General features: G+C 37.4%; 14 protein-coding genes and 2 long non-coding RNA genes across 58 annotated transcripts in view; 11 read left to right on the top strand and 5 right to left on the bottom strand.

Annotated features, from left to right (window-relative positions):
• Positions 1–6,897, bottom strand: part of LOC121862208 — an 8,744-nt gene extending 1,847 nt beyond the window's left edge. The window contains exons 1-6 of the mRNA XM_042360304.1: positions 6,482–6,897; positions 4,193–4,408; positions 3,436–3,565; positions 2,484–2,637; positions 628–1,927; positions 258–418 (exon numbers count right to left, since the gene is read on the bottom strand). Coding sequence (XP_042216238.1) covers positions 258–418; positions 628–1,927; positions 2,484–2,637; positions 3,436–3,565; positions 4,193–4,408; positions 6,482–6,551 — 2,031 coding nt within the window. The 5' untranslated portion in view covers positions 6,552–6,897. The remainder of the gene's footprint in view (positions 1–257; positions 419–627; positions 1,928–2,483; positions 2,638–3,435; positions 3,566–4,192; positions 4,409–6,481) is intronic.
• Positions 6,898–12,216: 5,319 nt separating this feature from the next.
• Positions 12,217–17,845, top strand: LOC121862021 (ribosome biogenesis regulatory protein homolog). Its single transcript, XM_042359952.1, has 7 exons — positions 12,217–12,416; positions 12,841–12,978; positions 13,715–13,835; positions 14,999–15,235; positions 15,578–15,813; positions 16,072–16,286; positions 17,805–17,845. The coding sequence occupies exons 1-7, from the start codon at positions 12,262–12,264 to the stop codon at positions 17,843–17,845; spliced, it is 1,143 nt and encodes a 380-aa protein (XP_042215886.1). The 5' UTR covers positions 12,217–12,261.
• Positions 17,846–18,848: 1,003 nt separating this feature from the next.
• LOC121862153 (sorting nexin-14-like) lies at positions 18,849–36,256 on the top strand. Of its 3 annotated transcripts, XM_042360222.1 has the most exons (19): positions 18,849–18,979; positions 19,763–19,831; positions 20,558–20,759; positions 21,188–21,319; positions 21,604–21,851; positions 22,372–22,576; positions 23,303–23,417; positions 24,184–24,339; positions 24,651–24,775; positions 25,185–25,243; positions 27,107–27,124; positions 28,947–29,016; positions 32,001–32,178; positions 32,347–32,516; positions 32,767–33,002; positions 33,294–33,478; positions 33,740–33,904; positions 34,205–34,395; positions 35,102–36,256. In XM_042360222.1, the coding sequence occupies exons 1-19, from the start codon at positions 18,873–18,875 to the stop codon at positions 35,189–35,191; spliced, it is 2,721 nt and encodes a 906-aa protein (XP_042216156.1). In that variant the 5' UTR covers positions 18,849–18,872; the 3' UTR covers positions 35,192–36,256. The 3 variants fall into 3 exon arrangements, with proteins under 3 accessions (XP_042216156.1, XP_042216155.1, XP_042216157.1); XM_042360221.1 differs by lacking the exons at positions 27,107–27,124; positions 28,947–29,016 and adding an exon at positions 31,264–31,435; XM_042360223.1 differs by lacking the exon at positions 27,107–27,124.
• A 1,608-nt stretch (positions 36,257–37,864) lies between these two features.
• On the top strand, positions 37,865–41,040 carry LOC121862152. Its single transcript, XR_006088175.1, has 2 exons — positions 37,865–38,292; positions 38,335–41,040. It is a non-coding gene; the product is annotated as an uncharacterized LOC121862152 (long non-coding RNA).
• A 4,807-nt stretch (positions 41,041–45,847) lies between these two features.
• On the top strand, positions 45,848–52,028 carry LOC121862020 (high affinity cGMP-specific 3',5'-cyclic phosphodiesterase 9A-like). The gene is made up of 12 exons (XM_042359950.1): positions 45,848–45,854; positions 46,278–46,415; positions 46,633–46,741; positions 47,042–47,135; positions 47,305–47,379; positions 47,596–47,682; positions 47,950–48,137; positions 48,583–48,739; positions 49,020–49,154; positions 50,092–50,175; positions 50,453–50,593; positions 50,780–52,028. The coding sequence occupies exons 1-12, from the start codon at positions 45,848–45,850 to the stop codon at positions 50,888–50,890; spliced, it is 1,326 nt and encodes a 441-aa protein (XP_042215884.1). The 3' UTR covers positions 50,891–52,028.
• A 172-nt stretch (positions 52,029–52,200) lies between these two features.
• Positions 52,201–84,327, top strand: LOC121862148 (protein tramtrack, beta isoform-like). 3 transcript variants are annotated; one of them, XM_042360215.1, is made up of 5 exons: positions 72,129–72,276; positions 74,113–74,208; positions 75,622–75,718; positions 75,923–76,747; positions 77,456–84,327. In XM_042360215.1, the coding sequence occupies exons 3-5, from the start codon at positions 75,638–75,640 to the stop codon at positions 77,660–77,662; spliced, it is 1,113 nt and encodes a 370-aa protein (XP_042216149.1). In that variant the 5' UTR covers positions 72,129–72,276; positions 74,113–74,208; positions 75,622–75,637; the 3' UTR covers positions 77,663–84,327. The 3 variants fall into 3 exon arrangements, with proteins under 3 accessions (XP_042216150.1, XP_042216148.1, XP_042216149.1); XM_042360216.1 differs by lacking the exons at positions 72,129–72,276; positions 74,113–74,208 and adding an exon at positions 52,201–52,330; XM_042360214.1 differs by lacking the exon at positions 74,113–74,208 and having other exon boundaries at positions 72,128–72,276.
• Positions 53,716–59,353, bottom strand: LOC121862149 (U-scoloptoxin(01)-Cw1a-like). Its single transcript, XM_042360217.1, has 4 exons — positions 59,336–59,353; positions 57,834–57,862; positions 56,288–56,496; positions 53,716–55,941 (listed from the first exon to the last, which is right to left on the bottom strand). The coding sequence occupies exons 2-4, from the start codon at positions 57,847–57,849 to the stop codon at positions 55,819–55,821; spliced, it is 348 nt and encodes a 115-aa protein (XP_042216151.1). The 5' UTR covers positions 57,850–57,862; positions 59,336–59,353; the 3' UTR covers positions 53,716–55,818.
• On the bottom strand, positions 80,135–99,400 carry LOC121862151. Its single transcript, XR_006088174.1, has 5 exons — positions 99,313–99,400; positions 95,124–95,207; positions 94,835–94,888; positions 84,826–84,931; positions 80,135–80,257 (listed from the first exon to the last, which is right to left on the bottom strand). It is a non-coding gene; the product is annotated as an uncharacterized LOC121862151 (long non-coding RNA).
• A 669-nt stretch (positions 99,401–100,069) lies between these two features.
• On the top strand, positions 100,070–102,975 carry LOC121862150 (cytochrome c oxidase assembly factor 6 homolog). Of its 2 annotated transcripts, none has more exons than XM_042360219.1 (3): positions 100,070–100,199; positions 101,597–101,709; positions 102,481–102,975. In XM_042360219.1, the coding sequence occupies exons 1-3, from the start codon at positions 100,156–100,158 to the stop codon at positions 102,642–102,644; spliced, it is 321 nt and encodes a 106-aa protein (XP_042216153.1). In that variant the 5' UTR covers positions 100,070–100,155; the 3' UTR covers positions 102,645–102,975. The 2 variants fall into 2 exon arrangements, with proteins under 2 accessions (XP_042216153.1, XP_042216154.1); XM_042360220.1 differs by lacking the exon at positions 100,070–100,199 and adding an exon at positions 100,952–101,243.
• Positions 102,976–111,799: 8,824 nt separating this feature from the next.
• On the bottom strand, positions 111,800–125,260 carry LOC121862146. The gene is made up of 11 exons (XM_042360212.1): positions 125,198–125,260; positions 123,183–123,265; positions 122,745–122,912; positions 121,941–122,074; positions 121,172–121,457; positions 119,909–120,026; positions 119,146–119,263; positions 118,401–118,573; positions 117,432–117,658; positions 116,331–116,504; positions 111,800–114,674 (listed from the first exon to the last, which is right to left on the bottom strand). The coding sequence occupies exons 2-11, from the start codon at positions 123,227–123,229 to the stop codon at positions 113,540–113,542; spliced, it is 2,580 nt and encodes an 859-aa protein (XP_042216146.1). The 5' UTR covers positions 123,230–123,265; positions 125,198–125,260; the 3' UTR covers positions 111,800–113,539.
• Positions 125,261–125,489: 229 nt separating this feature from the next.
• LOC121862147 (cyclin-dependent kinase 1-like) lies at positions 125,490–130,642 on the top strand. The gene is made up of 7 exons (XM_042360213.1): positions 125,490–125,574; positions 126,461–126,660; positions 126,982–127,120; positions 127,594–127,749; positions 127,937–128,100; positions 128,430–128,571; positions 128,767–130,642. Exons 2-7 carry the CDS (start codon positions 126,467–126,469, stop codon positions 128,869–128,871), a joined length of 900 nt encoding a protein of 299 aa, XP_042216147.1. The 5' UTR covers positions 125,490–125,574; positions 126,461–126,466; the 3' UTR covers positions 128,872–130,642.
• A 1,122-nt stretch (positions 130,643–131,764) lies between these two features.
• Positions 131,765–143,750, bottom strand: LOC121862145 (male-specific lethal 1 homolog). 3 transcript variants are annotated; one of them, XM_042360208.1, is made up of 7 exons: positions 143,235–143,750; positions 139,468–141,250; positions 137,117–137,155; positions 134,822–134,952; positions 134,223–134,347; positions 133,351–133,551; positions 131,765–133,135 (listed from the first exon to the last, which is right to left on the bottom strand). In XM_042360208.1, the coding sequence occupies exons 1-7, from the start codon at positions 143,595–143,597 to the stop codon at positions 133,063–133,065; spliced, it is 2,715 nt and encodes a 904-aa protein (XP_042216142.1). In that variant the 5' UTR covers positions 143,598–143,750; the 3' UTR covers positions 131,765–133,062. The 3 variants fall into 3 exon arrangements, with proteins under 3 accessions (XP_042216142.1, XP_042216144.1, XP_042216145.1); XM_042360210.1 differs by lacking the exon at positions 137,117–137,155; XM_042360211.1 differs by lacking the exons at positions 131,765–133,135; positions 133,351–133,551; positions 134,223–134,347; positions 134,822–134,952; positions 137,117–137,155 and adding an exon at positions 137,308–138,341.
• Positions 143,751–146,088: 2,338 nt separating this feature from the next.
• Positions 146,089–166,716, top strand: LOC121862144 (multiple PDZ domain protein-like). 2 transcript variants are annotated; one of them, XM_042360207.1, is made up of 10 exons: positions 146,089–146,503; positions 150,461–150,799; positions 157,046–157,155; positions 158,482–158,586; positions 163,774–163,879; positions 164,385–164,463; positions 164,580–164,610; positions 164,804–164,920; positions 165,767–165,927; positions 166,272–166,716. In XM_042360207.1, the coding sequence occupies exons 2-10, from the start codon at positions 150,730–150,732 to the stop codon at positions 166,633–166,635; spliced, it is 1,143 nt and encodes a 380-aa protein (XP_042216141.1). In that variant the 5' UTR covers positions 146,089–146,503; positions 150,461–150,729; the 3' UTR covers positions 166,636–166,716. The 2 variants fall into 2 exon arrangements, with proteins under 2 accessions (XP_042216141.1, XP_042216140.1); XM_042360206.1 differs by having other exon boundaries at positions 166,269–166,716.
• A 1,719-nt stretch (positions 166,717–168,435) lies between these two features.
• Positions 168,436–275,401, top strand: LOC121862141 (hypermethylated in cancer 2 protein-like). Of its 35 annotated transcripts, none has more exons than XM_042360193.1 (6): positions 168,436–168,498; positions 170,379–170,481; positions 170,791–171,372; positions 171,689–171,919; positions 172,392–172,514; positions 272,396–275,401. In XM_042360193.1, the coding sequence occupies exons 2-6, from the start codon at positions 170,398–170,400 to the stop codon at positions 272,717–272,719; spliced, it is 1,344 nt and encodes a 447-aa protein (XP_042216127.1). In that variant the 5' UTR covers positions 168,436–168,498; positions 170,379–170,397; the 3' UTR covers positions 272,720–275,401. The 35 variants fall into 35 exon arrangements, with proteins under 35 accessions (XP_042216127.1, XP_042216123.1, XP_042216126.1 ...); XM_042360189.1 differs by lacking the exon at positions 272,396–275,401 and adding an exon at positions 271,320–272,375; XM_042360192.1 differs by lacking the exon at positions 272,396–275,401 and adding an exon at positions 268,068–269,118.
• Positions 273,672–284,643, top strand: LOC121862019 (zinc finger protein 84-like). Its single transcript, XM_042359949.1, has 6 exons — positions 273,672–273,779; positions 274,755–274,988; positions 275,122–275,211; positions 275,863–276,064; positions 279,607–279,974; positions 281,926–284,643. Exons 1-6 carry the CDS (start codon positions 273,672–273,674, stop codon positions 282,349–282,351), a joined length of 1,428 nt encoding a protein of 475 aa, XP_042215883.1. The 3' UTR covers positions 282,352–284,643.
• On the top strand, positions 282,540–285,375 carry LOC121862018 (protein krueppel-like). The gene is made up of 2 exons (XM_042359948.1): positions 282,540–282,560; positions 284,989–285,375. The coding sequence occupies exons 1-2, from the start codon at positions 282,540–282,542 to the stop codon at positions 285,373–285,375; spliced, it is 408 nt and encodes a 135-aa protein (XP_042215882.1).
• Positions 285,376–288,358: the final 2,983 nt, after the last annotated feature.

Genomic DNA, 288,358 nt, shown 5'->3' with positions numbered 1-288,358 from the left:
ACTCAATCGTCACTCTCACATACGTTACTCACTTATTTGTCACTCACACACACACACACACACACACACACACACACACACACACACACACACACACACGTCACGTCTCACAAATGTCAGACATACAGACAGAGATACAGACAAACAGAGAAAGAGAGAGAGAGAGACAAAGACAGACAGACAGACAGAGAGAGAGAGAGAGAAGACAGACAGACAGAGATACAGACAAACAGAGAGAGAGAGAGAGAGAGACTGACCTTGAACGTGACCACCTGGGAGGTAGCAGAGGTCAGCTTGAGGTACACACTACAGGTCTGGGTGTCAAAGGGGTACCTGAACAGCTGGAAGTTACAGGAGAAGCTGGCCGAGTACAACGTCCTCTGTACCAACCTGCCGCTGCTGGCTGGGTACACTGTATCTGTTGGGTTAGGTTAGGTTAGATGGGTTTGGTTAAGTTAATTTGTTTTATATTTAATGGGCCAGAACCACAGTTTACAGAAGTCTAAAGGTGTTTGATTCATCTTTTTATTCCCCTTTAATCCGCTCCTTAATTCACCCCTTAATCCACCCTTTAATCCACCCCTTAATCCACCCTTTAATCCACCCGTCAAGACCCAGGTAACTCACCCATCTTGACGTCGTTAAAGTGTGGTGGGTTGGGGTTGCCGATCCTCAGGACAAACACCGTCTTCTTCAGCTCCTGGAGGCGGCCGTCCTTCACGTTCATGAACTCGGCCTCGGGGATCCACACCTTCTTGACCTCGTCCTTGGACGGCTTGTTCTCGGCGTCAGGTTTAAGGTTCTTGTACTTGAGGTTTCTGTCGGTCCAGTACAAGATGATCTCCAGCTCCACGTAGAGGGCGAGGTTAATGTCGTCCACGTTGGAGAACCTGATGATGTTGACGACGGGGGTGATGGTCAGGGGGTCCTGGAAGGTCACGCCTGGAGGAGGACGGTGGCCATGATAACCCTGGCTGAACTCCAGCAGGCCACAGTTCTCCTCGTCGCTGCCGTCAACACAGTCATTCAGGAGGTTACAGCGGACGTGCCTGGCGACACAGGAGCCGTCAGAACACATGAAGTGTTGTGTGGAGCAGGAGGACAAGCTCAGCTGCACCCTCTCCTCCTCCAGGTACTGGCAGAAGGGGCTCAACACCTCCCAATCGTGGCGCCCCAGAGGGTAGTCAGTCGTCAGTGTCCGCCTCTTGGCCATCATGGCCAGGGTCACGTTGGCCAACACGTCTCTCAGCAGCCATCTGTTAGACTCAGACATGAAGATGGCGTGGCCGTAGTAGCCCCTGAAGAAGAGGTTAGAGTTGACGTAGCCGTCCAGCAAGAACCTGGTATGGTGCTCCTTGTGTTGACACAGCCCCCGCACCTGCAGGTATTTACTCTTGTTCTTGAGACAAGAGAAGCAATACTCATCCTTACAGGCCACGTCTCCCCACTTACTGAGGGACTTCTTCATCACCACACAGTTGGACTTGTGGCCGTCGTTGGGCTCACCGGGAGCCCAGGCGGTGTACGTCAGCGGTGTGTTGGTGATAAACTTGAGCCACGACCCGTCTGACGCGGCGTCTGTGGCTCCTACACGGAGCAATCGGTAACTCTTGCCACTACACTGCTCCAGGAACTGTCTGGTCTCGTTAAACAGACGCTCATTGACCTCGTCGCCCTCAGGGATAAACAACTCGGAGTTAGCGATCCTGCAGAACTCGACGGAGGGTTGAAGGTGCCACTTCTCCGGCACGATGACGAACTCCACCTCCTGCTGGCAGAGGGCGGTAATGGGCCTCACCTCCACCTGGGCGTTGACCACCTCCCAGTCTTGTACGTCAGTCGAGAGAACATTACCCAGGAGGTTGGCGCTGCAGGAGGCCATGGCGGCGATGTTGGCCTCACTCACTATGCTGTCCCACACGTTGATCTGCACGACACTTATTATTATCACTACACTACACTACACTACAGAGGAACACCCACTCTACTGTTACAGCCCTTACTGAATTCATTTTAATAGGACAGGGGCCCACTAACACAGGGACCCCCTAACACAGGGACCACTAACACAGGGACCCACTAACACAGGGACCCACTAACACAGGGACCCACTAACACAAGAACCCACCAACACAGGGGCCCACTAACACAGGGGCCCACTAACACAGGGACGCACTATCACAAGGACCCACAGGGATCCACTAACACAGGGCCCCACTAACACAGGGGCCCACTAACACAGGGGCCCACTAACACAGGGGCCCACTAACACAGGGGCCCACTAACACAGGGACCCACTAACACAAGAACCCACCAACACAGGGGCCCACTAACACAGGGGCCCACTAACACAGGGACGCACTATCACAGGGACCCACAGGGATCCACTAACACAGGGCCCCACTAACACAGGGGCCCACTAACACAGGGGCCCACTAACACAGGGACCCACTATCACAGGGCCCATCTGACCACTCACTGACCTGGGTGATATAGGCGCTAGTAGACTGCATAGCGTCGAGTCCCCCAGCTAAGGCGTCTTGTTCCTGGCCGATATAGACGGTACCGTTCATGGGCAGCGGTCCACCCTCTCCCACCATCTGTCCGTGACCACTGAGGCGACCGTCCACGTACAGTCTGCCACGGACGCATGGTTATAGGTACGTGGAGGACAGTGTAGCTAGGAGTGTCCGTCAGTCAGGCCTAGTATATATATTAATCTAACTTAACCTAACCTAACCTAGGGGTGTGTGTGTGTGTGTGTGTGTGTGTGTGTGTGTGTGTGTGTGTGTGTGTGTGTGTGTGTGTGTGTATGTATGTATTAGCACTTTACTGTCACTATCTATATCTGTCTGCCATTTAAACCCTGATATATACCTCTTAACACCGTCATATGACCCTGACCTTTGACCTAACCATTATATGACCTCTTGCTAACATATACAACAAGAAGGGAATACACACACACACACACACATACACACGATACACACACAGACACAATACACACACACACACACACACACACACACACATACACACGATACACACACAGACACAATATATAGTGTTGACAAAAACAAATGAACATCGACTTGAAAACACCCATTGTTGACCTTATTAATATAGATAATAGAATGATTCGTCAGATGAGAGTGGTAGATGGTGGTGGTAGATGGTGGTGGTAGATGGTGGTGGTAGATGGTGGTGGTAGTGGTGGTGGTAGTGGTGGTGGTAGATGGTGGTGGTAGATGGTGGTGGTAGATGGTGGTGGTAGTGGTGGTGGTAGGAACGTGTTTAATGGTGGTAGTTGTAGTGTTGTTGTTGTTGATGGTGGTGGTGAGAATGTTGATTGAAGGTCCTATAGAAACGTATGAAGGGACAGACAGACAGACAGACAGACAGACAGAAACAGACAGACAGACAGACACTCACCTATACTGCGGGAAGTCGACGTGGTGACAGTGATGGTGCCAGGCTCCCAGGGTGTCGTCGACAGTCAGTGTCATCTTAACTGAAGCTTCCACATCGTTGTAGTATAAGTTCATCGTCTCTTCCCGCTGGTCTGTATACATGGAGATACATACATGGAGATACATACATGGAGATACATACATGGAGATATACATGGGAGATATACACGGAGATACATACATGGAGATACATACATGGAGATATACATGGAAGATATACATGGGAGATATACATGGGAGATATACATGAAGATACATACATGGAGATACATACATGGGAGATATACATGAAGATACATACATGGAGATACATATGAAGATATATACATGGAGATACATACATGGGTGATATACAGGGAGATACACACACGTGGTATACATGCATAGAGATATATATACACACACTATATACATAAACAAACAGAAAGACAGACAAACAGACACAAAAGAGACAGACAGACAGACAGATAGACAGACTAAAACACAGACAGACAAACAGACAGACAAACAGACAGACAGATAGACAGACTAAAACAGACAAACAAATAGACAGATAGACAGACTAAAACAGACAGACAGACAGACAGACAGATAAACAGACTAAAACAGACAGACAGACAGACAAACTAAAACAGACAGACAGAGAGACAGATAAACAGACTAAAACAGACAGACAGACAGACAAACTAAAACAGACAGACAGAGAGACAGAGACTCACAAATCAGTACAGCATTATCAACATCATCAGCTGTAGCGTAGGAGAAGAAGTAAACACCGTCTCGAAACTGCTGTATGTTGAAGCGATAACAGATAGTGAAGGTGGTGAGAGGGGCAGGGTGTTCCTCCTCCGTCAGGTTATAACGCAGGTACACGTCACTCCTTGGTACAGTCCATACGTCTGTTTGTAAGCTGAATACCTTCGTCTCTCTTGTGTCTGGAGGTAGGGTTAGGTTAGGTTAGGTTAGGTTAGGTGAGGATGGGATATAGGAAGGTGTTATTAAAGATGGGGAGGGAATTAGGGTGGTGGAGAGAAGGGGAATGAAAGAGAGAGGAATGGTAGTAGGGATGATGAGAGAGAGAGAGAGAGAGAGAGGCGTTTATATATATGTTTTTTCCCGTGTGTGCGTGTGTAATGGTCTATCCAGCATCAATTTAGAACCTGGATATTAATAGACTTGTCAATTCTGTTTCTGCAGTAATGGTTATATAACAAAAACTATATCACAAAGTTCCACCAGAGTGTACCTATTCCTTCTATATTTCTTTACATATTATAGCACTAAGAGTTATGTTCCGTCTGTCCACCCGTCTATCAGTCTGTCCGTCAAGGGGTTATACACATCATAACTTAACCAGCTAAGTTTTTACCTAATTACATATTACAATTACATAAATAACAACAGGATCTCACTAATTGCTCAACCAACAACACGTGATATTAATGGTAGGAGTTAATGTCGTATTGCACTTTTGTTATACCACAGCGGAGGGGCATTTAATCACCTGTACCTGCCAATACCTGTCCTGATGAATGTTGGTTCTTGTAGGTGTGTGTGTGTGTGTGTGTGTGTGTGTGTGTGTGTGTGTGTGTGTGTGTGTGTGTGTGTGTGTGCGTGTGTGTGCGTGTGTGTGTGTGTGTGTGTGTGTGTGTTAAGGCCTAGTGGAGTGTTACTTAACCAGGTACTTATAAAGGTAATATTTATTGATCTATACTTATATGGATATTTCAATAAGTATACGATGGTACTGTTATGTAAAGTACTTATACTGAATTACTTATACACTTATAATAGTACTAGTACTTTCTGACTTATACGACTGCTGTGATGGTCTTATGTAAAGCACTTAACTCACTTACAATGGTTTGTCTGGAGTGAGGTACTTATAGTAAGCCACTTATAATGAATTACTTATGAGTTAATCTGTCCAGTAGTATTGTTCAGGTGATGTGGTGTTATTCTTGTTATTGTTCTTCATTGTTATTGTTTTTGTTGTTGTTATTGTTATATTTTGTTGTTGTTAATGTTCTTCAGTAGTTCTGTTGTTCTTTGTTATATACCACACACACACACACACACACACACACACACGCACACACACACACACACACACACACACACACACACACACACACACACACACATACTGGTCAACAACAGGTGAGTTAAATTGATATACAATGATTAATTAAGGGTCACATAACCCAATTAATACACTAAGTACAGGTGTGTCTAGATTACCTGTTGTTTACATCTTTGGATATTGATTTTCTTGGTGGCCAGGTAATGTGTGTGTACCAGAGAGAGAGAGAGAGAGAGAGAGAGAGAGAGAGAGAGGAAGGAGGAGTGAGAGAGAGATTAACAGGGAGATAGAGTGAGAAAGAAAGAGAGAGATAGAGAGGCAGAATAACAGAGAGAGAGAGAAATAGAGACAGAATAACACAGAGAGAAGACAGAGAGACAGAGACAAACAGAATAACAGAGAGATAGAGAGAGATAATCTTTCAATAATCTAATCAATAGCACCTTTGACCCCAAGTAAACAAACAATTAAAAATCTCTTAATATCAGGTACAACTATGAACAGTCTCTCTGTTTAACTCCCAGAGGTCTCTTTCTCCAGTTATAGGTCGTACTTGAGGAGTTAGAGTCGTCCTTAAGGGGTTAGGGTCGTATTCGAGGGGTTAGGGTGGTACTTAAGAAGTTAGGGTCGTATTGAAGGGATTAGGGTCGTACTTGAGGGATTGGGGTCGTATTGAAGGGGTTAGGGTCGTATTGAAGGGGTTAGGGTCGTATTGAAGGGGTTAGGGTCGTACTTCAGAGGTTAGAGGTCGTATTCGAGGGGTTTGATGCTGTACTCAAGGGGTTAAGGTCATACTGAAGGGGTTAGGATCGTACTCAAGGGATTAGGATCGTACTCAGGGTATTAGGGTCGTACTCAAGGGGTTAAGGTCGTACTCATGGTGACATTAGTTCACACAAGTAGTCACAAAGGAACATTTACTTACCGTCAGCCAAACACGTGTCTAGTAACACCTGCATCAGCATCAACACCTGCAACAACACACCTGTTGTCATCTTCCACACCTGCTGAGGTTGAATTACTGCTGTCTCCTCTTCAGACACACACCTGTTCTGATCATACACCTGTTTCTACACACCTGTTGATGAGTCACTGGGAAGTCTTTCTCTACACACCTGCTGGGTCACAACACCTCCTCCACGCACCTGTTAGAGTTACAAGGGTATAGTTTTCACGCCACACACCTGCTCTCCACACCTGTTAATCAGTCCACACCTGCTAGGAGAGGTCCCCCCGACTTTTCCAATCCCACACCTGCCTCTCCACACCTGTTTAAGACGTCAAGAACCTCTCCTACTACACATGTGTCCTTCCATAATTAAAGGGTGTGTGTGTGTGTGTGTGTGTGTGTGAATTAGGATGGTGGTTATTGTGGTATGGTAGTTGTGGTATAGTGGTGGTAGTAGTAGTAGTGTAGTAATGATGATGGTAACTGGTTGTATGGTAGAGTGGTGCGAAGGAGAGTCGTGTGTGGTAATAGTGTGGTTGGGAGGGAGGTGTGCTATGGTGTGGTAGGGAGGGAGGTGTGGTATGGTGTGGTAGGGAGGTGTGGTATGGTGTGGTAGGTAGGGAGGTGTGGTGAGGTAGTAGTACGGTAGAGTTGTAAGGGAGGGAGGGAGTTGTGGTAGTATTGTGGTAGGGAGGTGTGATAGAGGTGTGGTTTGGTGTGGTAGAGGTGTGGTAGAGGTGTGGCACCTGTCGAAGCCACACAGCTAATGATTCACCTTTACCTCCGTGACTACCACTTACCTGTCCTTCCCCCTCACCCCTCCCTCTCACCACCCTTCACCCTTTCCCCTCACCCCCTTCATCTCCTCCTCCTCTTCCCCATCCTCTTCTTTCTGACCTCTTCTCCCTTCCTCCTCCTCTCTTTGCTTCTCTCTCCCCTCCTCCTCAAATTTGCTAAGTTAGACTGTGTTAGGTTAGGCTAGATTAGGTTAGGTTTGTGTGAGGTAAGGTTAGATTAGGTTAGGATAGATTAGTGTTAGATTAGGTTAGGTTAAATTAGGTTAATCAGGTATATAAGAAATTTGAATGTCTAATCTTCAGGCGATTAAAATTAATTAATTATAAATAAACTAATGACACATACGGACCAACACACATACAAACTTTCTAACTTTACTTATCACACTTGTCAGCACTAAAGACAAAGCAAACTAAAGGTAACACACTAGACACTCAGCTGGGCGGCTCTCTAGTGTCTTCCTGGAATATTGGTCCATTATATAAACATAACAGTCCTAAGCCAATGAGAAGCGAGATTTTTTTCACATTTATATTTAATGGTATGCAGCTGTGGTGTTGTATTGAATTTGTGTATTTACGATTACTTTGTGCATTATGTGTAAGGTGTGTGTATTTGTGTGCGTGTAATGGACTGGCCATGTTCCTCGCACCTAATGAATAGTAAACGTAACGGTGGCGGGCAACTCAAAAGGTATAAGGATAGTCTTAAGACAAACCTGAAGAAGTGCCAAATGACCCCCTCACCTGGGAAACGATTACTCCACACCGTAGCGCTTGGAGGAGCACCACACGAGAAGGTGTCAATACTTTCGAGTTAGCCCGACTGCAAACCGAGACAGACAAGTGCCAACGCCGGAAAGACGCTGCCACCGCCCCTCCCGCACTGGTAGCAGCCCATCACATGTGCAACATCTGTGAACAACTCTGCTGGTTCCGTATCAGCCTCTTTATTCATCTCAACACTCACCAATGAAGGTGATATCCCTAATAACTAGTATCATTGTATCATAGCTGGATGATCGTCATACTCGATTCCGGGTGACAGCAAAGTAGTAGTAATATTGTGTATGTGTCTGTGATTGGTCTCAGCTATGCCACTATTGTTGTTGTTATTGTTGTTCACCTTCTACAGACAGAGAGAGAGAACTTGTTTTGGGGATTACTGGCCGTTTCGCCTTTAGGCTATTTCGGCCGGTGAGAGAGAGAGAGAGAGAGAGAGGATTGTTTATATCGTCGAAAAAAACATAAATTCCCTGAAATCATATGACACATTCAGGTGTAGTAGTTCTTCACCTTATACACGGTAGCTCCTTTGTAAACAGTACGGCTACTATAAAAATCTATAAGTACCGGGAAAGTCAGGTCTTGAGAAAACAAATGGTCAATAGGTGTACAGATCGTGTAAAAAAAACCCACTCCATAAGGCCCTATTTCTTGTAGATTCTTGGAAAATATATAAACACCTAAATAATTATATTTCCTTAGTAAACACGTCGACCACAATAAAAAACTATAAGTACCAAAAAGGTCAGGGTTGAGAAAACAAATGAGCATCAGAATAACACTGGCTGAAGAAGGAATCGTTATCATAAACACATCAAAGAACTCATATATTTCCCACAAAATCCAGCTAATATTTATACCAATAATCAAGGCAATAACCATAATATTTCAACAGGTAATATATAAACGACAGAAGATTTGAAAACACAAGCAAATGAACATTAAAATAACTGAAATTAAAAACACATTAACTGGTACGAAATGCCACGAAGCCAAGCCAGTGTTTATATCAGTCAGAGAGTTAATGACCCTAACATCTGTGCCCATTACTCGTGCTTAATGGAGAGTGGAGGATAAATGGTAGGCGTTAGGGCACTGGCAGGTGATCGATGGCTGTAGGTAAATAGCTTATATACAATAGGTCGTTGGGGGGGGGGGGAAGTAGTTTTTTCTGAAGATCAACACGAGACGCCATGTTTGTTTGAGTGTGTGTGTGTGTCTTTCTATCTTTCTTTCTCTCTCCTGAAACGAAGGTAGAAACACAAAATGAGAATAAAAGGCTTAATTACATTGAACTTGTACTAATAGAGGTAGTGATCATGTGCAGTACACGTAATGATCATGTATAGTACAAGTAGTAGGCATGTATATTATGTTAAATTTATCTGAAGGAACAAGTACTCGTGCAGGTATTGATCACGTACAGTACATGTAATGGGCATGTACAGTACAGGTAATAATCAAGTATTCGTGGGGTACGTGCAACGTGAAGTAACAAGCGTGACACTCAACACGGTCATTAACTATCTATGTTACTTCAAACAAACCAAGGGGGGGGGGGTCCTGGCGGGGCGGACAACCCCCTTTTCATCAGGAAATTCCAATACTTTTTCTTTAATGCAGTATTGTACCCAGGCGTTTTTGTATAGTAAAAAGTAATTACTATTGACCTCAGAATATATCCGGCTTCAAAATGGCCTCAAAATGCCCATGATATTGGTGAGTTTAAAAAAGAATTCTGTTGCTTGGGCGAGGGTACAGCGCCCCCTCCCAAAAAATATTGATAATAATTGGGTGGAGGCTCGTTGTATACCATGTTATCTCACCCACACCTTCTTGGAGCCACCCCCCTCTTCCTGGATCCGCCCTACCCAGAGTTTATGAACCTGGTAGGTTCACATTTGTGCATGTTAGTGTTTACTGTGGCAAGATTATTTTGCTGGCAACTGTTTGTTTACTCAGTTTGTGACCACTAACCTAGCCAAAACCCCAACTGTAAAACCCAACTGTAACCTAATCTAACCCTAAACTAACCTAACTGATTTAATAATGTCTTGCCCACGTGAGGGAGTTTTTTACATGTTGCATTAGACCTGGTACATAATTTAAACACCAACATTAGATTCTTGTTATACTGTACAGGGTAAAGCACTTGTTGGTGTAGGCACGAGGTAGGTGATATAGCTTTGTATGAGGCAATAAAGAGGAGAGAGAGAGAGAGAGAGAGAGAGAGAGAGAGAGAGAGAGAGAGAGAGAGAGAGAAACGCGAGAAGAGAGAGTCAAAAAGAGAGACAGGCAGAGACAGACAGACAGACAAACAGACAGAAAAGACAGACAGATAGAGAAAACAGACAGAAAAGACAGACAGATAGAGAAAACAGACAGACAGACAGACAGAGAAGACAGACAAACAGACAGACATAAGAATATAACACCAAGACCTTCACTAATAATACTCAAGATGGACAACTCAGGTACACAAACACCTCGACCCACCAGTTCATATCCCTCGATGTTCACCTGTTCAATATTCACCTTTAGGAGGGTGTTCACTCTCGACCCACCAGTTCATATCCCTCAATGTTCACCTGTTCAGTATTCACCTTTAGGAGGGTGTTCACTTGTGGACGTGTGATGGCTTACTGTATGTTCTTCGTTAACGTTATACTGTATTACTGTGCTTCAACAACTAACGTCCTTAAACGGCAGGTATGATTAGACAGCAGGTATGATTAGACAGCAGGTATGATTAAGCAGCAGGTATGATTAGATAGCAGGTATGATTAGACAGCAGGTATGATTAGACAGCAGGTATGATTAGACAGCAGGTATGATTAGACAGCAGGTATGATTAGACAGTAGGTATGATTAGACAGCAGGCATGATTAGACAGTAGGTATGATTAGACAGTAGGTATGATTAGACAGCAGGTATGATTAGACAGCAGGTATGATTAGACAGCAGGTATGATTAGACAGCAGGTATGATTAGACAGCAGGTATGATTAGACAACAGGTATGATTAGACAGCAGGTATGATTCCTTCAATATTATTGATGATCATGCACATACCTGTCGTAGCGTGATGCCTTTTATCATACACACGCACACGCAAACACGCACTCACAAGAATGTTTTAAATGGGCACTGTTCATACGGCCCTCACCTATTATTTATTGCTAATTGATATTTGTTCAGGTGTGGTATGTTATGGTGGACAGGTGTCACTGGGTGTGTGTGTTAACCCCTTCACTACGATTTTATTCAGCAGAGAAGGGACCCGGATTAGTCAACAACAACAATAACAACAAGGATATCGCTTCCTTTCCGATGAAATCTTTCGAAAACCTAACTTAACCTAACCTAACCTAACCTAACTTAACCTAACCTAACCTAACCTAACTTAACCTAACCTAACCCATATCGTGAGTGGCTGAGGTATTTACTCATTCCCAGTTACAACGGACCCACAAGACGTTATCTTTTTTGGTTCACTATACGCAAGGCGCTTAAATATTTATTTCCATTTTCTGCGAGAAGTTTTTCCTTTGGTTAAGGAACAGTAAGGAATAGTCATGCTAACTTCCAGATACTAAAACATACTTACAGATACTTATAGATACTTATAGACACATATATACTGGGTCTACAAGTAAATATAGTTAAAATTTGATCGAAATTTTAATATTCTTAATTTTGAATCAACTCACAATTGATTTAATGTTGAAGTTAATAAAATTTGTCGGCTGAGAGATAGAAATAGTAAAATAATGTTCCTAATATATAATAAACTCGACCTTAAGATATATTAATTGTAATAAATTATCCAGTTAACCATTCGTTTTCGTGACGTCATGAAGCATAAATCTACAATCCAGATTCATCTCACGAACTGCTAGACCAGCAAGATGGCCAACATCAACATATTTACCGCGAACATTAACTGTAATTATTATATATTTTTTTACTTGATGACTCTAACTTAATATAACAAAATCAAAACTAATATAAAATAATTAGTATTTTATATAACAATTATCAAAGTTTTTATTAGTTAAATTTATTATCATTGTTTGTTTAATTAATGATGTTTAGGAAGGTGATCGTGGTAGTATGTCAACATAGGCTGGTTCACGTGTTGTACTGTTGTTTACTAGAAGACCTAAAAGCCATCATGGGGGACGATACAGCCACGGAGGTTCAGGAAATTATCACCAAAGCCAACGAAGAACTCAAGTCTATCGAGGTTCATAAGGAAATACAACTTGAATGTGACTTGGGCAACTTATTGGTGACAGATAAGAACACAGTAAATGAAAACTTATTGAGGTGAGTTGATCCCCATGTCTGAGGTAACACACTGCATTAGTGTGAACGACGAAAATTTTTACAAACAGTTTAAATCCTCCATCTGTTTTGATATACCTGGTCAATCATTTAGTTTCAATTGAATCATGAGGTGAAATAAGTTGTAGTTAGTGAGATCTGAAAATTGTTTTATTGGGAGGTCATTTTCAGCAATTTTTCTGTCAGGAAGCAGTTGTAATTAATTTTATAGCTTACAGGACATTTTTATTTATTTTATACTGTACCAGTTATTTTAATATTATACCAGGATATTTTTATTTGATGCCAGGATATTTTTATTTAATGGCCAGGATATTTTTATTTAATGCCAGGATATTTTTTATTTATTTTACACCAGAATTGATTTATTTACCTATTTTTCTTATTTTTTACTTGTTTCCTACAGAGACGAAAATGAGTGTGATGCGTACCTGCGTGGTGTGGCCCGTGATAGTATACAGGCTCTACTAACAAAAGTGTGGGACTTAACAACTCAGCAGATTGACAACGCCCTCTATGTCACGCTACCCAAACCTACCACCAGGTCACCAGCCAATAGTCTTGTTGTATTTCATGTTTATATTTGGCACACATTGTTCGCACTTTGTAATACAACTGAGAGACTGAAAATACTAGGGATATAATGTTTTATATATATATAATACCGCACAGCTAGACCTCTATTTAACGGATTATATGCAGAGAGAAATAATCCCTTATATGGAGGTTTCACTGTATTTCATTTTTTGGCCACCTAACCCCTTTAATACAAGGACGTCACTTTTAATATTTTAATTAGTTAATGCCAAACAATTTTACTCCGCTGAGATGGGAGCCCATGCAAAAGGGGTTAAAAGAATAGCATTGGATTGATGGATTTGTTCAGATATGTACACATACTGGATTTTGGTTACCATATTCTTTCTGGATTTTAATATGGTAATTTTAGAATTTTTTAGCTAAGAATGTTGCCAGATCATGTGTATTGTTCAGGTCACTACACATTTTAACCTTTACTTATCAAAGGTTTAATTTATCACTCAGCCAAACTAAGGGCTGAGAGTACAGGGGTGTGATTCTTCATTGTGTTAGAGTTTTGTGCCCTGACAATATTTAAAAAAAAAAAGATTAAAATTTACATATACTAGATTGTTTGTGGTAGAGAGATGCCTTCTGATATAAATAAAGCTTGGTGTTATTCATGTAGAGGTGTATGTACTGTACTGTTATATGTGTATTGTACTGTTCTGTATATAACTGACTTTATTTTATTCCGGCAGATTACCCAGAGAAAAACCCGCACCAAAGGGTAGACAAATAACAAAATGGGAACAGTACGCCCGAGATAAAGGTATACAGCGCAGGAAGAAGGACAAGAAAATGTGGGATGATGTTCTTAAGGTACTGTACTCTCTCTCTCTCACACACATCTCTTGGAGGGGGCTGCTGGATGAACTGTCCCTATATACATCCTGTCTTATCCACCTCTCCTTCTACATTATTTCTCTCCATAATGTGTAGTTCTACTTTATAATCCTACATTATATTCTGTGAGTGGTTGTACAGTAGGTAGTAGGCAGCTACCAAACAGGGAGGTACTACCGCCTGGGAAGATATTGGAAGTATAATGTGTTGCCTAATGGTAGACCCTGCTGCTATATGGCATTGCAAAAATTGTGACCAAGTCCCAGGTTGCTGATCTGACTCTCTGCCTCATTTACACACAATTATGGGGGTCTCAATTGTTTCTCTTGCTATTGACAACACAACATACATATATCGTTTCTCACTAATGATCTTTTTTTTAAATTTCTTTATGGTTCCCTATTATTATTATTATTGCAGTGTTTTCATTATTATTATTGTTATCATTATTATTTTATTTTTATTTTTGTATTTTTTTATTAAAATTTTACTTATCTGAATTATTATTATTATTATTATTATTATTATTATTATTATTATTATTATTATTATTATTATTGTTATTACGTTTTCGCCCCCCGGGCCCTGATGTGGGTCGATGACCTGTGTCCGGGTGGGCTAATACCCGTAAAAAAAATAATAAAAGTCTCGTTCAAGATTCTTCGAACACTGCGGGAGACAGCTGGCAACTCAAAGCCGTTTGTTTACTATAGTACGTAGTAAAAATTATGAAGAAATGTAAAAGTGATCGGTGATTGGTTACTTCGTTCCCCGTTGCTTAATTTAATGGTTGGGTTTTGTTGTTTCGTATTATATTATACTGCGTACTATAGTAAACAAACTGCCTTGAGTTGCCAGCTGTCTACAGCAGTGTTCGAAGAATCTTGAACGAGACTGTACCTTAGAGATGGAATATTTCTTGCCATATCTACCTAACATCTTCACAATGGGGACACCAGCTTTAATGTTTCTTAACACTAACTCCTGATGATTTTATTCAACACAGATGGGACCTCCATACACGTGGGGTTAATATTCAGGTGAAATAATCTAGGGAGGGAAATCTAGGTGATCTAAGTGGTAATGTTCTCCACAGAGTCATTGGAAGTTTGTTAATGTTTTATGTTTTACCCCGACAGCGATGGGTACCCAGGTATGGCTATCGTAAAATACAAGCGGAGAAGGAGAAGAACTGGGTGAAGGAAGTGCCCGATCACGGAGACCCATTCGAGGACCAGTTTGCCAAGGTCGCGGAGATGAAGAAGGAAAATATCGCCAAGAACGAATTCCAGCGATTGAGAAACATTGCCAAGAGTCAGAAGGTGAAGGTTCCCAACGTGGGCGTCACCGGTAACGAATACGCCTCAACCAAAGACGTAAGTTGGGTTGTCATTAGGTTGTTTTGTGAGTAGGGTTGTTATTAGGTTTTGCAAGTGTGGTTGTTATAATGTGAGAGCTGGGGAGAGGGAGTGAGTGGGTTTTGATGAATGGGAAGATAGGTAACTGTTATAAATAGGTAAAGCATTTTAATTAAGGAAGAGAAAATGTTATGAGATGGTGAAATTAAAGAAAGAGAAAGTTGATGACTGTTGTAGATCTCAGTTATTGTGTGTGTGTGTGTGTTACTAAGAATTGATGGTGTTCACTTCACCCTAACTCCTGTACATGCATTAGGTTTGAAAAGTCACATTTATTCACATTTCCACAAAATATTTCAGCTTGGGTTAGCCATGCACTATGCACGACACGCAACAGCTTCCATGGGCAAGTTCCAACCAAATCTTCCCGACGAGAAGAAGACTAAAGGTTTGGGTAAGAAGCGTAAACAGGAACAGACGACGGGTGACGGACAGGCCGAGAAGAAACGCTACATGGAGGTCCTCGACAAAATGGAGAAGCCGGACCTGAATCTTGAAGGTGCCATCCACAAACAGATCAGCGCTGAAAACGTCGAGTAAGTATTTATATTTATCTTTATCTATTACTGTATTATTTTTATGCCCCTCCCTTAGTATATAGATGGAGGGGGGGGGGGTATTATGTCTCTCCTCTACATCTGTTTGTCCATCCATGTAATGTTTCTCACCACCCACCAACTTGAGAAAAGGTCGATGGATTGAAATTAGATACGTTATACGGCTTCCTGTTCTGAATATAGAGGTTGCAAGTAGTATATATGGCCAGACATTAACCGTGACTTTAATCCTCTCAGAATGGACCTCATGCGTAAGGGCGGCAAGAAGTTCCGCAGAAGGTCGAAGATGGGCGGCCGACACAGAACCAAGTCAGACCACAGAGGTGTTAAGTTAGGCAAAGGCATGATGAACCCTAAGCTAAAGAAGAAGGGAGGTGGTGGTGGTGGTGCTGCTGCTGCTAAGGCTGGTGGTGGTGGTAAGGGTAAGGCTGGTGGGCTGGGAGGAGGGAGAGGTAAAGCTGGTGGTGGTGGTGGTCAAGGAAGAGGTAAAGCTGGTGGTGGTGGTCAAGGAAGAGGTAAAGCTGGTGGTGGTGGTGGTCAAGGGAGAAGTAAAGCTGGGGGTAAAGGGAGGAAGAAGTGAGGAACACAAGATAAAGCTAAAATGATGTAAAGCTCAAGATCTGAGAAGACACGAAAAGATTACATCAACCCACCTACCCAAAAAAAAATTACATCAATCACCAATTTTATAACATTACAGTAGATGCTTCTTGTGGTTGACCCTATACACACTAAGTACAATAGTATGTGAGAGATAGTTATTGATATATTAGTTCTTATATGTATACAACCAGTGATGCATCTTTATGTCCTGTCACCAGATGATGTTATGAAAATAAATGAATAATGAGTGAATTGCTTTTTTTATTTTACCTATTGAGTGTATGAGTGAATAATAGGTGTAGTTGTGTCTGTATTAGTATTTCTTTGATGTATATAACATTGTATCACTGCCATATCTTTTTCTTTATTTATTTTGTGTTTCTTTGACCCATAAAATTGAGAAGTGTAAAAATAATAGAAGTCTTAGGAAGTATACTGTAATATGGTCTTAGGAACAGAATTGGTATATGTTTCATGGTTGCTAAGTGGTTCATGAGAGTTAATGAAGGATAGAAAATAAAAAGAAATTGTATGTTCTTCCTCATGGCCACTAGAGGTATCGTAGGAGAAAATTGCACATGATTATAAGAAATAATGAGAGAACTGTACTGTATTTTCATGTTGAGACGGTCACTAGTACTAGATTCTATTTATATCTGGACTAAGTTCATGAGTCAAATATCATCATTTATTTAGTAATGGGAAGAAAATATTAATAAACGTATTTAGCCTGGAGACGTAACTAAACTGATCTGAGTCTTTGTACTGTATGTTTGTTGTGTTAATGATTCACAGTACAGAAACCATGAACACCAGATCATCTTAACACATTTTACCTAAATTTTACCTTGTGGCCGTCTGTAGTGTAGTAGAAGTTCCTAAAATCATCATCAATAATGTTTAATGATCATTTTCCACACTTGCATAGGTTAGCCACGATTACCTGATGGTAGCTGTTGGGTTAAACCAGAATGGGACATCGCTACCACAAACTTAGGTACTGTTGTGCTGGCCAGATATTGTAGCAAGGATTAGGGATCAGGCACAACACTAGTGACCCAACTGCTAGCAGGCACGTTGAAGGAAAGTTATATGACTGGATGACCTTCCTAACACCAACTCACAGGATGGTAAGTCAAAGTTACTTGTATCTATTATTCAGTTGTAGTTAATGATTATGTAAAAGAGTAACATCAAAATAACATTGGAACTATCTAAGCACCAGATCAATTTAACTTAGATAATCTTTTAGGGGATAGATTCTTCACTTTAATTTTGTCAACTAACAGGGCCAAATGAATATACTCTAGTTAAGTAGGAGTTTTATTGTTATATGGCTGCTATTATATGAAATATATTTGTTTTAGGTGAAGTCAAACATTTAGATGCACTCCACATCATCAGTTAAGAGGGATCACCTGAAGATTAGCCCCCGCAGCTTATTTCACCTTAGGATTGAACACCTTAACGATATCTGGGATTCTGGGAGGATTAGATTCTGTTAAAATTAAGGTTATTAGTCTTAAGGTAAAATGGGCTGGGTGGCTAATCTTCATGTGATCCCTCTTAACTGATGATGTGGAGTGCATGCCATTGCAAGAACGCTCATGAATAAACGCCCAGTAGGTTATAGATAAATTTTTAATCATACCTAGATAATATTCTGTAATGACATGATTAATACTTGACTTATTTTGTACAGGAAAGCTGAACATATGTATGCATATCTGAACAAAGTGTGCCATTATCTGTATCCGGTATAATCCGCATGATGTGTATCGTTCACAAACGGCCAATGTAGAAAATTTACAACGACAATAAGCTCTTAAACTTATTTATGTATTTGAATTTCTTTTAAATTTATTTTCTGAGAGCAAATAAGACAAATCAAACCTAAAATAACGACTCTAGTGTGATTATTATTTAGTTTATTGTCATTTGTGTTGTATGAATAAATAAATGAGTTCGCAATCCTGTTCGTTACCTTTTATATAACATTAATTTCACGAGACCCGAGGCTTCGATTAGGACAGTAAGCGACCAAAAAGGGACAAACTTTCTGAAATGCAAAAACCAGCAGGAAGAGCCTAAATTAATATATATAAATATGTTTTGAAGACAGTTGTTGTTTGTGTATATTACATAAGATTTTGTATGAAGTCCTTTTTTTATTTATATTTCCGAAATATAAAAATATATGAGCAATATTTATTGCAGATAAAAGTAGTTGTTATAATTTGTCTTGAATATTGTATTTTCTCCCTATTCCTTCAGTAATAATATAAAACCTTAATTTTCACTATAATAATATAAACAGAAGTAAAAATTGTACTTCCAAAACTCGCAAAACAATGTTGAATTAGGTAGTTGGTATTGTTACGTCATTTATGGAGGTTTCGGTGTTCAGTAAGACTCAGTGTAAATAATGACAGACGATGGAGGTGGAAAATGTCAGGTTCTCGTATCTTTTACGAGACAGAAACGTTATAATACTGTTCCTGGTAGTGCTCTTAATTAGTATCATCATATCTGCTTCCATTAGGTGAGAATTACTGCCGCTTGTTGTGTGATAGAAATGAAAGGAGGTGGGAGGGGGAGTGTTGTCCTGTGTACGTCTATTATGTACACCTAGACGTACCGACGTACATGTACACCACACTAATACTTACACTGTCACGCACACTCTTATTTTACATATATACTTGCATACTGTATTTACACTTCTACACACACATACCAGTACATAGTTAAACATCTAAAAGCGTCAGTACTACACACATACATATACTGTACATACATAAATTACATATATATACACACATACTGTACACATAATGGTTCCTCTTCATGTTCAAGGATAGCTGGTCCAAGAGCCACAGGCATAAATTTGTTTAATGTGTAGAAGCTGTCACCACAACACTCACACCCTAAGGGAACGAGCTGTATGGCCCGGTGTCGAGGAATAATCCCAGGAGACCGAACACATCACCAACCCCACTGACTAACCATTACCCGGGAACACAATCAGTAAATTAATTAATATCCGGAGTCAAATGGTGTACCGGGTAAAGAAACTTGCCCATAGTGTCACTCTACCCAATGCCCGGGGAAACAAACCTGAGACTATGAGTTTGTGAGGCGAATATACCGACCACACATACACACATACACACACACACACACACACACACACATTTAGATACCAGTAGATAAATATATTTCGTTAGATATTCAGTGACATTATCTTAAAAGTGTACAAATGATTCAACTTATATTACTGTTGTTGGTAAAAGGATAATTGACTGACATATTGTTTGCTTTACAGTGTGTTAGTGGGAGTTTTGCTGGTCTTCTCGCTTCTTACCGGGCTCCTTCTGCCTTTTATAATTTTTCGGTGAGTTTATTGAGTGTTTATAATGACCGTTGTTTGACGAGGTACTGGGATCATGTGAAGATTAGACACCCTAGATTATTTCATCTTAAATCACGTAAAAGTTAAGCTAATATAAACTAATATAACATAATCTTGCCTTACCTAACTTAACTTAACTTACCTAATACAGTATAACCAAATCTAATCTAACTTAAAATAATAAATTCTAAACTAAAGTGACCTAACTTAATCTAAACCTAACCTATGCCATCCAGATAGCATTAGGTTGTATACTGTATCAAATCTCAGAAACTCCAATCATCTACTTGTGTGACGGACTTGGGAGGGTGAGTGACTCTACCTAGCCTACCGTCCACTTGGTTAAAGTTAGATTCACCTGTGTTGGAGAAAAAATATAGGAAATAAATAAAGATGGTGTTATGGTACAGTAGCTAGTTGATCTTCACAGTGTCATATTGCAATAGGATACAAAATAGACCTCATCTTCCTATTTAGCTATTTTATACTACAGTAAGTTATCAGGTTAGTACTGTATAGAGCTCGTCAGGATGAGTAAGATTTATACAATAATTGAGTAAAATAAATGCCAATTGAAGTAAAAATTAGTAAAATACATGCCAGTTCATATAAAAATGAGTAAATTTAATGACTGCAATATCAGGGACTACCCTCTCCTATATACATACAGTCTACTGTATGGAGGTTTAATTGTACATTATCTTTCAGTGACGGCAGACAAGTCCCCAACCTCCTAGCAGTATTCACCGGGACAGAAAACCCCGACACGAAAGGGGAGATACCGCGGTCGTGCTCGGTGTGCGGCGGAGAGCGATGTCAGCGTCAACACCCGACCACGTCGTTACAGATATCTGCCCACACGCACGTCAACTTCACCGTACCGCAGAGCATTGACGAAGCTTTAGAGGAGGCGAGTGATGAGTTGCTGACGCATAGTTTACGACCTGTTTATTTCTCCCTGTTAAAATGATGTGATAATTTGATGCCACGTGCTGTACATTTAGAGATGGGCTGCATTAATCATCTAGTTGACAGCATAGTGTATAATTTAAAAATAGAATGCCTTAAAGAAAATCACCCATTACAGTATCAAGAATTTTTAAAGTCAAATTTTCTGGAATAATAAAATTGCTAAAATTGTCCTCTGATTTAAATGAGAGAGAAGGTTATGTGTAGTGTACTGTAGCAGCCCTGAGACTACAGTACTGTATATATTGTACTGTGTTTCCTCTGGTAATGGTCAAGGAGGTTATATGGAAGAGGTATTAATGGTAGTTATTTCACCAGGTACTGTACACGAAGGGTGATATTTAGTCATTATTTTCTTCCTTCCCACAGCTGTTAAACTTAGCCCTGGACCACCATGTGTACAGCTGGTACAGAGAAATCTCCATCCACGAACAGCTGGCAGATGAAATCCGTTACATCATCAGATATGCTGTGGCGGTCGTGGCTAGTAAACTGGCAAAGGTACTGTGTTCTCTGCTTCATGTATAAAATGCCTTCCTATACACTATGTAGTTCTAGTGAGTGTTTTAGCCCTCAAACTCCCAGCCATTTTTGACACTACAATTATTACTTGAGAGGAAACATTTTAAAAACTCTATTATGTTTTAATTGCTTTGAACATTAGAGAGACTTGTAATCTGACATGTGCCATTAAACAGTTACTCCTCACATGCATTTAACATTTATTCCTGAGATGAAGTTAACAGTTACTCCTGACATGCATTTAACAGTTCACTCTCTTCCAGGTCGACTTAACAACAGTGATCATCGACCGCTTACTACCGGCGCTAATAAACCACCTGGATGCATACGTCGAGGGCAGCCGGAGAGTTCGCGGTAATATTTCTTCAGAAGCGGCAGTTATTCAGTACCTGAGAGCGGGAGGCGGGCTGCACCGGGCGGTCAGGTCACGTGAGGATGAAACGGCTTACCTGAGAGGTCTTATTGGCACTGTTGTTCCGTCACTTCTGCCCACCAAGTACCAGTCTAGCAGGTTAGTTTGTACAGCGTATGGATTATAGGGAGTTGACTGTCCCCGTGAGTTATTGAGAGAAACATTAAGCGAATATAATATTAAAAGTAGCGTCCCTGTAGTGAAGGGGTTCAGTACAGAATGTTGGCTACCAGATGTTAGATCATATACTGTACTGTATAAATGGTCCTTCCTTCCTTCCCTCCTTCCTTCCCTCTCTCCCTCCCTCCCTCCTTCTTTCCCTCTCTCCTTCCTTCCTTCCTTCCCGCTCTCTCTCCTTCCTTCCCTCTCTCCCTCCATCCTTCCTTCCCTCCCTCCACCCTTCCTTCCTTTTAAGAGAACTCATGCAAGTGTTGACTGTGCCACATACTGAAATATTATTTTGTGTATATCAAGAAATTATTATTATGGTGTTATTATTATTATTAAGGATATTGAGACAACTTTTGTTTGTAGATAGTGATTTTTTTTCTTTTCTTTATGGTTACTTATTGAAAACTTTTGTTATGGCTATATTAAGAGAACACTTGTGTCCCTGCAGGTTGGGACGTGCTTTTTTAGAGGAGCTGTTAGGTAGAGTCTTATTACTTCAGGCTTTGGATCTCTTAGCCAACCCCGACACACTCAACCTTCTCTTCCTCCTCCTTCTGAGTCGAGATTCATCGCCTTGGTTACCTCACAAGCCCGAGCCAGAGGTCCTGCTGCTTAAGAATTTCGCCTCCGTCAACACACATCCACGTAACTCAGTAAGGGGTTTAGCGATATCTCTCTCTCTCTCCCTTTCTCTCTCTCTCTCTCCCTTTCTCTCTCTCTCCCTTTCTCTCTCTCTCTCTCTCTCTCTCTCAGGTTATCATCAGTGTTTGTCAGAATTTTGATGTTTTTTATGGAATCTTATCTTGAAAATCAGGAACTTCATTTTATTTTTGCCAGATGATTTTACACCTTAATGCAAACCTAACCTAACAAAAATGAACATAATATAATCTAATCAAACTAAACCTAACCTAACCTAAAATACCCTAACTTGACCTAATTCAACTTAACCTAACCTAATATACCCTAACCCCCTCATTTAGTATTAAGGTGTTTATTTAATCATAACTTGGGGTTCCTAATTTTCATGAGATCCCATTTCTGTTATAGAGTTCTAATAGGGATAAATTGTATGATTTTTAGATTAACTTTCTTATACTACTTAGTTACTTTAATGTTTTTCTTGATGATAAACATAATAATAGTTAGCTGTGGCATGGTAGGGTTAGCCATGTAAAAGGTCAAATTCTTCCTCTTTATGTATTTTGAGGATTAAATACTCTATATATATTTGTTGGTCTAAATGGTTCATGGGATCAGATTCTTTTAATGTAACTATTTACTTCACAGGCCCATAGGCTCAGATTCTATTTATATCACTGTATTCATTAAATTATATGGGATTAGATTCTTCTAATGGGATTGTATTGTTTTGAAAGGTCCTGAGAAGCAACTTGTCGTCAGTGTTGAAGGATCAGAGTTTACTGTACTTGTTCCACACTTTCCTGAAGGAGGAAGGAGCCATCAACAACCTCCAATTCTGTCTTGCTGTTGGTAGGTGGTACAGTAGAGAGAAAGTAGTAAGGGAGTGAGAGAAAGTGTGTAGTGAGAGTGTGAGAGAAAGCATGTAGTGAGAGAACGTGTATAGTGAGAGTGAGAGAAAGTGTGTAGTGAGAGTGTGAGAGAAAGCATGTAGTGAGAGAACGTGTATAGTGAGAGTGAGAGAAAGTGTGTAGTGAGAGTGTGAGAGAAAGCATGTAGTGAGAGAACGTGTATAGTGAGAGAGAGAGAAAGTATGTAGTGAGAGTGTGAGAGAAGCATGTAGTGAGAGAACGTGTATAGTGAGAGCCTTACAATAATTATCAAGCTATTTGCTCATACTACCGCTCTACATCCAAGTCTCTTATAGTTTGACCTTTTCTTTTACGAATTTCCTTTGTTTATCATTATATACTGGTTTAAAGATAAGTTGTAAGGACTGTGCACCGTATTACAAGTTGTGGATAAAACTAAATGTCATCAGATGTTTCTACTTGTTGTCTTCGCCATATCTTAGGATTTTCTACACTTATCTTGCACCTTTCTCCCTTATATTTCTCTCCTGTTTTGGGGTTTTTAATTCCCCTTGTTCTATACATCTTATTTATCTTGTTTTTGGTAAATTATGGTTATATCCAGTGATGTATGGCCACTTACTGTATACACATCTTTGGCCACTTACTGTATACACATCTTTGGCCACTTACTGTATACACATCATTGTTTGGGTAGGTTAGTGTTTGTGGTAGGTGGTGTTACCTGGGTATTGTCTCCCCAACAGAGGACTTCAACCGTCACATCCTGGACCCTGACCTGACTTCTGAACAACTGGAACAGCTCCACCACGAAGCTCTGGAACTCTATCATACCTACATGGTGTCCTCGGCCGTGGATCGCATCAACTTCCCCTCACACATCGTTTCTCACATTAGAGAGAGTGAGTTGTGTTGTTTCTGATCTTACAGACTGATTTTCAATTCATTATAAGTTCATTTTATAATATTTCACATTACATAAATAAATTATTCAAGTTTTATGCTTATGAAAAATTTTATTCAGGCATCGTACTTAATTGTTATTCTTTTTGTTTGAAATTTTTTTTAATGGTGTAATACTCCACAGGGACGCCATTTTTTTTATTTATTTTTCCCCTAACGCCAGACGATTTTATTCAGCGGAGTGGGAGACCCCATACACAGGTAGTTAATCGGAGGAACTTCAGTTTACTAAATTTTGGTTTTATTTCAGTCGTGCACGGTGAGGTGAAGGACATTGTCAAGTTGCGTACCACTCGTCCTCTGTTCCAAGCCTATGAACACGCGTACAACTTGTTGGAGCGGGAGTACTTGCCACTCTTCATGCATAGTCATTCAGTGAGTCTCTCTTCTTCCTCTTCTTTTCCTTCTTTTCTTCTTCATCTTCCTCTTCCTCACTCTTCTTTATCATCTCCATCTTTTTCTTTTCTTCTTACTTCTTCATCTCCTCAATCTTCTTCCTCCTCCTCTCCTTCTTCTCATTTTTCCCCTTAAACATTAACAGTACACCAGATATTCATTACCTAACCCATTTTAAAACTTAGTAACCTGATATAAAAATAAAATAACTTATGAGTTCTTCTTCAAGCGTAGGATTTGATTTTAAGCTGAGAGAATGAGAGAAACAGATAGGATTTAATTTTAAGCTCAGGGAATGAGATTTAAGCTGAATGCAAAAAATAGAAACAGGATAAAAAAAAATTGAATTTTTTTTTTATCCAGAAACTAATTCATGTTGTTGTTGCAGTATTTTGCTCACCTGTGTGGAACAAGAAGCTCTCAAGGATACCAGAAAAATGCATCTAGGTATGTATGTCACTATTCATCTTCCTGGGAGTTCATTTATACTATTATTATTCTCCATGTTGCTTATATTAATTGTCCTCATTTATCCATTTATCGGAGAGTTTGTTGTGTTGGGGATAAGTGTCATAAGTAGTGTTGATGAGTTGTGTATATTGTTTAGAATTTGTTGGGTACAGTTGGCAGTGCTGTGGATGTTTGGTCATAGTGTGGTGTGATTTAGCCACCAGCCATGTTAATGACCTGCACTAAGATCACAGTAAGGGAAATAGCGCGAGTTTGTGGTATGTTACGAGAAAGAAGCAATGTGAGGAATTCTTCATTTAACGATTATTACAGTCTCAAATATTCCCTCTGGCATTTGTCTTAAGAGGTTATACTACTATTTTTAACATTTTTGTAGTTAGTATTTAGTGGCCATTTCCCTTTTGTGATTGTCAACCTAAAATGCTCTCGGAATTAAACCTATAATGTTTCAAGAATTTAGTTAATTTGCCACTTTTGCTAGATGTAGAAATTTTACTTTAGATATAGATAAGCTAGTCAGTGTTTGTGTAAGATAGCCAGTGTTTGTATAAGATAGTCAATGCTTTTGTAAGATGTAGGTAAGATAGCCAGTGTCTGTAAGTGCCGTAGACAGAACAAGGTGAGAGGCAGCAAGAGAATAGTCCTGTCATACGTTAACTCTTAGAGGTTCATACTGTCCACCACATGATGTTTGATATATCTCTTACACTTGGGAAATTTTGACAGGACCAACACCATCTTATCATTTATTGTCTGGTTACATTTCACTACATGAATCTTTTTCTCTGATCTTTTTAAAAGTTTTTTCTTCATTTTGTGTACATGAGTCATCCTCTGTCTTGTCACATGTGTCATTAAAAACTTGTGTCATCTGCTGCTCTCACATAACCAAAACACATATTCCTCAACCAAATAATAAGGGAATGGAAGGGTGTCATGTACAGTCGTGGAAAAGACTCCTGCCTGTCCTTCGTCTCGTCCGTAAATCCTGAAACTCTTGAACCTGTGAATCCGAGACATCACACAGTGCACCATCTATGGGCCCATTAATGTGTGAGGTCTCGGGTTCACTGGTTCACGAATCTCGGGGTTTATATACGTCACTTTTTTTCCCCCTGACTGTACTTTGTGGGCATGAAGTTTTACATGCTTTATATACGATCTTTATCATTTAATTTATGTTAATGATTATTATTAAGTCTTTAGTTGAGTGTAGTTGTATGCGTTATCGTGTCTGTTGTTCAGTGTACTATAATACGAGTTTGCTGTGACCTTTATTAATTTTATTATTTATTTTATTACTTGACCAAGAAAATAAAAAGGATCATTGATTTGTTACGCAGTACTAGTATTAAAAATATATATTATTACCCCAAAACACAGGAAGCTGCTACAGACCCCACCCAGCTCTCAGGATATTCTCACTAGGGTACTGATGAGTATGTCTTGGTATATGTACAAAATAAAATAGCCATCTCATGCTTAAGGTTGACTTGGCCAGCATACAGTCTACACAGTATCATGAATTGTAGCTTGTGATCTTGAATACAAACCTAAGATAACCGCGACTTATTTAATAACTTAGGTGTGGTACGTTGGTGTCTGTGGTCATGGATGATCACTTAGTACCGTACAGACTTTCTCATACCCGCATTGGTGTCTTTTGTCGGGAGTGATCACACCGTACAGACTCATGTCATACCGGAACTCTAGTAAAAGTATATCGAGAGCCACACTTGGGTCCTTAGCAACCGTTTAAATTTAAGAACTACAAAAATTTTGATTTATATTCAACTGTTATTATAAAATTGTGTTACAAATTTTCTCTCTAATTGGCAGCTCACCAGGAATAAGCAGGTATATTACACTCTTGTACAGTAACAGTCGTCAGTTTTAGTCCTAATGAGTTGTGTTTTTCTTAGTTGGTTTACTAATTGGTCATAAACATTACTAATTGGTCGTATACATTACTAAATGGTCGTATACATTACTAATTGGTCGTATACATTACTAATTGGTCATAAACATTAGTTATTATATTTTCTTTAGTGTTTGTTATTTGATCTCTGTTGCCTCTCAGTTTTGCCCATCATTTAGAGATATTTAGTTGCCTATTGGCTCTCACAAGCTTCCCAGTGTTATTGGAGACTTGATTATAACAGGAGAGTCGCCATAAGGACAATTGTTTTTTCTTATTTGACTTTATTGGTTGACCTAGCATATATAGTACGGTAGTTATGTGGTCGGTGGTTGTTGAGTGAGTGGCAGCGTGATTCCCCCTAACGACCACCAGTCAATCACTAGCTAGTAAGGATGTCAGAAGTGGGTGGAGGGCGGTTGACAAGTCAGCTGGTTGGAGACATCAGATATGTCTTGATTTGTGTTATGTGATGTCATCTACCTCAGTAAACTGTTGCTTCTGGAGTGTTAAAAGAGTCATATCAGGAGGTCTGAGTTGGCTTGGTCCTGCGTTTTAGATCCTGAATTAATGAAATTAATAGTTATGGCCCCCAGAGAGATGCAAAATCAGGGAGGATGGGTGAAGACCGCTCCAAAAATTCTTGAAGTGGAGGCCCATGGTCGCCAACCCTCAGACAAATGGATGGCACCTTGAATGATGTGAAGATTGTGCACGAGCTTGAAAAAATCAATATCGTGTCCACTTTGATCCTCTCAAGTGGGCAATTGATCGGTGGTCAGCCAAGGTGTAAAGTCGCTGCTTACACCTGAACACATTAGTATGGATAGGTTTTAGAAAGAAAGAAAAAATACAGTTTTAAAGTTATTTATCCATATTAGCTGTGTTTGGGGTAAGCATTAACTATACACCTTGGCTGACCAGCAATTAATTACCTGGTTTGTATGTTTAGGGAGGTGAGAGAGGGATGGACCCAGTGAAGTTTTCTGGTTAGGAATCTCGAGGCCGCCAGTCTGTGTGGTTTTTAAGTGGCCTGGACTGTACATGTTTAAGTTGGCATGACACTGATATTTAGGTCCACAGGTGTGTGTGTGTGTCTGTGTGTTATTTATATTTGTTGTTTCAGAGCTTTCCACTTATTTTATACACTTGTCTTGCAACACTTTATCTCACCATTTCCTCAATTTCTTCAAAGTTTGTCTGCCCTTGATCCAGCCCACACACAAGTGGTAAATGAATAATGATAGTACAGTCAGTCATAATAGACAGATATACATCATCTTATTAACCACCTTTCAGATTATAATACACTCATACATATACTGTACAGTAATTAGGATTAAGTTATGCAGAGGACTTATAACTAGTGCCAGAATGAAGCCAATATGTATGTATGTATGTATATATATATATATATATATATATATATATATATATATATATATATATATATATATATATATATATATATATATATATATATATATATATATATATATATATATATATATATATTATATCTAGTGTTTGTTGCTATAAAACTCACAGTGATGGGGGTCCCAGGTGTTGAGTGGTATTTACTGTATTCTCCCGTTACAAGCACCTGTAGGTCTTAGTAAAATGACCTCTTTTAATTGGTCACCTTTAAATAATTCCTTAAAAGATAGGGAGGGGGGGGTATATTTCATGAAAGATTATTTTATTGTAGTATATTTTAATCCATTGTCACTCCCTCCTCACCAACATCAACTTCCTCTTCAGACATCGCAGAACAGATTCCAGTTCCTCGGCGACTTTTTCTCCGTTCAAGAGCCGCATTAGCAAAGCACAGGTGCTGGGCTTCTCCACACACCCATTGCAATGTGGAGGCTCTTTCTGTCTGTCTGTCTCTCTCTCACTTTATCTCTATGATTGTTTTATTAGTTTAAACTTTCACTGATATGCTGCTTGTATGATTCTTAAACTATAGGTGTGTGATGCATAGGTATACTGTTGTGTGATTCATACAGTAATGCTTCTTCTGTATACCTGTAGTTGTATTATTTATAAACTCTAAGCATATACTGTAATGGTAATGCTGTATTTGTATGATTTAAGTAATTAAGCTTCTGTGGTTGTATGAATCATGTGTTATAGTCATATAATTGTTATACTACAGTTAAATGATTTTTAAACAGTATTATTATCATTAGTATTATGATTCATTCACTCTACTGGAAGGTTGTGGTTCAAACATATCAAAACATCGCATTGTGTTCAGTAGTATGTCAAATATTCAGTAAGGTCACTCCTTGAAGGCTTCTGTGTAATGGAGATCTTTAAGTTTACCACATATATATATCTACACGCATCCAGCAGTGTTCAGCTTTGTTATGAAGGCACCGTAGTGTTCAGTCACAAGCATAAGTCCCTTTACATGCCTCACACTTTAACTATTGGGATGAGGGTCTTAAGTGGTCATGTATACTTTGATAATATTGTGATAATTTTACTTGGATTTGGTACAATGTTCTTAATTAGTTCTGCACTGTTGGAAGCTCATACACACTGGTTGTTCTTACATACTGTCTCTTAATACACACTGGCTGTTCATACACACTGGTTGTTAATACACACTGGTTGTTCATACACACTGTCTTTTCATATGCACTGGCTGTTCATACACATTGGCTGTTAGTTGTATTACTGCATGTACTTTATCTAATGTTTTTCATAATTGCAAATTTTGTTTTATAAAAGTCAGTCGTCAGTCATGGAACGTATAACAGTTTTCGTGGAAATTTGTCTTGTTTCCTAAAGAATTTGAGAACTGGTGTGGTATTAACATTATAGAGTTATGTTCTGCATCATCTTTGGTGAGGGAGGAACAAATTCTTGCCTCCTGTATGTTCATGCACCTGTCTGCTGATCCAGCCACAGGTGGTAAACACAAGAACTGAAACTAATATCAATGTATTCAGGCTAGAATTGGTAGTGTCTAGGTGGGGCCTGGTCAACGCATATTTATGGATCATTTATATATATTTTGATAAGAGTTAATCTTCAACACAGCAGAGCCATGGCTCTTGAGGTGAACTGATCACTGATGTAATGTTATTGAAGCACCGTACAGTATATGACTTGTGTTAGGATGTGAAGGTACATACAGTAAGCTGAGTGTTGCATGAATTACTCATATATTGTACAGGTTACATTTTGTATTTACTGTAAGTTGATCCAAGATCTATTATTAATAAGGAAGTTAGGATTATTAAATGCATCCTCATCACCTCCATGTAAACACTAGGTGAGTCAGGGAGGTGTTGTGTCTGTATGAATGAAGACATCAACATTGCCATTAGTTGTTAAGTTTACACCATGTTCCATCACAGTTGATAATATGCTTGTTATAATTACACCAGGGTGTTAAGATCACATGGCTTGCACTCTGTTAAGCTTGGCATGTAAGGTACATTAAATACACCATGGTTGACAAGTCACATAGCTTGCACCATATTAAGCTTGGCATGTAAAGTCCATGACAGTCTTCTGCTGGTAATGTGGGTAAGATTCTTTGTTTCCATTCATTCTCTTTTTATTTCTTTCATTTTTCTTTTATTTAGTAATTATTTATATATATTTAAAGGACTACAACTTAATTTTACATCCTGCCACGAGTATGGAAGAGACACACAGCATTGCTTTTATTTTTTCTGTAGTCCTTATACTGTGTTATGTTTTGCTGTTTTTTTTCTATTGTTTTTTAAGTTAATCCCCAAGTATAAGTAAATTTAGGCAGTACAGTATTAGAGGCACACATCTCCCTCTGTCATTAACCGTTTTTGTAAGATTTTGTTTAGTTTTATACAGCATCAGACTTTCTTCCTATACTCAAGCTTTGGGTGTTGTGTAACTGGTAAAACGTATATACAGTACACTGAACCTCTGACTAAGAACCAGTAACAAGACACAAAACATAACACCATTTTTATCATCCAAAGAGACTTGAAAGAAAATCTGATTTATGTTTTTGTTGATTTAGATATTTATTTTAATTTTTTTTTATTAAGTAGTAAATTATCTTTGCACCTGTTTTTAGGGAGGTTGATCCTCATCCCAGGAAGAACGTAGGTAAGGTAGTAGCCAAGAAGGTGGGTAGTGGTCTAAAACACATCGGCAAACAGATGGTGCTGAGGCCTTCGGTTGTGATGGGTGAGGACAACCACGACCTCTGTAGTATTGACGAAGCCGATGACATATCTATATTATTGGTTAGTACGACTTCATTCTTTATGCGAGGTATTTTGGTTAGGACTTCGTTATTAAGTGAGATGTTTTGGTTAGTACGTCTTTATTATGTAACGTTATCAAGTGAGATATCTGTTACAGCTTCATGTAAACAAAGGTATGGTATATACAGTACAGTATGTTAAGGTTAGAGCACAACTGTGTGGCTTTATCAGCTCCTTTACACTGCTTCTGTAGTAGGTAGTTAGTAAAGTGTGTCGTTTGGCTGCCTTTAATATTATTTAGCTTTTGCTTAATTAATTCAGGTAATGTATTTGCACTTAAAGTTTTATATTTCTTGAAGTAAAGATTGTCAGTAATTTGTTAATAAATTTTTACTGTATTTCTGTTAATTACCATAATGTTTGATCTTATAATTGTAGCAAACTGTACTGTACATTATTTTGAAGTGCATATAACATGTTTGATCGAATAATTGTAATAAAATGTACATTATTATAAAGTTTATATAGTACTTGGGGTGGTAATGTTATTTGTATTGTAATTTAATACTGTATTGGAATGTAATGTGTATGGTTATTGTGACAGGCTGATGAGGTGGGTGGCATGTCCCAGTCAGTCAGTAGTCTGGAAGGCCTCACCTCGAGTTTCCGTGACTTGAGTGCGTGGAGGGTGAGTATTCCCCGCATAGAGCAGCGCGTCGACCACACCAACAAGCCTTATTATGCTTTTATTGTCGACGTCACTAGGATTGATGTAACAGGAGGTATTATTATTATTGTTGTAGTTATTATTATTATAAAACATTCATCTAATACACAATTTGGTAGTGTTATGAATTATTCCATCAATGCTGTACAGTGAAACCGATTTGTCAGTAACAGATATTTGACCGTTGAGTGCTGAAATATCTCTTATGTTTATCATCTTGAAGCTGAACTGCCGGAGGAGGTGCACTGGGAGGTGGAGAGAAGGTACCACGAATTTTATATCTTGGAGAATAAACTGACAGAATTTCACGGAGATTTTCAAGATAATCAGTTGCCTCCGCGACGTTCACTCTTCACATCAAAAGACATTGGCTTTATGCAGACACGTAGACAGGTAAACTATACACCAACTTCTTCGACTTGCAGGAGGAATGATGATATTTGAGAGATACTGTATGGAGGAGCTTAACCCTTTGAGGATGATGATTTAAGCCAACAGGACTCAAAAGGGTAAGACCTGTCTACAGATGGTGTTTGTTAATTAGAGAAAAATCTGTTCCGGATGAGGGTAGGAGAGAAATGATATTCGCTCAATATTTTGTTGGAAGTTTTATTGTAATTACAGAATAATTTCATGGTTTCAGCTATTTGAGGAATTCCTGCAGAAGCTACTACAGAAGCCAGCACTGAAAGGCTCCCAACTATTATTCTTGTTTCTGAAAACCAAGGATGAGTTCACCAACACTTACTTACCTGACGTGTCTATCGGCCGCCTAATACGTGACGTACCGCGCAAACTGATGAAGGAGCGTGGGCAGCACCTGGATGCCTTCATCAATGTGTTTCTCTCCTCAACCATCACACTCAACAAAAAAAACAAGTTAGTCTTAAAGCCAGGCTGGGTCTTCTCATGTTATTATAGTCACATTAAAGTAACACCAGAAAAACCTTAGTGGTGAGGTCATTGCCTTGGTTAGACAGCATCCTATATTGTGGTGTTCTGTACAGCTGTTGAACTGAATTATTTTACAATAATCACACAGTAATGAATATTAATTAGAAACACAAATCACCTTTGTAGAATTATATAGAAAGTTTTGGCCCCATTACACGTCTAACCAGAAATAACAGAGTGAGAACTTTAAAGTCACTTCAGTTGGTTTGGTCTCAGGTTGGAGTTGGATGATATGTCATATGGTGGGGACCAGTCAGAAGGCTCCCTCTCAGCCAGTTCTCTCCTGAACACTTTGTTTGGGGATAATGCCCAGAGTCTGCCAACACCCCTTCATGAACCTGCCCCTCCACCACCTGCCACCATGAGTGTTGTCGGGGTGTTTGATACAGTCCTCTACCTGGGTAAGTGAAGATGTTTAGTTTGTACTGTACTCTTTAAGGTGTGTCATGTTGCCTGGAAAAGTGAAAAGTCTGGATTAGAGCAACATTCCTCTAAAAACATTTAAATCGTGTTACTTTATCCTACAAACATGTGAATTATTGAACGATCAAAACTTTAACTAGTAATCATGATGAAGAGTTGTGGGAGCTTTGTGTGTTGTTGCTTGTATGATTATTCATACCCTCCCTTTTATGCAGACTTTGACTTGAGTTGTATTACAGTGGTGCGTGTGTATGGTCTGTCAATCAGTGCCCTGCGTTGGCTCATGTGCGTGAGACTGTTGACCAGAAGCACGCTGGATGCGGCTGTTGCATGGTTCTTGAGGCGCAAGTTGGCCTTGGCCCTCGCCCCACCACGTATTGTTAAACTCATCCATCTTATTCGAGGTCAGTCATTATCATTATGTGTTAATTCTGCTCCAAAGATCTTCAAGTAGGTCACAGGTAATACAGCTCTCAGTCTTAACCCCTTCATTTCAAGGATGCCATTTTCAATATTTTGTTTGGGTATTGCCAGACAATTTAATGGGATTCCCTCTGTGTTGAGTATCAGGCATTAGTTATACATGAGATCATTGGTGCCTTTTTGTTTTCCATTCATCATTTTCATACGTACAGGGTATTTATATAGTTCTTCCATCACAACACACAGAAACAGGTTGTACACTTGTGATTTTACATTTCCAGATGCACTGTTTGTAGACCCTCCATCAGAACGCACAGAAGCAGATCACAGGAACAGGGAGAAGGAACTACGGAAGGAAGTGGTGATGTTGTTACCCACGTGGCTACAACGCCTTCTCTTCACTCAAGATCTTTACACTGAGGGAGCAAACACTTTGGTCACCCTCTTCCAACAGCCGGTTCTTAATAAGCAGGCAAGACTTGATGTATTTCTCTTGTTGTGTACACACAGCATGAATAAGATGCAGAGAACAGCTGTGTAAGGAGATGTGAGTGTTAGACAGGTAGCTGACCAGGGTTTGTAAAGATGATACAGTATGGGTATATTAAGGAATTGGATTGTGTGTGTGTTGTGGGTGGATCTGGCCGCAGTACTGTTCACTGTGGAGGGAAAAGTTTTGTAAGAAAAAAAATCTTGAACTTCACGTTTTCATCCTGAGAATAATATGTCCATTGTCCAGTTATTTTACCTTAATTTCAGTATTCCTCATTTTTGTCCTGCTGTCCTGTAAAATAATGGAGTTATATGATAATTACTTCACTGAAAGATTATTACATATTTTAAATAATGCTGACAGGTGAATGGCAGTTGAAGGTGTGATGTCAACATCAAATGTTTAGTCTAATGCATTATAATAATTTCTGTAAGATGTTTTTTTTTCACATATTTGGTGTTTTAATACTGACTTGAGAACAGCATTGAACGACTGTCTGGTCATTAGTGCTGGTAAGGTATCTTGTTAACCCCTTCACTATGAGGATACCACTTTTAATATATTATTTGGCTAATACTAGACAATTTTATTCATCTCAGAGGAGTCTATGATAATATTGTAAAAACATAAGAAATAGAAATAGCAAGTTGGATGTTATAATGGACCAAATATTACATGATTTCAGCTGTCGTACGTCTTACTGGATGCTGTGCTGGATGAGCTGTTCCCAGAGTTAACTTGTGATTCAGAACTGTCGCCGTTCCTCACGAGCTGAGTGAGTTTTACTGGCAACGTCCTCCTCCTCTCATTCTCTCACTCATTGACAAGTATGGCAACATTTTCGGGTTCTCGTTTACTTCGCCTCTGGTATGTGAAAGAGTAAGTTTGAAGTGAACATTCGTGTGTGATGTGTGTTTAATAAGTGAAGTTATTGTTAAGGCGTAGATTTTTCACGTTTTTCTCCACTGTGTTACATTCCTGAATAATAATAATAGTTTTAAGTACACTACAGCACACTGTCTGTAACTCTAAAGTATTATATCGACTGGTCAATAGTGTAAAACAAATTGCTCCATTACATTGATAGGCAAACAGTGTAACACAAATCACTAGTGACCTTCCGTAATGAAACACTAGTGACCAAAACAAATCACTAGTGACCTTCCGTAATGAAACACTAGTGACCAAAATACTCATGCAACTGTATTTTCAAGAACAAAGGAAGTGTTATTGACTGTAGCATGAAATTTATATAGATAGTGATAATACTGTAAAATTTTAATAAAAATAAAGGGAAGATAGTGAAGACAAAATTTGAGTTATAATAGAGAAAGATAATGATGACAAAGTTTTAATAGTGAACTTGAGTTGTGTTGATAATGGAGGAAGAAGTGAGTTTCAGGAACATCAGCTTGGGTGTTAATATTAAGCTGTATATGTAAAGCTAAACCAAAAAAGCTTAATTATTTTCTCCCAAAAGTCTTTCTAATCAAGTTTGGTTTAGTTGGCATTAGTATAAGTACTGTACAGTAATCTCCCCATTAGCTGAAACAATTGGTTTGAGAAATTTCCGAGTATTGAGACGAATTATCTTATTCCGGGAAAAATCGCACATCCCTGGAATTTTTCCTGGCATTGGTGAATGTTTTTACATCTAAACTTCACAACTCACACGGAACACCATTGCTACAGAGGCTTAACTGCAGTGTCACAGACACAGAGCTGTATTTATTCATGCAAACACTACTGTACACATTGTACAGTATATTGTAAATAAACAAAATACTGTATACAATTGTATACTGTACTCACCAGCAGATGCTGTTGTTTTGAGCTTGTGATGCAGACATGCCAAATGGTGATATGATGATACAAGATGGCCTGCCTTTGTCCTGTACCATCTACTGTAGCAGGTGTTGCTAACTATCACTCTCCTCTCCCTCCATGAAGGAGGGATTGTACACACACTGTATACTGTACATACACCCTCTACACACTAGCTTACAGTAGGCATACACTGTTCACTGCTATGTACAGTATTGTATGTATGGTACTTTCAGATTACTGAATGTACAGTACAGGTATATGTAACTGTAATTTTTTTTACATCAACACTGCTTTAACAGTATTCTTGGCTGATTGCATTCCGGTACAGTAATGTACATTACTGCATAACACTGATCTTATGCAAAAACAGCAGTGAGCAAGCTTGTACAATGGCAGCAGCTAATGAACTAAGAGGGTAATGATGCAAGAGTTTGAGGATGTAGGCTACAAGATACATCAGTCAATCATAGGCTTCCCCCTGCAGTCACATGGCAGTAGTAGTCAATCATAGTGCTCAAGCACTCTTAGCTTACCCACTCATGTGCTTAGCATGTGTCAGTGGCATGATGCAATCTCAGAAATTTGTTCGAATGCCCAGAACGGCAAGATTTTTCTCAGAATTCCTCAGAATGCTCGTTTTTTTTTTTAATAATGGAAAGTTCTGGGGATTGAAGATTCTGACTCATAGGGGTATTATTGTATATTATTCACCATTCCCATGTTTGAAGCAATTTACCTAAGGTTCAAGAGTTAACATAGTTTTGTGTATGCAGCATGTAGAAAATTGGATAAATTAAGGACTCAGAAAATTAGATAAATTTTTAAAATTTAGTAAAATCATTTAGGCATTTACTGATGACTAATTAATTATTAATTTATTTATAAAGTTTATATAAAACTTATTAAGATAGGAGAACATTATTTTTTTGTAATCTATGGAAGGTTTTAAAAATACAGTTCAGAACAGTTATAATACAGTGTGTGTGTGATGTGTCTGTGTTACCAGGCTGGTGTTCTGACAGGATCACTGCCTTACTGAAACAACTTTTACCAAGGTCTGGTATATTGGGACTCAACTAATGTTTCTTGAAGGAAGGAATAAACTCATGAATTATATAGAATAGTAAATTTAAGAGTTATTGAGCAAGTAAAAATCATCCATCTTATCAAGATAGTAATGCCTTTGGGTCATATGAAAATTAGCCCCCCTAACACTAACCTAATCATCAGGTGAAATAAGCTGGGGTGGAGGGGTGTTAATCTTCAGGTGATCATCAAGCAGAATAAAGAAAGTAGGACCATCCACAGAAATTGTGTATTGAACAAAAGAATATAAAAATAATTAGTTATATATTAGACAAGATCCCTGTGAGAAGGTGCCTTATATAGTGGGATATAAAGGATATGTATAATATACAGTATATATGGCTAAGTGATCTCATATACATTTTATCAGACAGGGAACTACTGTGGTTGTTAAAGTGTAACTGTGTGTGTTTATATATATATATATATATATATATATATATATATATATATATATATATATATATATATATATATATATATATATATATATATATATATATATATATATATATATATATATATACATATATATATATATATACTGTATATATATATATATATATATATATATATATACTCTGTATATATAGTATAAATTAAGAAGGGAATTATAGTAGACATATATTACAACTGTATTGATAAAGAATTGAAGTTACTAATGAATTACTGTCAAATAATACTCTGAGATACTGTACAGTAATCCGATGAAGGTTGTGTTATAAGTATAGTCTATCTCAAACACCTGTAGTAAAATATATATAATTTTGACTAGTTGTAAAACAAAAATAACTGTGATTGTAAAATGATTTAGAGAGATTCAATTTAGTTAAAGATTATAAGAGGTGATTTAGATTATGTGAGAGCTGTAGACAGAAAGTAAGCGTTGGCCATTTTGTAACGTTGCAAACCTGATGTAGAGTTATTGTTGACCATTGTATTTGTATAATGTACTCTACAAAGGTACAGAAAGACCATTGTGTTTGTATAATGTACTCTACAAAGGTACAGAAAGGAACAGAAAGAAAGATCTACAGAAGTGTAATACACATAAGAAAAATACAGTAGCTTAAGATGCCATAATCAAAGTACTGTATACTGTAATAGTCATCACCTACTCCTCTTCGCTTGTGATGGAGTTTTATAAGAAATAGTTGACTCGGCACCAATTACACCATCTTATCATGTGTGCTTCTGGTCATAGGTGTTTACTACTCGTGTGTGAGTACAACTAGGAGAAACATTTATAGCTAATCTATAAATATCTATGTATATTTTTTCAAATACCAGTATTCATATTATTTCATCAGTCACATATATATAACATTTCACTAAAAGGAGTTTCACTATATTTTTTCTAGATATTGATAAAGAGTCATCCATGTTGAGTGGGTGGAAGTACATGCCAATTTGTCATATTCAGTTGTATCATAAAAACAGATGTAATTTTATACATCTGGTATCAGTGGCATTTATCAAGTGTGCTATTTACCTCTGAGCTATGCATAGACCAAAATACCTATTAATGGTATGTAGGGATTTTGTTGTCAGCACAAGTCACAAATGTCAGCTTGCTTTACTAGGCAACAGTAATATGTCTACCATGGCTTGATGTTCTTCATTCTCCCATTCTGAGTGAACTGCCTCAAGCCTTCCACAGCAACACAGCCTCAGTAACAGTCAGTCTGAGAAAGTCTGTATAGTTTAGCTTGGTTAAGAGACTCCAGCTCTGGGTAACATCTTAGCAAGAGTAATGGCTGTGATGCTGCAGGTCAAGGTACTGTATAGTCTTAACACTAATGTCCACCTCCACAAATTATAGTCAAAAAGCCTGTTGTAAGTAGATTCAACTCATTCATCATTAAACTGTCAAATTGTCATGTGAAATAGAGCACTGTACATTAACATCAAACTTCTTCTTTTTTTTAGTAAGTTCCTCTTGCGTGTGACGAGAGCAGAAGTTTAAACAGAGTGATTGTTGACCTTTTATATAGTATGACAAACCATACATTATGCTAAACAGATCGTGTACATAATAAGTCCAGAAAAAAGACAAACTGATTCTTCTTGACTTGAGCAGCAAACCAAAAATTTTGTAGTTTGTGGTTAGGTAGGCCAGCCACTTACTGATATACATTTTTTGAGGAGTGACAGAGGTATCTTTAGAAGAAATGATGCAGCTTAAACAAATGTATGGAAGATTATGTAGATGGAGGATATTTTAGTGAAAATATTTGAATTGTACATTCATTTTTTCGAAGCTGATTTAGTATGATAGATTAATATGACCTTAGTTATGCGTGGACATTAAGCATTGGTGTAAAAAAAATGTCACTGAATTTCACTGTGTGTTTATTCATTTTGTTTTGGGGACCTCACACCCACATTATAGTATATTGCTCTCGTGAAGTAAGTCATCATATACTTGAAAGTTATCACATTGTTATATTTTGTGTGTGTCTACTCTACTGTTCTCACTTCCTCTTATACTTCTCCCAGTCATCTCTCTGGTGAGCTTAAGGTATCATTCTTAATTCCCAAATTTTAAAACCTTATTTCCCTGAATGTAAACTGAAATTAAATAGTGTAATTTTAAGTCATATTCATCTGAGTCTGTCAGCATATGGTATTGTTGTTGGGTTGCCAACACTGAATTTTTTTAAAAAGTCAAAAGTGGTTTCGAGTTTAATTGGAGGAAGCAGTAATTGACAGGGGACCTTGGGTTAACTGTGATTATTGGATGACATGGTGTTCTTGTTACCATTAGGTAAATTTGAAGGCTTGATGTTTCTTATTGTTCTAACCCAATTAGCTGGCAAGGTAGGGTCACTACTCCCTGAGGTAATCAATATGTTTACTATTAGTGCTATTACTGTAAGAAATAATACTGCCGGCAATCTGTCAGCACTTGCATATGGTGGTATAACAAATTGAGTTAGTGTTTACTTCTCCACAAACACATCCTGAGCACTGAGTGAGGTATGAGTGCATTTCAGGTATGATGGTATATTAATTATTTTTTATTTTTTATTAATACATCCTACGAGCCTCTTACCAGCTCACACCTGACTATTCAACGCTGGAACTTTAATTACCAAGTCACTGAAAATCTCCAGATCCTCTTCTACATAAGCTATTGTGTCCATATTTCTTATTGTTGTTCCTCCTTGATATTGTTTTCTTTCCATGTACTGTACACAATTATTATTTAGCTCAAGCAGATGGTGTACCTGTATCTTTCTTATATAAATGGATCCATTATACATGAACACACAGCAATAATCATTCCCAACATAATAACTATCTTTAAATGTCTTTAGTTTCATCACATTAACAAATCTTCTCCACAAGTGATTCATTAATAAAGTCATTACCTGTGTTTACCTTGGAGCTGCACCAGAACCTCTGCCACACCTGTCAGCCTTGTTCCTCTCCCCACAACAAGGTTTTATTTTCTATGGGTTATTAAGCTTTTGTTTCATAAGTCAGTTTCTCCTGTAAACTATAGTCCAGATGTATCTGTATATGTATGTTGTATTTAACTGTATTATTATTTTTTTCTTGGTAGATTTGAGATGTTATATTCAGGTGCCATGTTTTGTAAAATTATTATACCAAAGACTATATAATTATTCCATTATAATTTTTTATCTGTGATAAATACTCTCATGTATTTAATGGACATATCGATAATTAAAATGTTGATATTGATCTAACTTTGATGTGAACCTTTTGCTGTGTTAATCTATGAACCTGTTGCTGTATTAGTCTATGAACCTGTTGCTGTGTTATGACATTAACTTGTTGCTGTTTTGTGACATTAACCTGTTGCTGTGTTATAACATTAACCTGTTGCTGTGTTACAAAATACAAGAAATGGTCACAGAACATTACCTGTGGGTGAATCAGATCTTTTTCATCATAGTACAGTGTAGGCATCCCCTGATGTATGTAACACTTCCCTGCCTGAAAAGCCCTTTCTAATTCAAGGGATGGCTTGACTGTGTCTGTTATCTGGTAATGTTACAAGGAATTACTCTACAGTACTCACAATAGGTGTACCTCAGTTTTGTCACCCAAAGCTTACAGTGATGAAAAGATTCCTTGAAGGGCCAACAGTAGTACATCCATCTCGCCTTCCCTACCCCCAATGCTCTCCCCTTCCCATCCTATCTCACTTCCTTCCTTCATTCCTCCCTTTATCCTTGTCTTCTCCCCCCAGGTAGGTAAGGTCCGGGAGCAGGTAGCTAGAATGATGAGGTGAGGTATGTCTCATAAGCTAGGTCAAGTAAGGATCACCTGGGAGATATGACCCTCATTATGTCTTTCTTCTGCTTCTTCTTCTCTTTCCACTTCCATCTCCTCTTCCTCCTCTTTCATGTTATCTTCATCCTGCTCCTCCTCTCTCTTCTTCTTTTCTGCCCTTTAATTTAGTGTCATTTCATCTCTTTACTCATATAACCCTTGTGTGTGTGTCACGTTAATCCTAAGGAGAAGATGATGAGACAAATAATGACAATTATAATGATGATAATGATGGATACAAATAATTACAAAAATGATGATGGTGACAACTTACATAACTATCAAACAAGACGGTAAGGTTCGATGCAGGGCTTCATAAATGTCCATTAGATAGTAATTAAAATCAATAAGTGATGCAAGTCTTATACACCTGGTCACATACCACTATCAGAAGACGGTAAGTCTTAGACCCAAACACCTGCTAATTGGACGCATTTTCAAGTACAGGTGTTTACTCAATTATAGATACAAGAACATACAGTATTCATACAAAAAAAATCGGCTAATATTGTGTGATACTCTCGAAAAACGCGTCACTCATTACTGTAACTTATGGTGCTGTCACTCGCTACTGTAACTCCTGGAACAACCTGTCACTACTGTAACTCATTGTGCAAACTGTAATTCATAGCACTAACTGTAACTCATGGCACAACCTGTCACTCAATACTAACTCAGGGCATCAACTGTCACTCACTATAACTCACTCACTACTGTAACTCATGGTACCAACTGTAGATACATCAATTGGCTGAGCTACACGACACAGCCTAGTAATACCGTACACTCTTCAAACAACTTTCTGTGGAATTCAGTACACCTAACAAGACACTGTAAAGATGTTCCAATACTCCAAGATAAATGGGCGTTTCCTGGTAGATTGTGGAGATCGATCAGCTCACTCACAACCAGTACTACCAGCTGTATCACCGTTCGATCTACCAGTATTGAATCTATATACAGTAATTGACACTCTCTCTCTCTCTCTCTCGTCTACATGTATGGGCACTGAGACGGGTATAACTCTATTTTTGGCTTATTTATTGACTGGCCGTAAATTACTGAATATATTCGACATGGTATGGGTCTATAAATGTATTAATTGTAATTGTTTAGTACAGTACTATGCATATTTATCGATAATTGCCTCATTGAGATATTGACAATTTTATATTTTGAGGGTTCAGAGGGCATGGAGCTTCATGGGACTTCGAATATGTGTCTGTGAATTAATCTAAAGTCTACACCTGAGACAATGGGCCGAGGCAGATTCGTTTTGTTGTTTGTGCTAACTGGTGTGGTGCCTGAGTCCTCCGCCCTGAGCCTTGTCTATAGGACATAGTTATGTAAGGTATCTTGGGGGTTCATTAACGAACAAAAAAAATAATTGTCACTACACTCATGCTAATGCATTACCTATCTTAGAGGGCGACAGTTCACTACACCATTTTTGGTCGTTTGTATCAGCTGGGGAGTCATAATAGGTGTGAACTGGTTCAGGTGACACCGTCATCCCTGGCTGGTCATTTCATTACTGACCTACTGGATATCGATCGTATTTACCTTTACCAAGGCCTGGCGGTTGTGATTGGTCGACAGTCATCGGCAGACAACCAATAAGCGTTCAGATGAAGGACTGTCGTCAGAGGCACGGGCCGCGGATGGTCTCTTGGCCACACGACCCGGCATCCTTCTCATAATATCGGAGCTTAACTTTTATCACTTCAACTAAATTCCTCGCCGCGTCGTCTTTAAATACACAAGTGTAAAACTACGACAGAATTGATTAGTTTTAAATGTAAAATACCACGAACTGAATCATTGTGAGAGAAACATTAAGAACTAGGAAATAATTGTACTAAAAAAACAAGAGCTGAACAATTACCTAAAAGAACCATGAAGAACTAAGTAACTAAAGTGTTGACTGACCAAGAACCAAATCCTTGAAAAACAGAACCAGAAAAAGTCCAGTGAGAAAGACCAAGAACCGAAGAACCGAGCTTGACAAACAGAACCCTCAAGAACCAGTTATATTAAGGCCTTGACAGTGAAAAAACCCGAACATGAACCGAATTAATGTGTACACAGAACCATTATAAGAATCGGAACAATTCTTGATACAAATGGAGGCACAATGTTGAATCAGGCCCGCCAAAACACGAGTTACTGGGGCGGTTCTTAACATGAACAAAGATTTGACTTGATACCTTAGAACTATGAGCCAGAACTAGTCATTTAATCTGCTTGAATATGTTCTCTGTCAGTTAGTTTGTCAGTCAGTCAGCTTGTCTACCAGTTATTAGTTAGTCATCAAGTCATTTAGTAAGTCTGTTAGTCATCCAATCCTTTAGTCTGTCAGTTAATCACTCACTCATTCATTCATATGTTCAGTCAGTCACTCAGTCAGTCGAACAGTCAGTCAGTCAATCAGGAATTGGTATTCAGAGCTTGAGAGACGCAGTGAACAGTAAAGGTTGGTTGACGAGAGTGGAGGGTTGCTGAATAGTTGGTGGTGGTAGCTGGTGAGTGGTAGTGGTTGGTGGTGGTAATTGTGATTGATGACTGAGTGAATAGTAGTAGTTGGTGGTGATAATTGTGGTTTGGTAATTCTGGTAGTTGTGGTTTATATGACTACTGGTACTACTAGTTGGTGGTGAGGGTGGTAGTAGTTGGCTGGCTGGCTGGTTGGTAACAGTAGGGGTTGGTGGTGGTGGTAGGCAGTGGTGGTTGTGTCACACGTCAACAAGGATGGGCAGCGCAGCCACTAAACCCAACAACTCGCAGGTGAACAAGACCATCTACATCAAGGTCCTCAACAACGTGCAGAAGGTAAGTCTCACTGTATACACACACACACACAGACACGGTACACACACAAAGTCTACGGTATTATCCTGTCGTTTTTAATTGTACGACTCTGTATCCTAAAATAATAGATGTTGGGTTACACTGAGAGCTAGAAACGTATGCAGTAATTGTGTGAAAACTTAGTGATCTCCTTCACCTTCCTCCCTAAGGTAACGTTCAGCGCCGGGTGCAGCTCCAGAGATCTACAAGACCAGCTGGCGGCGTTGTGTGGACTACCCAGAGGTACCGCCGTCCTACTGAAGGACAAACACGGCGCCCATATCACTGTCTCTCCCGCCATGAGGACTAATACCGCTCAGTGAGTGTGTGTGTGCGTGTGTCTATCTATCTATCTCTTAAGGTCATCTACGCGCTGATATTCCCGTTTCCACGGCCCTTGTGTTAAGTTTTTCATCAATATATTTTTAATAATCATTACTATTCATACTTAAATTGTCAATACTATTACAACTAATATTACTACTAACACTAAGCTCATTATTATTATTATTGTTATTATTACTTGTTACAGGGATACGTTTATTGTTGACGCACACACCTACCGTCAGAGTGAGTATTGTTCACGTCCCTCGCCTCACCTCATACAGCTTCACTCTTCTAGAAAAAATGGAAGATATTAGACTTCCATTAAGTTGTAATTCATTTATTAATCTTGCATCTTTGTTTATCTGTTGTCAAGTATCGTAGTGTGTTGTGTATGTTGTTGTTTGTTGTTTACTGTTTGCCTGCAACACATAAAATACGATAATTAATGACAAATAATTAAATGTTTATAAGGACTATGAAAACAGATTATTAGATATTTTTTGAATGTCTTTTCGACTCGCACACACACACGTTAAAAAAACAGCACAAGTGTGTTTATTGTTCGGTGTTGCAGGTGTGGCGGCCCTCAGGAAACGAGCTAAACAAGGATTGCTTCCAGGCATGTACCCACCTGACCTGACTTGACTTATCCTAACCTACCTGTCATTCATTTAACATTATAATTTGCTTACCTCCCACCATCACATCTACTGAACAACAACCTATAACTAATAAAATTCACGATAATTTTTGGATATATTGATGCCCTTTACATTAATATATACATATATAATAGGCTTATGCGAATTGCCAGTGTTGTGCATTTCTGTATGGCTAATTATTTTGTGTAATCGCGCTTTTATATGACAGTACTAGGGCTAATAATAGTCTTTCTGATACACACGGGCTACCCCACACTAGTATTATTTACTCCACAATTAGTAGTTTAGCCGAATCTATTGTAGAATTCATAATAGTTGCCACATACACTTATAAAAACTTCACTCTGACTTCACTAGTTCACTTAGTTGATCATGGAATGCCTGGTAAGTAACTCAGGCAATACCTATATTGGTTTATTAAGATGGAATTGCAGAATATCAAACTCAAGTGAATTAAATTTATCATATACATTACTTTCTATTTCAGTCGACCATCAACAATATTTCTAATTCATTTTCTCTCATGGGAAGATTGAAAACATATCCTATCAATGGTTTGTAAAGTCTTAATAAGTTACGTTGTTTATAATGGTAAGAAATGAGATGTTGGCGCATTTATTCCATGAAGTACTTGTAGTGTAGACTATTGTGGCAATTTGTGAGTAGTGTAGACCGTATTGTGAGTAGTGTAGAGTGTATTGTGTAATGTAGACTGTATTGTATAGTGTATTATGTGTAGTATAGACTGTATCATGAGCTTGGTATATGTGTGTGTGTGTGTGGTCAGATAACTCCTGGTGTTGACAGAGGTGGGCGGGGGTAAGGATGAGGTCGTCAACAACGCAGTGGCCGCCGTAGCAGCTCAACTTCAGAAGGTGTTCCGGATCGAGGAGCTGAGAGCGGACTTCGAGGCTCGCATCACTTCCCTCGAAAAGAGACTTGAAAGTAAGTATAATAATATTCTACAAAATTCATACTTGCGGTACCAAATGTGAAAAAAATAACAATAAAACTTGTTGTCAAAGGGTGGTACTGATCTCCACTCTTAAATGTTATCAATAAAAACCATCCTTATTGACTTAAAAACATATAAATCCTAAACAATCATGCAAACAAAAGGTGTACTAAAGGCCATTCTCTTGGGTTTGTATCCGTATGGGAGACAGCAAGCGAGTGATCGAGATAGAAAAGTTCAAATATGAGATCGCTGACATACGAGACGCTTTCCTCACTCACCAGAAGACAAGACACGTCGATTTTACCAGACTAAGGTGAGTAAGGAGTGGGGCAGGTGGGTTAGGAAGTGGGTAAAAGGGGGCAGGAGGGATAAGAGGTGGGTTGGAGGCAGGAGGGATAAGAGGTGGGTTGGGGGCAGGAGTAATAGGAAGTGAGGTCGAAGGGATAGGAGCTAGGCAGTAGGGATAAAAGGTTAGAACTAAGGCAGAAAGATTAGGAGGATGACAAGAAAGTTAGAAATGTGTGTGTGTGTGCGTGTGCGTGCGTGCGTGCGTGCGTGCGAACTGTGAACTCCTTGTAATAACACTTCTAATGCTGTCACCCACCCTCTGTAGGCCGGCCGTGACGCTGCCAGCCACCTTCTTCTCTCCAGGCACAGTGAGGGAACACGTCATCACCTTACAACGAGAGCCTCCTCCCTTCACCAAGGTACTGCCACACCAACCTTACTTACACCCTAACTTGACCCAATTTATATAAAATAATCTATGTATATTGGCCATAATAACCCTTACTGATGCTATATTTTAGAGTCAAATTGTCAATGAGTTTAATTCAGATTCTAATTAAGTTGTGACTATGTTTGTATCCCCTTCAGTACAACCTGACGAAGGAGACAGTGGAGAACCTTAAGCTTCCCTCCTTCGACGTATGGCAGTGGGAACCTAATGAGGTGAGGTGAACCATAGGTGTATTGATGTCCTAACCTAACCTAATCTAACCTAACTAGGGCCCATTAGGACAGGACCCATTTAATCAAGAAAAGTCTACTACATTTCCATTGGTTGAAATAAGCTATAGGTGTAATAAATTAATGTACGTTTGTCAGTAGAGAGAGAGAGAGAGAGAGAGAGCCTAGTAAGTATCCCGTGTTTACTTGTTATTACAGATGTTGACGTTGCTCGAACACATGTACCGGGATTTAGGTCTGATGGAAGAGTTCTGCATTAACCCTCCCACACTACGGAACTTTCTAGTAAGTATACGTGCATTCTCTCTCACCTTCCTAGCTCTTCTGATATACTTCTCTCACTCCTAGTTCTAACTCTCACCATCCTAGGTCATTCTTCCACGTTCGATTTGTGTTATTAATTTCTCCTCAACACCACTCCCACTCTCTGTCTTTTTTTTTTATTGTGAAAAATGCTTCAAGTAGTTTGTAGTATTTTTTATATAACACACACACCCACATCCTCTCCCTCCACCCACCAACAATAAATAACAACTTCTATATCTCCTTCAGGTGAGTGTACAGGAGAATTATCGCAACAATCCCTTCCACAACTTTCGTCACTGCTTCTGCGTTACCCAGATGATGTACGGCATCATTCATCTGTGTCGCCTACAGGAGAAACTATCAAGGAAGGCCATAGGGGTTCTCATCACCGCCTGTGTTTGTCACGACCTTGATCACCCGGGGTATAATAACTGGTGGGTATTGTAGGTTATTGTGATTGGTGTTATGAGGTGTTGTAGGTTATTGTGATTGGTGTTATGAGGTGTTGTGGAGACTGGTGTTGTGAAGATTTGTGTTGTAGGTTATTGTTCCTTGTGTTGTGTTGGGGTGTTGTGAGTATTGGTGTTGTTGATGATAAAATAAAGATAAGATCACCTGGAAATTAACCACCTCAACACTAACTTAACCTTACCTTAATCTAATCTAACCTAACACTAACCTAATTTAAACTACCCTAACCTAACCCCCAGGTAACGATAGGGTGGTTAATCTTCAGGTGAAAATCAATAAACTGGGGTGTCAAATCTTCAAATGACCCCCCCCCCCAAAATAGCATCTTTAAGAATATCATTCCAGATTTCGTGTAAGTGTCCATTAGAGGTAAATAAACAGACTATTTCCCTTCTGCGACTCCTTCAGGTATCAGATCAACGCGAGGACAGAGCTGGCGGTGAGGTACAATGACGCCTCACCCCTGGAGAATCACCACTGCGCTGTAGGCTTCAGGGTCTTGGCCAACCCAGAGTGTAACATCTTCAGCAGCGTCCCCGAGCAAGTGTATAAGGAGATCAGGGCGGTGAGAGATAAAGATAGAGCGAGAGAGAGTGATAGAGAGTGAGAGAATGCCGAGTTCTCTTTAAAATGAATACAATACAGTACATTAATACTTTGCTAGGATTAAGTAATAAGAATGCGTGTGCGTGTGTGTGTGTTTATCATTACATATACGATTATAATCAGTACAATAGGACATCAAATAAAGACACAACCCTCCCTTATAGGACATGAAATAAGGACACACGCAGCTTTCCCCCAAAGGACATCAAAAAGTACACAAATCCTATATCCCCTTGCAGGACATCATCATTTTGATATTAGCTACGGATATGGCCCGTCACTCAGATATCGTCGACGACTTTAAGAAGAAACTCGAGGTGTTTGACTACAAGAACAACGACCACCTTAATGTACTCAAGATGATCCTCATTAAGGTAAGAGACAACAAAGATCCCTACTAAGCTTAAATTAAAACGAAGTGAATATTAGGTGTTGTAATTTAAAGACTAAATGGCTGACTATCAACCTACAAGCCTGGCGTAAAGTCATGTGATTCGATTTTCACGTATGAAATCTTCGCTAAAACTATTCTTACTTTTATTAATTCTATTATTTTTATTTTTAGAACTTTACCTAAGTGCAGTGAATTAAGGATGTGAGTGAGTGTTTGCTTATTTTTTATTAATTTTGCACGTAGATACACACACAATATACAAATAAACATTGCATAGAAAACAGACGAATTACAGCAACGTTTACACAGATAACTTTTATGAAACGTTAATCTCATCACTTTCACTTCTACTTTTCTCGCTACAAAGTTTTTACAACATAATAATCGATCATTATTTTCTGAAATTAAGAATGAATGAAATCTATTCAATAATATGTAGTCACGAGTACTAAACGTTCTTTAACTGAACAATGATTGGTTTCCGATGATATAAATAAACAAACACTTCAGCCAATAAAACATGAGTATTACCGCTGACGCTCCACCCTCTGATATGACGTCACCAGTTCAGACTCGACACAGCAACCTATTCTTATGTTCCGCTGTTGGTGATGTAGGCGTTCCGCGAAGATCAAGCGCGTATACGGAATTTCTTCCGTACCAAACCAAAACAATAATACTGTACAAGAAATGACCTTGATGATGAAACTGTTAGGTCTTACAACTTTTGCTTTGTAAATTGTATTAAGTAAATAATAAACACGAAAAAAAACTGCAGACAATAAAACTAACAGGAAATTCTCCCCCAATTAAGACTGTACATACACTACGCTACAATATCATTAACAGTTTCCTATTTTTATATATTTCGATGCAGGTTTGTGAATGATGTTATAGGTGTGTAATTTCTGTTGCAGGCTTGTGATATCTCCAACGAGGTGAGGCCATCAAAAGTTGCAGAGCCTTGGGTTGACTGCCTTCTGGAGGAGTATTTCAACCAGGTGTGTGTGATTGTCTTTCTCACTTCTCTCCCTTCCACACCTATGTCACCAGTCTATACACATCTCCCAGTTTAAAAAATGTATCCCTTGTGTCTGTCTTATCTTTCAGTAACGATTATCTTTCTAAGTTTACCTGTCTAAATACCGTCTTGAACTTATTCCTTCTGTTTGTGTCTTTTGAAGTCCCTGTCTATAACTGTTTATGTGTCCTGGGTTCCCTGTCTAATTTGTTGTCTAACGGTCTCTCCCTGTCTAACTGGTGGTCCTCCTGTCGCAGGCGGAGACGGAGAAGCAGGAGGGGTTACCAGTAGCGCCCTTCATGGACAGAGACAAGGTGACCAAGGCCTCAGCTCAGATAGGCTTCATCAAGTTCGTCCTCATCCCACTGTTTGAGAGCATCAGCCAGCTCTTCCCCCAGGTGAGTTACCAGGAATCTGACTCTCAAGGGAATTATCAATGTTAATACTACAATGTGTCTTGCTGAGTATACTATAATGATATTTTTGTGTTGTTGTTGAGTACTATAATGATATTGTGTTGTTGAGTACTATAATGATATTGTTGTGTTGTTGAGTACTATAATATTGTTTTTGTTGTTGTACAGGCGGAGGAGGTGTTGGTAGTGCCGCTCCGACATGCCCGAGAACACTACGAACAGCTGAAGGAGGCGGAGGAAGATATGCGCAGGTTGGCACAAAGCAAGTCCCTCGCCTAGCCCCAGAATGTTTCGAGGGCTGATCTGCTCCGCTCCAGGTCGCCCGGTGATAGACATTCTGACGAGTTTTATCGTCACCGGAGCAGCATCCAACAGTGGGCATCACGCCCTATGATCCTGTGACCCCCCTACCTTGATTGCCTTTCACGCCCGTCTCTCTTGTCTGCCTGTCTCTCTTCTCTCATAGGGGATGTTGACCCTCACCCTCGGCTTGTTAGGTATGCCAAGTTGTGACCTCCAATTTAGGTTCATCTTGACTGTGACCTCCAATGGTGTCTCTCTACTAGGTCAGAGAGGCAGTGACCTTTATTTTACGGTCAATTTAGTGTCATTACAACTCCTGTATCTCCTAAACCCAACCGAAGTTCGGCACAAAGTTTCAAACATTGATAATGATGGTCATAACTAATATTAGTATCATACGATTATATATTGTATTAAATATATACAAATGTAACTTTGTTAACTCCACGAGGTATTCCGTAGTGTCTTTAACTAAGTTTTATTGTGGAAGGAAGCTCTCCTGATTTTTAGGCGGGAACTGAGTGGATACATGAGGCTACTTTACGTAATGCTATGAAACATTTTATGTATATCGATTTAGATTATATATGTATTTACTATTAGATCTATTAATAGGGGTTAATTCGTAGAATTGAATACATGCTAAGTAGGAATATTGAGCTAAAGAATCTTCTTTAGCAAAGCCAAGAATGTAGAAGAGCTGAAAAAGTCTTTGAGGCGGAGTGCTTGCCCCACTAGGGGTCGCAGTTTAAGACTGGGGAAGCTAAGCGTTCAGAAACCTGCCAGGGCAAACTTTTTCGGAGTGAGAGTTATGAACTCTTAGAACAATCTGCCAGAAAGTGTTGTGACGGCACGGAGTGTGAGCTCATTCAAGACCAGACTTGACAAACACTGGCGCAGGTACAGATACATTCTGGAGCCAGCACTTGCCAACTACAGGTAGGTGTAACAGTGAAGTGATCGACCGCCCAAGCTGTTAACGAGCTGATCAGTGGCGAAGATGATAAAGTTTAGGATAAGAACGATATATAATTTTTAATATATCACGAACTATTTATTTTTCATGCAACACGAACTAACCAAAGCTTTTCTAACCCAACCAAAGCTATCCTAAAGTTAGATTAGTTTAGTTTTGAGTCGCTTAATTTAATAAAAGTAATTTTAATGATAATATTAATAAATAATAGTAACTAGTAATAAAAAGTTAATAATAATAGGTAAGTAGTCGTCGAGGTCGTTGTACTTTTTTAAGATGGGTAGTTCACTTTAACTGGTGTGTTGACAGACGAGTGACATGGTGTAATGGCGGCGGTCTTGTGTTATTATAAACTATTGTGGCGGTTGTATTATAGTGACTGTGATGTTGGCGGTGTACAGTGTGAGGCGATGATACAGTGAATACTCTAGATATAACAGGTGAGTCATATTGTTGTTGTCAGCTGCAGGAGAGTTTAACCTATAGAGACGAGACGAGAGAATTTGTTAACCTAAACTTAATCGAATTGAAAATATATAATCTAACTTAAATTAGCGAAAATACAAACCAAAGCCAATCTTCACCTAACATATTCCACCCTAACCTAACCTAACCCAATCCGCAGTGTTTATCTGAATGTTTGGGTCGGTTTCCTGGGTCGGGTATTCCTTTATATTAATTATGTTGCTGGTAATTTTTAATATATAAGTTAAATCCAACCATAAAGGACATTTTAATTAATTGAGTTGATTGATCCTGTACAGTAGTAATGTTAGGTGATGCGTGAAGGTATGTGTGTTTTATTTACAGTGTACATGTTAGCGTCAAACCAATACCAGGCTGGCTGACGGTCTCTCTCTAGCCTCTGTAGGTCATTGTAACTTACCTGTCACCTTTGTTGAAACAAAACTCGACCAAGTAGATAAACATATACAAATATATATATATATATATTTAGAGTTATAATAGATGTCTGTATGTGTGTGTTTATCGGAATTTTATTGTAATACTAAAATAAATTCCCTGTATTAAACTTTAGGCATAAGTCATTTAATAAGTGTTGTAGTGGTAGTAAAATAAAGTTACTTATGTGGATATACAGTATAATATAAACACAAGCCTTAAGTATATAAGTAAATTAAGTGTCGTAGTGGGAGTAAAATAAATAATATCTTGGTATTTATAACTCAGCGAGAATAGGATAAACGTGTGTGTTCGTTTGTCCTAAGGAGTCGTTTCAAGGATTCGGAGTTTGTATGGTGTGATTTATGGAGTATTTGTGTGTATATGAAATGTTTATAGTGTATGTGCGTTTAGGAGATGTACCTTTCATTCATAGATATACTATTAACGTATGTATATATATAAACACACTATTAACGTCTCCTGTACACACATAGACACATTATTAACGTCTCCTGTACACACATAGACACATTATTAACGTCTCCTGTACACACATAGACACATTATTAACGTCTCCTGTACACACATAGACACATTATTAACGTCTCCTGTACACACATAGACACATTATTAACGTATCCTGTACACACATAGACACATTATTAACTTGACCTGTACACACATAGACACATTATTAACTTGACCTGTACACACACACACACCAAATCAAAACAGTATAACTCAAACTCTGATTACTTGTACTGTCTTCACAAAATATGATGAAGATAATGTGTACTGGAAATAAATACACTCGATAATATTGTTTTATTGGTCACATAAGTAAGAGTATGTGATGGATGTGTCAGTAATTATGGTACGTTAGTTAGTACGTGTGTAATTAACTAAAAAAAGGTTAAAGTTGTTTTGTTATGATTTTATTAGAATTATAAAATTACAATTTAAATAGATAATAATTGTTTCATGTTTACGTACAATACTTGATGACTTGTACAGGATCTACGACTAGAAATATAAAGGTGTGTGTTAAGGGTCACCTGAAGATTAACCCCCTCCCCAGCTTATTTCACCTGGGGAGCTAGATTAGGTGAAAGAAGCTAGGGGGGGGGTAATTTTCATGTGATCCGTTGAACGCTATGTGTGTGTGTGTGAACGTTAGCTGTTAGTGGTTAGCCAATACTAATCATCCACTACCTAACCTAATCACATCTAGCCTAACTTAACCTTACTTCGGGTTAAGTTAGTACACTATATCACACGCTAAGGTTCACTACACATGTGTATACTGTGTGTGTCATGGTATTTTTTTATGTACACGGGCTATGGTGTACACGGCACTTTGGCACAACACAACAAATCAGGCTTCGTGTTTGTATAGTGACCTAACATTAAAGCTCTAGTATTTTATGGATAATTAACAAGATTCCCGCCACCATATCTATCTATCTATATTGAACTATAATTTATAACATTAACAGGGGGAGTGTAGGGGCAGTTTTGTTGCCACTTCTCATACATAATTGGTGAAAAAAAAAGTTGATACCATATGATAACACTGAAATTCGGCGTGACGTCACCAAGAGCGTTAGTAATATAACCAATAATATATCTAGTTAACAAATTATTACTTCCTTGCTTCCTTCGCTATATTTACTGATTATTATATTATTTATACAATTTAATATGAGGGAAATACACCTGAAATACATTAATACAATACCTTTCATTTATTTCATCACTTGGAAATTTTTGATGTCAACAAACGTGAGGGGAATTGATGGAAAATGGCCTATATTAACCTGACTATCCAATCACCTGAACCATTTGTCTCTCTATTTGAGACCAGATGACACACGCCAACCAAGTCTAACCTAATTTTAGCTTTGGTTATGTTAGGTTTTTTGTCTACCTAACGTAACCAAATCTACCATAGGTGTGGTTAAGTTAGGTTCGGTTTATGTAGTTAGGGTAGGTTTATGTGGTTAAGATTAGGTTTTAGTGTGGCTAGTGTAAGTCTGATTGGTTTAAGTTTGTTAGGTGTGGGTTAAGTTAGGTTATGGGCGGTTGAAATTAGGTTAGACTATAGGTTTAAGTTGGCTTGTGTCGCCTGGAAAAAAAAACAACTCGAAACAAAACAGCAACTCGTGTTCGTGGTAATTTTCCAACCTCGTCCATCATGGTTTTCTATCCTTGCTACCTCCATTAACGAATAACAAAGTATTATTATTTTGGTTTATTTTATCTTTATTTATTGTTTTTTTTTAATTATTTTGTTTGTTGTTTCAGAGCCTTATGCCCGCATAGGCTAAAAAGTTTTTAACATAATGGACTCTACACAGTGTATCTGATTGGTAATTATAAACTGGTACCCTGTTGTCAGTAACCTTGCTAAGCACAACAGGTATTTATAAACTGGTACCCTGTTATCAGTACCTTCCCAAAGACAACAGGTATTATAAAACTGGCATTGTACTGTCATTACCACACCATATATAGAGCTGACGGTGCAACTAATTAAGGAAAAAATTGGTAATGTGATAATACCTGTTGTCTGTGGCTCCGTGCATCAATCAAAAGGTTACCAGTATAACATATTACAGGAAATATTGACCCATATGTAATTAACTCCATCCCCACAATGTTACAATATGTCAGGGGAATTAAGTCATCGCTTGACATAGTGTTTAACAAAATGGCTTAACTGTATAACATCCCATCATCCGGGTTAGGTTTGGTTAGATTTTAGGTTAAGTTAAAGTTAGAATTGGGTTAGGTTAGATGAGGCTACATTAGGTTAGGCTAAATTATGACAGATTAAGTTAAATAATGTAGGCCAGCTCACATTAAGTTAGGTTAGATTAGGTCAGATCAAGTAAGGTTAGGTCAGATCAGGTAAGGTAATCTAGATGGGATACTCTACAATCATGCTAACAGGGTGCTTTGTTTATCTCTGCTGTGTATGGGAGCATTGGTTCGATCATATGAGTAGAGTAGATCACCACCCTCACTCTACCGGGGCTTCTGTTCCTTCTTCTTCCTGCACCTGGCCGAAGTTATCATTTAGGGTGTAGAAGGTGTCAGCCACGGTACAGTCCACGTTGATGGGGTGGTCACACACGAAGTACTCCTGCAGAAGGGGAAGAAGGAGGAGGAGGATGATGTGTTATTTATGTCAACACAAATTATGATCTGAGGGTTGGTAACTATAACCCTCCAGTGTAAAGGTTATTTATCAAGTATTATTTAATAACAGTAGTAACGCCTAGTTCAAGGGGGTCTGGTAATGTAATATTTATCAAGGAACAATAGTAATACGTAACTATAGAGCATCTAGTAACGTAACATTATCAAAGTAACAATAATAACGTAACTAAAGAACATCTAATAACGTAACATTATAAAGGAACAACAGTAACACGTAACTAAATAACATCTAGTAGCGTAACATTATCACAGTAACCTAAGTAACTCACCTGGTTAAAAAGTGTTTGGTTGGGACAGAGGAACGACCATTTGAGATCATTCAGACATACATGAAATGCTTGACAGTTGGCCTCCAGATCGGCGTAGTAGCCATAGGGACGGTCCACGCAGGAGAAGGAGGTTACAGGTACGGCCTCCAGGAACGGTAGGACCTCCTGGCTCACCACCACTATGCCCGCTGCCACCACCACCGTACATACTGTAAGGGGGAAAAATATGCCCACCATGCCCAGGGTTATGCCTTAGTGTAATGGGTGATTGGTTATGTAGGTTCTTTTAATAGGCCCCAGTGCTAATAGGCCCCAGTTCTAATAGGCCCCAGTGCTACCAGGCCCCAATTTAAGTTAACCATATGGGCCCCAGTCTTAATCAGGTCCAATAAGGCTAACAAACTACTATCCTAACTACTATTACTATTACTAGTATTACTAAAATTAATTCTACTCCTACTAGCACTATTACTACTACTAGTATAGTTAATACTAATAATACAGCTAATTTTACTACTACTGCTATTAGAATTACTGTTGCTGCTACTACTATTACTATTATTACAGTTGCTACTATTACTACAACTGCTATTACTACTACTACACTTACCACTCCTACTACTACTATCACGTGTACTATTACTAAGACTATTTCTTCTACTACTGAAATTACTTCTACTACTACCATTACCATTACTACTACTATTACTATTTCTTCTACTATTACGATAACTATTACAAAAATTGTCTCTCCTCCAACTAGCATTACTACTACCCCTACTGCTATTACTATTAGAATTATTTTTCCTACCACTAACACGACTACTATCATTACTACTACCACTACTACTATTACTTCCACTATTACTAGCACAAATACCATCACTACTACCACTACTACCAGCACTACTAATACTATCGGTAGACTTTTGTGAAATTCATTGGTGATAATAACCATCACTTATATAGTATAGGGGTTCAAGTATTAGGAGTTCAAGGATTAGGGGTTCAAGTATCGGGTTCAGGTATTGGGGTTCAAGTTTTAGAGATTCAAGTATCAGGGGTTCAAGGATCAAGAGTTCAAGTATCAGGGGTTCAAGGATCAGGAGTTCAAGTATCAGGGGTTCAAGGATCAGGAGTTCAAGTATCAGGGGTTCAAGTATCAGGGGTTCAAGTATCACTGGGTCACCACCTACCTCCTCCTCGTATCATAACCTCAGCGCCTGCACGAGCATTCACCTTCGTCTGGCTTTACCCTTTACCCTCTCCTCCTTATCATACGTATTGAGATAGATTCGCCAGACGTAGGTTCGCCAGTCTTCTGCTCGCACTGGCGCTGGTTTATGGTACGAGATATTTGACCCTTCTCTTCGTCTGTCGCTCCTCGTCGTCTGGGAAGGTCATCCGTTCGTTTGTTTGTCCGTCTGTTTGCTTGCTTGCTTGTCCGTCCTCCGTCCGTTTGGTCTCCCGTCCGTCCTCCGTCCGTTTGGTCTCCCGTCCGTCCTCCGTCCGTTTGGTCTTCCGTCCGTCCGTCCGTGTTACTTACCGAGTAAAGACCGCATCTCCGTCACTGGTCTGAAAGATGAATGTTACTGTTACTTGTGAGACTACACCCTGTTACACCCTCTACACCCTGTTCCACACCCTGCACCTTGTTCCACACCCTGCACCCTATTCCACACCCTGCACCCTATTCCACACCCTGCATCCTGTTCCACACCTTGCCACACTCTGTCACACCCCATTTACACCCTACCCTACACCCCTTTCCTTTTACCACATCTCCTTACATCCCTACCACACCCTGCCACACCCACCTTATTACACCTACTATACCAGTTGGTCAGAGCTACACCATACACCCTGCAATAAGGTGTGTGTGTGTGTGTGTGTGTGTGTGTTTAGGTGACTCACACACATACAGTAGTTCAGTAACAGTTAAATATGGTCGTTGACTTCCTGTTGAACACACACATACACACACACACACACACAGCTGGTCCCCCTAAACCAGCTGACGCCACCACCACAAGCGTTAAACCACCAGGTAATCACATAGTCTATAAATTTACTGTTTTACTTAAACCAATAACTGTGTTTTATGATTCGTCAGCGGAGTTATGTAGTGATGGTTTATAGGAGGGTCTAAATTGGTTGTCAGGTGAGGTTTAATTGGCTGCCAGGTAGCTAACTAAATAACTCACTCAGTAACAAACTCACTCAGTAACAAACTCACTAAGTAACTAACTCACTCACAAATTAACTCGCTAGATCACTCACTAACTACATAACTCACTCAATCACTCACTAATTACATAACTCACTCACTAACTATATAACTCGCTCAATCACTCACTAATTACATAACTCACTCACTAACTATATAACTCACTCAATCACTCACTAACAGACAAATTAACACACTCAATCACTCACCAACTATATAACTCACTCAATGACTCACTTACAGACAAATTAACTCACTAAAACAGCACTTCCAACTCTCTCTCTCTCTCTCTCTGTCTCTCTCTGTGTGTGTGTGTGTGTGTGTGTGTGTAAATGGATAGACGGAATGACGAACAGACAGACGGAATGACGAACAGACAGACGGAATGACGAACGAGACAGACACACAAACAGTCAGTTGGTGTTATAAATCAATACATTTTTCGTAGGACTATTTTAATATGTCCGCATTAACGAAATTATCCATAAATATTACAGGAACTCGTCAAAATGGGTTAGGTTAGGTTAGGTTGTCAAGATGGGGTAGAAATTGGCCTGAGACTCGAGTGATAAACATACACATTTATTTAAAGGCAAATTACGTGAACTATTAAACCTACACTGGAAGTTTTCACAAAAAATAGCTCGTTAAAACGCTCCTCCTTGACGTAAACACACACACACGCACACAAACTAGTTGGCTTCTCACACACTCAGACAGACACACACACAAACACAGACAGACACAGATGCACACACACACACACACACACTTGCTGTCTCTCTCACACACACACAAGCTTTCACTTTCCTGTCTCTTACCTTGAAGAAAGGAAGAGGATTTACCACGACAGTAAGGAACCAGAGTAGAACGAGGAGTAGTTGACAGCTAGGCCCTCCCGCGGCTCTTATACTCTGTACGCCGTGACGTCATATTCTTCAACCAATCACGTTATCGGTCCTCTTTCTTGGAAACCGTGACGTCACTCACTTGAGCCAATGTTGTTTCCATTCTACTTCCTTGGCGTTGCAATGCCACTCCGTTATCCAATCGGGATCCTGTTTCTCATCTCCAGGCTGACATCATATCCAACAACCAATCAAATCCCCACCTCTCTTCTTTAGACACCCTGACGTCACTAACCCTTAACCAATCCGATGTAAGAGTCAGGATTCTTTGCGGTGATGGGCCTAATGACGCCTCAAGTCTCAGCGCTGTAATGCAGCCTACCCCTCATAACTTACCTCATACTGGACTATGGGGCGCCATTTTTTACACCGCCTTGTTTCATATTTATCTCTGCCACACTGTGAGGTTCTGAGGTGCTGTGGTTAATGTGGCTGTTTCCGTGTGTGTGTGTGTGTGTGTGTGTGTGTGCGCGCTAGTGGTGGTAGTCGTAGTCTCTCTCTCTCTCTCTCTCTCTCTCTCTCTCTCTCTCTCTCTCTCTCTCTCTTGTCCTAAGACCTTCTCCTACAGGTTCCCAGCCGTCACCAAGACCTCGTCCCTCTCCACACACACTCCTCACACACTCCACACACACACACTCCAGACACTCCACACACACACACTCCAGACACTCCACACACACCCCACACACACTCCACTGACATACTTCATGGACCTTCAGGCACTTGCGACCTTAATGCATGAGTAAAGAAAGCAAGCATGAACTCCGCTGCTTCGCCATGCACAGGATGCAAAGGGGTGCTCAATAAACTAGCAGTGGTTGTTTAGGGTGACGGTGGTGTGAGGTGACCACACAACACACACTGTTGACAGGTTAAAACCCATCACTTTCAATATTAATAAGTAATGGTGTGTTGGTAGTTCACACGCGCACACACACACACACACACACGCGCGCATGTTCCCACGCTTTTTGACGTTACGTACACACACACACACACACATGGAAAGTATTAATGATTTTATTAAGAAATATAGTTCAAGGATTCATCTTTGTGTGTGTGTGTGTGTGTGTTACCCCTTTCCCTTCCTTCCCTCCCTCCCTCCCTCCCCCCCTCTCCCCTACTCAATCACTCACTCACCCCTTCCCTCCCTTCCACCCTTTCTATTGACGTCTGTCCCTATCTCCTCCTCCTCTTCTTATTCCTCTTTCGCCTCTTCCTCCTCTTCTTTCTCTTCCTCCTTGTACATCAATACAAATCCCGAATTAACTGGTTTCCCTCCCTCTGGGCCATCCTCCCTCCCTCCCTCCTCCTCCTCCCTCCCTCCTTCCCTCCATCCATCCCACCTTCCCCTCCCTCCTCTTTCCCTCCCTCCTCCCTCCTTCCTCCTCCCTCCTCCTCCCTCCCTCCATCCATCCCTCCCCACCTCCCCTCCATCCCTACCTCCCTCCCTCCCTCCTCCTCCTCCCTCCTCCCTCCCATCCATCCCTCCCCTACCTCCCTCTCTCCCTCCCTCCTTCCCTCCATCCATCCCTCCCTACTTCCTTTATTGACGTAGTGCCCAACACCTCTTCTCCACCACCTCCCCCTTCCCCTCCCCCTCCCTCCCTCCAGGTGAGAGAACGTGCCACACTGTAGGTGACCGTGAGGAGATACTCAGGTGTAACGTTGGAGGTTAACCGCCTTACTCCTGTGTCCCAGCCTCCCTCCCTCCTTCTCTCATCTCTAGTCCAGTCCTACACGGCGTTATTCTCAATGTGCCCTTTCCTTTCATTATTATATAGGTAGAGGCGCCCCTAGTCCACCCAGCTGTAAATGGGTACCTAACTTTACACATGAGGAAGCAAAGATGGTCGGGTACAGTGTCTGCCACCTGTCCGCTTCAATACCTATGGGACTCTACCTTCACTTTCATATCCTCAGTAAGGGGTTCGGAGTTCAGGTCGTGAGGGGTTCAGTATTAGGGTTCGAAAGATGGGGTTTAGATTTTAGGGTTTCGGTTTTAGGATTCGGGGTTTGAAGGAGGGGTGTATAGGATCGAGGTTCAGGATTCGAAAGGTAATGTTCTGGGTTCGGAGTACAAAGTTCGGGATTTGATAAGTGTGGTTCGAAATATGGGGTTCAGATTTCGTAAATGGGGTTAGGGTTTCGAAACATGAGATTCTGAGTTCGAAGTAGGAGGTTCAAAGTTCGAGCTACAGATTCAGAGGTCGAAATACGGATTCAGGATTTCAAGGGGTATGTAAAAGTTCAAAATATGGATTCAGCGTTCGAAATAAGGATCCACGGTTCAAAATAGGGATCCAGAGTTCTACACAGGAGATCCACAGTTAGAAATAGGGCCTCAAAATAGGGGATCCACAGTTCAAAAAATAGGCATCAGACATTCATTGATACGTGTGGGAGATGAATGAAGCCACAAAACACAGGTGTGAATGGTAACCAAACAGGTGGATGGAGGGAAGGAGAGAGGAAGGGAAGGGGAGAGGGAGGGAGGGAGGGAAGGAGGGAGGGAGGGAAGGAGGTAAACCGCACAGTCCTTGAGGATATACCCGCATTATCCTGAGGGTTCCTAGTGTTACATCTATCCTATGAGGACTCTGTTATGCCGCCAGGGTAACGGTGGTGTCCTTAGTGTGTTGTGTGTGTGTATATATATATGTGTGTGTGTGTGTGTGTGTTTCTTATTAGTGTTGCTGGTTGGTTTACTTAAGTATTAACCAGTGTAATTTTAATCTGTTTTAACCAAAGATGACTTGACTTAATCTAACCTAACCTAACCTAACCTAACCTAACCTAATCCAACCTAATCTAACCTAACTTAGTGCTAGTGGTGGTGGTAGTAGTTGCTGTAGGAGTGAGACAGGTGAGTACAGGTTAATGAAGCAGGTCACAGCCACACTCCAGGGTCACCTCTCAACCTTTACCATTCTATAGTATACTTTCAATGCAAGATGATCTCTCTCTCTCTCTCTCTCTCTCTCTCTCTCTCTTATTATTCTACTTATTTTTATGTTTTTCTCTGCTTTCCTCTTTTCCTTCTTTCTTGTTCTTTCCTTCCTTGCTTCCTTCTTCTTCTTCTTCTTCTTCCATTTCTCTTGCTTTTCACGCCCCATCTCTCTTCTTCTCCCTCTTCTCTTTCCCACCTTCTCCCTTCTCATCTTACTTTCTATCTTCCCCTCTCCCTTTTCTTCCTTCCTCCTCTTCCTCCCCCTTCTTCTTCCGCCAGGTTAACCCGACAGGTAAACCCGACAGGTATACAGTTTATTCTCAATAGACAAAGTGATTTTTCTCAACACATCTTTAGGGTTTTTCAGGATTTATGTGTGTGTGTTTTTTTTTACTGTATTTTTTCTCGTTTTTATGTTTTTTTGTATATAATCTTTCTTTTCCTGTTTTTTTTTCTGTTTCAGCTTTAATTTTTTTTTCTGCTGTGTAAATCTTCGGAGTTTTATAACCTAAGGTGGGTGTGTGGGGGGGAGGGGGTGTGTTGTGTGGGGGAGTGTTTGAGTGTGTGTGTGGGATGTTTGTGGGGATGTTTGTGTGGGGGGTATTTGGGTGTGTGTGGGGGGTGTGGGAGGGTGTTTGTGTGTGTGGGTATGTTTTGTTGCATTGTTTTATGTGTATGTGTAATTATTATTATTGTTACTATTATTATTATCAGTAGTAGTAGTAGTAGTTGTAGTAGTATAGTAGTTGTAGTAGTAATAGTAGTGCCAAAGGTGTGGCTATTGGAGTAGGCTGCAGTAGTAGTAGTAGTAGTAGTAGATCTCTAACATACAAACAAACACAGTCACTTAGGCATTCACAAGCACTGCGTTTGAAGAGGGTCATGTTACCGGTGCCAGGTCATTTTACCGTGTGTGTGTGTGTGTGTGTGTGTGTGTGTGTGTGTGTGTGTGTGTGTGTGTGTGTGTGTGTGTGTGTGTGTGTGTGTGTGTGTGTGTGTGTAGCATACCTGAACGGGACCTGTCATCAAATTGATCTCTTACCTGAAAATACAACGGTGTTTTTTTTTATTAATTTCCCATGATTCTTATGTCAAATTAACCCTTAACAGTACATATATTTAACCAATTTAACAGGTACATGAATACAGGTTTTTTAATTAATCGTAAGGTAATTTTTCTCGTTACCTTTAATTAATCGTAAGGTAATTTTTCTCGTTACCTTTAATTAATCGCAAGGTAATTTTTTATCGTTACCTTGAGATGTGTGAACGTATCTAGGTAACTCACTTAAGCTACCCCCTAGCTTATTTCACCTTACGTTTAATCACCTCAATGCTCACCTAACCTAATCTAACGCTAACCTAACCAAACACTAACCTAACCTAACCATACCTAACCTAGCCTAGCCTTACGTGGTGGTGTGCAGTCTGGTGGGTGTCGTGACAATTGTTGACATTTACAAAAACGGTTCCTGCATGAATCCAGATTTACAAAGGTTTTTTTTTTTTTTTTACGAAGTTCAGGAGGGAGGAGGAGGAGGGAGAGGGAGAGAAGGAAAAAGATGGGAAGATGGAAGATGATGGAGAGGGGTAGAAGAAGGAAGAAGGAGAGATGGGAGAAGAAGGAGAGAAGGAAGAGGAAGAGAGGAATGGGGAACTGGTAAGGTGTTCTTTGGGTTAGGTTAGGTTAAATTAGGTTAGGTTAGGTTAGAGCACAGGCTGGAGGTGGACTGTTAAGGTGGCTCTCCCATAATACGGTAGTTAGGTTGCAGTGCTTCCTCCTGATTGGTCAGTTGCGGCCACTAAAATTGGACGACAACTGACGCAATTCCGGAAATGACTTCTCTCTCTCTCTCTCTACTGACATGTCTAAGATGGCTTATTACGCATGTGTTAATTATTATTATTATTATTATTATTATTATTATTATTATTATTATTATTATTATTATTATTATTATTATTATTGTTGTTGTTGTTGTTGTTGTTTTGTTATTCTTTTATTTGTTATTAATATATTTATTATTATTTCTTCTGAGGTAATATACTAAAAGGCTGCAGTCTACACACACACACACACACACACACACACACACACACACACACACACACACACACACACAGCAAGTGCCTCAGCTGGCCCACATATATAGCTCTTCCCCTCTCTGATCAATACCCTTCCCTCGTACACCACTTGTGTCGGGAGGCTTCTCCCCTCTCCCCTCACACGTCCCCTCTCTCTTCCCTCCCCTCACGCGTCCCCTCTCCCCTCCCCTCACTCGTCCCTCTCCCCTCATATTACGACACACTAAGGGGAAGAACCGGACCCCCTACTTCTACACCCACCTTTCTCTCTCCTACATCTCCGCATGCCTCCTCTCCTCCCTCCCTCCCTCCACCCCACCTACCTACTCACCCTATCTTCACTCCTCCCCTCCTCCCTCCTTAGCTATCTCCTCCTCCCTCTCCCCTCTCTCCCTCCTACCCACCAGTCTAAATCTCCTCCTCCTCCTCCCTCCTTGCCATCAACCCTCCCCTCCCTCCATCCTCTTTTCTTCTCTCTCCCTCCACTACACCCCCTTCCTCCCTCCCTCCCATCACCCCCATCACTCTCCCTCCTCCCTCCCTTCTCCCTGCCTTCAACCTCCCTCCACCATACCTCCCCTCCCCTCCCCTCCCCCATCCCCTCCCTGCCTCCCTCCTTCCGACCTCCTTTTTTTCCTCTCCCTCCACTCCATCTCCCCTTCCCCCCTCTCTCCCTCACTGCTTCCTCCTTCACCTCCTCCCCACCCCTTCCCTTCCTCCTCCCACCTCTCCTTGCTACCTCACCTCCCCTTCCTCCCCTCCCTCTCTCCCTTACCCCTCCTCCCTTCCTTCCCTCACCACCATTAGTTTAATTAATGCCAGTAAGGGGAGAGAGAGTAACCCTCCCCCAACCCTTAGTTTCTCCCTTAAGTCTGTTCTATGCCTTCCCCTTTCTCCGTCTGCATCTATCTATTCATTCCTCCTCTTATCTATCTCCTTTTCTCTTTGTCTTTCTATCCGTCTAGTTCATCTTTTATTTATTTACTTGTCTCTCTATATCTCTTTTCTGTCTTTTTGTTACTGTCTGTTTGTCTGTCTGTCTGTCTGTCTCATTTTATCTATTGATTTAGCCGTCTATTTATCTGCTTGCTTTGTGGGTGTGTTTACTAGTCTCTCTCTCTCTCTCTCTCTCTCTCTCTTTCATCCATCTATCTATCTTTGTCTCTCTCTCTCTCTCTCTCTCTCTCTCATCATTTGTCTCTCTCTCTCTCCTTTATCTCTCCATCTATCTATCTTTGTCTCTCCATCTCCCAGCAGTTCGTCTTGAGAGAGGGGAGAAGGCGCCGCCCTACCTGTGCCATTGATCACTCTCCCCTCACTCTCTCCCCTCCCTCTCTCTCCCTTACCTCTCTCTCCCCTCACCCCTCTCTCTCTCTCACCTTTCTCCCTGCTTCCTCCTACGTTCTTACCCTCTCCCCATCTCTCTCCCTCTCTTTTCCCCTCATTTCATCCTGCTTCTACTTACGTCCTCTCATCTCCTCTCACCACTACCCACCACCACCATCATCTCATCTCCCCTCCTCCACCATCACCAACACCACCATCTCATCTCCTTCATCACCACCACTTCCCTCATCACCGCCATCCTCATCACCACCACCACCCTCACCACCACTTCCCCTCATCACCACCCACCCCTCCCATCACCACCACTACCCCTCATCACCACCACTACCTCATCACCACCACTTCCCTCATCACCCACCTCACCACCACTCCCCCTCATCACCACCACTTCCCTCATCACCACCACTTCCCCTCATCCGCCACTTCCCTCATCACCCCACCCCTCACCACTTCCCCTCATCACCACCATTCCCTCATCTCCCCCATCTCCACCACCCCTCACCACCACTTCCCTCATCACCGCCACTTCCCTCATCACCTACCCCTCCACCACCACTTCCCTCATCACCACCACTTCCCCTCATCACCACCACCCCTCACCACCACTTCCCCTCATCACCACCCTTCCCCTCATCACCATCCTCATCACCACTTCCCTCATCACCCTTCCCCTCATCACCTTCCTCATCACCACTTCCCCTCATCACCACCACTTCCCTCATCACCACCACTTCCCTCATCACCACTTCCCTCATCACCACCACTTCCCTCATCACCACCACTTCCCTCATCACCTCCCATCCTCTCATCACCACCACTTTCCCTCATCACCACTTCCTCATCCCACCACTTCCCATCATCACATTCCCTCATCACCACCACTTCTCATCACCACCACCCCTCACCACCACTTCCCTCATCACCACCACCCCTCACCACCACTTCCCCTCATCACCGCCACTTCCCCTCATCACCACCCCTCACCACCACTTCCCCTCATCATCACCACCTCCCCTCACCGACCTTCGTTTCCCCTCACGATCCATAATAACAATCTCAGGAAAATTTGTTGGAGTGAGGGGTGTGTCAGATACCACACGACCATAGTGACCCGGGGTTAGGTCAGGTCAGGTCAGGTCAGGTCAGGTTAGGTTAGGTTAGGTTAGAGGTAATGGTCAGAGGTAGTGGCTAGGGTTATAGTTTCCCTCACACCTTCCCTCACACCTTCCCTCACATCTCCTCTCACACGTTCCCTCACTCCTCCCCTCACACGTTCCCTCACTCCTCCCCTCACAGCACCATTGCCACCATACACCACCACCACCATTACCATACAGACACCATTACTGTCTCTACCATCACACACCATGATCACTATTAACACCAGTATCACCACCAACGCACTCTACGGACTCTACACACCACACTCCCTACACACCAGCACACCAACACACCCACACACATTCTACAGTCACCATCACTACCACCACCACCACATACTCTACGATCACCACTACCACCACCACCACATACTCTACGATCACCACTACCACCACATACTCTACGATCACCACTACCACCACCACCACATACTCTACGATCACCACTACCACCACCACCACATACTCTACGATCACCACTACCACCACATACTCTACGATCACCACCACCACCACCACCACATACTCTACGATCACCACCACCACCACCACCATCATTATACGCTACGCTGACCACCAAGCGTCTCAGTTATAATGTAAATAATGACGGTATAGCCACTACTTTCACACCGTCTTGGGAAAATAATGACAGAATTCCTCAATCTTGTGTTATTGGAGTTTTTTCCCTATGGGGTGATTTTGCCCTCATTCCCATATATGGTAATTGTAAACATATTGTGACGTCATCAAAAAGTGTCGTTATTGAGTTGTGTCGTCATCGAGTTGTGACGTTATTGAGTTGTGATGTCATTATTGAAGTGTGAATGGATATATTTGTATTGATTTTACACACACACACACACACACATCGTATTCAAGGGGTTAAATCATCGTACTCAAGGGGTTAATTCGTACTCAAGGTGTTAAATCACGTACTCAAAGGTGTTAAATCACGTACTCAAAGGTGTTAAATCACGTACTCAAAGGTGTTAAAAGAAAATCAAAGGCATATACACAAAAAATAACACCGAGTACTTCCATCACAATATCGCTGTACTCACTACAAAACACCAGCAGAAAGTACAACAAAAAATATATACATATCTATCTCCTGTAGATGTAACAACACATGTGGTGCAGTAGATTACAGGTAGACTAATCACTTTTACCTGTTACAGTTGAGTAAAAGTGGAGAAGGAGGGAGGTAGGGGAGAGAGAAATGGGAGGGAAAGGAGAGAAGGAGGAGGAAAGGAGAAGGTGGGGAGGAGAGGAAAGGAAGGAAAAGGAAGGAAGTAGGAAAGACTTACATCACATATAAGACGCTACTTATCATTGCTGCTTACTGTGCTACCGCTACTTACTGAGTCACTTACCACTACTGTCCCACCTTCCCACGCTATTACCAAACCGCTCACGGAAGCTAGTACGCTAACCTACTTATAACGGTGCTAGTACTGAGGTCTAGTTACACCTATCTGGCTAGCTACGGGAGTCTAGTTGTGTGGCAGGTTAATTAGACTGGACTCCATACCTGTGAACACCTTTATAGTAGAAGGTAATTAAGTGAGTTTAATTAATTGTGGTGTTAAATTTTGTAGTAGTAGTAGTAATAGTTGTAGTAGTAGTAGTAGTAGTAGTTGTTGTAGTAGCTATGGTAATACAGTAGTGGAACTGTGGTAATAGTGGTAGTTGTGGTAATAGTGGTAGTTGTGGTAATAGTGGTAGTTGTAGTAATAGTGGTAGTTGTGGTAATAGTTGTAGTTTTGGTAATAGTGGTAGTTGTGGCATTAGTTATAGTTGTGGTAATAGTGGTAGTTGTGGTAATAGTTGTAGTTGTGGTAATAGTGGTAGTAATAGTTATAGTTGTGTGTAGTTGTGGTAATAGTGGTAGTTGTGGTAATAGTTGTAGTTGGGGTAATAGTTGTAGTTACTTAATGAGACCAAAGGTAAAATGGGTTAAATAAGGATAATTAAGGTGGACAGCAGTCAGGTGTAATTATAGGTGGGCCAATTACTGAAACAATACCTGGTAATTAACCTTGGCTCACCTGAGGTGTTTTGGCGTGAGGAGGGTGGTGTTGGAGTGGGGAAGAACAGAAGGTGGGGGTGAGGATGTGAGGGAGAGGAAGTGGGGGAGGTGGGGGTAAGGGGAGAAGGAGGTATGGAGGGAAGGGAAGCGAGGAGAAGGAGGAGGATGTGGGAGTGAGGGAAGGGAGAGGAGGGTGTGTAGGAGGAGGAGGTTGAAGGAGGAAGGAGGAAGAATTAATATTCTTTCTTTCTTTCTTTCTCTTTCTTTCTTTCTTTCTTTCTTTCTTTCTTTCTTTCTTTCTTTTCCGTCTCCAGGTGTTACTCGAAGCGCGTACCCCAAGGATCTAGGTTCCAAGGGGAGGTGGGGGGGGGGGTTACTCAGTGCTTTCTCCGTTTGTTTGCTTGTCCAGGCGAGATCTCAGGCAACTCTCTGAGCCAGGAAGCTGAAATTTGGACATTGTGATACTTGAGTGTCTGTTACTACTACTACTACTACTATTACTACTACTATTACTACTACTACTATTACTACTACCACCACTACTATATTTGTTAAGTTGGTTTGGGTCAGGTTTAGTTAGGTTAGGTTAGTGTTAGGTTAGTGTTAAGTTAGTATTAGGTTAGTGTTAGGTTAGTGTTAGGTTAGTATTAGGTTAGTGTTAGGTTAGTGTTAGGTTAGTATTAGGTTAGTGTTAGGTTAGTGTTAGGTTAGTATTAGGTTAGTGTTAGGTTAGTGTTAGGTTAGTATTAGGTTGGTGTTAGGTTGAGTGTTGCGGTTAGTATTAGGTTAGTGTTAGGTTAGTGTTAGGTTGGTATTAGGTTAGCAGGTTGGTGTTGGAGTTGAGTGTTAGTGTTGGGTTAGTATTGGAGTTGGTGTTGAGTATTAGGTTGGTATTAGGTTGGTGTTGGAGTTGGTGTTGGGTTGGTGTTGGTGTTGGGTTGGTGTTGGGTTGGTATTGGGTTAGTGTTAGGTTGGTATTGGGTTGGTGTTAAGTTGGTGTTAGGTTGGTATTGGTTGGGTTGGTGTTGGGTTGGTGTTGGTGTTGGGTTGGTATTAGGTTGGTGTTGAGTATTAGGTTGAAGTATTAGGTTAGTGGTTGTTAGGTTAGTGTTAGGTTAGTGTTAGTGTTAGGTTAGTGTTAGGTTAGTATTAGGTTAGTGTTAGGTTAGTGTTAGGTTAGTATTAGGTTAGGTTAGTGTTAGGTTAGTGTTAGTGTTAGGTTAGTATTAGGTTAGTGTTAGTATTAGGTTAGTATTAGGTTAGTGTTAGGTTAGTGTTAGGTTAGGAGCGTAGAATCTCCCCAACGCAGCTGACTTGTGTACGTGTTAGCAGGAGAATGGTTTAAAGGTCGACAGACATACACACAGAAAGAGAAACAGACAGACAGACAGAGAGACAGACAGATAGGACAGATAGATTGACAAACAAACAGACAAATAGGTAGACAGACTGATAGACAGATAGACAAACAGAGACAAAGAGACCGACAGACAGACAGATATATAGACAGACAGACAGATAGACAGACAAACAGACAGGAAGATAGACAGACAGAATTAATGCGTAGACAGAGTAGATAGATAGATAGAAGCAGTGATGGTGTTGGAAGGATGAAGGAAGAGAAAGAGGAGGAAAGGAGAGGAAGGGAGAAACTAAAGGAGAAAGATGAGGGAGAAAGAGAGAGAGGGAGTGAGGCTTGACGAGAGGGTGTGGAGAAGAGGGTGCGGTGGAAGGGGTGGAGAGAGAGGGAGGGTAGGGAGGAAAAGGAGGGAGGGAGGGTGGAATGTTAGGAGAGTCAGAGGGGGGGGGAGGAAGGGTAGATGGAGGGAGGGTAGGGGGGAGGGAGGAAGAGAGAGGAGAGGGCGCGAGGGTGGGAAGGGTGGGAGGAAGGGGGGAGGGGAAGACAGGAAGGGAGGAGAGGAGTGGGGAGGGAGGGGAGACAGGAAGGGAGGGGAGGAGGGGATAAAGGGGAGACAGGAAAGGGAGGAGAGGAGGGAGGGTCGGAGGGAGGGAGGAGGAGGAGAGAGAGAGAGGGGGAGCGCTGGAGGGGAGGAACGGACGGTAGGGGAGGAGGAGGGGGGAAGACAGGAAGGGGAGGAGAGAGGAAGGGAGATAGAAGCAGGGAATAGAGAATTATGGAGGAGGGGAATGGCAGAGAGAGAGAGAGAGAGAGAGAGAAAATAATAATAATAATCCATTTCGAAAAGTTTAACACACATAGACAGACAGACAGACAGACAGATAGACAGACAGACAGACAGACAGACAGACAGACAGATATCCACACACGTGCATAGACAACTACATGCATATATTTATACGTATACACCTAGGTATACATACATACATACACACACACACACACACACATATATACTTACATTTACACCTACATACACATACATACATTTACACTTGCATACATACACACACACGTACTCTGGCCTAATGGGGGCGGACCCTACACTAAATTGGTCAAGTTAATTAATCAATATCTAAGGTTCTCAGGTAAATTAATGTTCACCTAATCGACCCATCATTTACCTGTAGATGTAAACAGGTGTAAACAGGTGGAGAGAAGAAGAGAATTTACAGAGTTTCTTGTGAATATTTCTCAGGTGGTGTTGCGCAATACTCCCGCTCCTCCTCCCCTATCACCCCTTTCAAGCTGGGTTTTGATTGGTCGAGGGGCTCGTTATCTTAAGCGGGGTTCTGTTTGGTTGAGAGGTCTGTCGTCTCAAGTTGGCGCTGTTGGTGATTGGTGGAGGTTATCCCCTTCTACCCCTAACTTCCCTATCCTCTCAAACTGGGTTACCATTGGCTTACTGGTATGTTTATCCTAATTAGCGTTACCATTGGCTTAAATCAAACGTGTAGATTATCTTAAAACTAAATTATGATTGGTGGAGGAGATATGTTATCACAAAACGGGAATATAACTGGCTAAAGGGGGGGGGTGTGTTATCTCAAGAAGAGTTTTCATTGGTGGAGGTATCTGTCAGGAGTTATATGAGAGGTTTTCATTGGTTAAGGGATATGTTGTGGGAAGGTGTGTTGTGAGTGGCCGAGAGGTGCATTGTGATTGGTTGAAAGGCGAGGAGGGCTGTGATTGGTGGAACGTATCCCTGCCGGACAGTCTCTCAGGCACTCGGGATCAACAGCCGCCCAGAGGCAGAGTGGTCGCGATTCATCTCCGACACCGTAATAACATTTTCCTGTGAAACTTTTGAGTGATCTTATTGAGGTGTCACTCCATGGGCGTCCCGACAATCCAAACAACAACGTAAGGAGGTGTTGGTGGTGGTGAGGGCAGCGGGTAGAGATTTTAACTAGGAGAGAAATAAGATAGAGAACTTGTGAGATGGTGGTGGTGGTGGGGGGAAGGAAGGCTTGGTAGAGGGTGCCATAACAAAGGCTATGGGAGGGGACGGACCCGTCTATGGCAGCTTCATTCCTCCCTTAGAATAACTTCCCTCCATCTTGTATTTCTCTATTATTAACTCCTATTGTTTTTGTAATGGTGTTTTAGGTCCAGGTATGGCAAAGAAAGTTTCAGGAACTCTTACAGTTTTATGGCAGCAGCGCGTCCGGGAATTCCATAGTTATTACTTTATTTCTCTCCCTTTTTGTTATAATTAATTAATATATTTAATTCTATATTAATGTTTCATTCATGTTATAGTAGTGACTTACAGAAACAAGTGTGGTTATTCTGGTTTATGATAATTCAAAGGGAATTCCTCTCATTAGTGAAAGTTACGTCAACATAAAACTTTAACTTTTTTTCCGAATTTTGATAAATAATAATAATTAACTTAAATCAGTGGTGTCTTAACAGTAACTTAAAATAAAACAACAGTTTATCTTAACTTATTATAACTAACTAGATAAATAAATTATATATTATAAATATACTGTACTGTACTGTACTTCACGCGTCTTCCAGTGAAAGTTACAATTGACTTTCTTCAGATTTTTCTAAGAATTAAGTGAAAATAATGCAATCATATCTAACTTAAATATTGTAATAATTGTTAAATAATGGTGGAAGTCTTAGTATTTAGGTTTATATGTGAAGAGAAATAAGTTTTCAATGACTTGTGGCTGACGTAAGTTGACTCTTTATACGAGATGAATATTAGTGTATATGTGTGGTGATTTATAGTGAATGGTTGTTTTTCTTTCATTTAGAGTGAAAGGTATGACCTGTTTTCGTGTGAATGTCTTGGTGAATAATTAAATTGTTATCCATTGGTGTTAAAAGTTATGGAATATTGAAGGGAGCTTTTTTATGATGGGGGGGGGGGGATTAGGATAGGACAGATTTTTTTTTTTTTTAGAATAGGGTATTATTGCCTTTAATTGCCCCACAGCTTTTGGCGTTCTTTAATATACCTATCATGTAGTTTACACAATTTTAAAGCACTTTTTCTGTGACGTTTCCGTTGAAAATATATATTTTTCGAGTATTTTAACCGATAAAATTACCAACAATATTACTTGTTTAAAGTGGGCAGGACTTTGAAGTAATGTGGGGTAAAATACTAAGAATAACACCAAATAACCTTTCTTGCCTAACATTTTCTAACGTGTAAAAATGTTAAGAATCATTTGAGTTTATGGATCCCTCCTCATCTGAACACCGAAAACAATACCATCACCTACAAAACACTGAAAACATAAATAAGGTAAACTTTTTATAGTTTTAAGATTTTAAAGGTTAGGAAACGTTAAGTAACGTTTTCAAAAGTTTTTTTAGTGATTTTTATTTGTTTATTTTTTTATTATATTTTTTTTAAATATCTTACCCAACATTTTCCCTCAACTTCAAAGCCCTGCCCACTTTAAACAGGTAATATTGTTGGTAATTTTATCGGTTAAAATACTCGAAAAATATATATTACCGACAAAAATGTCATAGAAAAAAGGTGTTTTAAAATTGTCTAAACTACATGATAGGTATATTAAAAAACGTCAAAATTTGTGGGACAATTAAAAGCAATATTACCCAGAATATGAGAGGTTGTTTGGACAAGTTAGGTTAGAATAGGATTTGATGTTAGGGCAGGTTGAGTAAATTATCACAGTATTTCTCGATAATCAGAATTCTTATTTACAGAAACATGTGTTGTGTCCGAATTGTATGATAAGAATAGTATGCTGTTGCGTTGTTCATCTGGGTAATACTATACAAGAATCATCACTGTTATTTTATGTACGTAGTAGAATAGTTGTTTCTTGATTGTATTGTTGTAGTTGTTATAGGATTGGTACTGGAACTGGGGAAAAGAATATAGCTTTTCGAATATATTTAGGAAATGGCAAATAGTCTATGGGGTTTGATATTGAGGATGACACATGCAAGAAAAATAAATTGAATTACGTTAGATCTTAGTGATAAAAAATAACTCACTAAGGTTGAGAAATTATATCTCACTCAATAGTTTATTTCACCTAAAAGCTAATGTATTTAAGCGATAATTTCCCTTAGATCAACGCAAAGTAAAACAAACAACATATCACAAGTAAATTTTTTTTTTTTTTTTTTTTGCATATTGAACACTGTATCTGTTAACTATAATTCAGTAATAATACAGTACTTCTTATCCTGACCTGACCTAACCTGACTTGACCTGACCTAACACCCACATCCACAAAACAACTTCGTGGTGGATTGGTGAAGACAGTTGTAAAATTTTAGCTTATTAACAGGTAGAGGCGATGACATCCATGAAATATGAGGTCAGAGTGAAGGTGGTACAGTACTGTACTTATATTTTATGAGGATTACTTATCTCACGCTGTTGTTAGCTGGCGGCTGCATCGTGGGAAGTTGTGTTGGCCATTTTGGTTTAATAAATGTGTACGATCGACAACAAGTTATGTAGGAATATTTGTTTTGGCTCTCTGTGTGATGTTAGGAACTCTGGCTGCACGTGACATGATAGCTAAAGGGCTCTTAGAAATACTAGTGTTAAGGTTAAGTTAAATTTGTAGGGGTATGTTAGATTTTGTTTTATGGGTGGGGTTAGGTTAGGTAGGTTGAGTGGAGGTTATAACCAGACATCTCAAAATATCCTCGATGGACTGTTAACTTTCATTGGTGTTCAGTAGGGTGAAAACTGTGAGTGAGATGAGGAAGGTGATTGCTGTATTTCTCAAACGAGTTTCCTGTTGTGAAGTAAGGATGGAAGACTCGACCTGACCTTTCTCAGTTGATTAGGGAGGGACTGCTGTTAATTAAGTTAAAAGATGGCAGAGTTGAGATAAGGGAAGTGGGGAGAATTGTTTTATATCACTATCTTAATCTGACCTAATCTAAGCTCATATTGATAAGAACACTATATAACAATAACATGTTCGGAGTATAAATAATTTTTAACATTACTAGACATGACCTGGCCTAATGCTATTGTCAAGATAGTTTTTTAGTTGAGTTAGCTAATTTAGGTTAGATTGGTCGATTTGTGTTATAAATGACTTACACTGGTCAGAGAAATGAGTACATTACATCCTTACTGATAATTATTTTAGGGAATTGCATCCAGTTGACAGACCTATTGGGCAAAAAGATATATAAAATGATAAAATAAGGTTGGGATGTTTATTTTTTCATGTTTTTTGGCAGATAAGAAAAGTTCATTATGGCAGAGGGGATGCTCTCTCTGTCCTGGAACAACCACAGTGCGACCTTCACCCACACTCTCTCTACTCTGAGGGAGAAGGTATGTCTTGTCTTTTGTGCTGGCTGTTCATGTATTTGTCATTCTGATGTGATGTTCTGTGTTATTGTTAATTTGTAATGATGTTCTTTGTTATTCGGTAGTGATATTTTATCTACTTATGATTATTATTAGTATTTTTTTAGGGCTATTAAGTTCAGTCATCCTAACCTTGTATTATTTGTTTGATTTTATCTTCATTCACAGGAGAGGTACACAGATGTGACCTTGGCGTGTGATGGCAAGTTCTACCCGGTACACAAACTTGTCCTGTCAACATGTAGCGAATACTTCATGAACATGTTTGAGACAACACCTTGTAAACATCCCATTGTTGTACTGAAGGATGTCCACTGTAAGGAGATGGAGGCCCTCTTGAGCTACATGTACGCAGGTGTGGTGAGTGTTGCCCAGAGCGACCTCCCACAGCTGATTAAAGTAGCCGAGGCATTGCAGATAAAGGGGTTGGCTGTTCCTGACGAATCCCTCTGTAGCAACATGAAGTTTGGCCACACTTGGAGTCCAACCGACGACCGCAGTAGTCCCTATCCTAAGAGAATCAGACGAGAAGAAAACGGCTCCCAGACGATGCGAATTTTGGAACCCCGAACAGGCATTAGCCCCCAGTCCCTGACTCGCTTTTCTAGCATGGGGTCTTCGACTCAGGGGGGCCCACAAGGCTTCACGACCATCGGTTCATCCTTCGGCAACATGATGACCCCCCACAGATTCACTCCCTATCACAGAGACGGCGATTTAAACGTTCCCCATAGACAAATCCACAGACTAGACCACCGGAAAGACCAAATCGGCACGTCGAAAATGTCCCAGGGTTATAAATCGGAGACGAGAATGATCCAACAGACCAGCATAAGAACAAACCAAAAAGGCGAGATGAGGACAACAGACCAGAACAGTGACCAAAAACCTGATAAAGGTACCTGGCAGAGAGAGGACAAGAAGGACTTCCCATCAGACGAATTTAGAGCGAAAGATTTTGACATGGATGATGATGCGTCGTCCGATATGCAGGTACGTACAGTATTATGTATCCCGTAAGATTTGTGGTACAGTGTTCCCCATTAGGTGCGGCTAATTAATATAAGATCATGCAGTAGTAGTAGTAGAGTTTGTGATACATTCAGTTACTCCTCAATGGGTTTAATATGCTTTCAAACTGTTTTTATTCCTTTTTGGTAAATTTCAATTATTTTACGTTACAGCTTTTCCTGAGTCTTAACTTTTGACCTTTAACTTTCTATTGAAGGTCATTGTATAGAGAGGCTGTGGGAGTCTTGTGTATTGATCACCAGCAGTTAGTTCAGTTTAGTTTTATTCCGTACAGTCGTCATACAAATATGCAATGATTCAGCAGGTACACAGTTCAGCATGTATACAGACAATGCAGGGATACAGTTCAGCATGTATATAGACATTGTAGATACACATTTCAGGTATACCATATAAAAAAATAGCAATAGGTCTCGTCAATTCATTTACCTGAATTTTATTTCCAAAACATAACATAGAAGATAAGTTCACTTACATTAATATAAATTAATTTATTTGTTACATGGTTCTTGTGTTCATAATGGAGTGTTTTTTTTATTAATATTTTTCTAGTGAGGATACAGATGCTTATGTCTTGTTTTTTTTTTGTTTTTTTTATAATGAAGTTATAGTGTGTGTGTCAGCTGTTTGTTTACTCTTAAGTTGCTCAATAATACATCATTATTTCAGGAGGTTGTGCCAGTAAGTCTAGTCAAGGTGGAGGTGCAGGACGTGGAGGACGAACACATCGACGTGGACGACACAGGAGTGGACTACGGGTCACTACCGGCTGACTCGGAGGCCCACCAGCCGGCCCCGTCCGAACAACCCAAAACAGAACCCAGAGATCCTGTGCAACAAGTCGGATCATCGGGGACAGAAGGGGTAGGAACGTGAAACTCCGTCTTTATGCGGAAATTTCATAGCCGTGGATGTTGTTTTTCATTCTATTAGTGACACACACCCTCCATCTCCCCATCCCCTCGTTCACAAATGTTCCGTGAGAATTTTTTGAACATTGTTAGTTTCATATTGATTGTGGAGTAAAGAAGTAGGTCACATGTTGCTAGCAGACTAATAATTAATAAGATGCTTTGTTGGAGTTGTGTAGTAGTACTGTAATAATATTTTGCTTTAAGAGAAAAAAAAATACAATGTAGTTTAAAAAAAAAAGCTTAAAGAGTTTCTGAACTGTTTATATAAGTGTGATTCTAAAGAGGAAGGTTTTGCTTAGTAGTATCCTGTGTCTGGAGGAGATCCTGACCAGTGATGTAACCCACCTACACCCTGACCACTAACACCCACACCCAGACATGTAACACCCACACCCAGACATGTAACACTCACACCCTGACCACTAACACCCATTCCCTGACCACTAACACCCACACCCAGACATGTAACACCCACACCCAGACCACTAACACCCATTCCCTGACCACTAACACCCATTCCCTGACCACTAACACCCACACATGTAACACCTACACCCTGACCACTAACACCCATTCCCTGACCACTAACACCCACACTCAGATATCCAACTCCCATACCCTGACCACTAATGCCTACACCCAGATCACTAACACCCACACCCAGACCATTAACACCCACATCACTGGTCCTGCTTAACTGAATGACTTTTTTTCTGCTTAGGACTTACTTTTGGGGCCATAGTTAGTTACAAAGACCTTTCCTGGTAACTGTTGGTGGATAGATAAATAACCGACAGAATTAGTTTCATTGTGAAGAAATACAGTACAGTAATATATTTTAAAGTACTTCATGACCCTAATTTATGTTATCATTGAATGGCAGGATAATTAGTGTTGGAATAAGTACCACAAACATGTCCACAAAGTTATTTATTCATTATTTTGTTTAACTATATGTAGGTTATCCAAGTCTAGGCTGATAACCTTAGGGTTGGTAGGTAGGGTAGTGTTGGTATGGGTAATAGGTTGGTTTGGTCTGTGGTACTTTTTTAAACATTGACCATTTTTGCTGTTGACTGTGAGGTCCAAGAAAAAGAAGTACAACATATCCAGAGCTGTGTTGTGTTGTGGCTGAACCTTACCTACACCATCGTTCTTCCTCACATCGATTCAGATTTTTATTTTTTTTTTTTAATGACAATTTCATTCTGAGCTTGTGAAAGTTGTGAAATGTTTTATATATTGATTATGGGGTTCAAATTGCCCTCTCTATATTATTGTTTTTATATAAATACAGTATATATATATTTCTATTGTAATGTGACAATTTAAAGAAGGAATCTTTACCGGAGCCGAGGTGAAGTCATCACAGGGATCACTTCAGAGGCTTGTATGTGTTGACAGAACACGCACCATACTTCAGTTCCCACTCCCATACACCACAACAATTTAATATTCCTCATCCACACTTAAGAGTTCACTGGATCAGTAAAGATGGGTGTATTTATTCTTAGTAAATGATTGTTAATTACATTTGTTTTTACAGGTTTGTGGTGTTATTAGGGTTTGTCAAGGAATACAAGTGAGGGTGTGTCATCTAGTTGAGTTATATACACTGTCTGGATAATATATGTGTGGAAAATGTATCTGTGGTGATCCCTGAATTATAAAGTACGTACCTGTAACTGTTGATGGGAGACTAAAGCAGGTAACATAACTCACTAGATGAACCACGACTGTTATGTGTGCACAGTTAAATACAGTCCTGGTATTTATAACATGACCTTGTATGATATGGCAGTCAGTCGAAACACCTCATGTAGCCTCAAGCTGCCACCTTCTTCAGATCAACTCCCATCAGTACCTATCTGACTACATATTTTCTTAATTCATCTACCACTGTGAGGGAGGGTCAAGGGACACAGAAATCTCAGAAAATGACAAAATTACAGATGAAGAAGAACTTGCTTAATCAACAGTTTAATAGGTATATAAAAAGTACATAAGGTGTTATTTGTTGACTGAGGACATTTTATTGTTGCCATAAAGAACCATGTTACACTGTGTTGGTATTGTGTACTGTACTATGGTGTGTGGAGAAGATTCTTCCTGAGATTTTATCTTTTGATTCCATGTATTTTTATTGTGTTCATTGATGTCTTGTGTAAATGACTAGCAACAATCTCTGTAGCTGGAAGAGTCAGTACCATGTGTGCTGAACTGTGGCCACCAACCATGTCAGTTTCTCATGGGTCAAGTTATCCTTTATAAACACTATGTAAGAAATAGCATAAAGGATATTAGAAAGTGCTATACTATAATTACATATACAGTTATATTTTACCGGAGTTTAGTGGAGTTACCTTGTAAGTGTTCCTTGCTGTACCTTTCATGTAAACGTCGCGTGCCAAGGTTGGTGCCCCGTATATAGCACGTCTTCTGCCTTGAGGCAGCGGTGCCGGTCACCGCTGAGTTAGGATAGAAAGGTTCCTAGTTGTATGCTGTGTCTCTCCATGTTTATTAATGCCACCATGTCTTCTGTGCTCTGGGCAATGATCTGTGAAGAGCACCAGGCACATCTGCTATACTGGACTATAAATTCTCGATGAAATATATTGAGTTTGATTGGGTGTTTATGCAGTGTTGGTTACAAGAGTTATGAAAATATCAAGTACAGATACAGCTGAAGTTATTATACAATTGATGGAATAGTGTGGTCAGGAGATTTTTAAATAGTATTGAATTATAACTAGTGTTGTGTAGGGTCAGATGTGGGACGTAAAAGGTATCAGCTCAGTTACACAAGTTTTTATCCTTCAAGTTTGTGAGATCACAAGTCAATTGGGCAACAGTCTTAATCAGATCATTAGGGTTAGACTGTTTCTTAGTACTGGGCTCCAATTTTAATGGTATGGTATGGTACGGTTAGGTTAGGGCCAGTTTGACCTACCGCCTTCTTTAATAACTGCTGGTACTTCATGAGAGCTGCTGGTGTCACCTGAAGATGGAAGATTTAACTAATGTGTCTTGTGTTGTGTTCTGGGAGTTGTGAAACTACCTTAAAAAAAGATCATATTTGTAATGTTTAGTAGAAGGTTTGTAATTAAATATATTTGTACTTTGAAGTACTCTTCTTATTAATGATTGTAGATATTACATAATTATTCACAAATGTCATTGAATTTATAGTGAAAAATAGATTGAGGGAATTTATCACCGAACATTATTCCGGTGTTTGTGGGTGAAAGTTTCAACTGACAGACCTGAAGCATTTACCTCACAGGTCAGATGTAGAGAATAATTGCTGTCTAGTAAAACCTGCATTTGTTTTAAAATATTTTAAGGCGATTAATGGAAGATTTTCGTGTAAATAAAAGAAATTCTATATATGGTACCACTCCCCTTGTTTTCTTTTATCACTTGCTTTTTATATATTCTTAGGAAACAGCAGACTTCATGAGCACTGTTATTTCCCTCATAAATGAACACTTGTTGTCGTAATGCTGCTCTAGAATATGATGTCAAAATATAAGATCAGCGAGAAACATGACACACTCTTTGGGTACATGCACTTGGTGACATTTGACAACTAAATTTTAAGTTTAGAGAGACTTTCACCACAGTTATCACCACTTAATACACCTTGAGACATTATCACCCTTATGGAAGCATCAGGAACACCCCTTGAGACATTATCACCAGTATTTAGAGTAAACTCACTACAAAAAGCAATTGATGGAAAACTACCACAAATACCACTTTTAAACCTTTTTTTTTCCCAAGTAGGTAATGCAAACCTAATTTAACCAAACTTGATAATCATAAGATAGTTTTGGTTAGGTTAGATCTAGTTAGTTTATGTTGCCCGAGAGATAATTGACTTAGCAGGTCCTGTCTGTGTTACATAACCAACAAATTTCTTTCTCGTAATTATGATGGAAGAGTTGTGTTAACTGAATTAGCTACATTATAGGTTCCTGCTGCAGTTTGTGACAGTTTGGGAGTTTAATTCTCGTTCATATATTTATATAAACAGTATATAGTTGTGTTGACACCCCTTTGCATTGGAAAAGATCTGGTCTGAAATGCTTGTTTACGGTATGAGGTTGTCGTGAAGTCATCGCTAAAATTTCTGTCGTTGAGGAAGGATGATACGGAGCAAAAATATCCTCTTTTAGCCCCTTGTGTATGGGGTCACCTCTGAGCTCGATAAAATCATCTGGTGTTAGTCGAATAAAATGTTAAAAGTGGCATCCCTATAGTGAAGGTTAAACCTATCCTGCTTTGATGTAGAGGTGGCCAGAGTCAAGAACAAACATGGACTCTCCTGTTATTAACTGGCATTCATTCTCTTAACTACAGTAATAGATGTGTTGTAGTGTAGTGTTCCCCTTCCTCAACAAGTCCCTAAATGTAACTTCGGCACTTCAAACACCGACCATCATCCATAAACGGTCATAACTGCTGTATGTTGTAAGCAATCTACATCCCTTCTCTTGATGAACCGGGGCATAATTATTATTATTATTATTATTATTATTATTTAAAGGATTATTAATTGACATAGTACATAAGAATTAACATAGGTGTTGATGTCTCGCCACTGTGTGTATCTTGGCTGTGAAGTCACCAAGAGGATGGAGTATGGATTTTAGTTGTATCGGATCACCAAACCCACCCTCCCCACCCACTCACTGCTCTCTCTATATCACTGGGGGATAAAGAGCTTCTATGTTCATACTTGTCATTTATATTCACCATGACAACGCCTCAGTCTACCATGTTTTGAGTCAATAAAAGTCGCTGGATTGATAAAGGCTCCAGCTAGCTTGATTCGACACTTCCCTCAAGAACCATGTAGTTGTTGAGTTGACACCTCCCTCAAGTGCAATGTAGTTGTTGAGTTGACACCTCCCTCAAATGTAATGTAGTTTTTGAGTTGACACCTCCCTCAAGTGCAATGTAGTTGTTGAGTTGACACTTCCCTCAAGTGTAATGTAGTTGTTGAGTTGACACCTCCCTCAAATGTAATGTAGTTGTTGAGTTGACACCTCCCTCAAATGTAATGTAGTTGTTGAGTTGACACCTCCCTCAAGTGCAATGTAGTTGTTGAGTTGACACTTCCCTCAAGTGTAATGTAGTTGTTGAGTTGACACCTCCCTCAAGTGTAATGTAGTTGTTGATTTGACACCTCCCTTAAGTGTGGCGTATAGTAGTTGTTGTTGATGACTTGATAGAGATTTAGAACTGACTGCCTCATACTTACCATCAGTTGTTGCTTCAGTAAGTCTGTATAGTACAAGAACTCATGGTGTTAGCTGACAATGCAAAGGGGTTTCACTATATTTTATTATATAGTAGGATTCCGTAAATAATAATAATAACCAGTAGATGAAAAAAAATGTATATTAACTATTAGTAAATAACAAGATACAAATTTACTAATAATAATCTCTTCCCTTTTATCTGTGACTCCTTGTTCATTTATCAAAGTACTGTACTGTAATAGTGAGAGGTGTAGTTTGATGTGTGTGTGCGTGTGTGTGCGTGCGTTGATGTACTGTACACTATACATACATATATACTTTACAGTACTGTACTCCTAATGTAATGGATCTGATGTAGTCTTAAGGGATATTTTTAACATTAACATTACATGAGGTACGTGAAGTCAGTGAGTTGTACAAATAAATGTGGCTTAGTTTAGTATTTGTAACTTTGAAGCACTTAGTAGTTTGACTTGAACCTAATTCTGACTTCATGTTGTGTTGTATGTGAATATTGTGAGTATAACAACTTGCTTTACTTCAGTAGTTCAAGTATATAAAGCTTTAGTTAATTTGGAACACCATGTTATGAGCCAAGGCACTTATGACCGGCTTACGAAGATCTTACTTTTCAGTGGATTGTGTTTTATTATTTTGCAATGCATTTGAAGTAAGAGTTGGAATCGATTTTATTGTGTTTGTTTCAGAGGTAAGTAATGTAATAGTTAATTCTTCTGTATTTGTATTACAATAGTTCAAAACAAATTCCATCTTCATCATCATTATTGTCAACCTTTTGAATACGATGACTTAAACCCTTGAGTATGATGTCGTAACCCCCTCGAGTACTGTATGATGATAACCTCTTGAGTACAATAACAACCTCTTGAGTGCAATGTCTTAACTCTTTGAATATGACAACGAAAACCTCTTGAGTACAACGCTTTAACTATTTGATTACAATGACCAAATCCCTTGATAAATAAAAATGACATTGCACCTAGGAGTTGTCATCATCCTCGAGGGATAAAACTTCAAGGGGTAAAACTTGAGACTTCATACTCGAAGGGTTAAGTCACCATAGTCAAGGGATTAATACCTTGTAAATTTATTTGATCCCTGGAACTCACTTTTATCTCGACTTACGATGATACTTGTAATAAATTTTGGTAGAGTTGTATATTCCATAAATTTATTGTAGGGGCAAATCATGTCTTGTTATAGTGAGAACTGTAGCAACCAATCAACCAACCAATCACCATGATGTATATTACACCTTCATAATAATTGTTCAGCATTCAACATTCTTTGCAACATTGCTTATATTTATTTTTTTTTTAATAAAGAATATCTTTTTGGAGGAGTTGTGTTTATTGAATATATGTACCTCTTACGTGTTCTTCATTTCCCTTCAATCAACATAACCTGAGCCTATGAACATATCCTCAGTTATGAAGAAATTGTATTACTATATTTTGATGTCATAGATGTATAGAAAAAAATTATAATATGAATAATGCTAATATTTTGAGGTTGTGGATTGTTATATGAATTGTTTTGATGTTCATGTGTTCAGGCAGAGGTAATTTATTTAATGTCTCAGCGTATCTATCTGCATGACCTATACTATAATATTATGAAAGTTCTTTTCTCTCACTGCCTCAAACCCTTCCCACTATGTTGCAGGATGGCCATATTGGAGAGCCACACTAAACTTTCCTCAAGCATTGTCTCTAAGCTACCTTACTTAATATGTCCTATCATGGTGTCCCCCTCCACAACAATACCCAATATAAGGAAGTGTTATTTGACCCAAGTTACTGGTACTCTTATAAGTGACAAAAGTTGATGGAAGTACCTGGAGTGTAATGACTGGTATGGCATGTCATGTCATTAAATAACTGCTGTGCTGTTACTTGTCAGTCTCATGTACCATCACCTCCACATGATGATCAGGAAGTCTTCTAGAAGGAAAATGATGCAAGTTAAGTTCTGTTTTCACGTCGATGAGGTCTTATACCAATGTCTCTAATAACGAACATTTGAGTATTTTTTTATGAGAGGCCTAGTGGGAGTGATAGTGGTAGGGTGATGTAGTAAAATGGCTGGTACATACATACTAAGATAACTGTACTGTAAACTTGTATAGTGCCTGGCAGCCCCTGCTCCCGACGCGGCCCATGCGCCTGAGTGCGGCCCCACACACCCTTTTTTTTTCCCTCAGGTACTCCCTGCTACTGTCCTGCACCCTGCTGCTGTCGTGGACCTTGCTGCTGTCATAGACCCTCTTCCTGACGCAGCCCCTGCCCCTGACCCGGACCCACACACCCCAGCAGGCGCATCTGAGGACTCTGTACCTGCCGCGAAGGAAGCACAACATTTACGCCTCTACAATCCTCCTTCTCCCTCCCTCCCTCCCACAGATCTCGTGTATCTAGACAAAGTGGTCTCCACTAGCAGTCGGCTCATCCACGCCCTCGCTGTTATGTCTCGCAAGTGGCATACAACCCAGCCGACAACAAGTCTCCTGCACCGCCCGTTCTGCCTCACATGTGGGATGCAACCCTGCAGACAACAAGTCTCCTACACCGCCTAGAGGGAAGGGGGGAGTATTGTAGTGGATTCCTCCCCTACAAACGCTGTTTGTCACTGAGTAGCCGACCCCGCGAATTCCCCAGTGTATGCCTCGTGGTCTAGGTCAACCAGCGCCGCCTTACATGACGGAGGTCAACTACTAAGCCACGCCTACCTCCGCTATTTAAGACCTGACCTCGTGGTGACCACTCTCTTTCTACGTACACCAACCAGCCAGCAACACCTCCTCCTCCTGCCTGGCGGTCCTCGCTCCCGCCGGCAAGCATGGCGACCCACAAGCTGGTCCTCTGAGCATCCTCACCAACCAGCACCAAGCTGCATTGTACATCCAATACAACATGTACAGTATACAGAGAGCACATTGGGAATTTTCTTTCTCCATCCCATCCTGAGTGTGAACCCAAACAAACGTACCCCACAAATGGGACTGGGAGCGCGATCTGTTTCTCCTCCATCCTTTGTGAGTGCGAATCTCCGGGGGTCACCATTTGTGGGGTACGTTTGTTTGGGTTCACACTCAGGATTGGATGGAGAAAGGAAACTCACAATGTGCACTCTGTATGCATGTTGTATTGGATGTACAATGCAGCTGGGAAGTGGCAGCGTGGTTACAAGCGTGATGTAGAGAGAACTGGTTGGTGAAAACAGAAAATTGAGAGGGTTTTAGGGGCAACTATTATATTTCATCACAAAATGGACTAGGGGTAATTATTAAATTTAATCTGTTAATTAGGTTGGTGTGAACATCTATTCTTTCTGATAATGCTATTAATTAGTAAATATAAAGTAGATTATGGCATTAAAATCTTATTTGATTATTACTGTAATTAATTATTTAATTACATAAATTCATGTAACTCACCAAAATGATGGCATCCCAAAGTACTACAAGAACAATAGGCTTCAGGGGACCAGGGTTGCGGACAGGGGCCATAAAAAAACCACCCCTTCGAATTTTGTTTCTTCCCTCTATCTTTCATTCTTTCCTTTTTGTTTTGATGAGAGGAAGAAGAAGAAGAAGGATTTAAGTGTTTTGATAAGAGGAAGAAGGTTTAAAGGTTAACTATTATATTTCATGACAGAAAACAGTTACATTTAATAATTTCACTAGTTTTTTGTGCATTAATTAGTAAATATAAAATAGAGTATGCTACTAAAAGCCTTTTTGATTATTCATGTAATTAATGAAGTAATTACATAAATTCGTGTAACTCGCCAAATAGGTGGCATCCTAAAGTAATATAAGTAAACTAGGTTTCAGGGGGCAGGGTTGGGGACAGGCGGCCCAAAAAAAATGACCCCTTCGAAGTTTGTTTCTTCCCTCTAGCTTTCAATCTTTCCCTTGTGTTTTGATGAGAGGAAGAAGAAGAAAGAAGAAGAATAAGAAGGATTAGTGTTTTGATGAGAGGAAGAAGAAGAAGGTTTCAGGGGTAACTATTATATTTCATCACAGAAAACTAAGAAGGTGTAACTATTATATTTCATGACAGAACTCTAAGAAGGGGTAACTATTATATTTCATGACAGAACTCTAAGAAGGGGTAACTATTATATTTAATCCCATAAAAGAATTATATTTAATGATTTCACTAGTTTTTGTGAAAGTATCTTTTATAAGATCATTGCATTAATTAGTAAATATGAAATAGAGTATGCTATTAAAAGCCTTTTTGATTATTCATGTAATTAATGAAGTAATTACATAAATTCGTGTAACTCGCCAAATAGGTGGCATCCTAAAGTAATATAAGTAAACTAGGTTTCAGGGGGCAGGGTTGGGGACAGGCGGCCCAAAAAAAATGACCACTTCGAAGTTTGTTTCTTCCCTCTAGCTTTCAATCTTTCCCTTGTGTTTTGATGAGAGGAAGAAGAAGAAAGAAGAATAAGAAGGATTAGTGTTTTGATGAGAGGAAGAAGAAGAAGGTTTAAGGGGTAACTATTATATTCCATCACAGAAAACTAAGAAGGGGTAACTATTATATTTCATGACAGAACTCTAAGAAGGGGTAACTATTATATTTAATCCCATAAAAGAATTATATTTAATGATTTCACTAGTTTTTGTGAAAGTATCTTTTATAAGATCATTGCATTAATTAGTAAATATGAAATAGAGTATGCTATTAAAAGCCTTTTTGATTATTCATGTAATTAACGCTGTAATTACATAAATTCGTGTAACTCGCCAAAAAGGTGGCATCCTAAAGTAATATAAGTAAACTAGGTTTCAGGGGGCAGGGTTGGGGACAGGCGGCCCAAAAAAAATGACCCCTTCGAAGTTTGTTTCTTCCCTCTAGCTTTCAATCTTTCCCTTGTGTTTTGATGAGAGGAAGAAGAAGAAAGAAGAAGAATAAGAAGGATTAGTGTTTTGATGAGAGGAAGAAGAAGAAGGTTTAAGGGGTAACTATTATATTCCATCACAGAAAACTAAGAAGGGGTAACTATTATATTTCATGACAGAACTCTAAGAAGGGGTAACTATTATATTTAATCCCATAAAAGAATTATATTTAATGATTTCACTAGTTTTTGTGAAAGTATCTTTTATAAGATCATTGCATTAATTAGTAAATATGAAATAGAGTATGCTATTAAAAGCCTTTTTGATTATTCATGTAATTAACGCTGTAATTACATAAATTCGTGTAACTCGCCAAAAAGGTGGCATCCTAAAGTAATATAAGTAAACTAGGTTTCAGGGGGCAGGGTTGGGGACAGGCGGCCCAAAAAAAATGACCCCTTCGAAGTTTGTTTCTTCCCTCTAGCTTTCAATCTTTCCCTTGTGTTTTGATGAGAGGAAGAAGAAGAAAGAAGAAGAATAAGAAGGATTAGTGTTTTGATGAGAGAGGAAGAAGAAGAAGGTAAGAAGGATTAGTGTTTTGATGAGAGGAAGAAGAAGGTTTAAGGGGTAACTATTATATTCCATCACAGAAAACTAAGAAGGGGTAACTATTATATTTCATGACAGAACTCTAAGAAGGGGTAACTATTATATTTAATCCCATAAAAGAATTATATTTAATGATTTCACTAGTTTTTGTGAAAGTATCTTTTATAAGATCATTGCATTAATTAGTAAATATGAAATAGAGTATGCTATTAAAAGCCTTTTTGATTATTCATGTAATTAATGAAGTAATTACATAAATTCGTGTAACTCGCCAAATAGGTGGCATCCTAAAGTAATATAAGTAAACTAGGTTTCAGGGGGCAGGGTTGGGGACAGGCGGCCCAAAAAAAATGACCACTTCGAAGTTTGTTTCTTCCCTCTAGCTTTCAATCTTTCCCTTGTGTTTTGATGAGAGGAAGAAGAAGAAAGAAGAAGAATAAGAAGGATTAGTGTTTTGATGAGAGGAAGAAGAAGAAGGTTTAAGGGGTAACTATTATATTCCATCACAGAAAACTAAGAAGGGGTAACTATTATATTTCATGACAGAACTCTAAGAAGGGGTAACTATTATATTTAATCCCATAAAAGAATTATATTTAATGATTTCACTAGTTTTTGTGAAAGTATCTTTTATAAGATCATTGCATTAATTAGTAAATATGAAATAGAGTATGCTATTAAAAGCCTTTTTGATTATTCATGTAATTAATGAAGTAATTACATAAATTCGTGTAACTCGCCAAATAGGTGGCATCCTAAAGTAATATAAGTAAACTAGGTTTCAGGGGGCAGGGTTGGGGACAGGCGGCCCAAAAAAAATGACCACTTCGAAGTTTGTTTCTTCCCTCTAGCTTTCAATCTTTCCCTTGTGTTTTGATGAGAGGAAGAAGAAGAAAGAAGAAGAATAAGAAGGATTAGTGTTTTGATGAGAGGAAGAAGAAGAAGGTTTAAGGGGTAACTATTATATTCCATCACAGAAAACTAAGAAGGGGTAACTATTATATTTCATGACAGAACTCTAAGAAGGGGTAACTATTATATTTAATCCCATAAAAGAATTATATTTAATGATTTCACTAGTTTTTGTGAAAGTATCTTTTATAAGATCATTGCATTAATTAGTAAATATGAAATAGAGTATGCTATTAAAAGCCTTTTTGATTATTCATGTAATTAATGAAGTAATTACATAAATTCGTGTAACTCGCCAAATAGGTGGCATCCTAAAGTAATATAAGTAAACTAGGTTTCAGGGGGCAGGGTTGGGGACAGGCGGCCCAAAAAAAATGACCCCTTCGAAGTTTGTTTCTTCCCTCTAGCTTTCAATCTTTCCCTTGTGTTTTGATGAGAGGAAGAAGAAGAAAGAAGAAGAATAAGAAGGATTAGTGTTTTGATGAGAGGAAGAAGAAGAAGGTTTAAGGGGTAACTATTATATTCCATCACAGAAAACTAAGAAGGGGTAACTATTATATTTCATGACAGAACTCTAAGAAGGGGTAACTATTATATTTAATCCCATAAAAGAATTATATTTAATGATTTCACTAGTTTTTGTGAAAGTATCTTTTATAAGATCATTGCATTAATTAGTAAATATGAAATAGAGTATGCTATTAAAAGCCTTTTTGATTATTCATGGGTGTAACTCGGGTGGCAGGGGTTGGGGGCACAGGCGGCCCAAAAAAAATGACCACTTCGAAGTTTGTTTCTTCCCTCTAGCTTTCAATCTTTCCCTTGTGTTTTGATGAGAGGAAGAAGAAGAAAGAAGAAGAATAAGAAGGATTAGTGTTTTGATGAGAGGAAGAAGAAGAAGGTTTAAGGGGTAACTATTATATTCCATCACAGAAAACTAAGAAGGGGTAACTATTATATTTCATGACAGAACTCTAAGAAGGGGTAACTATTATATTTAATCCCATAAAAGAATTATATTTAATGATTTCACTAGTTTTTGTGAAAGTATCTTTTATAAGATCATTGCATTAATTAGTAAATATGAAATAGAGTATGCTATTAAAAGCCTTTTTGATTATTCATGTAATTAACGCTGTAATTACATAAATTCGTGTAACTCGCCAAAAAGGTGGCATCCTAAAGTAATATAAGTAAACTAGGTTTCAGGGGGCAGGGTTGGGGACAGGCGGCCCAAAAAAAATGACCCCTTCGAAGTTTGTTTCTTCCCTCTAGCTTTCAATCTTTCCCTTGTGTTTTGATGAGAGGAAGAAGAAGAAAGAAGAAGAATAAGAAGGATTAGTGTTTTGATGAGAGGAAGAAGAAGAAGGTTTAAGGGGTAACTATTATATTCCATCACAGAAAACTAAGAAGGGGTAACTATTATATTTCATGACAGAACTCTAAAAAGGGGTAACTATTATATTTAATCCCATAAAAGAATTATATTTAATGATTTCACTAGTTTTTGTGAAAGTATCTTTTATAAGATCATTGCATTAATTAGTAAATATGAAATAGAGTATGCTATTAAAAGCCTTTTTGATTATTCATGTAATTAACGCTGTAATTACATAAATTCGTGTAACTCGCCAAAAAGGTGGCATCCTAAAGTAATATAAGAGGAAGGTTTTAGGGGTAACTATTATATTTCAACTATTAGATTTGATCACAGAAAACTGCAAGAAAGGTTTTTGGGGTGACTATTATATTTCATCACAGAAGACGGATGAGGGATAGCCATTATATTTGAAAACAGAAAATTGAGAGGGTAATTGAGGTAACTATTATATTTCAACTATTAGATTTGATCACAGAACACTGAGAAGAAGGTTTTAAGGCAAACTATTATATTTCATCACAGGAGTCAGATTTGGAGTAACTATTATATTTGATTACAGAAAACTGTGCAGGGGTAACTATTATATTTCATTAGTGAATAAATGTTTTCATTTTTCCATTAAACTTGATTATATATTCATTCTTAGTCTATCCACAACAGTATTGAAATAGTTAGGTTGGTTGGTAATATAGAGATTAGAGCGCATTAGCTCCGAGGGTGCAAGAAGGGTACAGCACAAGGCCTGTCTCGGTCAAGCCAAGTTATTCTATTTGATGTTTTCTCAAGGCTTTTTATGTTAGGGGTGTCCCTCCATGATCCTTGTGTCTCTAGAAGGATGATCGCCATCATTTTTGTTTCTAGTTCTTATTGTGGGCTTTTTGTGATCCGAAAAGATTACAGAATCTGAGTTTTATTTTGTTACTATTGGATATTATATGTTATTTCTGTATATATTTATATTTTGCTTCATTTATTTAGTGTCACTTTGGTAAGGGAAACTGTGTCAAGTCCTGTAAGTTTATTTTACTCTCCTCTTCGTCACAGATCGTCTTATTACTTCACACTCTAGTACCTTATATTTCCTCTTGAATTATTCTAAAGGTATAAACTATATTTACTGTGTTATTACCGTACATATAGTCGTCCTCAGTCCACATTCCTGCCACTAGGGTACAGGTACAAGGTGTATTAACATACCTTATCAGTGGAAACTCTTCTTTTTTTTTTGCAGATACTGTACTGTACGTCGCCGCTCTTCAGTGACTACATTACCAACCTCACAACACATTCATGTAAATAGTTCTCAGTTAAATCAGTCGTTGTAAACAAGGAAATAAATAATTTTATCCTATTATAACTGACATTTAACTCACCCGTTAAAGATACATTTATTTACATCAGTTGTAACATTAATGAGGGACATCTGTACTGTACTGTTCTGAACTGTGCTGTTCTGTACTGAACTGTAATATAATGTACTGTACTGTTCTGAACTGTGCTGTTCTGTACTGAACTGTAATATACTGTACTGTACTGTTCTGAACTGTTTTGTTCTGTGCTGTGCTGTGCTGTGCTGTGCTGTACTGTACTGTACTGAACTATACTATACTGTAGTGTACTGTACTGTACTATACTGTACTGAACTGTACTCTTCTGAACTGTTTTGTACTGTACTGTGCTATACTGTACATCAGTTGTAGCATTAATGTGGGACATCTGTACTGTACTGTACATCAGTTTTAGTATTAATGATGGACATCTGTACTGTACTGTACATCAGATGGACCATTAATAATGGTGTTACAGCTACAGTTATTTCTATAAATTGAAGGGTAAAGTCTATATATCTCCCTTAATATTGATCTTATTGATCTGAAATTAATTATGAGCAAAGAAACCTTAGCTTAAAGTGCCACTTTGTTCAATGTTCTTATGAATGCAAGCAGGTGAATGCTAACAGGCATTAGTCGATCCATAGTTTACCATGATGAGATGTAGCAAGTGAAACATGTATATGGAGCAAGTAACAACATCACTACATTATAAGATGTTGTAACTGATAGACTAAGGTTAGGATATAAGTGCCTCTGGCAGTATGTTCCTCAAGCAGATGTGAATAACACTATATGTAGTGTGTGGCCAGACATATGGCCACACACTCTGGCAGTATGTCCCTCAGGCAGATGTGAACAAGACTAAATGTAAAGTGTGTGGCCAGACATATGGCCACACACTCCAAAACTACGTCCTTGACTGTGTGAAGATAGAACCTGAATATTAACCCCCAAGTGCAGTACAGAAGAGTACAGTATAATGTGGATCAGAACAGAACAGTACAGTATAATATGGATCAGAACAGTACAGTATAATATGGATCAGTACAGAACAGAACAGTATAATATGGATCAGAACAAAACAGTACAGTATATGGATCAAAACAGTACAGAAGAGTACAGTAAAATATGGATCAGTGCAGAACAGTACAGTACAATACAGTTGTCCCTCATTAATGCTACAACTGAAATACTGTACAGTACATTACTGTATAATATAGATCAGTACAGTACAGGGTTAAAGCTTCATGTATAACAAAGATAATGTTGAATTTTGGTCAAACAAACACTAAAACAGTCACCAGGAAAGTGATCTGGATAATAAATACTGACTCCACTTTACTGTACCGGTACAGGTATTACTTAAAATAGTGTATTTAAAAACATACAGTACAAGTAAACCTCAATATTGTGTATTGGTAGTGATATAAAATAGCTTAATTAATTCAGATGTAGAGTACCCGGTATCTAAAAACAAATAATCATGTTGCAAGTGGATGGTGTACAAGATAGATGGACCAGACACAACAAGGTGACCACTACTGTCCAGCATCCCACACCTTGATGACTACCACTTTACTAAGAAAGAACAGAATTGTTGTTCTGTACACTACTGTAAGAATAGTGCAATGTGAAAGTTAAGTATTACCGAAATATTTTTGTTATAATTTAGCAAAACTTGAGAAAATATTTAAAGTACTGTACTAATGCATTCAAGATTGTAAGAGTGAACCTCGATTAAAGCCACACAAAGTATTAAAAATAGCAAGATACATTATGTACAGTTGCATTATTAACTATCATGGTAGTCACAGTTTTGTTGTGGTTGCAAAAAATTTCCATTTTATAATATATTTTTCGTCCACAGGTGAAGTATCAACAAGGTGTACAACGAGATACACGGACATCAATCAAACGGATTGTGAGAGGTTTGAATATCTCGCACGGATCCATTTCTCTTAGTGGTTTGTAATATTTAGTGTAATATGTAATTGTTGTTCAGTGTGGGGAGGCCTCTGGTGGCTTGTTGAGGGATGGCGTTTGTACTGGGGGGAGGCGTTTGTACTGGGGGAGGCGTTTGTACTGGGGGAGGCGTTTGTACTGGGGGAGGCGTTTGTACTGGGGGAGGCGTTTGTACTGGGGGAGGCATTTGTAGTGGTAGAGGCACTTGCACTGGTAGAGGCACTTGCACTGGGAGGTGTTTGTAATGGTTTGCACTCCTACAATGTCTGTGTATAATAAAATAAATAAATAAATATTGAATAAACTTTACGTTTCATATTCCAAAGTTGAATGATAATGATCTTCTAAATAAACCACAAGTACAGTAGAACTGTAAACTATACCTGAAACATGAACTAAAGTGATCAACCTGGATACACCCACATGATGGCTTCTGGGTAACTTAATTAATGTACAGTATATATCATGTACTATGTATAATTATCACCAATTGACATCAAAGTGCCATTCATTGTATAACTGTTACAAACTAATGCCCATGTGATGCCCTATTGGGTACATGTAATCAAAACTACTAGATACCCACAGATGGCACAAAAAATACATCTAAGTTTCCGACGCCTCAGACGAAGGATTTTGACAACCTTACCGAGAGAACGGGCGTCTCGTGTTCATTTTTAAATTCATTGGCCATGACCATAAAGAACATATTTGATTGCATACATACTATTAATTTGAAAGTATTGTATATATACAGTAAATGAAAGTAAAGTACAGTAAGAATTTTCCTTACTAAATGTTGACTATCTGGACACTGCACACCAATTGCTGAATGGAAGTGTTTTACCTGAAAATATAGAAGAAAAAAATCTTGTAAAATTGTAATAAACAACTTATGACCCCCCCCCACCCCTAAAGACTTGGTCACTTGGATAAATTTAGAAAGATATCCGTACTGTACCTGGCCAAAATTATTCACAAAGTACAAGACTTCCATTATTATCTAAAGCTAAATTTTGTGTGGGACCAAAACCTGACAAAAGATACTTTATAAACCTTAAGGTCTAGTGAAATAAACGCACCTTATGTGGAGTCTGCAATATAAACGTTGAATTGAGAAATCCACAACAGCTGATAATGTGATGGCCCCACCATCACTGATGTATCTGTAGAGAAATAATAATGGTAGTGGTATAAACACAAACTGCTCCAATACTTAAAAGTGACTGAAACAACTGTAAGATGTTGTTGTTTCTTCTCTAAAACACTGTCTGCTGTACTCGAGACTCCAGTATTGGTGGGACTGTTGGCTGATGCATGGCTGCGTGCTCATGATCACATTTGTAAATAACTGATGGTCTTTGAATTCATATGGAAACAAGACTTTTATCAACAAAGTCATTTCCTAAGTTTTGAATATATTCTATCTCAATGTGCTGTACCAAAATTTGGAGTGAAAATGTTTTTATATTCCTGGGAACTGCCATAGGGCGGGTACCCCTACCAATAAGTTGTTCCAATGATCTAGATTGGAAACTTGATCCACCAGGACTGCCTTTGGGTCGTTGAAATAAACACAAACTGCTCCAATACTTAAAAGTGACTGAAACAACTGTAAGACATTCTAATGTTCATGGTTTTGATAGTGAAGCTGATTTACATCATCAACTGTACTACAATATTTTAGATAACTGCCTTGGTGAACTAAATGCTGGGTTTGGTGAGCATAATATTAGACTACTTACAGTCATTTCTAGTCATTGGCCAGAATCCAAGAATTGTTAATTACTTCCGGAAAATCTTGTCCCATTGGCTAAACTCATAGGCGTCGACAATGAGTCGTCTCTTCTGGTAAGTGAATGTCATGTTGCTAAGTGACTTATTGAAGAATTTTATTGCCCAGTTCTCAAAAACATTGGTGAAAATTTCAAGATATCATATCCTTTCTGAAATGGACTAACTCACATACACAAGTTTTATGCAGCTGCCCTCACATTTGGTACAAGCAGTGCAATGTGTGAACACTCCTTCTCAATTGTCACGTGCTTACACCATACAGGCGTTCAATGACTCATAGTAGAAAAAGTAACCTGGTCTTGACTGTATTTTGGGCAGACCTTACACAGAAATTGAATTTGGAGGAAAAAGCAGGAAAATTAAATTGTATTAAGTTAATTATCACTATCACATAACGAGTATAGTACTGTGTACTGTATATAGATGTTATTAATGGAAGGAATATTTTCTCATTATTTCTCTGTTTGTCAATTATTTTTTAAACATTATCAGTTTTCATTATTGTCTTGTTGGTTATTTGAGAAAAATTAATTTACATTCAGTTGTTCGTTGCTGTACTTCAGTTTATATAATTCTTTCCTGTCTATGTTATATACTTAAACTATCATTACAAATATGTGTGTGTAGTTTAATAATTTATGAGTTCATATATGTTATACATAAAATGTTGTGAGCTGACTCATTAATTTTCATAAATAATGTTAGTGTTCTGTTGTATAATTGGTTTTATTTCCAAATGGCTTCATTATAGAAATTACAACTAATAATGTCATATATGGCAGAGTCGTTAATAAATAGTCTTGGCCCTCTTGGTCGTTAAACAGGCCTCCCCACTCGGCTATAAATCTGACAATGGGTCTTGCAGATAATTTACGACTTGATAAAAAGCAACGCCAACAAGAAGTCATAACCAGGGAGGGAAAATAAAATATAAGAACATAAGTTTCACTCATTAACCAATACTACTCAAAAGAAATTGGAAATGTATTTAAACTCATATTATGGGATTTGATTCCAACAATATAATTCTCATAATTTATAATGTGCATAAAATAGGTTTAAGATCCTACTTAACCAAACAAAAAAATAAATAAGGGATTTGTGGAGATAATAGACTCATGGCTCTGGATAGTAAAGCCTCTAAGAAAAAAAAAGATAATAATTTTATATTTATGGTAATAAAACCCCCAATATGAGGCTCTGTCATTTATTGACAAGTTAAGTACAGTATTACCGGATTCACTGTTTGTTGGTTTAAGAGCAGACGACAACACGGGCTGCCACGTCATATTTTTTAGTAGATTGTTTACTGTAAACAGTTAATTTCTCTGTGTCAAAGAACGTGGAGACATCATTTTAGTGTCACATGATCAGTTCTTCACCGTATTTTACCCCGTACTCTCCGTCATCTTTCATGCCCTGCCCATTACAGGTGATTTATATTCATAGAGAAGAGATAAAAAAATACTGGTATTTATAATTAAAATAAAAAGTTGTGTTAATTTTTACAAGTTAATATGATATTATGTCATTTGTTGCCACCCAAAATTTTTTGATAATTTTATGGTTGCAATCAGTAGTTTTGATCATTCTAAAACACTTTTCTTCTATGGCATTTCTGTCACAAATTAAGTACTGTATAAGTGAGATATTTTACATTTTAGTAGCTGGTTTGTTAACCTATCAGATCTTGGTATAGTCTATGGGTTAGGTTAGGATGGTTTAGATTAGGTTATATATTCTATACTAGTGCATTCAATACAGTATACATATATACTAATGCAAATTAATTACATACACTGTAAACTCTTGTCCTATATGTTCGTAGGAAATGTCAAATTTTCCCCTAAAATCAAAACTTTTTTAATTATAAATTTGTACCAAAAAAATTGCAAACAATAGAATCAAATCTATATAACATTTTACATCCATCAAGCATAATTTCAACTTCCAAATGCTTGGTGGTAACAAGTGAAATTTTACCATTAATACTACATCATCCACAGAACAACTGTGGATAATATGAATCAAATATAAACACAGTACTCTGATACTAAGTGACTCCACCACTACTACCCAATAATGGCTCAGTACAAGTTATGAAGGTGTTATTTGACTGTGCTGGCTGGGCAAATATCCAAAGGGTATTTGACCGTTAGCTGTGGAGATTGCTTATGATTTTACTACGATTTTAATGGGATTATGGACAGGATGGCTGTGGGCATTATTACACTAGTCATTACATAATAACTTAAATGTTAAATGCTTAATCATTATCTCCCTTAATTATCTTCAGATACTCCAAGATGTCCCACTTCTCTTATGGACATATAATGATGTAGGTTGAATTGGGTTAGGTTAGGTTAGATAAACATTTTTTAGTCTATACCTGATACCTAAACTGTATCATAACCGTTAAACATTGAGCTGTTGGTTTTCTTAATAAATTGATTTATAAATTAATCATGTTTTATCTCCCTTATCATTAATTTTACGTGTTCCTATCTCTACTTCGTCGATTTTGTTACAATAGTTTAAAGTTATCAATAAAATAATATGTAGTATTTTCTGTGACCAGAAGAACTTTGTTTTATTTTAGAACCCTTCAAGATATTATATTATATTTATAATTTGTAAGTTAGTTAAGTTATATTGTAAATATTAGTAAATTGAAACACATTTATACAGTAAAATCATACATAAATATATTGAATAATAATTATTCACATTAATAGTTTATATATAACTGAGGGTAAAATAGTCATATAACCCCTGCCTACCCGGTCCGACTAATTACCCAAATATAGCCAAATATAGCCGGAATGAAGTCAAATAATGGTCCTACATGAATAAATCGGACTGCTAATCACTTCTCGACTAGTATTTGGCGTCAGAAAGTCACAAAAAATTGGAAAACTTACTTTAATCTGAGTTAATAGATCGCGTGCATGTACCGAGGGAGCGAGGAATTACCCAAATGTAGCCGCAATGAAGTCAAATGATGGTCGTACAAGCGTAATTCGGGCTGTAAATCACTTCTCGATTATTATTTGGTGTCACGAAGTCACAAAAAATTGGTAAACTTAATTTAATCTGAGTTGTGTTGTGTTAGGTTAGATTAGGTTAGGTACATGCACTTGATCTATTACTCAGATTAAATTAAGTTTACCAATTTTTTGTGACTTCGTGACACCAAATACTAGTCGAGAAGTGATTAGCAGTCCGATTTATTCATCTAGGACCATTATTTGACTTCATTCCGGCTATATTTGGCTATATTTGGGTAATTAGTCGGACCCCTGCCTACCTGTTACTCCTACCAGGAGACTGGACCCCCCACACAGCAAGTCTCTTACCTTGTCCTCACAAGTATTATAAGGCTCTCTCTCTTACAACACCATAATCCCTGCACACATATCCTTCATATTAATACACAAATGAATCCTGACAAAACAATATTACAGCAATACGAACCAATTTTCCTTAGAATAAATTTTGCTGCTGTTCACATGGTGGTGGGTATGACGTCGACCAACGCTCCCTGTCACGGCATATAAAAGGCATCATTTTTTACTTAAATTTCATTTTTAAACTCTCTATAATGATAAATTTACTCTATGATATTATTAATTATCTTAAATTGTGTAATTTTGTCACTTTGTGTTCTTTACCAGAAATGCCTTAATGCTTATATATAAGGCCTCCCTCAACAAGGTGAAGGAAGATATTCCCACACTCACTAAATCAACCGAGAAAAATAATGACAACTTAATTATTTTCTTGCTGATTCTTCACGATAATCAATATTTTTGTTACCATAGTGGGTTTTTTGTGTGTATATTTAGATGTGTTTTACTCAAATCTGACCTTAATTGTTGGGGGCAAATGGGCGAATTTTGTAAAAAAAAAAATATATTTCCATAATGCACAAATCATGACATCATATAAAATAAACATTAACAGAAATAATACAGGTATTTTATTTTGGGTATAAAATGTGGCAGAATGGATTTATTTACCCTACACTGGAGGGAGTTGTGTTGCTTGGCCACTGGTGCTATTTTATACAGTATTAAACTTTTGCATGGTGGACTTGTAGGTTGTATTGCAGGCTGTGTTGCATCGTGGGATTGCAGGCTGTGTTGCATAAGATTATAGTATTTTTAATGTTCGCCTATAATCTTTGAAAAACCCATTTAACAACATAATTTGGAGAAATTAAGCTGGTGAGATTTTATCTTGTATAATTTTGATAAGATTTTACCCCCAAGAAAATTGTCTCGTGGAATTTTCTCAAATAAAATTCCACAGACTCTGATGAACCAGTCTCCTCCCCCCCCCTTACATCTTACCCAGCCGAGGTTCGTCATCACGGTCATTTCACTCTACCTTACTCTTTATACACATGTTTCACTATCGAAATCTTCTACCCTTATTTAACAAATTTTTCTCTCACTTGTGTAAACCTCTCGTTTCCGTCTCATGAGAAATTCAGGGCAATTACTTCCCTACACTTTAGAGACATCGCCAGGAACACTATTGACACTGCCAAGACTAATCTGTAGTCATTTTGCAACATATAATATAGCTAGAACCAGTAATTACCTGGAACTATACTAGGAGTTAAGTGGAGCTATAAGCCGTATACGTGAGTGAAAGAACAGTGATTCAGTGATTGTGTTGTGAAATGTTGTAAAACACTTGGATAATAATACACACAGAATAATGTATTTACGGGTCCGACTAATTACCCAAATGTAGCCGCAATGAAGTCAAATGATGGTCCTACAAGAATAAATCGGACTGCCAATCACTTCTCGATTATTATTTGCAGTCATAGTCACAAAAAATTGGTAAACTTAACTTAATCTGAATTAATAGATCGAGTGCGTGTACCTAACTTAACCTAACCTCGACTAGTATTTGGTGTCACGAAGTCACAAAAAATTGGTAAACTTAATTTAATCTAAGTTAATAGATCGAGTGCATGTACCTAACCTAACACAACTCAGATTAAATTAAGTTTACCAACTTTTTGTGACTATGACAGCAAATAATAATCGAGAAGTGATTCACAGCCCGATTTACGCTTGTAGGACCATCATTTGACTTCATTGCGGCTACATTTGGGTAATTAGTCGGACCGTGTATTTACTAACTAATGTATAATGTATACATGTATTGTGTACTGTATTTAATTTGGAGCGTGTTATGTTAAAGAGATGTTGCTTCACTGTCAGACTTGAAATAAACCAAGACCAACCTCAGCTAAATCCACATAAACCCAAGCTAAACCAATAAATTAGTCAGTTAGGTAGTTACATAACACACGTTAAGAAGTCAGTTTAGTGGGGATGTCCTCCACTTGATTAAGCCTATATTTGAGGTTTTCTTCTAGACAATATGTAAGTATTTTTAGGGGGCAGCTGTTTAACCTGACCCCACGTCCTTAACTATTACTGAAGGTTCCTGATGTTTGAATTAACAGTCATCTTTTTCTTAACACTTTCAAGGGATCTATATCGTATTCATTCTATAGTTCGGTGACTAAGACTAAACCACATAAGCCAAGTGTGGTGTCATTAAATAACACTGCTGCTCCTGTTACTGTATTAATGTTCCTAGATATAAACCTTATCTAACCCAATCTAGCCTCCTCATTAAAGGGTTCAATCTTAAGGTGAAATAATCCTGGGAGTAATCTTCACGTGATCTGGGCCTTGTTATAGATTTATTTACAGTGTGTTCTCTCTTTCAGGGACATAATGCCAAGAGAAACAAGTGAGAAGTCTTCCCACTTCCCAAACAAGGAGTCTCGTTATCAGTGTTGGGATTCCAGAGACAAGTTTTGGGAATGTCTTGATGCTGGAGGTGAGAGTTATCTGTGAGTGGATGTATCTGTCTTGTTTTAGTTAATACAGGTAGTGAAGCCACTTTCATTAAGGAGAGTTTGTGAATACCTTGAATGTAAAACCTGTTACCTACACCTTGTATACATGGATATCAGGGTGTTATGGGAGATGAGTTAAAAGTCAAGGGACGTAATATTGGGTAGGTTTGCTTTAGGTCATGTAGGTTGGCTCTTTGGAGACACGGGTTACCACAGGGGATGTAGGAACACATTTCCGCAATTGTACCAGTAGGAAGTTGAATGCTAAATGGAAGGGACAATAAGGTACAATATACAATAACGGACATCATACGCGATGGTGCAGTGTATGAATTAACCATCTCTTCAGATGAGCCTGATGAGACAGTGTGTGTAAGGGATGACAGGAATACAGTAGCTGCTCCTGCTACTAGATTTCCCGTGAGAAAGAGGAAACCAGTTGTGCAAATGGATCTTTAAAAAGTGATGTGCTTTTAAACTGTAATTTCTTGGTTGTTGATGTACCATGGCGAGATGTGTTATCTTGTTGTGTACTGTATTTGTGTTTTGGTGGGTGGAACAAAGAATGTGTTGTCTTGCACCTGTGAGTTGTTAAGTATGGGGCAGTGAGTATGCTGGTGGTTTTTTAGAGTTGTGGAGAAATAGCTACATTAGGGAGGTAGAAATACCATACTAGAAAGGATGTCAGTTGAATGTATTATCTCTTGGTATCTTTCATATGTGACTAATTTTTTTACATTTTCATTCATCAGGTAATGAAGAAGTTTGCAAGGAATTAAGAAATAAGTACATTGAACTCTGCCCGGCAATGTGGGTGAAACATTTTGACAGAAAAAGAAACTATCTGGTCTTCAAGGAGCAGATGAAACATGGATATGAGCCACTGGATTCCACTAGGACAAAAGAACCAGGGTAGCATAAGTTTGTAAATAGTTTCATATAAGCTTTTTGTGTTTTGTTTGATTTCATTAGTTTTTCTCACAATTAAAACCATCTCTTAAAGGTACCAATCATCCTTGTTGAGACATATTCGTATACACATGAGATACAGTACAGTTGTGTTGTTTTCTCATCATTCTTAAGGTCTCGCTCTTGCTATGGGTTAGTTGTTTATATATTTATATAGTATAGGCAAATAAGAATTTTTCACGACTGTTCAATAAGAATGTCAATAAATTTTCCTTTACTTATTATTTATTGTAAATAAGCCATAATGTAAATAGAAAACAAATAAAACAAAGAAAACTTTTTATTTTTCATTCTATTTACAAGCTTTTCCTGTCCACAAACAAAAGCATATAACTAGGTGAAAAATCCAACAAACCTATTGGCATTGTTAAATCCAATAAGATACCTTTTGTGTTGCCATGTTATCTATGTAGCTAAATAATTTGATTATGTACTACATGTGGTTTCTGTTCAGCTGACTCTACTGATTATGTTATGTGGGAATTACTTTCTTACAGCACTCTGTAATACAAAAACTGAGGAAGAAATAGTGATGGGTCAATACTGTATGCAAAAGTGGTACAATATTCCTAACGTGTACAACTTGGAGGAACGAAAACCACATTAAATGGAAAAATAAGTTGGAGATGCCTTAAATTTTTTAATTAGCTTAATTAGGTACATAAGCTCAATATGCCTTCTTAAAACAGGTTTATTAGGTACATTCTAGATAAAGGTTTCTAATATCTGTATATCCAAATCTTCATCTGTTTCTCCAATGGGGCCATCTCCATGGATCCAGTGTTGGTACAGGAGGAAACCAGAGTACCAAGAGAAAACATTTGATATTCAATGCAGTCACAGTGGACAACCCTCTACTGACATTCGATCCATGGGGAAACAGAGCCCAGGTTGCAATGGTGAGAGACAAGCATGCTACTGCTGTACCAACACTAATCAGTGGTACTGAAGATTGATTATGAATGGAGTTGCATGCATGAAGGTATATAAGTGCAATCACTCAAGTAAATGGAAGGGTTAACTAATGATGAGCGGTATGTGGACCTTATAAACCGACATAATGAGACAGATAATACCACAAAAAAATGTTAAAGAATACTGAGGAAGATTAGTATACAGTGGCAAGAAATGGCATAAGAGGTCTACTTATAACAATTAAATGGAAAATTATACTCGAGATATATGGAAGCTATTTAGAGAGGCTAATGGTGTTGTGATTAATGACTAATAAGAAAAGGTTTTGATGACATGCACAATTATTAGATATTAGTTTTGTAATGCTCTGATTTTGGTTGAGTCTTGAAAAACCCATCTTTGGACACTGAGAGTTAAGGCATTCCATAAGAAAAAGCAAACAAAACAATCATAAAAACAATAAACTGCTTTCATAATACAGGGAAATTATAAAAGTATGCATGTATATAATTATGAAGTGATCCACCAGTAATCAAAAAAATCAATAATAAACCACTTTTTCCTTACTGCACGGCTAAGCTTGATTCAACAACAGTGTTAGAGGGAGGTATTAATGTCTGCAGTAAGGAAGAAAACACAGTAGTTGCAGAGATTAATTACAAGATTACTCACATTTCAAAACACAAATGGAAAGTAAGATATCAAGATTAAATTGTGTTCTTCAATCTATCTAATAATAGACAAATAAAATGTGAAGTTTGATACGGGAAACACATTATGTCTACCTATCTATCATCTTCACTCCTTTTCCTACTTTATTTATGGGATGGATCATGAGGTAAAGAAACCCCCAAGACGGGAGAGAAGTGACAGGGTGTGAATACTGCAAGACAAGAGTAGAAAATGACAGGAAAAGGCTAAACCAACGCGTGGACACAAATTCTGTACTCCACTTACACTCGTTTCTACCCACAACTTACATAGTGCAGTATATGCTACATGTCTAATCTCACTGTGTAATTCTGATTCATGCAGTCTTTTTTTTTATATCACTGTCTGCCTATTTTACTATCTTTATATGTTACAAGTACAAATGTTACTACTATAAGGCTGGGATAATATGAGTAATTATTTACTAGTTGTATCTCGTCTTTAAACAATGGTACAAATGACGTCATATATACATTACAAATGCTTTAGTACATACACAATATATACATTATATTATATCAATACATGATAAATAATAAAGCTCCTTATACTGCATATTATATATTATGGTTATCACCACAATTACCAACCAAATATATATAAACTAGAAGCAAAAACACAACCAAGTCACTTTAATTTCAGAATGTTGATATTTAACTTAAGAATATATCACTGACTGCACCTCCATGATGACTAGGTTCTTCAAGATGCCGAGTCTCTGTACAGCAGTAATGGCTATAATAAACTGTTGTAACTCTTGTGTCATTTATCACAAGTTCTACTCCAAATCTTCCCATTGAATCAATCATTAAGGAAAAAGAAATGTCTGAATCTATGATCAGTTCCTTCAAAATGTACAGAAGACAGCGAACAACTCCAACACATGACCCTCCTGGTTAGTCTACGTAAAGGCCCAAGTGATGATCTGGGGTCCTGTCATCTATATATACAGAACTAACCCACATGAAATATTGTGTACTGTATACAAGTGTCATTAAAAAAACTGCTGTGCTCCCCTTCACCATCTACTGCCTTTACTTCTGGGATACAAAGAGGATAAATCTAATTTACTTATTGTGGCTCCATATTTTTAGTGTATAAATCATCACATAAAACATCATGAATATGAAAAAAAGATGTTGGGTTAACTCTGAAATCCCTTTTTTATGGTGGAGCCTGCAGTCAGGTGTCTCATAACACAAGATCCATTATTAAGATGCTATGTATCACACCTGACTGACTTAAGGGCTATAACTAAGGGGGGACCTATTCAGTACAGTACAAAATGTAAGTACAAAGATCAATACTGCATCAAGACCCGATATGTATTTATGATAAAACTCTGTACCATTTCATAATCATTTAGATTAATGAATCATAAGTTAAATGATTATCAAATGGTACACAAGATGAAATGAGTATAAGTGAGAGGATTAAATACAAACACACACACCTAAAACCCAACCAACCTTTTGCAACACACACATACAACCTCAATATACAGTGGTCCCTCGGTTAACGAGCACAATCCGTTCTAGAAGGTTGCTCGTTAACCGAAAAACTCGTTAACCGAAACCATTGTTTCAATGGGTTTTTGGGTAATTGGTTCCAGCTCACCGAAAATTGCCTAAATTCAACAAAAAAGGTAGAAAAGTACACTTACTTTGAGGTGTGTATGTAGAAGGCTCCTGGATGATGATGATGATGGAAATTAGAATGGGGGTGGAGGAGAAGGGAGAAGAGAAGGCATTGGGGTGGAAGAGAAGTCACCCCATGGTGCCATTTCACCCATAAAATTTTAGTTCTCTTGGTGTAATTCAAGATTATTTTCTTTAAATCAACACTGCACTGTATTATATATTGTCAATATGTAAAATAAATTTCGAAATGACCAATAATTTGCTTGCAAACACAGAAAAAAAGCATTTAGTTGAAGAGTCTCAAGCAAGATGTTACCTCCACTGAAAAGACACAAAGACTGAAACCTGTATGGTGTGTTGAGAGGCTGGATGGCGCGCATAAAACTTGTTACATTACCTTCAATTATGTTCAATAATTGTTAAAATGACTAAAAAATTTAATATTAAACTGTTAAAATTATTGAATAGTATAAACTTCTTGATATTTGCTAAAATGGTAAGGAATTTAAGCCCTAGAACCGATTACTATATTGGCGGACTAATACTACAGCTGGTGGACCGCCAAATGCAAGCAAAAACATGGTCTGGTCGGCTTGTAAGAAACTCGTTAATCAAGGGATTGCTCGTTAACCGAAGTTAAGAATCTTATGGAAGGTAACTCGTTAACCGAAATCTCGTGAACCGAGGGACCACTATATATGGTATCAAACTGCTTACTCACTAAACCCTCCAATGTGCATAAAACTCGACTCTTAACCTTAACCCATTTATGTGTTATTTCATTCAAACCAGGATACTGTACCTGTACCTAATATAACTCATTCCAGTAAACATCACACAGAGAAACACATACACACACCAAAGTCAAACCATACTATAGTCTTTCTTTGATTACACTTTACAGTACTATACAATCCTATCATTATACCATAGATAGGAATATTCTTGACAGTAATAAGCAATTTGTTATTAAATAAGTATATGTAATAATGTTGTAGTGGCCTCACCATCAATCTTCTGAGGATCTTCGCTATATAAACTGGCTACTAACTATTGGTTCTTCTACTACCAACATGACTCCATTTAAATCTTCTTATAATACTATACATCATGTGATTATTTACCTAAAAGAATGAACAATAAGTCTACCTTGTGAAGAACTGGTATTTTATTTAAATTGCAAAGTCATGTCCCTAAAAATTAAATGCAAACTCATCTCATATAGTGAACACTCTATTTAATGAGATACTTAAGCACGGGGTCCCATTTACTCAATAACCTTTGAATATGTATGTGAAATGTAAAATGCTAAACTTAAACTATGGATTCCTAAAGTTTTGGCTTATGAGGAAAAAATCACAAAATTGTCATTGAAACCCTCAAATAATTGTACACAAAGGCCTAGCTAAAATGACTGAGCAAAAATAAAAACAGAAAAATAAGGATACTTCATAATAAAGACACTGTGAAGACCGGAAACAAGAACTGAAGGGGGGCAAAAGCAGGTAACAGGACCGAGTTCCATGATGGGATACATCTCAAGCTGCTGAACAGAAATCTGATGATATCTAAGTTCTTTATGGTTTTGGAAAGATTTGTTGCTTGATCAAACTGTATAATTATCAAGAAATAATGATGAGATATACTGGCGACTTCCATAAATCATACCACATAGCAACTAAAGGTACCCGGCAGTATCATTTGGACTTTACTGTGCTTACTTTCTTAAATAATTCCCTAACAAAACACTCTTTCTTAATTTGTAGGAGGAGCCCATAAATACAAGCATACCTTTCATAGACCTCTAGATGCATTCCTGGATCATGGAGTGCTACAAGAAACAGCTCGAGAGAGGTCAGTACCGGTATAACACGGTACTAAAACAGAAGTACTGTATTCACCACAATAATATTTCACACCTGTAAGTGATATATGAGAGCTCAACAGAGTATCAGCAACAGCACTAACAAAGATGCTGTACATAGGATAAATGCACCAAATTATTTTATATATATATAAAAAGACTTCATGGAAGAATACACTTCTTAAAGACTGTGATGGTCAAGCTCTGATTACTTCAAGGAAAAGTGATCTTGCCTTGCCACCTAAGAGAGTGCTAAGAGATCCTACATATTATGCCCAGTTCCTAATCTGTAAAAATGGGTTGGCAATAGGGAAGGCATCCAGCCATAAAGCTTGCTTCAAATTTCCATGATAATAATTGGGACACTATGTCATCAAGTCATCATAGCTAACCCAGAAAAATAGTGGAAATGGCCATAAAACAGTAATGAAGCCTGATCACCGTCTGGCACTGACATGAGCAAACCCAACCAACAACCAGTAACAACCTGATTCTCATATGCTTCCACACATCTTATGATTTGCACTTCTACAATGCATGGCCACATCACCAGACATTATGGATCAAAAACAAGTTAAAGAGACAGTTAGTAACCCGGCACAAAAAATCATTCAATAATTTTAATAACAGTTTTGTTTTACAGTAAAATTTCCTCCAGAACAGCGATTGTTATAATGAAACTGCATATTCTACAAGATATGCCTGTACAATTAATTGTGAAGTTAAAAAAAGAGAGAGAAATTGTAAATAGAATTCTTGATATGTAAAGCCATATATCACAAATAATCAAGGGTTGACTGTACTAATACATAGTGTATAGCTGCAATAGAAAAATATTACTGTACAGTATATACAAAAAGATGTCAATGCAATTGAGTGCATCAAAAGAGATCCCAGAAGAGGGAATGACGAACCTTAAATAGGTTCCTCTCCTCTTACTTCAAGTTGGTCAATATGTGTACAGCAACAATGACAGAGGTGGAGTTTGACCAATTAACAAACTGCAGTACAGTAACATCTTGGGGGCTATTCATCACATGGGATGATGATGATACCCTGATCATCAAAATACCCATCAATGAGGACTCTTTAATTAGAGAGTTTGCTGTACAGGGGGCCCATGTACTGAATTACATACAGTATTAAGCTAAATGTGTAGCAAAAGTGTCACGACCTTCCTCACTAACATCATACACTCCTATACCTTCACCATCCATGTGTCCTCACCTACAACTGACATGACCAGTGGACAGATCACATATTCACAATCACTAGGGTAAATTACAAAGGAATGTCAAGATTTCTTTGCCTAACTATTATACTGAACTCATGTTTACATAACTTTCAAAATATACAATATTTTTTGGACAAACAGCATGAAACATAGACATAAAGTTACAGAAATACATGTACAGTACAGTACAGTACTACAACATTTCACCCAATCATATCCAGCAAACACTAAGAAATCCAGATATTTTTCCTTTCCTTTCACTCAAAACAAAATCACTTGTGACTGATAAACCAAATATCATAGGAATAATAATTACTTGGAACCTCAAACTAAAGTACAAGTCAACATGAGGTCAACTTACCTAGATGACTAACTCCTATGTGTGGCCCCAGTGGTGACAGCCATCAGTTACCTCAACCTGTTGCCTGGTATGTCTATATGTTAATGTAATCAAAACATTTTGGTGGGGCATCAAGTATACAGTATTATTAAAGCTTAAAATGATGATATCCAGATATTATAACAAAGAATGTGTATTAAATGAAGAAATACACATACAGTACATGCATAAGTGTACACATGTGCATGAACACACAAAATATAAAACAATGAATCTATTACAAAATGTGCACACCATTTATATTACTATAATATAATTCAGCTTATTGTCATTGTATATGGAGAAATGGTACAATGTATATTAAATGTTACGACTATATTCACCTGCACTAACGTAAGGTGATTCATGATTTCAACTACCGGTACTGATAAAACTAGAATTTTTTATCACAAAGTAATAATTATTTTCCATCTCAAAGTCGTACAATATTCTGTCATTGCTTCAAGAACAAGACATAATACAGTAATATAAACTTGTAAACAGGACTTTTAAAACCGGCAGAAACCGGTAAAGTTCAGAACAAAAGTCATCGCCTCTTCTGCCGCTCCACGAACTCCACGATTCAGACTCGTGAACCCGAAAACAGTAGACACCGAGGTATTATTCTGTCCATAAATGCTTCGGATTTACGAGTCTAAATCATGGAGTTCGTGGAGAAGCGGAAGAGGCGACAGGATTTTTGTTCGCTGCTCTACATGCTTTCTACTAACTGCCCAAATCTGTCACTGGGGGGTTGCATATTCCAGATTTTAATCTATACCAGAGATATATTCATCAGGAGGTATGTGGTAGTATTGTTTAGGTACTTCTTAAAAATGGCTAGGGGCTGTTAGAGCAAAATCTTTCATTTCAACCTGCAGCAGTAACAAATTAGGAGACAGAAGCAAAAGAACCACTCAACTCTGAAAACCTTGATTCAGTGGGTGTAGAGTTTAGTAAATTCCCACAAATTAAACAAACAGACTACCATTAACAACAAAAAAATACATATGGATAAATTGTATACAGCACAGGTAATAAAACAAAAAATAGTTCTATAAATGATTCAACGTAACCGAAGAGCTAAGTTTTCACTGATTTTTCTTATAAATAATTCTACATTAATATTATAAAAATACTAATAATCTTATTGTAAACTATCAAAACAGGTGTCTGCTTGTGAATATTGAAACCAATTTTGACATAAATGTACAAGTTTGAATCTTCTGAAATATTGTAGGTTAGACAATGAAAATTGTCAAGGTATACGTAATTTGTACCTCGACACATTCACAATACACCCAATTCTTACTTAAAATTTTCAATAAATCATGTCTGCACACTTTCACACTGACACTGTCATTAATGAGTCAAGCATGTACTTTACTACAGATACACCTGCAGTTATGGAGCATTATTTAATGAGGTAAGATGCCAGTCTGCCTTGATCTTAATTGAGTCTCCTTTTAAAATTTGGATTATACACTGTATTGTATTGTCTATATTTTTAAGAAACAAAACTATAAAATAATGGAACAGTTAATTAAAAATTAATAACAGAATCATTTGATATAGGGAATAAAACATATAAAATTTTGAACAGGATATGGATAGCTTTCATTCCTGTCATTACCCGTCCAAAAATTTTAGGTGTACAGTATTACAATTCCACGATGAACTATCAATATCAATTGTAGTTCCAAGACACACAAAGATGTAATGGCACATCATAACCTTTGACAGCCTTAACAGCAGTGAAAAACATCTGCAAATCTTACTTATGTACATCATGAAGAGCTCCTCACCATACACTGTACGCTCGAGGGTAAGGTAACACCATTTCAGTACTGTATTAGGGTAATTTGTGAGCGTTTAGGGAATGGCTGACAATTTCTTTTCATTCATTCATTCAAAATTCACATCTCAGTGTAAATCTTATATATTGTGCACTAAGTATCTTAACAAATCAAAATAAAATAGTTAGCCCTCAGTTATATATTTTCTTGAAGTAGTTAATGAGGAAAATAAACAAAATTATGTGGCACATACAAGTACAGCGTAACCTCGTTAATCTGGATCACGTGGTGAACAATGTGTCGATTCCTGGCCCTTCCATTTTTCTTTCTGTGTTGGTTCAGGTGTTGGTGGTGTATCAAATCTGAGTGCTGTAACTACACCTTCTCTGGAACTTGCAATCTGATTAAAGGATATATGTGTTCAATGCAGATCTTTGATATAGCGACTCAAAATTAGTGTACAAGTGACATAGTGGTACAGTACAGTAGTATATGATAAGTGTTAAAACAACTGCCTCTACACTACCTTCAAAAGCCCTTTGGAGTTAAAGGTAAGCACTTACTTAAATATATAATCACCTTTATTTGTTTTACAGAATATTATTGTGTTTTCTCCATTATACTGTATTTGTTAATTTGCCATTTATTGAAATAATCCAGATCACGTTTCCCCCAAAATTAATTCAAATTAATGAGGTTTCACTGTACTTAACACTCTGGTGTATTGAGAGAACTTGCATTTTAGGACATGAAAAATTTAGATAAAATTTTCACTGCAGCAAGTACTATATATTATAAATTATTACAATAATGACTATTAATTTATAATGTACAAATGGATCACAAAAAATTCTTAAGGTACAAAACCTTTTTCTTACATAAACATTCTAACCTACATTTAATCTCAGTGCACCCTGAAGACCAAGTTTAGTTCAGTTTTACATGTAGACGGACAGCACAGACTATCAGGAACATAACAACAGACACCCTATAGAATCAAAACACATCCCCACCCTGCCTGGTCATACACATTATCTAAGGAGTCGAGTCCAGTATTAAGAAAGACCATATAGGAAAATTAGAAGTGAGAGTGTGGGTCTGAAGAAATAATAAGTCTCTCAAGAGCCCAAAACATGTTTACCGTACTTAGCAATCAAGATGACAGCGGACACTTTTGTAATCATCATCAACAGATAGGGTCATTTTCCACACTTACGGAATCTTGTTTGATTATGAAATAAAAATATGTGCTAGAGACAGTTGAGCAAAAATGAGAAACAGTTTCCCAGCATTTTTTAGTTCTAGTTCAGTGTCCTAACCATTCTTAGGATTACACAGGTGACTAAACAAGACCTGTATAATAGACCTGCTGTGTGGCCACCCTTAAGATTATTCATCCCAAGTGTGTGTAATAATGGTACAAGTGCAAGAATAAATTACTTTTTTAGCCTTTGCTATTTACTTGCTGGTTCTGTGCTCTGTTTCTTTAGGGATAACTGGTCCAAACTTTTTCTTTACACTTAGGTGAGGTGTAAGTTATGTCTGTTAATAAATTGCAAGGCAGAAAACACATGGTACAGACTCTAGATACATTCAATCATGGTAACAGTGACTAAATACTATTCTAAGATACATACCAATCATAGTACGAGTGACTTATTAGTGTTATCAACTTAGTCTTTTAAGAGGGGTATGTATATATATATATATATATATATATATATATATATATATATATATATATATACATATATAAGCTCCTTCACGGGTACAAAACACATTATCACAGCTCCGACAGTTAAGTTTCACAACGTATGAATGAACCCTTCTGAAACACATGAAAGGGTTTAACAGCCTTGGAATATAAAAAATTTAAATAAAAGTAAAATAATAATATGCAGTTATCATCAGTAATTCACAAATTGTATAGTGGAAAAGTTTTAAACACTCCTTACAGTCTCTTTTGAAATACAAAGCTGGATGTTGAGGCCCCAATATGCACAACTACTCCTACTACTATACAACCCATACTTAAGCTTCCTGGTTTTATCCCAGTACAGTAGTGTTATTCTACGCTCTAGTTGGTCTTCAGAAGAAAGCAACATAGACTTTGATGTATTTTTGACAATAACTCTATCTATTGTGAATTTTGTCCTTTATATACTGTATATACTATTGTCTTTTCACCAATCAAATTCTCAAATATTATCAAGTTTCTATGTATTCTATCAGTATTAAATATTGACACTACTACTTTTGTTTACGGTAATAACTACAATATTTAAAACTAATTAAAATATTACCTAATGATATTCATCTTCTGTACTCTGTCTAGAGAATGACATTTTAAAACTACAATTCTGACTTGCTAAAGCTGCAGTTCTGAAAGCAACATCTGTGAGAAACATATCTTCAGTAATCCCAAATTCTGAGAGAGATAAAACAGCATCTTTTCCATTTGCTGAGTTATGTGAGTTGTCTCCACCTTGATGATCAGGCAGAGGATTTTCCATTTCTGTATTTTCTGTTGAATTTTTAGTTTCTTGGCTGCTAGACAAAGGTTCATCTGTCTCTTTAGCCTGCACGGGTTCTCTCAATGGACAGTCATTATTTTCTTCAGTTTGGTTTGAATCTGTCCTGTGTGGAGACGTTTCTCTGGTGTCCGCTGAACACATGAAAGACTCGTCACACTCGACACCGACCTCTTCTAACCTCTCGGAGCTTCCCACCTCTGACACACCTGTGTAGTGGGAGGGATCATCTTCATGCCATGACCGGAGTAATTCTGTAGTTTGTTCTTTAAAGACTGGAAAAATATCTTCCTCTCCTTCTCCTGATGTAACTAAATCAGCATTTACCAACAAGCTGGGGTCTGAGCCTCGCACATACCCGAGTGCCTTAGAAACATTATTCATCAGTTTCAGATCATCACAACAAGACAGGTTCTTAATCTTATAATATGGATTATGCTTTCCACCAATATGATTGAGACCATTATCTAGTGAAAAACTAAAACCATTAGAATGTGATAATCGTTCTTCCAAATTCTGTTCCACATGGTTAGTGTCAACCAACGGATTTTGAACTTTATCCACAAACACAAATTTTCCAGTACTGCCTTTACCACCAAGTGGCACAGCTTCTCTTACAAACAGTGTAGCCTTTTCAGGAGATGCATCGCTTGAATTTGTTTCACTACCAGATTTTACTAACTTCCAATGTGATGCACTATCTTCATCCTCTTCATTATCTACCAAGCCATTTTTAGGATGCTCCTGGGAGGTGCTACGGCCAAGGGGATTTAGCGGGAGGCGCGGGGAACGTTGCTGGTGCAGGAGACTAGCAGGGGTGCGGACCTCAAGATTCACCGGGGCAGACAAAGCTGGCATTGGCATTAGTACATCTGGCATCACTGCTGGTGCTTGGTTACCCACAGGTCTGAAACATAATACACATTAGTTCTAACTATCATAAACATCTGACATAAGCTATATGGTAATACATGTCAGTATAGTATAATCCGTAATTCATGAAAGAAGTAATCTATAATACATATCATATATACACCAAGATATATATCTGATATTACCTTTAATACACATCATATACTGTATATATAAACTAAAATACACATCAGAAACAATTCGACCTATAAACCATAACACATATATAACAAGTTTAACAACCCTGGTTCATGACTTCTGCGATAATGACAGCCTGGGAGTAAAGAACTGCAATTCTCAGGAGTACTCAGGCAGCTAACTAGGAAACAGTGGCCAATGATCAATCAAGTGAGTCAAATATATGCATCGATAATTTCAACAAGCAAGAACCAATATTTTCCATACACTGTAGCACTTGTGACACGAAACACAGGTATAAACAACCAACTAACGGTTTACCTTACGCGCCAAGCAGCAGAAAGATTAAGAAGACATAATGGGAAGTAGAAATGGGATAAAAATAATAAGCAGGATGGAAAAATACAGTAGTGTAGAAGTAGGATAACTGGAAGAAGATAAGAAGTAGAATCTAAACTACAACAGCACGTTCAAAGTTGTTCATTCATTATTAGTAGGGCCCGGATAGTTATGCACTAAAAAACCATGAAATATGCACTAAAAACAGGGGAAATATGCATTTATATGCACTAAAAATGCCACTTATAAAGCCAAGAATGCAGGTTATACGGAAACAAAATAGTACAAGCCTTTCTCCTTATGATTTCCATCGTGTCCTTGAACAATTGTGAAACATAGTTCTTACGTAATGTTGATTCGTCAGGCACCTTTTTTCCAGTATACTGTTCCAGGAATGACTTTAGGCACTTGTTATTCAGTTTATGCAATGGAATATCCGCTGAAACAAATGCCTTGCACAAATCTGCGTTGAACTGGGAACGATCAGGCCCTGACTTACTGGAACATGCAAGAAGTAGTTGTTGCTCCTTTTGTGCACTATTGGACTTAACAGCTTCGAGTCGGATGTGCTTGCTTGTTTTAAGGTGTTGTTGGACTTGAAATTTCTTGCTCGCTGTCACTGGTGCTTCACAATATTTACAAAACAGTACACTTCCATCAGTAGTAAATGCATCAAATTCCTTTACATATGATCTCAGCACTTCATTTTGGTTTCTTTGTACTTTCGGCATTTTCACGAGCAGCAGAAGAGAGTAGCTCCACACAGCAGCACTGCTCCTGACTGACTAACTCACTAGTCCAATGAGTCATGACCAGGTGTGGAAACGACAGATTAAAGCGACGTGACCTCACCTCACTTCACCTAACCACACCTCACCTCACCTCCCAGTACCACGTGTGCTCATTCAGTGGCAACAAAGAGATACTGCCAGATGAATATTTTACCAAAATATGCATTTATATGCAGTTATCTAGGCAATATGCACTTATCATAGAAATCACGCAAAATATGCAAATGCATAACTATCCGGGCCCTAATTATTAGTATAGGTACTCTCTCCAACTGTTTTATAGAGGTTAGAGAAGATATGAAGGAAACTAAAGCATTACTTACATGCTCACAAAGATTTATATATTAAAATAAGTACTGTACAGTATGCTTGTTGTACATTACCCATTTTGGGTGAGCTTTGACATGAGAAAGCTTAAATTTGGTAGAGTTGGTCGCAGGTCTTGGGTGGGGAGGCCACAGTACCATCTCATTTGGGCAATATTCTTATTTAGCAAAAATACCCCATAATTGAAGTGGAGCCGCTCTCGCTCCTTCCCGCGGGTGTACAGCGGGAACCTGCCGCCAGAGACAAGAGTTAGTGGACACGTAACTAATAACACATCAGACACAGTCACAATAAATGAAGGTATTTAATGGTAAGAAAAGTATTACCAACTATCCTCTTACTTGTATTAAAATAATCTTACATTATTTTTGCCCAATTAAGCATTATTGGATTTTTATTTATTTATTTACTTGTTTTTGAAGGCCTTTTTTGTTATGGTGACAAAAATGAATACCAACAAAGACTTTTTTTCATTCAATGCTACACATTCTGTTGCATTTCTGTTACTATCAAAAGTACAGTATTTATAAAGGCAACAATTTGCTTAAATACAACATTTATACTCTGTACACAGTACACTACAAACAAATGTCTTACTAACAAGCAGCTACACACTAGTGTGATGTCCATGACTGTTGTAAATAAGCTGACACAAAACACTTCATACGTATTTAGTAATAATTCATCAATATAATGTTAACACTGTACAATACAGCATGCCCTGACAATTTGCGGATGACACCCTGGATATATATATATATATATATATATATATATATATATATATATATATATATATATATATATATATATATATATATATATATATATATATATATATATATATATATATATACACAAATAAAAAATACCTTAATGGGAAAATCCTCTCACAAATAATCAGAAACAAGACAACAAAAATGTATTGAAAATGTGAGTCAACCCTCAAGTTCATTCCGTAAGCTAAAACAAAGCACAGAGTTGACTTGAGGGTAGACTCACATTTTTAATACATTTTTGTTGTCTTGTTTCTGATTATTTGTGAGAGGATTTTCCCATTATTATCTATTTGTATGTGTTTTGTGTGTGTTTCCATCCTGAACTGTAACTGGAAAAGGCTCAAAGGATTATAAAAAAGATATAAAGATGCAGCTTACTCTCTCTCACTGTCACGGAGTTGCACAGAGGTAGTGTCTGTGATGGTGGGAAATGAGCTGTTAGGCTTGATGGGATAGCGTAGAGGCAGATGGAGCAGCTGGGAGAGTAATACTATCAGATGGGCCACAAAGCCAAGTCCCACACTAAGGGTCACCTCATTGAGTCCATCATAATTCTCTGCATCAGGCAAGTGAACCCCACATATGTAAACCTTTCCTTCACTATCCTGTGTAGAAAAAACAAAAAATAATAAAAAATGAGCCCACATTATCAAATACAAGCAGTAGTACACAAAATTATAATATATTGGATTTTATTTTTTAATTCATTACATGGTGACATTTCTACACACAACAGTAATGATTATTAGTCCTGTATATGACCTGTCAGATGAAATAACTCCTCCCCAGCCTAATTGAGTATACTGATGATTCTTTAAAGATCTATCCTATCAAGTAAAAGGTTACCATATCATGTAAAAGGTTACCATATCATGTAAAAGGTTACCTTATCATGTAAAAGATTACCTCATCATGTAAAGGGCTATCTAATCATGTAAAGGGGCACACAAATATATTAAGCCAAGTACTGGAGTACAATGTTGCTGTGCATGGTGTAAACAAAGACCGTGTGCAAAGATGCACATCATGCCCCATAATGTATAATATACAACACATCATTAACAGACCATGATTATATACTGTATTCTCCTAAAAAGGGCTAGAATTCAATGATATTTCAGCACTTCCAAGAGCTTCTTGATAGATTGCCCTGTATTAAAGTCTAAGAAAATCTAATAAAATTTCTTTAAGATGCTGCATTAAACAAAGAACTTTCATATGTAGGCAGATGGATAGACAGACAAAATTCCTTTGGTATACAATATGTGGGAGACGAAAATATTACCCCCATACGGTTATCATTGTACGTTGATATACTGTACCTCCCCAGCACACACCAGCACTTACTTGATTGATCGGGTAGATTATGGGAAGTTGAGCAATGAGCTGTCTACGCCAATCACTGAGATAGACGCAGCAGTCCCGTAGTCTTTCACTGTCTGTGTTAGCCATTTCCTGTAAGCCTCTGAAGTGGACCAGCTGACGGTGAAGACCCTGGTAACCCGCCAGCAGCTCCAGACCTGTTAAGCAGGGTTGGCCAATTTAAACCATTCAAAAAACATCGTATTTTTTAATCTATGCATTTTTTCTTGGTTTTAATCAGCATGTTCAAGAGTACATTACAGTAGGGTATTGAGGTTTTGAACATCATTGAGATCAAGATTATGGCCAGAATCCCAGTATAGGTCATCCCCGACAGCTGATTAAGGCTCTGTGGTCGAAATGTTGATAAGCTAAGACAGTCGAGGGCAAAAGGCACCCTGTCAGCAGTCAAACTCACACATACACCCTGGACCACCATGAATGTGTAGGTCTGCCAAATTGAATCATTAAGGCCACTATCATATTTTGTTTGCTATGTTTGACAGTTCATGTAATCTGTATGGCTTAATGTACGGTAGATTTAGTATACTGTATAACAAACAATAATTATTTCTAACAATGTAAATATCCTTCACCTCACATTTTACAAAAATCTGCATTTATTACTCTCCCAATATATACAATTAATTTTCCTATCCTAAATACAAATACAACTCTTGGAGGTTGATTCATCATCCTGAACATCACACAACAACCAGTGCTATTTTACCTTTTTCTTGATTTTGATTATCAAGGTTGTCAGCTGAGAGTTTGAGTGCCCGGAGCTGGTCGATCTCGGCCTCCAGTTGTTCCCTGAGTAGAGCGACCTTCAATCGGCAGTCTTCAACCTGGGAGAAAAATACCACCATCTTAATCAATTCTATAAACAAAACCAATAAACATCCATTTCTTATATATATTTCTTTACAAGGCATTAATTCTTTTATATTCCATTAATACTCATGAATTACATCTAAACACACTACTGTACTCTTAGATGTCTTGCCATTCATTCTTGACTCTCCCTTGTCAATCTTAACATGGTAACCTTCGAGGAAGTGTACAGTTGCCTGCACTTATGCCTTTGTGAGACGTGGCAACTCTACCTGTAAGTCTGTTTACATCAGTAGTAGCCAGACTAAGGATGCTAGATAAGTATTCCACAGAGTTGCCACATCTCACAAAATGCACCTCTCATTGTCTAAGTGCTGGCGACTGTATATGTGAATTTTTTATACATATTTTATTTCTATATGATACAGGCAGTTAGTGAGTAATGAGGAAGAATTTGTATCACACATCAATGAGGCATATTTCACAACGTCTTAATTTTACAATGAATAAACTTTTGTACACAATCCTTGGTATCTTACAGCAAACACTTACACAGTTGTTTCTAATTATGTTAAATATGTATTTTGAAAAAGTCAACTAACCACTTCACAGGTAAATGAACTATAACACAATGTTGTAGACGTTCACTTGTTCCTCACCTTTGTTGCCAGAAGCTCAGAGCGTGATGTTCTAGTTACCCCTCGAAGTTCTAAGACCTCACAAGTCTCCTGACATCTAAGCTCTTGCTGACGCTGAGCTCGCTTCGTGCTGTGTAACCTGGAGGGAACATCAGTTCATCTATGATTATCACTAATGAGAACATTATTTAAAACCAACTACCAGATGGAGAGACAAAATTAAGAAGTTCAGAGGTGCTCAATGGGCAGGATGGCTGAAGACAGAGTTCAGGAAACAGAAGGGGGAAGCCCCCATGCTGGAGTGGACTGATACTGGATGATGATAAGGCTGAAGTTAGACAAGATAAAATATTTATATGGAAAATGCAGATATGTTTTGTAGGCGAAAGGTTTGGAGTATTTCTACATGCTAAGTCCTCTCTCGCCACTTTTTACACCCCCTCCCCCCCACCCCTTTCTTTGAGGCATTGATATTCCTTGGTACATCCCACACAACAAGAAGGTGATAAGATACAATAATAAATAGAAAGAACATATATCAAATATGAGTTAAAAATCACATTCTAAATAGTCAGAAGCTTTGACCGAGAACTTGAAACATCGCAGCTCTCATGTAAGTTGTTGGCACTGAAATTAAGAGTAAGTGATAATGAGGTGGGATGCTTCAGAGAACACACACTAATGGGAAACTAGACGGCTAAAGGCACATATTTGAGTCCTCTGAAACATACTGTGCTTCTCTGTATTGTATTATTAGATTCTGAAAAAACTAAAGAGTACTGTCAACACTCATTTGAAGTCCAATTATTTCAGGGGTCCATATATTTCTAAAATATTTGTACAGTACATTACTGTACCAGGATCCAAATATGACTCATAAAACCAAGTCTTTACAGCTGAAAAGATGAGTAAGTGACTTGCTGAACTAGGTCTTAGCTCTTTGGAGGAGTGAGAAATCTAGGTCACTCAATCATCCATTTACATATAGCCTAAAGGAGTCTCAGAAGTGACTTGCATAACCTAAACCAGATTAGTAGGGGGAAGAAAAAGTCATGTGGTAAAGAAACATATTGAATGTACACCAAACTAGGAGATATAGCTCATAAAAGTTCAATACAGTATAGACTAATGTGATGCATTTCCCACTGTCATATAATATCACATCTCACCAACTTTTATCTAAATCAAAGACTGAATTACTACTGCCATACTGTGTGAGTAATAAAACATACACAAAATTTGATTATGCCCATAAGAAAAATTATATTGTCAACATGAACCAACCTTGATAGAGCATTGACAGTATAACTGCGCTTTGTCTCTGACAATGGTAATGAATATCCAAAGCGAAGTGGCTGTGATGATTTTTCAGGCTGAGTAAATTCATAGCTTCCTGGTGCAGTGTAAAACATTTGTCGTACTTTGAAGACCAACGTATTTGGCTTGTACCTCTTATGATCATAAGGCAGGACTGCACCTATGGGAACTAGACCACTGAAGTGAACTCCCCATGTGGTGACCAGCTGAGCATTTTCCCTTTCTGGTTTGAACCACAACTTAATCAAGACACCTGGAAAAAAAAAAAACAGAAGTAATGGCTGACTGGATATTAGGCTTACCACCTTACCAGGGTGTCTACTAGCCAGACAAAACTAAATCCCCTGGCTTTTCCAGGTGTAAATGTGAAAAATTCCAGGTACATTAATTCGGTATTTATTACGACAGAATAGCAAAAGTAGAGGAAATTTAAAGATGATATAAATGATATTAATCAAGAAAGTGAAGACCCTTTCGCAACCCACCCCAGCCTAGTGATGAACATCTGCAAAGACCTTGACCCAACCACTCATATGCAACACATTTACCCTACTATTCCATCTCACATGATCTTGTTCTTCATAACTGTACTGTACTCCCCAACCTTCTTATCACGGTCAGCACTTACAACTCCAACAAACTCTTTTCATACAATTGCCTTTCTCAACTATTGTCATCATCATCATCATCGTTTTATGGCCAGGAATTAATATAAAGAGTAACAGACATGACTTACCCTTCATAGATCGTAGATTAATTGGTTTTAGGTTTTCTGGTTCCAGTTCCAACCAATTAGGGTTTGTAGAGCTCTGAAGTTCACTTGAATATAGTTCTTCCTTACTTAAAGGTGCATGAATGCAGAAGTAGTAGCTGAAATTAAAGGTTGTGTTAGTTGAGTCAAGCATTTCAGTGCGTTCTATGATAGAGCACCTTCGTATAATCACCCACAAAAGTTCTGTCATCTCTCTTGCTGTTCCACAAACCCTGTACATCATCATCTTCATTTGAGGCATCAAAATAGTGAGCATTCTACTGGACAAGCTACATAGTAAATAATTTACTCTTGATTAGGCTGACTGCAGAGAAAAAGGAAGTACAGTACAGTCGGCCCTTTGATTTCTTATAATGTAGAGTTAGAAATTATCTACTTTGAGGGGACAGTAAAGGTCCTGGAATGCATCACTATCAAATACAAGTTAATAAATAGTCCTCTACAAGCAAAAATCACCCGATGCAACTTTTTTTTAAACACATCTCCTGCGTGATGCGAGGGTCACCCGTATCCAATACCGTACATGAGTAATTAACATTCACAGTTAAATAATGTGGAGAATTAGTGGTCGGAATGAGTTATTATACAGGTACTGTTAACTGATTTTTGTACTTATTTACCAAATGAATGAAGAGCTTGTATGTGTTTATTGTTGACTCCAACCTTCAGGCATTACCGGTGTATAAGAAGTGGTAAGAAAAGTCTTGTAAGAGAGACACATCAACGAAATAATCCTCCTCCCAAAATCTGTGAAATTGGCTTACATACCCTGAAATTGCAGCCGGACGAGGTCGTTTTGATGGGAGAGGACACGCAGGGATTGGCGTATGACAATTCCCGTGCCCCTGAAGATTTCTCCCCACCACTTGGGTGAGATGTCGCAAACGTAGGCCATGTTGGTACGTCCACAGCTGTACCACTTGTTGACTTCTGAGCCTGTATATAATAGTCCATCCTCATTAACAACACCTCACTCAGTTCTTTGTCTTGTAAGAATATAACATCACCAATCTTATATAGTTTGAATACTTTTTTGTTATACACCCCAACAAAAGGTAATTTCCTTAACTAACCTAACCTAACCAAACCTAAGTTAGTCTAGGCAATTGTTCTAAATACAATACACACACATATCCTCAATTTACATGAAACTTATAAAATGCAAAAATTGATCTCACAGACTAACATTACCACTGCTTTACTCACCTTGTACAGTCCGGCTCATCTGTTGACAAATCTTTCGCCGCCTCCATCGTCAATAATTCTGGTAGGTCAAGAGGGTCTCCATTCTATATAGAAAAACAATGTAGTGTATTACATCCACTGAAAGAAATAAAGTTGTTTTTATACATTTAAAAAACAATAATATAATAAAACGATAAGGATATGCTACTGTAATACAGTATGTAAGTAACACAGAGACAGTACAGTATACTCAGAAACTATAAAATTATCAAATGTAAAAGAAAATGGTGGGATGTTTTTTCCTCCCTACTATTTGCCGTTTTCCTGGGGTAAAAAGCAGACCATATTCCACAAACACGGGAAAATGAGTCTAAATCATAAGCCAGTGTTTGTGGTATTATTACCCAGTAGGTGAGTACAATACAATGACCTGATTATGTTAGGTCAGATTCCCTTTACTTTGTAGCTCTGTCGACCTTTGGTGCAGTCAAGATTAACAGTGGAGGAAGAATTATAACTCTATAATTAATCATATTACCAAACTTCCATTATCTTTACTATAGTCAGCATGAAAAACTATGTTAAACAAATTTATATTTTATGCCTAAGTTATTTGCCAGTGTTTGAGTTATAATGTAACTGGATTTATCTTCAATGATGAAATTGGTAAATTTTTCTTATAGCACCGTTCACTTGTAGCAAGATAAAAATATATTTCTCTAGTGTATTTGTGTGTGCTGAGACCGAATATGACCTTCCTTTTTGGCGGAAATTAGCCGGATTTTTTTAGCGATTTTTTTTTCGTTTGACGTTTTCCGAGAAAAAAGTGCCTAAGCGACTAACAAATACACAATAAAACAATAGAAAAACAATAACCAAACCTAACCTGACCTGACCTAACTTAACTGACTCTCACCATATGATGGAATCACCTATTTCTTACCTTATTGGCCTGGTTCTTGTTCGTCGTTGCATTCTGGGATTCTTACCCAGCGCCACATATGTTGGTCTTTGCGATAATTACATTCAGTCTTGCTCTTAGTACACTTTACTGAGGTTGGAAGAACACTATGCGATCGAAAAAATGCTATAGTTTTTTTTTTCCAAAAACTCGCAATCAGCTCCATATACTTAAAGTGACATCCATCGCAGACTTCCATGGTCGGAACTGAACTTGAATTTCAAAATATGAGACCCAAAATAAAACTCGATTTTGATTGGGCCAAATATACTCTGAATTAGCAAAAACGCTTTTGATTGGCCGCGTGATGTGTACGGGTACGCATGCGCGTCATGATTTATGAAGGAGACGCAAGAGATACGCAGTGTTAGTGAGAGGCAGACGATAATGGCGGGAAATAATGGAAGAAAATATACATTTATGTGGAAAAGCTATCTCAATTATTATACATTTCCGCCGGTAATGTAATAGATGAAAATTATCTTATAATTAGATGTCTTATTCGAATATGATAATAGATTAGTAGTAGGAATGAACGGTGCTACAAGAAAATAATACCGTGAAATTTCCTCCAGGAGGTAGTTAAGGAGTGCAGGTAATCTTATATTTTTTTCTAATAATTTACACCTGTTTCTCATATAAATGTGTATAGTATTTTAGCCAGAAAAGTCTAAAACAGTGGTAAAATTTTCACACAGTTCCTGTACATTTATTTTCATTCATAATGAACTTTCTCCCACTAGTCCTCCAAGACACTTAAAAATAACCAAATGAAAAGTTAAAAGTTTTACCTACTATGGAATCCACTGAATTCCTATGTAATAACACAAGACAACCTAAATTAATATTTTTCCTAAATATAATCACCAATTAGATACTGTTATCAGCAGTTACACAAACTAGAGGTAAATAACTACTACAAAATGATAACATGATTACGCCCCCAACAAGGGCGCTTCTCCGGACTCGTCTACCTTAACTGTTCACTTCACCCACACATTATCAACCATCTGACAGCAGTCCTTGATCACTACTCTGGTAATATACGACCATTCATGAAGAAGTAGTTATTTACAGGACAATGGAGCCATGTCTTCCTGGTCAAGTTTGTTGTTGTTCTGCCATCTGATCCTGTGACGTCACACCTGACACTCGTTAGCCTAATGGTGGAATAATTAACTAAAACACCGAAAATATTACACTGAATATATTTATTTTACGATAATTCTTTTAAATAAAAATTATTTTCGGAGGCATCTCTCGTTGTGGTGATATAATACCAAATATATATAAAAGAACTATCATAATAGTTTCAATATATCTCTCTGATTGGTGGAAAAATAAAAACAAACAAGATGATTGGTTGACGGCGTTTCTCCTCCTGATTGGTAGGTTCAGACAGCAACGTGAGGGAAGGTGAAGGAGTTTATTCCCGCAACAACACCAGTTAAAGTAAGTAGTTTATTAGTGTTTATGTTGGGTTAAGGCCATTGTAATAAACACATTAAGGCGCCTGACAGACAGAGTAAGCTGAGGCATCGTTATATCTCGTCTGAGGGGTATAATCGATATGTTCGTTAATACCGTTGTTTTTGAGGAATATTACCTTGTTGAGGAATATTGGCGGGTGTTTTAGATATTGTTGTTATGTGATGTTTAATGAAGGTTAAGTAGTTGTAGGTACTCCTAGGAGGAACTTGTACAAGCTGGAATGTGTTTCAAATGATTTAATATTTAAATGAGTTTTACGAGTGTTTAAATGGTAGTTTGAATACCATATGATCGTCACCAGGCAGACAAAGAGTAAGTTTAACAAAGTAACAATATAAGGTCTAATTAAACACATTTAAGACGATTATGAATGATATAATTAATAAATATAATCGTCGAATTATTTTTATTAGTCTTAAGTTGTGACCTTCTTACACATCTGGAAATATTTCATGTAATATGACTAGGGAAGAAAAGCATTTAAATAATTCCAGACAAAACAGGTGCAGTAAACTTTATTGTTGTGATCTAACTAAAGATTCATCGTCCCTAATAACTTTGAAATGTATTTTTATTTTAAAATCAGGTGAGTCGCCTCAAAGCACCCTATTCATTGACTGGCAGTGCCTTTAATAAATGATTTAGGCATCTATACAATGGGAACTACAGCTGTGCACACCTTGCTAACAGATAGGATCTGTGCCTAATACTAGTTAGTACAGTACAGGCAAGGTTAGGTTATTTGACCTCGAATTTTACAGGTCTAATAATCAGCATGTATTATATACTGTATATGGCAGTACCCTATAATGCCAGCATCATTTTAATTGTATAACACTGACTATAGGTCAACATGGAAGACTATTTACGTATAGAGAAGCTTGGTGAAGGGACGTATGGGGTGGTATATAAAGCCAAGAACCGCAAGACGGGGAAGTTTGTGGCCATGAAGAAGATCAGATTGGAAAACGAGGAGGAAGGCGTACCATCAACTGCCATCCGAGAAATATCCCTGTTGAAAGAACTCCAACATCCCAATATTGTCTTGTAAGTTCAATACAGTATGTACCTTATGTATACCCTATAAATATATTTGTATAAAATTTTTGCACATATAAGATTTGGTAGTTATGGGTGCTCATTATGTTGCCAAGTGACAGGTCTTTATGTTTTTGTCACATCTACAATAGGTAGTCACTTGGGTATTTATGGAGTTCTATGGATGCTTCAGTGAACTTCAGTGAATATAATTAAGGATTAAGAGGAAAAAATCTATTGAATTTGATAGTCAAGGTTGGGAGAAGCCAATCCACTGGTGGTTTTTTAGTGAACATTTATATAATTTTAACTCAAAAATAAACTCTAAAGGTTGGAAGATGTGCTCATGCAAGAGAGTAAACTTTTCCTGGTGTTCGAGTTCCTCAACATGGACCTAAAGAAGTATGTAGATTCGTTTGATTCTGGCCGGTACCTGGACAAAAAGCTCGTCAAATCCTACTGTTATCAGGCGAGTGTTAATTTATACCTCTCTCCTGCCCGATTTGTTCATGTCTCGACTTGATGTTTATATCGTCTCCGTGAAACCTGCCGCTCTTTGTGGTTGCATGATCCAAATTACAGTTTTCTATGTTCAGTGCTTATTTTGACATCAGATATGAGAATGAAGATGCTTATAATTTTTAATTCCTATTAAAGCTCTTGTTGATTTGTAGATATTTTATAGCTTAATAACATACTGTAGTTGCATTTTATATTCTTATCAAGTTTAAGGGTTTTACATTGTTCTTAAGAGGTTTTGTTGCCTTGCTAGTCTCCAATATGGATCCTGGCATGACAGTAACAAATGGATATGCACATTATCACCATTTTTTCTTGTTTTTCGTCTTTGCTTTTTCTTTGTCTTGATATTTTTTCTCCTATCCTGTTCCTCACTGGTGGACTGTATCGGCAAAATAATTCACGACAACTTTCCCCCGTCAGCTGTTCCAAGGTATCCTGTACTGTCATCAGCGGCGGGTACTACACAGAGACCTTAAGCCTCAGAACCTCCTCATTAATGAACAAGGAGTCATCAAGATTGCTGACTTTGGATTAGCCAGAGCTTTTGGTATCCCTATTAGGGTTTACACTCATGAGGTAAATAAGTAACTACAGGACTGCATTGTAATAAAAAAAATTCCCTCATCGACCAATGCCTGGAGGTTTTGTGGGAGATGAGAACTACTAACTAGAAATAAATTACAACTGAAATTATGCACAAAATACCAAATATATTTTAATTGTTGCTTGTGTTTATTTTGAACTGCTTCTTGCTCTTCAATAGGTGGTCACTTTGTGGTACAGAGCTCCTGAGGTTCTTCTGGGGTCTTCTCGTTACTCCTGCCCTGTTGATGTTTGGTCTTTGGGTTGCATATTTGCCGAGATGATGACAAAGCGCCCACTCTTCCACGGGGACTCAGAGATTGACCAGCTGTTTAGAATATTCAGGTACAATTATTATTAGTTATAGTTTGGTAATTAGATCATACTGTACTCCTGTAGAAACTAGAAACAACATTAGAGCAAGTGTAACATGCATGCATAAGTGCTCTGCCTTGTGGAGATAGACATTCTGCAGATTCTAGTTGCCTGGTTTCCCAAGATCATTGAACACTGTAAAAGTTTCATTACCTTCAAGAACAAGGCTGTACACTACAGTGAAGAGTAAACCAATCACTCTCAATTACCCATTAAATCACTATCATTCTTTTCTTTGACTTCATTCTCTTTAATGCAACTTATGATACTTAAGTTTTTTTTTTTTTTGTATGTTCCAGAACTCTAACGACCCCAACAGAAGACAACTGGCCAGGGGTCACCCAGCTGCAGGATTACAAGGCAAATTTCCCCAAGTGGACTGATTACAATCTAGCAAATTCAGTTAAACAGATGGATGCTGATGGTTTAGATTTGTTGTCTGTGAGTACCAACGGTGGAACGTGGATATGTTGTTACTGTTTTTTTAATCTTACTTTATCATTTATAATGCAAAAAAATTGATCCGTTAAAATGTTATAAAGGGTTCATTGTTATGATAGTCTCTCTCTCCAGTTAGAAAAGGTTGATTCATTGATGATTTGGTAATTAATGTTGGATTCTTTTCTTTTTGTCCAGAAAACCTTGATCTACGACCCAACACAGAGGATCTCTGCAAAAGAGGCCCTGAAACATCCATACTTTGACGACCTAGACAAGTCTGCTCTTCCAGCCACAAACTGATCTTTGTGTGGATGGGGACAGCTCAATGGACCTAAAGTACACTAAAAAGGTTGACTTATATTGGTCTTCTTAGATGTTTCTTTCTTTCATTCTTGAATTATTTAAATACATTTTTTTTTTTTTTTTTTTTTTTGCCACTCACACATTTACAATTTCTGTATATCTTTATATGGCTTATCCTGTTTAATTACAGAGGCTAAATTACCTGAGAATGGTAGATATCTTTCCCTCGTAGACTGGCGGGAGAGTACGCACACTATTATTAATATTCACCAATCCTTGAACCTAATTCACCCTTCACAATTAGATTTTGGCACTTGCCATTCTTTTTCTTTATTGGGTCAGTATACAGAGGTTAAGTTCAGGCAACCCAGGCATTGTCACCTGGTTAAATCCTAAATGTTCATGCCAAAGGAAATTTTATTTGTTCAGTGAGGATGTTAAACAATTGCATTAAGAGGGATGAGGTTATTGGGAATAATTATGTGAATATTTTAATTTCCAAGAAAATAAATTTGTTCTTGTCAGCAATTTCAGAGAATCCCTAGGAACAGTTTCTATCTTCGCCCTTAACCAGCAGCTAAGGATTCCCTACTCCACCCCCATATGTCCAAATATCAGAAATCAAGGAACATCCACTCATGGCTGCTGTTTAAGGGTTAAAACTGGAAGACTGGCATCAGATCTGATAACAATTGTATATCGTTCACAAGCTTTGGATACGGTAATTAGGAACTAGCAATGTTTAAGGGGGATGCAATTATCATTTTCCATCAGATATCTTTTGATGTAGGTGGCACAGTATATTTGCTTAACTGTACTGTAGTTACTAATCCCATATCTCTCGGGGCATTATTCACATCTAATTGATACCTATCCCCCAGTTTTGACCTTACTTTTATATACAAGTCCAACCTGAGCAAAGGTATTGTATAGTCTTTCTGGGAGAACCATCTTGGTCATACAATCTCTTTAAATGAGGAGTTCAGCTATGAGGGGGAAAGGTATTTACCATTCTGAAGTAGTCCAGCTGCTGGGTGTTCTGTATACAACCTAGCTGTTTACACCAAACCATTTGTTCACTACAGGTCATAAAAGGGTGATTCAGGATCAATCTTTTTTTATTTATATTTTTCTCAAGTTGGATGAATTTTTAGTGTTAAAAATTTACCACAAACAGGACCCCCAAAACATGTAATTTACCTATGGTTGACTAACAGAGCCTAATGTAGCCCAAAACTACCTTAGGACATTGGATTACTTAATGTTTGTACAGTATGATTTATGGTCAAGTTGTCCTGTCTGGTACTTTGTAGTGGAATTAAAACAACTTAAAGACTACTGTACCTTGCTTGCCTCTTATTGTTGAAAACAGGAATTGGTTATTCCTAATAGCACTTCACAGTATGTATGTGTGGAAATGACGTAACCTGATTTATTTGGTTGTAAAAAGTTTATACAAGTGTTTGATAGGTTATATGAGCTATTTGTTAACCATTGCATCTATTGGAATATGATGTAAATTATCTCAATCTGCAGATTTTTATTTTCGTTGTGTAAATGAAGGAATATTACTTGCATACTGTGGTTTCTTCCTTGAATCATTTTAGTGGAAGGACGCAGAGGTGTGGATGTTTAAAAATGTAAACAATAAAGTGAAGTTTTAATAATTGTACTAATAGTCTGCAAAACTAATCTTTCTTTACTGTCTGTCTTTCCCAAGAGTAACTCTAACTAAATATTATAATTTTAAGATGAAAATTTGAAAAGACAAGTGTATTTGATTCCTTTCCTCATTATGACATTCTCTTCCTGATCATCACCTACCTAAAATCATGGACAGTGATAACTCGGCACATGGAACTCTGGCCTTGCCGAGTGATCCCAAATTCCGACTTATTGAGGCACTTGCCCCTTCTACAAAAATACAACAAAAAATTTTCAACCCATGTATGTGTACATGTAATTACTAAATGTAAAAGGTAATGCTTTCCAGCACTGCAGGCAAAGAATGAAGCATCATAGTAGGAGAGACAGTTGCATGGTAGGTGAGGCAGGAGTTCAGATATGCCAAGATTTTCCCAGATAATTTTATATCGGCAATTCCCAAGTTTACTCCTACATTCCAAGACCATATCCATGCCAAGTTATTGAGGGTTTACTGTAGTTGCCTCTACTGGGTTTGTGTAATCTTGAAATAATACATAATTCTACCTTTGCCTTCTAATGCAGAACTATGGGCATATACAGGTGTATATATAGTGTTGCTGCCTACTTTCACCTTCCTGCATTATTCTGGCAAGGTGATCTGATTTTTCTAAAGTAAAGGCCAATCTTGAACTGTGATTTTTTTTATGTACATATATATACATTAATAGCTTCAAGCTATGCACAGAAAATTTGAACTTTAATTTATTTGTTAAGAAAGAAAAGGCCTTCAAGAGGAAGAAAATAAAATTTACACATTGGATTGCTCTTTCCTCTGAGTTCTAGACTTCCATTAAAGATTTTACTGTACATACTGTGTGTTCAGGCTTGTTGCTCAAGAGAAAATGCTAAAACTTACATATGTGGGCTCATCAGTGAACAGATTAAAAATAATAGTTGTATTTTGGAGACATGGCAAGTTGAAATTCATTTCCCCTTGGGGAACATCTTAATTAACAGATAATCTTAAATCCCTGGAATAAATTATATAAGAATTCCTGTCAAATAAGAAAGACATGTATTACTCTATCACATATTACAGTACTGGACATTCATAGTAAAATATATGTACTGTACTGTACAGCCTACATAACACAATCACTATAAATTGTCTTAGCCTGAAGCAGAATTATTTTACTGTAGTTGGAGTGATAGTGATCTAAAAGTTGGATATTAACATCTACAATTTGATGCAATACTGTTTATTTCCTACCCTAGTTTAACAAGAAATTTAGTCTTTAAAATTCCTTTCAACAACTGTTGTACTCTCCAGTGAAGCTTGTGGAAAAATAGGACATGAGAAATAGCCTAAAGGAAAATATGCATTAAGCCATCTTTGAAATAAGGTTTTATGACTTTGTGATTTTTCTCTATACATTATTTCAGTTCAGGTTGGTGTGCAAAATAATTCTGATATTATACTGCTTGTTCTAAAGAATTCTATTGTTAATACAGATATATACATATCCAAAGTATAATGCAATGACATGAACATTCACAAAACATGTTGCAAAAGACCAAGTTTAACAAAAATCTTTACTTTTAAATGGAAATTAAGTATCAATTGCTTATGCAGACCCTGTGAAGAACAACCCCTAATAATGGGGCCGGCCAGAGGTGAGGTAATATAACTTGAGAGTATTTGAACATAAGCATAAAGAAAAATCTTCAATTATCTATCATCTGGAACATTTCTAGAAAGATTTTGTTGAATTCTCAAAACAAGCCTTGGCAACATGTATTGTACCTGAAGAATTAAACCTCATTTAACACTTTACATAGATGTGGTGGATGATGACAAAGTCTGATGAACAAAACTATGTTGAATTTGTCTAAAAGATGACTAGCACAGCTCAGACTAAGCATTACACCCACTGATATAATTTGTTCTCTATACGAATAACCAAAATTGAACAGAATCATTGAACTACCACTGAGATAATTTGTTCTCCATATGAATAACCAAAATTGAACAGAATCATTGAACTATCACACTTGGTTGGAAGTGGCCGATCTACTACAAATAACACAGGAACCATATTTGGTTGAAAGCTGCACCAGTTTGGATTGGTCAAATAGTATTCCAACATTATAAGGACAGAACTGACTGACAATTACAATAACTGATAATTAAATCTAGCACATAGTAATTGATTGCTTACCTCACCTGGCTTAATATTCACAAGTTAGACACAATATGAGTCACTTAAACGATAATTTGTACAAAGCCACGTGATGACCTAGTTATACAAATCTTAAGCAAAACAAAACAAAAAATTCTTGTGATGTTTATTTTGCAAGTTAACTTACTACTGTCCCACAATTGATGATAAAAACATCCTCGAGAAAGTAAACGTGTAAAAAAAGTAAAGCCTTGTTTTTTAAAGTATGACGGTAGCAAGAAATATGCATAATAAAAACACCACATTAACTAAACAAACTGGCAATATCTTGTGTGTTTTTTTTCCATCTTGGTAAGTAGTTCTACGGTCGCTTTCTACGCCGTGTTGATACGCCATCCTGGCAGCGGCCTGATAACCACGGCAAAAGAAACTCCCTGAAAAAACACAAAGATCATTAATAATTTGGGGTACTTAAATGGCCAATCTGAAATGAACATTCCATACTCGGTGATTAAAGCTAATAAATGAAACAAAAGCTTATTAATATATTATTTCAAAGACAAAGCAAATTTTATGCCCATTAAAAAGTACAATACTGTATCTAGCAACATTATGTTTCATTTACTGGTACAGTAGTTTAATTACTCACTGAGGAGGTATCCTGGCCATGGGTTGACCAAAGGCACATACAGGGAGACAGTCGTCCACGTGTAAGTATACGGCCGATTCGGGATTGGGCCACAACGTACGGTATCCAGACACTTCCGGTTCACTTGGATTTTGCCGGCCTTCATACCGTTCTCGTAGACGCTCGTAATGCCGCTGTTCTCGCATTCTCTGGAGATCCCACCTGCATCAGACCATAAAACACAGGGTATCCATAAGTCATGTGAACCAATTTAAAACTCAACAATCCCTCATTAGTTTCTTTCCTCAGTTCATCAAGTACAGAATAATAAAATCAGTGTGTTCTATCTACAGTATTATGTTCTTAAAGTTAATTAATCTTCAAAGTGGATTAGATAATTTATAGACACCCTGCAATATACTGTACATTATAACAAGCTCTGATCACACATTTTTTATGCATACAGGAAAATTAACTTTATATAGAAGTGACCATCTATGCGTGTTTATCTGCCAAGTATATAGTAGAAAGAAGCTTGATTGACCTGTTAATGGTAAAGCATGACAAGTATTATACTCAGAACACCAGACCAATGAAAGTTTAGGATGGAGGTACAGTGGCTGACGTGTTTTGAGATATGTGGCAACTCTGTAGAATGCTCATCTAACATCCTTATTCTGGCTATTACAGTATAGTGAGGTTCCTTACTGCCATTCTGGGAGTTTTATTGCAATGTAAACAAACACCAACTTGCCATATGTCACAAAATGCGCCAGCCACCATACCAGCTATAAGTGACTACATCTCACATCACAGAAATATGTTCAGTTCTGGGATCTTAAAAGGTAGTAAGAACATTCCTAATGCATGTAATGGTATTCTTAAAGCAGTACCTCTTGCGTCTCTTTTCGTCTTGCTCGGGCTTGGCGTGTCTCTTGAGGAAAACTTCATCTTCTAGGTTCTCCGTCCCTTCCATCACATAGAGACTAGTTAAGATGCGCGTACCCCATCGTGGAATCTAAAGGAATGAAATTGTGTCATCATTTTCCTAATCACTTTTTAAATATAAACTATTACCGACACTAAGATGATGGGTTTCACATCTAATGGACAAACAGCACCACATAAATTCTAAAGGTGAGATGAAGATACTGTAGCAGAGAAGAAAATGAGGGAAGGGTGTAGAGGTGGATAGACTAGTGGGGGGACTAATTTATTTTCAGAAATGACATCCAAATGGGTACAGTGGCTGACGTGTTATATGAGCTGTGGCACCACCAGATAGAGAGAGGGACTGGTTACTTAGCAGCTTTGGTCTGGTTATCATTGTGAGGGTAGTTCTGACCATGCTGCTAGTTTTATTATGATCTAAACAAACAGTGGGGCCACATCTCACAAAACATGCCAGCTACTGTATGTATTATAAATGGAGGCAACTGTACATGCTTTAGCTACCTTGATAAAATAGGAAAAATACAAATAAGGAACTTACTTCTACTTGTGCCTGTAAGCATTCCTCTTCAGGGTTTGGGTCCTGCACTAATATCCCATAGGGCAGGTAATAAGACACACTGGTATTGAGGATTCCTTCACCCCTCACAGGTCTCCCTGCTGGAGGTTGGCCTGAAGGAGGTATGAACTACAATTAAAAACTAGTCATACATATGTACATATTATTACCAGTATGATTACCATATTTTTCATGAAGAAGAAAAAAACTAGAAATGTATTATGTGTTACAGTAGTGACCAATGTAAATCAAAACAAACTATAATATATGTCTTTCAATATGGAATCATAATATGAAAAGCTCTTTGCTTTACATGCTTATTGTGATTGCAGTACTGTATGTTTACTCAATGTACTAAAGTGCTCATTTACAATCAAATTACTGTACCATCAAATTTTCTGCATTCCTATCACTCTCCTTTTATGCAACATCACTTCTAACAATAATATTGTAATACACATAAATATTATGTTGATTACTGCACTACTGTTCACATTTTTCAGGGTGGATGGATGTTAATTATTTCAGCTTTCGGTTAGCATCTAAAGAAAGCCTGAAAATTTTACCCAGCACTGAATTTACATACAGATGCACCAACACTGTACTCTTTCCTTTTCCACAGTTCCCCTCTCCACTTCTTCTATATATTCTAATTTTGCTCTTTCACTTTCCCTAAAATCCAGAACTGCTCAAGGCAACTGTCTCCTTTGCAAATTCATGGATCTGCCTCATACATTACCACCTCACTTCCTTCACATGACAGAACAGTACAGTGCTGTATATAAAAAATAATGTGACACTGTACCTTTGCCTCATTCCACTTCATGCAGAGTGACCAGAAATAAGTGCATATACACTCATATATTTTCCATTTATTCATTGCCATTAACAGTAGTGCTTCAACTACGGTAGGTCCTTCCAAATTGCTGATAAATTAAATTTCTTACACAACTTCACACACTATTGATTTAATTAAGTTGTGTGCCTCCTACAGCCATCTTGTGGCCCCATACCCATAACCCAACCTGTTGAGGCAGTAAAACCATTTTTATTATCATCTCACCCTGAATCACTCATTAGCATTTTTTTTCTTCAAAACTACACATGCTTTTGGATGGAATCTATATATCAAAAAGTTAATTAAAACTTGAAGACTCTTCCAACATAATTGGCAGACCGATTTCTCAAAATATTGATGCAGTGATATACCATACTAATATCTGTAGTGTTATAATAATTGTAATCTTTTACATTACTTTACAAGAATCAGCTTATTGGTATTCCCCAGATGATTAAGTCCTGTAATGTATTTACTTGACATGATGACAGTACAGGTACATTTTTTCTTCATTAGAAGTCACAAATGCACAGTGTAACTTTAGTTTAAATTATATATTAGGCCCAAATCTTTTAATATTGAAATTCATGTCTATGATATCAACAAAACCTATTAATGTGGACTGAAGAGCTGTAGTGATTATGAAATTCAGTGAAACCTAATTCTTAAAACAAGGAAAAAACCTTAGGAGAGTTTATATTGAGGCACTAACAGTACAGTACACTACTGCTGTAATTTATTTAACTTTCATGAAAAAAAGGCCAAGTTCTAAGTGTATATAAAATGCTTTGTTCCTTATGTTCAATATGAGACATTCATTAGAGAGACCAATTAAAGAAAATTATTGTATTCTACCATGAAGTGAACCAAGAAACAACAAAGTGACTCCAGTACAAGTACTGTACTGTATTTACTTTACTGTAATCCAAAGTTTAGATTCTGAAACAATAAACATCACAGTGATCCTGCTATACATGTTTGAAGTCTATATAACATGATATTCTTTTTACATTCCTTGCCAGCATTTGCCCACCTTGATGCTGGTATTTGTAAATGATGAGCCAACACTCCTCACTCACTGTCATCAACATGTACTGTACTGTGACCACGATACACTTTTATCATATAACTTACCAGCATCTTTTGAATAATTTTTAATATCTAAGGAAACTTCTGACAAAGCCAAAAATAATAAAAATATAACTGAGAAGCTAAGCAATAAATTCTTAAAAAATTACAATTAAGAACTTTGGAGATTTTGTGCAAAGCAGACACTAGTGTATCTAAACAACATTCCAAGGGAAAACAATAAATATCTGTGCTGAAATTAACAATAATCATGCATGATCACATTATCTATAAGCAAGTGTGTCAGGTGCAATCCATAATGAAACTGAAACCATGTAACAAAGAAGCAAAACAATCCACTCCTGAGTTACCTCGCTTCTGACCCCACGGGTGCCCTCTGCATGGACGGTCTAGGTCGTAGGAAAACAAGGTGAGAGATTTAATACATCAGCTGAACCTACTTACTGACTTCTTCCTTCTATCAAAGCAAACGTAAAGAAATTCCTATTAATTTGCTCATTCCCTTGAAGCAAACACTGAGATTTTTTTTAATGGGAAAAAAAAAAAACCATGCCCCCGGTACACATCATTTTCCGCATCACCAACTGGTTTTAGAGGCTACTTAAAAAAATTAATGTTCTTGAGTTTATTTACAAATCAATCACCACATCTTATTCCTGTGAAGTGGAATAAACAAACAATTATTTTTTAATAAATTTTCAAGATAAACTGAAATTAGTTATTTATGAATACTGTATCAAACAAAAAGAAAAAAATACAGTAATAATGTGCACTTTTAAACAGTCTACAGATACTCTTCTCTTATAAAAACCACAAATTGTCTAAGATTAGAGACTTAAAATTATTATACAGTATATACTAATGCAATAAAAGCCATGCCATTGACAAACAGCTATAAACACAATTCTTCTTAAATAAAGACGATAAAATTATGATTCCTTCTGCACTGAGAAATGACAATGGCTGAGTTACAACAGGCATCCTCCCAATTTATAAAGCAATGATATCGCAAGGATTTTAACCACAGTTTAAGGGAAATATTCTGTTTAGCTGTCACTACCTATACTATTTTTCTATTTTTGTATTAGGAACTTCACTGGTATCACAATCATTATTGTTTTACAGCCAATAACACTCTGGTGAGGAAATGGGAAAAAAAAAAGTGAAAACCATTTTTACTGTACTAGGCAGCCCACACAAACCCACCAGGTAGCTAAGGTTTGGTCAGTTCAAGTCGTCGTTCTTCATGTTTTATTTGACATGTCAGTGAAGATCTTGACAAAAATACATCAAATAATATAGATGCACAGCTAAGGTGAATATTTACCCTATTCACCTATTCATAACAATGACTCATCCACTCAAAGCATAATACCTCATGCAAAGTTCTCATTAAACACATCGCAATAGTATACACAAATACTTACATTCAGTTTTTGAAATTCAGAGCTACAGTACTTAAAAAATGGAGTGATCCAGAAACCCCATTTTATAACAGAGCTTTAGGCTGGACGGCTCATTTATAGTCAAAAGTCCACAGGCATAATTGAAGCTCCTTAGAACCTAGACATGTGACTGAAGCAAATCCAAAAATTAGTTCAACACTTTTTTGTAAATTTCTTAAGGTCATAAAAGTAAGTTAAGAAGAAGAATATCCTGCCCTGAACAGTATGTATTGTGCTAACAAAGCCACATCATCCCACAACTTTCTATACAGTGGCCACTCTCAACTGTCGGTAAAGTGTTAACCCTCTCCCTTAAACCTGAAACAGCCATGGAAACTAAGTCCAGAGTGTAAAATGCCATCCAACATCTTTATACAATATCCAATCACTTTATTTATCAAACTTAAAGCAGTGCAGGGAGTACCCTGACTCTTAACACTCATCAACTGCATCAACTCATCTTCATAATCATAGGTTATATTTGCTTAAGTAAATCCAACCTATGATTTTAATTATATTTTTTGGGTGGAGAAAAAGCAATTATAGTTACTTTAATCTGGGAATGACCCTACAATCCCCTTCCTGAGACGTGCTACCTGAGGTTAACAGGAACACAAAATAATCCCTTGAGAGAGAGAACACTACTAGTAGATATGATTACCATTAAGTGAACCAGCAAACCAATTCCAATACAAATTAGAATAATGATACTCCATATGAGATTAAGCTAATAACACACACCAATCACAATACAACAATGAGGACTGCCTGGCCAGTAAAACTCTTTAAGACAAATGCCAAAGAGATTGTGTGTAGAGGGAATTGGTTCCCTTAAGAGAGGACTACAGTAAGTCTGTTGACATCTTTACAGCTGGCTCGAGTGACTGGAAATGGAGAGGTTGATAGTGAAATGGTACTTTACAACCAGGCAATGACAAGTTAGAAACAAACTGGTGCAGGTGGCAGCAAGACTCATTACTTTCAGCTGTCAATGGTAATTGTACTCATCAGGCCTCTTTAAGAAACCCAGAAATAAGAAGAAAAACTCATTTCTAAATTGATTCCCCTCACATGTCCAGGTCCTGAGAATCTTAAGATCTCAACCTGTGGACGCAATATTATACTGTACAGGAGTTACCCGAGCCAGGTAACATCCCCAAAGTTTTTAACCATAAAATTACCTGTTTCATTCTAGACATACTGCATAGCTAATACTCAGCACCTTATGTACAGAATAATACTATGCACATATTTACCTTTTAGGAGAAGCTTTTGGCGTAATTTTTTGGCTTCTAAAGCAGCTGCTCGTGAGGTTGGCGTGGCAGGTCGCTCAACTGCTGGAACAGGTGAACTCTGCTTGATTGTATCTTTTATTTTCTGATTTGATTTGTCCCGTGACCTCAGATTATGATCCGTCGCTCCACTGGAATCATTCAAATCATCAGACTTTATTTTCTTAGTTGGCAATTCATTTTCACTTTCTGATCTACGCTTCACGGCCTGTCTGCTGTCTCTTCTCTCAGCGATCTTGGATGTTTCCTTCCTAGACGGATCTAATACTGATTCAATGTCACTTTCATTTTCACTTAAAAGACTTTCAGTTGTTTCTCTTCTTGTACATCTCTCTCTGGGAGAAGTCTTTGGTGTGATGGCCTTTGGTGAGGGTCTCCTTGTTAGTTCAATTCTTGTTGATTTAGGGGATAACCCGCCCTTATGAGGGGGAGAACTTGTTTTAAGTGGTGGGGAAATTGGTTTACTAGGTGGGGAAGTTACTTTACTAGGTGGTGAAGCTGCTTTACTAGGCAGGGAAATTACTTTACTGAGTGGGGAAGTTATTACTTTGCTAGGTGGTGAAATTATTACTTTACTAGGTGGTGAAGTTGCTTTAGTAGGTGAGATTGCTTTGCTAGGCGGAAAAGTTGCTTTACTAGGGGGAGAAGTTGCTTTGCTAGGTGGGGAAATTGCTTTGCTAGGTGGGGAAGTTGCTTTGCTAGGTGGGGAAGTTGCTTTGCTCAGTGGGGAAGTTGCTTTACTTGGTGGGGAAGTTGCTTTACTTGGTGGGGAAGTTGCTTTACTTGGTGGGGAAGTTGCTTTATTTGGTGGAGAAGTTGTTTTACTCGACGGGGAAACTGCTTTACTTGGTGGGGAAACTGCTTTACTTGGGGGGGAAATTGCTTTACTTGGTGGGGAAGGTGCTTTACTAGGTGGAGAAACTGCTTTACTAGGTGGGGAAACTGCTTTGCTTGGTGGGGAAGTTGCTTTGCTTGGCTGGGATACTGTTTTGTTTGAAGGAGGGGCTCCTATTTTACTAGAAGGGGACCCTGGCTTACTAGGAGGGGAGGCTACTTTATTTGACGGAGAGGTTGCTTTACTAGGAAGGGGCACGGTTTTACTTGAAGGGGACAATGGTTTGCTACAAGGAGATACAGGTTTGCTGGAGACCAATTTATTCGAGGGGGAGCCTGGTTTACCAGGTGACCCAGCCTTTTCAGAGGCGGAATCTGCTTTACTACCATTAGACTCAGTAATTCTACAAGGTGATGTAGCCTTAGTTCCAGGAGGCCCAGCTTTACTCACAGGGAAACATATTTTAGTAGAATGTGTTCCGGTTTTACTAGAGGGTGATCCAAGCTTACTAGGCGGGGATCCAACTTTAGTGCACGGAGGGGAAGCGTTCTTTGTTGTTATGGGAGACACTACTTTATTGCTCGGTGATACGGGTTTGTTGCAGAGCAAGCCTGTTTTATTACCAGGAAATCCTGTTCTACTGGATGGTGGAGAACCTGGTTTATTACTTAGAGATAATGTTTTAATTGTGGGAGACCCGGTTTTACTGGTGATAGATGAAGGCGGAGTTTTATTGAGAGGGGCCTCAGTACTGTCAGGCTTATCAGACGGGAACTCTGACTTGGTCTGCTTCACTGATGTCACCTCGGGTATTTTTTCAACCACATTCTCTGTGTTGGTGGAAGCTTCACTTGGCCTTTTATGTAAACTGAGGCAGACCCTCCTGTCCATACGCTCCAATTTGGCCCGCAACTGTAAGAAAATTAATTCACAATCAATATCCAATGTTGTACAAGGAAGGTTAAAGCATTAAAGGAAGAGGGTTCTTGTTTCAAAGCCCTGATCACTTTGTTCGGGATTTAAAATTGTAGAGGAAGAGTGTTGCACAAAGTGAAAAGTGATTAAAGTACAGAGTGTATATATATATATATATATATATATATATATATATATATATATATATATATATATATATATATATATATATATATATATATATATATATATATATATATATATATATAATCAGAAACATGTTGTGAAGCAGCACCAGTCTATTTTGGCCAATTTTGATAAATTACGCAATATTCTTTAGCCATTATGCATTACAATTTTAGTAGAAAAATAGTAAAACAAATATGTTTATGATAAAAATAGAAATTCAAACTTTATCACATTTTAAATACATTGTGAATAAATTTAGTATAATTTCCTTTTTTCCAAACTAAATTAACCTTAAAAGTAACACAAGACGAACTGGAGATTCATTGTAGTAAATTAGAATACCAGGTAGCTACTGTAGTCCTATTAGGAAACATTTGAACATTTTTAAACTGACAAATTACCACTACAGTATAAGTATTAATATGGAGAGTCTTCGGAAAATAATATACTGTAACACTGTACAAGGTTTTAACAGTAAATGCAAGTAACAATTAAAAAGTTGCTCAAGTAAATTGTGAAACTTGACACATTAATTTTTTATATCACCTGGTTTTGACTAATTAGAAAATAAAATTGATAATCTCTTTAAATAATAAAAATTCAGTCAAACCTAAGTAAAATAAACTACCATTACAGTTTACTATTGTGGGATTTAAATATATAGGATAAATGTTTTTTTTTAAAGTGCTTTATTTTACACTATAAAACTAATAAGGTAATGGAGGGGGTGTCATAAGAGAATAATACACAAGCATTGAATTCTTCCTTGTAAAAATTTACCCCATTTTTATACAGTATATTTAATTAAAGTTTCGGAAGTAAAGTGAAAAACCTTACCTAACCTTGGCCAAATTATCTCCCATACTATATAAATTATTATAATAAAACTCATGTCTGAAAATTGCTTGAAATCTAACAATGCACTTCAAAATCTAATCTTCACCTCTCATAAGATCACCTGTTATTTGGTAATTAATTCAGTTCAATAACAATTATGAACTCTTAAAAGAATACAGTTACAAGTATAAATCTTTAAAGAAATGTACTGAGTTAAACATAATCATGTTTACTAACAAAAATAAAAAAAATACAAATCATTTTATATCTATCTCAGCCGGTCCCCCCATCTCTAGCTAATTTTTATTACTCTATTCTTGGCTTTGAGAGCCATGTCAACTATTAAAACTTTAACAGTAATTCAGTAAATTTATTTTTTAACCGAATCTGAGGCATAGATAGCATGCCCTGCCGTTCATAAGCTAAGAGAGAGAAAAAATATAAGACATGGTGGTCGCCAAGGACCGTCCATCACAATCAGCTGACTCTTTCCCGCCATTCATGATCACAACACCAACAAACTCACCGTCTGTATTATCCACTAAACTTCCTATTATTTTCACTAATTATCTATCATTAACGTGTATTAAGATTAATAGATGAGATTAATATGTTAGACAGGTGTTGGGTTAAAATATGTGAGGTGATAAATAAGAATAATGTGTGTGTGGGAGGCTCGCTTGACCTCGGCTGCTACTACTACTACGCTCAACGGCCATGATGGCTGGCATGGCGACCTCTCCTCATAACAATCAACACAAATTTACCTTGACGTCTGAAATGAATCAATAAAGTCATCTCTTTGGATCCTGAACTTTGACTTGGGTTATCGTTTGACCTTGTAGTTAAGTAAATAACATAAATTACGCCTAAATGTACACAAAATCACTGGGTTACATCAACACTACATGAATATTTAAGAAATTGACAAATGTAATTATAAATCATAACTCACGTTTTCATTTTCGTCCCTGAGAGTCTTAATCTGTTTGTCCTTGGCCACTAATTGTTCAGATTGCTGCTGTATTAAATCTAAGTGCAGCAAGAGGAGATCTTTGAGGTGTTGAACTTCGATATCTTTTCCAATGGAAGCCTTTGAGTCCGAGCATCCAGTGTACATGTGGTCAAATTCTACCGCCATGGCCAGCTTATTGTCGTTGGCCTCTGAGGTCGTCATAGAAGATGTCACCACTTTATCACGAGGACGTCCTCCTCCCCTCACCGCTGTCACCCCGTCAATCCTCCCGACTGCCACCACACAGTCCTCTATACCTATTGCATTGTTATCACCGTTATATAAAGCCACTGTCCTGGGCATTTCGATTTTCAGTCACCCACTCAGTCGAGAGATACTTTGTTGTTGCATTATAGCGAGTTTCAAGTTCAATGGTCACGAGTAAAAGCTCACAAGCCCAGAAATACTGATATACGCATCATCTCTCTGCTTTGTGGCCGCAGATCAGCTGCTCGCTATGGCCCATGTTGCCTGCGCGTCCCTGCCACTTACCAGGATCTTACTTTAGCGTTTTATAATACTAACTTTACCACGACAACACACCCATTTTTAACGTTAGGTAAATATCTTCAATTACAAGATTCTATTTCAACCTGACAGTCCTCTACTTAGATAATATTCGCTAAAATATGAAATTTAGAATTATGTGACGTCACACCCATAGTTGCTTGTGATTGGTTGCTACGTGAAGGATCACAACCGCGGGTATCAATTTAATTTCTGTAGGTCTTAGTATTCCTTTCTCCTCTAAACTCTATTACCAGTTTTTAGGAACAATAAAAATTGATTAATAATTTAGTATATATTATTTTTTTTACATGTTCTTACCGTTTCCGCTGTTATGGTCATGAGTCACCAGGAAATAGTTCAAATAACAGTTGTCAGACTGTTAGACGCCAAGCTCGAATAATCAGTGCACAATAATAATATTTATATATTTACATGTAGAATACAAAACTATATATAAGTAATCAAGTTTAGTGAATTTCGACCAAAAATAAAAAAATGGTGTCTTTCATTACATATTTTCATCGTTTCCTAATGCACCTATGGAATTTATTAGATCAACCTTTAATGTGCAGGGAATCGTGACACATGGCCGCGGCCACAGGTCAGCGGGGTACATGAAAACTGTTTCCTGAGAATCCGTCCCCTGGCCCTGACCAGCCACAAGCAGTGGTAAATCAAGTGTAAGAAGACTCACAAGTAAACAGCGAACCATAAGTAATTACGAGTTGTGGAATGTCTGCTGCCTAAGGATAACTGACTCATATAAAGAAAAGGTAAATAGTCCAACTGTACGGAAGACATGTAAAGAAAAATATATAGAATTGATGATGGAGTAACTATTAGCACTATCAAAGATACATTAGTATAAACATATGCAAATATTCTGTCAGTGTAGGTAAAGGTTTAATTTACGGTAATAAACCGGTTTGACTTGTCCGTTCATGGCGGGAGAAGGGAAGGGGTAACCATTATGTCGGCCATTTTATATTTTTTGTAACCATAATAACACAGAACTTCTTTTATTGGACCCCACCTTGTTTATTTATTATATTTTTATGATAATGGATGTCATCTTGGGTGTGTATCGTAATAACCGTCTCGTGGCCTCCTGTGTTTTGTTACGTTTCCTCGTAGTGTCAACAACGTTTTATTTCTGTTGATATTATAATGACAGCTCCTCAACCCCCAAGGTGAATAATGACTAAATTACACTTGGCTAGTACCGTTAATCCACGTGATTCAGTTGTTGATTTAGTACACTGAGGTAAAGTAACTTATGAAAACACACACATAGAGAAATACATGAAAAAAATCATCGACCCGTTTTCAAGAGATGGCGTAACTTATCGAGGGTTAATAGCTATACTGTAATTACTACCTCTACCACTAATAATAATTCTACTAGTGTTGCTACTACTACTACAATAATATTCCTCCAGTAAAAGTAGGTCTCATTAACTTGTCGAACCCACTTAGGTAGAGTGTGAAAGGTGAAAATGAACATAACTATTTGACCGAAGTTGAAGCACAACATATGACTTCCACTATTAAATCGAAATAACAGAGATTATTCCTTAACTAGACAAGTCCACTGAGCAACTGCCAGAAGAAAAAAATAATTTACGAGGAATATTGATCTTGCGAACCTTTTTGGGATGATAATGTTAAGAAGTTAAAGGAAATTTGGTGAAATTCATTTACTTCTTGGTCGTATGATGTTCGTGAGAGGAAAGCTATTATGGTGTCATTTATATAAGGCTGAGCTTGGGTAGGAGACATGAATTATTTTGGGCAGGTTTTTCAGCTTATTATGTTCTTTGAATATATATACGTATAATACTTGGCATGTCGTGTTTATAGTCCAGTGCTCTGTATTATTAATATTTTCCGTGTAGTTATTCGTACAACTTGATCCGAGGTCTGATTGCTCGCAGAAGTGATTTCTTATCTAAATATTCATTAACTTCTTTATAAGTAAATTTAATTTTCGTCCTGACTGCTAAAGATATATACATTACCTGCATCAATTATCATCCACGTGGGAATAAAAAATACTTTACCTTCGGTTACTGAGTTCTACCCTTATGGTGTTCTGTTTACTCGATAAAGGTAGGCAATTTTCTATACACTACCTATTGATATACTATACTATAGATAACTTCCCTGACCCACACTATGCAGTCGAAAGGAGGTACCGTGTGTGTTGCAGGTGTGGCAACAATGCGTGGGAGGCACCTGCTGGTCTGCCAGGTCTGGCTCTGGGTCAGTCTCTCGCGCCACGTTGTGGAGGGGAGACGTTTGTCTCGTCCTCTCTCACCTGCCACACCACCTGCTTACCGCTCCAACTCTCGTTCTGTATTATTTAGAATATATTTGACCATGTCTGTTATAATAGAATTTGCAGCAGAATTGTATGTTGAACATTGCGTGTGGACAGTGAATTCATGAAAGGATTTATGAATATGTAAGATTTGAAGATGTGCTCTTGCCCTGGACTACGTATAAATTTCAATCAGCGCACACACACACTCACTATCCCAGTGACTTGTGTTCACTCGTACTTTATCTAATTTAAATGACATTTCTGAGCTCGTCCATTTAGAAAATTAAAGTTTGTATCAAGTGAGCACCGTTGTTCCTTCAACAGTCGCGTGTTAGTTATTTTACTGTACCAAGTTGTCAACGAAGAATTTATTCATGTAAGTTAACACTTTATTAACCTGTGACCTCATGTTTATATTGTATTTTAGCGTATTAGAATTGCCCTGTATTTGTACTACATTGTGTTGTATAGTAAATGTGTCCGCGACTGCACTATCACCTGTATTCACTACACTATAATTTACACTTCGTCCACAACATTATTATCTTCATTTCATCACCTACACTATTATCTAAACTACATCAATATCGCCAGTACACATAAGTGGGAGATTGGCTTCTGTGGGGTCATCCCCCCCCATTTAAACTTGTTTTTGATGAAGGGTTCCACCATTGGGAGTGTTTTTTTCACCTTCGGGACACTTCTGGGGAGCACTCGCATCTCCATGGATAGGGGCACCTACCCCCACTGGTTGCATATATTTAGGAGGCTCTTCGGTTCAGAGAAGAGAATAAGATCGTTCACAGAAGACTGATTTTATTTGTCCTAGTCTCTGGGTAGATATTGTCTACTACCAGACCCAATTTATTGTTTTTAATAATTTAAGTGTTTATTTATTTCACTTTACATGCACACTAATAAAGTGATAAATGGTGAAATGATAAATAATAATAAAAATATAATTAAATAAATGTTGATGCAACCGAAAGTAAAACCAACAGGAAATACTTGAGTTACCGATAAACAAATAAACATTTTCTCGACAACACCAAAGCCCATTTTCTATGATTTCTGGCTTGTCCAATGGATGGCTGCAACAAGTATCGCTCGCTGCTCTGTTGTCTCTGGTAGTTTCAATGAGTCTGGGATCCAGTTTATTAAGGAACTTGAGAGCATTAGTGCCCCAGGATTCCCAGACTCTCTAATCCTACTAAGACAAAGCAATATACTGTATTATATGCAGTTCATTCTCCTCAGGAAACGTAGCAGAAACCCTGAACTCAATAAAAAGAAAAATAGGTTAATAAAGAAGCCAATTATACACGGTTGGGTTAATACATTACATACCAATTATAAAAAACAATAACAATGGTGATAATGGTGTTGAAACGTCACCGAATGAATGCGTTTGTTTTTACGCACACTCACATACATAACCGGAAGTGTTTGTAAATTAGACAATCTCCGTACAGTGTGCCGTGAGCATTTTATTTATTTATTTTTTATTTCAGGATTAGCCCAACCGGGCACAGGTCACTGACCCACATCGGGACCGGGGGGAGGGGGGGAATGTAATAATTAGTTCAAAGTAAATAAAATTTATAATACAAAATTGAAAATATAATAATAATAACAACACTAATAATAATAATAATAATAAAGAACCATAAAGAAATACTAAAATGAAAAAAAAATCAATTGTGAGAAACAATATATGTATGTTGTGTTGTAAAAATTAAGAGAAACAATTGAGACCCAATTGTGTGTAAATGTCGCAGAAAGTCAGCAACCTGGGACTTGGTCACAATTTTTGTGATGCCATGTGGCAGCAGGGTCTACCATTAGACAACAAATTGTGCTTTAAATATCTTCCCAGGTGGTAGTACCTCCCTGTTTGATAGCTGCCTACTACGAGGTTAGATTATTATAAAATACGCTGCACTATATTTTAATTGAATATAAGTATAGGTAGTGAAATGCAGGGTGTTTAATTAATAACACAACCTACAGAACTAACATTATATTTATTTAAGTGACATTAATTGCTGGGAGTGTTGAACGGTTTTTGTTCTTCACACAAATAAACTTGATGTTGCATGTGTTGTCATATATCTCTCTGTATTATATTTTATTTACTGTGCTGTTTGTTGTCCCATAACTTTCGGCAATAAATATTTTTTTTCAACTGTAAACGCCATTCTTGTTGTTCGTAATACATAAAAAAAGAACAATACGATGCGTTAACATTTTCAATACAATTACATCAATAAAAGTATATGGTTATTGTATTTTTATGGGTTACGTTGCAATATTGTACAGCACTTAATTTTCACTGATGACACTATACATATTACTGACTCACTGACCCAGATAATATGCCGAAAATTCATAACCAATTTGTGTTTTTACTTGTATGATTTATCGGACAATAGTTTTTTTTTCTAATATATTCTACAAGATGTTAATGTATTTCACCAGCAGGGATGTAACGTAATAATTATTCTCACATCAAGGAATTCTAATATTACCCACACAACTTGTTTTTCAATAACAGCTGGTAATAAATCTCAGAAAATTAAATCTGGTGTTGTGACCTTGAGGGGGAAGGGACGATTATTCTGGCGGGTAAATCCTATCTGTTTAGCGGTATTTTCTAACCATTTTTTTTAAGATATTGGGTACGTATTATTTATGTACGTTATATGTTTATTTCTACATTCCTATCAACACACGCGAGCACAAACTAATGACAGCATCCATCTTCATAGCCTAATACCTCATCACGGGTAGTATTAGACCATTACTGATTATATCTCGCTGTCTGATTAAATTATAATCTGGTTGAGGTTACAGCAGCAGCCATCCTCTCTAGGTCTGATGGTTTACTAAGGAGGCTATGAGGCTAAAACAGTATTTGAATTTTTGTCATGACCTCTTTAAACCTAAACCCAACCGATAATATTTAAATTTAACCTTTTCTTTGTCTCGGGTGATGTAATTTATGTGGCAATAGACTACACGGATTAGCTTTATCTAAATATAACTGAAGATTGATATGTTGTGTTGTTATGTCTGTTGTCATCACCTCCCTCCCAATCCCTCTTCCACCACTACCTCCCCTTCTTCATCCTCATCTCACCTCTCCCCCATCACCACCTTCCTCCTCCCACCACCACCTCCCTCCCCGCATCACCATTTCCAGGTAAGAGACACCTTTGATTAATTTTCCTACCTTGATGGTCTCACGTGTACCCTAAGTAGCGGACTTGGGACATGTTGTTGAGGTAGAGTATGGTATAGTCCATGGTAGGTTAGTATATGGTAGTGGTGGTAGTCCATGGTTAGAGGCTAGTATGGTATAGTCCTCTGGTCGTCCTGCACACACACACACACACATACACACACACACACACTCACTCAAGATGGTCTCATATATCACCAGCTGACATAAAGGAAGTGGGAATCGATCGTGGGGACTCCCGAGTTGTATGTCGCTTCTCTTAGCCTTTAACCCACAGACAGTCGATAGAATGTTTACCATGAAAGAAGACAGAGACAGAGATAAGTAAAATGAGGAGAAAGAAAAAGAGAAGACAAAAGTTAAAGGGGAGCAAATTAACAACTAGAGAGAAAAAGAAAAAGAAGCAGATTAAATGAGAGAAAGAGGGAGAGAGGAGGGTAGGGGGAGAGAGAAAGAAGTGGAGAGAAAGGGAAATAGGGAGTGGGTAGTGAAGGGAAAGAGAAAGGGGGGGGGGTAGGGGAGGGAGATAAAGGGTAGGGGGAGGTAGTCTGGCAGCACTGGGATGGCGATAATGTTGAAGTTAGTCGCGAAGAAATTCAATTTCCTTTTGCTGTTGTGGAGCGAAAATGAATTTAGTTGTACCTTCCGCTGAGTTTCTTAATCTGCGTCTACCTTCAGCCGTTTGCCACAGTTCTTTATGGCAGTCAGATCCTCACAAACACTTATACACACATAAACACACACACATACACACACCTTCACTGACAGACTGGCAAATATATCGTATACATTCACAGAAACAATCACAGACGAAAACACACACACACACACGGATCTGTATTTATTTTCATTGTATTTTTTTTTCCTTCAGTGATCCAAAAGCAACAGGTTAACAGGACGCTTATTGTCAAACATTGTTCTCTCTCTCTCTCTCTCTCTCTCTCTCTCTCTCTCTCTCTCTCTCTCTCTCTCCTTTAATCTGCTTCTCTTAGTTTTCTCTCTCTTTCTCTCCATCTTTCTCTTGCTTCTCTGTTCTTAATCTTCTTCATCTTTTTGTATTTCCTTTTTTATCAGTGTCTCTCTCGCCGGCAGTGTTGTGAGGACGGATTAGAGGAAGGAGGCGTTTGTTGACCAGCTGAAGGAAGGTGCCAGCTGCAGGTGAAGGTGCCATTGTCGACAGAGGTGCCATAAGGTCTCGGGTGCTACAATAGAGGTGCCATAAGGTCCCATGTGCTACAGCAGAGGTGCCATAAGGTCCCGGATGCCACAAAAGATGTGCCATAAGGTCCCAGGTGCCAGAACAGAGATGCCATAAGGTCTCAGGTGCCACAAGAGAAGTACGAGTGAGAGAATTCATCAGTATGAGTCTTCAAGAACGGACCGAGTTGCTGTCAGGGGAGGAAGGCAGCTCTCGCTCCTGTACCCCTACTGGTGAGTGTCTCTCTCTCTCTCTCTCTCTCTCTCTCTCACCTTCCATTTAACATTACACCTAAACATCCTCACTCAAGGTTTAAACCCCACACTCATTTATTTTTTCAATATTTATTTTTTCAATTATAATTTTACCATTTATAAGGCGCTTAATGATGTTGTTACCTTCTTCAAACGGCATGAAGACTTTATTTATGTTTTTCGTTGCTAATTTATCGTGTAATACAAATGCGCATGAAGCTAGGATTCCATTTACGCGTTAGCGCCAAAAATAGATCACATTCAAATGTACACGGTTGTTTCCATTGGCACGTTTGCGTTAGCGTTATGCGTTTGCAGTATATGCCAATTGCTCCCTGTAGCGATTGGAAACGCAAACGCGTGAATGGAATCATACTTAACACAAGGCCCTGTGACGTCATGAAAGTTTGTCTACTCGTTCGTTAGCGCCCAAAAGTATATTTATAAGACAAAAGTGACGTAAATGTTTCAGTAAATTCATAGGTAAGATAAAAACACAAAGATTAATAGTTATATATAAAATTAAAAAAATAATATTCTGTATTTACAGAGAAAATTAAAAACGATGTGATATTAGCCTTACACGTGTCACCAAGAGTCGAGGGAATTTTGTCTAATGTGTAAACAATTCCTTATAACGACAATTTTTCCATATTAAAGGAAAAAATTACGCTGCTTTTAATCCTGGTGGTTTATGCAAGGGAAAAAAATAGCAATAAAGTTTACAATTATAAATTCATGGAATATAAATACGTTTGTTTAGAGAATTTAAATGAAAAGCTGCGGCCGACAGTAACACACATTAAAAGCAAAGTTTAAAGAATTGTACTATTATTATTTATAAAACTAAACCGAAAAGATAAACAAACCAGAATTTTGAGGTGGCAAGATTTTGATTTTATAAAACATGAAAAGCAACGAGTAACAAAAATGAAAGTCAAAATTAACTCATAGCTTAATGCAAGGTTCCCACGGTCATTCAAAGTCGTGGAAATGTCATGGACAATTTTGATAAATTTACCAGTCTTGGAAATAGAGTGAAAAATGAAAAATTTACTGTGAGCGTCAATCTTTTACGCATAATTTATGGATTAGAACATAATATACTGAGGTCAGTTCCCTTATGACGACGACCAAGACGAACAAAAGCCTTTTCGGTTATAAAATTGGTAACAATATTCGCAGTTACTGAGTTATAGTTTATATATATTGGGGAGCTTACTAATAAATATATAACTGAATTTAATGCATATTGAAGTAGGTGGATAGGTTGGCTGTCAGGAGGGGAGGAGGATGCCATTTTCTCAGTTGACAGTAATATAATTTAATAAGTTAGCACAATGTACATTAAACATTTTGGTCATGGAAGATCAGTGAATTGGGGAAAATATAATGGAAAACTCATGGAAAGGAAAATTATATCGTGTGTGGGAACCCTGCTACTGATTAATGTTTACATTCACAAAAGGATGAAACAGAAATAGGAAAAGGAAGTGTGTTATTAATTACGTTTGTGTGTGAACTAGACCGACATGAAAAATTACTCACTGCAAGAGATACTTAATTTCTCATTTTATAAGACTCGTATGAAAAGCAGCACAGTGCAAAATAATAATAATAATATTCTTTAGCGTAAGTCAATTTGATCAGTGGCCGAGTTTTATGACAGCAACAAATATAAGTGACCCCAGAAGCCCAGAATCCCCATTAAGTTGTTTTCTACACACGGGGCAGCGCCTTGACCCCTTTAATTGTTGTTGACGGGGATGTTGAAGCCTGTGATAAACATCTTATTGGCGAGTGTTACGAGGGAAGGTTCGTGTGTTATGTGCGTTTATATGTGACTGAATGTGCGTTTGTATGTGTCCTTTAATGATTATAGTGTAGATTATAATTCTTGAAGACTAGGAGCTTAAACCATCGTCCTCAAAGGGTTAAAGCTTAAACCATCGTCTTCAAAGGTTTAAAGCTTAAACCATCGTCCTCAAAGGGTTAATCCGTTGCGGGTTATCTCCAGATACGCGGCCACCAGGTAAACAAAGTAAATTGCTCGTGGAATAATCTAGCAGTAATGGGGACCCTGCTGAGGCTAGTTCAGAGACCTCGTTATACTCTAGATCCAGAATATGTTCAAGCACATTCATCAGTCTCTACATATCCAGTCATTCCAGTACCTGCTGCCAACAGTGTGCCACAGATATCTGACCGACTGCCCGACCGGCTAGTGGGGTGACGACTGACGAAGAAGATAAATAAATGAACGCAACACATCCGCGGCGTCCCAGCGGAGTGAGGCCACCACAAGTTCTTTATAGTCCCCCCCCCCCTCTCCCCTCCAGCGCTCCCCGTCATAGAAAATGGAAGCCGTTTTGAAAAATATCTCAACGCGAGAGAGATTAAAGGGACTAGAGTTGCCGCCGGGATATTGCCACGCCAATGTTTTCCGTCTCTCCGGTCATGTTATTACCATATATCATAGAGTATATATCACCCTATAACACAGAATATATGTCCGTATTATGCAGAACACATTTTTTTGAGGCGGAAGACTGAAATAAGAAACTTATTTTTAGAATTTGGTTTGTTGAGCAAAAACATTACCTTATTTACAGCTCTTGAATTTTGATAGCTTCTTGAGTCGTGTGTGATGATTTCCTTCACTTTATCTATGGCAGAGGGGGAGACAGCCGTGTGTGTCGGGGGACTCTTAAGAAAACAAATAAACATTACTAACATTATTTTGAGAATTAGAAAAAATTGGAAGGAGGGGAAATTAACCTACTGAAATACGGGAATTAAAGGAAAAGAAAGGAAGGGAACGTAGTTGAAGATTATTTAAGAGTATAGAGGAAATTAAATCAGAAATTAACTTGCGAACTTTTAAGAATCTACATATAGTTCATATTCTTAACCCCAATTAAGGGAAAAATACCTTACGACCTCTTGAGATTATGGGAGGGGGTGGAAGGGGAGGGGAGGGGAAGGGGGGTAATCTGTCCTACTCCCATTACTGTTATTGTGTTATTATGTAAGTCACCCGGAGTTTGACGGAGCGTTGGTGAGGGTTATTTTAAGGTCACCTCTGAGAGTGAGGGGGACGGAGAGAGAGGGGGGCAGGGAAGGAGAGAGAGGAGAGGGGAGGGACGGGGAAAGAGAGAGGGACAAAGAGAGAAAGAGGATAGGGATGGAAGGAAGAGAGAAAGGGAGACGGAAGGAAGGCGAGATAGAAAAATAGAAAGTAGGGAAAAGGTGAGAGAAGGAGAAAGGAAGGGAGGGGGTAGGAGGAAAAGAAGGCGGGAGAGGGAAAGAGAGAAGAGATTCACAAGGAGATAGAGAAACACAGGTAGAAAGAGAGGGAAAGAGAGAGATAGTGGAAGAGGGAGGGAGGAAAAGAGACGAGGAGGGGGTAAATATATAGATAATGATATATAGATCGAGTTAGAGATTGATAGATTGAGACCCATAGATAGATAGATTAAAGAACTGTAAACTGAGAAAGGAGGCAAAGTGAGAGAAAACAAGAGAGAGAGAGAGAGAGAGAGAGAGAGAGAGAGAGAGAGATTGCAGTAAAAGCAGGTAGATCGATAGAAAGAGAGGAAGAGAGAAGTACAAGGAAATGAGATAAAAAGAAAGAGAGAGAACTTAAAGAAAGATATGGTATAGAATTAAAGAGAAAGTTATCCTCCAATATTAATTTGTAAGTGATGCCGCTGTTATGAGCCCTACACCAGGGGAAACATAACGCTCCGCTACGCTCACCCTGGACACGAAAGGTCATCTGGCAAGGGTTAGCGGGCCGACCGTAGCGAGAAATAGCGATCACAATACTAATAATACATTCTAGATATAGGGAAATGTCCTGTTTAATACGATTATATCTTATTGAACAGATGCCGCCATGTTGGCTGACCTCAAGTCGAGATATTTGACAGCGTAACTGACATAACTGAAGGGGAAAATATGATTAATGAGTCATTAAATACTATAATAATGTCACCAGACTTTGTTACCCGATAATTCTATATTTCTGGTAGGCCTACGCTTCCCACACTGTAACTTATAACCAACTGGTCTCAGATTGTTGTGATGCGTGACGTCATAGTTTGCCGCTTCTGGGATGTTGGGGACAAAAGTATTAATACTCTGTGTCTATACATAGCGGATCTGATTAAATACGTGTAATGTTAAACTACGTAATTATTATCATGAGCGAATTTGTCCTCTTGACTATTTATCTTCCTCACCCGTCACCACAAAATGTTCTAAAAGGTCAAACGGCCATTGGGTATATATGGGTTAATGTCTATAAACTATTGGAGACCTATCGTTATTATTTTCTGATGTTTATGTGAAATTTTAACTAGAAATAGAAGCGTAGAAATGCATATCCAGACAGTAAAGCTTGGTGGCAGGTAACAGTGGGACGCCGCTTGTGTTGTGAAACTAACCGCCCACCACCCGCTAGTGTTGTCGAATACATTATATAAATAAACAAAACCATACACTATATATATATATATATCTGGTTGTGAGAATATATTATAAAATGAACAACTCAATATAATAAGAATAGTTTTATATATATTTTGAGGACAGATTAAGAAAATTTATATATTATTTTATACAGAACCTCGAACAATTGGTTGAACTAATAATGGACGCTGAAAGGCTAGGCATTTAAACATACGGATAAGCCACTTCGTTGAATAGTAATAATAATAATAATAATAATAATAAACGTTTCCGTTGTACAAGATTCACAGTTACACACACACACAAGTCGGCGGCTGCTACACGTCACATATCGTGAACTCTTCAGGATCTTATACCGGTGACTTTTGACCTTTGAAAACAGTGTGTCGTAAAATGATACAATGTATTGATCCAACGTGTGCTGACCTGTGTGTCTCCTATGTGTCTTACCTGTGTGTTTCCTATGTGTTTTACATGTGTGTCTCCTATGTGTTTTACCTGTATGTGTGTCTTACCTGTGTCTCACCTGTGTGTCTCCTGTGCCTTACCTGCATCTGACCTGTGTGTGTGTATTTCCTATGTGTCTTACCTGTCTCCTATGTGTCTTACCTGTCTCCTATGTGTCTTACCTGTCTCCTATGTGTCTTACCTGTCTTCTATGTGTCTTACCTATACCATATGTGTCTTATTTTAAAGGGTTGGTTTACCTATTACAGTCCATCCTCCTCTCCCCCCCCACCCCCCTCCACACAAGAAAAATACCCCGAGCGTTTATAACCTAACTAAAATAAATAACTCGTCAACAATAGCCTTTCATGGAAGTAATTTTTACATTTACCAGAAAAGTTTGAGTTATAAATATACTGTCCATTTTTAACTTGACTTACAACACCCGATGTTAATTTTTTTTAATGCTCACAGGGAAGATTAACCGAGTGAAGGATTGCTATATATATACTGTATATACGAAGTGAGGCAAATGATAAGTTAACTCCAGTGTTAGAATGAGTTAATGCAGTTGGAAGTGGGGATATAGTTGCAATTAACAGGTACAGTTACAATTACAGGTTACAGTTAAAGGTATATACAGGTACAATAATTCCAAAGTGGTTATTGTAACGTAATCAAGAGAGTAGAGTGAGTTACATAATACAGAAGATATCAACTAATAGATAATAATAATAATAATAAGGTAACATCTATTTACACAAAAAACAAAAATGCTGTAATAATAATAATACCCCGTTTTTCTCTATACTAACACGATCTCTGACGACGCTCTGTAATACAAAAATAAAAGAGAAAGGAAAACAAATAATGGACTTTCATGTTTAATAATAGCGAGAAAAATTTGAAGATCACTTTACGCGGAGTGGAAAACCTTGAACCGTGACGTGAAGCTACACTTAATTCTGTACAAATTAAACTCTCACTAAAGTGACTCAAGTGAGGGTTCGGGTAATTTACGAATTATTTATGTGACACGAACGTCCAGGTGTAAGAATTATTGTCATTTCTCAGTTGTTCGTAATTTGGATATATTATTTGTTAGAACGTAATATGACGATCGACTGTCAGGCTGCATTCTCTTGTTTCTAACGTACTGTACAATTAACTCCTTTTAAATTCCTATAAACATTAAATAAATATTACCTTGATATATTTTATTACATATTATTGAATCTCTTTAGTATTTATTATGTGTTAGATGTGTCAAATGTAAACGTGTGTCTATGTTTTTACATCCGGCAGTGCCTCTCAGCGCTGTGGAGGACCTGGTAGAGACGGTTGTCGTACTGCGCAAGGAACCGACCACCCATGAAATAGGGATCTCTGTAGTGGGCGGCGTCGACACCTACTTGGTGGGTCATATAACTGTTTTTTCTCTCTTTCTCATCTGTTTCAGGAGTAATGATTCAATGCAACTCTCTCTCTCTCTCTCTCTCTCTCTCTCTCTCTCTCTCTATTTGTGTATGCCTGTATGTGTAATAAGAAGAACAAGAAGAAAATATATATTAATTAGTGAAGACAATAGTTTCCTCACTACGACTACCACCTCACTGAATGGCTCACGATCGTCACCTGACTCACAAAGAAAAAAAAAACGTCCCTAGAATATTAATTAATAGGTCACGTTAGGCTTCTTCACTCCGCCGGGCGCTTGTTCTCCGGCACAAGGGGAGGTCGTGTGGACAAAATATAATCCCTGGTTATTTTATTTTATTTTATTTTTTCGGACAATTCCTCATCTTGGACAGAATTATTCCAGTTAGTTGTCTTAAAGTTAGGTTAGGTTAGTTTACCAATATAAACAACATTTCAGGTGGCATACAGGTACAGATTGAGATGTTAGTTCAGGTAGAGATTAAAATTATAGGTATATGAAGCACAGATACAGGGACACACACACACACACACACCACACACACACACACACACACACACACACACACGACCAAGAGTGTGTTGTCTGTCGTGCACACAGGAAGGTCGTCTTCACCTTAGGCGAGAAACACCCTGATTTTCCGCTCCGTTTGGTGATGTATGGCTCTCTCTCTCCTCTCTCTCTCTACACTCCCTCACCCCACCGCTCCTTCCGCAGCACACACTCCTGCCTCCCTCCTCTCCCACACTCCTACCTTGCCTCCCTCCTCCCACACACTCCTACCTTGCCTCCCTCCTCCCACACACTCCCTTAGTAGTGCATCTTTGAGTGGCATCTTAATTAACGTGTTCTGAGGCGGCTTGATGGCTGGGTTAGTTCAAGAGATTCACGACACACACGCGGACTTTGATGTGTGTAATCCCCCGAGTTTGCATACATACATACATACAAACATGCGTACATACATACATACATACATACATATAAACAATACATACAGTACATACATACATATATACATACATACATAAAAGCACACGTATAGATACATGCATAAACAGCGACACATAAACTTACGAACAAAATATGATACACACACACACACACGCGCACACACACACACATACACACACACACACACATACACACACACACACACACACGATTTACGCCATTCTTTTTATTTTGTTTATTTATGAGATCAAGAAGACGTGTGGTTGAGGGTGTGGTTCTGAAAACTGCTGGTATGGTTATGTGGTAGTAGTAGTGTGGCTAGTGTAAATCCTTCATGGTATGGTTGCAGGGCTGTGTGGTGGTGGAGGGGGTGGCAGAGGGCGGACCAGCGTGGTTGGATGGTCGACTACAGCGTGGTGACATACTGCTACAGGTGAACGACGAGTCTCTGGTGGTAAGTACTGTAGTACACTGTATCACTCTGACGTCACCTTTATATATATTTACCAGGAAGCTTAAATTAGCTATAAAAAATATCACCTGAAGATTAGACACTCCTGGTTATTTCTCCTTATGATTACACACCCTAATGCTAACCTAACCTAACCTAACCTAACCTAACCTAACCTAACCTAACCTAACCTAACCTAAATGTTCACCAGGAAACTTATATTAGCCTTAAAAGGATCACCTGAAGATTAGACACTCTTACTTATTTCACCCGATAATTAAACACCTGGTTAGGTTAGGTTAGGTTAGGTTAGCATCAGGGTGTTTAACCATCTGGTGAAATAAGCTGGGTTGCCTATTAGAGTTGTATACCAGTTGAGTTTTAATACTAAGTCAATATATGTTCATACTGAAAGCTGCTGTGTTGGTGCTGCTGTTGACACTTGTTGATTGTGTGACGTAATGAGATGTAAACAAGACTGGAGCACCTCACTAGATACCCTTACTGTTATCGTGTTGTAGAGGTCGTGTTGTGGAGATCCGTATGTTGATGTTTCCCTTCTCCCCCAAAGAAAAAATCCCCAAGTTTCGTAATGTTATGGTCTTTGAGTTATGATGATGGTGTATTTCCCTGTGAGTGTCCCAATTCTGACTCACAGCCGCCACGTGTACCAGCTACCGCCTACACCAATCCCTTGTCACCCTCTCCCTGGCCTCCCTCTCTCCCTCCCTGGCTGTGTATTGACCCATTTTCTTTGTAGGTTAACGAAAACAGAAAATACAAAAGGAAAAACCAGTGATAAAGACAATATTATATGACCCGTTGGTAAGATAAATTCGTCAATATTCAGAACTGTGGGGGTTAGATTCTGAGGACTACAAGGAGGGGGGAGGGGCGAACCTTGGCATGAATACTGATTTTTGAGCCTCTAAACACGCTTCTTGTTTACACACACACACACACACACACACACACTCACTCATACACAGGCATAGTGCTACCTGTGGATACTCCTACTGTCCTACATGACCTCTCACACACACACACACACACTCACTCACTCATACACAGGCATAGTGCTACCTGTGTATACTCCTACTGTCCTACATGACCTCTCACACACACACACACACACACACACACTCACTCACACACAGGCATAGTGCTACCTGTGTATACTCCTACTGTCCTACATGACCTCTCACACACACACACACACACACACACACACTCACTCATACACAGGCATAGTGCTACCTGTGTATACTCCTACTGTCCACATGACCTCTCACACACACACACACACACTCATACACAGGCATAGTGCTACCTGTGTATACTCCTACTGTCCTACATGACCTCTCACACACACACACTCACACTCATACACAGGCATAGTGCTACCTGTGTATACCCTACTGTCCCACATGACCTCTCACACACACACACACACACCTCACACACTCACTCATACACAGGCATAGTGCTACCTGTGTATACTCCTACTGTCCACATGACCTCTCACACACACACTCACACACACCCAACACAGGCATAGTGCTACCTGTGTATACTCCTACTGTCCCATCTCTCTCACACACACACACACACACACACACACTCACACATACACAGGCATAGTGCTACCTGTGTATACTCCTATCCACATGATCCTCACACACACACACACACACACACACCTCACTATACACAGGCATAGTGCTACCTGTGTATGCTCCTACTGTCCCACACATGATCTCTCACACACACACACACACACACACACACACACACACACACTCACTCATACACAGGCATAGTGCTACCTGTGTATACTCCTACTGTCCTACATGACCTCTCACACACACACACACACTTCACCTTATAAAACACCAATAACCTCATCTGTGCGTCATAAAAGTCACCTGCCAGTGTTTTGCCAATAAAGGTTTTTTCCTAATAACCTTAATAATGCCAATGGAGAAGAATGCGAGTCTGTTTACAAGCTGGGCGGGTGTAAGGGGAGAGGGGAGGGGGCGCTGGTTCAGTGTGGGAGAGAGTAGGGGTGGAAGGGGTTGTGGGAAAAGGGAAGGGGCGTTGGTTGAGTGTGGGGGAGGATAGGGGTGCTCTCTGAGTATGGGAGAAAGTGGAACAACTGGCCAAACGGAGGACAAAGGGAATGTGGAAAAGGTGGAAGAGCGTGGGGGAGGTGGAAGGGCAGGGGAAACCGTGGGAGAGGAGAACTGTACCCGTGGTCGAGGCAGGCGTCAGGCAACTAGATATTGATTGGCTGGCAAGAGTGGCCGCCGCCCGGTAGCTGCCCACCACCAGCCCGCGCGCGGGAAATTTTGCCGCGAAAAGCAACTGATATTAAAACAAACTAACGTGACAAAACCCCGCGCAAGAAACAAATCCCGTCCAAGAAAAACTTTGCCGCCAAAAGAACATAAAATGATGCGACAAAAAAAAACACTGATAGTTTTACCACCAAAGCTCTTTACCCTGAAATATGTGTTCGTGGATATACAAGAGCTGGTGTGTCCTAAGTTTGTACTTATACAACAGGAAGTTTTATCCAATATTCATCCATACTCATTGGGACATAGTTGCTGCCTTAATCAACCCCCAAATATAATAACCCAACAACACACAAGAATAACTCAATTTCAAAAGATATTAAAGTCCATCAAATTTGAAAGATGTTTGTTGGGTAAAAAAAAATGTTTTATCGTCTGGGGGGAGGGGGGTGACGTCATCTAATCCTTCCCGCCAAAGTGTGTTGTAACATGAGAAAGTTTCCAGTGTCCGCCTACATCGATTCTCATAGCTTCGTCCATTAAATATTTCTCGTAAGTGAAAATTTTATTAATTCTCATGGCTATAGCTGATAAAGCGTAAAATTAGCGTCCGAAAACAGATCAAATTTGCACTGGAGACGCAACTTTTAACTAGATACGTTTCTATAGCATCAGTTAGGAGGTAAATCACCATAGACAAGATTTTTCCAAAGATTCCTTCTCTCTCTCTTTCTCTCCCGTCTCTCTGGTCTTCTTCATTCTCACTCTCTCTCTCTCTCTCTCTCTCTCATTGGTCGTAAGCTCTTGTTCCGACAAGGCTTTTAAGGCAGCAAAGGCAGTGGGAATTAAATTGACCTCCTTCATGTCCCTTGATCCTCCACCCAGCCTCTCCTTCGTTCTCATTTTCTATCATCAAGTCTTCACCCCTTTTGGTTTTGGGTCGTAATTTAGCTTTTTTAAACCCCTTTGTCCTTTTGGGGGTCGTATTTTAGGTTTGTAGCCCCTTGTCTCCTTTTGGGGGGTCGTATTTTAGGTTTGTAGCCCCTTGTCTCCTTTTGGGGGGTCGTGTTTTAGGTTTGTATCCCCTTGTCTCCTTTTGGGGGTCGTATTTTAGGGTTTGGGTAATTTCGGGGGCGTATTTTAAGTTTGCGGTCCCTTGCCTCTTATTTTGAGACGTATTTTAGCCAAGGAATAAATATTTCAAGGAATTTTGTTGTTTATCGTCATTTTCTTCACCATAATACTGAATTAACTCTCCTCCACTTTCTTGTCTTCATAACACCTTTTTCTTAATTATCCTAATGGCGAATTTCTTCTCATTTTCCTTTTTTTCCTACTTCGAGCTTGTTTTCATATTTATATTGAGTGGTAGTTAAATAAGTATACATATATTAGTTAGACTTAAGTTTGTTGTGTGGATTGCAGGAATAGTGCAGCATAATAACACATTTAATTAAGCTATTGTGTACGGTGTTAGACGAATAATATTTATCCTGAAATAACTAAATCTCTCTCTCTCTCTCTCTCTCTCTCTCTCTCTCTCTCTCTTACCTTCAGCCTCGCCTCCTTCACTAGACTTGTTAAAGCAACCTGTCAAAGGGTATTTTTCACGCTATATATTTTTCCTCGTAAAAGCATAGCGATGCCTACTAAAAAAACATTCCTTTGGCCAATTAATTCTCTTTATCGGTGAATGAAGTTTTGCTTTAATATATGAAAATTAATTCACCAATTGGCATTTTTTTTTATTTACGTTTTTGTTTTTGTTTTTAATATTAAATTTACAGAAATAAATTATATACCGGATCTCTTTGTTTACACTTTTACGCTATCCAATCAAACCCAACCTAATCTAACCTGACAGTGATAAGTTATCGTTTTGGTTATATAAGAAAAGACTGGAAAATCACTCGGCATAGCAAGTCATTTTTTTTTTTCTATTTCAGCTTCATTCAACCAGTTAAGCCCTTTCTTTATCTTCACTTACGAGGAATCTCTTCTAAGACTGAAGGTTGTTATTGTGTGTTGGAGGCGGGCGCTATTTTTACGAGGGTTTATATAGCGGAAGTTTCGTTTTGAGTTTAAAGTGCTTAAGGCTTCACTTGTTTTTACGAGCTGGTGACACTTTGATCTTACTGTTTCTATGTATTTTGGTCTCTAAAGTTTTAAGTTTATTTATATACAGATGTAGATAAATAAAGATAATACCCAGATGAAAGGAACTCGTGTTGGTGGTCTCGCTATCAAAATGTAAATACTGTATTTTTTTTTCTCGTTTTGTACACACGGAGATAGACATGAAAGTGTAAATCTGACTGAACCCCCAGAATGGCACTGAAATTCATCTCTCTCTCGTCTCTCTCTCTCCCAAACTCCATTACTCAGTCTTTCTCACTTAATTTTTATATCTACCTACTTATGCCAGCCTACATTTTCTTTCAACTAATTCATTAATCTGAAACTTTAATGATTCCGTTAATATTTTCCAAGTCAAACTAAAACATCAGAACGCTCTCTCAAAATATTTATCACGGTATATATGATTAGAGAAATTAGATTTAATAAAGGCTTGCTCAGATCACGTGTTTATTTAAAGTCTTGGCGTAATTTTGAGACCACATTTGAGCCAATTAGTTCGTTCTAATTTAATTCTCCAGTTACAAGGAAAATTCAACCTGGGAACCTTTGGGATTGAACGCAGTAGTTTCATGCGTTGTCACATTATTTTTCCCGCCCGTTTCTATCGCTTTTTTTTTCATTTTATTGTCGTTATACAGAGCAAATGATTTTTATTACAGCATTATCCTCCTTGTTGTGTGAGGTGTCCTACTATGAAGAATATTCACCGTGAGAAAGATTATTCACTCTCACTTTCCTTTATATCTCCCCGCAGCACAGTACACGGGAGGAGGCGGTGAAGGCCCTGAGACAGTGTTCTTCCCCCGTCAGCCTGCTGGTGTTGCGTGAAGACCCTGAGCAGCTCTTCACGACCACGCAGGGTAGGTGATGGGTGTTCTCTCTCTTTGGTCACCTGGGGCCTCAGTGCTAGCAGACCCTAGTTCTAGTAGGCCCCACTCTTAGTAAGCTCCAGTTCTATTAGGCCCCAGTTTTAATAGTTTTCAGTTCTTATTGGCCCCAGTCTTGGAAGGCCCCAATTCTAATAGGCCTCAGTTCTAGTAGATCCCAGTCCTAATTTGCCCAGTTTCAATACATCCCAATCTCAGTAGGTCAGGTAGGGTTAGATTAGGTTATTTACAAATGTTTACAAACCCTTCTGTAAATATTTAACCACCTCTATCTTGCAGGTATCTTGCTCAGGTGTTGGAGGTGTATACACATTTAAAGCAGGCAAAATAAGTAATACTATAAAAGTAACGTTATATTGTGATTGCTTTAAGTAAGGTATTCTATGTGAGAGATTTTGTATTTTAATTGTATATATATAGTCGTGTGTGTGTGTGTGTGTAGCCTCTGATAGTGATCATAATAACTCCGATCCGACAGAACCGACCAAGTTCATCACGGTGGAACTAAGGAAATCAAGTGTGGCAGAGCGTCTCGGCCTTAGCTTGATGGAGAGGAGGTAGGTACTGTACTTGTGTAGTGATGTACATATGAAGACTTACGAATGTGTTGTTTTTCATTTTATATGTATAAGTCATATGTACTAAATGTAAATATTTCTCTCCCTGGTTTTAGAGACGGCAATGGGATATTCGTGACCTTAGTGGTATGTAAACAAACTCCCGTACTTTTTTTTTAATATAGAGTACCAAGTAGAATATCATTGGTTGTTGTCTGTTGGGCGGTGGTGCCACATCTCACAAAACACGCCAGTCACTGTACCAGTTGTAAATGGAGGCGACTGTAGTGGACACTGGCTGTATCTGTTGTTGCTGTTATTTGTTATTTTTTACTGACAGGAGCCCGGAAGTCTGGCTGCTCGGTACGGCCGCATTATGCAGGGTGACAAACTACTGGAGGTGAACGGCTCTCCTGTGGCTTATCTCAGTCTTCACCACCTAGCCTTACACCTCAGGGTAAGTCTCTACCTCACTCTCCATCACCTGGCATCACACCTCACCCTCCACCACCTGGCCTCACACTTCACTCTCCACCACCTGGCCTCACACTTCACTCCATCACCTGACCTCACATTTCACTCCATCACCTGACCTCACACTTCACTCTCCATCACCTGGCCTCACACTTCACTCTCCATCACCTGGCCTCACACCTCACCCTCCACCACCCGGCCTCACATTTCACCCTCCACCACCTCACATTATCGATATATTGTAATAATTAATTTCTTAATCCCAACAACATTACCAACACAGCGGCACTCTATTCAGTTAATTAATTTTAAAAGACTTACACTATATTATTTTTAACTCCTAGCTTAAACTACAACACAACGATGGATTCTGAAAGGTTCGTAGGTTAAATTTTACCCTTAATTAATGATGTAATAACGCTGGTAATGGATTCCACGATGCATACTTACTAAACTGCGAAATGGGGGTCGAAATTGAATTATCTTCGCTCTTTCATCTCATTAAAGTTACAAAATACTAACTGCATTTTTTTAGAATATTGTTGGTCAGATGAGCATTCTCAGTTGATTTTGTCCAATGAACATATCTAAGTAAGGTACAGTAGTGTCTTATTTTGCTCTCATTTAGGAAATAGTTTTAATGTTTTAACTTAAGTCAGCCATTTAAATCGTTATTAGATATCCATTTACGCACACAATTCATTACATACATGTATTTTTCTATTGTAATTACTGTATCTATTTGTATGTATTTTTTGTTGTGTGTATTAATATTTTGTCTGGACTGTAATTTGTGTTTTCATGTATCGATAATTTGTGTGTGTTACAGAGCATGGAAGGGAGTGTGGTGGTGGTGGTAGGTCGTGTGCCCTCCCTGGCTAGGTCTGTGCAGCAGTGGGCTCGCTCCCTCCCTCCCTCTACCACCACCTCCCAGCAGCCACCAGCACGACCCAGGATACACACCTGGTCACACTCGACACCCCATACGAGGTCAGTTATCTTCTTCTCTCGCTCTATGTCTATATCTCTCTCTGTCTATCTGTCTCTCTACCTCTCTGGTACCTCTCATACTTGTTCCATCATGGCTTTCACGAGTCTGTTTACGCTTGCTAACCTTGCAGTAGTTAAATTTCCTTGGTTGATTCCCAAAATGTATACTGTATAAAGTTTTTGTTGTGGGAATGTTGACTTATTATTACTTGCATGGGGGGGGGGGGTAGTTATGTTTCTAGAGTCACCATGTTAGAATTTTACACCTGTGCTTTATACCAAAACTTGTATTTAATTTTAGTAAAAGAAGCATTGACAAGACTCTTCTGTGTATCTCTCAGCAGGTTAACAGAGTGTCCGTCTCCTGCCCTGGATGACGCCAGCAGCGGAGGGTCACGGGCGTTACTGCTGGGGCGGCTGCGCGCGCACACCCACAATGCCCGCACGCGTGCCACCAAGTTCCCGCGTCCTCCAAGCCTCATACACATCCTGCGGAGATCACTACGTGCCCGCAATACGTCCTCCTCTACCCACACTGTTATCCGAGCCTCCTGCACTACCCAGGTGTTAATGAGTGGTGGCAGTGCTCCAGATTCCCCTCAACTACCAGCTCGCGTCTACAACACAGAAGTGATCTGTACTGACGACACGGAATCCTGCGGCTCAGATAAACCTTTCTTGTCCGATGTAAAAGTTACAAGCTTTTGAAAACTGATTAAAAATTAATGAAGAAAAACAAACAAATGAATCTGATATTTACACAAATAAAGATTATATTTATTCGGCTAACCTGTTGTTTTTGTTGATGTTCCTCGTTGATTATGACTTGATAACAAATGCAAATATTTTACTTTACATAGACGAATGGCAAACTTAAACAGGACACTTACAGAATTTTGAACTAACAAAAAGTCAGTAATTTCTGCTGTAGGCTTACACCGCACCAACAAACTACATGCAACCTGATATCCTAGTAAAATTAACACCATTTACCAGGAGTCTGGTTCACAGAAAATCACTTTAAAACTGTTAAGAGGCAAAATTTCTGGAAAAAGATTGTCACCTATGAACAGAGACGATTCACGTGCACTTTATGTTACCTGAATCAATAAATACCAGTTATCGCCCATAGTTCATCCCTACATAATTATGTAAAAAATAAGACAAATGTGGTCGGTTGTCTCCTGATGCATGCTAAAATTAAGTGATCAGTACCATAGAAAACCGTACTTAATGATCATGAGCTTGAATACTTATTATAATTTTGTGAGATAACGGAGCTGTGGACTTAGGGAAACAATTAATATACATATTCTTAAACAATGAAATACAGCATTACACAATCTTGAACCATGAAGAAACAAGGACTTCAATATTTTCCACAAACAATAATTTCCTTTGTTTTTGGTCATGGAGGACGCTGAGAAAGGATTAACATGGCTGAGAGAGTTATATGGCCGTGTACTCTGGCATTATAATATCACTTGGCCATAAAACTGACACCCAGCTAAGGCTTTCCTTCTAAGCGCTCGCCGTGATCAAAAACTGAGGAAATTATTGATTATTTGGAGAAATATTTGAGATTAATCCTCCGAATAAAAATTCCGATTCCTTTCATTGGTTTTTATTGTCAGGTTCATTATTAGTCTGACTAAAATGATTTGTTCAGAGAGAGAATTATTCCAAAATATATTGCTCTGAAGGAGGGTTCCAAAATTCTTTAATGAGCGAGTTGTTAAGTAGGTTACACACAGAAATTTAAATATAAAAACTCGTATTAAAATTATACATTGCACATTCTATCCCTGTTTGTAAATATGTAAATACACGTACTATTTATTTTTGGCTGTAAATGTATTGGTTCATTTTACTCATATTTCATGCAGAAATATATTTGTTCCTGTTCCCTAAATATTAATGTTCTTCACGCCAAACTCGTCATTTAATTCTCCTGGTAAATTCCCCAGTTACAATCATTTACAGACAGTCCTGTGATAATCAATATTACATCTTGTTTACAACCCCTTGTACTTTAAAGCTTTCGTTTACAAGTTGAGTTGACATTGTTCAAAATATTAAGTTACGCCAACAAAGACATTTTCTTTGTCTAGTTGTCTGACCATTTTCTTAGATTTACTCACGGCTTATTATCAAGGATACTCCGGAAGGAGAGATTATGAAAAATACTTGTAGATTTGACATTCATAATAGCATAAATTAATATATGGTTTTGATATGGCAAGAGTTTTACATCATGAAGTTCCGTAATACAACGCTTGCCCGCAGCTTCCCTGCTGCGTACGATGATAACACTATATGTTCATTATATTCTTACTACAGTAGGAGTAAACTGCGTTAATCATATTTCATTCAGCAAATAAATATCGTATGGTTTATATTTAATTAGTATTATTGAGGGAAATAGTTTACTGTGGAAGGTTGGCGTAATTGTTGTTAATAGTTAAGGTGATCGCTGGCAGCTAAGTGGGAGGTTACCTCTGGCAGCAGGACGCCGCCGCTCACCAACGCGACGCCGACCAGGACAAGGGAACAATTATCTCCTCAGTGCTGGTGAGATTTAACCTTAAACTATGGTTCTTTCTTGTTCAGAATTACCATAAGGCAGTTCTTAGTGACTTGTGCATGTCCTGGTGATAATAAATGTGTTTTTTTCACTTCGGGGGACGTGTGCCATGAAGGTTGAGTTGGTGTGAAGCGTTCGCGTCCTTCATGGCCAGCTCACAACCCTCCATGTTTTGTTTACCTCGTGGACCTTCCTAAACTAACTTTAAGTCACTCCTGCCAAGTTCATACTTCGAAAATATATTACAGTTCGTGCCGTACTGTGTAGGAATGTGTTAAGTAAGTGTGAATGACGTGTGGGAGGGTTTATATACTGTGTTGTGTGGAGGTGAATGGTTGTGTGGTCCCTTGTGTGACGTGGGCGACGCGACGCAGGAAGGCTGGGCTCCGCGCGGCTTGGGGCCTCTCAGTTACCCTTCCCGGGAGCTTTACTGGCCAAACATCCGCCATTATTTACTCCCAGGCATCTAGAGTTAGTGCCAGTTGTGCATTTATGCCGTAAGTTGTTGTTAGGATTGTTGTTATTCCGGAAACGAATGAATTAAGATGGCTATACCATTTCCCCTCCCACCCAGTCAAGCATTTTTCAAAGCGGAAACCTTTTGTGGTGAAACTCCCGCCATTATTTACTTGCCATACATTTTAATATTGTTTTGTTTTTGTATTTGTGTTTTGGTGATGAATTTAAAAGTTCATTCCCTCTGACACTCGCTCAGTCATTTAGCTTTGTCATGTTCCTGGGTTTGCTTTGTGTCTAAATGAAGGTGTCCACATATTGTATACATTTTAATTGCAATGGCCAATTGTATTAAGTTTTTATTATTAATATTTTTGTGACAGTAGATTTCTTGTGACTCCTCAGCAAATTTTTATTTTACATTTCAAAATAATAATAATACAGATGACAAAGAATACTAATGATGCCAAGTTGTAATATAAATTATTCATTCCAATGTTTATGTTATATTGTATATTTTAAAAGAAAATGATAACTAAAGTCACCATCTTCTTTGTGTTGTCATTGTTGATTGATTAAGATAAGAACATAAGAAAATAAGGAGTGCAATAGGCCGGTTGGCCTGTGCATGGCAGCTCCTGTCGAGAGTTACTACCACTCTCTATCATCCATGAATCTATCTAGCCACCTTTTGAAACTTTCCAGAGTTCCCGCACTTACTACAAAGTTGCTAAGCTTGTTCCACTCGTCCACCACCCTATTTGTGAACCAGTTTCTTCTTATCTCCCTCCTAAACCTAAACTTATCCAACTTGAATCCGTTGCTCCGAGTCCTATCCTGCTCGGATATTATAAGAACTTTATCTATATCCCCTTTATTGATTCCTTTCACCCACTTAAATACTTCTATCATATCTCCCCGCACTCTTCGTCTTTCTAGGGAATGCAAGTTAAGTTTCTTTAACCTATCCTGATATGGAAGGTTTTTAAGTCCCGGAATCATTTTTGTCATTCTTCGCTGCACCGACTCTAGTGAATTTATATCCATTCCATAATAGGGGCACCAGAACTGAACCGCATAATCGAGGTGCGGCCTGACTAGTGCAAGATATAGTTGCAATAAGACCTCTGCACTCTTGTTACTTACACTTCTAGATATAAAACCCAATACTCTGTTTGCCTTATTTCGAGCATTGACGCACTGTTTTCTAGGCTGTAGGTCCGGGCTTACAAGCACCCCTAGGTCTCTTTCACAAGTCGACTTCTCTAGGTTGATGTTGTTAAGGCTGTATACATTATCAGTATTTGTTCTTCCAATATTAAGTACGCTGCACTTAGATGTACAGTAGCATCTGTCCATTTACCTGTTTACTTGTGTATCATTCTTATACTACAATACAGTTTCTCCACAGATGAAAGCATCGTGACAAGATGGCGTCGGATGGTATGCTATCGTTGTCATGGAACAACCACAAAGCTACATTTTGCCACATCCTCGCGACGCTAAGAGAAAAGGTAAGCTTTTTGTGTTCAGCTTCCCTTATTGACTTTAGTAAAAATCTCAATGGTGCAAAGAATTAAAGGAAATTTTGAAGAGTAACAACACAAAACTTTATTAAGGTAAATTTTTCAGTTATTGCCACAGATGTAGATTTAACTCTAGGTATATTTTTTCATAATAGTAATGGTAGTCAAATATACTTAGGCCATGAAAAAATTAAAGCATGTACTTTTTATATCTTTAATGTGATACTAAAAACTGTCATTTGAAATTTATTTGTAAATGAAACAAGATTATAATGGATATTTTTCTCCCTGTAACAGGAGAGATACACTGATGTGACGTTAGCGTGTGAGGGCAAGTTCTATCCAGTGCACAAACTTGTCTTATCAACGTGTAGTGAGTACTTTGAGAAGATGTTTGAACATACTCCGTGTAAACATCCGGTCGTAGTTTTAAAGGACGTCAAGCCAGATGAGTTGGAGGCTCTATTAAGTTATATGTATGCCGGTGTTGTGAGTGTAGCTCAAAATGACCTGGCGCGTCTTATCAAAGCTGCCGAGTTGCTACAGATAAAGGGCTTGGCCGTGCCAGATGAACCACCCATGAAAGACAGTGGCAAGAAAAATTCATACCCCTGGAGTTCCCGCGACGACAGAAGTAGTCCACACCCTAAACGAAGAAGACGGGAAGAGCCGATCCAGTCAGTCCAACAGGGTGCAGGGTCACAGGCGTCGGAAAGTCCTCCCTCCTCCCCACATCCTCCAGAAGCAAACAACAGTTGGGAACAGGGCAAGGGAGTAATGCAGGACCAAAGAGAAGACAGCATTGATCACAGATTAAGTGAACGGACAGAACCAACAGTCGACTACAATTCCACGAAGCAAGAAGCTTCACATGCTCAGGTTGGTTGGGGAACTCTTGTGAATTACTGTACTGTACTTATATTTGCTGTTTAAAGAATTAAAGGCTGATTTCTTGCAATGTATTTAAGTGTAACTAAAGTCTGTTCATAGATTTATTTGACAGCTTGACAATGTATAGGACAAGTGAACATTATGAGAAAGCTAATTTTGTAACTTCTAGTCTGACGTCATTAGCAAATTTTTAATAAAACCAACGTAGTGGATTACTAGGAGTGTGTTATTTGTGTTGCATGAACATTTGTCAGCATTAGGTAAGTGTAAGACATGTCTTCTTTAACTTTTTATCTTATTTCAGGATTCTGTAGATGAGACTCTAGTCAAAGAAGAAATTGTAGATACTGTGGAGGACAATCAAGGGGAGATGTTAGATTCTGGGATGGATTATGGGTCTGTGGGAGGAGGTGACTCGAGTACAGGAGGTGATGAACAGGCAAACAAATATACCCACCACTTGGACGCTAAGCATCCGCAGCCACTCCCAGAAGCAGTTGTTGAAGCGTTAGCTGGACCTTCTGGGATGCAAGGGGTATGTATTCCATTCTTATTTCTTTCTTATTTATCCAGGAAATTTAATCAATACAAACTACTCTTCTAAAAATCAGGGCTGGACAAAAGATGTATAGTAGCTACTTGTCAAACAATATAATAAGTAAATATACCCAGTCAATCATTGTTGTATATGTCTCTTATTATCATTCTTGCCAGCCATCTTCTGCTATACTGTTTGCAGTGTTAGAAACCTGGTTCAAACACTTCATTTGTACACACTTAATTCTTAAATGCAGTTGGTGGTTGGGTTTTTAATCTCATTTATCTTTACAATTTGCTCTCATTCACTGATTTACACAATAACTTGGTGGTGTAAGAGGTAATGAAATAAAATGGGTAATTATGTTACCCATGGCTAGAGATGTTTAGGTGAGCTGTAGTTAAAGGATGTGGCAATGGTTTTTTTAATGCATTTCTTTAAATTTGTTTTAATTTGTTTGATTTGGCAGTGGCTTGGTACAGGTGAACTTGGCGGAGGCTTTGGTATGCTGGAAGGCTATTCTGAAGATGGGAGCCAGGAGGTTCACCCATCTTCCTCTGGTCCACCTGGGAGTCAACAGGCCCACCAGATGGTGAGTGTTGTTTATATTACGTTACAAAGTAGGTGGCCATCACAAGGAATGAAAAATATTTTCTAGTATTGTTACTCTTCCACTGTTTTGAATGGTGGCTCAAGGGGTACAGTACAGTACATAGCCTTAAGAGAATGGGTCAAAGTAATGCGCTTATGATGCAGTTATCAGTATATATAATACGGTATAAATTTAAAGTTAAGTTGGTGATATTACATAAAAGGATCTAAAATTTGTGTTTTCTTTGGTATACAGTATTTTTTTTATGCAGTTTGTGTATACATTTATTTTATTAACTGAAGTCTTGTAGCTTTTGGAATCTGAAGTATGCTTACATATTCATAAAAAAAAAAAAAATCTGCATACTGTATTTGTAAATGTTCATTTCCTTGATGGCCTCTACTTTTTACCATTGTATGATGTACCATTAAGAAGAGACAATCCCAAGGTGAAACTTCTTTAATTGAGTAATTACTTATAATGCATTGCACTTTGCATAATGTGTTGTCTAATGGTAGATCCTGCTGCCATGTAGCACCACAAAAATTGTGACCAAGTCCCAGGTTGCTGATCTGACTTTCTGCCTCATTTACACACTCAATTGCAGGGTCTCAATTGTTCTTCTTACTGTTGACAACACAACATACATATATCATTTCTCACTATTGATATTTTTGTATTTATTTATGGCTCTTTATTATTATTATTATAATAATAATAATATTTTTGCCTCCCAGGCCTGTAAAAACAAAAACAAAAAACTTAGTCTCTTAGGTGTGTGTAACTCCAACTTGGCCCATCTTAAATAACCAACTCGGCCCACACATTACTAACTTGGCCCACCTTGCACACTTCAAACAAGTAGCTAACTCGAGGTTCAGAAATGAGTTTGAGACTTGTTTTATGTCTTTTGTTGGTTCACTGAAATACAAAGAGTGTGAATACTGAGGTTCAATCGGTATGAAGGATGAATAATATTCTTTAAATAATTATTCATCCATTTGGGGTCATTGTTATTTGATCGGAGTTTTCTTTATGGTATGATTTGCCTTTGTGCATTAATTAACTCATTATTTATATTGTTGTGGAACATCTTCAATCTCAGAACTCGTGATCAGGTCATCCTCAACCGTCATATTTTATAAGGGTATTGTTGTCAGGTCTCCAGGTAAAGTGAGGTCGCCCTGTGGGTAAATTTTTGTGGAATGTCAACCTCAGATCTCGTGATCAGGTTATCTTCAACCGTCATATTTTGTGAGGTTATCGTTGTCAGATCCCCAGGCAAAGTGAGATTGCCCTCTGTGTTGGTGTTAGATTACAGGATCAGTCGCAGTCTGAGTCTTGACCATGGCTGACCAATGCTTGGTATGCATGACAATTGTGCGTCCCCGACAGGAAGGACTCCAGTGCGATGGTTGCAGCTTCTGGCAGCACCGGACATATGGGACAGCCATCAGTAGATACAACTACAGAAGAGCAGTTCGAGAGGGGCTGGACATCGTTTGGAGATGTCACCAGTGCTTGCAGTTATCTACTATGGATCATCATCATGAAGACAACCTCCAACCTAAGACAGAGAGTACTGGGATTGCAGAAAATTTTGGGGAAGAAGACCTTATGAAAGCTAATTATATTGCTGGAGCATCTAACATCAGTATCCAAGATCCCCTTCCCAGAGAATTACAGCCAAGAACTGAGAACATAACTTACGGGATATTGTCAGCGTCATCCCAGAGAGAAAAGGATAAATTGGTAGATAGCCTTGGATATTCTTACACAGTAAAAAGAAAAACAATTGCTGCTGTCCATTGGCGTTGTGTTGTCAGGAATAAGAAGAGGAACTGCTTAATGACAATTAAACAAGTAGGGGATGCATACTTCAGAGGATATCATCATCATTGCCATCCACCATAAGCGGGTACTGCAGTGTCAAGCAAGGTTTCAACTGTGGTAAGAGGGAAGCACCTCGATGATGTGTTTCGGTCACATAGCTGTTTATCAGTAATGTTTGTACATCTTTGCTGCTTTTTATCATTGTACTTTTGTACTTTTATCATTCATGCAAAAATAAGTGTGATAACTTTTACTCTTACTTTTTAGTCCGAGTTCGTTAACCTAAGTGGTCCGAGTTTGTTATCCGTGAAGGTCTGAGTTGGATGTGGGCCAAGATGGCAATGGGTCGAGTTGGACTGTAACCAGTCTCTTATTTATGTCTAATGTAGACTTTCCCACTGTGGCATAGACTGGTTGGGATTAAGAGGCTCTTGCACTTCTCTCATTCATTTTCTCTTAACAGCTGTTGGTGTGAGGTGTTCATTGACATATTTTGTACAGTGGTAAGAGTTTGTTTCTTGAATGTGTGCAGTGTTGTTCATCATCCAGGGTACTTAGGGATGCTCCGAATGGAATTGTTCTTGACAGTTATTCAGCCATACAAATCAGGTAATAAAAGAGTTGACTTAAAGGTGGTACAGTATTTGTGATTAGCAAAACATTTTTAAGTGGAGGACTTAAGTTTCCCCCTTACACCAGTATCTTTGTAGACACAGCAGTTCAATAGATGAGTGCACTATTGGATACCCTTGCTGATGGTGGATCAACCTTTCATTGGACTGACATCCTGCTAATCTATAACCAACTATAGTAATTGTTTGCTAAGACTCATGGCCAGCAGCTGCCTGGTTACCCTGTTTCACAGCAACAAAATGAACGCCAAGTTAGGTGTGCGCAATTGACTGTGGGGATGTTGTGCTTAAAATTTACATGCAGGACACTATATTTGCCAAGTACAGTTCAGGCACAGTCTTCTTCATAAGGCTGGAACGGGGTGTAAGTGCTTCCCTTTGTTAGCTTTCCAAAATCAGTTTCAATGTTTGTTCTCAGTTTGACATTTAGAATAATTTTGTTCAGGACAGTAAAAAGTTTGGCCAAGGAATATTTTTGAGAAAATTCTTTGTTGACTTGAGTAAATATTTTTTTATGTTTAGAGAACTTTTTTAGACTTCATTAGTGTGACTGAACCTTTTTCTTTTTTAAGAACTTGAAGATGTAGTTCTGTACAAGAACATTTTAGGCATAGGTTTATTATGATACAAATTTGGTCATTTCCAAATCAAGCTCCTTTGGATATCATTTATAAAAATAGAGAGGGCTTTCTTGATGGTAGCTTGGGTTTTCTTGGGCAATAGTTTGCATTGTGATCTCTTCAACTATTATATATACTGTAATATTTGTTGCTATCTGGTTACTCTTCTTTATTAGGTCAGGCGCACACACATACATACATTAAACACACACACACACACACACACACACACACACATATACATACACACACATACATATATACATTAAACACACACACACACACACACACATTATTATTATTATTTATTATTACACACACACAGACAGACAGACAGACACACACTCTTTGGCAGCCTTTGCAAGAGTTACAATTTACAAAAGGAGGTGAATGGGGTTTGTTGAGATGGTGTGGATGGAACAGACTTAGAACAGAACTGAAGATAGGCTAAGAAGAGTATAATTGAAGGGACAGGGAAGGATGGAGTAAATGAAGTTCCTGAAGTGAGGGTAGTGGACATTCAAGAAGTGAGTGTGACTGTTGAGAGTGCTCGAATGGCTTATGGAAATGTTACAAAGTGAGTCTGTCTTGGCTCTTGACTCCAGGCACTAGGCAACATAGTAGGAAAAGACCTGTAAGTGTGAAACAACATGTAATTATTTCTTCCTAGCAACTAACTCCCATCTTTGGTACCCTGCAGGCCATTTATCTAACATTGTCATACACAAAGGTCTCCATTTCATTACCGACCTTCACATTAACTATCCAGTGTGTGAGCATTTATCTATGTTTCTGGATGCCTTCAATGTTCACAATCTTTTCCTTGAACAGAGGAACTTTTATGTTTATAAAGATATTTTGATAAAATGTCAATAAAAAAAATTATCAAAGAGTGAAGTGTAGAAAAAAATCCTAAGCCTGTCAGAGACTAAGGGTAACAAGCCAGGTCAAATATCAGATTAGTTAATGGGGAATTATGTACTCCCATAGTTAGAACTGTAAAAACTTTAAAACATTGTTTACTTAGCTCATTTTGTCTGTCTGTACCACATAGTTATTGTAGCTTAGAGTATTTAAACCACAGAGTTCTAGAACATTCTACTCCTCCTTATTTCCAGATCTACATTTTCTCAGCTGAAGATGCCAACTTTATACAGTATATTTTTTTCTGTCCTGTGTTTGACCAACTGTATATCAATGTTGGGCTTATATAAGTGCTCAAAGTATTTGATATTAAGTTGTTTTAGTTGCAATTGCAGAAAAAGAATCCAGTTAATAATGGTTACAGCAGTACTGATAAATTGGTTTGTGTGCTATACTGTGCCTTTATCCCTCAATAGAAACTTGTGATGCTGGTCAGATATGATCAGCTCCTCACCTTTGGATTGTCTCATCTGGTGGTCTTTAAATTTGTTTGTAGAGTATTTGTATGTTTAGGGATGTTGCTGCTGACTTACATATTTTATTTCTTGTAATTTTAAGGTAAGCACTGTGATATTGTTTTTTATTCAGCGAATGTAATACATGTAGTATACACAAAAAAATTTGAAGTTATTTGTTTCCAGTGAGTCGTGAAACAAGTTTTGTACAATAGAGCATGTGGTTTTGGGCCAAAATTTATACAAAGTACAAGGTACTTTGTATAGCAGTTGTTGCAGAAAAACTTTCGTCACTGATGGAAGGAAAATACAATGTTATACAATAAAATTACCAATGTTTGTGGGGGGATTTTTGTGACAAGGCAAAGCTGGGGAGTGCTTAAGGAGTGATGTAATATAGGTGGAATACCCTTTTTATATGACATGAGCCAAAGAAAATATATTCCTTAATGGTTCCTAGTAGGTTCACGTGTTATGGTAGACCTTTATGTAGATGATGGAACACTACCATCCCCAGGAGGATGTGTGAGTAACACAAGATCTAAGAATTACGTTTTCAGATAATATTATTGTGGCGATGTTTCTATTTACATCTGATGCTGTATTATTACTTTCTCTTGTAGCTTATTAAACATTGCTCATCTTACTGTGGTTGTTTAAAGTGTTTAAATGCACTGGAATTATTTTGTGACACTGGGTGAATACAAATTCACAAAAGATAAAAGATTCAACCAAATGGAAGTAATTGTTGTTCTTTCTATCAGTAGTGGGAGGGGGCATAATGAGTAGACACAATAAAAGAAGACATAGCCTCTTGAACACGATGGAAGAATTCTTAACCAATAAATCCCTCACTGAAAGGTGATTCGAGATGTTCCGTGAGACTTGACAAAACTGATTATGATTTATGAAATAATTAATCTATAACATGCAAAAAAAAAAATCCAAAGCTCCCTATACTCAGAAGATGTCCAATGTTACCGATGTTATTAATAGAAACTGAGGGATGGGTGTTTTTTCCCGTTTCAGCGTGAAGAGTGCTAGTGTTGTAATTTGACATCTTTTTGTTTATATGTAGAGAATCTTGTGATTGTATTGTGGCCAGTGTGTAACTTTGGAGTTAATTGAAGAGTGCGATTGCAAATAATGTTCTTTTAGGTTAATGAGAATAAAGCGGTGTGTTAAATAAGCCTTTTCCTCCTGCCAAGTTCTGCACCAGTTTAACGTCACTCCCTTACTGCTCTATCTCATATCTCTTCCCCCCCCCACCCCCATATCTTTGAGGTTTCTCTACCCCTCGATCCATTAACCCACACCTCAGAAAATTGGGGAGGGATTAAAGTGCATCGACAAATAGAAAGGAAATTTAAATATTGGGTTGCTTAGATAGAAATAAAAGTAATTTAGAAGAATTTTTGCTCTATGAACTCGCCCAGTGCTGAAGATTCACACCAACTATGAGACATAAGCAATGTGTGTACGATCATTTACAGTGAAACCCCTATTTAATGATCTATATGGAGAGGAAAGTCCATTATATTGAGGGTCCGTTAGATGTGGAACCTCCGTCTAACAAACCATATGAGATGAAAGTCCGTTATATCAAGGATCCGTTAGATGTGAAATCCCCATCTATAGAAATCCGTTGAATGGAGGTATTAATATACTGTATGGGTGTCCTTACATAATAATTAGAGAATATTTTACTCTATGTTGACTTTACTGTATTTTATGAAGCTGTTGGTTGGGAGTTACTTAAACATCCGAGGCTGAAGATCTTTATAGTGTGTGGATAGAGTACTGGGTATTATCCCTCAAACATTCAAGAAACATATTCCTCAGATTTGATAAGCAAGGCAAATACCTATCTGCTGTCTGTCTAACTCTGAAGATTACCTCTGATACAATAAAGAGTTTGTGTTAGGAGTTTAATGAGCTACTTTAGTTCAGTTGTTAGTGCAGGTATCCTCCTTTAACCTTCACTACATGGTTCAAGGCTCTAGGGAAAACAATCCTGGGTGACTTTAGGATGCAACAACTGAAAATACCTATGAAAAGTGAACATTGAAGAGATGGTCATAAGGTTTAATAATTGGACTGAATTAAGCGAATTAGTAGGAATGAAGATAAAAAAATGAATTCCTTGCAAATGTGCTTTAAAAACTACAAGCAGAAGTTCTTAAATCACACTACACGTCAGGTATTGTCAGATATTTATGTGGAGTTATTCCCTACTGTCTGCACGCCCCAACGGACAACTGTGTAAACACCAGCAGTACAGTACAGTATACAAATGTATATGTTAAATGGAGGTTGGGTATACTGTACACTGATTATTGAATTATTGGTGTGTGGACACAAGACCAGAGCAATGAGTACAAGAATGTTATTGGTTCTTACACACCAGAAAACAATAACATGGGAATTTATTGTTTGAAATCCAGGTTTGGAAGGGTATGGGGTTATCGTCCTTGAAAGCTGGTGAAATTTTGAGGAAGGAAACGGCTAAAAAAAATTCATCTGTGATTAATTGGCATATTTAAGGAAATACAGTAGTTTGTTTCATTGATACAGTATAATTATTTAATTTGTGGACAAAAGCTATTTATTGAAATGTAATTAACATTTTGGTTAGGTTAGGTTTAAATGGGTGTTGTGGCAAAAGTCTAGGAATGTGAATTTGTAAAGTTGTGGGAGTCCTTTTAGTAGCATGGGAAGTTTTTCATACTTATAGAGTGGTAGAGAAAAGTTATTATGCAAAGGTAAAGCAAGAGTGACCAAGAATTAATGATCAGTGATTGGTGGCAGCAGGCTGGTGTGGAGTGAGGAACCTGTAAGGAGAGCGGGTTGGTGTGGAGTGAGGAACCTGCAAGGGGAGCAGGCTGGTGTGGAGTGAGGAACCTGCAAGGAGAGCGGGTTGGTGTGGAGTGAGGAACCTGCAAGGGGAGCTGGCTGGTGTGGAGTGAGGAACCTGCAAGGGGAGCAGGCTGGTGTGGAGTGAGGAACCTGCAAGGGGAGCAGGCTGGTGTGGAGTGAGGAACCTGCAGTGGGAGCAAGCTGGGGTGTAGTGAGGAACCTGTAGGCTCGGGTGCAGCGGGAAGAATTAATTTCACAGTCAGTCAAGAAAGACATAAGTAGAGTTGGATAGTGCAGGAAAAGACTATCTGCCATATGAACTTTGTATTTGCAGAGGAGGTTTGATAGTCGGTACCTTGAGAGCTTAGACATCAGACCAGGTGTAGAATATTTAGGCCGACTGACTTGGAATTATCATTAGAGGTAATATATTTTTCAGGGGTAAAGTAAAAAGATGATTTTGATGTATTAAGGTAACAGAAATTCTACATACACAATGGGGAATAAAATTTAAGCAAAACTCACTTAAAAATTTCAAGATGGCGTCCACTTGGGTATAAGCTTGGGTGAGGGCCGTCTTGTCACACACCACAGTAATCTCCGAGTAGGGGCTGAAACGGGAGAGAACCTGTCACATATAAATAGGAGATAAAAGCATGAAATTAAGCTGTTGTGGAGAGAGAAAGAGAAAGGAGTTGCGATACTAGTTTAATATTAGTCATTTTAAAATACTTGTAGTGTAGGTGGTTGGTGGGATATGGAGACAAAAATTGTGAGAAATGTACTAAGAAAGGGAAGAAGATGGAATTACGTATATGGCAAATATTCTCTTCGATTGATTGTATACTATGTTAAAGTTTGGAAGGAGATGATTGATTAGCAAAGGTACTTCATAACATTAAGTATACGCTATATATATGTGTGTGGTGAACCTTTTTGGATTTTATTGGTTAAAGAGCTTTTATGAAATCCACAAGGGAGTGAGACATACTAAAGGCTGTTCAAATCTTCAGATTTTTGCCTGAGAATATAAAAAAGACAGATTGTACAATAGCACACTGTAGGGCTAAAATAATAGTGTTTTACGGCAAGTGAGTTATGGTTTGGTATGCATAATATCACAGTGATCATAGTTGTCCTCGTCTGCTGTCCAACTATGATGCTGTTTGCTGAAGAAAAAATATCTATTGCCGATGTGTTTGCCGACTTAATATTGCCTCTTGATCCCATTTACATAGATATCCGTGTGTGTGTTTAGTATGTACAAAGTAGATATACAGGAAAGAAAAAATACAATGTGAAAGTGGGTGTCACATGCAACATTTCCATGACTACATAAACAGGAGTTTTCTACATGCCATAATATCTCGTATCAGTCATCAGAGAAGTACTGTCTTGCACGTTATTTTGTGACTTGAAAAGATAATTGTTAGTTTCATGATTATTTGAAACATAAAATGTTCTACTTATATGTGGGTCATTCTTCATTATATGGAGGGATCACTTTATTTATTATACTCTAACATGTGGTGAAAAGAAGTACTGTTACTTCATTCTGGTCCCCAAATTCTCTATGTTCATAATTAAAAGTTTCTTGTGCTGGTGTTATGGGAACCGCTCTTCGTGACACACTTAAGGTGATGACAGGCTGTACTTTACCATACAAGACTTCCATAACTAGATAAAGAATTTTCTTGTCCTCGGTTTCAGGGACAGAATTAACGTCTGAATCTCAGGTTAAATCACACTAACAGGTAATTTATCTTAATCCTAAATACTGTATTTTAATAAAAATGACACTAATTTTTATTTTTATTTTATGTTCGAGTGAAGAATTGTGTGTACTGTTTCCCCTCAAATAGATAACTATTATTCAATGATAACATAAATGAAGATACTGTAGTTATATTCATTTACTCAATATTTAGAACCTACGCATCTGATGTGCCCAAACCTAACCTAATCATGAAGATTACGGCCTATTAGAATTGGGTCCTATTTCTAAAGGTCAGGTTGGGGCTCAATTGAAGTGTAGCTACCTGAAGGACACACGTTTTGGTGGTATTGTTAATTAGTAGTTATATTGTGAAGAATTAATTTTTTACCTGTATAATTATTGTTTACAAATTGAGACCACCACCACCACCACAACTTTTTAGCCTGGTGGCGTGGTTCAGTGTAGAGAATGGTGTACAACCTGTATTATCTTTGATTTAGTGTTATGGATACTGTACTTATATCGTGATTGTGTGTGCTGATTAAGTGATACGTTGCCATCAATTATAACAGTCATTAAGATGGGCGTTCCCGGCAGGTGGGGCTGAACAGTGATAGCTCGAGGATTATCGAGAGGGAAGCCAACAACAAGGTGCACCAGTGTCCCTTCTGTGCCTATGCAACAGATAGGAAAGACAGCATGACGAGGCATATACGATCCCACACTGGAGAGAAACCGTTTACCTGTTCGTATTGTACTTATTGTGCCACTACAAAAGACAAGTTAATTCAACATGTTCGTACCCATACCGGAGAGAAGCCATATGCCTGCCCCTTTTGTCCCTTACATTTTGCTTTGAAAAATAATTTGACAACCCACATTCGTGTTCACACTGGAGAAAAGCCTTATGCTTGCCCCATCTGCCCCTACCGTTCTGCACAAAGGACTACTCTCGTAACTCATATCCGTAGACATCAAGTGTAATACTGAAAGTGATTTATGTTCGTATATATGTAATAAAAACTTAAATGGAGTATGGGAGAGAGGTGGGTCAGCTTGTACAGAAGGATGGTCTTATAGTGAATTTGGAGTTTTTTCTTTATTCCGTTTATTGTCAAGTATTTCTGCCCATTACATAATTCCCCCTTTTTTTTATATAAAATCAGGTGCTCCCCAACTTATGACGAGGTTAGGGACCCAAATCCAGGTCGTAAGTCCGACATACAAAAAAAAAATGTTTTCAAAAAAATAAAAAATCTACAATGAAATATAGTACAGTAAAAGTAATAAATAATGAGGAATGGATACAGTGTGACTGAGCACTTACCTTTAATTTAGTCAGCTGAATGCACACAGGGCCCCCATAATTTTTTAATATACATGGAGACTACATTAACTGGAAACGTTTTGGTATAGAAAATGCGTGTCATTTGAAAAAAAAATTGGTCACAACTGCGGGGGTCGCATGTCCCGACGGTCGTAAGGTCAGAGCAGGTCGTAAGTACCGATGGACGTAAGTCCAAGCAGTCGTAAGTCGGGGACTACCTGTACGTCTAAGAATTTTCCACCTGGCAGTATTTGTTAAGCTTTGTAATAGAGTTAATTTTTGCGTTCAAGAGTACGGTGAAGTTCTGGATGGCTGTTAAGAAATGTTTAAAATTTTCAGACTATGGTATATTTATTTCTCAATTTAATTAATTTTGAAGGATTGACAGATGTTTGTTTAAAAAAGAAAAAAGTAATCAAACGTAGATGGTGAATGTTAAAATGCGAGTCATTATTACATACCAAGCTCCTGAATATTTGGGGGTCCAGTGTGTGTTCCGAGACAACCGCAGGAGGCTAACACATCTCCCAAGAATTCTGACAATGGTATATAGTCGTGTCTCATAGTAAGATATATTGGCCTTAAAGCCAATTCCAGAGTTGATGGATAATAAAAGATGATGAAGAGTTTATGGTATGCATTGATGTATATAAGAGTGGTGTAATAAAAAGGATTTATTTATTAATGTATATAAACCTTTCAATGGAAGGGATCACGGAGAACATAGTTTCAAGCGCCCCAGAACTTTGCATCAAGTTAATTTTTTTCACCTGGGACGTAGCGTTAAATGTCACGTATTTGCACAGATTACTAAAGTTTATTTTGTGGGATGCAGTTTGTATTATTTAACAAAAGGTTTATATTAATTATTTATTTAACAACATTTATATATATGTTCCCTAAAACACCAACCACCAAATAAACGAGTGAAATATTCCAATGTTTTTCTGAACTTTCCTCTGTACTTTCCTTGGCAACATCATCATCTTGTCTCATTAAAACTTTCTCTTACTTTCTTTTCCTGAAAAAAAATTACTTTACAAAGATACAGTGTATTAACATTGGTCCTCAATTGATAAACACCTATATTGATATAATTGAAGTATGATTTAGTATACAATGATTATATATGTACTGTACAGTGTATTTCTTCCCTGAGAGCCTTAAGATACTCTACTGGTTAATCATGTATGAATAAAAGACCCAAGGGCGGTTTCTGATCTCTTGAAACATATGACGTGATTATCATCTGGATTCTGTTGTGTCCTGGAGTACTGGACGTGCTTTAAGAACTCATAGCATGGCTAGAAATTATACCACAGTACACAGTTAACATGCCTGTCTATTGGGTACTGTGACAGGTGTAATGTGATTTTCATTTGTTTGCATTCACCAAGAAGTGACTACCTTTGTTAGAAGTCGAGCAAATCCGTTGAAACATATGGGTATGTGGGAGGGGTGATGGGATCTTGCTCCTCCCCCATTCCTCCCCATTCTCTTCTCACTCTTTTCTGCTGTTGGGAGAAATCAAACAGGTGAACTATACATACATTCATATCTACAGTAATTAATATCTGATGGTTGGGATACACACACTCAGGTGAGATCTAACTCTACTGTACCTTGGTCAATTAAAAAGGCAAGAGGTAAATACATCTTGTGAAATGGTTGTGATAATTTTCAGACAGGTTAATAAATTGACTAAATACTATGTTGTTATATTGCTGGTGGATCAAGTAGCCGAAAGGGACTGTGAATATTGTTTGTGATGCTTTTTGGTTCACCGTGATACCTGTCAAGGCATTATACTTCATCAGTCGCTGTAGTAATGGATGAATAACTCGAAGGTGATGGGAAGGAATTGTGAAGGTGGTTGGGAGACGTATTAGGCAAGGCTCTCCTACTTTATGACGGTTGCCATCACACGAAACTTTAATTTAGAGCGGAATTCTGATTTAAACTATCAAGTGTCCCTCATTGTACTGAAGGTGAGGAGCAGGTAGATGGGGAAATTGTATGTCTGGTCATGTGTACAGCGTTCTTTATTGTGGGGGGGGGGGGTCGATGAATTTCAGATTGAACACTGCGGCTCCTGTTGTCTTGGTAGGGTTGTCAAAATCCTTCATCCGTTAAGGACATTTGTATAGGTAAATAAGTTATTAGGAGTAAATTAATGTTGATTTTTTTTACTAAATTGAAGTTAGATTTGTTTGGAGTAATGAATAATTAAGATGGGCGTTCCTGACAGGTGGGGCCGAACAGTGACAGTTCGAGGAGTAGCGGGAGAGGAGCTGTCGGCAAGGTGCATCCATGCCCCTACTGTACATATTCCACTATTAGAAAAGACCACTTGATGAAACATATTTGTACCCACACGGGAGAGAAACCATTCCCCTGTCCACATTGTAGTTACGGTACCACCACAAAGGACAAGTTGCAGCAACATGTTCGGACTCACACTGGAGAGAGACCTTTTATCTGTCCTCACTGTCCTTTTAGATCTTCCACTAAGAACACCTTGAACAACCACGTTAGAATTCACACCGGAGAGAAACCTTACTCTTGTTCGTTCTGTCCTTACCGTGCTACCCAGTGGTCGGCTTTACAGTGTCACTTGTTGAGGCATAAATCATAAGTTAACAAAGATAACCCACCTGTGGTGTGTGTTTGGTCTAGATCCAGAGTTTAGAAATGAAAGTTAGGATAATCCATTTAAAATAATATACAATGTCTGAAAGGTTGTATTTTATTAATGTATTCAATAGTTCAGGGCTTTCAAAATTGTCTCTTACCGGTAAATTTACTAGCCTGGAGTTGCCGTACGGAAGGTCATATTAATCTGTAATAATGTTCACGAAACTTCAGAGGTGATGAAAGATTTCCACGTGACAAATTTTATTGCTGAAAAACTGTTGTATCTTTTGTGTGGTGGTTATGGCAGACTCCAGACATTCTTGAGAAATAATTCCTGATTGTTGCAAATTATTTCCTGGACTTAAAAGATTTTAAGGGCCCCAACAGCTTGGTACTTGTTTTAACTTTCACAAGATCCTCCACGTGAAGTTTTTGTAGATGTTTATGATTATTGACGTCTTTCCCTTTCATATGAGGAGTTGGGTTATTTTTATAACAAGTATGCAATATTATTTTCTTTCTACCTCAGTTAGGCTGTTTGTCAGTGTTGGTAACTTAGTGAAGGATGGGGCAGGTAGTCCTTTTACAGGTATATCTTCTCTAGTTACGTACCTGTACTTACGCTTTGGCAATCCTAAAGCATCCTTGAAAATGTTTTATTTGATTATTACTGTGTCTTGATTTTACTTGTACAGTACGTACATACAATTTTCACGTATTTTGTATGTTGACTAAAATACTGTATATTGAGAGCCTGTTGTATAGGAGGGGGGGTGGCTTATATATCAAGTGCTGTGCATATTAGAAGCACGAGAAGACATTGAAGTGTGGAGAACAGATGGACAAAGATAGGGAGCAAGGGAAATTTTTTAGTAAAGGTATAGAGAAGGAACATGCCTGTACTCTTGCACACACAGGAAAGAGAGAGAAGCCTACACAAGTGAAATGCTCCATTGCCATAACTGGGTCACTGTTTCATGTGGCAGCTCTTAGGCACATAATTTGTTCATGTACATACTGTCCTGTACAGAACACTATATGTATTACCATATGTATTTGATTTAAAGTTAATGTTTTAGTGATGAATTTGCTGTTTTGTTTCATTGAGCAAGTACTGTACCATAAAGAACTTCCTATTAGTTAATAGTCTGGTGCCAGTGAGGATTGAAATATATTATGCATATATATTCTAATACAGAAAAAAATTGTAAATGGTGTTGAAATAAAATTGACAAGGTATGTCAACTATGAAGTTCTCTTGAGAACATTGTTTTGTACTACAGGAAAAGTTAACAGGTGTGGTTCAGGCCGTCTCTTGTGTTATGTGCTCCAGCCTAACTTACTCATTAAAACTGGTCTCCAGTCTTAATGGGTAAAGGTACAGTGGAGCTTTTTTACATTTAGGCCCTCTGATCACTCACCTGAAAAAAAGGAAAATTATACAAGGTGTAAATTCTTGAATATTGATATTTGTGTGTAATGTTGGTCTCTGTGTTAACTCTCACAGATAAAGAGCCGAGTCGATGTTGTTATTGAATTTTGGGATTGACCACATGGTGTTGTGTTATGTTTCACTACCACATGAGTGTTTAATCAAGTACATATTCCTCTAGTGTTAACCCAAAGCCACAAGATTTATACAATAAGCCATTCAAATGCACTGTTTTTATGTCTCGCTGCGGAATGTGATTTAGATTTTCTTGTTTGTTTCTTGCTGCTGTGAGGTCATTTTCTGAGAGTTGAAGATACTTTTAACTTTGAGTGATGACAATAATTAAAGATAGGCGTTCCCGACAGGTGGGACTGAACAGTGATGGTACGAGGCTTAGCGGGCGTGGAGTCATCGGCAAGTTGCATCAGTGTCCCTTCTGTGTATATTCCTCAGATAGGAAAGACCACATGACAAAGCACATTCGAACACATACTGGAGAGAAACCATACTTTTGTCCACATTGTCCTTATCGTTCTGGTACAAAAAATACTCTAAATAACCATATTCGTATCCATACAGGAGAGAAACCTTACTCATGTTCTCTGTGTTCATATCGGGCTTCTCATAGATATGCTCTGCAGTTTCACATGTTAAAACATCATAAATAGCAGGATAGAAATAAAGAAGTCAAGTAATTTGTCTTATTATTATCATTAACATGTCTATATGGTACTGTGTGTCTGTGTGGCAGGTGCTAAGTGTATGTTGCTTTAGTTAACATGTGTGTGATTTTATCTTGGTCCAGTTCATACAGCAGTGGTTGAGAAGTGAAGATTTTAGATAGATGAGCATTGTTTCTTTAAAGTTACATACCCAACTAGAAATGGTAAATTATGTTAGATTTACTTAGAATCAAATTTGAAAGTTTGATTTGAGCTGAAGTGAAAGTCATACTAGTGCCTCCAAGAACTTAACTTATTCCATGCTATGTTTCACATAGATGGGAAGAAGAAATGTATACCAACTTTTGTATATATACTTACTGTACTCACTATTGTGTATATTTCTTTAGTATAATGTGCCCAGGGTCTAGGGTGACGTGGATTCTTTTGGGGAAGTATTTATTTGTTTTACCACATTGCATTATGTGGAAACAAAATTGACCCATGACTGATATTGTTGGCCTGTTGATACAGTACTCGTGTAACATAATGGGTCCGGGGAGCTCATGAGAAGAACTTCGAGCGTAATGAAATCTGATTACTTGCCTCACAAATCATGGCTGGATTGAGATGCCTGGTGTTCCACTGGATTTTAGTTCATATATTGTCAGACTGGACACAGCATTTTGCACTTAATCTGAAGTGCTATTCTGAGATTCTCTTTTAGTGAATTCGAGGAGGGTGCTATAATTGGAAGGGTGTATTGTTTACATTGATGAGAGCAGAGCAATCACTTTGACAGCCTAGGAGACTGAGGTTATCTCTGAGGCATCAACCTTTTATTGACATGCACGACCTGACTGGGCCTACTGTAGGGCTCTTACTTGTCACTTAGTCTCATATGTCACTGGGAGACTAAAATCCTGACTGGTTTGGTCCTCTTGGTACTTATTGGTCACAAAGAATTTATTTTTCATTGGACAGGATGAGATGCACCACTTTCTCAGTCCTATGAACTAAACTGTAGCTTGTATAAGATCCTGGACTTACTCCCCAGGTGCTCAATACTCCACCAGCCAGAAAGACTTGCACTAAACATAACATGATCTTGAAGTGCTCTGTGTGTGCTTGGGTAATGTGTTGAGTTTCTTGGTTTTATTGCACTGTCATTATACTTTATTAGCCACACTGTGATAGTTTGATCATGAGTGCACTGTGAAGTCAACAGGATCCAGTGCTTTTTCCTGTGTCTTTTTCAAGCTTATTCTTGTAGCAATAAGGAGTCCAGTTCAGGGTCAACTCTCATTACCTATTGAGCAACACTTGTAGTTTTTAAAGAAATGTGACAAAAACATTAATATAGAATGAAACTGAACTAAACATACCACCCACGTTTTATGCAGTTGATTAAATGAGAGAATGAGAATTAACAGATTGGTTGTGTGTGAATAAATGTGTTGATTAGATGGCTGCCTGTAATGTACAGTACCGTACAACTAAATCAGTTGAAGTGTTACAGTAGTACAAAATAAACATACAATCACTATGAACTGTAGTAATGTTTATTGAATTTTTAATAGACAGGACAGAGATACCATTAGCAATGAAGTAAACCAAAGTTGTTACAGTTAACTTCACAAAACTGGACTACACGTATAGTAATGTTTATTACCCATAAGCAAGACGATAACTGGGGAATATTGTTGTCTATGAGGTTATTGTGTACAGTTTTACCAACCTATAAACTGTGAATTAAGAGGAGCTTGATGATCTGTGATGAGGCCAAAGACTGCGATTTTAAAATTACTGTAATTTCCTAGGAAAGAGGGGAAAAGTTTTTCAATGGAAATTTAAAAATACCTGTATAGCTACAGTACTGAAAGCTGAAGAGATGTACCAAATGAGTGTAGTACAGTACCTGTATTACAGTTCCGTGTTTATTTTTTTAATATAATTTTATTTACATTATTATTTATTAATTTGTTAAGTGATTCTCTAAAATGACATTAATTAAGATAGGCGTTCCCGACAGGTGGGACTGAACAGTGATGGTTCGAGGAATAGCTGGAGAGGACTCCTCGGCAAGGTGCACCAGTGTCCCTACTGTGCATATTCCACTGTTAGAAAAGACCACGTGACAAAACATATACGTACTCACACCGGGGAGAAACCATTTACCTGCCCTCATTGTACTTACAGTGCATCATCAAAAGATAACCTTAGGCAACATAATCGAATTCACACGGGAGAGAAACCTTATTCTTGTTGGATCTGCCCGTACCGTGCCGCCCACAGGTCAGCACTGCATTTACACATGGTGAAGCATCAACCTTTGAAGCTAACTTTTAATTAAATTATTTAAGAAAAGACTTGTCTTCCTGTTAGTGGTTACAGTATTATAGTGGAGTGAATGTGAGAAGAGGAATTATAAGTGTGACATGGTGCTCAGGGTGCTGGTTCTCGTGGTGAGCAAACATTCGGGCCTTGGTTAGGTTAGGTCAGGTTCTAACCATCCTGGCCGAAACGTCCAACATTCGGCATCCGTTGCTGTTGTGACTTGGTGTGAGCCCCATTATTACTGTATCTAATCTGCAAGTGTTTATATTTGACCATACCAAGTGGTTTTGTTTATTTCACTACAACATTATCTTTATTGTGTTCTCAAATTGTTGTTATTATTTTGTAACAAATCATTTAGGGAGATCTGATACACTTAAGCTGTATTTGATGATTTAGTAGTGTCTGTATCTTGGCAGATGTTCTTTTTATTATTATTACTAATTTATTTTTTAAATAAAGAAAGATGACCTATGAAAACTGTGCCCCCATTGGAGGTTTTTCCCCGTGTGAACTTCGTTACAACTAGGCCTCATTGACATGCCAGCACATTATTCCTCACTCTTTCCCAGCTGTATCTTCTGCTCTTGGGCTATAAACCATACACCTGGTCAACACTTACATAAATCAACATTCACTACTGTCACTAAGGTTTTTCTTTCCTGTTTCTCTATACACCTGTCTTGCCTCACTCTTCTTTACTGTTTCTGCTTTATAATTTTTTTTCTTTTGTATGTTCCTTGATTCACCCCTTGGGAAGGCATGGGAGAGGTGTAAAGAAATTGTAATTAAAGATATGGAAGGTGATACTGTATCCGTCAGAGTTATTAGGTTTCTTGTATTCCTCTATGTAGATTGGCTTCATGCCTTCTGTTCAACCAGATCTTATCCTGTTTCTCATTTTTAGTTTCTATTTTTTTAAAGTTCCACGAGTCCCTGCCATTATTTCTTATTTTTGTTTTGGGAAAATTTTATTAATTCCTGTCTCCTGTGGCACCCATCCCCTCCACCACCACATTGTATCCTTGAAGAGTCAAAGTGTTTTCTCAGGCATAGTGGCGTGGTTGTGTTTTTTTGTGTTAGAAGATTGGTAGTTTGATAACTGTTTAAAAATGTTGGGATGTGTTGACAAGCATGACGAGTAGGGGTAAAATGTATCGTCTTGATGGTGATAATGTTGTTCAGGTGTGTGGGATTAGGTCATGAAGGTAGTGTCTGTAAGACCAAGCTCGTATGTGCAGTTACGTTTTCATTGGAACTTTATTTCTTTTCATCAGAAGAAATGCTGTTTGAAGGATGAGAATCAACTTATTGTGTGTTCTTTATTATTGTGTTATAAATAGAGTAAAAATGCTCTTCAGTTGATAATAATGATGGATTTATGTATCATTGCTTAGTTCAAAATTGATTTAGGGCTGATAATTTTTAGTGGCAAAATTAATTAAAGAGAGGCGTTCCGACAGGTGGGACTGAACAGTGGTGGTTCGAAGAACACTGGGAGAGGCGCCGGCATCAAGTTACATCAGTGTCCCTACTGTTCATATTCCACGGGCAGGAAAGACCATTTGCCAAAACATATTCGCACCCACACTGGGGAGAAACCGTACATATGTCAGTTTTGTGGCTATAGTGCTGCCTCAAAAGATAACATGAGACAACACGTTCGTATTCATACTGGAGAGAAGCCATACACTTGCCCACACTGCTCTTTTTGCTCGAGCACTAAAAGTTCTCTCACTAGTCACATCCGAATTCACACTGGAGAAAAGCCTTACTTTTGTCCTTTGTGCTCATTTCGAGCTTCTCATAAAGCAACTTTGCGTTATCACATAATGAAACATCAGGGTTCAGTAAATCACTAAATCTTTAATGTTTCTATCATATATATAATTTGGACCATTTTCTACTGGTCTTCTGTATAGTCATTGATATTTATGGCTCATGAATTTATAGTGAACATGTTTTTACTCATAAAACATCCCATTTGGAATGTCATTTGTTTTAAGTAACATTAGTACAGGTTATGAGGGATCAGTGTTAACAATGTCCAGGAGACAGTCATGTGCCAAGCGACAACTGAGAATCAAATTTGGCTGTTACCTCTGGATGTACTAGACTACTAAACTGTACACTTGTGAATATCCTAATTTGAAAATGTGTACAGCAGGAGCTTTTAAAGTATTCTATCTCAGGTGGTACTTGGTAGTAAACACAGGATGATTCTCAATGATGGTGGGTGGTGAGGGGTTGAAGGTCTCGTAGTTCACAGAGGACCATTGGTAAATTTAGGTGGGTAAGAGTGTCAGGTAGTTGTCAGTTTTAGAAGTCCTGATGTTGTCGGGTGATGAAACACTGTCCTGTACTGTGGGGGTCATCCCTGCAGTGTTTGAGCCACAAGTAAAGATGTCTGTGCTGTGTTAATAGGTGTTGGGTTTCTCTGTTGGTAACATTCCAAATATTAGGGCCTGTAGGTATTTTTTTATAGTAATAATATTTAAAGTAGTTGTAATAATTATGGGGAAAAATAACATATTACACATTCCAAAATTTAGTCAGTAGGCTGGAATTTTTTTACATCTATAGTTTTCTTGTGACAATAAATGGTGATATAAAGACTGAAAATCTTCAAGCTGTGGCACCACTAAGTGGGTCATATGGGTGAGCTACATCAGCCTTTAACAGGATTACTCTCTTACTCGGTGAATGGCATCGACCCAGTGTGTATACAGTACAGTACTTTGTATCTTGTCATTTAGGCCGCCAGGTTGTCTTCCCTAAATGAAGAGATAGTTAAACAGTATTAAGTAGAATGGGAATCTCAATAAAACAGTTTATACTAGGAATGAATCATTACAGTACAGGTTACAGTCAGTCTGTATACTGACAAGTACTGAAGTATTGTCATCCAGTCCTTTGAAAATAAAAAGAAAAGTTTGATCGTGTTACAGTATTTGTATGATGACTTTCTGTTCATAGTGGTTGATGGGGCTCACATTCCAGTTGTTTCATGCTCAGGTGGTTGTTGCTTATTGTGGTTTGAAGATGTAGTTAGAACTAAGGCATTGGTTTATGTAATGTCTTAGAAGCATGGACCTTTTTAGCTTTACAATCCTCTAAGTCAAAGAGGCCCTGAAACTTTCTTGTGTTGTCTTGTGGTCACTTGAAACACTCACTCTCCACCATCACATCTTTTGACAAGTAATGCATTTACTGTAGATAGCAATCTTCAAAATTGGATGAATTTCAGTAATGAGAATTTTTTGTCTTCCTCCGTTCTTGTCTGTGACTGCCTGGGAATAGATATTGGTTTATATAAATCTTTTAGAATATAATAACAGTTTATTGATTCAGTAAATAAGTGTATAATTTAATAGAATATATATGATACTGGCAAGGAAACCCTTGTATTTACTATTTTATAACGAGTTAAACAAAAGAACTGATGATTAATATTAAATGAAGCATATTATCTATTCCTATGGAGCACCCAAGGTCATTAAGATGGATTGATTCTCTAGTTTCATCTCATCCTCGACAGTCTTCGCAACATTCATCATTCTCTTTAATAATACTTGTTGGTTAGTAGCCAGATTTGAAACGCTCATGTATGTACGTAACTCCAGGTCTTGTGTCTGTCTGTCTCATTCTTGTTTGTGTTTATATCAGAGTTCTCAATCACTCCTGGTTAGAGAGGCAGATGCCATTGAGGAATCTGCATAAAGTTTTTCGCTTCATAATGAGTGAACCTATGAAATACTATAATGCACTATACATGTTGATGATATTTCTCTTGATGTCTCCCCTTGCAAGTTATCTTTATTCCTCTGTTGAATAAAATCATCTGGCATTACTTGAAATATTGAAAGTGGCATCCCTGTCGTGAAGAGGCTATATTTCTGATAATTGGAACAGTTCTTCATATGTTGTGATACTGAAAAGTGGATCTCTTGAAAATTAGCCCAACCCCCCTGTACATTTCACCTTAAGATTAACCACCCTAACCTAACCTCCCTCCAGGTAGTTTTAGGATGTTGAATTATCTGGTGAAATAAACTGGAGGGTCAAATCTTCACATGATCCTGAAACATTCCCCCCAAAAAATTACGAATGTTGTGTACAGAACAGATTTCCTGTACAGTATTATCATATACCTCATCAACCACGTTATTCTGAACGTCTTTGGCACAGTGTATACTGTATGTTGAGTCATCAGAATGGGTGAACCACGGCGACGTTGCCACAAGGTTACAAATAGTTCCAGATCAAGACTACGGTTGGCTTCCCCCCAAATCCTTAGTCCCGTTATGGAGAAGCAGAGTTAACAGAAAGTCCAGTGTGTGTAGAACTCTCTCTACACGTTATTGATGTTATTGTGTGTGTGGGGATAAGGATCATGTACAGTATATTATGTCTCAGGTGTAAGTTATTCAAAGCAATGTGAATTCTTGTACATTTTATATTTGATGAGAATTTCTTTGTAAGGTCTGTGGAATATTGCTGTCCTATCAGGTGTGGGGAAAATGAAAACTGACTGGGAAAAGAAGTATAGTTTTCATCATGTTTGAGGAAGAGTGAATATAAAGTGAAACAACTATAATTTGTTGGTTTTCTTTTGTAAAATCCTGAAATGTCTATTTTTTTCCTATGAATTTCAGTACTTTGGATTTTGAGTTGTTGAGAAATATTTAATGAAATTAACTCCTCGTTTTACATGATATCACTTTACACTGTGCGTTTCTGTAATGCTGCTACTCTACTGCTTAGTTGTGGTGGTCGGCGGTGTTGAACCAAACGTAATGCTTGTTATTGGGTGGTGTGTATTTTTTAATTACTGTGTTCTTGAGTTGTGTACAGTATATTTGATTTTATGAGAGAATTTGGTAAAGTAAGGGATTGATCTTTGAGTCTTTTTGAAACTTTTGAGAAGTGGAATATAAAAAGTTATTGACTGATTAAGGAAGTGTTTTAAGATATTACCCGTGGCATTAATTAAAATTTCTCTTAAGTCTTGCCATTTTCTCTTCTCTTAGACATATATGTTTTAGTCTGAAGAAGTAAAGAGACAAGTACAATATATATAATTTCGAAATCGTAAGTTTGGTTTTGACAAGATTAATTAAGATAGGCATTCCCAACAGGTGGGACTGAACAGTGACGGTCCGCGGAATAGCGGACGAGGAGCCGTCGGGAAGGTGCATCAGTGCCCCTACTGTACATATTCCACTGTTAGGAAAGATCACATGACCAAGCATATACGTACTCACACCGGAGAAAAGCCATTTACTTGTCCACACTGTCCATTTCGTTCTTGCACTAAGAGTACAATGAACAATCACGTTCGGATCCACACTGGGGAAAAGCCCTATTCTTGTTCTCTCTGCCCGTATCGTGCTTCCCAGAGGTCGACCTTAAAGGGCCACTTACTGACTCACCAAACATCATAAGGGAGTTTAAAGTTGTTAAAAAGTAAATGGTTATATTTTGTTAGGTTTTTGTGTCGAGTTTATTCCATGGGTGGATTCATGGTCTGTTATTTTACTTTGTGTGTGTTTGTCTAATGATTTATGTTGTCATACACTGACTGTGATTTTGTACATTAGTAACCTGTTAATTGAAATGAAATATACATATCTGGATGACCAAGTCTGTGGGAGAAGATATAAATATATTTTTTTTTGTCACCCAAGATGGAGCTTGTGTACTTGAGTAACCTTTTGTTAAGTACCGTGAGACTTAACTGTCTGCCGTGACACTCGGGGTCCCAGTAACAGTGTGAAAGTTCAGCATCTTTTATGTAACACAACCTGTTTTTTGACTGGGGCTTTACACACAGTACTGTACAGTGTAATATGTACATACATGTTATACCTGTAGCTTTTTGTGAATTCCTTGGTTGTAGTTACTCACATCATTCTAACTAACAAACTTTATAGAAATGTGGCCTCAGCTGCCTTTTCTTACAAGTGATATTCTCCTGTACCTAACGGCAGACTGAACACACCAATGCCAGACTTAGCACACTAACAGCAGCAAAGTGTCCATTTAAGAACTACTACAGGTATACATCAACATCGATGGCGGTGTGTACCTGTGATGTGTTTGGTAAAGTCTTTAACCACAGGAATATTGGGACGGGGGATTGTCAGGTTGTTCTGGGATTGTTATTTAGTTTGAAATTATGAATCTGATTTTATGGTCAGAAGTTTAAGCATACAAGTGGCCATTACTGTTGAGTGTGCCACATCTGATTTATAGAAGAGAACAGTTTGCGTGTTTTATCAGAGTTTTGTGTGTGCGTACGAGGTATAAAAGTTTGGACAAATTTGCTCATTCACATACTGCAATACTTTGCCACACTTTTTCAACCAATACAGTACTGGTACTCCTTTTTATTTTGTAACTTTTACTTAAGAGGTAACCATATTATTCTTTATACAGGAGTTCTACGTCATTAATTTGTGAATGCGTTTACACTTGAAGGTGACTGATACACACACACCTGCCAACACCTGGAGGGTCTGAGGGAGGGAAGCATTGAAGTTTAAGCAATACAATGGAGAAACTATTTTATATGTAGTGTTTCATATATCAGCTGGGTGTCCAGTGTAAATGGTAGAGTTGGAAACAATGAAAGGAAACCGTATATACTGTAGTTATAAGAAAAACTCGGCCTTAAAAAAAAGTGGTGTGACTGGGGTACTGTAGCACCACAATGTAAACAAGATACTGTAATGTAACTCTTCGTGAAAGTTAATGTCATACCAGTGTGTTCATTTTTCACGTTTAACGGAAGATGGCTGCTATAGGGGGTACAGGTACTTTTAAAATAATCATAAATTTTCCGTAAATATTAACTTAAAATGGCTGCTGTACGGTAAATGGCTCTCATATCGTGCACCAGGAAATACCATACTCACTCCTCGGGTATTTGGGTGTTCAGACGTGTTCTCTCGGTTAATCTAGATCATTTGTTGTTTACCATTTACGTACTTTATTGGAGACGCAAAGTAAGAAAGCACCAAACACCAATAAAATTATGTTTATCTGCATACATCATAGGGTCACCGTGAGTCTTATTGTTTTTTGTTTTTCTCTCCTCCCCTCTACCCAGAACTGGAAGCTATGAGGTGTAGTGTTGTGATGTTTGGGTTGTTCTTATGGAGGCATTAATGTACAGGTTGTCTCGGGGGAGAGTATATACATGCATACATTCCTTTACAGATGTTTGTGGAGGTTGCGTAAATGTTCGTATATCAACGGCAACATTGTCGTCCTGACACGTCGACAAGTGAGGACAATGTTGCCTTTGTAATTGAAGCATTCACGTGATCGCCACACACATTCAGTAAGGCAGTTTGTTTACATTTTTCTGAGACCGTGTATTATCTCGCACTCTGTAATAGTAAAGAAACGATCATATATTTTTTTTACAAATTTGATCGTCATAAAATGGTGAATTGAAGCTAATCTGAATGAAAAATTAGTGTGTACTGTATAAGAAGTGCTTAAGTGTTAATTTAGTGTTACTTCTGAACATCTTTTGTAAGAATTACCTGTGAATTCAGTGACAAGATTAATGAAGATGGGCATTTTCGACAGGTGAGACTGAACATACACGGTTCGAAGATTAGCGGGAGAGAAGCTGTCGTCAAGGTGCACCAGTGCCCCTACTGCGCGTATTCCTCCGTTAAGAAAGCCGTTATGACAAAACACATTCGTATCCATACTGGAGAGAAACCATTTACCTGCTCGCATTGCCCTTATCGGTCTTCAACAAAATATGCCATGATAAACCACATACGTATTCACACAGGAGAAAAACCTTACTCCTGTTCTGTGTGTCCTTACCGTGCTGCCCAGAGGTCCACGTTATTGACTCACATGCTAACACACAGAACATGACTCGCAAGAAAACTGTAAACCACGTTCCCTTACCCATTTTTTTTAATCTATATTCTTTATTTACACTGGTTACGTTCATTGCCTTGATGTCACTCATGTTCATCAAATACTTGACTTTTGAATGTTTAGAGAAGCAGAGATTACAATGTTAGTGAAGATCCCAAAATCATTGATGCCATAGAGAACTGAGGAAATATTTTCACTTTTCATGGAACTTTCAATTATACTTACAAGATAATTATTAATTACCTTCACCAATTTTTCACTCATTAGATGGCCACTTGTCTTGGCCAGTTGTGCACATCATTATATTTACCTCTCATGAAGTAATTTGTCCTCCCTATCTTTTAAAATGAGGAAAAGTGGAATGATCATTGGACACTCCCTTACTGTACTGACAGGGGCCGCTATTGATGATGCCTCGGGGAGACTTTAACCTGGTTAGGGTGAAGCTGTCCCCTTGACTTAATCCCTAAAGATAGTTTTGAAAGTGGTTATTCAAAGGACAAAAGGAATATTTAATTTTAAGTATATTTAATGCACTTTACACCAATAATAAAGATGGGTAACTAAAAGGCCTAAATATAAATAAATTTTTGTTGTTGTCATTTTAAGAATTAAACATCAGTAATTAAATTATATGGCAAAGTATTGAGATCATAAGATGGAAGTAAACATACTGTACAGGTAATCAGTCTTGTTGTTTGTTATACATGAAGGAAGTAAAATTGCTGTTAACTAAAGCTTTCATACTTTTAAAGAGTAAATAGATGCTTTCATGCCCGTGTGTGTGTGAACATGAGTAAAGTAGGAGATTTGACCACTCCTCTGAAGGTCTCTTTTAAACTCTAGTGTCCATTATGGGCTATGCTTGGGGGCAATGTGGTCAGCACTACCCTCTACCTCTCAGTTTTCAGGGACCCATTCTGTGTACACACCACCACCCAAAACTCTTAGTGATTGAAGTTTTGTTTATATTTATCATTGAATCAAAATTATTAATATTCTGACAAGAACAGCAGAAAGTACATTAATATAGGTCATCTTTGTGATGCAGATTAAAAGGTGTTGTCACCATCCAGGCATCAGTATTGTCGTCATTGTCTGGTGAAGTTATTTGTTTAGTTCAGTGCTTGAAACAGACCGGTCTCTCCACCTCCTTGTGTTCTTCGATGGAGACTAATATCAAACAGAATTATTTTGGGTGCAAGTTTTTATTTGAATTTGCTGTTGAGTTATGGACATTATTTATACCATGACAGGAACATCAGATACTATCTCTTCCTTGTGGTGACAGCCACCTGGGTCAGATAATGTACACTACCAGACATGCTCTGTGCTCAGTGTGTTTCACTAACAATGTACACCAACTTGTCATTTGTAGCAATTTTCTTGTAAATAAATAATACAGTACTGTATAGATATTTCAAATGATTGATTATAAAGGCATTTTGAGTCCATTTCCTGTCAACACTTTATGCATATTATTTCAGAAAAATTAATATTCACAAATTATCAATAATAAAAAACAATGTTTTGAAATGACAATAACTAAGATAGGCTCTCCGACAGGTGGGACCGAACAAAGGTGGTTCGAGGTTTAGCAGGAGAGAAGCGGTCGGCACGATGCATCAGTGTCCCTACTGTTCATATGCCACAGTTAGGAAACACGGCATGACAAAGCATATTCGTACACACACTGGAGAAAAGCCATTTACCTGCCCTCATTGCCCGTACCGATCTTCTACAAGATATACAATGAACAACCATATTCGTATTCACACAGGAGAAAAACCATTCTCTTGCTCACTGTGTCCTTATCGTGCGGCTCAAAGGTCAGCATTATTGAGTCACTTGCTGACACACAAAACTTGAGTCATTAGAAGTTTATGCAATTGTTTAAAAAAAGTTATATATTAAAGTACTTAATTAATTCTGTCACCGTTGTTAACTACTTTGTAATTTAGTTTTGTCTCATCTCCAACTTCCTTGACTCTCAAGTGCAGATATACAGTGCAGTACAGAATATAACAGCTGGTTTATGGACATCAAACCCACACTAAAAGACAAATATTTTTTATCAGTTTTCCATGTTATTGTGAGTGTTTAATAACTACCCATTCATTTATTTTGCTTTAGTCTACCAAAGTTGATCAAGTGATATGAAACTAGATGACAGTGAAACCTCTATTTAATGGATTATATGGAGAAGAAAGTCCGTTATATTGAGGGTCCGTTGTGATACCTCTATCTAATGAACTATAGAGATGAAAGGCTGTTATATCAAGGGTCCATTACATGTGAACCCTCATCTGACTGATTATATGGAGAGAGAAGTCCGTCATATGGAGATTTCACTGCAAATAAATTTTACCTGGGACACCCCCCCCACCAATTTTGTTTTACGAATTTTCATTAATTTTATCATTTTCTGGTTAAAGGGTTGAATGATGTAATGATGTAGCGGCCACATTGACGCACAGTGAATTAGGTTATTCATGAAGTTGAACATTCTGCAGCTATCAAGAGTTAAGAAAGTGCCTTTATATAAAAAGTCCCATTCTTCTCTGTTTTAAAGGATTACATTCATTACTTTCTAATATACTAGGCCAAGAGTAAACCTGTTGGCTAGGCTCTGCCGACAGTCAGCACTCTCAGGCACCATTAAGTTCTCAGTTAATTGGTTACTAATTGTTCAATGGGTCACACTGCTACTTCGGTAAAAAATATTAGCCAATATTTTCTTTAAGCTGTTCAGTACGACGGCAGGTCGATTCTCTCGGTAACCAGTAACCAATTGATTTATAAAAATTGTAATGGTTGCTGAGAATGCCACAGTGGGGAGAACCTATGGTGGATCAGTTTCCAGTAAGGTTTGACAAAATAGCGGTGACTGGAAAAAAAATATAGGGAGAAAATATACGAAATATTTTTTGTTTTTAAGAAGTTATTAAAAAGAGACATTTATGCCATTGAAGCTATTTATGTATATATGCACTTATTATTTTTCAAGTACCTGAAGTATTAAATATGCAATTATTGCCAGTCCCAAAAGGTAACTGTGATGTTTTCTTTGCACAAACATGTATAAACTAGCCAGTCATATAATTTTCTTCACAAATTTTTAGGTTGTTTGTAGCCCTCTGGTGGCCAAGTAAGTTTTTTTTTTATACAGAGTGATATACAATTTGTTTTGGTTATTCAATACAGTATTAAGAGGCTAATAATTACATTGTATATATATTTTATTTGATATTTAGATAAATTTATATATGAACAAATGCATTAGCAGTGAACAAGTGCATGTTGAACATCTTGCTTGTGAAATGCATGGTTTGTAGGCTGATGAGGACTCACTGAGGTAATAAAGTGATTATAACCCTTTACTTGTGTGTATTACTAACAAGGTTGTGCACCACTCGGTCTCGGGACAGACCACGTGTTCGTGTATCACCGTTCCTCGTGGCGTTACCTTTACCGGTAGCCGAGTCAGTGTGCTGGTTATCATTAGAGCACCATTACTGCGGTACAGAAGTCTGGATATTATTGCTATTATGGTGGTGTAATTTGTTGAAGTAGAATACAGTAATGGAAATACAATACAGGTACAGTCTAAATAAAAAGTTCGGCAAAAGTCCCCCTCCAGCATAATGTCGCTCTGTTCATAAGCATAGGTGACGCTCTTTTCAACATCTTTTTGTGACTACTGCAGGTCAGTATTGGCGGAAAGAGCGCTGTTTTTTTTTTTTTTTTGTGAACGATGGCTTGGTGCTGGTGGAGGATTGTCGGCGAGCTTTTGATTTTTGACTGGTACATTAAAGATGGAGCAGCACTAAAGGTGACAATATGACTTAAGATGTAATAAATACCACAAAACTTTACGATATTGTGTTTGGTGGACAGAAGATAGATAATTTAGGTATATTGTCTTTGATAAGTTAAAGTCAAGATGGAATTAATGAAAATGTAGTTTAGAGGATAGTGGAGGAGAGACTTGTCTAAAATGGGTCATATTCAAGTTGTAATTCTTAACTGGATTATAATGGATAAGGAATTGGATGAGATTGATGGGTGAGGTGGATGATAATGTATAACTGAAGTGGATTATAATGTATAGGTATAATTGAAGTGGATTGTTGTTGCAAACTTAATGAATTACTGATAACAGCAAAAAACAATTATAACAGCATAACTAAATATGATATGTAAGTCACCACACAAATTGGAAGCTGTTTGTGATATTTTTATTATTTATGGAAAAAGTGAAAATTTCAGTAATCGGTTCAATATTTTCTGGATAGACAAAGGATATGATTTGTTTATTTTTATGTAGATGCATATTCCACAATGGTGGTTTACAAAATATTTTATTAATTTATGCATTAACAGTGCTTTCTGCGATGTTGGGTTGCATTTTGATGTTACCAGTTATAATGTATACAGTACAAGCTGAAGTTGTTTATGACACACTGGATGTCTGTCCATTATAAATAAGAATAATCTAAAAGCAAATAAACTTAATTTTCATAAGTGAACTTGAAGAGTTTTCATGTTATAGCTGTATCCTTGTGGAGGCAGCTTTGATTATACGTGATGACAGTAATTAAATGAGGCGTTTCCGGCAGGTGGGACCGAACGCTGATGGTATGAGGAACATCAGAAGACAGGGTTTGAACTCTCCACACCAGTGTCCCAACTGTCCTTATTTCTCTTTGAGAAAAGACTTGCTAAGAAGGCATATTCGTTCTCACATGGGAAAAACACTACATAGCTGCCCACACTGCCCCTACAAGTCTGCTGTGAAAGACACTTTGCGTAGTCATATTCGTACACACACGGGGGAGAGGCCGTATGCCTGTAAGATGTGTTCTTACCGTGCTGCTCAACGGTCAAGTTTAAAGTCTCACATGCTAACACACCCACATTACTTGCAGTCTGTAAGAAAGGTGCTGGAAGCAACTCAGTAATATACAGTAAGTGTGGAAGGTGGGTACACGAGGTGCAGCGGTGCATATCATAGACTGGAATGTTGCTCACTTTAATAGTGCTGTATGTGCAGGTAATCATGTGGCCTTAGAGAGAGACTGGAGGAACTCGGCATTTGGGATATATCCCTGAACTGCATCAATGAGTTATGTTACCGGGATGACATAATCAATGCTGAAGCTACTGTAGCTCAGTTGTAAGAGTCAGAAATGCCTGAAGAATTTTAGGGAGCTGCTGCCTTTATATGCAGCTGTTGTAAGAAGTGTTATATAGTGTGGCAGTAAAACATGGGTAGTTAAAGAGGATAAGATATGTAGGCCTTACACTGAGAGACAAGTCTTCAAAGCTATGAGGCTGCTGGGTATTGAGAGTAATGGTGAGGTTTTGCATGAAGGTAGACTGAGATGGTTTGGGCATGGAGGAGACCAACTGGGCCAAGAGATACATGAGTAAATGTGGAAAGAAAGAGAGCCAGGTAGGCCAAGGATGATATGGGTAGAGGTTGTAAGAAAAGACTTTAGAGACATTAACCTGTTGGAGAGGCTGCACAGTATGGAGCGCTGCCATCAGGTAATCACGGCCACCAACCCATGCAAGTGTGGAAAATGGTTGTAAAACCGTGATTATGATGATGTTGGTTTGGTTTGTCTTTATTTAGTTGCAAATGCAGTCTGAGTACTGTAGATTTAGTTGTTTTAACAAGATGACGTATTTGTTTTTATTGTAAGTAGTATTACATTTTATGGTATTGCCTGCATTGAACACTCAAGAGGGCAACCTTTTTATGTGACATTCCTGTGCAGCACACAGTTGCGCCTTTGTTGTTCACAACAACTGTGGCTTTTGTCAAACCACAGACTCAGCTGTCATATGGATTATATGAGAGCAGTACTGTAGTACTTTATGAATTATGATGCAATAAATCCTGCCTAGTCCATGGATTTTTCAATCTCCAATTTACCAGATTGTAGCCCATTGAATTTTAGTACAGCACAGTATGTGTGTAGTCCAGTTACACCTGCACACTCCAGGTATGAAATTTTAAGATACTGTACACTGGAAAATACATAAGACATAATATATTGACACACGTATATATACTGTAGTGGGAAAATTAATACAAACTACAGGTAATTTCAGCACAGTATTAAACACCTTGTTGAAGGTGTGGGACTGACTGTGTGATATTCACTCAGCACACACCTACAGTATAGTACAGAACTGTAATCTCTTAGTAAATTAATGTCACTATGAATTGTACTGTACTTTAATATTAGATATAAAGTAACTCAACTTGACACTTGGGTTTGTGAGGAGGGGGAGGATTACAAGGATGAGGGTGATCTTAACAGTATATAATATGTCAGATATAAACCTACCATTAAGTTTGGGGCCACTTATGACGTCTGGCACCTATGACTGGGCCCATTAGGTTCCCTGTTCCAGTAAGACTCAATATTAATGGGTCAGGAACTAGTAACCCAAACATCAATATACCATGAATGTAGTGTAGGTTCCATTCAGATGTACCAAGTGAAAGTAAAAAAAAAAAAAATTAAAGGAGGGGGAGTGAATTTAGGGGTAATATTCTAGGATTTTGCAATATAACTTAATTTTTATCAATGGTACAAATTAGTTAGCAATACTGTGCAGTGTTTCCACAGGTCTTTTAAGTGCATAATTGGTGCTAATTTTGTCCATTGCCTAGGAAAAGTTGTTACAGATGTTAAGTCATTGGTGGAGAGGGTAAATTTTATTATACTCCATTTAATCTGTTGTTAGTCCCCTGTGAATTACCTATGTGTACAAACTTGCCAAGATGATAATAAAGAAGCTAATTTTACTCTCCAAATTTGTGTGTTCAGTACTCGTGCACGGTGGGAATGTTATGATTTATTTTGTATGTTTTTTAAGTTATTCAAAAGATGCCTCAGTGATGGAAGATTGGTAGAAGACATGTGGGAGTCAATTGGATTTTCAAATTTCTTATCAGAGTTGGGAAGTACAAAGGTACAGTAACATTATGAAGGACTCGGGTACAGAAAAGTACACTGCAGTAACGAGATAATTAACATAAAACAACATGTTTAATGACATTATAGAACTTTGTACAGTATTCCTTTGCCAAAAGATATTAAACTGTACCAACACACCTTTCATTATCATTAGTGATCTTGGCAGAACAAGTATTTTACATTTGAAACTTACATTTTCTATGAGGCTAATGTTTATATTTTGGGGGGATATACAGTACTTGACAGACTTGGTGATTATGATCATGTTCTCGCTCTCATCCACCACCAAACTGCCTCTCATTAAACCACATAACAGATTTTCAACACATGTCACTCGTGTTCAGAAGGTGCTGATCCAACATTACATGTAGCCAAGTGCTGCTGGTGTTGTACTGACCACGGAAGGTCTTCCTTTTTCGTGAAATCCGAATTTGACCATTTTAACTAAGTCACTAAGACTGCATTGGAGGCCAGACCATGTTAAACTAACTTGCAGTACAGTTAAGATTTAATTATTTTATTTTAATTTACTTTATTTTTCATATTGTGGAATTTATACAGTTTGTTGGCACAAATGATATACTATTTTTTTAATTCTGTACATTTAAACAGACGTATGCAGGTTGCATAACATCACAATTAAATTTAAAAAAAGCTGTTATATTTTGGGTGCAGTTTGAGCATACTCACTTCTAGTTTACAGATAGTACAGTACTGTATGATTTATTTTTTCTTGTAAGTCATGTGTTGAAATTTTTCTTTAATGAGTGATGCCAGTAACTAAGTTAGGCATTTCTGACAGGTGGAATCGAACAGTGACGGTTTGAAGAGTAGCGGGAGGCAAGCTGTCAACAAGATGCATCGGTGTCCCTTCTGTGTTTACTCCACATTTAGGAAAGCCTGTATGACAGAGCATATACGCACCCACACTGGAGAGAAACCATTCATATGTCCACATTGTTCATATCGAGCTAGAACAAAGACAACCATGATTAACCACATACGTACTCACACAGGAGAGAAGCCTTACGGTTGTTCCATCTGTCCATACCGGGCTTCACAGAGGTCAACTTTATTGGCTCATCTTTTGACTCATAAAAGATAATTATCACTCATATTAAGAATGTTAATTTATTCATTAACTCCTAAGTTTTATAACATTTTGGACCTGTGATGTTCACATTTACTCTCAAAAGAATTAATTGTTGTAAAACCCATTTTGCTTATTTTCCTGTAATATTAATATCTTTTTATCATTATAACTAACAGTAAACATCAAGAAACTGAATCAATGATGCTACATTGTACAGTACTGTAACTATTTGTTGCAAAATACATTTTATTTTGAAAGTGCAGCTTCTGGAGACTAGAGGAAAACACTTATTAAACAATGTTTTATTGATTACAATGTATATTTTTTATAGTTCTATTTTTATTAGTTATTGTTTGATCATTTGTGTGTGTGTTTGAGAATGTTTTTAAGTGTGTGTGTGTGTGTTTGAGAGTGTGTAAAAGTATGCTTGTGTTTGATAGTGTGTGTGCACTTGTTGGGGCAGCTGCTGCGAAGATGTTTATGATCAGTCTCTTAAATTTATCATCCCCATATTTTCATCATTGGTGCTTAATAGATTTCATCTTAGATATTTATGAGAAATAAATTCAAACGTTAAATATATTATTCCATTATCATTATTACTTTTTCTGTAATAAAAAAAATGTCCAATTGCTTTACATTAACTAGTACTGACTTGCATGTCTGTATCATATATTATCCGAGGGCTAGGAGGGTGAAGGCTGTAGTGGCAACAGTTGTAGGATGTTGAACATTTTGCTTCTAAGACATGGACAGATCTGGGACACATCATTACAGCTTCCTCTTGACAGATCTGAATCACAATTCCAATTAAAGTTTAGTTAGCAAGAAAAATGTATATTTTCCTCACCTGGGTACAGGCTACGGCAAGCTTCTGCGGTGATGTTTGGCGCAGAACAACTGTCGTGTGTGTTGCTTTTGTTGGTTCAGTCCTCTGTGAACTGTAGGGCTCTTTGTAATTATTTGCCAATTTTAGCAGTCGGTGATAAAAATATATAATTTTAACTAACCAAAGCAAAATCAACTTTTGCCTCGGTCATCTTTCAAAAACTTCAAGAGGCCTTTACAAGTGGGTCTCTAGGATTGCACTTTCCATGAAGGACACCATGCGAAGAACTTGTCATAGAGAATTTTCAATAGAACGTTTTGTTAACCTAACCTCAGAATTCCCAAGAAGTTAGGGAAGAGGCTGGGGATATGTGAAAGGTCTTACACAACATATAATGGACATACAGCTCGTGGGAGTGTACAAGTGCAGTTTGTCTGAGTGGTGTTCCCAGGATGACGTATTCAACAATAAGCATTTGGTGTTTATCGTATTTACCAACCATTATACAAGAGTCCTCCTTCTGTCGTTAAAACCAGTGGTGACTTACTGTGGAAATTGTTGGTGGCTGTGATCAATAAAGCTCTGTTAGTTTTGTTCAGGGCTTTTAGGTTAAACAGAGGCATGTTTTATTTTATTTATTTATTTTATATTTTATTTATTTGACTTGGTAATTGGTTGGAAAGTGTTTAAAACTATATGTATGCTAGTTTGTACGGAGGCCATTTTTATGATGAGATATATTTTTTGACGAGTTTATTCCAAGTAATATCTTTAGAATCTCGACATATGATTTTCATATCTAGCGACTAGATTCAGAGTTATTTAGAGGGATCTTCAAAGTTACGGTGTCATTTCAAAGCACATTTTAACTCCAGTACAGTACAAGGCCTTCAATCTGATCATTAGGAGTGTGTTGAACTAACCCGTTAACACGTTGATCATATTCTTGTCGTGGATTTTTCATGTAACCGTACTGTATTTTTTTACCTTAGAGTATTTCAGTTTTATTTTTGCAATGTAAATCCTCTCAGTGAACAACTTTCCTTATAATAATGGTGAAGGAAATAAATAGGATTTTTTCCATGTTTGTGGACATTTTGAGTACACACACACACACACACACACACACACACACACACACACACACACACACACACACACACACACACTGGGAGGAAATACAGTATTTTTTTTTGTATGTTATTTATGAAAAGGTATTTTAATAAGTGATGCCAATAACTAAGTTAGGCGTTTCTGACAGGTGGAACCGAACAGTGATGGTTTGAAGAGTCGTGAGAGGCAAGCTGTCACCAAGCTGCATCAGTGTCCCTACTGTTTATACTCCACATTTAGGAAAGCCTGTATGACAAAACACATACGCACTCACACTGGAGAGAAGCCATTCATATGCCCTCATTGTCCATATAGTGCCAGTACAAAGAATACTTTAGTTAATCACATTCGTACTCATACAGGAGAGAAGCCGTACTCTTGTCCAAGGTGTCCTTACCGGGCTTCACAGAGATCAACTTTACTGACTCATCTCATGACACACAAAAATAAATAATGTTCGTCTCACTTCATCATGGGAAGAATCATCTATTGTCACGTTTTTGTTGTTTATTGTAAATATCATTGAGGATTTCTTATAAACAAGTTAAAAGTAAATAAAGGAATACAAGAGTTGGGATGAGGCTGTAACTTTATACAGTATTGAGTTGTGTATAGTTGTAGTGTGTACCAGGGACCAGTCAGTGAAGCAGATACCACTCATAGTGTGCCAGATACCACTCATAGTGTGCCAGATACCACTCATAGTGTGCCAGATACCACTCATAGTGTGCCAGATACCACTCATAGTGTACCAGATACCACTCATAGTGTGCCAGATACCACTCATAGTGTACCAGATACCACTCATAGTGTACCAGATACCACTTATAGTGTACCAGATACTACTCATAGTGTACCAGATACCACTCATAGTGTACCAGATACCACTCATAGTGTACCAGATACCACTCATAGTGTACCAGATACCACTCATAGTGTACCAGATACCACTCATACCACTCATAGTGTACCAGATACCACTCATAGTGTAGATACCACTCATAGTGTACCAGATACCACTCATAGTGTACCAGATACCACTCATAGTGTACCAGATACCACTCATAGTGTAGATACCACTCATAGTGTACAGATACCACTCATAGTGTGCCAGATACCAGAGATACCACTACCACTAGTGTACCAGATACCACTTATACCAGACCAGTACCACTCATAGTGTACCAGATACCACTTATAGTGTACCAGATACCACTCAGTGTACCAGATACCACTCAGTGTACCAGATACCAGTGTACCAGATACCACTCATAGTGTACCAGATACCACTCATAGTGTGCCAGATACCACTCATAGTGTACCAGATACCACTCATAGTGTACCAGATACCACTCATAGTGTACCAGATATCACTCATAGTGTACCAGATACCACTCATAGTGTACCAGATACCACTCATAGTGTACCAGATACCACTTATAGTGTACCAGATACCACTTACAGTGTACCAGATACCACTCATAGTGTACCAGATACCACTTATAGTGTACCAGATACCACTCAGTGTACCAGATACCACTCATAGTGTACCAGACACCACTCATAGTGTACCAGATACCACTCATAGTGTACCAGATACCACTCATAGTGTACCAGATACCACTCATAGTGTACCAGACACCACTCATAGTGTACCAGATACCACTCATAGTGTACCAGATACCACTCTGTGACTCAGTAAAAAAATGCTTACAACTTGAAAAGAAAATGAAGATGAACACGCTGATGAATCGATCTGTTGAGAGTCCAGTTGGTAGATCCCCAGTCCCAATGGCACCTAACCTAATGTAACCACTGGGATTGGAGTCCATTACAGCTGATCCCAATCTTGATGGTTAAGTTAGATCAGGTCACTATAGGTTAGGTTAGGGTTTATTTGGACTGGGGGCAAATTTGACCTCGGACTAATGAATGAATAATTTATTGGAAAGTCTTAAAGGGATCAGATACTGTTAGATATGGCTGACATTGTTCAGAAGAAGATATTAAATGTGTGTGAACTTCTACTACCTGGTTTATGCTGTGTAAATACTGTAGTAAATATTGTCAAGTCTGAGCCATTGGGGAAAATACACATGACATGAGGATTTGTTCGTTTGGAAATGTATTATATATAAAATAAAGGAAATATGTAATCTTACTATAGATTTTATTATGCACAAAAACTAATAATGTATAAGTTTGTACATTGTTAATAAGTTCTGTATAAATATTAAAAGTCTTGAACATGAAAAATCTCATGACTCATAAACTTGTAGTATACTGTACAGTTTATCCACAATATATGTCGTAAATTATTTGTTATCATTAGCTCTTGAAACAAACCAGTAAAAACTATTCTAACAGTGCAGTAGTTATTTTAATTCATTCCTGCAATATTACCTAAGTACCTGAGTGGAGGAGACGTGTATATGAAGCACCAATCATCCAGCTGTTCTTTAACTATAGCATGTTGGTGCAGTATATCACAAGCTCATGTGTAAGGTCTAAGGGGGTGTTGGGGTGTCCGGGGAGGGCGTTGACTCGGCCGTCTTCCTGAAACTTGCTGGAGGATCGTTATTGCCGTCACCTGCGGGAGGGAGAAGTGTTGTGAGGTGTTTGTCCAAAAGAGATGTTGTGTGTAATGTCTTTGATAAAAGGCTTCTCACATTTAAAGAAATTTGATGTACAACATCATTTTATTAGGATTATAGAATTTGACTCAGGAAATTTGATGATGTTTTCTGGTCAACCTTGAAATTTAGATGGTGATTAAACACCGTCATTGGTTGTTGGCCATCTTGTTCCTCTTTTGAGATAGTGTACACTGTAGTTCTCTTGGTTGGTGTGCAGTATCCTCAGTGTGTTAGTTGTCATACAGATGTTACTCTTTATATTTGTCCTGTTTTAGTAGTGAAACAATACAGTGTTTAAACTTGAGTGTCATGATCATTGAGTTATGTTTGGTCACCTCTCACTAAACTGGGTCACACTGTTCTATTATTTTGGGAAATATCGAAGTGCAACTTGGTGCCACAGACATTACTGCCCATTGGGGACAGTGTGGATATAGCACACTGTACACTTAGCCTTTGGTGAACTCAAAGGTGGCTTGAAAGGCCATTACAGGTCATCTGTTTGGCTGACAATAACTGCTTTAAAGATATGCACAATGCATGTTATGACAACCACCAGTTTGTTTTGTTATTCTTTGGTGTGTTAATCCTGAATTATTTGAATAAATATTGGTACCCTGTAGGAAGTTTGTCTCTTGTCAACATGTTATGTTTAATGGATATGATCTACATGAAGAGAAAACATGTGTCCAGTTACTATAGATCATATGCACTCAACGCATCAGTACAATACATCACCATCTTGATCAGGGATTCGTTGTTTTAAGGAATCATCCATTAATAGACAGTTTTTGTGCAGAAATAAAACATTCTTCCTCACATCTTGACTAATGTTGTAGCACCGCCGACCATATAAAGACTATCATATTGTTTACTTGAGGTTGGGAACAAGTATAGCGTGACCATTTAGGGTCCAGCAATGTGTTGTGTACACTGTGTGGGTTAACCTCAGGATTGTTTGCATAAAAAATGCTAAAAAATAACAGTAGCCATTGTTACTGTAAATATTCACTACCCGGTGAGATGAACTACCAAATGCTATACACATTCTTGCCAGAGGAAACCATTCCCCTATGGACACTGCTATTATTGCCCTGCAACTAAACTTAAATTGTTTACCCGTACTGTATTTAAACTGGAGGAAAGCCTTTTTCGTCTCCTTAGCATTCTTACTCTGCATCTCAAAGGACGTTATGGTAACACATGACACAAACAAACAAACCGAGAAGCTGACAGACTTAACATGGCCAGGTCAGTGCAGCTACACAGAATATTTGCGGGGAAACAAATTTTACGTATTTAAAGAAAATGGTCATTATAGCATGTGACATTACATTCTAAGTTGTGTAATTTTTATTAACAGTTACTATGTTAAGTGTTATGTATTTTGTCATTTTGTTTATGATTAAAATGGTAATTTAGTAATGAAGTGATGGCAATAATTAAGATAGGCGTTCCCGACAGGTGGGACCGAACAGTGATGGTTCGAGGAATAGCGGAAGAGGAGCCGTCAGCAAGGTGAACCAGTGTCCCTACTGTACTCACACAACAGTTAGGAAAGACCACATGTCAAAGCACATACGCACCCATACAGGAGAGAAACCCTTTGTCTGTACCCACTGCCCTCATCGTTCTTCTACAAAATATGCTTTGAACAAACATATACGAATTCACACTGGAGAGAAGCCTTACAATTGTACCCTCTGTCCATACCGTGCTTCTCAGAGGTCAGCTCTACAATGCCACTTGTTGAAGCACCAGACATAACTCCTTTGGTTACACAGTATCTTTAACTCTCATGAAAGGTGGTATGTTTACATTATGCTTCATCAATAGACTTGGTACTGTAGTGTCTCCCCAGTTTGCCCAGTGAAGAGTCAGCATACATGGCCCAGCAAGCATCTGGGGACTTATTTTTTATTATCTCACATGTATTAAATTATTATTACATTAGTTAATACTTTGAGCTCCTAGTAATGTTTTGTCTAAGTTCCAATTGGATAAGAATCTCCAATAATTTCTGTATATTTTCTGCTCTTTATTTAACATATTTTTTAAACATTTTTTTTAAGGTGTACCTGACAAAAAATACATACATTCAGTCCATCTGACACATACACACACACACACCTGCACACTTTCTGACACACATGATGCACATATGCTATTTTTTGTGAAACGGCTTCAATGCAGATGCTTAATTGGGAATGAAAAATGCAGTTTCATCTGACCTATCAACTAAGTTTCACCCACTTGTGGTCCCTATAACAACCATTACAATCATTTATGGTTTGCTGAGTCAGCTTTGTTATCACATTATCAAATTCACTTAAATTTTTTCAATACAGTAGTGTTTGAAATATTTTTTTTCTCTAATAAACGTATGCTGTAACCCAAACGAATTCAGTTATATTAAAATTCAAAATGTAAAAAGATATAATATGGAGAAGTTATTGGTGTGGCAGTATGACTGACACAACTTGGAAACAATGACTGTTATAAAGTCTGATGGCTGCTTAAGATACCACTGTTGGTAGAGCTTGGTTGACAAGTCACATACTGCAGCCAAATGTGTCCAATTCACTAAACTATTTATGTAGATGTTTAACTAGAATATATTTTAGTTGTAGATTTAATAGAGCTCCTTTACCCGCCTCTTTATTTTTTAATGTAAGAGTACAGTAGTTATTTAAAGGAAGGGAAAACTACAATACTGTAATGCAAAAAATAATGTACTGGTCCTTATTTGTGTACAGGTAGCTTAAATAGGATTGCGGAGATTTGTGTCACGAGATATTAGGCTTGTTAATCTCCTCTTTACTGCTAACTGACACCATAGTTTTGTACGGTCGTAAACACACGTTCCATCACCTCTTCTGCTGATCCAACACGAACCCCGAGATTCAGACTCTTGAACCCGAAGCAGTAGACACGTGCATTATTCTGTCCATGGGTGCTTCAGATTCACGAGTTTGAATTTCAGGGTTCGTGGAGCAGCAGGAGAGACGACAGGATTTTTGTTCACGACCGTACATGCCACTAGAGGTAATGTATGCCATGTGTCAGCTAGCAGTGGAGGAGGTCAGTACTGTACATTCACTTACACGTTATGTAGCAGTCGTCGGTGAAGATAAAGTGACGTTGCAACTATTTCATAATCATTTTGTTTTGCTGATTTTATTAATACGACAGTTATATTTTAATAATGTGGGTTGAAAAGACTAGTAAAGTACTGTACAGTAATTGTAATATTTTCTATTTCTAAAATCAGATACAGTATAAACTGTTGAGAGTCATTCAGTTTTATCGACAACTTTACCTCTATTGTAAAGTTCAAGGTTATATCAGTTTGGCTATGATGGAAAAATATCTTGTGGAAGATTTTAGGAACTTGACATTGAGTAGAGAAAGTTTATTTGAAAAATGAACCTTTTGATTTATAGTATTGGATTAGAAAGGAAAACATTTCATGAGAATACAGTATTGGAGACTTATTAGTTACCAGGAGAACTTCTCTATTTTTTTATATACCGGTATTAATTATTTCCTGTGGTTTGCATGTGTTAAAATTACACATCAAACTTTGTTCATTAGTGATTAATTTTCTATGAGAAGTGAAATGCCTCTGTACAGTTGACCTTTTTGTCTTTAATTTATATTTCCATAATTTTAAGTTATTGGAAAGCTACTTATCTTAATTTTTTTTTAGATTAACATAGAATGTAGATGAATTTATTAACTCAAGGTTCCATAACCACAATTATTAAAATTTTTAATTAGTTACCCTCTTTTTTATTGATGCTCACTTGTTATTTTGAGTGCTAGAATAATTTCATATGGTCAGTCACATCGCAAAACTTTTCTGCACTGTTACATTTTTGCGAATCTCTATATGGCAGTAAGACCATATTTTGTTACGTTTTTTTAGCACATAAAGATGTACTGTACAGCCAATCCAAAAAGTCTTGATACCCCAGAGTCCAATGAAAAAGAAAACGAGTGATAGCCTCTGATGTGTTCATGTATCATTTGGGTTATGCTACTGGGTTGGTCTTTGCTCGATGCTTCATATTCTATCGGATGCCTGAGGTCTCGATACTTTTTAGATTGTCTATACAGTTCAGTATATCATTGAACTTGTCGGTAGAGCTCAATTATGTTTGTGGTTGTGTAGCATCAACTTAATAATAATTTGCATTTGGATGGAGGGACGGAAAACAAGATAATTTGTTTCACTTGTGTTTTTAGTCGATAATGACATGACATTTATAAATGGATTTGTAGAGCAGTTTTTTATACACTTGAGGTGAAGTTTCGTGTGCCAGTTTCTACTTACACTTCACCTGGATAGATGCTCCCCCACATATAGAGAAAAAAAAGCTGCGATTCTACACACAAACACATGAATGAAATAAACATATTCACACATTTACTGTATTTGTTACCACTATCCCCGTCCAGGCCTTGAACCCGTGTATTAGTGGCTAGTAGTTTATTGGGGGAGCTTGGGGTTGGCTTTGTCCAGGTCTATGGTTCGAACACTTGATGGGGGTGGTAGCTGTAACCTCTGTGCAGTACATATATACGTACAATAATTACCTAAATTCATGAGGACAACCTGTGTAGATAGGAACATTTTTTACAATTTTCTATGAATGAGATTTTTTTAAATTATTTATTTGTGTGTGTGTGTGTACTTGAATTTCACATAGGCAGTAATTTATATTTGAGTCTGATGCAGTATGGTAAATTAAATGTCAGCTTGAAGTTTGTGTTGGTGACTCCCAAGCCAAGTTTCCTCGTAAAAAGAAGAAGCCATTCCACGTTACATGACAAGGAAAATATTATTAGTGTATATTTTATCGTAGGTAAGTGTAATACAGTTAGACGTAAGAATTCACATTAGACAAAAACCCGCAGCATTGAAAAGTGTTACCATGACTTTTAAGTTTTCCTTTAAACTATACACAATGTCTTATAAACACCCTCAGAACACATCTCGGGGGGGAGGGTGGCGGTGTTCGCTGGTAGACACTGAGGAGGGAATACCATAATAGTACAGTGCTTGGTTTTATGAAGGCTTGTGCATGTAGGCTTTTTGTAATGTGTATTTATCCAGTTTTTATGAATTGACCATTTATATGATGTCCAGTGTAATGTATAAAATAAAAAGTACAATGAGAATGAATTTGCCAATGATTTCTTAAGCAATCCTCCTGTTTTTTTAAGCCTGTTTAAAAAGTGAACATATTACAGTATGGTGGGGTGTTTTTCTTTGTCTATCTGGCTGTCTCTCTTCTCTGGGTGCTTGTAAATGGTTTCTTGTCCGAAGCATAATTCGTAATAAACTTAATGTAAACTTGCATCGTTAGTATATATTGCCATTTGATGAAGTAAACCATCACATTCAAATTTCGGTCAAAGATGAAACATTTCAACATGTTCTATAATTATGCGGTAATGCTTGGAAAACTGTGCTCGTTCTGTTTGAAACCCGGCATTTTCTGTAATTTCTCTAGATGTGATCCCCAGCCTGCAAAGTTACATCGTTCTGGTCATAATGCAGAACCGTAGAGAAGATTAGTGTGCATTTTTACTCTTGAAATTGATAGTTTTGTTACCGGGTAAGTGTTTGGGGAGAAATTACATCACCATGATTTTATTGGATATTTCTGCTTGTTGGAGGTGTGGCCATGTTGTTCTGTTACTGGTGGTGAACCTGCTGTCCTGTTCTGTTTTGGCCTGGTCTGCTTACATCCCTCAGTGTCTGTTATGGAGTGGTAGTCATGTGGCTGTGGTGGAGGTTCATATTTTTATTATATACTTTCTTGGAAATTGGAAAGCTATTTGGCCATTGAAAAATTTATACCTTAAATTGGGTGGATGAAAAAAAAATAAATTAAGAATTATGAAACCAGAAAAATATAACTACAAGAAACATTACATAATTTATTGTTGGGAAGATCTGGTTAGGTAGCTGGTTCAATATTTTATCTGGTGGAAAAAGGAGAAAAGTTTGTATGTTATGAGGTTACATCAAAGGATTAAGGTGGATATAGTGTTTCCGGGAACGTGTGTGTGTGTGTCTGTGTCAAGATGTTGTTAGTGGGTTTATAGATTTAAATGTCTTGTACCGTCTGACTAAAGGTGTATTTGGGTAATGGTGAAGGTCAAAAGGTAGCATGATGTGGAGTTCTAGGCCTATCAGACACTGTTAACATCTTCGTTACACACATACAGTACACAGGTTCTAAAAACAATACGTATTGAACCAATAGTGAACCTCTTTATGTAACCCTTTAATGATTTTGTGAACCTTTAGTTTTGTGACGCTGTTGTTGTTAAGGTCAGCGCTGCATTAGTGATCCTTGTAAACCTGTTGGACTGTGTACCCGTGTATCTTGTTAGCCCATTTGACCTCACTGCATTTGACAGCTTTTGCATATCAGTAAACCTTTAAATCTTTATATTGGTTTTGAGTTGTTAAAAATACTTTTATAAACTGTATTTTGTTTCAATAACTGCATTTCCATCTTACCTTTTTATATAAGTGGGAAATTATATTTCAAATGCCAAGAAATATTTATGGTATGATTTTGAAAAAAAAAATGTATATCGAGTAGTCTTGTATTGATTAATAACAGTAATTAAGTTAGGCATTCCCAACAGGTGGGACTGAACAGTGACGGTTCGAGATATAACGGAAGAGCTGCCGGCTTCAGCAAGGTGCACCATTGTCCCTTCTGTAGTCATTCCACCGCTAGGAAAGACCACATGTCAAAGCACATTCGCACACACACTGGAGAGAAGCCTTTTAGTTGCACACACTGTGCCTATCGCTCTTCAACAAAATATGCTTTAAATGATCACATGAGAATTCACACAGGAGAGAAGCCTTACTCATGCTCCTTGTGTCCGTACCGAGCTTCTCACATGGCTACTTTACGCTATCACATGTTGAAACATCAGTCCTAACTATTTAAAACAACTAGAATAGTATATTATATAATTTCCTTGTAATTTGTTTTATCCAAAGTAAAATCTATATTTCCTCACCCTCCCATTCACTGGTATAGTCTTCACATTGGAAAGGTAGAAATACATTTACAAAATTATGGTAAAGTACTGTCTGGTGTTCCATCCAGGCTGTAAAAGGTTTTAAAGTACCCGTAGTTGTATTAACCTGATACTGTACTTTACTGAACAACAACTATGGGGATGGTCATCAAGTAGCTGGAAAAGTTTACCACCTGAGGTTTTGTATCATTGACATAATAAATGTAGAAATCAAAGATCAGCATTTTCTTGACCTTTTGTTATATATATGCTCGAGTTCCGTATGTGTTGTCTGTGCATTATAGTGTTTGAGGAATTATATAATTGTTCACACAAAGGCTTCTGACATTTAAAATTGTGTTGGTTGAGATTTCAAAAGAATCTATTTAGTTCTGTCAAGAGTATTTGTCATCTTTTACTTTTTTATACTATATACTGGACTGTACCTAAGGCAGTTGAATGAGCTTTATGTTCTTGGTACCTTAATTATCCATGTCATAGATTTTATAAGTTGTCGTTTATGTACAAGTTTCTTCAATTTTACCTTTAGTTTTCTGTTTCTTCAAGTAAACTTTATTATATTAGTTTCGTATCTAGGCTGTCTTGTCTTTCACACCACACACGTACTATATCAACTGCTTGTAGTCATTTTTACTTCGCCTTCAACATTTTTTGTATCTGCATCTCAGAATTGCCAGTGGTTAATATAACAGAGTCAATACTGTAGTACACACACACACACACACACACACACACACACACACACACACACACACACACACACACTCTACCATTGTCATTCTTTGTAGTGCAGTAGATTGGTCAAGTAATTTTTCTCTGCCGTTTGTGTCTAATTGCTCGGTGGGTTCTAGTAATTGATTGTAATTTCAAATTTTTTATATGAATTATTAAATTTCACCCAATTTTTTTTAATGCATTGGTCATAGAACTTAATATAAATTTTTGCCTTCAGTTTGAATCTGCAATATATATGGTCAGTTCTTTATTCGAGAACCTTAGATTATTATTATAGTTTAGGATGTGTGATTAACATGAACCTAAAAATCGGTAGAAATAAAAGTCTGATCATTGTCAAGAGCATTTACATTCTTAACAATGATCAGTTTGTACTTATGTTGATTTGTCTTTTATTATATTCTCTACTTTCTATATTCTTGGGATTTTTAAAAGAATATCTCTAGAAAAAGATATTTAAACTTATTCTGTTATTCAATAAGATATGATTTAAGTATTAGACCCAGGTGCGTGATGAAACATTGGCGATTTTTAGTGTTACTTGTAGTTTAATTTTTTTGTGTATGGTTCACTTCTCTAATGTACTGTAGTAGTAATTAAAATGACATGATTATAATTTTTGTTTTTAAATTGTCTTCTTGTGTTACGTTAGATTGTTTAGAATTGATGATGATGATAATTAAGATAGGCATTATCGACAGGTGGGACTGAACAGTGAAGGTTCGAAGAATAGTGAGAGAAGATCCATCGGCAAGGTGCACCAGTGTCCCTTCTGCAAATATACAACTCTTAAGAAAGACCATATGACAAAACATATACGAATTCACACTGGAGAAAAACCATTTTCCTGTTCCTATTGTACTTACAGTGCCACGACAAAGCAAAACGTCATACAGCACATTCGCACACATACTGGAGAGAAACCTTTTAATTGTCCATACTGTACTTACAGTGCTTCCAAGAAGGACAAATTAAGGCAGCATATGCGCACCCATACTGGAGAGAAACCTTATATTTGCCCTCACTGCTCTTTTCAGTGTTGTTCAGCAAGTACATTGAACAATCATATCCAGATCCATACTAGAGAAGTATCTTAATGATGTGTTCTGCTCTTGACTGTACTGTACCTGATGTCAGGAACAAAGTGTCCTGTCAGTATTATAAAGTACCTGTATCACGGCTTGTAGCTGCAACATTTTGTTGTCATAAATGCAGTGTCCTACATTTCACCTTTACCCAGCTAACATCCTCCCTATCAGGCTTTAACTTGTGAGATAAGTGTCCTGGGTGTTTGTTACCCAGTTGTCTACCAGCCAGTTACAATTATGTCTACCTTGTGGAAACTTACACTTCATCATAGGTACCACCGGGGACCTTCATGCTACAGTCCTGGGCACGAGCCTTGATAGAAGATGTTTTCAAATTGTATTTGGTTTCCATATTTTATTCTTCTCATCAAATCTCAAAACATTATATACCTAGCTTTTCTTCACTGTGATTTCCATATCCAACGAATCCTTATTTCCACCTTCATAGTTTATCATTCTCATATCAAGTGTCCCTCTGGTATATAGAGCTCAGAGACACAGTTCAGACTTCTCTGTCGTATGTATCAGTGGTAGGATATATGGAATTATTTTCTGTAGTAAGGATTTCTTGTACACGTTTAAAGCACATCATAATTGCACACAATATTTTATTCGTTCCAAAAGTGATAATTTGCCCGTAGCTTTTTGAGAGGTGGAGATGGCTTGGTTGTAGTTGTCTTCGAGTTACCACAATCATGCTCAAGTGCACAACAATGGAGGGAACACAAACAAGTGGTCTAAGATTCTGAGGGTAATTAGGATAAGTAAGTCAGAAGTAAGTAACTACAGGCAAAGACTCGGATTCTCAAAGGTTTTTACATAACATTTACCCATTAATGGATTTTTGATTGACAATATGATGGCAGACTTGAACTGGAATTGAATATGATCTCAAAATTGCCCCAACATTCTATAGCTAATGTTATATAGAGGAGAGCGAGGGGATGGAGGTAAATATTAAATGTAAATGAATCTTTGAGGATCTGGACCAAAGTTTAATTCTGTTATTGAGTTACAGTTGCCTTTGTAATTTTGAATCCTTCCACAAGAGAATCAGTCATATATAGTTGCCTGTACTTATACCTGGTACAGTGGTTGGCATGTTTTGTGAGATGTGGCAACTCTGTGGAATGTTTATCTAACATTCTTAGTCTGGCTACTATGGTGAGGTTCCTTAGGGCCATTCTGGGAGTTTTTATACTGTACAGTATACGTAATGTAAACAAACAGTTGCCATATTTCACGAAACTCGCTAGCCACTGTTTCAGGCATAATTGCTCTCGACTGTACCTGTGTTGTATGCATGACTGTCCATTTGATGTTTTTGATCAGCATAAAATTTTAAATAATATTTCTCTCATTTTTAAATAATTATGATGGAAAAAAAAAACGATTACCATATGTAAGATTTTAAGGTTTCCAAAGTAGTGCAAGTTTTATATTCATTAATACAGATTTATCAAGTGTAATTGTATTAAACACTGAACCAACCAATCCAGATGATTGAACTGTTTTGGTGGATTATTATACATACATCTAAATTAGTATTATGTGTACAATAAATTTTGAGATGATGCAAATTTTTGATAACCTTTTTCATAATGTAGTGATAGGAATATGTAATATCTTTTATCTCAGTGTGAAAATATGAGATTTTTGTATTGAATGCTGCCGTTGTTGTCCAGATGTCTGTAGGTCATGTCTATCTGTATGTCTTGAGATTGTGGGCACATTAAATCTTTTGTTTTTAATTCAGTTTATATAAAATGTTCCCTTAGGTGAGATCTCGGAATAGTTAACACACTGAGTGTGTAGTATTGTACAATGGCTCTACAGTATTCAGGACTTCATATTAGCAAGACAATATATTTTTTTTTAGATCTGTAATAAATTTACAAAATAATACCAAAACTCAACCTTTGTGAAGCTCCACTGAATCGAGCGAGAGTGTGACAATGACTATACTGTATATGAACAAAACAAGTGAATAATTTTATATATGAAGAGTTTACTTAAATATCCACCATTTTGTTTGTTATCAGTCATTCCCAAATACTACAGAGTTAAGATGTATCCAAGTTAAGATACAAAGGCTAGTTATACATACCTGTATGACAATAGAAAGTTTTATATTGGTAATGGAATTCTAGTGCACAGCTCTTGGTTTGGTTGATGCAATTAATATTAGATCAAAAGAGGAGACGTGTTTACTTTTCTGTTGCTGTCAGGGACTGGTGAAAAATTTTACCTCAGCTTCCTGCTCCACCCCCCCCACACACACACACACCCTAATGTTGCCTTCGTGAGATGTTCGAGCAGATTTTTTGTGTGAATTGTTCTCTTATTATTTGTTGTGTGTTTGGCTGGAGGTTATCGAGTGTACCGCAGTCTAGTATCCAGATGTAATTACGTGATGTTTGAAGTTGCTGTCCTCACTTTGTATCTGATTAAATGTGTACAGTGTTCCTCCCACTATACATATGTTTTGTGTAGTCTGTCTGCCGGGGATAAAAAGTATAGTGTACTTGGGTTGTGTGTTTATAATGCCACGTGACCGTTCTCTTTAGTTACCGTTTCTACATCAACATACGTTTTCTCCTCCCGTTTCTTCTTTTCTCTATCTTTTCTTTTTTTGGGGGAAGGACATTTGTGTTGTAAAATGGAGTTTGATAGGATGTAGATATTAGTTTATTTCTGGTTGTGAGTTATATAGTGAGAGTTAAGCAGAGCTGTGGTATTGGTTGTGACTGTTTAGACTGGTGGACAGAGTAGAGCAGATGTTATGTGTGAAACTTTTTCGTGCAGTGACACTTGGCCACATAGTGTTTGATTGGGATAATGATATTTTGTAAAGTACTGTATGTAGCAACATGAAATATTTTTGTTAAATATGTTGTAATGTAGTGCACGCCTGCTGTATAATTAGAACTTTACATAGAAAGTAATTTATATATTTATATATAAAGATATTTTTTTGGAAAATTAAGCTGTTCTATTGCATGTAAAATAAATAAATAAACAAATTGTATTTCTTTTATTGATTTTTACGATTGTACTCGTATGCCTTTGTGTGCGTACATGCATAGGCAGGTGCATGCACATATCTACATCCTCTATACACACACACACACACACACACACACACACACACACACACACACACTTTCTATATATCTCTCCTTTTTCTTATTATGTCTCACTCCTGCCCTCATTCTCTCTCTCTCTCTCTCTCTCTCTCTCTCTCTCTCTCCTTTCATCTCATGCTCTATCTCCTTTCTGCTTTCCTGTCTTTCCTCCTCTTCGTACTCACTAATCTATTTCTCAGTCTTCCACTCCCCCCTCTTTTTAGCTGACACTTGACCACTCACACAGTTAGTGTACGTGTATGCTTTGTAATATTTTGATAACTTTAGTATTAAGGCTGTAGATTTGAATTTGAATGATGACAATAATTAAGATAGGCATTCCCTGCAGGTGGAACAAAACAGTGATGGTTCGAAGCATAGCGGGAGAGGAGCTGTCAGCAAGGTGCACCAGTGTCCCTACTGCAAATATTCCACAGATAGAAAAGACCACGTGACAAAGCACATTCGTACCCATACTGGAGAGAAACCCTATACCTGCCACTATTGTACTTACAGTGCCACAACAAAGGACAAACTGATATCACATTTCCGCACACACACCGGCGAGAAACCATTTTCTTGCCCACACTGTAATTACAGTGCTACAAAAAAAGACAAGCTGAGGCAACATATTCGTACCCACACTGGAGAGAAACCATTCAACTGCTCACTTTGCCCTTTCCGTTGTTCAACAAAAAATACCTTAAACAATCATGTCCGAATCCATGCTGCAGAGAACCGGTAGGCCAGAATGTGACTTCCTGCAATGTTCTCTTATTTTCTGCAGAAGAGACAACAGAACTTGTTTCTGTCTTTCATCTAAAATTGAAGATTTTTCTATTGTTCATCACAGGAGATCTACTCCATGTAGTGTTTTGGTACGCTAATGTATCTGAGTCTGAAGTCAAGCCTTAATTAATATTGAAAGAAACTAGTGTGTCTTACTTAAATTGATATTTAAGTGATAAGTATAACTTAGTGCTTAGTCATCAAATAAGACCGGAGGGAAGCATTTTAGCTTAACTTTATACATTTATGGAAAATTCGAGCACTTAGGTAGATGGCTTACTGTGACCCCTAGGTTTTATGATGAGTGGTTGCTCAGTGTTTCAGAAGCACATTTATTGTGGGATACATACTCTTAACTTTAATAGGTGCTGATTAAGGGGGGATATTTTCTGATAGCATTCAAGTATGTGAATAATGTTGATTGTATCTGGTCTTTAATGCATGTAGATTTACAGTACCAAACGCATGATAGTTGTATCAAACTTATGTGTAAGATAAGTTAAAATAATGTTCATTTCTAAGGTAGTAATTTAGAATTTGACTTATGACAGTAATTAAGATAGGCATTCCCGACAGGTGGGACTGAACAATGATGGTTCGAGGAATAGCAGGAGAAGAGTCGCCAACAAGTTGCATCAGTGCCCTTACTGCAAATATTCCACAGATAGGAAAGATCACATGACTAAACATATACGAACCCACACAGGAGAGAAACCATATAACTGCCCCTATTGTTCTCACAGCGCCACCACCAAAGACAAGCTGATACAGCATGTTCGTGTACATACTGGAGAGAAACCCTTTAACTGCCCATATTGCTCTTACTGTGCTACAAAGAAAGACAAATTGAGACAGCATATTCGCACACACACAGGAGAGAAGCCTTTCCCTTGTCCACATTGCCCTTTTCGTTCTTCAACCAAAAATACATTGAACAACCATATTCGAATTCACACTGGGGAGAAACCTTACTCGTGTCCAACTTGCCCTTACCGTGCTTCTCAGAGATCTGCTTTACAGAGTCATCTTCAGAAGCATCATAAGTAATGTGACAAACATCTACAAAACTTGCTAGTCAATAGATTTTATCATTATTGATATTTTCTTTGCTCTTCATAATTTATCATATTTATTTTATTTATTATTTTCTGTGTATAGGTGGATCACACATCCAGTGAATTAGGCTTCATAACTTTTATACAACAGAACCAAGAAATGTTTAAGATATTGTTTTAGATTATCATAAGACTTTAAATATTTGTTATATATATATTCTTTTACTGTTAGCATTATTCGTTTCTTTTGAATATTTGTTAAATTTATTATTTCCTTTAAAAATAGACAAGAATTTCTCTCTCACGGTGAAATAAGTTCAGACTTCCAGATAATATTACAGAATAATGTGGGCATAATACACCATCAGTATTAAGTGTATCCTATACCATTTATAAGAAGATAGTGAATACATTTTTTACTTTGGCATTTTAAAGAAGTTACTGCAGTAGGACCTGTTTGGTGGACTTGTGCACACTGTCCAAGATACAGTATACAGAAACAACCGAGTATTATTTGGGCAGATTATTATTATTATTAGACTTACTATTAGATTAAAAATGGGGAGTACTGTATGTTTTTTTTATTATTATTATTATGATTATGATTATGATTATGATTATTAATATTAATATTATTTTTTGCATTTTTAGAGATTACTCAGTATTGCTGGTAACAGTACGAGTCGCTATTTTGTTTTATAAAAAGTTGACATTTATTTTAAAAGAGTTACACATTCCGTTCAGTATTTTTTGTGTTGTGGCGATGATCCTGACCTGCTTGTTAGACTATTACTGTACAAACATGATCTCACAGACCAAGGCATGCAGGTCTGGGTCTGTGGTCCAACCTGTATTTACTCTTTATGTGTAAATTACTCTCCAGATATTGTAAGTAGAGTAGGAACAGAGGTTCTAAGAAAAAAAAAAAAAAAATGAACAGTTTTATATCACCATAATTTTGATAAACAGTTTGATAACTTTAATATTAGGTCAGTATTTATGATAAAACTGAGGTGAGTGTGAAAAACTACTTAAAAAAGCAATGCAGAAGTGATAGAATTTAACGGTGAGGCACAATACAGTGTGTAGTGTAGGATCATTCATGACACTTTGAGAACACAAATGTTATGACAGTTGGCGTAAATGACAGTGAATGAAGGAGGAGTCGTTGCTTGCTCTTGAGTCTGTCCGACGTGTGTGTCATGGCAGGATAAGGCGAGCAAGAGTGCATAATTTTTTACTTTGGATAAAGCCGTAGAATAAGTAAGGAGTGTTAGTGTGTGTGTGTGTGTGTGTGTGTGTATGAGTTCACTGTTGTATCACCCAGTCACTGTCAGAAGTAACTGAGCTTTATACAGCCACAAAGGACCATTCATATAGACCTGAACACTATCAATGATATTACTATATGGTGATCAGATATGATAAAGCTGACTAGTAATTAATGGGCTGTACGGCCATAGGACACCAATCCTAATGGGCTCCAACCTAACCTACCACAACTACTAGAATTGGGACCCATTAAGATTGGTGACCATTAGGACTGTGCCCTGATCCTTGTAGTTAGATTAGGTTAAGAAGGGGCATATTAGGAGTTAGATTGATTATACGTCACACTAACAAGTGGTGCAGGCAGGCGTGTGTTTATATGACCAATTTTCTCTCACACTGCCAGTGTTCCTAGACAGGAGTAACCAGAGTTAATACTATGACTAGATAATAATACCCAATCCTAACTCTCAACAAACCCACTGCTTTTGCTGTTCTGTATTGGACACCCAAGCTTGATACTTCATTGCTAGACCTGATTTACTGCAACACATTATAGAAGTTAGTCATACCTGGCCTTGTTGCCTCACACCCACTGTACAGGTACACATAAGCTTGCACTAACTTTTGTACTATTTTCATATACTTTGTAACTGTCCTTGCCAGTCAACATTATAAAGACTATGTGATTGATGGATACAGACTTAAATAGAGAGTTAAGTTCATAGATGCGAGTAAACGTTACTTGGTGGACAGTATTCACATAGACTTCCCGTGCTTTCTTTTTGCCTCTTCTCAGTGTCTTGCACTAACACTTATTACTTACTACAAGTAGATGGTGAGTAAAATAGTCTTTTGTACTTACACTTTACATGTACACTTTATGTTATTGTGAGTAAACAGTTGAGACCTATGCCATTATCAAGTGTCAGCCATTATTACTTGTCTTGCATCTTCATCAAGTACATGTACTGTACTGTAGGTCTCCAGTTAGTACATCACAGAAAAATGCTTCAGTACTGTAATGACTTAGTGCCAGTAATGCTCAGCCAAAAGTCACATTTTAAAGGTGCAAGAACAAAGAGAATTAACATATTTTGCTTACTGTGGTATTAAATATTGTATTGTGTAGTGCAAAGTAGGGAAGTAATAGACAATACTCCCTGGGCAATTTAATTTCCTACGTTTTTGCCCGGGAATTTAATTTTTCCTTGTTTTACCGAGATAGGAAAAAATATACTAAAAAAAAAGAAGATTAATTCCAGAGTGACTGATCAAATGAACCTAATTGTTAAATAGGCCTCAACCCAGACCATTAGGATAAGAACTCGGTCCTTATTGCCCCCGGTCATAATGGTCGAGTTTGGGGTTGTCTTAGGACCGTTTTGACATGGAGCCCAATTTTAAAACTTTTTTCGGGGGAAGGTTTGTAATTTATGCCTAACGTTAATATCTTCAGGTAATTTGTTACTGGGATGTTCCATTACACAGCAGATTGTTTTCCTTCATTTTTCTCTAGTAAAGGACCTGTATAGATGTTCCTTCATTCTTCTCTAGTAAAGAACCTGTATAGATGTTCCTTCATTCTTCTCTAGTAAAAGACCTGTAGTCTTATTTTTTTGCTACTATAGAAATATCATGATTCTTACATGTAAAGAAGCCAACTTACCCACCACATTTTAGGGTAAATGTTAAGGGTTGCATGTCAAGAGGGCCCCAGTCCCAATAGACCTTAACCTAACCATGAGGATTCAGGCCCATGTAGACGAGGCTGTACTCCAAATGGTTTGGGCCCATTAAGATGGAGCCCATGTCCTAATAGTTAGTGTAGGTAAGGTTGGGTGTCATTAGAACTGGGGCCTATTTGATCAGTCACCAGTGGTAAGCTTTTGTCAAATCTTCTCCACTTAAATAATGTAACTATTAACTATTGTGTCGAGAAATGTCTGAACCACACGATTCTCACTGCTGGAATAAGACAAGTTTCACATAGAAGTACAGTAATAATATGCATTATTTACAATCCAGTGTGGAGTATTATCTCATAACAGAAAACTATAAGATAAATGGAAATAATTGTTTACTTTTAGACTGTTCATTTTTATTTTTTCTTGCCAATATGATGACAATACTGTCTTGTTTTTCGTGGAGAACGTTTTGTAGGAGAGTTTTGTACGACAAGACATTTGTATATTTCCAGTACAGTAAACTTGATGTTATTATTGGTTGATCATTTTAGAAATTAAGAACTACTTAAGTGCCAAGAAGAGTTTTGTATTATGGAGTCACAATAATGGCTCTTGATGATAGGAAGAAAATGGGACGTGTTATGTGACTTTGAAGTGAAATCTGCCTATATGAATAGAAACATTGCAATTACTTCATTGGCTTAAAAATCACAGTTAGATCTCAGTAATTTCATAACTTAATACGGTACTATTTTTTTTTTTTTTTAATCAAGTGTTTGTGTACTTCAAGATAGTGTGTTCTGTTAGGTGAAGTACTGTATATAAGTGCAAAGTTGAATCTGTGATTGTTTGATCTCTGATTATTTCCACACTTGCTCATACTGGATAACAAAGAAATGTGTTCGTGGCAGTTTTCCCAAGATTCTTCCATCATGCAACAGGAGGAGAAGGAGGAGTAGGGTTTTTTTTTTTTTTACTACAGAAGTTTTTATTTTAAGAAATGAAGATGCATTGTTGTGTCCAGTCGTATAAAACTAGTACTTAGTGTATTTAAAAAAAAATATGTTTACGTTGTGACATTAACCCTTCGTCAAGCTCCAGTCTGGTGTTGAGATACCCAGTTTTGTGTCTCATGGTAGACTGCTCAGTTTTCCAGATCTTGACTGACATTGATTGTATTACTGTCAGAAGCCAACACTTAGTTCTAGTCATGACAGGATGTAAAACAAATTTAGATATAGTTTTAAGATTCGTTTTTCACTTACACTTTTCTGTGCTCTGTAGATTGGCAGGTCTGACTATGAGTTGACTTCAGTAATTAAGTTAGGCATTCCCGACAGGTGGGACTGGTCAGTGGTGGTTCGTGGAATAGCAGGAGAGGAGCGGTCGGCAAGATGCACCAGTGCCCCTACTGTAAATATTCCGCAGTCAGGAAAGACCACATTACAAAACACATTCGTACCCATACAGGAGAGAAGCCATTTAGTTGTCCCTTTTGCACTTATGGTGCTGCCTCGAAAGACAACTTAAAACTTCACATTCGAACCCACACTGGAGAAAAACCCTTCAATTGTCCCTATTGTCCCTTTCGTGCTGCTCGGAAAGATAGTTTACAGATTCACATCCGCATACACACTGGAGAGAAACCTTACATCTGTTCTAAATGCCCATACCGTTCCTCTCAGAAGAATGCTCTTGTGTGTCACATGTTGAAACATGGAACATAAAGTAATTGTAAGGAGTCTGCTTTGTTGTTTCGTCTAAAGAGTTAGTAAACAACACACAAACAGTATGGTCACATAGTCCGAGCATAGTTTACAGTTGAAGTAGGCTTTCTTTGTGCATCATTTTCAAGTCTTACTATCATTATGTAAATGCCTAGTCATGCATGGTCTCCAGAAGCACCCCATCAATCATACACACAAAAACACCTTTGATTTTTTAGAGTTATTATCTCATGTGTAGTATCATCCTCATCACGGCAACATCTCTTTTACTCAGAAGAAGGTTAGCTTGGTCCAGTTAAATTATAAACCAAACTAAATCTAGATCTAATTCTAAAAATATATACAGTACTGTATATATATTCACTCATGAGAGATATCTAGAGCCTCTCAGGCCCCCAAAATATTATCATCAGTTGTTTTATAAGGATTTCATCTCTCTACACCAAGAATGATACTGTTGTCTACATCCTCAAAAATAAATGAGAATCAATGTCATTATTATATAACCATAAGGAGTTTGATAACACGGAGGAACTTTATTTAATGAAATAAATAGAACTGCAGATGAAATAATTACCCAAGATTGTATTATGAGGGAAGGAATGTATTGTTCTTGGCATTAGATTCCTTTCCAATGTGTTCAGTATCCCAAAACACCTGAGTCCTTAGAGAGAATTGTAAATGATACAAGATTGATAACAGTTTTAAATAAGGAAGCCATAGTTGTCATTTGAAGTTCCTAGGTCAAATGACCCAAGAAAATGTAACCACTAGGATTTGGGGTTCACTAGAACTGGGCCCCAATGCTAATGGTAGTTTGGTTTAGGCCAGCAATAGGAGGATGAGGCTAAAAAACTAGTAGGGTGAGGGCATACTTGTGCTGTAACCCCTTGGAACAATTTTGAGCTACAGTTTTCATTTATGAAATCTGAGATGAAATTAAAACCTCTCGACATTTTTTGCTTTTAAAATGTCAATGTTCTAATCATCTAAACACTAAGAGTAAATTAATACATACAAAAGTCATCTCTGTATTTGTTAGAGAATGGGAAACTTGCCCTAAAAAGTATAACATGGACTCGGTAAGGGAAAGGAGATTCACTACCGAGGAAAATAAATAATTCCAACAAACATGAGAAATATTGCCAGCTAACACATCTCTTGTTTAATGAATGTTTACCTTTAAAAACCTGACATTAGAGGTGACCAATTTTAAAGGTTAGGGCATGTACAGTTAAAGGTCATCTACTCAGACAATAGTGCAAATAATTCTGACAGTGGAAGCATTTAAAAACAAAATAGCAATAACAATAGTTGGTGTTTGCCATGTTGTGCCGTTGAGTTTTGATACGACTGTTAACGGAACATAAGCTTGTTTAGTTTTCTGGCCGTGAAGATTATTTTGCTTACATCATGAGGATGAAAACACATAGGGATGAAAATATATTGTTGAGAAATTTCGTACAATCAATTAATAACGTTTCTTTAGATGGGGGAACTGAAGCAATCGGTTGACTAAGCTTATGTAAACATTGTCTGTGGTTTGAGTTGATCTGAAACTTACTGGCATTATCAGTAGTAGAATACATTACATGATTAGGATTTTGAATGTAAACTAATTAATTTCATAGCTTTTAGAGGACATCCTTCCATTGACATATGTGAGTTGGTTGCTTGTGCAGGCAATCACTTTTATTACATATTAGTGTACTGTAGTGTAGTGGTCTTCAATATTTTTGGATAGTAATGTGCTGTTAGTTGTATTTTAATATGAATAGGTTCTAGTGATTATTTTTATGATTATTGTAATAGCATATTTTTGTATGGTATGAAAATAATTTAGAGAAATAGCTTGTATATGTAGTTAAAATATATTGGTAAGGATTATTGTTTGTTTCAGTCAAACCTGTGAGACTTTTGAGACATTTCCTCACTTTTTGTGAGATGTGGCAACTCTGTGTTTGTTTACTCATGTTAAAACTCTCAGAATGGCCCTAAGGAAGTTTGCAATAGTAGCCAGACTAAGGATACTTGTTAAACATTCCACAGAGTTGCCACTTCTCACAAAATGCACCAGCCACTGTATGCATTGGGCATAAGTGCTGGTGACTGTACATTGTTTAGTACAGTATTTCTAGAATTGGGCAGTTATATCAAACTGTGTACGGGGTGACCAGGTAATAGGTCCTGAGGTTGACTTTTACCCCTCCCTCGCTCTCTACCCCTCCCTCCCTCTCTACCCCTCCCTCCCTCACTCCCTCCATGGATACAACCTTGATCCACAATGGAATAAGGTGGCTGGGTAGTTGAGCCTGTCATAATATATAGTAACTAGTGAGTTAACTGCCGCCCCCACCCCCCAGCAGGATGTTAGCCACCTGTAGCATTGTTCTTCCATCAAATACAGAAACACACCCAGTGATCTACTTATTGTATTATTGAGTATACAAAGGTCATTGTAGTACAGGGAACCTCTATTTAACGGACTATATAGAGAGGAAAATCCATTATATCGAGGGCCTGTTATATGTGAAACTTCCATCTGAAGAACTGTATAGAGATGAAAGACCTTTATATCGAGTATCCGTTAGATATGAAACCCCCAAAGTTTGTTGGTAGGATTATGTATAAATTATCTACTATATACTAATTAGATTTTGTGAGCTTGTTTATATGTACAGTACAGTATCTGGATTACGAGATTAAATTTCCGATTTGTTTGAGTGATTCTTGCTCCATTGTGGACATACTTGTACTCCAAGCTTACTTGTTCATTGTTAACACTTGGGTGTTGTTATCCTTGAAACAACCAGATCTAATAAATATACACACTGTACTGTATAATAAATGAATCATGGTGGCCACAGGAGCTCACAGTTATAGTATGTTAAAGTGATTGGTGTGATGGACTTCCCTTAAAATTTATCATATTTTTAAGGTTTGAAAACTGAGGAGAGTAATGGTAGGCTCTTTTGTGGAAGTTTATATTTTATTAATGTATATATTAAACTTATATACAGTATATGATGTGATAAAGTAGAACACTTGTTAAACAGTGGCTATATTCAATGCCCATTTAGTACAGTATTACAGTTATTAAAAAATATATCTTCTACATTGTGTCTTTTTCTTATTAAATGTCAATTGTTTGATCTTTGTTATCAATAGTAAAAAATTTTCCTTACATGTAAACCACTGGTAATATTTACTAGGGATCTTTATTATTTTTTCTCTTTTACAATTCTTACAAGTCACAATTATCACATGAGCAATATAAGTGATCTCAATGATTGAGTTGGGCGTTCCCGGCAGGTGGGGCCGAACAGCGGCGGTTCGCAGAGTATCACAAGAGGAGTCGCCGGCAAGTTGCATCAGTGCTCCTACTGTGCATACTCCACGTTTAGGAAAGACCATTTAACAAAGCACGTTCGTACCCACACAGGAGAAAAACCCTTTTCTTGTCCCTACTGTGCTTATAATGCAACTACCAAAGACAACTTGAGGCAGCACTTTCGTACACACACCGGAGAAAAACCGTTTGTGTGTCCCCACTGCCCCTACCGTGCATCTCAGAGCAACAATTTAAAAACTCATATCCGGATTCATACCGGAGAGAAGCCATATGTGTGTTCGAAGTGTCCGTACCGCTCGTCCCAGAGATCATCTTTACAGTCTCATCTCTTGACTCATCAGCCATAGTAGCATAAATTTTTCCTTGTTAGAATTATCCCAAAGATGGTTTATTGTAACTTTATTTTACTGTTTTATATTTTTATCATTATTTTCTTCATGATGAGATTTGTATTTGTTATATTTTATTGTATATTACTGTATTGTGTTTCTGAAGATATTTATTTTATTTTTTTCATCTCTAAAACACCATTTCTTAACCAGTGGTCCTGTACCAGGAGAGATCCTCGGTGAGTTATTGACTGTGGCTCCAGGGCATCCACTAATAGGGTAATTACCCTAATTTAGGGTAATCGGTGCTTTGTTGGGGTAGCCTCTAAGGTAGTGCAAAATATAGTTGTTTTTAGGGTAATCATTATAATTTTGCAAGTAAGGCCTTTGATATTTAAGCCCAAGATAAAAAACCTGCATCTAGCAGTGCTGTTGCAACGTGAACGGTACACGGTAAACTGTTCCTATTGATGAGAGGAGTGTGTACATGACTCCTCATTCATTCAGAAGCTGGTGGTGTGTTAGGGGGGTTAGCTCGACCAGTGTCATGTAATCTTTAAGTAACTCATGTTTTTCAACAAGTGTAACATTGATCTTTGATATACAGGTATATATATATGTGCAGTACTTTGCTTATGTTGGGATTTTAAATTTTTTTATTTCATACATAAAAATAGTCCCTTTTATCCTTAATTTATGATTTTAAGTCATTGGGCACAGTTAACAGGCCCTGAGCTAAGGCTGGGCCTCTAACACCAAACCATACATTGAGGTTTTGGCAGATAGAAAGCAACAGTAGAGATTCCATTGGTGGACAGTTTTTCCAGGATTTTGCTGTTGGTTATCAGGTGGTGTGCTGTGTTGTAAATTTGGCTAAATAGTAAAACAAGATTTGGGCTTTGAAGTTGGAGTGTTCTGAATGTACTGTATTGTGCTGAAGTACATTTTTCTTCACTCCTGCAGGATCTCATGAAATTAAAAAAATTTTGATGCTTGAAAGTGCTGACTGATATATTCCCTTGTTGATTTTTTCCGCGTGCTATGATCCATTGAGTCTTGTGTATGATGCGCAATAAAGAAAAATGCACAATTATGACCTTTTTACCTCACCTCAAAATTCGTTAAGTGGGGGTACTAGCTGCCATTTTCTAGCCGAGATTTTATTTATTTTTTATATACAGTATGTATTATTCGTGATGAACATTGTCAATTTCGTTATTATTGTTGTATTATTGAGCTAAAATAAGAGGCTGATACTCAGTGTATATACTGTATTATAGCTGTGTTGTGTACTTGTAACTATCTCTTGTGCTGATTTTGTAAGAGCAAACTTTAAAACACTGAGTACTGTACTGTATCCAAGAAGTTCATGAACTTGAATAAGAGTAACGTCCCCTACAGGTGGTGCTGGACCGACAATATCTGGGAACTGGTGGCGCCAATGGACAAGGGAGGGGCCAAATCATCGGGAAGAAGAAACACAACTGTCCCTACTGTCCGTACACCACTCCTCAACGCTCTCACTTGATCGCACATTATCGTACACACACGGGGGAGAAGCCATATTCATGTCCCTATTGTTCTCATCACTCCATGACAAGTAGCGACCTAAAGAAGCACATACGAATTCACACGGGAGAGAAACCCTTTTCTTGTCCCTATTGCCCATATCGGTCAAACCAGAATAGTACCTTGAAGTGTCATCTTCGAACCCATGATAATCATAAACCTTGATGTTCATTTACTCTGAATTAGAAAATTTGTTTCATAATGAGAAAGAAAAATTACCGGGAGCTTTGATTTTTATTATTTCTTTTATTGTTCATTTTGTGTGTGTGTGTGTGTGTGAATACTGTACATGCTTATGGGTTGTTATTTGGTGCATGTGTATTGGAAGCAAATGATTGCCACAGTAATGTAACACTGTATTGTGACAACACTGTATGATAGTTGGCCTCTTGATCCTCCGTATTAAAAAAAGCAGTACCGTATAATTGCAGATTTCTTAAGTGATTTATCTTTCTGTCACTGGAATTTCTCTGCATACACTTTGGATAAAGTGAAGGGACCTCAGTATTTTGGGGACTTCTCAGTTAAATGTAGGAAATGGTATACTGTACTGTACTGTATATGGTGAAAAAGGAGTGTAGTATTGTGAGACAGATTCTGTCAATGCTGCAATGGTTGTTGGTGCGGGGATTGAGGAGATAATGGGCCGAGTCACTTGATAAATATATGAGCTTATGCTATGTTGCTTCCCAAGTTTTGTAAAGTATATTTTATTTTAAAAGTTAGAGCTTTATCCAAAGGTTTCTTGAACATGAATTAGATGTGCATCCCCTACAGGTGGGACTGGTCTATGACCCTCTGAAGAGTGGCTTGGGAGGAGCAGTAGTAGCAGGAAGGGGCCACACCTCCACCAGGAAGATGCATCAGTGCCCGTGCTGCCTCTACACAACCATCAATCACTCTCATTTAAGAGAACATTATCGAACGCACACTGGGGAGAAACCCTTTGCTTGTCCTCATTGCTCGTACCAGTCGGCTACTAAACGGGATTTGAAAAAGCACGTCCGCATTCATACTGGAGAAAAACCATTTCCGTGTTCTTTTTGCTCATACCGATCTGCCACAAGTAGTGATCTAAGGAAGCACACACGGACACATAGTAGACCGAAGCTACATGCATTGTCTGTTCCAGTGGTATTAGAAAAGAAATAGATATGTTATCATTTGTTAAAGTAAACCTTTACTTAGATGTTACTTTAAGGGGTCATAGATTTTTGTACAGTGTAAGCCACTGTATTTAATTGTGTTCTGTACTTTTGAGTGTTTTATTTTTAAGGATTAGTTCCTGAAGGATGAAAAATTAAGTAATTCAAGCCATTGCAGAAATGAGGAATAATACAGTACAGTGATAAATTCCTGGAGCAATATCTTATTTGGTGTTGTTACTAGTCCTTACTCATCTATTGACTCTTCATTCTTTTTTTTTTTCTTTTTTAATTTCAGTCTCTTGTGCTCTCATTAAAGCAGCTACAGTGACTAAATAATACTGCACACAGTTATAAATATCACCTCATTGAATATGAAATGATAAATATTATAGATGCCAAGTGTAATTTTTTAAGTACAATATAGAGGGGAAGTGCTCTGTACATACCTGACTCTGAGGTAAATGTGAGTTGGACTTGGTCTTGCTCTTTGTAATGTATGAAACAATCAGTTGTCTTAATTATTCTACTCTCCGTCCATCTATCACCTATACTTTTTAACGTGTAGGAAATAAAATCTTGACATCCTCCACCAATTATTAATTTTTTATGCTACCTGTATTTGGTTGAGGTAGGAAGGTGTCACACAGAGGTACCCTGTAGGTCAGTGATCGTTTTCAAAGGTGAACTCTCACTTACTTCATCTTAGATTTACAATAAAAGGAATATTATCACTTTTTGTGGAGTACTGTAATTTGTTTTTGTTTAATCGAGAGCGAAAAGGAAACCAAAACAAATGTAATTAGAAATGCATTGTGTCTGTTTTATGATGTTTGATTTTATTACAAAGGTGAACTGTTAACTGTCCATAAGGTTTTGAATTTCTTACCAATATTGTGTACAGCACTGTACTCCCGGAGCAGAAGTCTTTGTTATTTACAGCTTTCAAATTATATACCGATTAACTGCATCTTTGTATATTTTACTCCTACTTCATAAAATGTTACATGTTCTCGTTCACTACCATATGTAACACTAAAAATTTGTAGTGTAGCATTATAGAAGAACAAAAACATGGGAGACTTTCCATCTCAGAAAACCCTTTAAATCATATAAATGCTGTACATAAATGAACCACTTTCTAAGGAAGAATTATTTTAAAAATTTCTTTGAAGTATAAGAATTTTATTTCTTGGTGCTATTCCTATTAGAGGTGAATAAGCTTAGCATTCCCTACAGGTGGGGCTCGACACTCGCTGTATGAGGATGATCAGTGGAGGCCAAGGAGCCAGAGCTGAGAAGAGCCTCGTCAACACTGAGGAGACACGTCGGTGTCCCTACTGCCCTTATATGTCTGTTTACGCTACTAACATGAAAAACCATATTTTAACACACACAAAAGAAAAGCCATATGGTTGTCCTCACTGTCCTTATCGTTGTATACAAAAGGGCAGAATTAAGGTTCATATCAGTACTCACACTGGAGAAAAGCCTTACTCATGTCCACATTGCCCTTATCAAACTGCAGATAATGGAAATTTAAAGAGGCATATTGCTACTCATGTCAGGGCCTGTTATAAGTAGACCAATTTACGAGACAGCCCCCCCAATTGAATTCGATCAAAAAAGCAGTAAATTATTTCCTAGTTAAACATAAACACAGCAAAAGTCACCTATTGACCTCTTATAGCTTCAGTTTCTTTATTTTGTGACCAACTTTGTCTCTGTGTAAGAGATTCATGAAGACCTGTGACTACTTCGTTTAATAGCTGTTGACTCTTTTCGTAGTAAATTGTAACTATCGGTAACCTGTATGAGGTGTGTATGTGTGTGTGTGTCAAAAATTTAGTTGGGTGGATCAAAGGAAACAGAACCTTTAAAAGGGGGGGGGGTGGTAATGCTGCTGGAGATCGTTGATGGGAAAATAGGAGAAATTGACTGAAACAATGAGTAGGTATTTCACATGTGTGCTCGCGCTCACACACACACACACACACACACACACACACACACACACACACACACTTTTCCCTTATCCAGAATTAATGCTTCTTAATCTCCAGCGTGGCATACATATTTAAACATTGCCAGTCCAGTTTAATTATGAACTTAGATTCTTTCGTGGCTGAGGGTGAGAGTGAATGGTCATATGGTCCCTGATCCAAGCTGGCTTCAACCTAGCGTAAAGGAACATTTAGGAATTGGGCCTTAGTTGTGATGGGTACTGTTAAATTATCCTTTTGTTATTGCTAATGCATTTACGTATATTTTGTATCTATCTAAGTAGGATTTGCATCGTTTTTAATGCATAGAGAGAATGAGTACAAAATGGAAATGAAAATATTTAGTTAAGTTGCTACACTTTGAATGGCAAATAGTTTAAGCATCAAAACTCTACTGTACTTTACTGTGTATTAATTTGTAACAACCAATGTTGGATTGGGCTCGTGCTGATTTATGAGGGTTCAATGAAGTAAATTTTTTATACCCGATATGTAACAAGAATAATGTTGGCAATTCTTCCATATATGAGTTTTATAGGTGGTTGAATTCAGACAAGATTAAATGTAAGAATTGTTGATTCCCCAAAAATGCAGAGAGGGAGTTAAAAAATGGAGACATAAATAGGTACTGTATTGATATTGTTCATGTCTTTGTTATCTGAGTTTATTTTTCATGACATTAATCTTATTGAAAGTATTCTTGGCATGATCACCGTACAGTACTTAGAGCAAGCGAAGATACTTGATATTCTGCCAGTAAGGTGTAGCTTTTGAGCATCTAGTTTGGGAATGGAAACATGTGGGGTTTTGAATCCTCGATGGGGGGAGGTTTCCGTGTCGTTAATGAGCAGTGTTTGTGTGTGTGTGTGTGTGTGTGTGTGTGTGTGTGTATATATATATATATATATATATATATATATATATATATATATATATATATATATATATATATATATATATATATATATATATATATATATATATATATATATATATATATATATATATATATATATATATATATATATATATATATATATATATATATATATATATACTGTAATGAGAGGTGTGAGTCATGATGTTATGAACCTTTCTATAAAGATGCTTATATTTCATCAGATTTTAAGGGCTTCCAGTTCACAAAAATTACCTGATTTCGTCATATTTACTACAGTGTCGTCTCTTTCGTTTTCTTCTATCTCAGATCATGATAACATTGCCAAGTGTATTTTATTTTACTTGTAATAAAAATATTATGACAAAAACCTCTCTCTTTCCTGCCTTGTGGTGTACGTAACTGAACTAAAGACTTAAATCCTGTCCACGTCATGTGTCACTTTGATGCTGCTATAAGGAAAGGATTAAAAATGTTTATGACTCTATAAAATGAGTAAAACTGTGATGTATGTAACAACTAGATTATTACCATACTTTTTAAATTTTATGTTCAGAAATGTGTGCTGGAGTAAGGCCGTCATGGTAAAGAGACAAATATGGTAATTCTTTCATCAGAGTTATAAGGTTGATAGCTAAATTTAGATATAAATAAAGGTCAGTGATGGAGTCAAGAACATGAGTGAGATTAGGCCACCCACCCACCTCATTGACACCCAGCACTGTATTGAGGTTACTTATATTGAGTCGCAACTACTGCTGGCTGCACGCCCACATCGGCATCAACACCATCACTATTGTTGGGTCAAGGTCTCAACACCAACCACATTGACGTCACCTGAAGCAAATCATTATAGTGTGAGATTAATGGTACTTGTTTTTTTTTTGTGTCCTGAGATAAAACCTGTCAATGAGAAAACAGGAACGCACACTTTAAAACCCAATGAAATTCGCTGTAATATTAGGTGTACAGTATTCACTTAACACTGAATGTAGTTAATTGTAAGTACTGTACAGGGATGGGAACTGTACCTTTAAGGTTTATTTTTTATTGTTGTGAAATTAGTTAACGTATAAGTCAAGTAAATGGTTGGAGCCCTGATGTAGTGTTTACTCTGTTGTTAAGTATTAGTGCCATCAAGTTCTGTATCTCAGGCAGTTAAGTTATTTAGTGGGAGAAAAGTTTAGAACAAAATGGCTGAAATGTTAACAAAATCATGTCAGTCTTTCTGGTTTGAAAACTTTATTATTTCTGGCTTATAGTGTCAAACTCCGATTACTGTGAGCCTAATGAGCTTCACATAGAGGTTGTTAGGAGGTGGGTCTTGTTCCGCTATTAGTTAATGTATCAAAGTTGGTTTTTAATCCTGTCATGGATTCAGCTTCATGGAGTTGCTTGCAATATTGTCATTATGTTATGTATGAAGTAATCATTAAAGATTTTGTAAATATCCTGTAATATGATTAGTGTCAAGTCTCGTTGAATTACTATATGTCAATAATTAAACAACTTAGGACATTTCACTATAATGTAATATAGGAATGCCAGTTATATTACCTCACCCAACATGTCTGTCTACAATAAGTCGCGCGTCCCTACAGGTGGGGACCGAGAGGAGCGAGATGAGCGGAGCCACGGGGACCGGGAGCTTTCTGACTGCCAACAAAAAGTTACTTGCTTGTCCACACTGTGCCTTCACCACCTTCCAGCATTACAGTTTGTTGAGACATACACGAACTCATACAGGGGAGAAACCGTATTCCTGCCCACACTGCTCATATCGGTGCATTGAGAGCTGTAGGCTCAAGATTCATCTACGCACACATACGGGTGAAAAGCCTTTCGCGTGTCCACACTGCCCTTATCAAGCTGCTGACAATAGAAATCTAAAGAGACATATACTAACTCATACCAGCAAGAATCTTGAGATGTTCACTGAAGACCCGTTATTTCTAAATGGCAGATAAGGTGAAGTTGTGAATATTGAAATGTAAGCATAGTTTGTTTTATTTACGACGTTAGACTGAATGTCTTACGCTAAATCAAGAGTGATATTGTAAAATCTCCAAGAATTTTTACAGAGTATCCAATGTTCTCATAAAAAAATATATTTGTTGCAATTTTTAATGGGTAACTTATTCATAACTTTAAGGGATCATGTCAAGGGTTCAGAGGTTACATGATGCTGCTTTATAACATTGTGGATACAGTCACGAAAGGAGATGATTGTAGTGTGTGTCTATGAGGCCAGAAAACCGTGACATGCTAACTTTGAACCTCTGAACTCACCCACAAACATGAACATAAATTTAGGTGGAAGGAAATAAATGTTTGTTTCTCAAGTCCACATCAAGTTTCGTATACTGGTTTGTTTTAGGGTCAGTTGAGAGGTTCTGAGTTAGCATGAGACTAATTTCTGGGCTGAGACACACTAATTAATAATAATGGTTGCCCCTCATGTAACGAGGTTGGCCGGCCCAAGGGCCACCTAGGCGTGAATTTGTTGAAGGTGTAGAAGCTGTCGCCAACACAACAACCACACCCAAGAAGACCGAACAACTCGCCAACTGCACTGGCTAACCATTACTCTGGAACATGATCCGCAAATCGATTAACATCCAGGTTTCCAATTACAGAGGCAAATGGCGTAAAGAAATTTGCCCATAGTTTCACCCTGCCCGGGAATCGAGCCCGTGTCCGGTTGCTTGCGAGGCGAGAATGCTGACCATTACACCACAGGTCGCCTATAAACATCTTCACACACACACACACACACACACACGCACACGCAAACAAAAGAAGTGAATTGTGGTACTGTACGTATCTGTGAACCCTTGAAATAATCCCTTAAGCACATAGATTTAATTGTCACTGATAGCAGGACATTTTATTCTTGCTTTTTAACTTTCATATATTTAGGTGAATACGACATCACACGTTGGTACTGTTATGAGGGATAATATATTCACCTCTTAGCATAGACATACAGTTTTGTAAATTAAATAGAAGTGTTATTGTTATGTTTGAGAGCGGATGTTAAATATTATTTCTTATTTTTCACTGTTGCAAACCTTCTTGTATAGGTATTGGACAAGATGGCTGGAGTTAAAAGCAACATAAAGCCTCCCTTCATTCACTGTCTTTTCTTGTCTTTGTCTAAATGTTACTCAAGAAAAAAGTCGGTAAATCTCTTACCTTGCAAATATACCTTCAATATCTTTCCAATTTTGACTCTTACAGAACTATGTATTAAGGTAATCAATCAAATCATTAACTTAATATTTAAGGTACAGGGAACTTATAAGGCAAGGCATTGTGTTGTAACATAGCAAATAAAATTGAAAAGTCTATGCTTTTTTTCCTATCCATGTGAGAAGAAGAAGTAGTGTATTATTTGACTCTTTGAATATTAAAGGAAGAAGAAATTATACTAATTTTCTTATAGTATATTATTACATGACACTGAACTCCTATTATAAGACATAACCTAAAGATTTACCCTAACTTTATGGGAGGTGAAGTGGAGGTGGGTCCCATAGGCCTGATAACACTATGAGCAGCTTTTACTACTCACTAACATGACCTCTCAAACTGGCAAGAGAGGTGGAGGTTTGTTGGAGGAGGGAGGGAGGGAACGGAGTGTTCAGATAACGAGTTGTCATTGTACTCTGGTGGGGTTGTCATTGTACTCAAGGGATTGTCATTGTATTCTGGTGGGGTTATGTCATTGTACTCAAGGTATTAACTTCTCTCGTGTGTTCGGTTCTTCTCAAGTGAAGATGAATAACCACAGGAGATGATTTATTTTAATTACACATTACTATAGTAGGTTGGGGGAAGGGGGACTCAATTTACAGGTGGTCTCTCGGGGGAATGGGAGCCACTAGAGTGAACCTGACGTCAGAGGCTTTACAGTGGAACCTCTATTTAATGAACTGTATGTTAGAGATTTAGAGATTAGTCCGTTATATGGAGGTTTCACTGTAAATAAATATGCAGATGATCTTAAAATATGGAACGATAATAAATAATGTATTTTATCATAAGGTATTTTTTAATTTATTTTGTGTATGCAGTGTGTGTGTATATATATATATATATATATATATATATATATATATATATATATATATATATATATATATATATATATATATATATATATATATATATATATATATATATATATATATATATATATATAGTATTGTGGTAGTTATACAGTACCTATTTTATTTTCCTTTCTTGTTTATCAGTATGATTTACTTAATGTGATATATTCAGTATATATAAACATAGTTATTTACTTAGGTGGAATTAATGATTCGTCTCCCACTTGTGTATATTCTGCATTAGATAAATTTAACCGTTAACTTTCCTCGTGTATGTATTAGTGTATGGGAACCCTATAGAGGTTGAGGTGTACGTATGTTAGTAATAAGTCGGGCGTCCCCTACAGGTGGGAATGGACACATGCGATCAGAGGTCTGGCAGAACAGGAACCGCTCAAGCTGGAAAGAATCCCACCGTCAAGAAGATGCACCAATGTAACTACTGTTCGTACTCTACCAACAACCATTACAGTCTCAGAGTGCATTATCGTACACACACAGGGGAAAAGCCCTTTTCTTGTCCACACTGCCCATACAGGTGCAGTAAGAAGTTTAACCTTAAAATTCATCTTCGTATTCACACAGGAGAGAAGCCGTTTTCTTGTCCCCTCTGTCCCTACCAGTCAGGTAATAGCAGCCATGTAAACAGGCACATCCGTACCCATGTCCGAAATGACCAGGGAAATGAGGCATTTGTCTTCACACCAAGTAATGTTAATCAGCCATAGAAGGAATCATCTAAGATTTAGCGAAAGGATTTAGATATTCTTACTTAGCTGTAATGAAAGTTTTTATAAACAGTATTGAGGACATCTTATGATGGAAGATTGATACAAGTGAATATAATACCGAACAAGGTTGATGTCACTACAAAAATACAGGCAGTCCCCAACGAACACCCATCAGTACTTGCAAACTTTATTTGTTATGTATGAGATATTATTTTTGTTTTGTATGGGCAGGGTTGTGTTTCAACCTAACCTATGGAATTAACCCTGTTCTAACTTATGAACAGGGTTCAAGAATGTAACCCATTTTTAACTCAGGGACTGCCTACTTGCCTTCTTCATTCAAAAGAAGAATTTATGGAGATGGTTAAAATATACGCTCCGGCTTCATTTAATTTTTTAATATTTGTACGCTAATTTGCTCTGATCTTAACAACTGATAAATTCAATTAATAAAGAAACTTTTGTGTCACATTACATAATTCCTCTTGTAAGTGTTTGTTCCATATTATTTCTTACATTAAATTTGTAATAATAAACAGTAAGAGTATTTAGATAGATTTTTAGGAATAAAACAAGATGTTATAAGAAGAAACTTGAACTATGGGTGAGCAGAGTAGGAAATAAATGATTGTATACTGTACTGTATATGTTCAGTGGATTTGGAGTCCGGTGTACCGCAGACAAGGCGTGGGCTCGTAACACACGTCTTGTCTATGGTGCCCACTGTTTCTGTGTGGATGTTGGGCACACTAGGATACTCCATTATAGTATAGTGTACTGTAGTTCCTTCTTTCCTCACACAGCCAAACTGTGGAATACTTTGCATTCTTCTGTGTTTTTATCCTACAATCTGTCTTACTAAAAAAGGCTAGTTTTCCTGTATCTTTGGCCCTGTTGTGGTCGATGTCCTGTGCCCGGATGAGCTATTCTCCATAAAAATTAGAGATTCTATGATGACTAATAATATGTAATGCAGTGCCAGTTAATATATTTCCTACAATATTGTGATTTAAAACCCAAAGAAGCTGGACTTAAAATATACATTTAACTAAGCTGTTGCAAACCCTATTGTTGCATCATATAATCCAAGGCATTTATTTTATTTTTATTCTGTATATAGTACTACAGTACGTGCAATTTTATGTTTTAGGAATATCAGTAAAAAGGTGATATTGTGATATGATAACAGCTCTTTTGAAGAGTTTGAGAGATAATGTTTCACTGTTGTCTACTCAAACCTTACATGACACACACACACACTTTTTTTATCAATGTGCAATTAAGTTACGATTTTATTTGAAAATATTGGAAAAAGTTACATTTTATTATTTTTATCATTGATTTAACATGTCTGTCACACATAGACTTTGTTGTACAGGTATAACTGGGGTGACCATGTGCTGTACTGGGTGGCTTTGTCAAAAGGAGTACTGTAGCCAGTCACCTTGAAGTACCTCGAGTGGTCACGTGACTAATTCAAAGATGGTACAGGTGTGTCTGTGTGTGTGCGTGTGTTTCATACTCAACTCTTTAAATGACAACAGAAAAAGATAGAGAGAATTAAACTATAAATGAAGATCTATAAATTCATATGTTCCTGAAATATGGAAGAATAATGTGTTGAAATGTGTTATCTTGTGCTGAATGAGAGGTGTCCCTCAGTAGTGTTGATAAAGAGTTGAAGGTGAACAATGGAAAAATGAAGAGTGGAAGTATAAATGAAGGTAAGGTCCTGTAAAGATGAAAGTGAAGCTACAATCACAGAGAACCATAAATGAGAGAACATTTGGTAAAGACAAACAAATCTGAGGTTCAGTTTTTAGAGAATATCTGTTAATTGAAGTACAGATTCAGTGGTGTAGAACTGCCTGTACTGTACTTATCTTTTTAACTTCTTTTATCTTCATAATTTAACCAACATGTACGTACAGTACAATCCTGCAATTGACTGGGGGAGCCTGTACTGCAGTAACCTAGTGGCTGGTTGTTGTGTTCAGAGGACAGTTAATGTGTGTGGTGAGAAGTGTGTTAGAGGTGGGTACCAGGTGCTGTTAGATAATACAAGTACATTACTGTACTGTGATATATAACATAACATACCAATCCCACTTTATATAATTATACATACTGTGGTATTGCCTAATAAAGGCTCACTGTAGACAGCCACATTGTGGCCTTGGGTAATCCCTTCCTCTCCAACCTTTACAAGAAAGGGTGGCTAACACTTGGTCATAAGCTATACTGTACGTACAGTACCCGTGATGGTTGGCGATGGTCACCTCATGTCTCAGTTTTATTGTACAGTACTGTAATACTAACACTGACCGAGTGACACTTGATTTACCTATTGCCATACTGTATACAGTATAACAGATTCATTGTATGAAGTTCTTTATTCTTTAAAATGTTTTCGAATTTGTAACCGAGAATGGGAGGATCATTGTTGGTGTTGTGATAGTACTGGACAGCTGGCTAATAGGGATACAGTACTTTATTGAGATATTTAACCTCTTAGTAAATTGGTGAAGTATTTGTGTGGTAGACTCTCAGACACATGGCAGCACTGCTTAGGTCAGGACTAGATTACGGAAAATTGAAATCTGTTAGAGTTGAGTCCTGACACCTACTTTGTGATGTGGCAGCAATATTTAATGTTATTTTCAGTGTTATTCAATGTGTTGTGTTTCCTTGTGAGGATAAGATTTTATATTTAAAGAGATGTAATGTTTTTTTTATTTTTACTGTATTAATTATTGTTTATCATTTACTAGAAAAGAAATTAAAGGTAAAGAAAAGTAAAGGTGTATATTTTCTACCCAGGAGCATACGAGTACTTCACCCACTGTCTCAAATACACAAAGAGGATGACAGTGGATGTGTAGTGTACGGACAGTGTGTTTGTGAACGACCTTCACCACTGATCTTAATCCTCTTCACATATATTACTGTATTCATTATCTTAATTGTATAATAGAGGAAATAGTATCTGATGCACTATAAATTAAATAAAAAGACTACCTAGTACATATACCGTATTTGGTGCTGTACATGGAAAACAATCACAGGATAAACTGAATATTTTTGTTTTTAAAAGAAAAGAGTTAACATCGTACATTACCCAGCTGAAAATATGTGTAAAAAAAAATTCCCTGCAAGTTGATTTCCTTGATTTGGGACTGATATGCTCCTCATTAACTCAGTCCAGTCTAATGTGTGTGTGTGTGTGTGTCTCTGACAACATTATTTACCTGACTGAATGGGAGGGGGGGGAGAAGAGTGAGTGTATGTGTGTCAGTGAAGTGTTTCTGGGGTATAGCTGGAGATGATTATGACTCCTGACACATCAAGTTGAGTAACAAAGTGGAAAGCTAAGAAGCGTTTCAGTAGAGTGAGAGTTTTGATATCTATTATTTTACTTAAGTTAAAGTTAACTGGATTATTTTTATTTTCACTTCATATCTCCTAATTGGGAATATGATAAGAGATAGATACTGTAGATAGATCTTTGTTGTAGCCAAGTTGCTACAGGTACAAGGAGTGTCATGAGTACTGAAGTTTTTACTGTACTGTATAATGAAAAGATCATTTTTAATTTTAAAGATTTCATATATAGCTTGTACATTAACTATTATGATGAATAAGTCGGGTAATCCCCTACAGGTGGGGTTGGGCGGTTGCAGTAACATGATTGGGGGCGGAGCTACAGGAATGGAGAAGAACTTCGCTGCCAGATACCAGTGTACCTTCTGTCCCTACTCCACCAACTACCACTCACATATTATAAGGCATAATCGTAGTCATACCGGGGAGAAACCTTATTCATGCCCACATTGTCCACATCAGTCCAATACAAGGAGTGACTTAAAAAAACACATTCGTACTCACACTGGTGAAAAACCTTTCTGTTGTCCAATATGTCCTTATCGATCTAATCAAAATGGGACTCTTAAGTCTCACCTACGAACTCATATGTAAAGCCTTACTCTGTACTAAACATCCTTTAAGCAAATGGAGTACAATATTAATACTGCAATAGCCCTAGCAGTGATGAACTGTAGTATACACACACTCATGATACAGTATCTTGTTTTTAGTTCAAAGTACATATGTATTTTTTGTTAGTCAGATCATATTGTAGAGGGCATACCATAGTGAAGGAGTGATTTTGATTCATTGTTCATGAGGTTTTGAATTTATATCTTGGATCTGCCAGAAATTGTCAGTATGTTGCCACTTATGTTGGGATCACAGTTCTTCACTCTCAGGACTTTTTACCCAATTTTTGGTGGGGAGGTTGCCTGCCCATATTGGTGACGATAGCATAAAAAAGCTTTGCATAGCCATTATATTCATAATGTTGATTGCATTGATAAGATGTTGACTGTTGAAAAGATATTTCAATCAAATTATTGTATGGTAATTTGTAAACTTTTAGTTTTTTGTGCTTTTTGATTATCTTATTTAACTAAATGATGATGAACCAATACTGAGAGTTGCACCATATTTACAAATTCTTCCACAATACCTTAGTTCGTCCTTCCCAAAGCAAACTTTATAATAAGAGTACAGTACAGTATATTAATGTGATGACTGATCTTCTAAATCGGTAGAAAATACTGGTGATAGAGATGTGTGCCTTATTGTTAGTAGTAGTAGTCAGTTTATAGCCCATGCTGCTGTGGGGACAATGTTGATGCAGTACCTGGATAATGTTTAATGTGTAATTTTATATCTACATAGGACAGTGTTTATGGATATTTACTCTACACATTACTGTACCCACGATAGAGAGATAAACTAAGATGTGACAGTGGGATGAGATGGAGGTAACAAGTACAGTGCAGTATATATGAAATTACAAGCAGGTAGACTGAGAGAGAGAGAGAGAGTTTTGCCCAAAACTAAAATATGAAATGAATCTGGTTGTGTGGATGATGAGGTAAGGAGATAAAGTGCACCGAGTGTCGAGTGTTGTCGTGGAATGCGAGTGATAGTATGACAGGAAAACTTAGTGGGAATAAAGAGAACCTTCACTATTAAATTGATAAGATAAAAAATATTTGAGTGTGTAGGGCAATGGAGGCATCACAGTGTTGGCTTCAGTAAATACAGACTAGAAGGGACTGTTTCAATAATCTGGGAGTGACTGTGTCGGCAAATGAAACGATGAATAATGAACTACAGAGTGAAGCCTACATATAACGGACTTATCTCTTCATATAATCCTTTAGATGGGGGTTTCACGTGAGGTGACCTCACTCAATGTACCCACAGAAGGCGAGCTCACTTTACCTGGAGACCTGACAACGATACCCTCACAAAATATGACGGTCGAGGATGACCTGATCACGAGATCTGAGGTTGACGAGTTCCACAACAATTTAAATAACGAGTTACTTACTGCACAATGGCAGAACATACAGTACCATACAGAAAACTCAGATCAGACAACAATGAGCCTAAATGGATAAACAATTATTTAAAGAATATTATTGGACAAAGGAAGGCTATAGGTAGAAGAATATATCGTGGTGAAGTTTACCTCCAAGATTATTATAAGGTATTGGCCAGCAGGGTTAAGACCGAGATAAGAAAAGCAAAGAGGAATAATGAACTGGAGGTAGCAAGGGAAGCGAAGTCAAACCCCAAGGGATTCTTTCAAATGTATCAAACTAAAACACGAGAAAAGATTGGACCAATGCAGTCAGATACCGGTGAGCTAACTGATAATGACGGAGAGAGATTGATAAAAGCTGTGTGATTGGTGTATGCTAGGAAGGAGAAGAACACCAGTAAGGATAGGGAAAGATGAGATGAAGGAACAGAGAGAACAAGTAAATGAAAGAACAGAGAGAATGACATATAAGTGATTTTTTTTCTTTTTGCAAATGACTTACTGCTGATGACTGATTGAGGATTAAACTACCATAGATCTTATTCTGAAAGGACAGATCACAGAAACAGTAACAATAATGAATGAATGACAGTACTGAAGGGGGGAAATGTATAATGTATGTGTGTTAAATATATTAGAGATAAGGTGTAAATTATTAAGTTAGTGATAAGTTGTTAAACACCAAAGTGAACATGTGTAACCAACAAGCTTTCACATGCACAGTGCAAATACAGTATTATATGATATATATTCTTGGTAGATGGGAATATGGATCTGTGAACTCATGTTAAGAAGAGTATCAGTAAAGTAGTCGCTTTCTACCCTTGTCTTGAATCTCCCTCTATCGTTTCCCACTTTCCTTCTGACTCTTGTACTGCACCTACTATGGTCTCCCCCCCCCCCTCCTGTCAGACAAAAGTGGAACAGGAATAAAGACAATTGTTGATGTGTTTGAGGATGGCCAGATCATGTGTAAAGTAGGTTTGAGTTGATGGTTAAAGGTTTAGATTCTAATTGTTTTATTCACTTATACTGTTCCCGAATGTCTCTTTTAAGCTCAGGTACAGTGTTAGGATAGAGGATCATGAACATTGTGTGAGGTGACCTATTTTCTACCTGAAACTAAGGGCTCACGACTCTTGGATTTCTTTCTTTCCTTTCTTCTTTAATTTCTGTATTTTTGGTTGAATTATAATTGTAACTTGCACACATTGTTGCCATGCTCATCACACTTTACCCAACAATTCCCTTACACCTCTGCACTCATTTTGACCTTGTACCACCACCACCACCACCACTACCACTCATGAAATAGTTAGTACTGTACAAAACACAAAACACTCCAAGTATAACGCCGCTGTACGCTATTGCTAGAGACCTTAGTGTGTGCAGAACAAAATTACCAAAAGACTGGCTTAGGCATGGGTACACTTTCTCCTTTTGTTCTTATAATTAATCTGTCTTCAGCTGTCCTAGCCCTCCCCAAATTCCAGTTAAGCATTTAGTTGTTTGCTGTTGTTTCTCTCTCTTTTTCTTTCCCTCCCTTTTCTATTTTATTTTTTAATTTCATTTATTTTCATGTGGGATTCAGATGAGGGGTCACCAGATAGGCCTTAGTAGAGGTGTTCTTTATGTGTACAGGGTAAACACTTATTAGTCTTGCTTCTACCGGTAAATCTCAATACTCGGTAAACATCTCTCTTGTTGCCGCTCTCTGTACTGTGATATGTGCCCAAAGAAATAATGTGGTAATCAGTCGTTACTTTTTTGCTGGCTGGACATTGGTTTCTACTGAAGTTGGGATAAATTTTGCACTGGGTCAATACCTGAGGGAACATACTTGCATGGAATTACACGGGCCAAAGAAGTACTAAGTCTAAGTTCTGTTTGATAGGTGTAGTTGATAAGGTACAGTATAAATTTTGATCATATGTATCAAATGTGATAGTTGGTACATATATAGTTTTATAAAAGGAAGAATGGATTATGTAATAAATTGTATTGTAGGATTTATTGCATGACAAAGTGAAGGGTTTATATATTAAACTGTAATGTAGGTTTAATATGTATGGGAAAATTAAAGTACAATAAAGGATTTGTAGTCCATCAAAACACAGATGTACAGCCAAAGAGAACCACACATGAAACAAACCGTCGACAGAAAAAACTTGCACATGTGAAGAATTATTGTCAGCTGCCGCTCCTCTTTGTATTGGCCAATCAAGAAACAGATCTGCATCCATAGAGAAGCAGAAAAGGTAAACCTTGGATTTGTAATCTCATCACCTTGTACTGTATTATAAGGGCATTATGTCAGCTCATACTTTTGGGAGAAATAAACCATATAGAGGTTAAAGGATAATATGTGGCATGAAAATTGTTTTACAGTAATATCGTATAGCAAATTTGAGTGCTTGAAGCATTTTTTTTTATTTATTAAGACCAACATTTCCTACAGGTGTGGCTGGATAATGACAGTCAAATTGCTGACCATGGAGGAGCTCCAAGTGTTGAGAAGAACCTCGCCTACAGCAGAAAAATGCCAAAAACATATCAGTGTTCACAGTGTTCGTACAGCACTATGAATCGTTGCGATCTTGTAAAGCATTGTCGCACTCACACTGGGGTTAAGCCTTTCTCCTGTTCACATTGTTCATACCAAACAGGTGATAAGTCTAATTTGAAGCAGCACCTTCGTATACACACTGGAGAAAAGCCTTTCTCTTGTCCTTATTGTCCTTATCGAGCTACACGAAGAAGTAGTATCAAGAATCATTTACGCATCCACTTTTGAGTCGTTAATATTTATATGTACAGAGTATATGATAAAAATGAGGCTATTATTTTATTGTGTTACCTGTATAATAATTTTGATACCATTTCAATTTGTAATTCTACTGAAGTAACTTCCCTTGCCATAGTAATGTTTTCTCAGGTCAGATTATTTTCATTATGATGACAATAAGGTGTCCCATATATGAAGATGGTATGGGTTACTTTGTTGCCAGTTTGGCCCATGTGCCTGTCCCTTTGATTCTAATAAATAAGTAAACTGTTACTCTGCTGTTCTGTTTCTTTTCATTCACCTCTCGTGTATGATGAGTCTGGCTAGTCAAATAGGTTTGATCTCAAAGACAAAACAACCTAACAGCCTAACCGAACCAAACATCCTACATTATCAAAGCCTAGCAATATCTACAAGAGTTTCTTTGATTGAGATGTCAATGTCACTATGTTAATGATAATGATAACACTGCTATTGGTTGAATTACCAGGTACACACACACACACACACACACACACATCATATTCAAACATGAATCATTGAAATCTGTTACAACTTGATGATGTAGTGAAACAATTTGAAGAATATTGTCTTATGTATTTGTAGAAGTATTTATTTACCTTGGTTTTAGTTTTAATTTTTACACTGGGGTCACCTTGAGTTTCCATATCTGAACACAGTATCAGACGCACTCACACTTAGGTACGTTATAGAGTAAGAGAAATTATCATGTCACAGACACACTCATACTTAAGGTATACAGCAAGAATCAGCACACACTTTTCAGCTGCACTGTATTGGATTTACTGTATATTGTTGAGTAAAGCTTTCTAATGTCCAAGACTGAATAAGACACACATTTCTCTACAGGTGTGGCTGGATAATGACATTCAAATAGCTGACAAGGTAGGAGCCAAGAGTATTGAGGAGAACGTGAACCTTCACAGAAAAAAGGCGAGAACGTATTCCTGTAATCTGTGTAGCTACTCTTGTACGACACCTTCCAACTTCACGAGGCATTACCGTACTCATACCGGCGAGAAGCCTTTCTCCTGCTCGCATTGTTCTTATCAATCGAGTGACAAGTCAAATCTTACTAAACATATTCGTAATCACACTGTAGCGAAGAACTTTTGTTGTAGTTACTGCCCATTCAAATCAAATTTGAGGGGCAGGGTTACAGAGCATGTTAAAACTCACATGTGAACCTTTGTAGATGTTTGGGTTTGAGGCACAATTTATTTATTTTTTCCTAATTTTTTTGGATGTTTTATTTAAATGTCAGGATTGTATGAAGTTATCCTCCTTTACATTATTTCATTTTATTTACTTATTTTCACTTACCTCGTGCCTATAGTAAATCCAGTCTAAAGAATCTCTTATTTTAAAGAGGAATAAAATTAATTTCAAACAACAAATACTGTATCATTTTTTTCTCTGGGGGAAAATCAGTATACCTGTTCTGTATTATGGCACTGTACTACAGTGTACTGTTAATACTGTACCCTAAAGGATATCTTGATCTATACTTTATACTGCACAATATGACCAGGTGCGAAAAGCCTAATGAGGAGATGATGAGAAAGAGTAAATGAATATTAAACAGCCACTTGTTAGCATTTTATCCAATTATAATCTAAATTACCATAAGATTTGTTGTGTTGTCTCATATTATTTCCCGGTACTCTGATGGAACTAATGTTATTAAACCCTTCACTATGGGGATATCACTTGTAATAAATTTTTTTTATTTGATTTTACTCAACTCAGAGGGGACCCCATACACAAGGGGTTAAAGACCGAAAGTGTTTGTAGGTTATTACATGAGTAAGTGTTTTGTAAATTTATTGACAGTCAACAAATCTTTTTTTTTTTAATATTGTGCCATAGTTTCATTGTTACACTGATAAATATTCCAATGGAAAACCTGATTGAATATATATTTACCATTAACTAGTTACCAGTGAATATATATTTACCATTAACTACGGTAGTTGCCTTAATTATACCCCTAATAATTTTTCTCTCATCTCTTGCCATAAATATACCCACATACTGCTTTCTTGTTGAGGATACATTATAATAAAGTTTTAGCTGGGACTTGTGTGTGAGAGAGAGAGAGAGAGAGAGTGAGAATACACATAATTTTATTCAGATTTATGTTGTCTCTTTCACTTGTAATTTTACAGTTTCCTTTTTCCTTTTTTCTTTTTTCACCAGAGTTATCCCAGGTTGGGGAAACTCCTTCACTTTTTGTTTTATAGTCAAATTAGTATTAAGTAATTTACTCTCTCTGTCACTGAAACCAGTTAATAGAATTGTGTGGCAAATATTGTGAGTGTGTGTTTTTGTTCCTTAACATAAAACATGTGAAGGTATAGAGTAACCAAATTGTTTAAGAGAAATACTGCATGTGGCTCCTTGCTGCCGGGTTTTGAAGCAGGAACCTCGATAAAGACTGTTTGACCTTTTCTTGTGCTCATGTTTATCATTTAATTGTTGTGATTGGTAGATTATTTTATAATATCAGTTGAATTAAAAACAAATGTTTTACACTTAGTGAGTCTTGAGTGGCCATAAACTGAATAAGACGCACATTTCCTACAGGTATGGCAGGATATTGACAATCAAATAGCAGAGCAGGTAGGAGCCTCAAGCGTTGAGAAGAACCCCACCAACACAAGAATGGAAAAATATCAATGTCCCGAGTGTAACTACACCTGTTCCAAACCGTCTCATTTTACAAAACATTATCGAACTCACACAGGAGAAAAACCTTTCTCTTGTCCAGAATGCTCATACCAAACCAGCGACAAGTCAAATCTAACAAAACACATTCGTATTCACTCTGGAGAGAAACGTTTTTCTTGTCCATACTGTTCATTTCGATCTAATCGAAAAGATCGACTAGTGGCTCACGTACGAACTCACATGTAAAGAAAACACATCACTTACACATCTCTTAGAGATGCTACAAAAGACACAGGGATTGAAATAGTCTGCAGTATCACCTCTCCCCACATTTGTTAATTTTTGTGTATTCATTACAGTACAGTACAGTACCTTCTTTAGTGTAAGACAAACAATACAATGTGATTTATTTCATCATCATCTTTACTAAGTGTGTGGTATATTGTGTGTTTTAGTACATTTCTCAACGGATCTCAATAATTACAATTATTCAAATCGGAAATCTCTTTTTTTACCTCATGTTTACTTGATTTTGAAATACAATTTGTTACGGAAGCCTACTCTATTGGATTCAAAAATTTCTTAAAAGATTCCAACTTTATTTGTTTGCCTTACTTGCAAATTTTTATTTTCTACCATTTACAAGCATGTAATTTTTACTTCACTTATATTTCTTAGTGATATCGCTCTCTAGACTTGGTATCTCTAGTTATCATTGAACCTCACCAACTGAATAAACAGAACTGTGGAAGAACGCCTTAAGGATATTTAATTTTTAACTCATTTGATATTTTTTTTTTTAATGTACTTTGTCATCCCTTGCTGAAATAAAAGATATGAGCCTTTCACATAAATGTTGTTTCATCTTCCAAATCTATTGTGTATATATAAGTTTATGTTGTATTAAAACCTCCTGAGCCGTGACTAAACCCGACATGCGTTTGCAGTAGTGTTTATTGTTATGGGTATGTACTGTACAGAGAAGAAAGGGTTAGTATATATTAATTCACTCTGTCTAAGCCATATAAACAAGGAAGAGTTTTTGATGTTTAAACGGAAGGTAAGAACTTTATGACTGTAAACTGTATTTGAATAAACTTCTTAACTCATACTGTAGTTACTGTCTAATGCAAGTTCATAAGACAACTTGGCTAAATTTTTAACTTTCGGTAAGTTCGGACAGAGCAAGAGTGTGTGTGTGTCTGTCTGTCTGTCTGTCTCTTCGTTGTTTGAAATTGCATTTATCTGTTTTAGTCATATCACATAACTCAAAAGACAATGTACTGTGCCCAGGTCAATGAGCTGTGTAATTTTTGTCCTCCACTGTAAACAACTAATTTGATGAGTTTAATTTGGTAAGTACAATGTGATGGAAGAAAGATGTGAATTACAGTCCTTTTATTCCTGTTGGTGATTACTGTATTTACAATTGTATTTACAGTATACTTTTCTTCATGTGATTGATTTTTTTTTTGTACATTTTCTGTATTTTGTTTCTAAGAATTTATGTTACTTAAATACAGAGACAAGAAGGAGAAGATACAACTCATCTTGAAAAGTACGATTTTTATTGCAGCTTACAAGTGGAGTTTGTCACTTTGTGAATTTTGAATGTGAACGAAACATTACATTCACAAGTGGATGAACTTACAGTATAACATAATTCACTATTGAATTAACTACGATAAAAATAACGTGACTTAATACAGTACTATTTACTTATATACAACAAAGCCTTGGGGAAAGTGGGTCCAGAATTTGCAAATTTCTGGGTTCTATGGGATGTGTTTCTGGTGTACAAAATACAACCATTTACCAGTACAGTATTGCCATTTTAAGCATACATTTACATCAATATTATGAACATTTATTGTACCTTGTTGTACCATTGTTCCATTCTAAAGTGAAAACAAATACTGTACATTACTACACAAAAATAGAAACATTATTTGAGCTAACTTTACAGTCTCTGGGGCTGAGGGTTACTGAGTGAAGTGGTGGGTACGGTACTTTGATTTTTTTTTTTTTTTTTTTTACATAAATGTTACTTATCTTCTTGGTGTGTCAGTGCTCACCCTGGTAGTAAAATAGGGAGTACCAGTAACACACAGACGTAATATTGCAGTACTGTACACAATCCCTCGAGTGTGTTTTGTGCAAGATGTCGGGAAACAAAGGACTCGGTATATGGTATCCTCTGGGATGAACTGTATTTCGTTTGCACCTAAAAATCTTGTATGATGACACAGGGGACCAGACTAATATTCACTTTAAAAAGTATTTCAGTATTTTAGTAATTTCTGGTTTTTGTGGGTTGAGTTTGAATTTTTCTCTAAAAGTGTGGATAAAGTACAGTACAAGTATACCTTATTGAGTTTACTTTATCCAGAGTTGTGGTTTACTCAAGTACAACTTTATTTTAGTGTACTGTTCATGCAAATACAGTGTCTTCGTTGTTGATCACACTAAGTTTAGAAGAGCAAGACTTTTGAGTCTGTCTCTCTCATCTTATCTCATGCTGTACTGTAGGTATTTACTGTCTCTTGGTCTCTCTTCATCAGTGTCTCCTTCACAACTTCATCTCTCAGCTTCATGTGAGTCTACAGGACATCACTGGAATTTAACAAAAACATTGTCAATCTTTTTGCTTTTTCAAACTCTTATGATTGAATAAGACAAACATTTTCTACAGGTGTGGCTGGATAATGACAGTCAAATAGCTGACAAGGTAAGATGCTCCAACATTGAGAAGAACTTCACCAACAGTAGAAAGGAACCAGAAAAATATCAGTGTCCTCAATGTAATTATGTCAGTGCCAATCGTTCTCATTTCAAAAGACATTATCGTACTCACACTGGAGAAAAACCTTTTTCATGCCCTCACTGCTCCTATCAGGCGAGTGATAAGTCAAATTTAACACAACATGTCAGGATTCACACGGGGGAGAAGCGATTTTCTTGCCCTTGTTGTCCTTTTCGATCAAATCGGAATGATAGACTTTTGAATCACTTACATACTCATATGTAAAAGGTTATTGACTATTCCAAAGTACAGGTATAATTATTAGTGATAGTGTTAACAATAATGTTATACTGTATATGGGACATAGGTGTTGCGCTGCCATTTATTATGACCTTAAGTTCAAGTTAGGAATCTCATAGTACTGTACTTAGGATGGGAAATTTTCAATGTCTTACGTTACCTCTACAAGGGACACAAGAAATAAACAGAAAGATTGAAACTAGGAAAAAAAATTATGCCATTGGAAACTCTTTAACCATACAGTATTTGTGCTGTTTGATTCTGCTGTACTCACCAGGACTTAAGACTCATTTATCAGTTGATTAGCCAGAATAAAAATTTACTTACCAGTTCAAACTCTACACAATACTGTACCATTGAATTTTTATGTGTCCCAATTGAAGTGTTTGAGTACAGTGCAGTAAAGGGATAATTGTTTGCCTCATGATCGTGATTCATTAATCGTGATTTTATCGTCATTATGTGGAGCATTTAATTGCCATGATGAACTGATGAATGTGTAAATGGGTCTTGCTTGTTCGGTAATATGACGCTTTTACTGTTACACTGAAAATATTTAAGAAGATGTAAATGTATTTTTTGATTAGGAAATTACAGATCTCAGTTTAATGTCTAATAAAGATCATATTTGCTTACAAGTGTTTATATTCATCCTAATGTCTTTGTTGAAGAGAGATATGAACTTCTATAACATAAAATACTAGTGAACACATTTATATGTCTACTTTCCCTCGTTATGTTGTAGTTGTTAGTGTGCTGAGTGCCACTGTAATATAAATATGCTGGCAGCAGATGTCGCTCCATTAGCTCCTCCACTACTAAAGTGCTGTACTACTGTCCGTCTGAAATATTTTGCTATTTTTCAATTTTTTTTATAAAGTCTACACCGACTGTGTAGTGTTGTTATGAACTGACTAAGGAGACTGGACTACATTTGCATTAAATTGTAATATTTCAGAATTATTGTGTTTTTCCCCAAAAGGGTATCCATGGGCCTGACAAGGTCTGGCTTATCCAGATTTACATATAAATGAAATTTGACTTATTGGTGGTTTAGGTACAGTATAGAATTGTGTGTATCAGTTCTGGGATTAACTCTCATATAAATCATATTACCCCATCAGCAGTACAGTATAGACCTTTTTGACACATTCCTAGGATACAGTAAATGTGTAGTATTTTGCAATAGCTTTAATTAATATGTTTCTTTGTAGTCTCCATAAATGTTAGTTTTCAGATTTATAAAATAGCATCATACAGCAATACAAGTAATACCGTACTGTACTTTACTACAATTATAACATTTTCCCAACTAGATAAGTTTGCCTACTAGAGTTTGCATGGTCTCCAAATCTACTGCTTACTTGTAACTGTAAATTTTGGGTCATTGCTATGTTAAGTGTGTTTGGTAGTCACGGGTCAGTGGATTATCTCTGGTGTAGTTCCTCCCTTGTTTCAGTGACTTTAGAAATTTGATAAAAGAAAAGAAATTTGAATACAAACTATTCATTTCACAAACTTTAAGGCTTTCAGAAATTTTAATACATAAGGTTTCTTCTCTGCTTAACTTTGGCTTGCATTCATTCTGAAGAACTTGATGATGGAAAATACAAGATAAATACTATAAACTTTTAACTTTTTTTTTTACTGAATAAGACAAACATTTTCTACAGGTATGGGTGGATAATGACAGTCTTATGGATGATGAAGGAAGCATGGCAGCTAAGGTGGACCTCATCGGCAGCAGAAAAATGACCAAAATGTACCAGTGCACACAGTGTAGCTATAAAACTAGCAATCGTTGTGATATTACAAAGCATTATTCTACTCACACTGGGGTAAAACCTTTTTCCTGCTTACACTGCTCATATCAAACGGCTGATAAATCAAACCTGACAAAACACAGTCGTATCCACACTGGAGAGAAACCCTACTTCTGTCCATGTTGTCCATATCGAGCCACTCGGAGTGATAGTGTTAAAAGTCACTTTGCAAATGTTCATAAGTTCACCTAGGGCGTAACACTGTAATACTAACACTATCAAATATGGCATCTGATTTCCTGATTTATGCTAAGAATCAGCTTGTTGGCTGTGTGTCCTTCTCACACAATTTTAGCTTCTCATAATTCCTAGATTAAAACCAAACATGGAGAGTATGCAAACTTGTGTGGAAAAGCTATTCATATTTACACATTCAACTTGTATCCTCTTGGAGATGAAATTAAAAACGATTCTTGACCAAGGAAAATTTATAGATTATATATGTTTTCCATATAATAGGCATCCCACATCATAAGATTATTCACCCCCCAGGAAATGAATTATCGTAAGGAACTATTTTAAATTTTATCATGATGACTACTTAACTTTCTGTATTTTTTTTCCTTTATTTAGTTATCTATTTAGAGCTGCTGTATTGTACACAAGTTTTATATGTATGAAATATGAGGGGGTTGGTGACCACGGTCCTCCTAACTAAATAGTATCAGGTTTTGTAATCTTTCGGAAGATCTCCTTTGTAGAATATATATACAGTACTGTATTGTAGTTTCATATTTTAGTCAAACACTTGACCCCATTCCTACTCATTTGTTTGAGAAATTTACAGGAATCTGATCATATCCACAAGTTTTATCAATATTCTTTTTTTTTCACAAGTTTCTATAAATTCTACTTCCAAACATAAACATGACAGCCTTTTTTGTTTCTCACCTCTACTGTATCCTCATCATAATGCAGTACTTTTTGCTTCTGCCTTTTTCCCCTCTCTTCTTCTACTTCATATATAAGCAACCACTCATTAAAGTCTCACCTCTTTTGTGTTCTCTTTTCTTGTTTATTTATTTTGCCCTTTTCTAAATTTATGTATTTATGTTTATTGTCATTATGTATCTTCCTACATTCTTTTTTTTTAGTGAATTATTGTATTCTGTTTACAAGTTTTTCTAATTTCATTGTGAAGTTCTTATACTATGAGCCTCACTGCCTGAAGGTCCTGATCAACATTCTTTTCCTATCCGGTGTTATATAAATTTCGGTTGTGATCTAGTCAGCTTTAGTCTTTTTGTTATATAAGTTCCTTTCCACTCTATAATGTTATGTCTTTGTATTTACTCCATTGTTCTACTTTCTGTTCTTCGTGTCCTTCCCACAGTAGGTTCCAATTTTGAGTTCTGTCTCTATATCTGTTTTCTGCTTCCCTAAATCCCTTATAATTTTATCAAGCTTTTTGTTTCTTAAGTTTTTCCCTCCCAGTACTCACCAGAGGATATAATCTATCTCATAGTTTTCCCTGGGTAGGACTTAGCTTAGGTGATGGTACTTGGTATTTTAGTTTCTCCATTGAGCGGACTGTATGGAGAGGAAAATACGTTATATCAAGGGCCAGTTAGATGTGAAACTCCCATCTCATGGATCATATGGTTAGAGAAGTCCATTATTTCGAGGTTTCACTGTATTTGATTCCTGACAACATCTTTTTTATTATCTTGGGGTAGCGTCATTTTACAAATGGCCTTGGGGTGATGTTCAAACCAGGATTTTCTAATTTTCATCATCTTCTTTAACTTTCTCTTCGATTATGCCTTAATACCTAACCCCATGGTCCTAATTCTGGTGATTCATTCCCCTTTCTTACCTGTGCATTAAACTCACCCAATTATAGTTAAATACCTGTACTGTACTCATTAGACCTCATTCTCACTAATTTGTTGAAGAAAAGAAAATTATTATTGGCAAGTACTGTACAGTTCTTGTACATAAGTTGAGCATTAAAGCGACCAACAGAATTATTTGACTTTGCCCATTATACCTTTACATAACTGTACTCAGCTTCCACTTTACAACACTCCCCAACACCTCTTCCAAGCTTCCACCTAAGGATATAAAAAGACATTATTCTCCACTTATGCTCTTTGAACTTGTCCATCTTATTTCACTTAATCCCAAGCTTTTACACTGCAACATCTTCATCTCCCTGTCAGCATTTGTGTCCTGTGCTTCCTATCTTTACACAACACCCTCACATTCATAGTGACTATTTTGAGTTCAAGTTCTGATTGTTGTTTGGTGTCAAAGGCTTTGTCGTGTTTACATAGTACTGTACTTGCTAACTCTCATAGCATGCTGCTCGTGAGCAGGAGAGATACTGTACTTCGGTTGAACTTTTGAGTTATTGTCTGTCTAACATGAATGCTCGAAAATTTTATTTAGTGCCTGTCCAGGGTGGTTGTAGGACAATAATGGAAATGACATGAGGAACATAAAGAAATGGAAACCGTTCACACATGAGCTATCTGGGGTAGAGGTCACTTATACTGTACCCCGCTGTGGAAAAAATCAGCTCGTCACATTTTTACTCAACAGTTTAAACTTTCACTCTGGCAAATGATATATAAATAATGTTGAGGCAGCACTTACTTAACTGCATCTCAGGAGAAAGAGCAGTTAAATAGTAAATAAGGTAAACCTACTATCTATAAGAAGAAATAATGTCATTATTCATACACAGTATGAAATATATGATAGTGTAGTAATGTGTGAACTGACTCCCTGACTAAGCTCAAGCCAATTTACATTTCATAGGTGTTGACTAGTTGTTGAGTGAGTCAACCCACACCCGCCAGTCCACTGTCTTTTTTTTTCAATATTATATAAATTAAGTGTTTTTAGGTTCACTTAATTGTATTAATTATTTCAAACATTGAGAAAGGGAAAAAAGGCAGAGGATTTACTGATGTGGCATTCTGACTCTCTCAGCCAACAACCACTAACTGTAATGGTTGCTAAGGCCACAAAAAGTGGGTGGAGTTCAGTTGTAGGTCAGCTGTTATTTTCTGGTACTTGTGATATGAAAGCTAAATCGGCTCATAGGTGTAGGTGGTCAGTGGCTTGGTGACAACACAAGCCTTGCATCACCAACACTGTGAGCCTAGATAACAAAATTGGGTGCCTTTATTATATAAGATATACAACTATACTGTAGGACTAATGTATATGTAAGTTTATTATTATGTATGAAAAAGAGCATAATTATCATTATATTAATATTTTATGATTGAATAAATCTGAATTAAATTGTTTTGTCATTGGAAAAAATGTACAGTACAGTATATGTACAGTACATTATCTACAGTATACAAAATTTACCTACACACACACACACACACACACACACACACACAAAATACAGTACTGTATATACAGGAGCTGTAAATATTACAAGAAATCTGTGTGCTACTTATAACAGTTATTTATTACAGTATTTACTTTGCTTAACTACAGTATATTTGTGAATTTGGAAAGAATTATATATTAGACATACTGTACTGTATATCATATGTATCTTTAATATGGTACTTGAACGCTCTCTATAAGTGTATTTGGAACTTCCACTTAACATTTCCCCCCCTAAGAACACTGTGGCTGAAAGTCTTGTATTTATGTTGCCAGTAAAGTCTTCAGGAGAATCCCAGTCAGTCAATGTATTAGTTAGTATGTCCGTGTTTTATTTATCAGTGTGTAAAGATTGTCTTGTGTGTTCGTGGATAAAGTACATATGAAGCCTTGCTGGAGATATAGTTCCTGGGGAGGACATATGCCAGGGAAAGGTCTTCATGTATAGTTGATTTATGCCTTTCTATATATGAGCAGCTTTAGGGGCGTCTGTCTTGACTCTTACACTGTAGGGCGCTTAGTAGCACACGTTGTCTGTCCGTAACTGATCATTTGAGACGGAGAATGTCTTGGGGTGTTGAGACAGGGTGATTGTCTTGAAGTGTAGAGACAGGGAAATTGTCTCGGCGTGTTGAAAGATGGAAATTGTCTTGTTCTCTTGGGGTGTATAGACAGGAAGATTATCTTGTGGTGTTTAGACAGGGAAATTGTCTTGGGGTATTGAGACAGGGAAACTGTCTTGAGGTGTTGGGCTTAACTCGGCTCTCCAACACAGACAGGTGGCTTCGTGCAGCTTGCAGATAGTATGGAGTAAAATATATGTTGGGTAGATATGTTTATAAAATATGATTACATTTTTGTATGAGGGCAGGACTGAAATTGACAGTATCCTGCACATTGCCAAATGTAAAGGCATTATCCTAGAGAATTTATAATTAATCTTAGTGCTTTGATTAAATATACTGTATTTAATTTTACAGGATAGGAGTTTTATATACCTGATTTCAATAAAATATGAAAATTACTGGTTGTTTAAATAATTTCAATCTACATCACAGGTCCATCTCTTTATATGCAATTTATTTTATGTATCTGATCAGGGTATCTCACTGTGAGCTAACTACTGACCTGGTTGGCACACTCAATTAACATCACAATCACCATGTCAACACATTTCCTCCTTCCTCCATCACAAACACCATAATGTCAACACACTTCCTCCTTCCTCCCTCACAGACACCATAATATCAACACAATTCCTCCTTCCACCCTCACAATTTTCATCTTATTCATTTGTTTCTTGAAAGTGAAAATTCCAATCTTCTAAGCATATTTAATTATCGTCCTATCAATAAGTGTAGAAAATACGCATCTATTGTTATCTTCAGGTCAGTAAATCTGTCCCATGTAATGAGCCAAGGTAAGATTATGTTACACACTAGTTAAAGTCCAGTTGGTGTTGTTTCCACTTGATTATTCGTTTCATCTTCCCTTGCAAGAAAAGGAATTCGTTATTACAGGTATTTTATACTCCATGAAGACTTCAGTGAATGACTAATGCAAATGATGTGAATCAGAATTAATGTATTTTGTATTCCAAGTTATGTTAATGCTTAGAATATACTGTAATGCATTGTACAGGTACTTAAATACGATAAATGACTTTCCAATTCCTTTACAATTATCTAGATAGTAAGTAACGTCTTGAAGAACTTAAAATTAAATTTAATTGATGATTCTTTTATTAATTGTTTATCCTTAATGAGTAATGTTTATTAATGTTTCTCTCTTAGTTTAATATTTATAGTATGAAGGGTCTCAAGGACCTGAAAGATATCATTCTTGTCACAGGGAAAATGGTGATGACAGGGTAACAAATAATACTTTTAAATTTAACTACAGTTGGATAATATCAATTATTATTTGTAGGGGTGATTGGATAATAACAAACGTTTCCTACAGGTGTGGCCGGATAATGTCAGAAGCGGAGTCACAAGTGCCGAGAAGGACCTTACCTACAACAGGAAGGTCCCAAAAACATATCAGTGTCACTTCTGTACTTACACCACTACACATCGTTCTCATTTTACCGAGCATTTGCGTACCCACACTGGGGAAAAACCATTCTCATGTCCTTATTGCACTTACCAAACAGGTGATAAGTCTAATCTTAATCAACATATACGTATTCACACTGGAGAGAAACCATTTGGCTGTCCATATTGTTCTTATCGAGCAAATCGAAAAAGCAGCATCAAGAGTCATTTACACACTCACAGATAAGTCGTATGCTTAGACATGATTCATTCACTTTCAGATATAAACAGATGATGCTCTACCTATCAGTGTCCTCCAACCACTCACCATAATGTTGAGCTAGACTTTTCCTGTGATGGTAATTATTTGTTGGATGTAATGAAGAAATATATAAAGGCATTGAAATGAGGCTCCTGCAGAACTCTTGATGATACACACACCCATAATGTATCTGTTGTAAACTTGGCTCTGCTGTAATGTTCTCCTTTATGTGATTCAAACTTTTATATAAATTATTAAAAAGTAATTAAAGGTGCAACTATGAGAAGAGCATTTGCTCAGAAAAACAGTGGATAATTTTAGAGTAAAAAGGTCAAGCAAAAGCAATTATTTAAATGGGAATTATCATTATACCTGAAAATATTTTTAATCGGAATAATCAATTATGTCTTTGAAAATGAATACAGTGTGTGCCTTATCAAGGGTTAGAGCCAAGTCCCCTGGGGCTGGAAATTTGCAAACATCTTTCTGATCCATTCAACTAAAATACAGACACATAAATCCATGTTACCATTATTCAAGATGATGAGAGCACTTTACATACATGGTTACAAGACATCAGGATGAGGGTTCAACTTGTACTACCCAGAAAGACTTGCAGTTGTTGCCGCTGCTTGAGAAAATTCGTAAATATGATAATTGTGACAGTGAGACAACACGCTGGATAACTCAGTGAAAAGTGTAAGAAATAATTGGGTTATTTTACTGTCTTAAAGGTATAAGTGCTGGATTACTGTAATTATGTAACTGAAATTGTTTTATATAATCCACAGTTTTAAACTGTAAACTAATTGTAAAAGAAAGACTATTCACTGATTCTTCGGTCTACTTAATGTAGGACATGAACTGAATCTTTTGTTTTTGTCTTGAGATCATTTGGCAACGTACTGATCTTTTATAAATTTAATGTTTTTATGAGGCTGTTATTATATAGTAAGCAGTAATAATATTGACTGAAACATTAAACATATGTTGTGCACAAAGTTTTTCATTGAATAAGACAAACATTTCCTACAGGTGCACCTGGATAATGACAGTCAAATGTCTGAAGCGAGAGGAGTCACAGGCGCTGGCAAGATTCTCATCAACAGCAGAAAGGTGCCAAAAGTTCACCAATGTCCCCATTGTACCTTCAGGAGTACCAATCGCTCTCACTTTAAGGAACATTACCGAATTCACACTGGAGAAAGGCCCTACTCGTGTCCACAATGCTCATATCAAACAAGTGACCAGTGGAATCTAAAGAGACATATCCGTATTCACACTGGGGAAAAGCCATTCTCATGTCCCTATTGTCCTTATCGATCCAGTGAAAATGCTAAGGTAAAGAGACATCTTCTCACTCATATGTAATACAGTTAATTATTATCCATAGCCAAGTCTCTCAGATCCATCAATTTGACACAGGAGGCACAACAACTGAGCTTGGGGCACCAGACAAGACTTGTATCAATGTTTTGCACTGATAATTGTACAGTAGTGACATGTGTGATAGATTTTGTTTATCATAGTAATATTATTTGTAAGACAACAGAAAATGTTACATACATATAAAGTGTAAGTCTAAATAAAGTTAAATACTTTTCTTACTCGAAGGATTTTATTAACCTTAGTCTTATTAGTTATTATATATATTGTAATTCAGAACATGTGATGTGAAATATATTAGATTGAGGAGTTACAGTACTGTATTTAGATGATGTCAGGTTGTCGAGGATCCAAAAAATGAAAAGGGAACCAAATTGAGCACTTGGGTTACATTATGAAGTCATATTGAATCCAGAATGAAAGTGGAACCAGATTGAGAACTGGGGTTATCATGGATCCAGAATGAAAACGGAGCCATATTGAGGTTAAATTGTGTGAGGAGATCGGGGATCCAAAATTGCAGATCTGTACATGTATGGGAGAAAACTGGTCCAGTACTGTAATGATAGAGAAGGACTGAAGATTGAGAAAGGATGCTGGGAAATTAAGTGATTCCTGGTTTACTGAAAGACACAGGTGAGGGAAAATTCACTGAAAGATATTTGAAACTTCCAGTGATGAATGGGACTTGGAATGTGGATGTGATGGAAATAATTGTTGGGAGATGTAATTTTATGTTAAAAAGCAGTGAGCTGTATGAAGAGTAGGGTGTAGAGGACTGTGTGAGGTATGGAATGATTATAACACAAAAGATGGTACTGTATTGTAGGGTGGGCTGAGGTAAGTGGGAGGGATGGCTGAGATAGTGAGGTTGAAGGACAGTATAGATAGATAGACAGACCAAGGAGTTCAACTTAATGGAGTGAATAGAAGTATCCAAGGATATAGCTGCAAGTGGAGGATTATCCATGAGCTATACAGTAAAGTACTAGCTATAATTAAATTGCAGGGAACTGTTTGGGCTGTATGTTTGGTAAATAGGTTATACTTGACGTAATGACCAAAATTAATTTTGAAAACTTTTCAAAACTTTTCATATTATAGTATGAAACTATTTTACTGGCAATGAATCACATGAGACAGCATATGTATACAGTATTTTTTTCATCAATAATCAGCTTACTAGCCATTCAGGCAGTTGGTTTGTTCTTTTACACTTTATGACTTTCATCATCCAGTGTTAGTACAGGAGGAAACCCGAGCACCCAGAGAATAGATCTCCTCACTCTTGGAGCCGGGGGATGAGAAGTGATCAATAAGTACTGTACAGTGCTTATGCCAATGGGACTTCATGAGCAGGGATGTCAGTGTTGTTAATGTTTGTGTAACTGTGTCAGCAACACAACTCAAGAATGGGAAAAGGCACAAGGATTATACTTGGCATACATACACAGTATTACCATGACAGTACCTGGTGCTGTATTGTGTTGGGGCCAAAAGATCAAAAGTCAAGGTTACAACTTTGCTAAACTCTCTGGTCTGTAGCCAACTGAAGAAGAGTCAGTATTCATACATGACAAACCCCTGAGGTGCTGTGTTTTAGCTGTCAAAAGTTAAAGAATAAGGTCAGCTTTGAAAATGGCACCATACAGTTTGAGTTTGCACCTTACTTGTGTGCAGTTGAATTACAGTATAGTACTGTATTAGTACTGTACTGTATTATACATAGTTTACCTGACTGGTGAGGGTAGGTGTTGATCTATTTATACTGTATAAATTATGAAGATGCAAAAAAGTAAAAGTGGTTTGTGTTTCATAATAAAGATAACTAATTGCATGTTCTTTATTGTAAGAAGTTGATACTACAATGATTGGTACTTAATATCCTTAAAATTATTCCATATAAACGAATTGGGTAATTAATATTGGTTTAAGCCTTTCATCACATTAATGTAGAATTTAATAATCAAATTGTTTGTGTATAATCACTGAGTAAGTATTGTGGATTTTTTATTCAAAGCAATACATAAAATTTTCCCAAATTTGCAAGTTTGTAACTGAAAGACACAAACATTTTCCACAGGTGTTGGTGGTTACTGACAGTCAAATGTCTGAAGAAGGAGGGAACACAAGCAATAGAAGAACTCTCACCAACAGCAGGAAAATTCTCCAGTGCCCTCAGTGCTCTTTCATCTCAATTAATCGCTCTCATTTTATTGAGCATTGTCGTACCCATAATGGGGAAAAGCCTTTCTCTTGCCCAGAATGCTCTTATCAAACAGGTGATCCATCTCACTTAAAGAGGCACATTAGGATTCACACTGGAGAAAAACCTTTTTCGTGTCCACATTGTCCATATCGGTCCAGTGAAAATACTAAAGTTAAAAGACACCTGCTTACTCATAAGTAAGTTTTGTGTGGAGACAATATTTATACTGACACGTGCATAGCAGTTTATGAATACTGTACTGTGTCCTCTTTTCTGGTAATTCATCAAATTACCGGTAATGTCAGAAAAAATGTTGAATGAGGAGCATAATTTGTGATTGGGAAACTTGAAGAGCTTACTCCTGTATAAGCTTGTGCTGCATTTCATGATGAATTGTATAAACCTAGACTGTTTGCTTATAAGTATAGTACACTGTATATAACCTTAGCATAATATATCCTATCAGTTTAGATTTAAAAAAAAAAGAGTATATACAGTAGAAGTTAAATATTATATATACAGTAAAAAAATTTATGCCTTAAGATTTGGGAAACATTTTTAACTTTCATTTGGGGAAATTGTTGTTTACTTAGTACACACAACGTCTCATTGGTGACTCTCAGAAATATATCTTCACAACTTTGTATATTTAGTTATTTATAAGTCAGACTGGTTTTTTTTAGCTGAGTAAGGCTGCAGTGGCAAAAATACTGTATGGAATAAAATTAAAGTTGGAACAGTGGATATGTGGCAGTTTATTAAATGTTGCTGACACATTAAGTCTTTAGGTTAGGTATAGATTTTTTTGGTTTTAAAATGATTACAGTACCTATACTGTACCGGGGTTTTGTCATGACTATTGAGTCACTGCGAGGAATGATTTTAACATATGTGTGATTTTTAACTTAATAAAGGACAGTTTTTATTATTTTTTTCTTTGTCATCTTAAATCAAAATTTGCTTGTATAATATTTGGAAATTAATTACTGTTTGAGTTTTGACATTGTTTTAAAGGGGGAGGAGTTTGAAGGTTGTTTGATAGTAATGAACAAGGAAGTGCTCTGTATATGAATGACCATTAATATTAACAGAGACAAACAAATAGAGTTATACAGTATCCCAAGAAGTATCCCTCCAAAACATTATGAAAATTATGAAGGATATATTCGAATATAGAAATTGTTCTTCATATTATCTTCATATGCTATATAATAAATAGTGAACTGATTGTCTATGGTAAGGTTTTAACGAGTGTATGGGAAATTGGAGATATATTTTCCTTGTGATGATATCCGGTATAATACTTATATAACAAACAGACTACAGTACTAGATGCTAATTTTAGCTGTGATATTATCATAGCCAATAGCCAAACCTCCTTCACCACCACTTTATACATAGAAGCTGAGGGTAGAATGAAGAGAAGAACTGTCGGCTTTATGTAAAAAACAAAACAATAATGGCTATTATAGTTTACTGTACGGTACAGGTAAAATACAAAACTTGAATTTTTTCTTCTATAATTTTATACTCTATGGCTAATAGCACATGTTATGCATACCACAGTCTTTGTCAAAAATGCTGTTGATTAGCTAGAATGTAATGAAGATTATTACAATGAAATTATGAGATCAGAAGTTTGTGTTTGCTACATAATTGCAGTCCGTACAAACAGGGTAGTGCAAGAAAAGTATTCTGAAAATTTGTTTTACCTTTTATAACATGACCCAGTTGGTGTACATATTGGATTACTTTTCTAAGTACAATAGTAATACTGTACTGTACTTGGTCACCAAAATAACCGAAGGCAAACTTTTCCTTTTTCTTTTATATTATACTTCTGGTTCTCTTGGCCATGGTCAGAAATGTCAACTCCTTGCAGTCTTTCAGTGCAGGTTGTGTCAGTAACAGGAATGGTTTTCCATTTTAGTAAACATTGAGTAGAGCGATCCAGACTCAAATTGCACCCTTACAGACACACCTGCTAGCCCACGGGGCTAGTGGGAAGAAGTTAGGTGGTTGATAGGGCCGGTTCTTTGTTTCAGCATTTCTACGAAGGAGAGGGGGGGGAGGTGCTCTCAGTGTGAGATATGACTGAGCGGGAGGGGTCAGATTAGCACGGGAGCGCTTAGTGATGCAATCTGCATTGGAAGATCATGAAAGGGTCAAGGAAAAGCAACTGGTGATTGTGTAGTTGTGTCTGCCATTCATCTTCGCACTGAAGCATCTCATGATGGTTTTGGGCAAAGTACTTCATTATGTGCTGTGTCTACACCTACATCTGTACCTTTACTTATATTTCTCAGCAAAATATCTGTTACACTATGAACCATTACTGTGCAAAGCCACACAATATTCAGCCAACATTTTCTCACTGGCTCATTTATCTGGGCAGTTGTAACTAAGTAATTAAAGAATAAATATACTGTACATGATAAAATGACTAATGATTTCAAAATGATGTAACAAATATATTTTTTTAATGTTATTGATTTTTTTCGCCATAACTTCAATACAGTATTTGGACTGGACTGAGTTTTGCCAGTAACACTTTGATTATTCCCCTTGAGCTGAACAAGAAACTCTGACATGTTAAACATTTTCTGACAACCCCTCTACTGTACTACTGTATTAATATTTCTTTGTGTGAGATTTGTGATAAGTATTCACTGGCTTGATATTTGAAGCTGTGAAAAAAGTCCAGTGACTAAGAATTTCTTTACAAAGTTCAACACAGTAATGCTTATGAAGATGAAAAATATTTTATGACCTCAGTATAATACAGTATGTACTGTACTGTAATATATATGGACCACTAACCAGACATTTAGTTGTTCAATTTTTGCACGGATTCTCTCTCGTAAATTTGGGACCGTCACCTTTATGAAGTAAACGAAACTCATTAGTGTTTCAAATCCAGCAGACAAATGTGTTTTTATATCAACACCAATGCACAGTGATTGTGCATGAAGACTAATTTTATGCAGTTGTTTTAAATATGCTTTTGGTACATAAGCATATTTTTATAGTATATGCATAAGCTTACTTAGTATAACTCTGTAGTATTATCTAGATTTATATTTTGCATTTAGAGACTAGACTGAATAAGATGAACATTTTCTACAGGTGTGGCTGGATAGTAACAGACAAATGGTCAACGCGGGAGGAGGTTCACTCTCTGGCAAGATTTACGCCAACACCAAAAAGATGCCAAAAATCCACCGGTGTCCTTTTTGTACCTTCTTTAGCAAAAATCGTTCCCATTTTATAGAACATTGTCGCACTCATACTGGAGAGAAACCTTTCTCTTGTCCACAATGTTCATACCAAACTGGTGATAAATCCAATCTGAAAAGACATATTCGTACTCACTCAGGGGAGAAGCCTTATTCCTGTCCATATTGTCCTTATCAATCCTATGAAAATACTTATATTAAAAGACATTTACTCACTCACATGTAAACTATTAATCTACAAGACAGAAATTATACAGAAGAAACAACTTTATATCATTAATGTAAGAGGCTTGGTAACACTGCAACACTACACCACTAATGTAATTGTTACTAAAAAAAAAGATCTTGGTTTGTATTGAATTAAAATTACTGTAGTCAGTTAGTAAGTTTATCTCCTTTTGAATAAACAACAAATTCTGTATACATACACACACAGTGGTAATACACTAATGTCCTCATATGGAAAATTAAGTTACGTGAAGTTGCATTAAAGTTTTAAAGTTTATCATAATCCACGTTTGACCAAAGTGGTGTTTAGTTTACTGTACTGGTATAATATACTCCAGGTTTGTGTACAGTATATCCTCTCTTTATCCATTACAGTACATCTCATATAATCACTGTCCATTTAATTATCTATGATGCTGTAAGTGTACAGTATATCACTGAAAACACATCATCTTCAGTTTTCCTGGAAATGAGGATGGATTCTGTTGTATAACTTACTTGACTGCAATAGTGTGAATGATTTCTTTGATAAAATGGCTTTCAGGAAATTTAAACCACACTAATAGATTAAAGTCGAACAAACTTATATGGATGTTGGCACTTACCGAGCAGTGAGAGTTAGAAAAGTATGTCTGTTTACTGTTTCTTCAAAATAATCTCACTAAGTTACACTTTTGATTTCACTTGCATTTAGTGTATAATTATATACTGACTGAATAAAATAAACATTTCCTGCAGGTGTGGCTGGCTAATGACAGTCAAGAAGGAGTCTCAGGTGCTGACAAGATTCACATCAGCAACAGAAAGATGGCAGAAATACATCAGCAGTCTTACTATGCTTATATGAGTACAAGCTCCACTAACACTACAAAGCATCGCACAATTAATTCTAGAGAAAAAAGTTTTTCGTGCTCCCTTTGCTCATATGAAACAAATTTAAAGTCTAATTTAGCTAGACACATTCGTATCCACACCGGAGAAAAGCCATATTCATGTCCGTACTGTCCTTACCGTTCTCATGAAAAGCCAAAGATTAAGAGACATTTGCGGACCCACATGTAAACTGTTGTCTTACTGTACTCTTGTTTCATTGCATGTGTTTTAATATACAGTATTTCAGTAATGTTGCAGTTTAGTACAGTAGTAAATACTTATACATGAAACAAAGGAATTTTATAAACAGATTAATATACCGGGGTTATGCACACTAAAGTTCACTTCCTTGCACTCCAGTTATGCTACTTTAGAAGCTTTATCAGGTAAAATGTAATATAAGAATCAAAACAGGCATCAGTCACTATCATGTGGTGAAGAGGTTTCTACAAAAAAGTAAATATCTCTACATAAATAAACAGAATTCTCTAACATTATACTGTTCTTTCTTGGAGTTTTTAACCTGTTGCCCTTTTCATGTACTCCATTAAAGTAACTATCAACTGAAAATATTGGGACCAAGAGGCTTCTGTAGAATGGATCATTATGTACAGTGGATAGTATGGTGAGCATGTGTCCAAGGAAAGCATGTTTAATACACCATAGTTCTTGAGGCAGTTTGGTTATATATTAATAGTGTCGCGAATACTGTCAGTGTTTTTAAGTCTACAAATAGGCTTTCATTGTGTCATCATTTTCCTACAATCACCACAAACTTACTCCTCAAACTCATGTGAAGAAAAATAGACACATCACTCACATCACCACACAGTCACTGAGTCAGTTGCCTGATTGTTCAATTTCTCCTTATGTACTCTTATGTAATACAGTATATGTAAAAATATACAAAAGAAAGTTATTCTATATCATAAATTTTATATCTATAATACTCAAGTCTTTCTTAAAGTAGATTTTTCGTTGACAGCTACTTTACTGTACGAGTCATTATTATGGTTTATAGTTCTTGCTTTGTTAATACACCAATACCAATGGTCACTGTAGTAAATTAAGACAACCATTAAGTGTCTGATTTAAGCAGGAAGGAATCAATGTTTGGCAATGGTCAGTTCCTGCTGAAATGATGCGCTGTTCAGTGATGCTTTGTTTTGGTTCACCAGAGAATATCCTGGCAATGAGGCAGGACAACTTCTGGCATGGAAATCAAACCTTGACAATAGTGCATAACTTGGTATGATGGAGAATACAGTACAGTAATAGAAACAATGTCATATAACTGAGGAAATTAATATATATAGAGGAAAACATATCTTATTTTACAGATATATTATGAGGTGTATTATTTCTATTATGTTTATGTAGTTTCTCCCTTTATTTTTTTCTCTTAGTTTCCCTCTGCTTCAAAGTTCTGTCTGATTATGAATTTGATTTAAAACAAGGAACACTAGATGTGGTTCATTAATGGTATACAGTACTGTACTGTACACAGAACTGATCTCTATACTCCATTTATCTGTACAGTACTGTACCTTATTTTGATAGCAGCTTGTTTGTTTATTATATGAAGAATCTTTGACTTAAACTGCAACATTACTTTATCTGATCTGTTAATGGAGTTTTTCAGTTTCCAATAGGATGCAACTTTAATGTTTGAAACTATTTGTTTTTTGTCAGGAGAAATCTAAGCTTAATTTAGAGGTACACACGGTGAAAAAAATATCTGTCCAGATGGGTCTGATGAATTTCAATATTATCAATATGACTCCTATTGTCTCAGTAGGGATGTCAAAATCCTTCATCCGTGGTTTCGTATTATTTCACATAAAGTGTGGATAGATACAGTACAGTACTTCTTTTACCATGTGTACAATAAAGAACTGTGTGTGATAAACAATGGTCACATTGAAGTATATGTGATAACAATAGTTTAAGTTCTCTTTTCTTCTCTAAAAATGTCCTGTTGTGAAGAATTATATAAAGAATGTATTTTCCATTACCATAATAAAGGATTACTGTATTTCTTTTCTCATTTTTCCTCTTTACATTAAAACTTGGGTAAATCATATTTACTTATCTATATTTCATTTGTGCAATTACTGCAGATCTCAGTTATATTTCTTTTCTTGGTTATGTGATTAAACAATAAGTAATGAGCCTAAACTTAGCTTATGAAATTGTCACTGAACAAGATAAAAATCCCCTACAGGTGCGGCTGAATAGTGACAGTCAAATGGCTGCCGACAGAGGAATGACAGCATCTGGGAACATGCTCGCCAGCAGCAAAAAGATGCCCAAAATATATAGATGTATTCACTGTCCCTTCATCAGTACAAAACGCTGTAATTTTGTTGAACATTTCCGTACCCACACTGGAGAGAGACCCTTCTCGTGTCCTCAGTGCTCTTATAGGACAGGTGTCAAATCAAACTTAAAGAGGCATGTTCGTATCCACAGTGTTGATAGAACTCATTCTTATCCATAATTTGTATATCTCTTACTGTAGTAGCATATGGATTATTTTCATTCATTTTTAGAATTCTAGACATATATAGTTTTTGTTTTTTCCATGCCAGTATTTTTCTTGTGGACTGTTAAAGTTTCATGGATACTGTGAAGGTTCAAATTGTGATACTGTTACCCTCATGATAGGCTTCAAGTGTGCTGTATGAATATAAGCATATGTATTAAAAGTTTATATACCGTATACAGTATATTTATAAAATATTTACTCTGTAGTTAAGGAGATACAGAAACATTGTAATACTGTACTAACTTTTTCAGTTTCATTTGTTGTGAAAAAGGGATTGTTTTCATGAATTTGATTATAAAATAAAAAATTATTCACAATACATATTGACTGTATTTTGAATTTACCTGATATTGATAAATTGTATTTTGTTATGAATTATATTAATCATGTTTCACTAGCTATTGTAATGCAGTATTAGAATTTAATGAATGCAATACAGTACTGTTATATACAGTCTACTGTACTGTATATTTCTTTATAGGAAAGTTGCAGATTCTTCTGGTATTACATGTATATAATACAGTACAGGCACTTAAGTATTCACACGCTCTCACTGATTTTGTAAGAATATAATGGTAACGATTCCATAAGGTGTCAAGGACTTTGAACTCTTAAAAGAAAGTCAAAATGGAAAAAAAACTGCATGTGTGTTGATCTGTGTTTTAGTTATATCAGTTAACTGGAAACTACAGTTGATAATACAGTACAGTACAGTGTTGTACAAATACAGAAAATTTTGTTTTTCTATAAATTTTTGACTGAATGAAATAAACATTCCCCACAGGTGTTGCTGGACAGTCATATGGCCAACGAGGCAGGAGCCACAGGCGCTGGGAGGAATATCTTCGACCACAGAAAAATCCCCAAAAGACACAATTGTCCTCAATGTAAATTTAGTAGCAGCAATAAAACACATTTTATAGAACACTATCGTACTCACACTGGAGAGAAGCCATTTTCTTGTTCATTTTGTTCATATCAGACAGGTGATAGATCAAACTTAAGAAAGCATGTTCGTATTCATACAGGAGAGAAACCTTATGAGTGTCCGTACTGCTCCTACAAATCAAAACAAAACAGTAGCCTTAAGTCCCACATACGAACACATCTCCAAACTCCTTAGTATTACCCGTAGCAGTGTTAAGTGATGGTCCTTATATACGGTATATACAGTATACCTAAATATCTGCACTGTAATGATTATAGTCTTTCTATAGTCAGTTGTGTCCAAGGAAACATTACTTCAGAAAGAAAACTGTACTGTACTATAGACAGATAGGAGGAAGAAGCAACTTAGAGTTTGAGTAATGTTAGAGAAATGATGAAGGATTGTTGTGAATATATTTGAGTTGTGTTTAAAATGGTAATTTTACACTTACACTGGTCTTGCCAGCCTGCACAGTATGTGATATACTATAATTGTACAGATGTTCCAACAATGCATTTACTATGTACAAAAATTTATTATATATACAATACTGTATATAAGGGTGAAGATAGTAGTGGTGAGATGGGTGTAATGTTTAAGTAGTGGTTGTGTTAGTGGAGAACCACTGATTGTGTCCAGGTAATTATGTGGTGATGATGGTAGAGCTGTCATCTCCCTGCCCTTTTGAACCACGAACTCCAAGATTCAGATTCATGAACCCCGGGATTCAGACTCATGATCCCCAAGATTCAGTCTCATGGATTTCGATACTCAGACTCATGAACCTGAAGCAGTAGACTGATCATTCTGTCCATAAATGCTTCGAATTCATGAGCCTGAATCTCGAGGTTCATGAGTCTGAATCTTGGGGTTCATGGTTCAGGGGGAGAAGCAAACGAACTGTAGTAGTTTACTGTACAATACTGTGACGGTGGTGGCAGTTAAGAGGAAGAATTTAATGGGGATGGTAGTGGTGATGTTAATGTTGAGTTATTGGTGCAAGTAAAGGCAGTGTTGGTGCTTGTGGCCCTGAAGATGGTGTGATTGTGATGGAGACAAGAAGAAGATGGTGATGAAGGTTTGTGATAAGACCAAGTTGTTGTTGGTGGTGGTGTCCAGGTTGTGAAAATGGTAATGATGATGATGAGGTAAAGAGAATGGTGGTCTTAATGGTTCTGTTGACGTCCCAGATTATGACTTGGCCTGTAGAAAAAGATAAATAATGGGTGAAGAAATATTCTTATAGTCATCTATACTGAAGAGGAGTGTGCTGTGAGGTAATGATGATAGGGATAAGAAAGCAACAGAGATGATGGCTTCTGAGGTAAGAAACTGACGAGAGTTGTGGGAGGTACAATGGTGAAGACGGAGTTAAGAAGTGACCATGGTAATGAGGTCGTGAGGGATAAAAGGTGTTCATACAATGTTATAGTAAATGAAGGGTAATTGGCAGGATTATTAAACTAGTTGTATCCAGGAATATTCAGATGGTAGTCGTTGTGAGAAAGCATCAGTGGCAGATTTACATTATAGTATTTCCATTCACTACCTGGGTGCCCCTGAAGTGGCCCCATGGTTGCAATATTGTGGCAACCTTGCCCACAGGCAAGGGTGTATACCAGTACTAAGATGGCTCAGTTTCACACACAAAATTTGTTTGCAAAACTACTACCATTGATTTCTCCACTAACAATCAAACTTAACCTAAGCTGTAATTTATATTTATAACGCCAAAAATTCAATCATGACCTCAATGTTTGGAGATTGATACCTACAGGTCCTTGAAAAAACTTTAGGTACACAAATTTCTTAATCTATATATCATATCCAAGAAGAGCAAGGCAAAAAATTTCAGAATACATATATGTGTCCAAGGAAACATTACTTCAGAAAGAAAACTGTACTGTACTTTGTTTACAACCAGACTCCTGCAGGTTATGGATGTACTGTACTGGAGAACTATAGACAGATAGGAGGAAGAAGCAACTTAGAGTTTGAGTAATGTTAGAGAAATGATGAAGAATTGTTGTGAATATATTTGAGTTGTGTTTAAAAAGTGGAAATGTGTTAAAGGATAAAAGTATGACGATTTTATTTTGAAAGGTAGTTGGGTGAGAACTTTGAATCAAATGATGTTAAAACACTATGGGACCACAAGAAGAATATTTTACTAGAGGCTGCTTGTACTGTAGTGTGTAGGGGTGTACATGATGGATGTGTACAGTGAAGAAAGTATAAGTGCTGTAGGAATAGATGTTAAGAGAAAACCAGTAAAGATGTGGTGGAGAGTGTCTGGGTTATTGGAACAGACCATAATGAATTTTGCCTTGCCATGTGTCCTGTAACAGAGATAAACAGTCCTGCAAATGTTACCCATGAGTTACCACAAATAATGTATATACCACCATTAAACCATTTAGCAAGAAACTCTTTGTTTTCTTACATCCAGAGATAATGGTATGTTTATCCCTGAAGAACTGTATTAGAGGAGAAGTCCGTTTTAAGTGATTAATCTGCTGTTTACCCGACCTTTGGCGGATCAAGGCACCTACGTAACCCTAAGTGTGAGTGTAGAGTATTCTACAACATATTGTACAGCATAGCATTTGTATGTACAAACAAAAGCCAACTTGAGTTACTCCTGTAATATAGCACAGTCTGTTAGGTTTAAAACCCAAGTAATTCAATCAACTGTAGTAACTATGACTGATTTATTGATTAGTTGCCCTGTATACCCCCTGTCATAACCAAGTCCCCCATTAGGGATCTTTTGAAACATCAGTGGACATTTAAGATAGAAGGAAATGAGTACGTATTGGTGTCACATAAGCACATGCACACTGTGTTTGTCAGCTGAAGGCTCAGTCATAGCCAGCATTCCAGGCTTCAATCACTCAGTTCCAGCAACATCCCTGTGTTGTACAGAGGTTCCCAGTGGCATTGTCTCTTAACAACTCTTGCAGGGAAATGGAGTGGAGTGCTTTAGCTTCAACTTTTACTGTATCACTGGCAGAGTTTTGAGGTTCATCGTAACAATTCTCATTGGTATTTTTAATTACATTGTACAGGTATTTGTAAGGTTAGTTATGCCAGTGTTTACGACTGTACTGTACAATAAACAGGTCAGTTAGTTTTGGCTCGGTCATAAAATGGGATTTCTGGATCAATCTTCCTTCTGTATATTCAGAAACATTTCTTTTCAGTCTTTAAGCAAACAATTCATAAGTTTACTCTTTGTGTTTTTGGACCAACTTAATTGAACTGTGTGTTTATATTAGCTGTAGCTTTTAAACTTTGGTTTGATATCCGTACTGCATGCAAATTATTTTATGTATTAAGAAAAGAGCATTCATCAATCAATCTTCTATACTGTAATGCTGTACTGTACTGTATTAGGTTCTCAGCATAAAACCAAATTTTTTTATAAGGTAGATTAAATGTATACTGTACTGTAGTATGGTATAGGTATAACTGTTGAATGAATTAATATACATCTATGTAAAAATTATATTGTGTTACAGTATTTACAATGATGGTAAAATATTAATCATATTAATTTTGTAAAATTTCATTAAGTAAAATCTAGTGTGGGTAACTAAGAGAGGCCTTCCCTACAGGTGTTGTGGGAGAGAGGCAGTGTTGGGCGGGAAGGCAGTTTGGAGCCTTCCAGGGGCACACAGAAACTACACCACTGTCCCTACTGCTCCTATACAACAGTTTATGCCACTAATTTGAAGAACCATACCTTGACGCACACAAATGTTAAGCCATATGCCTGCCCTCATTGCCCTTATCGTTGTATTCAAAAAGGCAGTCTAAAGGTCCATCTTTGTATACATACCGGGGAGAAGCCATATTCATGCCCTCGCTGCCCCTACCAGTCCTCCAGTAGCAGCCACCTCAAGAGACATATTCGCACTCACCTTACCAAACCCGATGTTATACAAAGAGAAGGGGAGGGTCCATTTACAAATTAAATTCTAGTATTGGAAGGGGAGTTTACAGTATATATTTTTCCATTGTAATTTAGTTTCTCTTAAGACAGTTTTAGTTTACTCTCAGAGATTACTTCAAATTAGTTAACATCTGAGTCTGAGATGATGTGCTGGACCAAGAAACTTCTGGTATGTTTTGATATTCACAACAAAGTTCATACACACAAATTAGGAAAAGTGTTGCAGATGGTCATTAGGATGTCTCTTAGTCAACAAATATTCAGATTATTGTGTTTGTTAATAAAACTATAGTGTATTATGTAGTACGCATTACATTATGAAAAGAGTTAATAAAGTTTTTATTTGAAGTGGAAATTGATTGTTTACATGTCAAACAATAACAGTCAACAGGATTCAGTAGTGTACTTGATACAAGGGTACATTATGTAAGTACCTGTGCAGTACAGTACAGTATACCATTTATTCTATACACTGTAGGTGAAATATATGTTCAAAGTTAATACTTTTTTGACAAGAAGATTGTGCTTATTGTTGCATAATTACTGTGAAATGTGTATTTTTTTTTATTCTATAAAAAGACTTAGTACAGTACAGTATATCCACAGAAGGTACAGTAATAAAGCTATATACAGTACTGTACTGGTATGTCTGTACAGTACTTACATGGAAGTGATTCCTATTTTATTTTCGTGATGTATGAAACCTTGGATGGAGTTGTGGCTGTAAGCCGAGGACCAGAAAGGATTAAGACATACAGTACAGAAGTTTCATTAATCAGATTTTCTTAACATTGCATCTACAGTTGCAGGCAGCACGGGGAAATAGTTTGATTGAAAATTTCATTGCGGTGTTTTAAATCTGAGCAAATCTTTGACTCCCATATTTCTCACTTCGTCACTTATCATCTAGTATTTTGAATATCTCAAACTTTTATATCTTTTTATGTCTGTTTTATCTAATGGTTCTATGGTCTTAGTACTTTAGATCTCAATAGGCCTTTATGTAATGTGCTGTCAAGTCTGAAAAATAGGCTTCACCTTCACTTCTTACAGTTTTACAACTCCTAATGAAATCATATTTGATACTAAACTATTTTGTTCTTTTTACTGTAATTCTATGGCCATTTCCTCCTTTTGGGTAGTTGCATTTCTTGTTATTGTGTTGTGCTATGCGCCTCTCCTCTTCTGTACTATTATTCTTGTTTTTTAATTTAATTCTTCACCATATTTATGTGCCTAAGATATGTGTGTTTATCTCCCTGAATTTTACTCATTTCTCAAATTAATCATTTTCTGTGATAGTAAAATTAGTTATGGTAATATAAACCAAGAAAGTGTGCCCTAATACTTTTACCTTATGAGCACAGACTGTAACAAAGATATTTAATTTTTGTTTGTGTGTTTGTCCATTTAACATGTTTTCAGATGGCTGTCCATTGTGTCAGTTTAAAGCCTATACTATACTGTACTGTATTGTACTTTCAGATTCCCCATTAGTGCTTCCTAAATTACCAGATAATTTTCCATCAACATAACCTCCACTGTTTAATGTAACATTCCCATTGTCCTGATGAATCATTGAACTTATTTTAAATATTTTCAGCAGTGTAAGTACTGTACAGCATTTTGTTTTCTCATCATCCATGAAATGTCCACAGCTAATGTTTGATTATAATAATACTCTGTATAAAGAAATGCATATCAAGTACAGTATTCAAGACATTAAAACTGACGGTATGGTAAACCCGAAATTTTTGGTTCCTATACATTTTAAGTATCGTGTAATTTTTCAAAGGTTTGTTGCAAACTGCTTATACGTAAATTGATTTGAATTCATATTATTAATTCTTCTCTTGTATGTGAACACAGAGTACAGTGTACTTATATGCAGTGTTTTGTTGTATATTGGCATGAAAATCATGAGGATTTAGATGATACAGTAATATTACTGCAAAGGTGAATAAGCTGAGTGTACCCTACAGGTGGATCAGCAGAATGAGAGCAGCACCAGCCTCGGAGGCAGCAATACCCTGACCAACACCACCATACACCGCTGCCTCTACTGCCCATACACCACCCCAAGAAGATTCTTATGGACTAATCACATGCGAACCCACACTGGAGAGAAGCCTTTTGCATGTGCATACTGTAACTATGCTGGAGCCACAAAGGAATATCTAAAGAAACACATATTAACTCATACGGGAGAGAAACCATATCCCTGTCCCCATTGTTCTTATCGGGCTTCTCAGAGCACAACCCTCTACCATCACCTTCGTACTCATACCGGAAAAAAGCCTCACAGATGTGACTACTGCAGGAAAGGCTTTTCAACCAAGAGATTATTAGATGACCACATTTTAAGACTTCACTCCCAGAACACTGGATAGTTTTGCCACACAAATACCTCTATATAAGTGCTGTTGCAAGATGATGGAAGAGCTTATCAATATTCACAGCACAGTTCTGTATATATAACATGATGGTATGGATCTTAAAGTTTATGAAAATAACCATAACTGGAAAACATCATTGCTGAATTTCTTGGCAAAACTTTGTGTCAACTGCCTAAGGTAAGATGAAGGTTCATAATGAGGCAGTGTGGTGGGAGATAACTGCTCATCACCATCAGTGTTATGTAGTGTTCTATACTGCAGATATTTTTTTAATAATTCAGAGAACACTCTTAACTTTTACCACCATAGTGTCATTTTTGGGACACCTACCTGTATATTTATACAGGTTTAAATTGTACAGACATTAATCCTTTGGCACAGTACTAAATTGAATAGCCATTACAAGGTATTATAGATGTTGTCATCTGTACCATCCTTAGTGCAATATCATTTGATGTGGTCCATTTGTAAATTTAAGAAAATAAAGGTCAGAAGCACTTCTCTCCAAGGGATTTTCTAGAAATTTTACAAGTACGGTACAGAGTGTAAACCAGGTAAGACAGGGTTTCAAGAAAACTCATTGGCATGAACAGTACTGAATAAAGTATTAGAAAAATACACAGCCAACCAGCTTGAGGCAGATATGATGATCGTAAATATAACTAACAAAGCACATACATCTCAATGAGATAGACTGTTGTGTCTTATAGGAGAATGTAAAAGAAGTCAATAGTTTTTCTTTTTATTATAAATTATAGATACATATAAATATACTTGTTATATTATACTTATAGTCATTAGATACAGTATTATTGTACTGTATAGTATGGTATCAATACTTTCTATGTTTAGGTCAAGTATTTAGTAAATACCTGCACAGGGTACTAGTTATTTTTGTATAAAATACGTAATGGTAAAATGGGGTTATTTTCACACTACAGGTATCAACTTAATTCTTCTCATAAAAGACTATTTCTATCCTGATTCAAGTTACTTGTTTGTGATTACTGTACAGTACTGCACTGTACTGTATTAGTTTTTTCTTCATTGCAATATGCAATATACTGTGCTGGTTCTGTACAGTATATGGTACAGTGTATATTTTTAATTAAAGAGGCTACAGTATACTATGTTATATACAGTATATTTTATGCATATATTATATCAATATAATTTGTAAAGGTGACATAGAGCAAAATAGGGCTACTGTATTTTATCTATTCCCTCATCCATTCCAGTAGTATCAGTACAGTAACTGTTTATTATACAGGATTATTTATTGACACTAAGTAATAATTATATAAACATTTGGGTTTTCTATATTTTTTTTCACCATTTAAGACTGCCAAAAACATTTCATTTGGGTTGAATAATCTTAGGAAGCTGCTGTCTTTTATGAACCACTAGGAAGGCTACTGTTTCCTTCTTTATTATCAAAGTACTGTATGTCATTTTTCATTAACTCCTTCACTATGAGGACGCCACTTTGTTATACAGTGCGTTCTTGTTCCAGTCTTTCACTTCTTGTTCTCTCAATTTGTCCAGACCACCTGTGCATACCGTGAGCTTCTCTCTGCTTGACGTTCTTCCATTTCCACTCTCCTCCATATTTCTTCATGTTTATACAGCACTCTTATTCTCTGCACATTATTTACCCAACTTATTGATCTTAATCCTTAAATAGTAGCCATTATCAGTGGAAGTTAGCTGTAGGGATGGCAGCCATCATATGTTTTGTATAGTACAGTGGCAGGCATGAACCAAATGAATATGTTGAGCATTGTTGTAAAAGAGGAGTACTGCAGCATTAACTCTCTCAAGCACTGTTGGATTTATCTAACAAGAGCGAGTCGAGCCTACACTAGGACTGAGGGATTATTTCCTGCGATGGAATTTAAAATTTTTTTGCTATTCCCACAGCTTCAGCTGACTGGTCATATCACTGCTATAGTCCCCAGGAAACTGTGTACCTAGATTTGCCTGACAATTTAAATTTCACGATATTTGAGATAAGTTTAATTCTGATCCAAGTGTTGCCATTTTGCCGTCTGTCACTCCTTGCCGGTGAACTTATGAAGCTAGGTAATTCCCTACAACTAATATCTGCTTGTTATTTGTGTTTCATATTCAGCAACTTCTAATAAGGCAGCAACAATGAAGAGTAACTCAGTCAGGAAGTGGACCTGGAGATAAATATTATGAGCCTCGGCTAAGGTGAATAATGAATCAGCAGCAACTGTTTTGTGTCATTTCATTCTCAGCTCAATAAATAAACTTAAAACCCTCTGATTTATTTTAATTTCCTAAAAAAAAATCCAGAAAGAGGGGGGTGCAGGAGTATGAAAACCTACTTATGAAAAAATGAAGATGGAAAATACTTAAATATCCCGGTATATACACTATATATAGTACTGTACATTATTATCACTTTACTGAAATACTTTAACAAAGATCTTATTTATACTGGTATACATATGTAATACCTGTACTACAGTACTGCATTCTGGAACATTACCATAAGCGCAGTAAATTACATTTATTCATTAACTTACTGTAATATGCAATATGCCTAATAACACATGCATGTATCATTTGTGCAATTAATATTAACAAAGTCTTACTGCTCCACAGATAGGCAATGCAGGAGGTGCCAACACCCTACGCTGTCCTTGCTGTGGCTACTCTACATCTTCTCGTAGTCATATGGAGATCCACGTGGCCACTCACACTGGGGAGAAGCCATTTGCCTGTCCACACTGCCCCTTCAGAGCTGTCCACAGTGCCAATCTCAAGACACACCTAAGAATTCATACTGGTGAAAAGCCATTTACATGTCCTTATTGCCCGTATTCAGCGGCACAGAAGGAAAAATTAAAAGCACACATTCGAACACACACAGGTGAGAAACCCTTTGCCTGTGAGCACTGTCCATACCGATCAACACGGAAAGACCATCTCAAGAGTCACGTGAGACTGCGACACACCCGACGAACAATCCTGCCTCCTGTGATTGAATAAACATACTGCTCAGGTTTGTTTATCCAGTGATCAGCTTGAGATGTACAGTAAGGTCTTTATTATATCAATCAATCTGTAGTGTTCAGTTTTATGAAAAATAGTGTAATCATTATACAGTACAGTACAATAATTTTTAACCCCTAAAGTACAGAACAGTATGTGCTGAATAATAACAAGCAAAATGGACATATTTTGCACAGTTTCATTTTCTTTTATCGAGCTGTATCCCTCAACATTATGATATTAATTATTGTACTATAAATATTACTGTAATACTGGTAATTATATTTGCAATAGTAACAATATACTGTACAAGTACTGTATACAGTTCAGTATAGTGATTATATAAGTATTTTGGCTCAGACACATTATCAATCAGAAATTTGTTATCCATTGTTAAAATTTCTTTCCTCATTTACTATAAAAATCTAATGATACAATATTATGCTTTAAATGTATTCATTTCCCTTTGAACTTTGTCCAAATCCTTTTTGGAATCTATATTTGTAGCTAGACCAGGTGCAGCCTCCCTAATGACACACACACACACACATGCTAATGCATGTGTGTTTACATACATTCATATACAGGTACAGTATACATACTTTGCATACTCTTTCAAACACACACGTACCCACATATATAGAGACAAATACAGATACATATATACAATATGTTTGTAAAAACCAAATTTTACTACATAGGACTTTACTCAGGTACTTTCTTCCACTCTGTGATGTAATGAGTTAAAGTAACACTATTTTACAGGTGCGTAGAGGCAGGTGTGCCAGGCATCACTGAGTTCCTCACCACTGCAGCCGTTGGCTTCTCCTTCCTACTGAAGAAAACTTCCCGACCTGTTTTATTGTTGTCAACTTTCTGATGTGCTTATACAAGAGAGAAGTTGTATGTATTGGTGCAGTGAAGCTTTACTTGCTATAGGTGTTGGGCAAAAGGTTTTATTTAAGTGGTTAACCAGAATTTGAGGTCTTTCAGGCACACTAGGTCTGCCATATGAACTTATTTAATACAGGAATCACTGTATTAACATTAGTGATGCTGGTTGTTTTCTGTGCAGGGAGCATGGTATATACCTCGGTTTGTTCTAACTATTAATTTTTTTTTCAGTTTTGTGACAAAGTATAGTACAGTAGTTTATGTCTTTATTTCTATTGATGAATTTTTTATTTTGATTATATTTTTCAAATTGCATTTCATAATTTTTTTGGGGGAAAAAATGCTTATTGGAGTGCCTGAACTTGCCTAGCTTATACTACAGACGGGCAAGGGGCGACCTAATTGAGGTATATAAGCATCTCAAGGGGCACTACTCAGTCGAGTGTCCTTACCTGGAACTGGCGGATGCTCGCCCTACAAGGGGTCACAGCCCAAGGTTGAAGAAGCCGCAGGCCCAGAAAACTGTGATGGGTAACTTTTTCGGAGTGAGAGTTGTGAACTCTTGGAACAATCTGCCAGAGTGTTGTGAAGGCACCGAGTGTGAGCTCTTTCTAGATCAGACTTGACCAACACTGGAGCAGGTTCAGATACATTCAGGAGCCGGTGCATGCCCAGTACTTGCCAATAGTGCATAACAGAGACGTGACCGACCGCCCAAATGGCTAACGAGCCAATCAGTGGTGAAGAGGTTAAAAGTAAAAGTAATTACATGTTATATTTAAAGGAAATGAGCATTACATATATAATAATAATAATAATAATAATAATAATAAACGGTTTATTAATAGAGTTGCAGCCGGTGGCTGAAAATATACAGACTTACATTTAATTTAGACATAATGATATAATATGTATTGAATACATTTACAGGGCTGTGCAGTACATAAATCAGGAGTTGTTTATTATTTTAACAATAGATGGGATGGTGCTGTTCTTATATCTATCGGTGCGGGCTCTTATGGGCTGAATTTTGTTGTAGTGGCGGACTGCGCGAGGTGGGTGGGGGGCTGCAGGTGGCAGGAGGTGGCGATGGCGAGGGTGGTGCAGTAGTCCATGGCCAAACCTTTCCAGTGCTTGGTGGTGGAGGTCACTGAGGGATGGCATTTCCAGGGTGGAGAGAGCGATGGTGTAGCACTTTGACTTGCTACAGCATGTTTTAACAAAATTATTTACTAGCCATTTATATCTTTTGAATCCAGCTTCATGCTTCAACAAAACTCTCCAACATTTTCTTGCATTTTCCAATGATTTACCTTATTTAGAGATGTCAGGAAAAAGTCCACTAAGTGAATTGAGCAGCAGCAGCAACAAGAGACCCCATTAAGCCATAACTTTACATGCTAAGTTGAAGGTGATATGCGTATGAAGGATGGTAAAAAGACGATGTCCATCAGTTAAGTTTTAGGAGTAACTCATTTGACGGTGGCAACTATTATAAAAAATAAGGAGAAAATCAAGTTATGTAAAGAGTGTACCAACTACATTTTCAAGTTTTATGCATGCAAATATTGAAGTTATAATGCAAAGTCATTTAATAGTATTGTTTGTTGAAGAAGTTTAATTTTTGCAGGAGTGTATCTCCCAATTTATTATAATAATAAATTGGTAAATACAGTTTGATTTATGATTGATTTATAGAAGTTGCCAGGAATTTAACCCTACTCTAAATTGAGATGTACTGTACGTACTTGTATTTAGAAAAAAATTCTTGAGCTTTATATATTGTACAGTACATGTTGAAGATCTCTTTTCATTATTATTCTTTTTTATCCCCCAACAGAAAGTTAGGGAGGTGTAATGCTGATGTTGTTCATCCATCTGTCTGTTCATCTGTCCTTACATGAAAAATTGTGTTTTTGCTCAACAATTTTCCATAGACTTTAAGGATCGGCATAATTTTTGGCATGAATGTTTAGTATGACAGATTATTACTAAGAAGGATCGGGTACATTACAAGCCAAAATACATTTAAAATTATAGTTAGCTATTTATGTCACTTATTTACATTATCATTCAGGCATATTGG

This window comes from Homarus americanus, unplaced genomic scaffold, assembly GCF_018991925.1.
Source record: "Homarus americanus isolate GMGI-L3 unplaced genomic scaffold, GMGI_Hamer_2.0 scaffold25013, whole genome shotgun sequence".
Lineage (NCBI taxonomy): Eukaryota > Metazoa > Arthropoda > Malacostraca > Decapoda > Nephropidae > Homarus > Homarus americanus.
Note: the sequence above shows the minus strand (reverse complement) of the source record. Positions and strands in the feature narration are given on the sequence as shown.

Bases quoted from the DNA above. Each gene is read 5' to 3' on its own strand.
- LOC121862021 (XM_042359952.1), top strand. From the start codon at position 12,262: ATGGGGGACGATACAGCCACGGAGGTTCAGGAAATTATCACCAAAGCC. The intron at 13,836-14,998 runs GTACTGTACTCT...TTACCCCGACAG, and splicing joins TGTGGGATGATGTTCTTAAG to CGATGGGTACCCAGGTATGG. The intron at 15,236-15,577 runs GTAAGTTGGGTT...AAAATATTTCAG, and splicing joins AATACGCCTCAACCAAAGAC to CTTGGGTTAGCCATGCACTA.
- LOC121862153 (XM_042360221.1), top strand. From the start codon at position 18,873: ATGGAGGTGGAAAATGTCAGGTTCTCGTATCTTTTACGAGACAGAAAC. The intron at 23,418-24,183 runs GTAGGTGGTACA...TCTCCCCAACAG, and splicing joins CCAATTCTGTCTTGCTGTTG to AGGACTTCAACCGTCACATC. The intron at 33,479-33,739 runs GTAAGTGAAGAT...GTTGTATTACAG, and splicing joins TGATACAGTCCTCTACCTGG to TGGTGCGTGTGTATGGTCTG.
- LOC121862020 (XM_042359950.1), top strand. The intron at 46,742-47,041 runs GTGAGTAAGGAG...CACCCTCTGTAG, and splicing joins GTCGATTTTACCAGACTAAG to GCCGGCCGTGACGCTGCCAG. The intron at 49,155-50,091 runs GTAAGAGACAAC...TTTCTGTTGCAG, and splicing joins TCAAGATGATCCTCATTAAG to GCTTGTGATATCTCCAACGA.
- LOC121862149 (XM_042360217.1), bottom strand. The intron at 55,942-56,287 runs GTGAGTTACTTA...CCCCTTCTGCAG, and splicing joins ACCAAACACTTTTTAACCAG to GAGTACTTCGTGTGTGACCA.
- LOC121862148 (XM_042360216.1), top strand. From the start codon at position 75,638: ATGGCAGAGGGGATGCTCTCTCTGTCCTGGAACAACCACAGTGCGACC. The intron at 75,719-75,922 runs GTATGTCTTGTC...CTTCATTCACAG, and splicing joins TCTCTACTCTGAGGGAGAAG to GAGAGGTACACAGATGTGAC. The intron at 76,748-77,455 runs GTACGTACAGTA...TCATTATTTCAG, and splicing joins ATGCGTCGTCCGATATGCAG to GAGGTTGTGCCAGTAAGTCT.
- LOC121862150 (XM_042360219.1), top strand. From the start codon at position 100,156: ATGAACCAGTCTCCTCCCCCCCCCTTACATCTTACCCAGCCGAG. The intron at 100,200-101,596 runs GTTCGTCATCAC...TCTCTCTTTCAG, and splicing joins TTACATCTTACCCAGCCGAG to GGACATAATGCCAAGAGAAA. The intron at 101,710-102,480 runs GTGAGAGTTATC...TTCATTCATCAG, and splicing joins GGAATGTCTTGATGCTGGAG to GTAATGAAGAAGTTTGCAAG.
- LOC121862146 (XM_042360212.1), bottom strand. From the start codon at position 123,229: ATGGAGGCGGCGAAAGATTTGTCAACAGATGAGCCGGACTGTACAAG. The intron at 119,264-119,908 runs GTGAGGAACAAG...TTTTTCTCCCAG, and splicing joins CTGAGCTTCTGGCAACAAAG to GTTGAAGACTGCCGATTGAA. The intron at 117,659-118,400 runs GTAAGTGCTGGT...TTTTCTACACAG, and splicing joins TAATCTACCCGATCAATCAA to GATAGTGAAGGAAAGGTTTA.
- LOC121862147 (XM_042360213.1), top strand. From the start codon at position 126,467: ATGGAAGACTATTTACGTATAGAGAAGCTTGGTGAAGGGACGTATGGG. The intron at 127,750-127,936 runs GTAAATAAGTAA...GCTCTTCAATAG, and splicing joins TTAGGGTTTACACTCATGAG to GTGGTCACTTTGTGGTACAG. The intron at 128,572-128,766 runs GTGAGTACCAAC...CTTTTTGTCCAG, and splicing joins ATGGTTTAGATTTGTTGTCT to AAAACCTTGATCTACGACCC.
- LOC121862145 (XM_042360208.1), bottom strand. From the start codon at position 143,597: ATGCCCAGGACAGTGGCTTTATATAACGGTGATAACAATGCAATAGGT. The intron at 141,251-143,234 runs GTGAGTTATGAT...ATTTTCTTACAG, and splicing joins TCAGGGACGAAAATGAAAAC to TTGCGGGCCAAATTGGAGCG. The intron at 133,552-134,222 runs GTACTGCTTTAA...GGTCTGATGCAG, and splicing joins GACGAAAAGAGACGCAAGAG to GTGGGATCTCCAGAGAATGC.
- LOC121862144 (XM_042360206.1), top strand. From the start codon at position 150,730: ATGAGTCTTCAAGAACGGACCGAGTTGCTGTCAGGGGAGGAAGGCAGC. The intron at 164,464-164,579 runs GTAGGTACTGTA...CCCTGGTTTTAG, and splicing joins CTTAGCTTGATGGAGAGGAG to AGACGGCAATGGGATATTCG. The intron at 165,928-166,268 runs GTCAGTTATCTT...TGTATCTCTCAG, and splicing joins CACTCGACACCCCATACGAG to CAGGTTAACAGAGTGTCCGT.
- LOC121862141 (XM_042360169.1), top strand. From the start codon at position 170,398: ATGGCGTCGGATGGTATGCTATCGTTGTCATGGAACAACCACAAAGCT. The intron at 170,482-170,790 runs GTAAGCTTTTTG...TCCCTGTAACAG, and splicing joins TCGCGACGCTAAGAGAAAAG to GAGAGATACACTGATGTGAC. The intron at 171,920-172,391 runs GTATGTATTCCA...TTGATTTGGCAG, and splicing joins GACCTTCTGGGATGCAAGGG to TGGCTTGGTACAGGTGAACT.
- LOC121862019 (XM_042359949.1), top strand. From the start codon at position 273,672: ATGCGCTGTTCAGTGATGCTTTGTTTTGGTTCACCAGAGAATATCCTG. The intron at 273,780-274,754 runs GTATGATGGAGA...AATCCCCTACAG, and splicing joins TGACAATAGTGCATAACTTG to GTGCGGCTGAATAGTGACAG. The intron at 276,065-279,606 runs GTGATAGATCAA...TGGGTAACTAAG, and splicing joins ATTTTGTTCATATCAGACAG to AGAGGCCTTCCCTACAGGTG.
- LOC121862018 (XM_042359948.1), top strand. From the start codon at position 282,540: ATGAAGGTTCATAATGAGGCA. The intron at 282,561-284,988 runs GTGTGGTGGGAG...ACTGCTCCACAG, and splicing joins TGAAGGTTCATAATGAGGCA to ATAGGCAATGCAGGAGGTGC.